This window comes from Cornus florida, unplaced genomic scaffold, assembly GCF_030987335.1.
Source record: "Cornus florida cultivar Cherokee Brave unplaced genomic scaffold, ASM3098733v1 CherokeeBrave_3.0.0_Hap2_Chr03, whole genome shotgun sequence".
NCBI classification, from domain to species: Eukaryota; Viridiplantae; Streptophyta; class Magnoliopsida; order Cornales; family Cornaceae; genus Cornus; species Cornus florida.
The window spans coordinates 12,187,284-12,475,641 of NW_026775573.1; the positions used below are offsets into that span (position 1 = coordinate 12,187,284).

A 288,358-nucleotide genomic window follows, 5' to 3' on the forward strand; every position below is an offset into this window, starting at 1 on the left:
TGGGAACTTGTTGGATTTTGTAGGTCTATGGTGATTTAGGACTGATTGCTGGATGTAAATCATTTCATGGACTTATTGATAAGCGCCGAATATTGTATATTCAAGCGCCCTTATTTGCATTAGTTAAGTCCATTAGTTGTCTTTACTGAATATATTAGCCTTAATTGCATTCTTTTGTCTATTTTCAGATTGGTTCCCCTAAAAGAGGTAAAAGTAACGCTTTGATGAGTTTTTGAAGATCAAAGCACGTCGTTGCTAGGGACCGTCATTTTGACAAGCCAAGTAATCCACGGAACTCGCGACGCTCAATGTACAAAGTCAAAGGAAGAAAGCTTGCGTTGCTAGCCTGCGAAAAGAAGGTCAAAAGTAGCTCTCTAGGGCAGAATGATTAGGCCTTGCGTTGCTAGCCCACCCAAGGCCCGCGGGCGCCTATCTAAATGGGCAGAGAAGCTAAGCAGCCGCGAGCGCCTGCCAAAAGCACCAGTGGCCTCCTCAAGGCGCTGGCGCTCGCCCGCCGTTTTATAGACAGCTCTACATTGTTTGGTTCAAGACTGTCCCCTTGACCCATTGTGTGGACCAAAATGCTCATAGGGATGCTAGGGCTCAAAAATGGGGGGAAAAATAAAGTTTTTCCTGGCTAAATAAGGGCTAGAGGGATATTTTTTGAGGATCTAACATTTTTTAGCAAGTTTCTAGAGAGAGAAAGATTGTAAGCTTGGGTTTGGAGTGTTGGTGCCCTTAAGCACGAAAATGGAGTGGAAGATCTCTCATTCTCCTTCCTCCATTGCTCCTATGGGTAACTAACTCCCTTTCTAGGGAGGTGATGAAGCCCTACATTGTAAGCATGCTCTAGCTTTTGGTTTAAATTGGGAGAAACATGTATTTATGTGGTTGTTTTACATTCTAGAGGTTACACTTGATGTAATGAACCTACTTTCTTATAAAAGATTATGATAAATGTATTATCTTGTCTTAGATCATATTTTATCATGATTGTATGGCTTGCATTTTCATAGTGACAATGGAAATCAGATTATGAAATGGGTTTCTTGGTATGTTGTATGAGAATCTTGATATTCTACAGCTTAGGACCCTCATTTGATGGACTATTCTTGACTCTTGACTTCATGTGCTCTTATCGTGTGATTGAAGGCTTGATAATCTCTAGCTTAGCAAGCATGTCTAAGACTACACACTAGTTTAGGTAATTCAAGCATATGTAACTTTGATAGGTTACTCTTGCCATTGATTTCATGAATTTCTTAAAGGAATGTAGCAATTTTGTGTTGTAACATTTCATGGTCACATATTTATTTTGTTTCCCTTAAGTTTACCTCAACTAGCATGTTTATAGGGTAGGTAATGGATTCATTTCCCTAGTCTTCTCTACCTAGATCTCTTTTCTCTAAGTTTCTTACAAATTATTATTTTATGCAATTTTAAATTCCTAATTCTAGCGACAAACCAACCAAAACTCTATATACCTTTCATCAAAATAAAAGTGAATTTAAAAACCTTGGTTGCTATAAACTAGCAATCCCAGTGGTTCGACTTACCCAACCAATAGCCCTATTTTACAATGATTTGTGCTATTGCAAAGGGTTGATTTATTATAAATCGACTCTTAAACCGATCAATTTTTGGCACCATTGCCGGGGATTGCAAACGGTTTTGTAACTGAGGTTTTAGGATTAACTTTGGTTTGATTGTAAATATTGTGTTCTTGTGGATATTTTCTTATTGGTTTCGATTAATTTGTGTCTCAAGTATTCTAGTGAGATTCTAGGTACTCAAGGCTTACTGAGTGAAGGCTAGCAAATTTGTAAGTCTAGATGACTTCAGGCAAGTTTTTGAAGTTTTAGTTTTAAAGTTGTGAATATCTTGCATGTGTATAATTTAGAGATACATAGCTTGTGGAGCCCTTGTCGAGGCTATTTTATTTTTTGTCTATATTGCAAAGCATCGGTCCTTGTCGTGGCCATTTACTTTTCTGTCTTGATTGATAATTGAGGAGAACGGGAACATCGTATGTGGATGTGATGGTGAAGGGATATTATGTTTGTTGTGAATTACGTAGTTGATGTTGGGCCGTAGGTCACTATCCTTGCCTACTCTTGAAGTGCCAATTGATATAAATTCGCTTGAAAGAACTCTTAGAAGAAACCTAAGGGAATCAGAAAATTTAAGAGGACTTGATCTTGAGATTAATATAATGGCCAACAATGAAGGAAATGTCGGGAATGAGAGGATCCATAATGATAGGGCTGAAGTTCCAAATGCTCCTATGACTCTTAGGGACCATTTCATCCCTACAACTTATGCCTCTCCCTCTTGCATAGTGATGCCAAACATCGAGGCAGGCCAATATGAGATCAAATCTAGCACCATCCAAATGCTTCCATCTTTTCATGGCTTTGAAAATAAGGACCCTATAAGCACCTTAATGAATTCCTTGAAATATTTTCTACCATTAAGCTGAGGGGCTTCCCTGACAATGCTCTCCATTTGCAGCTTTTCCCATTCTTCTTAAAAGAAAGGGCAAAATATTGGTTAAATTCCCTTGCTGCAAATTCCATCACTACATGGGCTCAATTACAATAAGAATTCTTAAAGAAGTACTATCCAGTGAGTAAAACCAACCTAATGAGGCGTTCCATTCTTAGCTTTTCACAAAGCTTGGGGGAACAACTCCATGGGACTTGGGAAAGACTTCAAGACCTTCTTAGAAAATGCCCACACCACCTAATTTCAAAATGGCAATTGGTGCAAGCTTTCTATGCTGGTTTAATTGATACCCATAGATTCATGGTTGACTCATCATGTGGAGGGATGTTCATGTCCAAAAGTGCAGATGAGGCATGAACCCTACTTGAGAACTTGAGTGAAAACTCACTGCAACATAATTCTCATAGTGCTCCGACCTCAACCAATATAAAGAACACCAACTCTTGTCAACCAAAAACAATGCGAGAAGAATCCTCTCAAGTGGATGCCATAGCTCACAAATTCTATTAATTGATGGCACCACACCTTTCTCCTTCATTGTCTCAAAATTCGGCAAGTGCGGTATATGCATTATGCACGAGTCCTTTCCATCTCTCGGAAGATTGCCCCACACCGGAGCAATTTCCTAATCCCAATTAAGAGCAAGCAAATGTGATGTTTTCCAGGCTCGGAAACAACCCTTATTCGAATACCTATAATCCAGGATGAAGAGATCATCCGAATTTCTCATGGAGGCAACAAGCCCTATAAAATTCTCAATTTCAAAATCAAGGGCAACAAAACCAGCCCCCTTCTCAATTTCAAAATAGGCAATTTTAAGCATCTTCAAGCTACCATCCCCCTTATAATGCCAATGTCTCCAATCAACCTCCTGCATTTCCAACTTATGAAATTCTTGCTGCAAACAAGCAAATGATGGAATCTCTAAACAAGCAAATGACGGAATCTAACAAGTAACTGTTGACATCATTGCAGCCCACTCTCCAAATGGTTCATTCTCATACTCAGTCCATTGCTAAACTTAAAAATCAAGTAGGACAAATAGCTACTTCAATGAACCAACTTCTTCAAAGAGATAAGGGGAAGCTTTCCGCTCAACTATTTGAGAATCCTAGAGGGATGCATGTGATTGACGAAACCCGTCCTCCGAGTGGGCCTACTCATGAACAAGTCAAAGCAATCACCACCCTCTAGAGTGGCCGAGTTATGGACAACAAGGTTGATGGAGGGAAAGAAAAAGTTTTTCCTCCCAAAAACCCAAATCCTAGCTCTTCTAATCCAAAGCCCACTCACGAAAATCCAAATACTAGCACTAAAAATTCCAAGCTTGTTATCCCAAATGTGGAGACTTCTTATGAGCCTAAGGCTCCATTTCCCCAACGTCTCCAAGAGTCGACATATTTTGGGAACAAAAATTGTAAAATTTAAGACATGTGGGAAGTTTTCAAGCAAGTAAAGATCAACTTGCCTCTCTTGGATGCTATAAAGCAAATCCCTCCCTATGCAAAATTCCTCAAGGATTTGTGCACTCAAAAACGCACTTCCAAAAATCATTTGCCAACTGAAAATGTGAGTGCAATCATTCAACACAGTGCTCCTCCAAAGTATAAGGATTCGGGCGCCCCAACAATCTCATGTGTCATTGGCGACAACAAGATAGAAAGGGCTCTCCTTGACTTAGGAGCTAGTGTAAATTTGATTCCATATTCAGTTTACTTACAGCTTGGATTGGGAGATTTAAAGCCAACCTCTGTGGTTTTGCAGCTTGCTGACAAATCAGTCAAGCATCCACGGGGCATTCTTGAAGATGTCATAATCAAAGTGGACAAATTCTACTTCCCGGTAGATTTTGTGGTTCTTGACACGGAACTGGTCCATAATCCAAAGAAGCATATTCCTGTGATCCTCGGTAGGCCATTCTTAGCTACGGCTAACGCTTCAATTAATTACCGAATCGGGGTGATGGACATCGCCTTTGGAAATATGCAAGTCAAACTCCACGTTTTCCATGCCACTCAACATCCTTCCGAAGATGATGATTGTTTCCTTATTGATGTGGTAGATGAAGTGGTCGAAGAATCTCTCCCCTTCATTCTAAGCAAAGATCCTTTGGAAACTTGCATGTCACACTTTGACTTCTCCAACTTTGATATTGACCAATCCATCCAAGAAGTAAACTCTTTACTTGACATTAATGCTATCATGAATTGTCCTCCTTGGAAGGTGCCAAAAGAACCCCTTCCTCAGCTTTCCACTACTTCTCTGGTCCCTTCCTTGAAATCTCCACTACAACTTGAGTTAAAGTCGCTCCCGGCCCACCTCAAGTATGTGTTTCTTGGTGTAAGTCAAACTCTTCTGGTCATCATTGCTTTAGACCTTTTAAAGGATCAAGAAAATAGTCTTTTAGCGGTGCTACAAGAGCACAACGAAGCTATTGGCTGGGCAGTGGCTGATTTGAAAGGAATTAACCCTTCTATTTGCATACACCGCATTCATTTGGAGGACGACGCCAAACCTTCTAGAGAGGTGCAGCGCCGATTGAATCCCAATATGAAGGAAATTGTCATGAAAGAGGTGATCAAGCTACTAGATGCGGGAATCATCTACCCCATATCTAATAGCAAGTGGGTGAGCCCCACTCAAGTTGTTCCTAAGAAATCTGGCCTCACCGTTGTTGAAAATTCAGCGGGAGAGCTCGTGCCACAATGCACCACCACCGGGTGGCGTGTGTGCATTGACTATCGGAAACTAAATTCTACCACTAAGAAGGATCATTTCCCACTCCCATTCATTGATCAAATCCTAGAGAGGTTAGCCGGCCAAAGCTATTATTGTTTCCTTGATGGTTATTCCGGCTATAACCAAGTGACAATTGTTCCACAAGATGAAGAGAAGACCACATTCATATGTCCCTTTGGAACATTTGCCTATAGGTGCATGCCCTTTGGGCTATGCAATGCACCGGCTACCTTCCAAAGGTGTATGATGTCTATATTTTTTGATATGGTTGAAAAATTCTTGGAAGTGTTTATAGATGATTTTTCTGTCTTTAGATCTTCCTTTGACTCGTGTCTCCAAAATCTATCCCTTGTGCTTCAAAGATGCAGGGAGACAAATTTGATTCTAAGTTGGGAAAAGAGCCATTTTATGGTCCAAGAAGGCATTGTCTTAGGACATGTCATTTCGAAGAGGGGAATTGAGGTCGACAAGGCTAAAGTTAAGTTAATCTCTAACCTTCCTCCTCCCAATTCCATTCGTCAAATCCGTTCCTTCCTTGGACATGCCGGCTTCTACCGCCGCTTCATTAAAGATTTTAGCAAAATCTCTCGGCTCTTGTGTTATCTTCTTGCCAAGGATGTTCTGTTCAATTTTGATGAAACCTGTTTGGAAGCTTTCAAGAAGCTCTGTTCTCTTTTCTCATCAGCCCCAATCATGAAACCGCCCAATTGGTCTTTTCCATTTGAGATCATGTGTGATGCATCTGATTATGCATTGGGTGCGGTTTTGGGCTAGCGTGTGGACAAGCATCCGCATGCTATCTATTACACTAACAAGACTCTCTCTGATGCTTAGTTAAATTACACCACCACTGAAAAAGAATTGCTAGCTGTGGTGTATGCCTTGGATAAATTCTGATTTTACCTTCTAGGATCCAAGGTCATTGTCTTTTCAGACCATGCCGCTCTAAGGCATTTGCTCGCCTAAAAAGAGACCAAACCTCACCTAATTCAATGGATACTCTTACTCCAAGAGTTTGACATTGAAATTCGGGACAAAAAAAGGGACAGACAATGTTGTCGCCGACTATCTCTCTCGTTTGCTCATTGAGAAATCTTCTGAATTTGCCGCAGTTCGTGATTCCTTTCCGGATGAGCAACTACTTCAGATTTCTCATTCAAATCTTCCATGGTTCGCAGATATTGTCAACTATCTTACGGTAGGAAAAATTCCCTCCAATTGGTCAAAACAAGAAAGAGACTGTTTATTCTCCTAAGTCAAGTATTTCTTTTAGGAAGATCCGGAGTTATTCAAGTATTGCCCGGATCAAATTATCCGACGATACAGTCCCGAAAATGAATTCACAAGTGTCCTAAATTTCTGCCATACCCTTGCTTGTGGGGGTCACTTCAGTGCCAAGAAGACCGCTGACAAGGTCCTTCAAAGCGGATTTTATTGGCCTTCCTTATTTTGAGATGCTTACAACTTTTGTAAATCTTGTGAGCATTGCCAAAAGCTCGGCTCTATGTCTAGAAGAAACATGATGCCCCTTACTTCCATCTTAATCATAGAAATTTTTGATGTGTGGGGGATTGACTTCATGGGACCATTTCCATCTTCTTATGGCTATGAGTATATTCTTGTAGCATTGGATTATGTGTTTAAATGGGTTGAGGCCGAGGCTACCAAAACTAATGATCATAAAGTTGTGGTCAAGTTCATTTAATCAAACATTTTTAGTTGTTTTGGTACGCCCCGAGTGCTCATCAGTGACGGTGGATCTCATTTTTGAAATCCCTATTTTAAATCTATCATTTCTAAATACTCCGTCATTCATAAGGTTGCCACACCTTATCACCCTCAAACGAGCGGTCAAGTGGAAGTATCTAATCGGGAAATCAAGCATATTCTGGAAAAAATGGTTCGACCGGACCACAAAGATTGGTCATTAAGACTTAACGATGCACTTTGGGCTTACCGAACAACGTATAAAACGCCTATTGGCATGTCGCAATATCGACTTGTCTTTGGCAAAGCTTGTCATCTCCCGGTCGAATTAGAGCACTATGCTTATTGGGCCATAAAAAGGCTCAACTTTGATATCCAACAAGCCGACTCTACTCGCAAATTGCAGCTCAATGAGCTTGAGGAAATTCGCAATGATGCATATGAAAGCGCCAAAATTTATAAGGCAAAGACTAAAGCATTTCATGACAGGCACATTGTCAACAAGTCTTTTGCCCTTGGACAGAAAGTTTAGCTTTTCAATTCTAGATTGAGACTCTTTCCCGGTAAACTCCGATTACGGTGGGATGGTCCATATGTCATCACTTCCATGCTTCCTCATGGTGCAATTGAACTCCAAGATCTTACCGATGGATCTCTATTTAAGGTTAATGGCCATAGGCATAAGCTTTATGTTGATGGCATAGTCCCAATTCGTAAAGTAGAGAAAGTCCTATTAACGGACCCAATTTACGAGGACTAATGCGCCATACAATCCTGGTTCGTTTAGCTATCGACGTTAAATTTAGCACTCTAGGGAATCAATTCTTTCAACTTCCAAGCTTCCCTCCTTCAAGTTGCCTTGACCAAGAATTTTCCAAAAATTAGCTAAGTTTAACCTAAAATGTGAACTTTTGTGGAATTGTCTTGAACTTTTCCGAAATTAGCTAACCTCATTTTTGGAAAATTCCAAGGTTATTCACGCAATTTTCTTGTCCAATCCAAGCATCATGGTAAATTCGGGCCTCTATGATAATCGCTTCTGAATTTGCACTCCGAATTTCATTCCGAAAGGTTCTACACGGTGTCTCGGTCTAAAATAGCTTAGGTTTCCAATTTCAGGATTTTTCAATCCCGGTTGGGCCTTTGTTAGGCCAAATATCATTTCTAGGAATGTTCTGCTAAGCAGCTTGGCGGGCACCCGCCCAAGTCTTGCGGGCGCCCGCGAAAACGTCTAGTTTCAGCAAGCCCCCGCGGGCGCCCGTGAAATAGGGCAGTATGCTCATGCTGCGGCGGGTGCCCGCTCAGTGGCCGCAGGCGCCCGCCGCCCATAGCTGGCCCTTTTTAAATGGGCGTTCAAGCCCATTAGTCCAAATCCTAACTCTCCCCTCTCTATCCCCTTTGACCCAACCTACTTATTTGCCCTATCTTCCTCATTTCCAACCTTCTTCTCCCATCTCCATCATTCTTCTATCACACCCACCTCTCTCACCCTCATCATTCCATCCATCTTTTACCAATCAAGAGGAATTTTGTGGGTTCTTCCGTCAATTTGTGTGTTCGACGAATTGCCTAAACCAACTTTTTCACTCAAATGGCTCCCAAGACCTCTTTCAAGCGAGCTCGTTCTTCTGAAGGACCTTCCGGGGTGTCCCCCAGGCCAGGTTGGGCGGATTGGCCCATCGAAACTGAGGCCAAATTTGACATCCAGGAGTGCTTCGAAAACAATCCGAAAACTGCGTGGGCGGTCCGCGAATTGACGGAGCGTGGCTTCGCCTCTCTTTTCAAGCCACGCGCTAGTGGTAACTATCCGCGTGTTGTCCGCCTGTTTTACGCGAACATGTTCCATTCTTGCGACAACCTGGACGTCATTAAGACCACTATTGATGGCGTCGCTTTTAAGTTCAAACTTCGGGACCTTGCCGCGGCTTTGCTCTGCCTATTGGCATCTCCGGTAGATGAAACGGGTTGATGAGCACTGAAAAGTGCGTATTTAAACCCTTTAAGCTTGGGTATTCTAGAACTTTTATCTATCTTACTTTACTGTTTTAGATTGATTTCGTGTTATTTCCATTTTCAGGCACTTATCCCGAAAATAAGCTAACTCAACCAAATAAGAGCTTAAATGAAGCAATTCTGGGATTAATCAAAGAAAGGAGCAAAGTGGAGAAAGAAAGAAGCAAAAAGAAGCCAAAGGTGTGAAGCAGCAAAGTTCGATCGATCCAACTTCAAGGTTCGATCGATCCAACATTGATCGATCTCGGCACTTCAAGATAGATCCAAACTTCGATCCCAAAGTAGAGAGTCAAAAGTTTGATCGATCTAACACCATTCTTCGATCGATCGAACACTTTGTCCTTATCCAAATGATTGATCTTATCCATAGCTGTACCACCCACTAACCACTTTTGTCCTTTTCCTAAAATATCTCCAAAAATATCTCAGATTTGTCTTTTCCCAAAAAGCTCAACCAGTTGGATCGATCCAGCCTTAGTTTGATAGATTTCAGCCATGTTCGATCAATCCAAGTGCAAGGTTTGATCGATCGAACTTCCTCTAGTGCGAAAAAGTTAAAAAACTAGCTTATTCATTCCGTCCTCTATCCAATCATTGGGAAATACGCCTTGCACGACCCCAGCTCATTTTGTGTGTCACTTGACCTACCTATAAAAGGAAGATGATGCACTTTTTGAGGGGGGAGAGATAGAATTCTAGAGAGGCTATTCTTAGTGAGGAAGAAAAGGAGGAGGAAGCTAGAGACACCATTGGAGGCCTTTCATCTTCCAAGGAGCAGATTCATCCATGGAGCTTGCCCTTAGGGTTGGAGGAACACTACCATGAGTGGCTAGACATCCTTTTGGGGCTAGAGTTAGCCCCAAGCATACTTTCTTTACCTTAATCTTGTGTATTATTGAGGGATTAGTGTTATAATACATGTTTTGACACTTTGATTTATATAGATCTTGTTTATTCAATGATTTATATGGTTTAATGCTTTCAATTGATCATTTTATTCTATCCATATGTCTATGTATGCTAGAATAGATGTTTATATGCTTGTCTCTATTTCTTGTGTTATTGATGCATGTCTATGTGTATTGGTGCTATAGATCTAGAGATTGTCAAGACATAGAGCTTAATGGAATGCTCTTGTTTTTTTCTTGATGGTTCATACTTATTCCTTGATGGATTGTGCCTCTCCCTTAGTTTATTTTCATGCTAGTAGTGTAGATGTAGTGTAGTTGTAGTGTAGTGTTAAATGGGAGGACAATCCATGCTTATTGTTTGATGTTCCATGCTTTTCAATGCAAGTAACATATGTCTCTAACCTTGTGGTGTATTTGGATTGTGAGCTTAATGAAAGGATTAATGACTTGTTTTGATCTATTGTGCCTTTCACATGTTGTTTTGACAATATATGCTTCATTGCTTGATATATTGTGCCTTTACATGATGTTTAGACAATACTTGCTTAATTGGTCATCCTTGCTAATTGAACCAACCAATTACTCACACACACCAATATTGCAACACACCTTACCCTCATTAGTCACTTGTTAATGGTATAGAAATGCATTGCTTGGTGGTGGTCTCTAAACCCCAAGACCTCTCTTTCTCTTTTACTTACTCTTTATTGCATTCATACTTAGTTTAATTTAGTTGCTCTCTAGTTTAAACAACCAACCAACCAACAATCGTTTGATCACTCGATCTACGAACCCTAGTCGCGATTCCACAACACAATTTGACCTAACACAATCCATAATCCCTTGGGACGATCCCTACTCACCCTAACTATATTTTTAGTGAAGGTAGTAGTGGCTTTTATAAATGTAAAACTTGGCATTCGCCTTAATGCACACTCTTAAGCTTATGGGCCTAGCGACCACCATAAGTTTTTGGCGCCGTTGCCGGGGATTGATTGATTTGATTTGGCAACGTCGAATTTGTGGAATTCAATTAGGATACTCTATTGATCGTGTCTTTACTTTATTTTTATTTTTCTTTTGATTACTCATTATATTTGTTCTTAATTGACTAGGTACATTGAGTTGAAGAGAAGCCAAGCAAAGGAGTAATTCAAGGAAAGCTAAGCAAAAAAAAGTAAAAAGTGAAAAATTAAAAATTGAAAAATTGCTAAGCTAAGCTAAATTTGGAGTTGAAGTGCTATAGGACCTTTGTGAGACTTTCTTGACTTAATCTATTAGTTAAATCGTGAGCCCGCGTGGAGGCATTGCATTTCATTGGTAGTTAAATTGTGACCCCGCGTGGAGGCATTTTATTTTTCTTGTCATTGCATCATTGTTGTTTCAAACATGGGAATTGTGTTTGTGGAAGTAGTCTAATTGCATTGTTGGAAGGTGAAGTGTTTGTTCATTTGTTTTGCTTGCTTGTTTGTTATTGTGCATTCATGGTCGTCGTTCATTGAGACCCACTCTTATCCCTTTAGATTTGCATCTTGAATCCATCGTTAGAAATCCTAGGGGAAGAGGAAGTTCAAATAGAACCAATCTATCAATGGATGACCATAATGATGATCATGTTGAGGACCTTGGTTACATAGACCAACAAGGCATTTTTCATCCTAATGTGCATTATGATAACATGCAAGTACCACTAAGCATCCCTAGGCCATACATTCACCAACCTCAACAACAAAGCCAAGTTCCATTCGGAATGCCAAGGCCAATGTATGCACTACAACCTCCCATCATCAATCAAGGAATTCAAAATCAAGGTGTTCATGTTGCACCTCAAGTAGCTAAGCCACCACTTGCTTTAAGAGACCATTATGTACCAAATGAGTATAATGCACCTACATACATCCAATTGCCACCATTTAGAGCACATCATTATGAAATCAAAGCATAAACCATTCAAATGCTTCCTAACTTTCATGGACTTCCTAATAAAGAACCTTACAAGTATTTGGATGAGTTCCTTGAAGTTTGTTCTACCGTGAAATACACGGACATGCCGGAAGAAGTCTTAAGGCTTAAACTTTTTCCATTCACCCTTAAAGACAAGGCAAAATATTGGTTCAACAATCTTAGGCCTTTTTCAATCACTTCTTGGGCAGAAATGCAACAAGAGTTTTTGAAGAAGTACTATCAGGTTTCAAAGACCAATGCCATGAGAACGTCCATTAGAGAGTTTACACATGGGGATGGGGAAACGTTTCATGAGGCATGGGAACGCTTTAATGAATTGCTTAGGAAGTGTCCACATCATGACATGCCTAAATGGTAATTAGTTCAATATTTCTTTGAGAGCTTATCGGACAATTACAAGGGTATGGTTGATGCTTCCATGGGTAGTTCTTACATTGATAGGCATGAGGATGATGTGTGGCGTCTTTATGAAAGCATGAGTGAGAATTCATTGCATAGAACATTGTCATCAAAGAATGGTAGAAATACACAAGGTAGGAAGAGTGTTGGCTTACATCAAGTCGACCATTCAAATGAGACAGCCACCAAGATGAAATCTCTATCTCAAAAGTTTGATTAATTTTTTATTAACCAAAACTCGGTGAACCAAGTATCTTCCTACACTAACCATTCTCATCGTGCATCCAATGAATCTTGTATGACTTGCTCTAGTGTTCTTCATTCTACTTCTCATTGTCCTCATGGACAAGTGCAAAGTGAACCTAATGAGCAAGTCAATGCAACTTTTGTGAATCAAGGGGGAAATCCATATGGTACTCATTATAACCCTAGTCGGAAAAGTCATCCGAATTTCTCTTGGAAAAACCAAGGAGAGGGCTTAAACCCTTTCCAAGGCGGTTTTCAAGGGAAGTACATTCCACCTCCACTTCAAAACCAAGGATCCCAAAGTTATAGGCCATATCAATCACAAGGGAATCAATTTTCTAATTCTCATTTTTCAAACCAATCTTATTCTCAAGGTAATGCCAGAAGTCCCGCTTTTGAAGAGAAAGTTTTAAATGCTTTGGGCACTTTAGAGGCAAACACACAATTGCTTCATTCTCACTTTCAATCTATTGCAAAGCTAGAAACCCAAGTAGGGCAAATAGTTAGCACTCTTAATGCTAGAGAGAAGGGAAAGATGCCTATGAATGCCCCAATCAAGCAACAATGTGTTGTGGAAACCCAATTGGTCGGGGTATCGATTACAATTATAAATCAACCCATTTCGTAATAGCACAAATCACTGTAAAATAGGACTATTGGTCGGGTAAGTCAAACCACTGGGACAGCTAGTTTAAGGCAACTTAGGTATCTAAGATCATTTTTAGAGTGATGGAGGGGTAATGAGGATTTATTGGTTTGTCACTTAAAGCTAAGAATTGAAATGTAGAAAACAATAGCTTGCAAGAAATTGAAAAGATGAAATACAAGTAGAGAGGACTAGGGAAGTAAATCCACCTCCATCCCTATACATACGCTAGATTAGAACTAATTTGGGGGAAAAACAACATACATGATGGTCATGATACATAGCAACTCTTGGTTGCTATAATATCCTCAAGAAGTTCATTAAATAAAAAGGCAAGAATAAACCATCAAAGATTCAGATGATCAACTACCTAAACTAAAATGTAGTCTAGAACATGCTTACTAAGTCAAGGATTATCAAGCCTTAAATTAAATGATGAAAGCACATAAAGCTAAGAATCAAGTATAGACCATCAAAGGGGTACCCTAAGCAATGGACTATCTAGGTTCTCCAACTCCATGCCATTAAACCATTCCATGATCTAACTTCCATTGTCACTATGAAAGTGCAAGCAATATGATTAAGAAAGGTAACCATCTAAGACAAGATGAATAACTCAAAATAATCATTTATAAAAATTTAAAATTCATTACAACAAACATGGGGCTCTAGATCATGAAAAGACCAAAAATATACATTAATGTCCCAAAATGGAACCAAGCTAGAACATGCTTACAAGGGAGGGCTTCATCACCTCCCTAGAGGAAGAGTTAGTTACCCATGGATGCCTTAGAAGAAGGAAGAAGCTTGCCTCTAACCTCCATTTTTGAGCTCCCTCTTTGTAGCCACAAAAACTCTATCTTCTCCCTTTTTACTTTTTACCAATCTTGCCAAAATGAGATATGATATCTTATCTCTTGGTTCCTCTCTCTTTTTGTAGACATGAAGTCAACCAAAACCTCCTTCAAACAAGGCTCCACCCCCACCAAAAGACATCTCCAATTAACTCATAAAAGAGGGAAATCCGAAGTTGGAGGATTCAAGACACAAGTGGGCCAAAAATGTTCCTTCGAGCGCTCGAAGAAGAGGCTTCGAGCGCTTGAAGATGTTCAAAGTGATTCTGCCAGAATTTTGAGCCCTTGAAGGTCTTTCTTCGAGCGCTCAAAGATGCAACAGATTGCATTCTTCTACTTGTTCTGCTCTGAGCTACTTTGGTAAAAAGGCTATAACTTTCTGCTCCGAACTCCAAAGGATAAACCGTTTGATGATTTGGAAGGCTAATTTAAAGCTCCAAGTACACCATGTTTTAATGGAAGTCCAGTTCTTAAGTTTGTTGGGTCAAAAATGTCAAGCAAAGTTGAACTCCACTGCTGCCAGGCTGTAAACTTCAGCATTGCACATTTTGATATTCAAGAACTCATCAAAACATCATTTTTATTCCTTTTTGGGAAACAAACCTGAAAATAAATAAAACATGCAAATGAAGATAATCTACATAAAATAATCAAATAATGAACTTAACTAATGCAACTAAGGACGCTTGAATATGCAATATTCGGCGCTTATCATACCCCCAAACTTACATTTTGCTAGTCCCTTAGCAAAACCAAAATAAAAAACTCAATGAAATGACAACCATGGGAATGCTACCACAAAAATATCAACCACGGTAAAATGAAATACATACATAGCTCAAATATAACTTGAAACAAACAAAGGACTGGAGACGGGGTCATTAAGCAGACTACCATGCATATATGAAGCATTGATACAAAAGTTTGCTAAACACGTTTCAACATGCATGCATCAGCATCCAAATCTATATAAATAACTCAATTGTCATCTCTTGAATGGAAATCAACTCTAACTTCAGTGAAAGTGGATTGGATTCTCAACATACGGCTTTTACTTTTTTTTCCAATTCCACGACACAAGTCTTCAAATAATTGAATTCCCCTTTAAATGAAGTCCCTAAGGCATGAATTTATTTACAAAACAACTTTTGTTGCTTGCTGACAAATTATTATAACTCAAAAATGATACATAAAATGGTTGTGCAATGCTGAAATCCTTTAAGCTTTCTAACCAACCCATGTAGCAAACGTTAGGCCAATAACTCCCAAACCAGATGGCTTTAGGGTGCTAAGTGTAGAGATACTCCTTGGGCTTAATAACTCGAATTGGCAAGGCTACAAACTCCAACGGACCATGTTTATTACAAATTTTTTTTTTTTTTTGAATGACCGTGCAATGTCTAAGTCTTTTAAGCTTTCTAACCAACCTATGTAGCAAGAGTTAGGCCAACAACTTCCAAACCAGATGGCTTTAGGGTGTTGAGTGTAGAGACACTCCTAGGGCTTAATGGCTCGAATTAGAAAGGCTACAAAGTCAAACTGGTCATTATCATCTTCTTCTTCTTCTTCTTCTTCTTCTTCTTTTTTTTTTTTTATGAATAAAAATCATGCCAAAGGTATCCATCCACTAGGTTCATCAAATCAGATTAACTAGGTCAAGATCAAGGCCAATCAAGTTACATGTCTCACAGTTAAGTTTTCGATGTACATCTGTGCATTGTGAATCATAAAAGAGTATAAAATCCAGCGAGAATCTAATTGAAACATTTATACAGACTAAATTGCATCCACATGATCATTTCAAATTCACTTTTTTCTTTATTTTCAAAACTTAACAATTGCTTCTATACACAGGGTATTAAACATATGCTTCATCTCCGACAAGTTTTAAATTACACTATCATTGCTTTACAAAATTGTGATACCAAAAGTGCTACCAAAAATGCAATATTGCACCCCCACACTTGAATAACACATTGTCCTCAATATGGGACAACAAGTAAATCAAACTAAGAGCAAATAGGGTTAAAGAACAATAATACCAAGTGGAGTGACGAAGGCAAAGGTTTCCATCTATGTGAAGGCGCAAATGTTTCCCCTAAACTTAGACATGAAGACCTGTCAAAACATAACTAATATACACATGTAAAAGCATAGGTCTCTTAAGAAAAACCAAAACAAAGATAATAACACTAACATGAATTTTATTGAAAGATAAAAATCCATACAAAACACAAATATGCACACATTAGCCACAAGTTTAAAACGGATAACAAAATAATGCCAAAAGCGGTGCCATTTAGAAAGATGAAGTTGGTTTAAGAATTTTGTCGAGCAGGTGGTGTGCACTCTGCAAAAATTAGAGGCAAAGACAGTGAATGGTTCTTGAAAACCCAAAATTTTTTACCTGCAATTGACAATATACAAGCCGCAAACACATACTACACCTCTACACAATCAATCACATCCTCCATTTATACCAAAAACGTGAAAGAGAAAGAGAAAGAAGAAATTTACCCAAAAATGGAGAACCAAAGGCCCCTTGCTTGGTGGTAAGTGGTGGTGATGTGGATGAGAGAGTGATGGAGATGGGAGAAGGTTGGAGATGAAGAAATAAGGAAGTGGAAGGGGTGGAGAAGGATGATGGAGGGGATGGGTATTTATAGGAGTTGAGTGTATGAATTGGGGAGAGGGAAAGTTAGGGAAGTTATGGAGGGGAAGTGAAGGTGGGAGGTCGTGGGGGGTAATGGGTGAAGTGGATGAGGTAACCGAAACAAATGGGAGAGGGAAAGGCAGGTTTAAAAAGGTGGGGGTCAGTTCGAGCGCTCGAAGGAGGATCTTCAAGCGCTCGAAGATTAGGCAGAGGGCTTTGGGTCGTGGTATTCAGGCTTCGAGCGCTCGAAAGTCCTTCTTCGAGCGCTCGAAAATTTGGCAGAATGGTCCTTCTTCACTTCGAGCATTTTGCAACCTTCGAGCGCTCGAATGAAGGGTTTCAAGTGCTTGAAGAATGGACAGTGAGCATTTAGCAACCTTCTAGCACTCGAAAGAAGGTTTTGAGTGCTCGAAAACATGGTAGTATGTTTCCTAGTGCTTTAACTGCAGTGCAACAATCTTTCTAAGTCCTATGAGTGCTGGGATTGAAATCTTTGCTGCACGGTGATGGCAACGAGGTCAGAGAGTGTGCCAATGTGGGACTTAAATGCTTGGAAGGAATTGGGAAACCATAATCAGCTGGTGCATTGAAAGTAGGAGGTCATGCACAAGAGTGCCATTCGAAAGATCTGATGAGACTGCTGGATAGAGCTAAAAACTTCTGGGAATAAAGACAAGAGCTGAGAAGGTCTAAGAAAATCAGTCTGAATTGCGGGAACACAATTTAAGAAAGTTCCAAAAAAATTAAATTTTTGGCTTGTCTTAACCATTTCCTAGAAAATTTTAAGGCACAAGCAATGGAAAATGAAGGAAGCATGGAAATAGAAAGAATTTCTTCCCTTGATTGCTAAATTTAGAGTCGATAGCTAGACGAACCAGGCTTTGCATGGCACATTAGCCCTCATAAATTGGGTCCGTCAAGAGGACTTTCTCAACTTTTTGAATAGGGACTATGCCATCTACGAAAGGCTTAAACCGTTGGCCATTAACCTTGAAGAGAGATCCATTGGTAGGATCTTGGAGTTCAACTACACCATGAGGGAAGACAGCGGTGATGACATATGGACCATCCCACCTTGAACGGAGTTTAGCAGGAAAAAGTCTCAATCTAGAATTGAAAAGCTAAGCTTTCTGTCCGGGGGCAAAAGACTTTCTGACAATGTGTTTGTCATGAAATGCTTTAGTCTTTGCCTTATAGATTTTGGCACTTTCATACGCATCATTGCGAAGTTCATCAAGCTCATTGAGCTGTAATTTGCGAGTAGAGCCGGCTTGTTTGAGATCAAAGTTGACTCTTTTTATAACCCAATAAGCACGGTGCTCTAGTTCGACTAGGAGATGGCAAGTTTTTCCAAAGGCAAGCCGATATGGTGACATGCCAATGGGCGTCTTATAAGATGTCCAGTAAGCCCAAAGCGCATCATTTAGTTTTAATGACTAATCTTTACAGTCCGGTCGAACCGTTTTTTCCAAGATATGCTTAATCTCCCGATTAGATACTTCCACTTGACCACTCGTTTGAGGATGGTAAGGTGTGGCAACCTTGTGAAGGATGGAGTACTTGGAGAAGACGGATTTATGGTAACGATTTCGAAAATGAGATCCACCGTCACTGATGATTGCTCGGGGCATACCAAAACGACTAAAGATGTTTGATTGAATGAATTAGATCACAACTTTATGATCATCGGTTCTGGTAGCCTCGGCTTCAACCCATTTGGAAACATAATCCACCGCTACAAGGATATACTCATAGCCGTAAGAAGATAGAAATGGTCCCATGAAGTCGATCCCCCACACATCGAAAATTTCAATAATTAGGATGGGAGTGAGGGGCATCATGTCTCTTCTAGACATGGATCCGAGCTTTTGGCAACGCTCACAAGATTTGCAGAAGTTGTAAGCATCCCAAAACAAGGATAGCCAATAAAATCCGCTTTGAAGGACTTTGTCGGCTGTCTTTTTGGCATTGAAATGGCCGCCACAAGCAAGAGTATGACAGAAATTTAGAATGCTTGCGGTCTCAATTTCGGGAATGCATCGCCGGATGATTTGATCCGGGCAATACTTGAATAGTTTCGGATCTTCCCAAAAGAAATGCTTAACTTGGGAGAAGAAACGGTCTCTTTCTTGTTTGGACCAATTGGATGGAATTTTTCCTATCACTAAATAGTTGATAATATCTGCATACCAAGGGAGATTGGAATGGGAAATCTGAAAAAGTTGCTCATCCAGAAAGGAATCACGGATAGCAGCAAATTCAAAAGATTTCTTAATGAGTAAGCGAGAGAGATGGTCTGCGACAACATTGTCGGTCCCTTTTTTGTCCCCGATTTCAATGTTAAACTCTTGAAGTAAGAGTATCCATCGAATCAGGTGGGGTTTGGTCTCTTTTTTGGCGAGCAAATGCCTAAGAGCGGCATAATCCGAAAAGACTATGACCTTGGATCCAAGAAGATAGGAACGGAATTTATCCAAGGCATACACCACAGCTAGCAATTCTTTTTCAGTGGTGGTGTAATTTAACTATGCATCAGAGAGAGTTTTGCTGGCATAATAGATGGCATGCGGAAGCTTGTCCACATGCTGGCCCAAAACCACGCCTAATGTATAATCGGATGCATCACACATGATCTCAAAAGGAAGAGACCAATTTGGTGGTTTCATGATTGGGGCGGATGAAAGAAGAGTGCGAAGTTTAATGAAAGCTTCCATGCAAGCTTCATCAAAATTGAATGGAGCATCCTTGGTGAGAAGATTGCACAAGGGCCGAGCGATTTTGCTAAAATCTTTGATGAAGCGACGATAGAATCCGGCATGGCCAAGGAAGGAACGGATTTGACGGATGGAATTTGGAGGAGGAAGATTAGAGATTAACTCAACTTTTGCCTTGTCTACCTCAATTCCCAGTTTAGAAATGGCATGTCCTAGAATAATGCCTTCTTGGACCGTGAAGTGGCTTTTCTCCCAACTTAGAATTAGATTTGCCTCCCTACATCTTTGGAGTACAAGAGATAGATTGTGGAGACATGAATCAAAGGAGGAGCCAAAGACGGAAAAATCGTCCATGAAACTTCCAAGAACTTTTCAACCATATCAAAAAATATGGACATCATGCACCTTTGAAATGTAGCCGGAGCATTGCATAGCCCAAAAGGCATGCGCCGATAAGCAAAAGTTCCAAAGCGATATGTGAAAGTTGTTTTCTCTTGATCTTAGGGGGCAATTGCCACTTGGTTATAGCCGGAATAACCATCAAGAAAAAAATAATAGCTCTAACCGGCTAGCCTTTCTAGGATTTGATCAATGAATGGAAGTGGAAAATGATCCTTCCTAGTTGAAAAGTTGAGTTTTCGGTAGTCTATACACACACGCCACCCGGTGGTGGTTCGTTGAGGCATGAGCTCACCCGCTGAATTTTTAACAACGGTGAGGCTGGATTTCTTGGGGATAACTTAAGTGGGACTTACCCACTTACTATCAGAGATGGGGTAGATTACTCCCGCATCTAGCAATTTGATCACTTCTTTCATGACCACTTCCTTCATATTCGGATTCAACCTGCGCTGCACCTCTCTAGAAGGCTTTGCGTCATCCTCTATATGAATGCGATGCATATAAATATAGGGTCGATTCCTTTCAAATCAGCCACTGCCCAGCCAATAGCTTCTTTGTGCTCTTGTAGTATTGCAAAAAGGCTAGTTTCTTGGTCCTTTTGAAGGTCCGATGCAATGATGACTGGAAGAGTTTGATTTGCACCAAGATACACATACTTGGGGTGGGCCGAGAGCGGCTTTAGCTCAAGTTATGGAGGAGACTTCAAGGAAGGGACCGGAGGGGTAGAAGAAAGTTGAGGAAGCAGTTCTTTTGGAATTTTCCAAGGAGGAGTATCCATGATAGCATTGATATCAAGCAAGGAGTTTACTTCTTGGATGGATTGATCTATGTCAAAGCTTGAGAAGTCAAAGTGAGACATGCAAGTTTCAAGAGGATCCTTGCTTAGAATGAAGGGAAGAGATTCTTTAACCACTTCATTGATGACATCAACAAGAAAACAATCATCCTCATTGGAAAGATGTTGAGTTGCATGGAAGATATGAAGTTTGACTTGCATGTTTCCAAAAGCAATGTCCATCACCCCGGTTTGGCAATTAATGGAAGCGTTAGCCGTTGCTAAGAAGGGCCGACCAAGGATCACGGGAATATGCTTTTTTAGATCATGGACTGGTTCCGTGTCAAGAACCACAAAGTCTATCGGGAAGTACAAATTTGTCCATTTTGATAATAACATCCTCTAGAATGCCTCGTGGGTGTTTGACCGATCTATCGGCAAGCTGCAAAACCATAGAAGTTGGCTTTAGATCTCCCAACCCTAGCTGTAAGTAAACTGAATATGGAATCAAATTCACACTAGATCCTAAGTTAATGAGGGCCCTTTCTATCTTGTTGTCGCCAATGATACATGAGATAGTTAGGATGCCCGGATCCTTATACTTTGGAGGAGCACAGTGTTGAATGATGGCACTCACATTTTCAATTAACCTTACCTTCTTTGGCAAATGGTTTCTGGACGTGTGCTTTTGAGTGCACAAATCCTTGAGAAATTTTGCATAGGGAGGGATTTGCTTGATAGCATCCAAGAGAGGCAAGTTAATCTTTACTTGCATGAAAACTTCCCACATGTCTTGAATTTTGCAATTCTTGTTCCCAAAATGCGTCAACTCTTGGAGTCGTTGAGGAAACGGAGCCTTAGGCTCATAAGAAGTTTTCACATTTGGGTTGACAAGCTTGGGATTTCCACGAGTAGGATTTGGATTAGATGAGTGTGCTTTTGGATTTTCGGAGGGAGAATTTTTGTCATCCTTGTCTCCGTCAACCTTGTTGTCGACAACTCGACCACTCCTAAGGGTGGTGACTGCTTGAACTTGTTCATGAATTGGCCCACTCGGAGGAGGGGTTTCGTCAATCACATGTAGTCCTCTAGGATTTTCAAATGGTTGAGTGGGAAGCTTACCCTTGTCCTTTTGCAACAACTGGTTCATGGAGTTAGCTATTTGACCCACTTGATTCTCAAGTTTAGCTATGGACTGAGTATGAGAATGAACCATTTGGAGAGTGGGCTGCAAAGATGACAAGAGTTGCTTGTTGGATTCCATCATTTGTTGATTTAGAGATTCCATCATTTGTTTATTTGCAGCCATAATCTCATCCTTTGGGGACATGGGAAGTTAATTAGAGACATTTGGATTATATGGAGGACGGTAACTCGAAGAGGCTGGAAATTGCCTATTTTGTAATTGAGAAAAAGGCTGATTTTGATGCCCTTGAGTTTGAAATTGAGAATTTTGTGGGGCTTGTTGCTGCCATGAAAAATTCGGATGATCTCTCCAACCTAGATTGTAGGTGTTGGAATATGGATTATTTTCAGGCCTTGAGAACATAACATTTGCTTGCTTTTGATTTGGATTGGGAAATTACTCCGGTGTGGGGCAATCTTCCGAGAGATGGAATGGACTTGTACACGATGCACATACCATACTTGCAGAATTTTGGGACAATGAAGGAGAGAAATGTGGTGCCATCAATTGATAGAATTTGTGAGCTATGGCGTCCATTTGAGATGATTCTTCCCTCATTGATTTTGGTTGACAGGGAGTGGGGTTTTTTGCATTGGTTGAGGTTGGGGCCCTACGAGAATCTTGTTGTAATGAATTCTCACTTAAATTCTCAAGTAGATTCCAAGCCTCATCCACATTCTTTGACATGAACATTCCTCCACATGATGAGTCAACCATGAATCTATGTGGTTCGGTTAAACCAGCATAGAAAGCTTGCACCAATTGCCATTTTGGAATTAGATGATGCGGACATTTCCTAAGGAGGTCTTGTAACCTTTCCCAAGTCTCATGGAGTTGTTCTCCATTAATTTGAGAAAAATTAAGAATGGAACGCCTCATTTGGTTTGTTTTACTCACTGGATAGTACATTTTGAGGAATTCTTGCTGTAATTGAGCCCAAAAAGTGATGGAATTTGTAGCAAGGGAGTTTAACCAATACTTTGCCCTATCTTTTAAGGAAAATGGGAAAAGATACAAATGAAGTGCATTTTCAGGGAAACCTCGCAACCTGATGGTCGAACAGATCTCAAGGAACTCATTAAGATGCTTATATGGATCTTCATTATCAAAACCATGGAAGGATGGAAGCATTTGAATGATACTAGATTTAATCTCATATTGAGCCGCATCGATGTTTGGCATCACTATGCATTAGGGTGAAGCATAGGTGGTAGGGATGAAATGGTCTCTGAGAGTCATTGGCTCTACATTTGGAATTTCGGCCCTATCATTATTAATTCCTTCATTTTCAACATTTCCTACATTTTCAGTCATTGTGTTAAATTCAGTTTTAAGTTCTCTTATGCTAGAAGATTCCCTAAGGTTTCGTCTAAGAGTTCTTTCAAGTGAATTTATATCAACTGGCGAGTCAAGAGTTGGTAAGAAAAGTGATCGACGACCAAACATCAACAACTCACAACATAATCATTACAACAATTCGACACCATCAACTCCACATAAGATGCTCCCTTTCTCTTCAATTATTAAGACAGAAATTAAATGGCCATGACAAGGACCAATGCTTTGCAATTGAAAATAACGAGAAAATAGCCTCAACAAGGGCTTCACAACTTAATTATCACTAATTTTAACACATGCACGATATTAACAATTTTGAAACTAGAAGGTCGAGAGACTTACCTGGAGTCCTCTAGACTTACAAATTTTGCTAGCGTTCCCTCGGCGAGCATCAAGTCCCTAGTATCTCACAAATAACTTATAACATAAAGATAGTCAAAACCGCACAAGAAATATTCACAGATCACAATATTAACAATCAAACCAAAGTTAACTCTAGAACCTCAGTTGCTAAACCATTTGCAGTCCCCGGTAATGGCGCCAAAAATTGGTCGGGGTATCGATTACAATAAATCAACCCATTTTGCAATAACACAAATCACTGTAAAATAGGGCTATTGGTCGGGTAAGTCGAACCACTGGGACTGCTAGTTTATGGCAACTTAGGTATCTAGGATCATTTTTAGAGTGATGGAGGGGTAATGAGGATTTGTTGGTTTGTCACTTAAAGCTAGGAATTGAAATGCAGAAAACAATAGCTTGCAAGAAATTGAAAAGATAAAATACAAGTAGAGAGGACTAGGGAAGTGAATCCACCTCCATCCCTATACACATGCTAGATTAGAACTAATTTGGGGGAAAAACAACATACATGATGGTCATGATACATAGCAACTCTTGGTTGCTATAATATTCTTAAGAAGTTCATTAAATAAAAAGGCAAGAATAAACAATCAAAGACTCACATGATCAACTACCTAAACTAAAATGTAGTCTAGAACATGTTTACTAAGTCAAGGATTATCAAGCCCTAAATTAAATGATGAAAGCACATAAAGCTAAGAATCAAGTATAGACCATCAAAGGGGTACCCTAAGCAATGGACTATCTAGGTTCTCCAACTCCATGCCATTAAACCATTCCATGATCTAACTTCCATTGTCACTATGAAAGTGCAAGCAATATGATTAAGAAAGGTAACCATCTAAGATAAGATGAATAACTCAAAATAATCATTTATAAACATTTAAAATCCATTACAACAAACATGGGGCTCTAGATCATGAAAAGACCAAAAATATATATTGATGTCCCAAAATAGAACCAAGCTAGAACATGCTTACAAGGGAAGGCTTCATCACCTCCCTAGAGGAAGAGTTAGTTACCCATGGATGCCTTAGAAAAAGGAAGAAGCTTGCCTCCAACCTCCATTTTCGAGCTTCCTCTTTGTAGCCACAAAAACTCTATCTTATCCCTCCTTTACTTTTTACCAATCTTGCCAAAATGAGATATGATATCTTATCTCTTGGTTCCTCTCTCTTTTTGTAGACATGAAGTCAACCAAAACCTCCTCCAAATAAGGCTCCACCCCCACCAAAAGACATCTCCAACCAACTCATAAAAGAAGGAAATCCGAAGTTGGAGGATTCAAGACACAAGTGGGCCAAAAATGTTCCTTCGAGTGCTCGAAGATGTTCAAAGTGATTCTGCCAAAATTTCGAGTGCTCGAAGGTCCTTCTTCGAGTGCTCGAAGATGCAACAAATTGCATTCTTCTACTTGTTCTACTCTGAGCTACTTTGGTAAAAAAGCCATAACTTTCTGCTCCGAACTCCTAATGACGAACTGTTTGATGATTTGGAAGGCTAATTCAAATCTCTAAGTACGCCATTTTTTAATAGAAGTCCAGTTCTTAAGTTTGTTAGGTGAAAAATTATGAGCAAAGTCAAACTCCACTGTTGCCAAGCAGTAAACTTCAGCATTGCACACTTTGATATTCAAGAACTCATCAAAACATCATTTTTATTCCTTTTTGGCAAACAAACCTGAAAATAAATAAAACATGCAAATGAAGATAATCTACATAAAATAATCAAATAATGGACTTAACTAATGCAACTAAGGGCGCTTGAATATGCAATATTCGACGCTTATCACTATTCCTCATTGGAAGAGTGTACCATAGAACATGTCAATGCGGTGACCACCTTGCCGAGTGGAAGAGTTGTGGACAATCAAGTTGAAATGACCAATGAAGAGAGTGAACCGATGCAACCACAAGTTATCACCCGTCTCGTTTCACATTTTATTCCTCATTCATTGCATGTTCATGATCTTATGAATGAGAAAGCTGAAAAATATGATTTGAGAAGTGATCTTGAAAATGATTCATTAAAAAAACTCTTGAAAAATGTGTTAGAAAAAGAAGTTTTGAAAAATGTGTTAGAAAAAGAAGTTTTGAAAAATGATGTTGAGAAAGTTTTGTTGAAAAGTGATTTAAACAATGATTTGAAAACTTCTTGTGTTGAAGCGGCTTTGAAAGAAAATTCTGAAAAAGTGTTTGAAAAAGCTCCATTTTCAGACGCCTTGAAAGGGTCCATTTCAAAAGAAAAGCAAAAGGTTAAGACCAATGAAATTTTGGAAATGTTTAGGCAAGTGAAAGTTAATCTTCCACTTTTGGATGCAATCAAGTAAATACCGGCTTGTGCCAAGTTTTTAAAAGATCTTTGCACCCAAAAGAGGAAGAACAAAAGCCAAGCACCAAGAAAAGTAGTTTTGACCAAGCAAGTGAGCTCAATTTTGCAACACAACACTCTCCCAAAGTTTAAGGACCCCGGTTCACCCACTATATCATGCATCATTGGTGATCATATCATTAATCAGGCGTTTCTTGACTTAGGAGCAAGTGTTAACCTTCTTCCATACTCTGTTTATGTCAAACTAGGCTTAGGTGAATTAAAACCGATGTCGGTAGTTTTGCAACTTGCCGACCGATCCATTAAGAAGCCTAGGGGTATCATTGAAGATGTTTTGATTAAAATTGATAAATTCTTCTTCCCGGTTGATTTTGTTGTCATAGACACGGAACCGGTTTCCAATCCCAAGAGCCAAATTCCCGTTATCCTTGGCCATCCTTTCTTGGCAACCTCAAATACCAACATCAATTGTAGGACGGGGGTAATGAAGATTTCTTTTGGCCACATGAAAGTGAAGTTAAAGATATTTAATCCAACCCTTAACTGATTTGACAAGTATAAAGGAGAGGTTAATGTTGTAGAAAAATGTCTTGATCAACCATGTGAAGAAATTGAGCTTTTAGGTAAGTCAAAAGTTTCAAAAAAACCATCTTCAACCTTGCATTCTCATAGCATTGTTTCAAATTCTTGTTTTAAAAGGGCATGGAAGCCCAAGGATTGTTTGGACAAAGGACCAAAACCTTCGTTTGAGTTTAATCCAACAAGTTCTTCCAAGAACCATTTGTTAGGTGGAGCTCAAAGCATCTATCACCCCGTTAAGGAGGGGATGCACAATAAGATCTTTGATCCGAGCTAAAAGAACCCAATGTCTTGCTAGAGACATTAAAGACTTGCAAAAGCAGTCGTAGGGTGTCAAAACCCTATTCCTCCCCCATTTCTATTTTAAATTTCATTTCTTGCAAAATCTAGATACTTGTTTTCGGTTCACATGCATTGAAAGGAACTTTGGTGAGGATTGCATGAGCTTTCATGTCATTTTTGAGCATTCTGCATAAATTCGATTGATCCAACTCTGAATTTCGATCGATCGAACTCCCATCTGCAGCCAACACTTAGAAAAAAAATTCGACCTACATCCAACCTGCATATTTTTGTTCTCTGTCTGATTGATTGAAAATTTTCTCAAATTGATCATAGGAGCTTCGATCGATCCAACTATCCTTTCTATCGATCTTGAGTTTTGACACTTAGAATATTTTTGAGCCTGCAAAACCTGCATCCAAACCACCTCTCTGTCTAATCGATCGAACTCTTGTTCTGATTGATCTCAATTCTTCATTTCATTATTTTTACTTTATTTTGACTATTCAAATTTCAAAATCCCAAAAATATTTTCATTTTTATTTTATTTTACTTTATTTTATTTTTTAAAAAGATTTCAAAAATACAAAAAGATTTGGTTTTATTTTATTTATTTGTTCAATATTTTATTCAAAAAAAAAAAAAAGAAAAAAAAAAAAGAGAAAGTTCGATCGATCTCAGTTGAGGTTCGATCAATCGAACTAATCGGGGAATGTTTTTAAAAATATATCCGAGGGTTTTTAAGATCGATTACATAGATCGATCCATCCCTCTCTTCAAACCCTAACCCCCAACCTCTCGTCGCCGACACTGCCCTCTCCATCTTCCCCACCTCTGGCGAGTTCTCTGGCAAGATCCAGTGAGCATACACTCTCTCTCTTCTCTCGGCTTCGCATCATCCCCCCTTCGCATCTCATCTTCTCTCTCATTCGTGTTGGGTAAGATCTGAACCTCACTAGTTAATCTTGTGCATACATGTTTTAAATGTTTGATCTAGGCTGTATACATAATTAAATCCTCCATTGTTGAAGCTTGAAGTATGTTTTATATATATGTATATATATGTATTTATGTGTATATATTTTTGATATTTTGATTTCGATTTGGGAGTATGAGCCATGTTTGGGTGACTATTGTTGTTAATTTGATGTGTTGAAGGGCCCACGAACATGTTCGTGTGGGCCCCGTGCTTCCACAGTTACAGATCTGTGACCTTTCAGTTTTCGCATTGTACAGTTTGATCGATCGAACTTCTATCTCAAATCGATCTTGAGAGATCGATCGAACTCATCCTTTTTAATTTCTCAGATCGATCAAAGTTGTGAGATCGATCTCACTTCTTCTTATGATCGATCGAACTTCACAGATCTCACATACACACTTCATTCATCATGTATTGTATTTATGCTATCTTATTTATGCCCAATGCCTGTGATATTCCACATTGGATGCATTTCATACTTATATTGCTTAGCATGCTTCACATTTTATGACTTGTATAAATTCATGCCATTTCTGTTGTGTCTATCTTACTTGACATACATGTGTCTATATTGTGCTTTCAATTCTTTATTCTGGCACTAATTTCCATTACAAGTGTTTCTTTTCCTTTTTACAGGCCCTGATTAAGAGGAAGACTGTTGCCAACAGGCAACACAGACCTCCGAGATCACAGAGACATATCCGGCATAGGACAGCCGAGCCAGCAGAGCCCTCTCATACAGCTGAGGATGAGCATATTGCTTCTACATCTCAGGCTCAGGCTGAGTTTACACCGTTTCCGTCTCCATCTCCGGATCAGGCCGAGGCTGAGCACACCCCATCACCACCTCCACCGCCTCAGCCAGCTCAGCCAGCTTACCAGCTTGACCAGCCATTGCCCAAATATACACAGCTAACCCTGGCCCACGGTTCATTCTTTGACATAGCTTTCTTTTCCCGATCGGTGCTGACCCGATCATGGTATGATGATATTGTTCGGAGGGGCCTTTCAGCTATTCTTGCCCAAGTTACTAAGCCCGTCTATCCGAGGCTTGTCCGAGTGTTCTTCCAAAACCTCCGACCGTCCATGCGTACTACAGCAGAGATGGTCATTTCTATTGATGGCCACCAGATTACTATCACTGTGGACACACTTTCCAGATCATGCCATTGTCCACACAGATGCCCTCCAGAGCTTCAGGAGCTCTATCCGAGGCTATACAGGCCTTCTTGTGCCGATATGGCAGTTGCTTTAACAGGTCACTATGCCGCTGGCAAGACTCTCGCCACCCACACATATCTTCCAGATGACCTGTGGTTTGTTGATTCCGTTCTCTTTCGAAACATTTATATGGTCGGCCACAAGATTCAGCGGCGAGGAGATTAGTTGACAACCCTCTACGCATTCTACACAGGGTGCTGGGTGTCCATTCCCGCGCTCATCTGGACCGTGATGAGGTAGCTGTATGACACCTATATTAGCAAGGAGCGGCCCAAGTTCCTTCCTTTTGGCCACCTCATCACCCAGATTCTTATTGACTAGCGCTACCCATTCCATCTACGGGAGCGCCCAGAGACAAGATCCTATTTCTTCGAGAAGAAGGATTGGGACAAGAGCTACAATGCCATCATTGGGCGTCTTTAGGACCACGCAGTAGTGGTTGCAGAGAAGCTAGAGGAGGAGAAGGCAGAGGCAGCCCCAGCAGCAGCATATCCAGCAGTGGACGACGCACCAGTCGATCCAGCTGCCGTGCGTATGGACATAGATTTAGAACGACCTGTAGATGAGGAGGAGTAACATTCTCCAGCTAGGTCACCCATTCACGAGCAAGAGCAGACTCAGGATTCTCAGTCTTCTGATTCTTCTATACCTGAGGCCCCAGATCAGACCCCTGGCTTTGGAGTATGCCTGCAGACTCTTGAGGATGCTATTGCTGCTATGCGAGCTGATCTTACGGCCCACAGAGCTGATCTTATTGGCCACAGAGCTGATTTTGCTAACTTCCGCACGGATGTCATGGCTATGTTCCGAGATCTATTCAGAGATATCCGCGGAGCCCGACCTCCTCGTCCTACCTCATCATCCTGAGCTCCCAGTTCTTTTTATCTTTTTATGATCCTTCTCTATCTTTGATACTCTATTTTTTATACTATATATATCATTCATTCCGTCCTCTATCCAATTATTGGGAAATATGCCTTGCACGACCCCTGCTCATTTTGTGTGTCACTTGACCTACCTATAAAAGAAGATGATGCACTTTTTGAGGGGGAAGAGATAGAATTCTAGAGAGGTTATTCTTAGTGAGGAAGAAAAGGAGGAGGAAGCTAGAGACACCATTGGAGGCCTTTCATCTTCCAAGGAGCAGATTTCATCCATGGAGCTTGCCCTTGAGGGTTGGAGGAGCACTACCATGAGTGGTTAGATATCCTCTTGGGGCTAGAGTTAGCCCTAATCATGCTTTCTTTACCTTAATCTTGTGTATTATTGAGGGATTAGTGTTGTAATACATGTTTTGACACTTTGATTTATATAGATCTTGTTTATTCAATGATTTATATGGTTTAATGCTTTCAATTGATCATTTTATTTTATCCATATGTCTATGTATGCTAGAATAGATGTTCATGGGCTTGTCTCTATTTCTTGTGTTATTGATGCATGTTTATATGTATTGGTGCTATAGATCTAGAGATTGTCAAGACATAGTGTTTAATGGAATGCTCTTGTTATTTTCTTAATGGTTCATACTTATTCCTTGATGGATTGTGCCTCTCCCTTAGTTTATTTTCATGCTAGTAGTGTAGATGTAGTGTAGTTGTAGTATAGTGCTAAATGGGAGGACAATCCATACTTGTTGTTTAATGTTCCATGCTTTTCAATGCAAGTAGCATATGTCTCTAACCTTGTGGTGTATTTGGATTGTGAGCTTAATGAAATGATTAATGACTTGTTTTTCTCTATTGTGCCTTTCACATGTTATTTAGACAATATATGCTTCATTGCTTGAATAACTAACTAACTATAAACTAGAAAGCAATAAAGTGATAACGCCACTTTCGTAGGGAACACGATTGCATTTAGCATATGCAACAAACCTTTTAAACCCCTAGGTTACTCCTAGTGGACGAGTGAAGTCTTATGAGGGTTTCCAGAAATGATACCCACAAACATTAAGGCTTTTTCTCACTAAAGAGGCACCAATATTATAAACAAGCATTGGAGAAGACTACCTCAAGTATGCAATTTTTCAACCATTTCCAAGCAATCTCCCAAAATTTCAACATCAAGTAAGCAAGTATGGTCCTCCACACATCAAGAAAATGATTATGCAAATTAAAACAACTCTAGAATTCTTTTTGAGTGGACCGGCATCAAATGTGTTGCTATATTAGCCAACTAAAGAATTAATCACATCCTTACCCTCAAACTAACAGACAAATCTAGTACCGATCATCAAGACAAAAAGTGGACCTTTTATTAAAGTTTATTGTTCTAGGTGCACTTATTCTTTTCACTTAAATTTATTTATTTATTTTTTTTTTATTTTTTATTTTTAAGCAAGTTCAATTATTAACCTAGAGTTTGGGCCCTCCACCTTTTGGCGCGAGAAATTCAGTGCTTGATGAGGCTAGAATCCCGGTTACTTAGTGATAAGGGGTTGTTATCCACCTTTATCAAGAATGAAAGCTTTCAATACACTACTAGCTCAATTGGGATATAACCAATTCAATAATCAACAAAGCATGTACCCCACAAATGAATTCTAGTGTGCGCCTGTGCTTGTGTAGAATCCTAGAGTGAATCTCAAAACAATCACAAAATCAAGATGATGTGGACCACAAGTGTAAACAAGATATCAATCTTTCGAAAAATTTACTCCTAAATGGCATTCAAAGGGCATACAAGGAGTATTGGACTCTCAAGTCAAGCAATTTTTAAATTTTAAGCAATATAGTCCTCAAAAGATCAAAATCGTAGCTAGATATGGACCAATCATAGAAATATCCCTCAAATACACAAGTCATGCTCAAAAGATATGCAATTTAAAACTAACACTGCAAAGCACCACGGGTCTACCTTTGTACGTTGTGCTTCCGGATAATCTAAAAGTGGCAGACGTTGTGTAAGAAATTTGCCACAACCAGTATACCAGCAATCGAACAACCAGCACCAATAAGTCATTTCTCCCATGCCAGCTCTAGTTCCTGGACTTAGTCCTGGCCAAAAATGTCCTTCCTGTGCCGAAGCATTCTGAACGAAAAGGGGCTTTTCTGAACGCCCTTTATGATGCTGAGAAGGAACAGTGGTTCTGCGTCCCGCAGCTTGTCTGGGATCAAATTCTCAAGGTCTATAATGACGTAATTGTGATGCGGTCGAGCAATGCCATCACCTGGGCATTTCCTTTTCCATACTTAATCACCCGGTTACTCAAGAACAAAGGGTTTAAAGGGTCCTGAAATGAGGAGAAGCTGAACGATATGTTTCATTTTGACCTTGGGGTTTGGAAGACCAGTACAGTTCAACTCAAGACCTCCCGTCAAGCTCACATAGGTGATATGTTGGATTGGGGAGCTTCAGCTGCTCCTGTTGCTCCGGCTCTACCTGTTGCCCCAGCTTCACCTGTTGCTCATATTGCCCCGCCTCCGCATGCCATGCCCGAGGCCGTTTATGACTCGCTCAGCATTCGTCTTGATACACTCTGAGGCTTCAGGTGACTCGGGATAGACAGCAGACATTACAGACCAAGCTCCAGACCTTGATTGACCGCGCCCTAGGCGGCGCCGATGGCTCATCCTCTACCCCGATTGAGTGATTTTGTGCTTTCCATATCTATCTTACTTTCTAGTAATACTTGTTAGACTTTATTTTGGGCCGCGTTTGGCATTTACTTTTCAGCTCCTATTTTGAACTTTTAGCTGCACTACTTTTATTGGTTTGCAGGGATAAATGGTTTTAGCTAAATAAATTTGCAGTTATTTATATTCATTTTTGTTGGATTCACTTGATGCTTGTGGTGTATAGATGTCTTTTGACAGGTTTTTGAATTCAAGTTTGGGGGCATGCTCTTGGAATTCGCAATGTGGCTTATTTTTGCGTCACCACTGAATTTCGTCCTCCATTTGGTACTATTCTTCTATGTACCCTCTTTTCAATTTCATTTTCATTCTTTGTCTTCTCACATTGAGGACACTGTGATATTCAAGTTTGGGGGTGCATTATTGCTTTTTTTTTTTGGTATTGCACTTTTGCTTGCATGTTTAACTTGATTTATGTAAGTTAATAAAAATCATTTTTGGGAAGCAATGATAGAGTAATCTTGGAAGTTGTTGGAGATTGAAACATATGTTTAATACTTTGTGTATAGAGGCAAATGATAATTTTTGAAAATAAAGAAAAATCTGAAATGATCATGTGAATTCAAATTGATTTGTATAAATGCTTCAATTAGATTTTCATCGGACTTCATACTCTTCTATGTTTCACACTGCACAGATGCACACCAGAAATTCAATTGTGAGGCATGCAACCTGATTGACCTTGACCATGACTCAGTTGATTTGACTTGATAACCCTAATGAATGGATATAAAAATAAAAAAAAAATATGAATGAATAAGGATAATGACTAGTTTAAGTTTGTAGCCTTGCTAACTCGAGTTATTAAGCCCTAGGAGTGTCTTTACACTTAACACCCTAAAGCCGTCCGGTTTGGGAGTTGCTGGCCTAACGCTTACTATATGAGTTGTTTAGAAAGCTTAAAGGACTTAGGCATTGCACAGTCATTCACAAAAATAAAAATAAATAAATATGGTTCGTTGAAGTTCGTAACCTTGCCAATTCGAGTTATTAAGCCCTAGGAGTGTCTTTACACTTAGCACCCTAAAGTCGTCCGGTTTGGGAGTTACTGGCCTAACGCTTGTTACATGGGTTAGTTAGAAAGCTTAAGGGACTTTGGCACTGCACAACCATAATATGTATTTAAAAAAAAAAAAAAAAAAGTTGCATCTAGAATCAATTCATGCCTTAGAGACCTCATTCAAAAGGGAAATTCAATGATTTGAAGCTTATGTATTGAAATTGGAAAAAGAAGGTAAAAGCCACATATTGGGAATCCGATTCACTTTCATTGAAGTTAGAGTTGATTTCTATTAAAGAAATGACAATTAAAGTATTTATATAGACTATGTTGTTGATGCATGAGAGTTAAAATTTGTTTGGCCATTTTGTTCATCAAGGCTTCTTATATGCAAGGTAGTCTGCTTAATGATCCCGTTTCCAATTTTTTGTCTGTTCCAAGTTACATTTGAGCTCTGCATATATTTTCTTGCTCCATGATTGATGCATGTTAATAGCATTTCAAGTGTTGTCATTTTTGTTAAAGGTTCATTTTTAGTTTTGCTATGGGACTACCAAAATGTAAGTTTGGGGGTGTGACAAGCGTCGAATATTGCATATTCAAGCGCCCTTATTTGCATTAGTTAAGTCCATCAATTGTCTTTACTGAATATATTAGCCTTAATTGCATTCTTTTATCTATTTTCAGATTGGTTCCCCTAAAAGAGGTAAAAGTAACGCTTTGATAAGTTTTTGAAGATCAAAGCACGCTGTTGCTAGGGACCGTTATTTTGACAAGCCAAGTAATCTACAGAACTCGAGACGCTCGATGCACAAAGTCCAAGGAAGAAGGCTTGCGTTGTTAGCCCGCGAAAAGAAGGTCAAAAATAGCTTTCTAGGGTAGAATAATCAGGCCCCGCGAGCGCCCGCCCAAACGGGCAGAGAAGCTGAGCAGCTGCGGCGCCCGCCCATGGCCTGCGAGCGCCCGCTAAAAGTACCAGTGGCCTCCTCAAGGCGCGGGCACCCGCTATTTTGCAGATAGCTCTGCATTATTTGGTTCAAGGCTATCCCCTTGACCCATTGTGTTGACCAAAATGCTCATAGGGATGCTAGGGCTCAAAAATGGGGGGAAAACTAAAGTTTTTCCTGGCTAAATAAGGGCTAGAGGTATATTTTTTGAGGATCTAACATTTTTTAGCAAGTTTCTAAAGAGAGAAAGATTGTAAGCTTGGGTTTGGAGTCTTGGAGCCATTAGGCACGAAAATGGAGTGGAAGATCTCTCCTTCTCCTTCCTCCATTGCTCCTATGGGTAACTAACTCCCTTTCTAAGGAGGTGATGAAGCCCTATATTGTAAGCATGCTCTAGCTTTTGGTTTAAATTGGGGGAAACATGTATTTATGTGGTTATTTTACATTCTAGAGGTTACACTTGATGTAATGAACCTACTTTCTTATAAATGATTATGATAAATATATCATCTTGTCTTAGATCATATTTTATCATGATTGTATGGCTTGCATTTTCATAGTGACAATGGAAATCAGATTATGAAATAGGTTTCTTGGCATGTTGTATGAGAATCTTGATATTCCATTGCTTAGGACCTTCCTTTAATGGACTATTCTTGACTCTTGACTTCATGTGCTCTTATCATGTGATTGAAGGCTTGATAATCTCTAGCTTAGCAAGCATGTCTAAGACTACACACTAGTTAGGTAGTTCAAGCATGTGTAACTTTGATAGGTTATTCTTGCCATTGATTTCATGAATTTCTTGAAGGAATGTAGCAATTTTGTGTTGTAACCTTTCATGGTCACATATTTATGTTGTTTCCCCTAAGTTTACCTCAACTAGCATGTTTATAGGGTAGGTAGTGGATTCATTTCCCTAGTCTTTTCTACCTAGATCTCTTTCCTCTAAGTTTCTTGCAAATTATTATTTTATGCAATTTTAAATTCCTAATTCTAGTGACAAACCAACCAAAACTCTATATACCTTTCATCAAACTAAAAGTGAATTTAAAAACCATGGTTGCCATAAACTAGCAATCCCAGTGGTTCGACTTACCTGACCAATAGCCCTATTTTACAATGATTTGTGCTATTACAAAGGGTTGATTTATTATAGATCAAATCTTAAACCGATCACTTGTAGGAGTCTATTTTTTAGACTGATTTGTCGAGGAGTGATTCTCATTTCGAAGAGTTATAGGAATGTGTTTTGGGTAATCGACTCTCGGTGAGTCGGTTGCATGGCTCGGTTGATGAGCGGGGTTCTGGGTTGGTGCGGCTATCTAGAGAGTCTTGAGGTGGTGTATAGTGGTTAGTTTTAGCTGTGTAGTGTAGGGTTGCACAATAAGGTAGGTATTATGGGGTCATTAGAGTGTTTGGTTGTTTGCGGATGGAGTGATAACTGGTGAGTATTGTGTTATAAAATGAATTGTATTTTAAAATTTGAAAGCTGTGGATTAGGGTTGTATTTCAGATTGCGTCTAGAGTATCAGGAAATAGTGCTTGTTGTTTGAGGATTTGAAGTGATAAACTAATGATTGGAGTGATTGGGGCAAGGTTGATCTTGTAGGTTAGTTGGTAGCCCTATTTAATTTTTGTCAGGGCCAAGGATGTTTTAAGGAACGGGAATGAGGAAAAGTAATGATGTTGAACTTAGGGTTTGAAGTTTTCTTGTTTGGATGCGTAGATCGCTCAGAAAGAGTGGTTTAATGTTGTCGGTTAAACCTTAATGATTGATGGCATCGTTGATGGTATTGAGGTGACAATTGGGTGTTGAGCATTTTGAGATTTGTGCTCATTTTGCTTTGAGGGTTTATCGGCATGACATTGCCGTATGGAGGTTCTTTTTTAATGGCAAATAGTGGTCATTATAGAAAGTATTGAAAGTAATGTTTATTTTCATGTTACGATGGTGTTGTCCTAAGGATGTTTGAGGAAAAACCACCTGGTAGTGGCTTGATGGTCTAGTGAGATGAGAGGTACGATTTGTCCTTCAGGAAGAATGGTAATAAAGGTGTTATAGTGAGATGTTTAGTGTTGATAAGCAGGATAGTTTAAGGTATAACCCAAATGTGGTTTGGGGATTATGAATTGTTTGTTGTATGTTGTCAGATAGGTGATAGGGTTGTGCGTCAGTTGAGGCAATTGTGGTCGGCTTAGTCTTTAGAGTCAGTAAGGATAATGTTGCCATATAGACACCTTTTTCTTGTGGCGAGTAGTGTGTTGTTGTGACTAAGGTCACGGGTCTTGTGTGTACGGTGTTCGAGGTAGTATCGCCTTGAAAAGTGAAAGTGGAATGGGTGGTAAAGTTTCATTTTACGACTTAGATGTTGTCATTTGAGAGTGACAGTTTCCAGATGGAATGGGATGCAGTATCTGAAGGGCTATATTTGTTTCTTGTGTTTGTGTGTCGTGAATGTTGGTATTCTTATCTGGTTGGTTTTGGTTAGCAAGGGTATCGCGGTGTATCGTATGCGAGGTTTCTGTGTTGATAATGTATGATGAATCGTTAGTGGCAAGGTCACCTAGAATTGAGTTTGTAGTTTCGTACAGGTATCCATTTGGTTCTTCTTTTTGTGTGTAAGGAGTTTAGTTCATCTCAGGTGAGATTGGGTGTCCATGGTTGGACAATTGGTATGTAGCGTGTGACAAGATATCGGGTGCATTCAGGTACAAGTCGTCAGTCTCTTGTGAGAGTGGGGTTTGTTACCCTTTTCGTTTGTTCTAGTCCTAGCAAGGACGTCATTTGTCATGAGCCTTGTTCTTCATTTAGGAGTTGTGCGCGTCCGTGGGTGGATGGACCTATGTGTGGTTTGTTATGTTATTTGATTTCGTCGGTAAAGGTTTGGTTGGTTTGGTCGACTCACTCCCACAGAGGGAGATAAAGTCATTGGTTCTTAGTGGTGTTTTTTTTTTAGAGTGGTTTGACGGCACGAGTTGCTAAATAAGGGTGGTGTTTCCGGTGTCAGGTTCTATTGGTGATGGTTAGGGATGTGTTGTGAACTATAAGTTCGAGGAGGTGATGTGATATGAGTCTTGTACTCGGATGTTTTTATAGGTGTTTGATTCGAGCTGTGTTTTGAGGACAATTATCATTGTTGTCTTAAAATTACGTGATTAGAGAAAGTGAGTATGTGATTCTATTGAGGAATAATAGGAATGATTGGCTTTGGTTTTAAGGTTTCAAGTATAAGACGATCATATTATGTGTTTTGAAGAAGTAGGAATTGAACCGAATGATGACATGGGGTTATTTACCTGGTATAGGTGTTTAGAGAAAATTAGAGATCTTATATACTGTTGATGATTGTGACGTTTGGTGCCGTGTTGTTTTTAGCTTATTACGGGTTGTATGATTGAGGCATGATTGGGACTTTTAGAGTAGGTATGTGACTGTATAGCTATTAAGGATTACGTAGCACAATGGAGTGATAGTGAATGGATCTCATTGTTGTTTTGTGGACTGTGTGAGATTGTATTTGAGGTTTGGACCTGAGGATAGGAACGACTTCTGTGTTGAGATAGGATTGAGGATGAGAATGGCCTGGGATGAGAATGGCCTGGCCAACCATTTCTCCTGAATCAGTCCCTCTTTAGGACAATGTCGGGTCAAAGGTTATTGATTGTTCTATTTATCAAAAACAGTGAGAGTACATTATTGCGCGATGTGTCGGTGGGACAAGGTGGATTCAGATGGTTAGTCTCGGGTGATGAGGTGTGCTAGGTAGGACTAAGTGTTCGATAACAGGTTTGTGGTACAATCATTGATTATTTGTGTCTAGGATACAGGATAGTACATTTTATTATTCTGGTGACTCATAATTATGTAGTCGTTGGGAAATATGTTGTTTTGTCTTCTTGAAGTTGTCCAGTGTAATGATTGTTGAATGGTGCGGTTGGTGGTTGCTTGTACCGATATATGGTGGTGTAGCTTTGTGTTAAGTGACGAGTGTTGGTCTGATAGAGATCTGTAGATCTAAGTTGAGCTTTATTGTGAAATGGACGGGGTTCTTCGTTTGGAGTCTTGTGTGTTCTTTAGAGGATGAGTTGGGCTTAGACGTTGTCATATTCGGTGGTCGGGCAACCATTCTTCTTTCGGGCTTTAGAGCCTATTGTGGCAGTGTTGAGTGGATCGATGTCCATTTTAAGTTGAGTATTATGTAGAGCGTATCAGTTGGTTTTGTGTTACAAAGTTGTGAGAAATGAGTACCCTCATAGGGTGGTGAGCATTGGGTTTCAGTGGCAGTGGTTTCTGATTGCCTGGTTATGTCTGGTATCAAAGGCAATAATGTTGGTGAGTTTATGGTTTTGGGGTTTTCTGAGGTTTCTTGGGAAGGTGTGCGGTTGCAAGCCTCCTTCTTTAAGGAAGATAGATTTCGGGGACGAAATCTTTTAAAGTTGGGGAGAATGTAATGTTTATAAATTGTGTATATTTGTGGTGCAAATAAAAGGAAAAAAGTGGGATTACTGGAAGTAGTGGGACCCATCACTAACCCATTTGGTGGGCAAGAGACCATAAATTGGTTTCATTCTTTCTTTCTCCCCCAGGTTCTCTCTTCCCCTAACATTTCATCTTTTTCTTTTTCTCTTTTGAAAGCAAACTTCAATCTCAAATTTCTTTCTCAATTTTGAGAATTTTTGGGAGCCGTTTACGGCATAACGGAGAGCACGCTGAGATCTTCACATCTATACAAACAATTTTAGCTTTTGGCCTCCCCTAGGATTTCGAATTTGAGACCCATTTTGAGGGTTTTTCTACAAATTTGAGGTAGGGGTATTCTAACCCAAAAATTCTTTGATTTCAGTGAGTTATCTCCTTAAATTTGTCCCAAGCAGGATTTTATTGTATTAATCTTGTTATAATCATGAGATGATTTATGTGTTGTATGTGTTTTATGTGTTAAGTGGCATGCTAAGATGAGTTGTTATGAAAATGGGAGCTTGGTTATTTAAGTTAACTGCTACACTTGTTATGATGACATGATTGTTAAATTGAGAAATTGATGTGGAGTATTAAATTATTTTTGAAAGCATGCAAGCATGATGTATATGAAATGGATTTACGCTTTGTATACTTGGAATGCAAAAAAATAATAATAAAAAAAAATGTTGAAGGGAAACATGAATTACTTACTTTAGAGATTTAATTTGCAAAGCATGTGTGAAATTCTATGGTTGAATTCATGATTAGGAGCATGAAGCATTCATGCATCCATTAGGAAAGGAAAAATGGGAAAAATGTTTTGAAAGCAAATAAAATGATTTTGGGAAAATGTTTTTGAAAAGTTTTACGAAAACTCGGATGCCTAGGAGGCACCTAGTGGTCCGTGGTATTAGTGTGGTCTAGAGGGGGTTAGAGAGAGACTCTAGTGTGGTTGAGCTACCCAGATGACGCCATGGAGGTGCCATATGGTCCGAGAAGACTAGCCCACTACAACATATTGGGGTTTTACCAACGCTTCTATAAAGAGCGCTGGTATAGGTGTACTATTACCAGCGCCCTTTATAGAAGCGCTGGTATATGGTCTTGAGTTGTAGCGCTCTTACAGGAGCGCTGGTATAGGGTTTGTAGTACCAGCGCTCTTTGTAGGAGCGCTGGTATAGGGTTTTTATTTCCAGCGCTCATTTTAGGAGGACTTGTATATGGTCTTTAGTTGCAGCGCTCTTAGAGGAGCGCTGGTATAGGGTGTGTAGTACAAGCGCTGGTTTTAGGAGTGCTGGTATAGGGTTTTTATTACCGGCGCTCGTTTTAGGAGCGCTGGTATACGATAGCCCCATCCCATTTTTTCCCTTCCCTCCTTTTTTTTTTTTTTTACCTTCCCTCACTTTTTTCCCCGTTGATTTAGGCCCTAAACTATGCCGTTTTTGGGGGCAATTAACACAGAATTCCACTTTCCCCAATTTCATTTTGCAATAGCCCTAACACCTTCAGCCGCTCTCTCCTCTTCCATCACAGCACTGTCGCCCTTCCATCACGTCTCTCTCCTTCAATCACCGATCATCACGTCTCTCTCCTTCCATCACAGCTCTGTCGCTCTTCCATCACTGGTCTCGCCCTTCCATCACCGATCATCACGTCTCTCTCCTTCCATCACAGCTCTGTCGCCCTTCCATCATTGGTCCCTTCCATCACCGATCATCACGTCTCTCTCTCCTTCCATCACAGCGTTCCAAAACTGGTGGCTTGGTTTAGCTCAAAGTCATTGCTACTGCACATACAGAGAGAGAAAGAGTCGTCGTTAGGGGTTTCCAAAACCTCGTCTACACTAACAGATCGGACAAGAATTTTTTAGGTTAGTAACTGTTCACCTTCTGATTTTGATTACCTGTGTATTTTTTTTTTAATTTAAATTATGAATTTACCATATTTGTCAACGTGCCCTAGCTTTGTTTGTGCAGAGTCGGTAGACGACTCTCTTCGCGAAAGCCCTAGCTCCTTGCCCCTGAGTACTGGATATCGTGAAAGCCTTGGATAGCTCCTTGCCTCCTCTTTACAGCTTTCTGAAGTCTAAACAAGGTGTGCTCCTAACTTCATATGTTTGATTGTTTGAACTTTTTTGTTTTGGACTTTGAAATTTTTCTTTACTTCTTCTTTCCTTGGGCTGTTTTGCCACATTTATCTTACAGATACTCCATTTTGACCGGAATTGAGTTTCATAATTTTCTGGATGCCTGCATAAACTTGCCATATTGTTGGTAAATTTTGTGCAAAAATGATGAAATGGAGATCCTAAATCCATTGATAAATTGAAGTTTGTTTCTAAATTTTGAATTTGAAAATAACAATGAGCATTGTAAATCAATTTGCAATGAAACATTTGAATTTGCAATGAATTATTTAAATGTCAGTGTGCTCTTCTATATTTTTGTATATTATTTCTAAGTTGTGTTTAGCTTAATTCATTATTTCAATGAATGTGTTAGCTTAATGGATTAAATGGTAAAATTGGAAATTTGATAAGTTCTCCCAATTAATTTTAATCTGCTAAAGAAATAGTATACACAATCAGTTTAGGGAAAATGTGGTTTCTTGTGAACTTCCCCACCTTTAAAATAGAAAAAGTAAATATTCTATCTAATTTTTCTTCATTTCCAAAACAGCTTGTATGGCCACAAATAGTTCTTTGCAATAACATGGCTGAAATTGGAGTAATCTAATTACATAATTTTATTGTGTTATACTTTGTTTATAACAGTACGGTAGTTGTAAATTGTTTTTCTGTCATAATTTGTCTCTCATTTTTAAAGATGTGGCGGAAGATGAGGAACAAAAATAGGATTGAAATGGGGTAAGATTTAAGATTTTAAATTTCTAGGAGAAAAAAAAAATAGTAAAGATTCTAAGAGTTATCTAGATGAAGCTATGTTGGAGTTGTTGGAAAAGGAGATGTAGAAATGAGAATATTTTTTCCATAGAACTGAAAATTTGAAAAGCAAAAGGCAATTCTCGAAAAGGTTATATACTAGTACTATGTATAAAAAAAATGGTTAATTTCAGATGAATTTCTTTTGTAGTCATAAATAAGTTACTCAACTAAAACACCAAACAACAAATATGGGTGTAGGTTAGGTTTGGGTTGTAGGCAATCGACCCATTCTGGTGATGGGGATAGGTCCTTCATTACATTGACATTATGTCATTTTGCAATTTTCAGTCCTTTCATTACAGTTTCCTTTTAGTTATAACTTAAGCAGTTTTAAAATTTTTATTTTTAATTTTAAATACTCTTATTACTATTTTGTTCATTGGTTGTCATCCCCTTGGCCAAAACATCTTTATGGCAAATTTACACATATTTCCCTAAATTGATGCCCCTTTTGCTTCTTGATTGCGCCCGTTACTTATTTATGTTATTATTATACAATTATGTCCTAATTTAAAAAAAAAAAAACACTCCGTAATAGTAATAGTTTGAAGGTTTACAATATATGAATATTAAGGGTCATTTATGTGAATTGATTTCATATGGGTAAGAATTTCACAAAGCTTAATGCAGGAAAATTGCATCAGATAAATGGTGGTTTTGAAACTGAAACTCTCAACTAGCTTCCATAGTTCAAAGTCATTTAAATTTCTCTATAATGCTACGACAACTCATTCAGTCCAAAAATTTCTGTTTTTGTATGCTACAAAACACTGAGCTTGCTATGTTCTTGCTATTGCTGACAGTGTGACCACTATAATTCAGGCTTTGTCCCGGTTTCCTTCGCATTAGCATTCAAGAAGGGGATAATTCACATTTGATTGGCTAATATTCTTTGAAGGTATTGATGATTGCTTTTCCTGCTTTTTAATTTTTTTTTTCTATGCATTTAAAATTATTCCTTATGAGTTTTATTAGTTGATCAATATATTCTACTTGTTGCATGATAGGTAAATCAACTTTGGTATATCCTCTTGTTGAATTGTCAGCTCTTACAAATAATCGTGTTGCAATATGTTTTTATTTTGATTAATGCAAATAATTTGTTTATGTTCATGTGGAACATTTGGAGATTGAACTATTACCTGTTACTTTCTTGCTGTACACAATGGACCCATCTTGCATAATGATATTTTACTAAAAATTTACGATCATTCTTAGGAACCCTAGCTACATTTTGTTGAGGAATTTGTTTTAATGGAGTAGTCATGATTTTTTTTGTACATGTTACTTTTTTATTCTTTTCAAATACCTTGACTAAATTGTTATCATGTTTACTAATAATATATTTCTTGTCCATATATTTTATTTAGGTTACTTGATGTAATATCATGATTAGAAGTTGGATAACTCAGTCAAGGTACTTCAGATTGTAGTTTGATTAGGTTACTTAATCTAATAACTACAATTTAAGAAATTTTATTTTTTATATGCATTACTATGCAAATAGGTTAAGCTCAGCATACTTGCGTGGAGTTGAAGAGTTTCTAGATATCTCATTTAAGCGAGTTGGGAAGGATGGGCGTATATATTGTCCTTGTACTGATTGTGGCAATTGTATAAAAAAAAAAAACATATTCTGAGGTGGGAGATGATTTGGTGTGCAATAAGTTTATTCAGTCATACACAACTTGGTTTTATAATGGGGAAGAAGTGCCGTTATTTTCTCGGCAAACTGATGTACACACAACACACGACGATATCAATGCAAACAAAAATGATGATATGCATGGACTCTTACACGAGGGTTTTGGTGTTCCAACTGAAGGGAGGGAAGAGACCAACGGAGAAAATGATCAGCACTAAAGGGTGTCAAATGAAGAGTTAGATAAATTTTATAGGCTATTAGAAGATGCAAACCAAGAGTTATATCCTGGGTGTAAAAAGTTTTCAAAGTTATCCTATATAGTGAAGCTATATTTAGTGAAGACTAAATATAATTGGAGTGACAAAACATTCACTGATCTGTTAAAAGTGATAAAAGATGGATTACCAGATGGCAAGACATTACTAAAAACCTTCAATGAAACAAAGAAGATGATTGGTGACCTGGGTCTTAAATATGATAAGATTCATGCATGTCCCTTTGATTGTATGTTGTATTGGAAGGAGCACTCTAATGATGAAATGTGTTATAATTGTGGTAAGTCAAGGTGGAAAGTTTTTGATTCAGAAATTGAGGGCAATGCAAGTACATCATCCTCATCAACAAATAAAAAAATTCCTGCTAAAGTTATACGATATTTTCCTTTGAAGCCGAGACTTCAAAGATTGTTCATGTCAAGTAAGACAGTTTCTTCTATGAGATGGCATGCCGAAGAGCAAATCAAAGATGGATTGATGAGACATCCCGCTGACTCCCCAGCATGGGATAGCTTTGATAAAAGTTACTCAACATTTTCTAGTGATCCTCGGAATGTCAAGCTTGCATTAGCAACTGATAGGTTCAACCCATTCAAGACCATGAGTGTTGCACACAGTACATGGCCTGTTTTGATACTCGTGTATAACTTACCCTTATGGATGTGCATGAAACAGCCTTATTTTATTCTATCAACCTTGATACCTGGCCCTAAGGGACTTGGAAATGATATTGATGTCTATTTGTAGCCTTTGATAGAGGAATTAAAAGAGTTGTGGGTTGATGGGGTGGAAACTTATGATGCTTCAAGAAATGAGATGTTCCGTATGCATGCAGCATTGTTTTGGACTCTTTCTGACTTTCCTAGTTATGCAATGGTATCCGGTTGGAGTACAAAAGGGTATTTGGCTTATCCTACTTGTAACAAAGACACTTGCTCTCATTTCTTAGATCATAGCAAGAAAATATGTTATGATGGGCATCGTTGTTTTTTTGAAAAAGATCATAAATATAGACGTTGTAAATCAGCATTTGACGACACTGAAGAGGTAAGGTGTGCACCGCCTATGTTATCTGGACCACAATTGTTACATGAATTAATGGGCCTTAAATTTCCACCATTTGGAAAGAGTGTGCATACACTGAATGAAGATCGGAAGCGTGAAGATCGGACGCGTCTGCCACACAATTGGAGAAAGAAGAGTATATTATTTCAATTACCATATTGGAAGTATAATCTTCTGCGTCACAATCTAGATGTGATGCATATTGAAAAAAATATATGTGACAATATACTTCACACATTAATGAATGATCAGAAAGGGAAGGATGGATTAAAAGCAAGACTTGACCTACATGATATGGGAGTAAGGCCTTCACTTCACCCACAAGAACGTGGTTCAAACAAATTTTATTTGCCTCCTGCAAGTTTCACGCTATCTTCACTTGAAAAGAGCAAATTATGTCGAGTGTTGAAAAATGTTAAAGTTCCAGATGGGTATGCATCTAACATTTCACGTTGTGTGAAATTGAAAGAGCGTACAATTAGTGGGTTGAAGAGTCATGATTGTCATATCTTGATGCAACAACTTCTAGCCATAGCCATTCGTAAGTTATTCCCTAAGAATGTTTGCTCAGTACTTGTCGAGCTCGGTAATTTTTATCGAGAGCTGTGTTCAAAGACTCTTCGGCCTGAAGACTTGGATAAATTGGAACACCGGATTGTTTTAATACTATGTCAGTTGGAAATGATATTCCCACCTGCCTTCTTTACCGTAATGGTACATTTATCTATTCACTTGGCTCACGAGGCAAGGATTGCAGGACCAGTGCAATACTGTTGGATGTATCCAATTGAGAGGTCAAGATTTTTAATGAATTTTCATTTATAGTTTGTTTATTTTTTAGTAATTATGATATTATTAAATTTCATTATTTATATTTAGGTACCTTATGACTTTGAAAAATTACGTGCGAAATAGAAGTCATCCTGAGGGTTCAATAGCAGAAGGTTATTTAGCGGAAGAATGCTTGACTTTTTGTTCACGTTATCTGACAAATATTAAGACGAGATTCAATAGGCCCCAAAGGAATTCTGATAATGTGCTTGATGGAGAGGAGAATGATTTTGGGGCATAAGGCCGTGCCTTGGGAAAACAAGAGTTCATTAATCTAGATGAGATGACTTTGGTGCAAGCTCATCGGTATGTTTTATTCAATTATCATGGAGCAGAACCATTCATTGAGTAAGATTAAGTTCCCCAATATATTACATGATTATATTCGTGTCAAACTTCATTTAGTTTAATAGGCAATATGTTCAACATTATATTTTCACAATGCAGAAAACATAAGAGACTTCTTAAGATGAGGCAGCGCTATTTAAAACCAAGACAATTAGAGAAGATGTCTCATGATTTATTTCACAAATGGTTTAATAAACGTGTAAGTATTTGACTTTTGGGTTGTTGGTGTATTATAGGTTTATGGAAAATTACCTTATTATATAAGTTATATCTTTATGAATACAGTTGTGAGATAGTGAGGATTTAATTCCTAATGAGCTAAGGTGGCTAGCACAAGGTCCAAACCATGTCGCAAAATGATTCAAGAAGTTTGTGATCAATGGTTTGAAGTTTCATGTTAGAGATGTTGAGAGACGGAGAAAGACTCAGAATAGTGGAGTTGTCATAAAGGCAGTGACATCTAGTTATGCAAGAGCCACCGATCAAAATCCCATCACAGGAGATATTTAGTACTATGGTGTGCTGACTGATATCATTGAGTTAAATTACAGTGTAAATAGGAAGGTGGTATTGCTTAAGTGTGATTGGTTTGATGTCTTGTCCAAGGGTACAGGAATAAAGGAGGATGATTTTTGATTTAAGCTTGTTAATTCGTCACGATTGTTGGGAACAGATGAGCCTTTCATTCTAGCATCTTAAAGCTGAACAAGTATTCTATGTTGATGATCCCATTGACAATGAGTGGAAAGTGGTTATTGGCGCAAAACCGCGAGACCTTTATGATATGCCAGAGCATGATATTGAATCTTATCAAGTTCAGGAGCCATTTCATGCACAACATGTGGATAACGACTTGGATGTACCTAATGATAGCACGTTTTGGACAAGAGCTGATTTGCTTGGAACAACTATAAAAGAAGATGATGATGTTGATAATGACCTTGATGAAGATAAGATTTAGGATGATTCCATATCTACTACTCAATGGATGTGAAACGTCTTTTTTGGATGTCAAATGTCTTTTTTGGATATTATAAGCTCTGATTCACTATATATATATTTATATATATGCAACTTTGACAATAATATTGCAGTATCATATTTTGTAGCATGCACATGTACGCTTCCCGTGAAAACTTATTTAGTTTTTTTGTGTGCTTATATATTTTTAATATGTTTTGATCTATTCTTGGCACATTATTTTTTATTTCTTTTTATTGAATTTTCTTGGATTGTGCATTGCCTTTTTTAAACAATTTGAATGCATTCTCTTAAATGAATTCTCACTTTTTTGTTTTCTTTTCCAGGAAGGATAAATAATAAGCTGACAATGAAATGAACAGTTAGTGAAGTGGAAAAAGTGAGTGAACAAAATACCGAAGCTTCAACTTCAAAATCATCCCAACCACCGTCGAAGAAGAGATGGGGCCCGACACGATGCAAGAATGTCATAAACGCGACAACCTTATTACCATTAAGGTACATATATATAGAGATCATCTTGTATAGTTTACATAATTAGACTATATTCAATATGAAGGAGAAAAAAGGATTTCTATCTTTATTTTTGTACTAAACATCTACAATTGTTAATTTTTGTTTAGGGTTAATAAGTTTGGACAGCCGATCGGCCCTGGAAGTGGTACATATACTAATTATTTGGGAACACTTGCCCGGAAAGCCAATTTAGCTCCTTTGTGCTGTAAAACTTGGTGGGAGATGCCTAAATGGCTGAAGGAGGATATGTGGAACGTTGTAAAGGTAAAACCCTTCAATGATATTAAAATAATTTTTATGGAAAAATTGGATTAACATGCAGCAACTATCATATTTTCAGGGAAAGTATGATATGGGAATCATGTCAAAACATTGGACAATATCCTCCATCGAAAAAAAGTGGAAGGGGTACAAGTGTGAATTAAAAATTGAATATTACTTGGTTAGGGATACAGATGCAGAAAGATTAGCAAACCCACCACCTGATGTTGAAAATAAGCATTGGGAATTTTTGGTTAGGCATTGGGGCACGCCTATGGTGAAGGTAATCCTCCATCCACCAATTTTGTTTAAAGTCAACGAGTTGAATTTATAATTTACCTGCTTTCAGTCATTATTTTAGGTGGAATGTTAGAACGTTTACTTTTTCTCACTTTTTGTAGGAGGTTAGTAAAAAAAACAAAGAACGTCGTGGGAAGCAGACAATGATGCATACTACAGGGACAAAAAGCTTTGCACGTGTTTCTGCCGAGGTTAGTTGAAGTTTTGGCAATATAAATTATTTCAGTTCTTATGTTGTTGAATGATTATAAATGTTAGCGGTAAATAATAATATATATCACAATGTCTATATTTCTTTTATAGATTGAGGAAGACGAAGGTATTCAGCTTTCTCGTGCAGATTTATTCATTCGCACACATGTAAATAAGGATGGCAAAGCTACTGATGATGCTGCTTCAGAGATGATTGTAAGTTTTCATGCTTCCATTTGCAAAAAAGGGGTCATGTGCCTTGAAGTGGCCAATTTTTAAACTCTTTGTGGTGTATTAGGGGGTCACATGCCTTGAAGTGACCAATTTTTAAGTCATCGGCCCGTGTGGAGGCATTTTAATTTCATTGTTTATCATCGGCCCGTGTGGAGGAAATTTACTTTCTTGTATTTGTTGAAAAACATGGGAGTATGGGATCATTGTATATGGAGGCTTCTTGTTGATTGATTTGTGTTGTGGAGAAGTATTTGCTATTTGATGTTTATGTCAATGTGTCAATCATATTCTCCCCAACATGTATTTAATTTCCATTAACACTTGTACTCTATTTGTTCTCTCACCTTTTCTCTGTTTCTAAGTTTTATTGCTTCATCCTCGTTCTACACCTAGTAATTCTTGGGAAATTATGGACACAATGTGCCTAGAATTTTGATCTTACATAAAAATGATCGCATCTCATATGTTACTTAGGTTACACTAACACACAAACTGTATAAGTTTTAGGTCTTATAGTCACAGATAAGGGGTAAAAAATAAAGAAAAAAAAACCAATATACTTGATACTTAATGACAATATATAGTGTACAACTCATGGTATCATCTCTTTTTTGCCTCAAACTTGAAAGATAGTTCAACTGACAATATCAACTTTTCATCAATGAAATGATATTAAAATTTTCCGCATATGTTGCACCTCTCTTTTCACAAAAATTGTTGGTTAGGGACCTAGGGTTAAACAGACTCCATTTCTATATCTTAAGATTGACTGTATGGTGAAAAAAAAAAAACACGGGAACAAAATTTGTCAACTTACAAAACAGAAATTGTTCAATAAAAAAACTGTGAGCAGAAACTATTTTCCCGGTGATCATAAAAAATATCCCTCTAGACTAGCCAGTCCAATTGCACTTGAAAGATTGGTCTCTGCAGGAGGTTTAGGCTGTTGTAAGGCCAAAAATGCATTGATAGTGCAATCTCATCGACAAGAATACCAAGCTTCAGACTTTTACCACAAATGCCATCAACTTTGCTACTCTAGATATATGTAATCAGAAACGGCAAATAACCAACAAGAGATAAAGGAAGAGGCATGCTGGACCTCCCCACAGTATTAAAGAAATACTCACATCAGAGCATGGTTATTGTATAGTTCATTTTGTGTATATTTTATGCATTCCATTTCCCTTCTAATCCACTTCTTCTATCCCAATTTTAAGTGGGCCTTTAAACTGCAAAAATGGATTTTAACTGGAGCACAAGACCATTCTAGTAAGCCAAACATATTTAAGTGCATGACAATGTATTCATGAAGAGTAAAAAAGCAATTAACTCAGGTCAAATGGTAGGACCCCACCTCCATTTCTCCTAAAAGGGGGAAGAAAGTTTTATTAAAGAAAAAACCCACACGCGATATGAATATACCGATTGGTCAAATTGCATCTCTACCTCCCTCCCTCCCTTCCTCCTCTCTCTCTCTCTCTATCACGCGCGCACACACACTTATAGAAATTGTGCTTGCTTTCTAAAAATAATAGCTAAAAGGGTAATTTCAGCTATTTAAATTGGGTCAAATAATCCAACATACCTGGTTGCCACCAAGTTTTGTACAGGGAGGTAACTAACTGTAACTAAATCCAGCAATAGTGCGCCTGCTTCAAACAACCTGGAAATCACTGAAATCAACAAAATGAGGGTATGTGTGCATCTCTAGTTGGATTACTTGACCCTTTAACATCAAATCATTCCCGGCCATATGAATATGCAAAAATTAAAATCTTCAGCCTTCATGTTAATAAATGCAATGAAGATATCTTTATTTTTTTGGTTGATAAGAAACATTACTTTCAACCTATTCTGTTCTCATATGATAGCTCATGACATTTTTAGCTAATCATTGAACTTCTCTCAGATGCAAAAATGTTTCTCATATAGCATATCACAGAAAAAGGAAGGATCAAATGATTTTGTTGAATAATTTTTATAAACTTAAACTCTATAATTCATCTATAGGAATTCTATACATTAAAGCTCACCATCCTTTCTCATCTCAGGGAGCAATCCTGAAGCATGCTTTTCTATGATTTTAATATATCCATCAATGTCATGATCATGAACATTAAACAAGACAATTGAGCCATACTGAAAAACTACCATGTAACAGCAATCACTTCCACTTAAAATTGGAACCCGAACCCTGAGACAAAAATAATAATATCAATAATAATAACAAAGATTTAAGAAAAACATTTAGTTTGATGAATCATGTCCATTAAATTTAGAAATTTCTGGATTGCATGTATCATGTACGAAATTGGAATTTGGATTTGATAAAAGTCGCATAAAAGCACAGTATCAAAAATGCATTGATAGTGAGGATTCAAACTTTTTTTTTGGCAGGAAAACATAAAAGTTCTTCAAAAAAGTTACTCTGACTAGCCTATTGGCAGTTCCAATGATTTGTTCTCCATTGTGAGGGGAGAAGAGAGAACTGGTCATGTGCGGATGCTTGGCTTTTGGCCTACACCAAGCGATGTTTGGGGGCCCTCTCCTAGTAAAACTGAACTGATTAATAATGCGAAAAAATCTAATGAGGAGGCATGTGCTGCACGCGTAGAGTTGCAGCAGACCATATCAAAAATGCAAGCCGACTATGACAACAAGTTGGAAAATTTACGAGCCAACTATGTTGAGAAGTTGGAAAATTTACAACAACAGGTGGCTATGCTAATGCAGATGCAATAACAAAATTGTAGTGGACAGGTATATTTATTATTAGTTTTATTCTTTACTAAATATACGTTTACTTATGCCAAGATTTCGTGTATTTTGTTTTCTTATTTTGAAGGGTTCTGATTCGTTAAATGCTCCTCCTAGAGTATCCCCAAATTCATTACCTAGTCGTGATGCCAATTCAGTTAAGGTTATGAACTTTTAATTTCTCTTATATATATGTTAAATTTTCATTTATTATAATGTGTGCGTAATGAATTTATAAAAAATGTAGGGTAATTCAAATCAAATAAGCAAGAAGACTTGTTGAAGTTGAAGTTGAAGTTGAAGATGAAGATGGGGTCATGGCTATACTTTCTGAATTTCCTTCACCTTGGATGGATTCTTTTTGAAAAACTTGTACTACATTTGTCAAAAATTGTTAATTCTTTTTGTTTGACATTTAATAGCTTTATTTAGACAATTTGGATGGTATATTGGCAGGTTAACTTGTGGTTGTATTAGTATACATTTTTGCTTTTTGGTTAACATTTACTAGGGTTAACTTGTGGTTGTATTAGTAGCCAATTTTGATGATAATTTTCATATTGGCAGGGTTAACTTGTGGTTGTATTATGTAAAAACAATTTGGATGGTATTTTCATATTAACTTGTGTTATATTGGATGACATTTACTGTTGATAGTTCTATTGATATGTTTTTTCCAAAAACTATAAGGAAAAAAAAAAAAATAAAAAAAATAAAAAACCCTTTACCAGTGCTCTTTTAAGAAGCGCTGGCATAGGGAGGGGAGGAAAAAAAAATTAAAATTACCCTTTACCAGCGCTTTACAAAAAGCGCTAGTAAATACACTCCACCAGCGTTTTTTCATAAAGCGCTGGTAAATACTTTATCCCAGCGCTTTTCTAGAAAAAGTTGGTAAATACTCTATCCCAACGCTTTCTGGAAAAGCGCTGGTAAAAGGACTTTACCAGCACTTTCTGGAAAAGCGCTGGTAAAAGGACTTTACCTGCGCTTCTGCAAAAGCGCTGGTAAAGGCCTACTGACACTGGATTTACCAACACTTTTGAAAAAGCGTTGGTAAAGCGCTGGTAATTGAATTACCAATACTTTTTAAAACTTTTACCAGCGCTTTTGAGCGCTGGTAAAAGCCAAAAATGTTGTAATGGCCAACCCCTCTCTCGTAACGCCTTGGAGGTGCCTTGGGTCAGATTACACTAACAGTTTGGAAGTTGAAACGGAAATGTTTCGGAAATGGGGCGTGACATGAGCATGGCATTGCACTTTATTGGCATACCTGGTGTATTTGTGACTTGGATGACATTTGTGTTTATATTGGATGCTGTAGTTATGGTTTACATCCCTGGTATAATATGATCCTATTCTCTTGTTTTCTATTTTATACGTGGATTCACGGGGTCATAAGAGGTGTGTCTTAGACACTTCCTACTGAGCTTATGCTCACCCCTTTATTATTAACATTTTTCAGGATACAAAAGGGAAGTGGTGGACGATGGTCCTCCACAAGTTTGATGAGTTAGTAGATTGTTTTGACATACTTTGTAGCTATGATATCATTTTATTACTATTATTTATTATTTATTTATTTATTTATTTATTATTATTATTATTATCTTATAAACCCTGGGATGATACGTATATTATGTATTGACATAGGAAAGGACGGTAGTGTCCTTAGTTGACCTCGGGTTTGGGTAAGGACTCGGTTAGTGATTAGGACCCTCGGGTTTGGGTTGTTACAAAAAAAATGATCTTAAAATAATAAAAATGTCCCTGAATTTATGAAAATTGTTTTCTCTAAAAATGATTGTCATTTTAGATTTTTATTTTTTAAAAAAAGTAAAAAAACAAAATTAAAAATTACAAATCATTAAAGTGATGTTATAATAAGAGATTGGGAAGGGAAAAAAAAAAAAAAAAAAAAATTGCTTCCACCTCTAATTTATAATAAGAATTCAAATTTATCAAGCATATTCTCCAACAAGTTTATTGGTATATGCTCAAACCCTATGAAGCACGGACACTCCTCCCAGGGGTCCTGTACCAGTGTCGGACACTTTTTGGACACGGACACACGTGTCCAAGGTTCAGACACGTATCTGACACTTTTATGAAGTGTCCAGAAATTATTTTTTATTGGACACAGGGTGGACATGGCTCGAACACGCGGAGGACATGGGATGGACATGGCTCGGACACGCGGGGACACAGTGGGGTATATTTTGTAATTTTTTTTAAGATAAATGGAGTACCTAATGTAATTTACTAATTTTAGAAGTTTAAAAGTAAAATTTTGAAAAAAAAAAAAATTACAGACAATAGAGTACTACACAGTAAATTTATTTTCTCTCACTTCCTCTCTCATTCTTTTCGTTTCTTCAATTATTTTTGTACATGAACAAGACATTTTTTTTTTTTTTTTTAAGTGACATGAACAAGACTTTGTGAAAGATTAAACGTATGTATGCTTATTTATGTACGTATTTAGCCCATTATAGTTATGTCTCTTCTGTACATTTCGTTTGGAATTTGGATCAACTTTATTTTTCATTTATTTTCTGTTTTGTCTTGTCTATGTTTTTCTTACAAGAGAATGAAATTATTGAAATTGGTTATGTTATTTGTTGTTGTTTTATTTGCAATTTTGTATTTATATATACATGTTTGATATTAGTAAAATGAATGTGCAAGATTCTAGTAATTATATTTTAAATATATAATTATATATATATATATATATATATATATATATATCGTACACGGATACGGGATACGGGTACGACACAACATGTTTGATATATATATATATATATATATATATATATATATATATTATTTTATAGGCATATCCCCGCCGTGTCCGTGTCCTATTTTTTTGAAATTTGCCTTGTTGCCGTATCTGTGTTGTGTCGTACCCGTATCCCGTATCCGTGTACGATATGGAATTGTGCACCTGTAGCTCGCCCAGTGTGGTAGTCGTGGCGACCTTGCGGGCAGGTGTAAGATGCACTGATAGAGTGGGTCGTTACATATAGTATCAGAGCTTGACCCAATTGAAAAATGTGACTAACGGGGATGTCGGGCCTTTAGGGGGTGATTGTTGTAAGGTTTGTCATGACGGGTGCAAGAGGCACTGACAAGTTACCACATTGGATGAATTATAGGTGCACAATTTCACATTGCCTTAGCGTGAAAAGAAAGAAGTGCTATATACATGTACTTGGGTAGATATTTGTCTCCCAACTTAGAATGACTTTTCATTTTAAACTCTTAAAAAATAAAATTTAATAAAATCACACACACGATAAAAGTGATCTTAAAATAACAAAAATGTCCCTGAATGTATGAAAATTGTTTTTCTCTAAAAATGATTGTCATTTTAGATTTTCTTTTTTAAAAAAAGTAAAAAAAACAAAATTAAAAATTACAAACCATTAAGGTGATGTTATAATAAGAAATTGGGAAGGGAAAAAAAAAAAAAAAAAAAAATTTGCTTCCACCTCTAATTTATAATAAGAATTCAAATTTATAAGCTTATTCTCCAACAAGTCTATTGGTATATGCTCAAACCAAGATGAAACTGCGCACTTGAGAGGGCAATCCACGTTGAATTATGGTAGCAATTCATCGGAAGAGCATGTGGTTTATATATACCTATATTGGGGGTTCCCATAATTTCATGTCGGGTTTACGTGGCAGTATCATTTTTGTAATTATCATTAATGCATCTGGTTGGGTAATTGGTGTGCGACAAATGTCATGGAGGTGATTGATGCAGGCCGAGATAATGGTTCGTGAGAGTTCGGTAACCAAAAAGCCAGTGACTTAGCGGTACTAAATTTCTACTTCTTAAAGAGAGAGATGGATTCAAATCGTAGTGAAAATATGTGTGCGATTACCAACTAGAAAAAAAAAAAAAAAAGACACTGTTCAGTATGAGTGGTGGGAGTTTTTCTGCAGCTTAAACTTTTGGAGCTAAAATTGAAATAATGAATTGTTGTGAACATGTGATATTTGATTCAGGAGGGATTTCATTCCGACAAAGGTGGACTCACTTATAGTGGTGGACTTTTTCTTAATCTACAGTGATTGACTAGTGGTCCCCACTTTCTATCAAATTTTATTTATTTATTTTTTAAACCTATTTATTTATTTCAACGACAAGGAATTTACACCTTTATTAATTTGGAAGTAGAGAAGATACTACTAGACTAAGTAATATTTGATCACTATCCATCATAGTTAATAAAATACGGTACGAAAAAATAAACGGATTAAAAAATGTACGAGTATAATTCAATTTTTTTTAAAAAAAATACTACACGTTATAAAAATTCGATTGGAAAAAACGAAAATGTAAAAATTCAAATACTATTACGTCCATGTATAGTACGTATGGATTAAAAATTCGGGACCAAAAATTCGGCTATATAACAATTTATTTATTTATTTATTTTTGTATCGTATTAAAATGTAACAAATAATAAAATAAATAAGAAAATGTTAAAAATAATAAATAAAAATTCATTTTATATAAATTGACATTACCACAATAACTATGGAAGAATAAACTAATTAAATATAATTAATCAATAATTCTGCATCAATCATCACAAATTAATAAAAAATTTATAATTCAAATAATCAACTATGTGTGTCTAAAAATAAATAAAAGTTTACTTATTTCCCATCTTTTCTTGATGATGTGGATCAACTAGGCCGATTAAATGCAATAGTCATAATGAGAGGTTGGTTTCATAAGGGAAGTAAAGTTTTCATAACGACAACAAATGAACAATTGCTAAAGGCAGATGAACTGTAAAAGATGCATGAAGTTAAGAAATTAAACAATGATGAATTTTTACAGCTCTTCAGTTGGCATGCCTTTGAACAAGATCGTCCCATTGAAGTTTACATAGAGCACTCAGAAAGGGTTGTGAAGTATTGCGCTGGGCTTCTTTTAGCTCTTCAGGTTTTGGGTTCTTATCTGTCTAGGAGAAGTTTAAATGTGTGGGAAAGTGCAATAAAAAAATTGGAAGTAATCCCTAATAATCAGATCATAAAAAAACTCAAAATTAATTTTGATACTTTAGAAGATGACCACGACAAACAATTATTCCTTGACATTGCTAGTTTTTTCGTTAGAAAGAAACAAGATTTTGTAATTACAATGTTAGAATATTGTTACGAGTATAACACAAAAGTTGGGATCGACAACCTCATTAAAAGATGTCTTAATGGTCAATCTAGGAAATAAGCTAACAATGCATAAGTTGCTTCGAGGCACAGGAAGAGAAATAGTACATCAAGAATCACCAAAGAAGCCAGGGGAACACAACAGACTGTGGGATCATAAGGATGCCTTACATGTATTGAGAGAAAAAACTGTTAAAGAGTTATGCCTTCGGTTTCTATTTGCATGTTTTTGTTTTTGGCAAAGGCATGGATCGAGATTGAAGTCAAATCTATCATACAGGCATATAAAATAACTTATACGGAAAATTTATGAGTAAATTAATTTTAAAAATATTAAAAATAAATGCTTTAATTTTAAGGTCAAAAGTGTAAATTTATATTAATTTTTTGTAATCAAACGGTTAATATGGACCTTTGTGTAATATTGCTATAACTTCTATCTACATGCACAATATAGAAACCTCGTAAGTGATTTGTGTAATTTGTCCTTATTTTTATTGTTGTTGTTAGGGTTGGGGTGTAGCAATTTCTGAAACACCCTCTCATTTGTAGGACTGTAGTTGTAATTGTATTGTCCAATAAAAAAAGAGCAATTTGTTACTTAATATAATTCAATGGAAGCTTATTAATTAGCATAGAGAATAAGAAGAAGGATAAACAAACATGGTATTAAGATTGACATTGCGTTATGTTATTGAAAATGCCACATGCTTGAGTTTTCTTATTAATATAATTATGGGTTTTATTATTTTAATTTTGGGAACACATTCTGGTAAGCCAAATGCTAAACTGCATCTCTAATTTAATTAGAAAATGACCATCAATAAGGAAAAAATTTATACTAAAATTTCTCCAATCTCAAATCCAATGTGCGGACTAGTGCTGCAAAAGATAACATTTGTTTAAACTTGAATTATGGACACTATTTACTGTTTTATTTTTATTTTTTTGAGTTTATACCTGTACACTTTTGATACTTTATGTCATTAATAAATTCAAGATTGGTCCAAAAGGAGTAGAAGGCGATAGCATAAGTTTTTTTTCCCATTTTTGTTCTAATTTCAATTTAGTTATCCTTTTGATAATGACAAGGTACACATTGGAAAATTTCGAAATCATTGAGATGAGGAACCTCTAATTAGTAATACATAGGAAAAGATTTTCTTTTTAAAATTTAGAATACTATTGATTGTCAAATTTTATCATTGTTTTCCATTGATCATGGATTTTCTTGCAACTATGTATGATTTCCTACAAGAGGGAATGTCTTTAACAACTATATCTATGAACATGCAAAATTGCAAAGTTACAATATACTTTGATTGCCTATGTAAGTTTTCCAGTCCACTGCAGGTATGGCTTACAAGAAGAGTACAACAATTATGTGACAAGAAGGGCGACATTAGAGATAAAATAGACCGTGTAAAGCAACAGCAGGAGCCTACACGGGAATGCATTGGATGGCTTGCAGATGTGGATAGGATTGAGAAACAGGCGAAGATGATAGAAGAGGAGCACCTCGTTGACAAGAGGCGTTTTAAAGGATGGTTTCCAGATACCGCCCGTGCAAAGCTTAGCGAGCGTGTGGTTGAGATGATTCAGCGTGTTAAAGAGCACCAAGAGAAATCCAATTTTGATGAGGCGTGCCGCAAATTTGAGTGCAGAAACTTCAGCTAATCGCAACTTGAAAAAGATACTTGATTGCATAGGGGAGAAAAATATCCTAAAAGATAGGAATTTGGGGTATCGGTGGGGTTGGTAAGACAGCTTTAATGAAAGCCCTGAACAACTCGCCCAAAGTGGAGAAAATGTTTGATTTTGTAATTTGGGTATCTGTCTTAAAGTCTTGGAATGTTAGGAAACTGCAAGTTCAAGTTGCAAATTGCAATATAGAAGATAATGACAATATAGAAGATAATGAAGATAATGAAGATAATGACAATATAGAAGTGTTGGGAAACGTGCTAGTTTTAAAAACTTTTCGAGGGATTTAAATTCATAGATCTTGATTCATCACATAGAGACAAGTTTTATGCAAAAAATAAAATAAAATATGATGTATTATTCAACTAAAAGATTGAATACTTACATCAAGGTTTGAGTAAACCTCAGATCTCTCCTCTAAAGTGAATGTTCTCACTTATTGTAGATCCCTTTTGCTAGATGCATTCTCCTTGGATCTCCATCTTCTTGGTAATTGTTTTGCCTTTAGGAATCACTCATATGCCTCCATGAATGACCTTGGAAAACTAGGCTTGTGGGAGCCTCCATTAGATGAGAACATAAACCCTAATTTTCTAGAGAGAGAAAATTTATTCCTTTTTCCTTCTCATAAAAATCACCCCCTAAAATATACATAGACCATGTATATTTATAGGCAACATAAAAATAAAGAAAAGGAAACAACAAATCCTTCTCCATCTCTAATTCATATGTCTCAAATCTAATATGATTCCAATATCAAGTTGGGCTATGAGTGAGAATCCATTGGGCCTATTATTTTATTGGCTACAATGAATTAATAATTGGCCCGGTCCATGGACCCAATTCAATTAATTCATAAATTAATTTCTACTCCACTAAAAGAAATTAATTGAACTCCAATTAAATAATAAATAACCTCTAAGTCAATATTGCACTTTGACCCCTCTATGCATAATTAGTTATCGGATAAATATAGCCATCAATCCGACTACTTAATTAATATATTTATTTTGGTACCTTTGATTATTTCTGGCTCGATCACAATAAAACATTTGTTTGACAAAAATAATAATTTAAATAAATAAATATATAATAAATCATTTTGTCTAAAAACACACGAAGGCCTTCGAATTTACTTTGTGATCAACCATAATCAATACAAAATAAATACAAGTAGCAATGATGCAAATATTGAAAATATAACCCTCTAACTATTAATTACATAACTACCCAAAGTGTCGGTCTAAGGATCCCGAAGAATCCGCCGAACAAATCAAAGTAATTATTAATTAATAAAAGAGTCTATACTTTTCTCATGCTTAAGAGTCAAATGCTATGACGGTAATAGGGAGTAATTGCATACGACGGCTCTCGCAATATATCTCAACCTAACGCGGATCCAGTTCAAGTCTTAATTAATTTTGAGTCCATCCATAATTACCGACTATGAACAATTTATAATTACTATTTATATATCATGCATTGATTGTCATCACATACATATATATAAATATTTCTTGTAATTAACAGGACACTATCAATTTCATAGTGAATTGAAACATAATACATTGAATTCACCAATTATATAAATCATAAATATTTCAGATATGTCAGGAACATATGTCAATACAATCCAGATAGGAATTTGCTATGCCAGGGCATATAAATCCCAACAGCTCCCACTTGCCCTCATAGCCAATTCAAATTGCACCTAACTCCAATGTTATCCAGATGATGATCAAAATTATTGATCAATGACACCTTTGATAATGGATCAACAAAGTTGTGTTCCAATGCAATGTTTTAACTACAAGTGCATTTTCTTGCCGGACAATATCATGTCGAACATGATACTTCCTCTCAGTGTATCTTGTTCCTCTATGGAACCTTGGGTCATTGGTTTGGACTACTTCTGCACTATTGTCACAATATAGCTCGATAGGCAGGCTAGTATGCTCCACAACCTCTAAATCAGTGAGATCAAACCAATAGGCTTATATTGCCACCTTTAAGGCTGCAATATGTTCCACCTGCAGGTTTGAGTCAACAGTTGAAATCTGCTTGACAATCTACCAACTGATTTCCCTTCCATTAAGTGAACATACACTAAGTCATGAACCTCATAGTATCTACTTCTGATTGAAACTCAGAACTAGCATACCTGACTAGGACCATATCATCACACCCATAAATGAGTATGATATCATTGATTCTCCTTAGGTACTTAATGATATTTTTCACAATAGACCAGTTGTCAAGTCCAGTATTGGACTGATCTCTACTGACTATCCCTACTATGTAGCGGATGTCCTGTTTGGTATAGACCATGGCATATATGAGACTCTCATATGCCGAAACATATTGTTCCAGTCTCATTTGCTCAATCTCCTCTGCTAGTCTTGAAAAACTAGTTACTAGAGAGAGCGATCCATATCAATAAAGCAAGAACTCATTCTTTGAGTTATGCATACCAAACCTGGTCAAAACTTTATCAATGTAGGATTATTAAGATAAGCCTATTTTCCTTTTAATCTGATCTTGCAAAAGCTTGATCCTAGGAATATAGCTTACATCTTGAAATTCCTTCATTTAAAAGTAATTGAACAACTACCTTTTAATTGATGACAAAACTTCCACGTCATTATAAATGAGTAGGATGTCATCAATATATAGAATTAAGAAAAATAATGACATTCCCTTGTACACTCATGATTTATTCACTAAGAAATCTTCTGGTATCTTTTTGTAGATTAACTTGCCTTCCATAGGAATCACCCTACTAGAAAGTTCTACAAGATCCCAGAATTTATTAGAATACATAGATTCCAACTCTGATTTCATAGTAACTCACCAAAACGATCTGTATCCACATCGGTTCACGCTTCCGTGTAGCTTACTGGGTCCAACTCATGTTTAACAGGGATGTCCATAATGGTCTCACCTAAAAACATGATTCTGTCGAATTGGATGATCATCCTCCCACTACATCAATGTACCGATGCAAGAATCTGTGTAGTAGATGATGCTAACGCATCAATAGGGAATTCATATATTATTCTCAATCTCTATAATAAGTGTGTTCACATGTGGTACATCTGGTACTCATACCAAATTCTCTAACATTATGCTACTAGGTATGTGATTCATAATATGATTCTCCTATAGATAAACAATGAGTGAAAACAATCAACTTTTATCTTTGAGATCATAAAATAATCCATCCTAGTGACATTTAGAGTAGCTATCAAATCTAGCATGCCTATGATCTGATTCCAACTTACTTGTCCATATCAAACGCACGTGTGCAAGACTACCCCATATGTGCATATGATTCAAACTAATATTTAGTCAAAAACACAGCTCAACGGTATCCTTGAGACAGACTAAGATGGAATGCAGTTCATAATGCGCATCGATGTCATTAACGCTAAACTCTTAAATGAAAGAGATAATGTGGCATTACTGATCATAGATCTAACCATGTTAAGTGGAATTCTGTTATTCCTATTTGACACCTAAATTAATTTAGCGTCAATTGCGGAAAACTGGTACACATCACCCTCATTGACCATATAGTCTTTGCACTATCCCAAGAAATACTCAAATACTCGATCAGATCGAAGTGTCTTGATAAGTTTACCTAATCTGAGCTCCACATCAGTCTTGACCCTCTCGGAATATACCAAAAGTATAAGACTTGTGTCGCAACAGGTAAATTTATCCAAAACGTGAGTAATCTTGATTGGATGTTCATAAGACTACACGTGTACGTGTGTACCGACTCCAATTATTCTTTATGTCTATTTCATTTGGCTGATTAAGCCCTTAGAGTTATCTATCCTTCAAAACAAGATTCACAAGTTTGGTTTAGGCTCCTCTGCCTCACTAGGTAATAAACCTTCTTTAACCAATCTTAAATCTCATTTTGATTGATTACAACCCAAAAATAGACACCAAAAATACAATGAGTCAGGAATAACAAATTTTCTCTTAACATTCAATCTAGAAGATGCAACATTAGTTTCTACATCCTGCAAATCTTAAGAGCTTGTGATTATAGTATATTAACCATCTTTCAATACACCAGAAACAATCACATATCTATTCAATTTTATAAAACCAGTTTTACAAAATAACGATCTAGTTTTTTTTATAAGCCAAAAGTGAAATAAGAATGAGATTGCGTTTCACTTCTGTGCATAAAGATAGTTCTCTAATACTAATATCCTCATACTCTCTAATTTCAGATGTAATACTCCCACTGACTTAGTTACAACCTTGGCATCAGGTCAAAAGATAAATATATATCCATATCATCAAGGCTTCTGGATTCCTGAAATCCTTACAATAAATTGCAAACATGTTTAGTGGCTCCAGAATCTATCCATCAGGAATTAATAGACGCAACCATATAACATGGCTCAATGATTAAATATATATTTTCCTATGCCACGTCATTGCTTAAACAGTTCGTCCTTTAGTGTTTTAGTTAGCGACAAAAGAAACAGGTTTCTTCGCCCTCAACCTACACTGCCTTATTCCCTTTAACCTTTTTGAATACCCATGTTTTGTGCTAGTCTAGTCCTATTATCATCCTTCTTCTTTGCTTTGCCCGTCCACTTGGGCCTAGAAGAAGATGGTATAGACTAGGTTAGATTGATAGGAACGCCCATACTTTTGATTATCCCTTCTTCTGTTACCAATTCTATAAGAATATCAGCGAGTGTGAACTCAAACTGATTCCTTATTTAGTTCACTCTAACAGAGTCGAATGAGTTTGGTAACAAGGCAATAATCATGTCAACTTGAAACTTACCACCCAAGTCAGCCTTATTAATCTCCAGCTAATTTTTAAATAATAAACAATCATTTTCCAAAATTTGATTTCAAACTGGAGTTCATCAGGCTATCTTGATGGTATTTAAATTTGACACAGTACTTAGGCATATGCTCTATCTAATCTCACCAAAATATCTCATTGACATTTAATATGATGCTTGAAGAAAATAAAATAATACAAATGTTAGCTTTGGAGTATATTCGAGCTAAACTCTAGAATATTGCACCAAGTCATATCATTCGCCTTATCTAATTTATTAAAAGCATTAATGTCAAATTTGGTATCTCAAAGTAAAAGAGATAGGTATAGGAGTAATAAACACATTTTGTACCCTTACGTTGTGAATAAAATATCTAAGTTCATTTTCCAGTCATTATAAATAAGGTCTAATATCATAGAATATGTAAGCAAGTAAATAAACTGGATTAGACATAATTAATCTGAATATAAATGCATTCATACAATATGCAAGGTGAACTATTAATAATGTCATGCATATTTAAAATTAAAATGAGCTTGTTAACCACATAATACAATAAATCTCAATCGAATAAGAGATCATTATCATTATTGGTGAACAATCCCTTTTAATTAATGCGGGTCCCTCAACTCTGTAGTATAATAAATCAACCAATCAATATGTCAATAACTTATCCTGTTGGAGGAGTTCATTATTACTATTGTTGAGATTCATTTACTATTAGGTGAGCACTTCCATTAAAATAGTATGTGGGTCCCTTAACCACTGCATGAAAAATCGGATAACCAATACACCAATAACTTATTCGGTTGGCGAAGTTCATTATTGCTATTGGCGGGCAAATCCCATCATCTCCATATCTCTTAAGACAATGCCTTGTCTATCTATATGAAATGACTCCCGATTATGTTTAGCCTTTCTAAAATCACCTAGTGTAGACCACTCCGTTGGGGAGCTAACACTATTGATTTTAGATTGAGTGTATAACATTATTAATGCTCTAATGAAAAATAAAACATTAAATATGTTGTCATATAATCTAGACTCTTTAAATCATGCGTAGGGCCTTATTTTTAAAGATCTAATTACAATGAACATTTAATATTTTTATTTTCATGAGACAACCATTCTTGTAATATTAAGACTCTTCAAATCATGCGTGGGGCCTTATTTTTGAAGATCTAATTACAATGGTTTTAATAACGAAGGCCATGGGGTAATGTATAAAAATCCCCGCTCCCACTCAATTTTTAATCATTAATAATTAGGGTTTTCAATTTACATGATATAATGCATGCAAAACGTCTTGATTTTAATCCCATTAAATTTAGAAAATAATTGGACTTTAAACGATTCACTAATATTTAATTTGAAGCACACTTTAAAAATAATTTACAAAAATAATTTTTTCGTTTCCCAATAAGTGCCCTCAAATTAATTAGTAATCTAATCCAATTAATTTTCATAATTTAATTAATATAAATCAAGCCATTTAAATAAATATCATGGATCCAATGCATGAACAATAATAATTAGCAATTAATTATTTCATGCATCACATACAACAATAAATGACAGATAAAGCAAATTAAATGGCCAATGGATTCAGCTTTTAACATTTAAAAACTATTCTTGCTGTACGGGCATCCTTCAACTGTCTGTAAACACCCATAGGAAGCTTGTACGCGTCAGGAGAAGCAAAACGCCGCTTGAAACGAGCCCGGAGGACCTCACACGCGCTGGCACGCGCCTAGGGCAAGCTGCACGTGCTCCCACGCGCTCCCACGCGCCGGCACGCGCCTGGGGCGCGTGGAATGCACACTCACGCGCTCCCACGCGCCTGGGGCGCGTGGGACGCGCCTCCACGCGCCTTCACGCGCGTGGAGTTCAAGCTCCCTTGGCTGGCGCGTGCAATGCACGCGCCAGCATGTGCACTCTCCTGGCGCGTGTGGAACACGCGCCAGGCTCACCATCTTGATGCCACACCTGATCCGGGCCACCTCCGACGCCCCTTCTCGCCGCCGGCGAAGCTCCGGCCACCGGAAAAACGCCGAAAAAATTCCAAAAAATCCAAAAAAATGCCAGAAAATTAAATTAAGCCTCAAAAAATTCCAGAAAAATTCCAAAAAATTCCAGAAAATTACTGAAGCATAATTTAACCCTTTTGGACCTTCTTGAAGCTTCATAGCATCTTTTGATGAATATTACATGGCTTTAAAAATATTTACAACTTGAAATACAATGGAAAAAATAAATTACATCATTGAACTTTCAAACGGCTAAATCAAAGCCTTAATTACATTCATCCAAAGATAAAATTACATTCATTTAACCTATAAGCTTCATCCATGGCCCATCCATACATCATCATTCATTCACAATTATTCATACATCATTATGTATCAATATATATCAACATATTAAATCATACATCAACATACATCAATAAAAATATATATGAATATAATTTTGGATCCATGAATGATGATTTTCATAAAATCATGATCTCTAGTAATGAATCAAACCATGCTCTGATACCACTGTTGGGAAACGTGCTAGTTTTAAAAACTTTTCGAGGGATTTAAATTCATAGATCTTGATTCATCACATAGAGACAAGTTTTATGCAAAAAATAAAATAAAATATGATGTATTATTCAACTAAAAGATTGAATACTTACATCAAGGTTTGAGTAAACCTCAGATCTCTCCTCTAAAGTGAATGTTCTCACTTATTGTAGATCCCTTTTGCTAGATGCATTCTCCTTGGATCTCCATCTTCTTGGTAATTGTTTTGCCTTTAGGAATCACTCATATGCCTCCATGAATGACCTTGGAAAACTAGGCTTGTGGGAGCCTCCATTAGATGAGAACATAAACCCTAATTTTCTAGAGAGAGAAAATTTATTCCTTTTTCCTTCTCATAAAAATCACCCCCTAAAATATACATAGACCATGTATATTTATAGGCAACATAAAAATAAAGAAAAGGAAACAACAAATCCTTCTCCATCTCTAATTCATATGTCTCAAATCTAATATGATTCCAATATCAAGTTGGGCTATGAGTGAGAATCCATTGGGCCTATTATTTTATTGGCTACAATGAATTAATAATTGGCCCGGTCCATGGACCCAATTCAATTAATTCATAAATTAATTTCTACTCCACTAAAAGAAATTAATTGAACTCCAATTAAATAATAAATAACCTCTAAGTCAATATTGCACTTTGACCCCTCTATGCATAATTAGTTATCGGATAAATATAGCCATCAATCCGACTACTTAATTAATATATTTATTTTGGTACCTTTGATTATTTCTGGCTCGATCACAATAAAACATTTGTTTGACAAAAATAATAATTTAAATAAATAAATATATAATAAATCATTTTGTCTAAAAACACACGAAGGCCTTCGAATTTACTTTGTGATCAACCATAATCAATACAAAATAAATACAAGTAGCAATGATGCAAATATTGAAAATATAACCCTCTAACTATTAATTACATAACTACCCAAAGTGTCGGTCTAAGGATCCCGAAGAATCCGCCGAACAAATCAAAGTAATTATTAATTAATAAAAGAGTCTATACTTTTCTCATGCTTAAGAGTCAAATGCTATGACGGTAATAGGGAGTAATTGCATACGACGGCTCTCGCAATATATCTCAACCTAACGCGGATCCAGTTCAAGTCTTAATTAATTATGAGTCCATCCATAATTACCGACTATGAACAATTTATAATTACTATTTATATATCATGCATTGATTGTCATCACATACATATATATAAATATTTCTTGTAATTAACAGGACACTATCAATTTCATAGTGAATTGAAACATAATACATTGAATTCACCAATTATATAAATCATAAATATTTCAGATATGTCAGGAACATATGTCAATACAATCCAGATAGGAATTTGCTATGCCAGGGCATATAAATCCCAACAAGAAGATAATGAAGTTTCAACGAGACTGCACCGCGAACTTGAGGGCGGAAAGTACTTGTACTTCTGAATGGTGTTTGGGAAAGAGTAGATTTGAGTAAGGCAGGCATTCCAAGCATAAATCAAGATAGTGTGCAAAGTTATTCTGACAACTAGAGAATTAAAAGTTTGTCATGAGATGGAGACTGATGTGGAAATCCAAGTGGAAACTTTGTCTGATGAGGAATCATGGCAAATGTTCGAATCAAAAGTTGGAGAAATTGTTAGGTCTGCAACTATCAAGCCTATTGCTGAAGAAATTGTTAGAGTGTGGTGGCTTACCACTTGCACTAAATGTAGTAGGTGGTGCCCTAAGAAAGGTTGAAGATGCTGATATCTGGCATAACTTGTTGAAGAAGTTGAAGTCACCAGATATGTCTACTGTCAACAATGTGAGTGACCGTGTGTTTGGGTCATTGAAGGTCATTTATGATCAATTAAAAGATTCCAACATCAAGAACTGTTTTTTGTATTGTAACTTGTATCCGGAAGGCCACGAGATTAGCAAATCTCAATTGATTAATTATTGGAGAGCGGAGGGACTTCTTCCGAGTAAAAGGACTTTAGAAGAGGCCAGTGTTGAAGGACTTGTCTCTGTTGGAAAAGTGTGAGGATGAAAGGCATGTAAAGATGCATGATGTGGTTCGAGATTTAGTTCTAAAAATGACTTCACCGGGAGGAGAAGAAAGCAGACAAATGGTGAGAGCTGGACTGTGCAGAGATGAGATACCAGATGATAAGGATTGGGAAGACGCAATTAGGATCTCATTTATGTTTAATCAACTGTACAATTTACCAGAGATGCCAAATTGTCCCAAACTCTTAACTTTGCTGCTTCAATCAAAAGATTATCTTAGCTCTCGGTTGCAAGCAATACCTGAATCTTTCTTCAACCGCATGCCAAGCCTCCGAGTTTTGGATCTATCAGATACCGGCATCATCTCATTGCCATCCTCCATCTCAAATTTGGTAAGCCTCAGAGCACTGCTTCTAAAAGGATGCAGGAAGTTGAAGGCATTGCCTCGTGAAGTACGTGCACTTAAGCTACTTGAGGTGCTCTGTCTCACAGAAAATAACATGGCATTCATACCTAGTGCTGTTTGGGAGTTGACTGGCCTTAGGTGTTTCAAATTTTCTAGTGAAGTGATTAGTCTCAGTGACGATGTGATCAATCTAAATGGAATATTGTCCAAACTTCGTCTCTTAGAAAAATTGGATATTTTTGGATATGATATCAAAGATGAAACAAAGAAAAGTTGGGAAGTCTTACAAAAAGAGCTTGGTAGCTTGACACGGCTTTCTTCTCATAGATTCAGATTTGGAAATGCAAGTGATCTCAAACACTTTCTTTTAAACAGCAAACAATGGAGACATGGAAAGTTGACGAAATTCGTTTTCTATGTTGGACATGAATTCCCAAATACAATTCCACTATGTGGAAGATTTACAGATCAATGCAAACCATATAAGAGTTGTTTGGGTTACGAAGGTGGCAGCGATGGCGACAACATCATCCCCTCTGCAGTAATGGACGTGCTTTTACGCTCAGAGTTTTTTGCACTAGTTCGTCACAATGAACTTAGAAAACTTTCAGATTTGGGTGTAGAAAACACGAATGGGTTAAAATATTGCAGGGTTTGTAAATGTGATGCAATTGAAAACATTGTAGATGAAGCTGGATCACGAGCGAATGCCTTTGCAAATTTAGAATGCCTTGTATTGCAACATCTCAAAAATTTAGAGAGCATCTGCAGGAGATTAGCAATGCAATCAGGAACCTGCAGCAGCACCAGTTTCACTAATCTTCGACATTTGGAACTATGTTTTTGCAATGGCTTGAGGACACTTTTCACATGGCAGTCAATTCCACAATTCCTTAATTTGGAGTGTAGGTGCAGAATTTCGCTCAACCAATAATGATTAAGAAAAATAAACAAGAACAATATATGTTGAAGCGTAGAATTGCTTGATCCTTTTGTTGGAGGTCTAAGCCTCTATTTATATACAAAAGATTGTAAAATTATGGTAGGACTCGCGTTGCTTGTCCTCCAATTCTTTCTATATAAACATTCTTTACTAATAGAGTTCTTTCCATTGTCTAATTTTCCATACATAGAACTTGCCTTGTACAGAATTTCCTATCTCAGAATTTTCCTTCTACGGTAAATCCTTCAATTGGTAAGACTTGTACATTCTTGAATAACTAGGCTAAACATACTTTGATCCGGCTGGGCTTGAGTAACGGACCGGATGTTAAATATTAACAAGTTGGGCTGATGACCTCTTGATTCGGCCTTGATGGAGGTTGGAAGACAAATAACAATGGTCTTGGGCTAAAAATACACTCAATTTGGACTTGAGCATGATGGGCCTTATATGTCCTTGGAATGTAGATACGTGTAGTGATGACGTGTACGCTTCTTATTGGAGGGAGTTTTTTTCCCTCCACACTTTGCCCCAAATTTCATTTTTAATTGAGTGACGGCTCCCATTAAAGAGGGAATTGAAACCGGTTTTTTACTTTGCTTCAGAGACGGTTCGAGGACTTTCATTATTACTCCGTCGTATAAGATTCTACAAGAGTTACATTCGCCCTAGCTGCACTCCTGCGTTCTTCATTCCATCGCTTTGTCAGGTTAGTTTTTTTTCGTATCTTTCTCTTCAATCTTTCATTATGAGTACTTCCTTTACTCCCGAACGTATAGACATTGGGGATTCTGAATCCACACCTTCATCTTCCCCCGTTCGCATTAGGGCCCCCCCTCCTAGGGTTTCTACAGATCGTCTTTCGTTGAATCAATTAGGTACTTCTCCCCTTCCAGCCGAGACATCCACCTCAGGCTCTGATAATGTTTTTGCTCATGAAGAGAGGAAAGCAATCATCTCTATTCGCCGCATCAAGTTCTCTATTGCTTCGGTAATGGAAGAATTTGATATTCCTGAGGGAGTAGAAATTGTAGAATATCCCGAGGGTGCCGATTTTACCTCCGGCGAGGGAATTGAAGAGAGTGAGTTGCTTCTTTCGGTAGGGCATCTTAGTGCCCTCCGGTCCCTCTTCACCCCTTCTATCATTTAGTTTTCAACAAGTTAGGTCTTGCCCCCCTTCAGGTAAATCCTAATTTCTTTCGCATCCTTTCCGCACTGTTGGTGCGCCGGAAATTGGAGGCTCTGGATTTGACCTTTGCCGACCTTCTGCTTACTTATAATATATCTAAGCATGGGACCGAGCCTGGTCGCTTCTTTTTTACCTCTCCCCTTCATCAGAGGATATGCACGAACCTTCCTTCATCCGAGAAGAAGTGGAAAGAAATGATGGTTATAGTTAAAGGAAAATGGTTCGTGCCCCAATCAATTACGTTCCCCATCCCGTGCAAGTTCGGGAAATTAGGTATAGAATACTTAACCTCCCTTCATACCAAGTGCTCTGGCTGTTTTCCTTGCCAAGTCTTAATGTTTCGCCGTACTTATGAGTTTCTTGGTGTTTTTTCAGCTACATTCCCATCCTCCGCAGCAAGGAACAAACTTTCTTTTCTTGAGGAACGAGTCTGGAGTGACCCCTAGCCTATCGAGGACCTGCTAAATTCTTCAAACCTCAAGGATATTGCCACCAGTGCTGTTGCTGCAGACCTCATGGATCTGTCTCTACCATCCTTTGATAGTTTCCCCATGACTGAGGAGGAGATACGGAGGGCTGAGGCTTTAAAAAAGAAAGCCGAAGATGCCCAACCCTTGGTCGTTATTAGGTCTACCGAGGGTGAGGTGGAAGCTGAGGAACCACCAATGAAGAAATCTCACCTCAACCCCCCATCCTCTGGCAAGGGCAAGGTCCCTTCTAAAAGCAGAGGGAAAAAGGCTGGAGAGGCTGAATCTGAAGTTGAAGTCAGGGCATTTGTTCTGGCTGAAACTGGGGCTCCTTGGACTCCTTCCTTCACCAGAGCTGACAAGTCAGTCCTGCATTCAGGGGATTCTGTGATCACAGACCCTTCAGCTGCACTGGCTGTGGCCCGAGGAATGTGGCTCCCAAAGGACGAGGAAGCCATCAGCCAAATGGGGTTGGAACAACTACTCTCCTCTGCCCCGGTCCGAGCCATAGAGGTTCGTATTGCTCCTTCAGAATTATGTTACTCTTGCTTACTCATGTTTCCATTTATGCTCATATTTGTTCCTCTGTTATACAAAGTCTATACCACACCATAGCCCTCTGCGCCACTGTTGAAGCCCAATCCCTCTCCATCAAGAAGCTGGAGAAGGATCTTGACAATGCAGAGAAGAGAGCCACCACTGCCTTCACCAATCTGAAGATAGCTACTAAAGCCAAGGATGTGTATAAGAAGCAGTTGGCTGCCTCTGAGGCTAAGGTGGATTATCTTCAGGCCGAAATTCAATGCCTAACCGAGGTTCTTACTACTTGCTTCAAGGCGGGGAAGCAAATGCAGGGGCGCTACTCCTGTCTGGCACACCTGGCTAGTGCTAAAACGTTCCGGTCTAGCTATAATCAGGGCTCAGGCCCTAGGACGATGGATCCGGACGCTTTTGACAAGCAGGTGGGGGTGCACTTCCCATATGATGAAGGGCCACAGGCTTTGGAAGCTGAAATCCGCTTTGCCGAGATGGTGAAGGCGCACCTGAAGGGTACTCCTAGCTCTTCTGCCCCTGCGGCTTCAATTCCTCCTACCCCAAGTCCTACTGTAGTGGATGCTTTTGAATCTACTCCCTTCGATCCGAAGAGGAAGTAGAACCATGTATTTCGTTTTTATTGACAGTATGTTTGGGATAATAAATATAATTTTTGTTTTAGGCTTTCAATACCTGATTTGTTTTTGTTGTATGCTTTTGATATTGTTCATACTTTTCTGACTGGTAATGTTTTTATGACAAACAAAACACAATGTCTTTATGCTTCGGATTTATGCTATCCTAGAAAAAGTAAGGATGGTGGGAAGAAGGAGATCCTTTTAACAGTTTAATTGATATCTCAGGATGATTCATATGGACAATGATCTAACTGTTAAGTGAACTCTTCTTGCCTTTGACTTGCCTGCAGTAGACGTATACATACTCTTTCTTTCTCGTGTGTTCCTGATGGGGGGTGGATCATGATGAACTTATGATATATCCACATCCACAGGGTATTAAACATTTGGAGTCCGGAGGAAAAAGTTCTGATTCGGCCACCAGAGGTCTGAAGCGAATTGTTCCTCGGCACTGAGTGTGGAGGAATATTGCTGAATAGGACACTTAGGGTCCGAAGCTGTCTCGGACACTTAGGATCAGAGGCGAATTGTTCCTCGGCACTGAGTCGTGGAGGAATAGTGCTGAATAAGACACTTAGGGTCCGAAGCTGTCTCGAACACTTAGGATCCGAGGCGAATTGTTCCTCTGCACTGAGTCGTGGAGGAATAATGCTGAATAAGACACTTAGGGTCCGAAGCTGTCTCAGACACTTAGGATCCGAGGTGAATTAAATACTCCCTAGCGCGGAGCCTGAGGGGAGGTTTTGCCAAGCCGGACACTTAGGGTTCGAGGCGAATGAACTACTCCCCGGCGCTGAGGGGAGGTTTTGCCGAGCCGGACACTTAGGATCCGAGGGGAGATTTTTGCCGAACCGGACACTTAGTGTCCGAGGTTAAATGAATTACTCCCCGGCGTTGAGCCTGAGGGGAGGTTTTGCCGAGCCGGACACTTAGGGTCCGAGGTGAGATTTTTGCCGAGCCGGACACTTAGGGTCCGAGGCGAATGAACTACTCCCCGGCGCTGAGCCTGAGGGGAAGTTTGTTTATATTTTTTCTCAAACAACTTATCATGAGGCCGAGGATTCAAAAATGATAAGAGGCCAAGAAAGCGAGTAACAGTGGCTGTGAAGTTTCCTATTTGTTGACTTTGGAGACTTTCCTCCTCCATTGATACTCCCTTCTTGGCAACCAAATGTAGTGGATTACGCATATATGAACCGCATTTCTTTTCTATTTCTATTCGATGTGGGATATAGACTAAATTTTGTCAAAAAGGTCGGTGTAAGGAATGCCTCTGGTATCGAGCTTGACAGCCTTAAATACCAGTGGGCCCTCCTTACACCGTAATTAACTATTTGAATATTCCCATATATAACAGAATGTAGCACATACTTTTTTGTCGATGTGGGATAGAAAGTTTTAACCATAGGCCATAACTCATGTTTTTTTTCTTAAAAATCATTGCGACGAATGCTTTTTAACAGCTTGCCTCTAATTGCATAAAAATTGCATAGTGCAACTTGGTATGCATAAAAATTGCCTAATGCGACGCATGCATAAAAGTTGCATGCATAAAAGTTGTATAATCATAAAGTAGTATGGCCCCCATTTTTATAGAAAGAAATAAATAGAGTAGAGTTGTACTGAATATAGAAGCAAAATAAAGAAAAGTTTGGCTGACTGTGGACATACTCAGCCTTATTTGTGAAGAATTTGTAGTAAAATTGACAAACTTATCTAATGGAAATACCTTTTAAGGTGTATTGCTTTCCAAGGACGCGCAATGGGACGTCTGCCAGCTTCGGCTAAACGATATGCTCCTTTCCCCACTACTTCAGTAACCCTGTAGGGTCCGGTCCAATTAGGTTCCAGTTTCTTTACATAAGCTGTCTCTTGCTTCAAAACCCAATCGCCTACCACAAAGCTCCTGAATCTGACGCGTTTGTTATAACTGTTACACACCTGCTCTTGGTATGCCGCGAGCTGAATTGCTGCTGCATCTCTCCTTTCGTCCACAAGATCAAGGCTATGTTCGAGTTGTTGCTCATTGTTCCCTTCCAGTACCAAGGATGTCCGAAGGGTTGGGATTATGGACTCGGTAGGAATGACAGCTTCGGATCCATATGCCATAGCAAATGGGCTTTCTCCCGTGGGTCGTCTTGGAGTGGTTTGATAGGCCCAGAGCACTTGAGGGAGATTCTCATATCATTTTGTCTTTAATTTCTCCAATTTTTTCTTTAAGCACCCAAATATCGTGCGATTAGTTATTTCAGCTTGCCCATTGCCTTGTGGATGACTAATTGCAGCCAATTTTTGCAGGATTCCATGTTCGTTAAAGAACTTTCTTGTACTTCTGTTATCGAGGTTCTTACCATTGTCCATTACGATGACTTTTGGTACCCCAAACCGGCAAATAATGTTGCTCCAAATGAAATGCTTTACTTCTTCATGGGTGACACTAGAGAAGGCTTCAGCTTCCACCCACTTGGTGAAGTAATCCGTAGCCAGAAGCACATGCTCCTTTTTTTCCACGGTTTTGGGTAACGGTCCTACTACATCAATCCCCTATTGAGCGAACGGCCATGGATTAGCCATGGCGTGCAAACCTTCGGCAGGTTGATGCTTTATTGGACCATGGCGCTGACACTTGTCACATCTTCTTGAGTATTCTTCGGCATTCCGAGCCAAGTATGGCCAAAAATAGTCTTGGGTTAGAATTTTGTGTGCAAGGGATCTTCCTCCCGAGTGATTTCCACAATCTCCTTCATGAATTTGTTTTAGAATTGTGAGAGCCTCAGTAGGGGTTAAACACTTAAGATAAGGACCGGAGAATGACCTTCGGTATAACTGGTTATTGATGATTGAGTATTTAGCCGCGGTAAGCCTAAGCTTCCTTGCCTCAGCTTTTTGATTTGGGAGAACTCCCTCCTTGAGGTAGGCTTTGATTGGATCAATCCAGCATGGCTCGCGTGGAACCTCCGGGATCACAATCACCTCTTGCCGGGGATTAATGCTAGGTTCTTCGAGGACATCGATTGGAACAAGCCGAATCAACTCTTCGTCTGAAAATGATGCGGCTGCGGCCAATCAATCTGCTTCGGCATTTTCATCTCGTGGTACCTGATGGAATTCGATCTGATCGAACTCCCGGATGGCATTCTCTACAGCATCTTTGTATGACTTCATACGTTCCTCCTTGGGATAATAGTGCCCTGTCACTTGATTGATCATAAGCTGTAAGTCACTAAAAACTTTTAAGCACCATACCTGTAGCTGTTTAGCTAGCCGAAGGCCGGTAAGCAACGCCTCATACTCGGCCTCGTTATTAGTAGCTGGGAAATCTAGCCAAATTGACTGCTGCAGCTTGGTACCCTCGGGTGTTGTGATGTCAATCCCGGCCCCTGCCCTTTTCTGGTTGGAAGAGCCATCAACCCGTAACTCCCAGTACGGCTTTTGAAGTGTCGGCTCCTCAAATTGATCTTCATACTCCAGTAGGAAATCCGCTACTGACTGCCCCTTGTGAGATACCTTTGGTGAATAGGTGATATCAAAAGAGCTAAGTTCAATAGCCCATTTTGTAATTCGACTAGACAAGTCTGGTTTAGCTAGGATAGCCCATATAGGGTGATTTGTAAGTACCACTATGCTGTGAGATTCGAAGTAATGTCGAAGTTTCCTCTTGGCATAAATTAACGCCAGGATTATCTTTTCCGTCTTGCTGTACCGTGTCTCGGCATCCGTCATCGTTTTGCTTGTGTAAAAGATTGGGTGCTGAACCTTGCCTCATTCTTTGATCAACACTGCACTTGTTGCTACAGCTGATACTTCCAAGTACAGGATGAGAGTGTCTCCGGGCGTTGGAGCGGAAAGGATTGGGGGTTTTGTCATGTAGCTTTTCAATTGATTGAGAGCTTCCTGCTGCTGAGGTCCCCACATATCTTTGTTTTTGGATCGAATAGCATCAAAGAAAGGTTTATACTTATCAGATAATCGGGATATGAACCGGCTGAGGGCCGCAATTCGGCCGGTTATAACTTGCACTTCCCTGCGGGTTTTTGGCTCTTGGTTCTGTATGAGTGCCTTTGCCTGAGCTGGGCTTACTTCTATTCCTCTTTTATTTACAATGTGCCCGAGGAACTATCCTGAAGAGACGGCGAAGGAGCACTTGGTGGGGTTCAGCTTCATATTGTACCTCTTGAGAGTATCAAAGACCTCCTGGAGGTGCTTCGGGTGATCCTCTTTCCCTATACTTTTGACCACCATGTCATCGATATAGGCTTCAACTGTATTCCCCAGTAGATTATTGAAAATTTTATTGACAAGTCGCTGGTAAGTGGCTCCGGCATTCTTTAAACCGAAGGGCATCACTCTGTAGCAGTAAGTGCCCGTCTCTGTGATGAAAGCGGTTTTCTCCTCATCTTCAGGATTCATGGGAATCTGATTATAGCCGGAGTATGCATCGAGGAATGTGAGCCTCTCATAACCTGTCGTAGCATCCACCATTTGATCAATCTTGGGCAGAGGGAAGCTATCTTTTGGGCAAGCTTTGTTAAGGTTGGTATAATCTACGCATACCCTCTATTTCCCATTCTTCTTTTGAACGACTACTACATTTGAGAGCCATTGTGAGTATTGCACCTCTCGAATGAATCCTACATGTAATAGTTTATTTACTTCCTCGGCTATTATGCGATTCCGTTCAGGTGCGAACCGTCGGTGCCTCTGCTTGACTGGCCTGAATTCTGGGTTAACCCTCAAACTATGGCATGAGACCGTAGGATCGATCCCCACCATGTCCGAGCGATCCCAGGCAAAGACATCCGAATTGCACCGAATGACCCTGATCAATGCTTCCTTCTCTTCGGCTATGCAAGATGAGCCAATGTAGGTGACCTTCTGAGGGTCTCCGAGGACTACCTCTATAACTTCGAGGGACTCCTCGGTAGGTGCTTCAGCCTTGACTTCTTCCACTGCCTTGAGATACTTGGGCAGAGGATACTGTAACTGCTATTTGATTGCGTCTTTGGGATTCGCCTCTGACTGAGGTGATTTCGACGCCTTCTTTGCTTCATATAGCGTTAGCATGTAACATTCTTTTGCAGCAACCTGGTCTCCCCAGAGGTCGATGACCTCCCTGCCATCTGGGGATAAACACCTCATTACTTGATGAAGGGTAGAGGGGACTCCGTTCATACGATGGATCCAACCTCTCCCCATAATGAGGTTATAAGATGGATGAATCTCCGTCACGACAAAGTTCTGCTTCAGAGTCCTTTTTGCTGCAGTAACGGATAAATCGATCACCCCAAGCGGATTCACCTTAGTACCATCAAACCCCATTAGGGGGCTGGAAGTTGGCCTGATGGACGATGGTGAAACCCCCAGCTGATCGAAAGCTGCTTTTGTAATGATGTTGGCGCTACTTCCCGGATCTATCAGCACCCTCCTGATCATATAATTCGCTACTAGGAGGCTAATGACCAAGGGGTCCTCATGCGGGCGCTGGACTCTAGACAGATCATTGTTACCGAATCCAATGTTGATGCTGCCTGGTGCAACCGTGTTTACCGAAGACAATCTTCGTAACTTATGAGCCTCTCTCAGCCTGGATCTGTACAACTCTTCAGACTCTTCATCATCCTCTGACCTTCCGTGTATGGCATGGATAACCTTTACCTGACCGCCCTCTACCCATCGAGGGTTAACCTCCCAAGGTTTTACGTACTCCTTCGTGGCGAGATACTCCACCAACTCTCCTTTCGCTATCATGCTTTCTACCTGTCGCTGAAGGGACCTGCAGTCATTGGTGGTATGCCCATAGTCTCTATGGTAGGCACAATGTTTGCTTTTGTCCCTTTGCTCCAAGGGTTGTTTCATTGGCTGAAGAGTTGCGAACCTCGTCTTATTCTCTTGGAATAGGCGCACTAAGGTAGTACGGAGAGGGGTAAACCTGTCCTCTGTCCTTTGCCTCTTCTCAGGCGCTTGGGTGACTTGTGTGGCGGCATGAGGAACCTTCTGCATCCTTGTGCTTGCAGCTTTCTCTCGAGACTTGTTTTCCACTGTGACGAGGGTAGCGTGCTATGCACGGTGGGCTACGTTTTCCTCCAACCGAATGTAGATTTGTGCCCTAGCGTTCAAAGTCTGCATATCCGGGGGGTAATATTTGATCAAGGATGTGTGAAACTTAGTTCCCTGGATCATTGCCAACTTAAATGTTTCGATTGCCGTGGCAGGGTGGCAATCTGCTATCTCCGAGGCTTCCATGTTAAACCTGGATAAGAAATCTTGCAGAGTTTCTCCCTTCCTTTGCCTTATGGTGAAAAGGCTGGCGATACTTTTCTTCTGCTTCTTATTTCCGCAATACTGGGCTAAGAACATAGTGCACAAGGTCTCATAATCAGGGATAGACTTGTGTAGCCTATTCCTGAACCATTCTAACGCTGCTCCGGTTAAACTGGTAGGAAAAACCTTACACATCCACGGATCGTTATGATCGTCCAGTGCCATCTTTTGCGCATAATGATCGAGATGCCAAGAGGGGTCTCCTGCCCCATCGAACTAGGTGAAGGATGGCATAGTGAACTTCCTTGGTCTCTCCACAAGGTACACATCGTCAGTAAAGGGAGTCTTGACTAAGGAGTTCTTGTGCTCTTTAGCCATCTCGGCTGGTGTCTGAACTCTTAATAGCTTCTTTTCGTCGAAGGCATCTTGTACGCGTGTGCCATCTGGAACGCCATTGGACCATACCGTAAGCCTATGGCTGGACTCGGCCTGTTCGTCCTGTGTACGACGCAGGAGATTATCCGAAGCAACTGCCTCGGACCTTGTCCCTTGCTGTTGCTGAACCTCATTAGGTCGAGCCCCGTTGGGTGGTGTCCCGTTGGCCGGAGGCTCGTGAACTGGAGGTAAATTCTGGGTGGGGGGTGGTGCTGCAGCATCGCCTGGTGGTGGTTGTGGCGTTAGCCCGGCCATTGCCATGTGCAGCGTATGAGTTTGCTGCTGAAGCGCAGCTATCTGGGCGACACTCGTATCGTTTGCTTGCCGGAGTGTCTCAAATTGGTGCAAGAACTCCTCTCGCATCTTTTGCATCAATTCTATCTGTTGATTCATTGCTGACTCTCCGTTTGACATTCCAGATACGACTAAGGATTTGATTTGAAGAACAAGTGGGAGTATATTTTTATACGTTTCCCACAGACGGCGCCAAAGTGTAGGTGCAGAATTTCGCTCAACCAATAATGATTAAGAAAAATAAAACAACTCACTCAATCAATAGTAAAAATAAACAAGAACAATATATGTTGAAGCGTAGAATTGCTTGATCCCTTTGTTGGAGGTCTAAGCCTTTATTTATATACAAAAGATTGTAAAATTATGGTAGGACTCGCGTTGCTTGTCCTCCAATTCTTTCTATATAAACATTCTTTACTAATAGAGTTCTTTCTATTGTCTAATTTTCCATACATAGAACTTGCCTTGTACAAAACTTCCTATCTCAGAATTTTCCTTCTACGGTAAATCCTTCAACTGGTAGGACTTGTGCATTCTTGAATAACTGGGCTGAACATACTTTGATCCGGCTGGGCTTGAGTAACGGACCGGATGTTAAATATTAACAAGTTGGGCTGATGACCTCTTGATTCGGCCTTGATGGAGGTTGGAAGACAAATAACAATGGTCTTGGGCTAAAAATACACTCAATTTGGGCTTGAGCATGATGGGCCTTATATGTCATTGGAATGTAGATACGTGTAGTGATGACGTGTACGCTTCTTATTGGAGGGAGTTTTTTTCCCTCCACATGGAGTTATTGAGAATTCTCGGGTGTGATAATTTCATAGACATGATTTCAGTTGACGATGTGGAGTCCAGCAGCAGGAAGCCTGAATGTGTGATGTTGCCGAAACTGAAGCGTTTGGAACTTTGTTTTCTACAGGAATTTGTTCACTTCTCCAAGGGGAATGTCTCCTTCTGTTGGCCCTCATTACAGGAGGTTTCTTTTTTCGTTGGCCCAAAACTGGAATTTTTTCCTTTTGGCGTAGACAGTGCACCTAATCTGAGGAAAATTTATGGACCCCAGCAGTGGTGGGAAGCATTGAAATGGGAAGATGACAACGTCAAATTAAAATTCAGCCCTTTCTTCTACCCAATAGATGACCGTTTGCCGAATGATCTCATGAACATCATCTTGGCGCATGCCTTGGGGAAGGCCTTAGCGAATGCGTGCAACATTCTGTAAAGCAGAGCTCCATTTATTCATCCACATCCCTCTGTTGAGGATGGTTAAGGTAACCCTTCTTTCTCTGTTTACTATTTCCTTATTTTTTTTTCCTTTATGAGTTGAATTTGTGGAACATCTTTTGCTTATAAAATTGTTGTATCAGTACATTGCCTATGGTTCTCCCACTAAAACTTGGATAGTACCCTCTCTCTCTCTCTCTCTCTCTCTCTCTCCCTAATGTCTCCCTTTTTTTTTTTTGGTCCTTTGAAGGTGAATTTGCAGAACATCTTTTGCTTGAATTGTTGGATTTATCCAACAAATTTTGAGCAAGTCCCTCTCTCATGGACACATTCACAAATGGTTTTATTTTCTTTTGACTAAGAATACATACTTATGATGGCTGCAGAAGGATAGGAGATGATGCCATGAAAATTAATGTTTTTCAAAACTTTAAAAAGTTTCAAAAAACATAATTTAAAGTTTTGAAAAACATTAATTTTCATTATTATGTTTTGATGCCATACCAGACAGGGTGACCGCTGTTTAGGAAATATTTTTAATGTTTCTTGTTGTTTCGTTTTAATTTACATTTACTAGTTTTGTTGATGAAAGAATAGAAAACCTAAAGTTAAGCTCATTACCTTTTCATGATTTGACAATCAAGAAACAACGAATTTTTTTATACGATATCATGGCTAACAAGCTGACTTTAAATGTTCTTTTTATGTTCTTTTAGTTTACCCTACAAAATAAGTTGTTGAACACATCTCCCTTTTTCCTTGTGCTCCCATTTTCAACAAGCAGAAACGTTAGGGATTAGATTTTTCTTTTTTATGTATTTTTTTCATTAGTCAATATAGGATTCTATGAAAGGTTCACATTACTGCATGGATAGTCATTTGCAATTTTTAGGTAATTTCGTTCACATCTTAGCACAAAACTATATTTAACCATTCTGGAAATGGATTGTTCAGTGAATGCCTTATTGCATGTGCAGGTGAATGCTGAGTGTGAGGAACAAAGCTTGATGATATGTTTCTGGTTTTCCTGTTTCCATTTGTGTTCAATAAAGAATTTAGTTGATATGGTGTTGTTGATTTATTTAGTTGGTGTGTGGAATTTGGTAGAGACTTTGGAATAATGGTTTGTTCTGTACTTTACTTACTACTGTTTGTATTTGCCATTAATTCTCAATCTATTGTATCTACCTTCTCTCTTTTTTTTCAGCTGCCTCACCCTCATTTCCATGAACTTCTTGAATTCAAATTGAGTAATGCTATTAAGAGAGTCTCTCGTAGGAGTGGTAAATTATCACACGACATGTCAACACGATTTGAACACGACATAAGATAAATAAGTTTGGGTTGACCTTAAACGGGTTCGGGTCATAAACAAGTTGACACGATTAACCCGTTTATTTAATCGCGTCGGGTTAGGGTTGATGGGTTCAACCACTGTAACATGTTTATACCCGTTTAACTCATTATGTCATATTCGTGAATATGACCTATGTAATACGTTACTTGTTTAAACCCAATTACGATGTATAGTTAAGTCATTTCAAAATAAACTTTGATTACGCCTTATGATTTTTCTTTTTATTTTGAATATTTGAGTTAATTGTGACAAATTTTTTTTTTAGTATTTATTAATTTATTACTATCAAATGTCTCGTTTTGATAAACAAGTTTAATAAACAGATCGGGTTACATGTTAACCCATTTAATAAACAGGTCGGGTTACTATTGAGGATTCCTGACACGATTATTAAATGAATCGGATTTGAGTTTTTTTTTTTTTTTTAATATAATATCCTTGCATCGACAGTATACAATTATGACTCATGAACACAAATTGCCACTCCTACTCTTTGGTGACAAATTCTCTATATTTAACCACTAGTTGGGTAAAGTTTTGGACACTCCGATTTCAAAAATGATAATAATAATAGTGTCCGATTTCGAAAAAAATAATAATAATAATAATACACGAGGCTGTACAAGTTCGTTTCCATCATAAACACATGCAAGTCATGGACTGAAGAATCCACAAGTGGAGTACTGTGACCCAACGGTAGTGGTTTCAGAAGGTAACATATATGACTGTAGTGGCCAATCTGTACGTATGTCCTACGGACCGAATCCACCTTACACTTTGGAAGTAGATACTTCTAGGCTTACAGTCTTCTGCGGTAAATATTGATTATTAAATTGAATTAGTTTCATAAATTTTTTAAATTCTTAGTACACAAATCTCCCTCATCTTTTTTACATGCTTTACACTATGCCACTTTTGGGCCACCTTTCCTCATACGTCTCATATTAGGAGTATTTTATGAAAATCTTCTTAATATATTTTCAATATCATTCAAAACTTTCTTTGGTAAGATGACAGTCGAGAGTATTAAAAAAATAAATACTTGTATCATGACGAAAGAACAAAATTTATAATCTGGATTTGAAGAATCAATAATCTTTTATAAACATATTTCAAAAAGTGTATTGACAATGAGAATGTGTTGATTTAATGGTGAGGTTGTGTGACAAAAGAAAATTTAATTTTGTAAAAGATTGTAACCAGTAACGGACTCATGAATTTTTTTGAGGATGGGCGTTATTAAACAATAAAAAAAAATTGAAGATACTTTTTTTTAAAAAAAATAAAATACTAATAAATAAGAATTTTATTTTTTGTGGCTTGTTGGTCTTAGATTCTTTGATCTTTTAACCGCATTTGTGCTGGAATAATAAAGAGTAAAGAAACAGAAAAACCAATTTATTTTACTTTTTTTGGATCTAAAAATATCAATGTGGATGCAAGAATATATATAGTGAATATTTTTAAAAATTTAGTGGGAATATAAAAGTGTGAGAAGAGAATGTGGCTGAGCCGTAAATAATAAAAAAGAGATGATTACATTTTAAATAAAAAAAATCAGTGATGGTAAAAATGTGAAGTGGCATAATTCAATAAATTGAGAGGGGCATTTTTAAAACTTTTATAAATTGAGAGATATGTTTTTAAAATTTTAACAAAAAATATAAGTAATAATGTAAATACCCGGTCGTGCCTAATTGTAACCAAACCTTGTAAGTTGTTGAATTCCCATGAAAATTAGTGTTGCCATCTTTATATATATATATTTTCGTCCATAAGCTTATGCGCTTTATATTGCTCAGTGGGCCGCACTCATTCTTGTAAATTTGTCTTCTTTAATTTCTTCTCATTATTATATGTACTGGACCAAACTCGCGATGCACGTTTAGTCTTTCCTGTGTTTATAATATTCGTGGCTACTCCAAATCCACTAGCAGACATATAAGAATTTTTTTATCAATCGACACATTTCATCAAAGCATATATATATATATATATATATATATATATATATATATTTTGTATATACATCTTTTTGATTGGTTCGGCCTCTTATACAGCTCAAACCCAGCTAGGCAAAACAAGGGTCTAGAGAAATGATGACTCTGCAACTCAGCCTCTCACTCTCTTCTTCTTCTTCACATTTCCCTGTGTTGTTTGGAACTAATCTTCGAATTCAGTCCAATTCCTTCACCCCAATTCCGCATTTCTCGAATTCGAATCACTTGAAGAACTTTGGAGTTGTGGGCAAGCGTAGGGATAGAATCGATTTTGTGAGAGAGGCAAGAATTGCTACTACATCAAGAATCAGTTGTTCTGCGGAAGTTGGGGAGCTCAAAGAGGTGAGAGATAATCACATATATATGTAAATATGTATGCAAATCTGTGTATGTGTATTTATATGCACAGTTAGTTAGATTTGGTAATTTGGGATTTTTTTTTTTCATTATACATGTATGTGTATGTGGTTGTATATCCGGAGATACTGTCATTTGTATTGATTTTCGAGTTATTCTGCAGACCGATGAAATTGTGAAAGATAAAAGCGTCTCCGTCATTCTTCTGGCTGGAGGAAAGGGCAAGCGGATGGGGGTAAGTCTCTCTCTCTCTCTATATATATATATTATGCTTTTAATAATTGTGGTTCTGTAATGCACCCATTTATGGCTCCTTTGGGCATAAGGGTCTTTATGACACAATCAATAATTCGATTCATTTTCAATTAGGCCTTGCTCTAGCTTCTTTAGGGGTTGTTACTTCCTTGGTAGCTCAACACAAGTACTCTTTACCCCCTTATGCATTCATAGCCCAATATTTTAGTACTCAGGGTGCGTTATATACTCATCACCAATACATCGCAGGGTCTCATGGAAATTGAATCAGCTGATTGTGTTTTTCAATGGGAATGGGTTTGGGTCCATATTGTTTTTGATAGCATTTGTATGCTTTTACTTGTTTGGAACCTGTATTTAGTAGAGAAGGGTGTCACATTGGCCAAAAAAAATTGAAAATTTGTTAATACCAGAGCCTATGTAAAAAATTTATTGCTATTCAGTGCAGCAGAGCTCAATACCCAAACAAGGTGACATTGGTTCCACAACAATTCCTATGTTCCATTATTCAATTCTTAGACATAACCATCTTTAAAAGCTCGTAGTATATGCCACTGACTTATTTTCTCCCCACACTTACAGTTTTTTAAATGGTATCACCATACTGAAGTTTATATCTAGTATAATACGGAGTATGCCCCTTATATCACACAAAAGTTATAAAAAAAAAAAAAAAAAAAAAAACCATGTGCTACAAAGAAATTTGAACTTTCTAGTAAATGTGCTACAAAGTGTTGTATTGCATTACTTATCTTCTTGGCCTAGTAAAAGAAATTTGAAGTTTGATATGCAAACCATGACTCGGAGATTGAGAAGGGACTTTTGAGCTAAATTTGTGTTAGTTGAACCAAACCCAAAAACCACAAGATAGTTACCAAATGTTGCTCTCTAATTACAATTTTAATGGCAAATATCTTGATTTTGTTAAATTAGGCATATGAAGTCCTCACGAGCTGTATTTTTCTTGTTGTGTCTCCATTATTTAATAATGACAAGTTTTTGAACACGGTGAGTACTTAGGATATCTAACTTATCAGGTCAACTCAAAGCAGCCAACCTATAGATTCTTGATCACCATGTTTGTCACTCTTTAGCATTCTGCTATTGGTTGAATGTTCTTTCATTTCTTTTCCTGATCCTACATAGCAAAGTATACAAGGAATTTTGTTGTGGTGACATGCTGCTTTAAAATAAAATTTACTAAAAGCAATTTCTATTTCTTTGCCTTGGCATATAATTTTATTTATTTATTTGCATGTATCTTTGTCAGTTTCCATATGCATACAATTTTTTGTATGTCATGTATATGTAAGTGTCTTCTTATGGATACGCCCATACTTCTATTCCCATATTCTTCAGCATTTTCAGTTCTTGATTTTTCATATGCCAGATGATGATGATGATGAGATGATGGTTTTCTTATGTTTGTGCGCATAGGCAAGCATGCCAAAGCAGTATCTTCCACTTCTTGGGCAACCGATTGCTTTATATAGGTACACGCAACAACTCAACTCAAGATACTTTTTCCTCAACTAATCAGGCTCAGATCGGAAACCAAGTATACTAAAATATAGTGGGTCCCAGTTTAAAGATTTTTCATACCGATGTTAATAGTCATTTTAATATTGTATGTGATACATGGAACTTCAGGCAAACATGGTATAGAAACCACAAAAGGTCTGCAATTGTTATGGTAACTAGAGTCGGAGAGCAGTTATTATGTGAGAATGAAGCCAAAAGTTAGGAATTAATGTCTGTATTTAATCCACCACTCCCAAGTCCCAACATCCTGCATTAGGTGGAGTAACACTGGTTGATGGCCTTTTTCCATTATGGTAATTAAGGTACTTAGTAAAGGATGCAGAGGTTCTCTTAGCCGGAGTAGGGACTGTATTATAGTGTCGCTACTCCACAATGTGCTTAAGGACCTGTTTACCATGTGAATTAATGTATTACAGTGTCGGCCCATGGTTTTTCTTGCACTAGTTAAGGGAAAAAAGTCTTGGGTCAGTGAAGGAATTTTTATTATTATTATTATTATTACACTAAAATGATATACATATTTAATAAGTTTTAACCAAAATTTAGATTTGGAGAACAGTGAGAGAAACATAACAAGTGGTAGTAAACCTAGGACAAGAATTGGGAGAAATACGTCCAAGGTGTTATGGCTTCTAAGCCTTTTAACCCTCTGCTGGATACAATATCCAAATTAAATTTATGACACTGATTTGTGCACATTTCAGGGGTAGATATTCTTTCCTTCTGTAAGAGACTGCAACCTTACAGTTCACTACTGAACAAGACTTGAGTTTTAACTCATTTCATGTTTGATTGGTTTTTGGGGCGAAGATCTGTGAGGTGGGATTCGTTAAGACTTAGGATTGGGTTTGACTTATCAAAAAAAAGACTTAGGATTGGGTTTGGTGCATGAGCGACACTAGTACAAGTGCCTAAAGTAAATCTATTATGTTTATTGTCTATCTACTAATATTGTGTTATTTTATTTTATTATTTTTATTTTTATTTTTGCAGTTTGTACACTTTCTCACGCATGATTGAAGTGAAGGAAATTATTGTAGTTTGTGATCCATCTTACCACGACATTTTTGAAGGTATACTGATTTTCTATCGTGGATTATGCAATGCACACACAATGCACTAGCTGTTGGTTGTATTTAATTGTGCTTTTTAGATATATTCAAACTAATCCTTGTTACTGTTTCAGATACCAAACAAAATATCAATGTCGACCTGAAATTTACTTTGCCTGGAAAGGAGAGACAAGATTCTGTATATAGTGGACTTCAGGTGCATGTGCAATCCTCTTTTCTTTGTTATGACAAGTACCACTTCTTGTTCATGAATATTTCTGGTTTATTATCCAATTTTCTCCTCAATATTTCTGTTTGTGTCTTTCTTTTTCCTCAACTTGCTTAACGGATATATATAAATTGGGTTTTTTGACTTTGAGATGTTAATATGTTTTCTTCTTATGCCACGTTGGGTACGGTAAAATGGAATGGAATACCCATTATAACTCTATCCCCATTCCACTGTTTGGTAAGCCAAAACAAATGGAATACACATGCCCTTAGAGTGCCGATTCTAACGAAATTGTGGAAATGCTCCATTACATCATAGTATCAAAAGAAAACCAACTTAGATAGAAAATTCTCATCAAATATATACAACCCTGAAGTGGAAACATCGACCTTTTAACGAAAAAGAAAAGAATGAAAAAAGAGAAGCACATTTTATATATTATATCATATGAAGTATAACCATACATACTAGAATCTAGTAATATAATATTGCAGTATTGTATATAATATAATCTTATCTTTCAATACAAATATTGTGATATCATATATATTGTGATATACTCTTATCTGTTCTTTACTTGCTGAGATAAAAGCTAGGAGCAACAACTCTCACTTTATTCCTTACTCTCGTAACTCACTATTTATTTCATATCTTCTCTAATCTGTTCTAGGAGGGCTGGGATTCCCCTCTCACGCCATATGAGGGGAGCTCGAGCATCGTTAACAATGGCTTCTAAAAGTAGAGTTGTTCCTTACTAGCTAAGATAGAAAGCAATATTGTATTACTTATTATATAGTATAACATTTTATTATTTTATATAATGTGCTAATACGGTGTTATAATATTATGATATTGTATTACATCATATTAAATTATGATAAGGTAATATATTGTAAATTATAATAAAATATTATATTAAATTATATAAATTATTACATAATGTATTATATTATGTTATCATCATCATCATCCTTGCCTTAATCTCATTTGAATGGGGTTGGCCACTGTATATAAAAGATTTTATAATCATATGATCAAATTTATGCAATGTTGTTTGCCCATGATATCGGAGTGCTGAAAGAGGATATGACTTTTAGTACCACTATGCAATATTAGGTGGCCCATGACTGCATAGCTGCGGGATGTTTGTTCAAGTGTAATAGGTGGCTGATGCATACCTCTTAAAAAAAGAACTCCTGTGGTCCATAGGACTTTTTCAGGCTTTTTGTACTTCTTCTGTTTGTAAGCTTTAAATTTGATAAGCTCCAGTATCAAATTGACTCCTTTTGATTCAAGTTTTTTCAATCAAATATTGAGAGGGCAATACTGTTTAATAATTGCAACTTATGCTGGTTGTAGCCTAGTACATTGTCTGAGTGTACCTACTGATAATAACTGAAATTCTCTAATTGATAAAGTTGGGTTTGTGTACAGGCTGTTGATTTGAGCTCTGAACTTTTATGTATCCATGACTCCGCAAGACCTCTGGTGTCATCTGGAGATATAAAAAAGGTTTGGGTCAGAAACCTTTGTTCCATGCATTTCTGGTGCATTGGTTAAGCTGTTTCTTGAAGTTACCTATATAAATAGTAAAGCTTATAGTGTCTCTCTCTCTTGCTTCTTCCTCCATTCATGAAGATCCTCAAGTGAGGCTTTATGCTCTACCTTTCCTTACAAGTTTTCTTGTTCTTTTCTCTCAATATGTCGTTACATAGCAAAGGGAAAGGATCAATCTTTAAGGATCTTCCCCTGAAGGCTAGAAGGTGCTTTCCAGAGCATTGGGAGCTGATTGCTCTAACATATGGTCCAAATGGCAAAAATACGTATATTAAATGTTTGGGATATATTTTTGTTCGTTGATCACATTTCTAACCTGTATGATTTTTATGACATGATCTTTAAACTCTTTTTTTTTTAATACATAACATCATCTTCAAACTAATATAAGTACAAAAAGAAAAAAGAAAAAAGAAAAAATTGGTAACGAGTACCAGGAATGCTTTAAGAGTGCTGCTGGTTAGTGATGGCATTTTGACGTGATGATCTCCTTGTTTGTCAGGAGGCACTAAATTTATAGGAAATGCTTACTTCTGTCTCCTTTTTTTCGTTTTATATAATAAGGGTTTGCAACTTATTTGTGGTTTATAACAATTTGAATAGACTGAAACTCAATTAACTCCCTCAAGGATTTACGATTCCTCAATTTGACCCAAAAGAATAAAGAACTCAAAGTGGAATATTTCAAAACTGAATAACTTCAATATTATGCTTCATCTTTTCAGGCAAATTCACCTTTACATTTAAATATGGTATCCCCAAATCTGTTTTCCAGCACAAGAAAATCAGGAAATTTTTTACTTTCTTTTTGGTCAGGTTCTTAAAGATGGTTGGCGGAGTGGAGCAGCTGTACTTGGTGTTCCTGTCAAAGCTACAATCAAAGAGGTACCTATTATTAATGCAAGTTACATTACTATAAACTACTTCGAAATGGTACTTTTATGTACCACCTTTTTCTCTCATCGTGGAGAATGCAAATTGGACGGAATTATTTGAAGTTCAATTTCTTAGGATATAAATGACTTCTGAATATTCATCTAATAAAATTCAAAAGATATCTTTTGTTTAGAGACATTTAATTGGTCAGAAACGTCACCTCCTGCATGGGTCCATTGTTTCTTGTTTCGTGGTTTGTTACAATCCCCAGATGATTTGATAGTTCCTTGCTACACTAAGGTGTGGAGTTGAGCATCTCAATTTGGAGCATGCCAGAACAGAGGATTGATGTAGTGAAAATGTACGTGTTCAGAAGGAGATGCGATTGGATATGTAATAGTTCAGATACTTTAGAGGAGTATTAAGGGAGGTTTGTGCGGTTTTATACTCAAGAACTGTGTATAAGATCAAGTTGTATGTTATGCTCATCCATACGACTTTTGCACAATCTTTTGACAAGATCTTTATGAATTCTTTTACATTCATTGCATTTTGACCTCTTACTGCACTTCTTATATGGTTAAAAATTGTGAATGTAATAAACTCTTCTAACATTATCTTTGCGTTTCAAAATTTCTTTTCAAAGCCTTAGAAAAAAAGGTGAAGAGCACCACCTGGGATTTTCACATTATATTTTCAATAACTTCTATCTTCAGTTAAATATCGGACTAGTTTCTGTATCATATTTATTCATGTTTCACAAAATCTCAATTAATACCCACCATAAACTATATCAGTTCAGTTTGCTTTACCTCTGAACTATGTAATGAAACGTGGAATGTGTTTCTGATTTCGTGTGCAGGCAAATAGTGAATCTTATGTAGTAAGAACTCTGGACAGAAAAACACTTTGGGAAATGCAAACCCCACAGGTTTACTGCCGGAGACATTTATAATTCACTTGATATTACATTATTGGAAATCTGTTTTTGAATAGAGAGTTAAGTTGCTGTCCATCAATTTTTTTTTCTCCAGGTCATCAAGCCTGAGTTGCTTAAGAAGGGCTTTGAGCTTGTAAATAGGTACTTTCTAATTCTTGATGGTGTGTTATCCAGTTCTATGTTGTTTTTTTAAAACTGCACTTAACTCCTTCCATTATTTGATTTATTTATTTATTTATAGAACAGGTTGCATATAGTTTTTATAAATAAATGAATTCCGATTTGGTTCAAAATAACTGTATAAATGAATGTCAATCTATTGGATCGTGCTTTCTTAACCTGTATCTCTCTTTTTCAACCTAAATGGATTAAAATATTCATGATACTCTCTTAAAAAAGATGAGTAGTTCCTGTTTGATAAGTCCGAATGTGTATTGCCTAAAAAAATCTGTGAGATTCTTCTCTATATTTGGGCTTTAATATGTTCCAGTGAGGCTATTCAGATACCTTACAATTTTTAAATCAAATTACTCAATAAGTAATCATTTCCATGGTTCAATGAAGATCCCATGGTATTTGGGTCCATGCAAATATCTCGTCACTCATTAAAACCAAATTTATAGATTCTTAGTTGATGCTGGAGACTTAAATCCTTTGATGCCCAGTTAGTCCTTACATAGATACACTGATACAGAACTCATTTGAGTTCACAGATGGTCCTAGATCTGAAAACACATTGTGCCTCAGTAAGCAAAAGATCCATGGTTCATACGCAACTGTATTTCAAGGCATGTAATGAAGAAACTATAAGGATAAAGGAAACAAATTGAATGTGCAAGGTTCGTTTCAAGTTCAAGACATTAAAAGAATTGAGGAAGCAAGTTGAACATGGTTCAAAATTGTGAGAGAAGGTATGAAGAATTATAATTAAAAAAGACAGAGAAAAATGAAAACAGAAAAGAAAGAAAGAAAGAAAGGAAAGAGAGAGAAGTATTTGTATAGTTGGATAGTGGCCCACAAATAGTAGGATACAGCTTTGTTGAGTTGAGTGTTGTTGATATACCTTTTCTGGGTGCATGGTATCTAAAACAGTGCAATATGAATTTAACTTTTTTAGCAAGTTAATAGCATTTCCAGTTGGAATGTCCAAATTATAGTCCACATTTTCTTTTTCCGTAGTAAGAATTTTTAGTACACAACTATATTTTGGCACCATATTTGTGATGACCTACTTAAAATAGTAAGAAATTTGTAACATATTGCCCTTTACTTCAGAATAAATTCTCAAAACTAGTGTGCTCAAGTAATGAACACTCTCTGATACAGAACTGTCATCTAAAGTTGATATTTATCATATGGTTTTACAATTTTCCAATTAATTATGTATTTACTTTTTAAAACCTACACATGGATTAAATTTCAAGCGGTTCTTCATTCTACAGAGAGCGCCTTGAAGTCACGGATGACGTGTCCATCGTGGAGCACCTTAAACATCCTGTATTCGTCACCGAAGGATCTTACACCAACATCAAGGTAGCGGAATATGTTTAATGATCTTCATGTCGAAATGTGGAGCATATTATCTTACGGACATTTACATGCATTTCGGAGTTCATACTTGTAGACAGATGTTTCTCAACATATTTGAAAGCTCATTCCACTCTTCTGAGAAAACCTTGCTATAGTCTTTTACTAATAATGTGATAAACTTCTTTATGACCTGCAGGTTACAACCCCCGACGATTTATTACTTGCGGAAAGGATATTGAATACTAGCTAGCTCTGCAGAGTCATCTTAGTAATATTCATTCCATTTTGGCCTTTTTTTTTTTTTTTTTGTTGGTCCTGAATTTTAATGTTGTTCTACTGCTGTTGACAGATTGTTGGATAAAATGCAATTTTTTTTTTTTTTATTTTATTTTATATCTATTGAGTAGATTTTAATAAATTTTGAATAGCAGAAAGTAACAAAAGCCATAGGTAAAAAATGTGGTCCTTGAGAGCATCTCCAATGCCCTCTCAAAGGCAAAATATAGTTGGTGGATGAAAATAACGCACTCTAATGAACTTTCAAAAGATCCCTCATATTTTGAGTTTGTCAAAAATATTGCCATATATTATAACTTCCAAAAATTCTTGAGAGGTCTTTTTTTTTCTTATACGATGCCGTTTTTCAAAATATAATAAGTAGATAAAAATAAAATACTCCAAATAGTATTTTGAATTAAATGCATCAGTGGAGTAGAATTGTTAAAATATAGCATTTCGACATTGTAACTTCTCTCAAAATATAGCTTTGACATGAAAAAATAACATTTTGCATTGCTCAGAGTGTTGGTTAACAAAAATTAAAAATGATGGGAAATAAAGGAAAAAAAGTGACACGTGTAACCAAAATTTTGTCCATTGTTTATCTCATAATTTCTCATTTTTTTTGCTTCCATGGTGATTGAATAAAGACACATATTTTCTTTTCTCCTCTTTTCTTCTACTTAAAATGCATGAATGATGAAGTAATGGAGTTTTAATTTTCAACCAAGATAATATTAAACTTGGAAAAATGATTTGTAATTTGACACTTAGACAGGTCTGAAAAGATTCCAGTGAGTCGCAGTTTCAACAATCCTTCTTTCTCGCTCTTACGCGCAGTCACTTCTGCTTAGGGTGACCTGCTGATTACATCATTATAAAGTAAATGGTGAGATTCACGCCCTCACTCACACCGATCTCACTTAAATTCGCGCACATTTAAACATAAAAATTTAGTATTTAAAAAAAATAATAAATAAAAACGCCTACAACATTGATTTCAGTTGATTTTCTGTGATAATTGGTCAAAGTTGTTAGATGTACAAAAGATTGGAAATGAGAGGAGCTTGTGATGGATGAAGCAAAAGGGCCCTAGTGTTGAAAGTTATGTCAGTGAGCTGTTTATATCATCTGTGAGCCTTAAATTCAAGGGGGTTTAAGAAGCTGCCTCCATGGATATAGACCAGACCTAGAAATCATTAATACTGGTAGATACTACCAATCAGGCCATTTAAGGTCATGATGCACCTGCTACATTCAAATAAAAGCCCTTCGTACAAAAAGTAGAAATTAATATTTTTTTCCCAGGTCATTAGAAACTAGTACTCAAAATAATTTTTATCAAATAATAATAATAATGAAGGTAGAAATTCTGTTGCTAGTTAAAATTAGTCCACTTGGGAGTTAGCAATGAGGTAAATGCTCCCCTGGTTTCCCTTGTAGAACCAGTTGGTACCATGTCTTACAGGAGCCCTTAGATGAATATATATATATATATATATAAACTTATTTCATAGAATTTTTTAATTCTAACTAAACTCTTCTGATTTTTTTATTTCTTGAGAAATGCTTTCAGAGAACTGAAATAAACAAGCCCAAAATCTCTCTCCACCCATATTCGAATTGAATTACTAGGCAGGTCTGAGCTACAATTCCATAGCGACACTTGGTTCATCCACTAGCCATTCGTCTACCTAGTATAACTTCTCTCTCAAAGGAGGTGTGAGTGGTTCGAGCACCATAGTGAGCATTTGTGGGGGAGTGTGTGAGTATTTGAATATACACACACACACACACACTTGCTCCATCAAGAATGCATCCTGGTGAATGTTAACCAAATTGACTGGCATCAAATTTAAAATTTTCAATAGTGAATTCCCTAGGATGGATAACAGTGGCACCTACTTTTTCTATACGAGCAATATGTTACAGACAATCAACAACCAAAGTCAGCAACTCCTGCCAACTCAATAAGCTTTTAGATTGTAGTATTGAATGTGACAATTCAATTAAGCTCATCAAAACCTTATTGATCATCAACCATCTCTGCAAATTATTTATTGTCACAAATTATGTACCAATTCCTACAGCAAAGAACTAATTTCAATTTTTATTTTATCTTTATTCAAGCCCTAGAGATGGTAGACGAGGTTTAGATGGGGTAAAAATTGTCCCTCTTTTCCATTATTGTTTTTCAGAAAATTAGGCTGAATATTGCGAAATGCTGAATCCCAGCTGCATAAACTTTATATTTTCTTCGTCCCCTCATATCCATGGAAAAAATGGCTCTATGGAAATATAAATACAGAAAATATACCAGCAAAAGAAAGAGCATCTCTTTAACCTCAAACTTGTATATCTTCTCAACTATCTTCTGAATCTATTCTCAGTCTTCTTTGGCTTTCCGCACTCCCCAAACCATGAAAATCGCGCATCTCTGTGTGAAACAACAGGAGTTCCTTGTTTTACCTGTTTACATGTATAAAGATCACATACAAAATTGAAAATATATTCATTTTCACACGTAAGGGGGGGGGGGCGACCTACCTTTCCCCTTCTAGGAGGTTTGGCATTATTCCAACAGAAAAGGCCGCTACAACCTCCAGCTCCTGACCCCGATTCATATCCCCTACAGAGACAACCAGAAAACTGCATTAGCATTTTGTGACAGAAAAATCCATTATGAAATGAAAAATTATCATATTCTGTGCATCACTTCTTTCTCCATAACTGACTTTTATTAAAATCATAAATTTGATAGGATTTTCAAGGGTAATTGGGAGAGAAACATAATTAATGTGCGTAAAATTATAACATTTATATTCTGTCTATTAGCTCAATGGTTCTCAGGATGTCACAACAGACTTGGCCAAAAACTCAACTTTCAAGTGTATCAGCTTATATTCTGTCTATTGAAATCCATGTCAAATAGAAACATCAAAAGACATGGCAGCCCTGTATCAGATGGTGATGAAAATTTGCTAGTGTGAACTCTTAATATTATCACAGAGTAATTTATTGTAATGAGGGCTCTTGTTTTCTTCAATGGTCTACTTTACATTTTACGATCATACATCTACACGTTCAAAATCCGTAACCATGGACCTTTTGGGAAGAAAAAAAAAATTTCCATACCCCTAATGTTCTATTGAAGATGTTAATGATAAATGCTTCAAGTATTGTTGTTGATAACTTGCCAGTTCTATAATGTTTTATCAAGCACATAAACAACAGACTGGAATGCCACACATAGACTGCACCATAGTCAAAGTAATTTTTTAATACTAGAATTATGATACAGAGAGGCCTGCAACCAAATCAAACTGTCTTAACTTAAACCTAGGCGAAGAGTCAAACTTAGTCAATGCACCCAGTTCCAAGCAATGTTAAAGTTCTATAATTCTATATGAAGTAGCTATATCTAAGAATGATAAAATGAAACAATAAAGCTTGGGCTCACAACCATCAGGAGGCAGGTTTGAATCTGACAACAGCCAATTTTTGCAAAGATACCGCAAAGGCTATGACTGTCTCTAGCCCCTCCCCAAAAAAAAAAAAAAAAAAAAAATTGGGTAATGGTCCTTTCATGAATTGAGGGGGAGAAAAAATGCCACATTTTAAAGATATAACATGTGAAAAAAATAGATAAAGGCAGAGAAGAACTCACGTGCTCTCTTTGTTGAAATTTCCTGCAAAACTGCTATTATGCAACAAGCTTGGTGACATGGGATAATGATCAATCCTTTTACCATTCTGTTCCTTCTGGAGGGCCTTTCCATCATTAATATTCAGAGCTTTGATTTCATGGTTTAACTCGTCTTCCCAATGTTGAGAGGACAAATCCATGGAATTTCCTGATTCTGTTTGATTATGATGATACATGCCTTCTTGAGGCAGGACTTGATTCTTCTCAGGTTTCAAACGACTTAATGATCCAGGAGTGCCCTTCTCCACAGCCTGCAGCCATGCAGTTTCTAACCTCTGCTCACGGATAATGGATTCTATCCTTTGCATCGGAATCCCTGGTTTCCTTTCTTTTGTGCTATTAATTTTAGCATTCTCTGCTACCGATGGGACTGGTGATCCAGCGGTATGATCAAAGGTACCAGCCAGTTTGCCTTCAGAATCATTAAAGCTTCCTCTTGATATTTTTAGTGGCTCCTGATGCATGTCGGTATCAGAATAACCATTCATTGCATTTGTGAAAGTTGTTTTTCTCTCCCTATTAATCATCTCGGTTGCTTCCACCGGCTTATTTGCGCTGTTTATAGAAGTCTGACCATCAAGTAAGAGTACAATTCTAACCTCTACATTGCATTGCAAAACAATTTCAAATGAATTTGTGATGCTGCTTAGAAACCTTTCAGCCCTGGTTCTAATATCTCTATCCCCAAATGCAATATGAGCAACAAGAACACCTGCAAATAGAACAAGTTATACTTATTACGTCACACAAACAAGTAAGCACACAGACATGTAGTGAAAAGTTGAACCACAAGGCCCACAAGTTTATTATGCTTTAGTATGTCTGAATGTGCATAACTAAGAATTAGATGGTATGGCAAAATTGTGACTTAATTGACATCAGAACCTTGATGGACATTTGCACATGGTCAACCATGAGATCCCGTATTTACTTATGAAGGCAGATGATAGAAGCTATACAATTTGTTTTACCATAATAGTCACAGGGTTAATTGTTTGACATCTGGCTTTAGTAAATGAGAGAACAATCAATTAATTTACTGAGGAGCTTACACTGTTCCAGTGTTTCTCATTATATGCAGAACAACAAACAAATGTAAATTAGAATTTGCTAAAATGGCTTGAAAATAGCATTGCCACTCCAGATCCTACAATCTCATCTTTCAACCCAATCTTCATGACATTGCCAGCTAGTATAAGCAAGGAAATGTTGCAAATGAAGGAAAAATAATGAACTATTCTTTTGCATTCTGTTTGAATTTTACTTGAACAATTGGAGCATGTAGGAAGATGTGTTTACCTTCAACCTCAGAGATTGAGGCAAGCTTTCCATGAGTATGAAGCAGCTCCCTCAGCCTCTTTGAGTGGCACCTTTCAATGCATCGGATCCAGATATCATCCAATCTATTTGAGTTTATGCATTTTGATATCACACTCCCAGCCGCAAGATCATCATGAGTAACAGCCAATGCATCATCATTAACAAATCGGCTGTGAGTGGGCTTGGAATTGAAACTGATGGTGTCGGTTATTAAAAATGAATCGTCTTTACTGGTTGAATTCAGGTTAGCTACATTAAGCAAGGATGTTGGAGAAGTTGATTTTCGGGGTTTATACCGAGCATCATGCCTCTGCGTAGTAGCTTCTCTAGAAGCACTTGAAGGATCCTCCTCATTTGTCTTGGAACTCTGCCTCCTGCTGCTGCCTGAATGAGTAGGGTCTGATGAAGGGACAGAACCAAGCTGTAAAAGGGTTGCTGTGAACCATGTTGAACGTTCACTTGAAACCCTAAGTTGTTTCTCAGCCTCTGAAAGAAGCTTTAAAGCATGCTTTAATCTCTCCAATTCAGCTTCACTCACTGTGGAAATAGCTCCCAACCGTCAAAAACAAAGATTTAGAAAGAACTACAAAATTCAAGTAAAAACAAAATCAACCAGTTGAAAGGACTTTTGACTGTATATCTTTATAAATATACATTTTATAAAATCACAGCTAAGACTATATAAAATATTGATATAAGATGGGCACGCTGGATGCAACAAACTTTTTTCTTAGAATTGATGTGATAAATGACAATGGCATCACAATCCAATTAGATGACAAAACTGGTATTTTTGTATGCATGACATCATTTTACATAACCACAAACAATTAAATAATACATAGTCCCCCCTCCCCACGAACAAAAGAAAAATTACAAAAAGAAAACACGAGAAAATAAGAAAGATATAGGCCCTGTTTGGTTCAGTTCTGTTTCAGAGAACTGAAAATCAGAAAACACTACAAAAAATTGTTTGGTTGACAGTTTTCTGAAAACTCAAAAAAAAGTCTTATAGTTCTCTGAAAACAGTTTCTGTTTTCTCAGTTCTTGAAAACTGTTTTAAAAACACTGAGCCAAACAGGCCTATAGTAACTTGTATTGTTAATTCATAAAAGAAGGTAATTAGTGGTTAATTGGTCATTAACCTTTCCATGAACGTGATTCAAAATAAGTAAATTCAGACATTGCACTAGTCACTTGAGGACCCAGAGACCATCACAAGAATTTCCAGGAGGGAAAGGAAAAAGATAGGGAATTGAAGCATCCTAATGCATCTAACAGTAACTTATCAGCATTTATGGATGTCTAACAACCAAATTTTGTTACTCTAATAAAGCTATACTTTTCTTCGCAGACAAGAAAAAGTGGATATCCGTCAAATGGCCATTTTTCTACAAATAAGGCTCTACTTTTATTGGTAGACCAGAAAAATCAAATCAGTAGCCCACCCAACCTCTTTGGATGCCATGCCTATAAATTTTTACCTTTTTGCTACAATTGTTTTTTGAAATCAAATAATGAAATAATAGTATCAAATCTTCCAAAATTATCAACATAACTTTTTGTCACCGTAAATATCTAAAATGATGTGTATTCACAAGATCCAAAAATGCATCCCAAAACTTGAAATGAAAATCTTGACTTAATACACCCTAAATGGGTTGATATTCATTCTGAACCTAAAATCGAGGCTTTTAAATGCTACCAATTACTGGTGAAAAAATTTAGGGAAAGGAAACAGAATTTTTGGGGTAAATTGCATTGACCTTCCACATATCATCATTTACAGCATCTTATCAGCTTTTATGGATGTCTAATGGCCAAATTTGATCTCTTATAATGCTCTACTTTCTCAGTGTACTAGAAAACTCATATCACCACCCCCCCTCCACCTTTTCAGAAGCCATGCCCATTTATTTTGAACTGAAATCCTAGGCTTTTAAATGCTTTTAAATGCTATCCTATCTTGCCATTATAGTTATGTTTTTGTTCCTTTAGAGGTTGGACACTTTGATGTATGTTCATAATATTAGTTTCAAAACTGTCGTGTGTTTGTTTTATGCAAGTCACAAAGTATAGGATGTGTTGGTCGAGTATCCAAAACGTGTTGACCAGGTGTCCGAGATGTGTAGACCAAGTTTTCAAGATGTGTCGGCCAAGTGTAGGAGATAATAAATTTTTTTTTTAAATAATGGACATGGCCATGAAGTGTCGGACACATGTCTAAGAGTGTCCATAGAGTGTCAGACCCCTGCATAGAAGTGTTCGTGCTTCTTAGATTTTGCCCGGGTCAACACAATTGTTGACTCACTATCGGCTGCCCAATTTCCCCATGGACAAGCTCAGAACCCCTCAGACTCATCTCCATTTTCATACTAGCATTTGCTTTTCTGATTTTTTCCATTACCATCAAACATTGGCGTGGAAATTCCACCACCGTGCCACCACAACATCAAACAGCAAGTGACCAAGAAAAGCTTGTTTCCTATTGAGGAGGATTTCAGGCTACCATTGCGTGAAACTCACCATTTTAACCAAACACTTTAGCCAACCCCAACCATGCTTCCACTTTAAATTAACCATCTAGAATAACCATCACTAGTCCCAGCCTATCATTTAATAGAACCGATGAACCAAATTCTTGAGAATAAAAAAAACCCGCTAATGTTTGACCAATGAACTCAAGATCAAGACAAAATACAGTAAAGAAAAGAACAGTGAAAGCCAATATCATCATTGTCAAGAAAACCCACAAATCCCAAAAATTTATTGGTGCAAGTATAAATTTAATTAGCAATTTCATAAAATCAAACCTGAATCTACTGATGGTTGCTTCAATGCAACATTATCATTGTATTATTGCTTAATCAGTCACATACACCAAGCATTTTGCCATCGTAGGAGGTGATAGAACAAGGACCATCCCCCGCCTTGGCCATCATAAAAGCCGTCATAGGGATCACGCATATGTTGGATTGGGACCAAATTTGGCGATGTCATGTGAGCTCATGCGGATCTTGTTTTTAATATTGAGAACTTCGTTTTGTATTATTCGTTTTGAATTTTGAATATGTTATTGTCGCTCTGTGTTTTAGATCCTAATTATGGTGCTTTCGGAGATTAATTAGGCCATAGGTAGAGAAATCACAGCAGTGATTGGTGTTTGGGTTAGTGATGGAGCTTGGTTATTGTCATTTAGCCTTGTCAGTATAATGGAGGTGGTGACAATGGAGTTATGATGGTCATGTTAGAGATGACGGTGGTTGTTTCCGAGGATGTTGAGTCATTGACTATGAGGAATAGTCAAAATGAGGGGGTTTTGGAAGTATTGATAATGAAACTCAAAAGAATATTAACAAATTTTCAGTTTTTCATTAAGTGTATATTTCACTGTTAATTCAAGATTCACTGACCAAATGAGGTATCAGTTATTTCAAAAATCACAGGACCAATGTTCGCTCATAGTGAATTTTTATGAAATTTTCCCCTTTCAGGGGGTGGAGGGGGATCAATCCTGTGAAGACCAGAAAGGAAATGGGTTGAGGAAGTAAAAGAAGTAATACTGGCCACATTTATTTGAAAAATAAAAGAAGATAGTTCGAAAAAGTATCTGCACAGTCAATCCCCAATACTAGAGCTAAGATTTTTAATTTGAATTGGGATTTAACCAGTAATTTTGGGACCAAATTTGGCAGAACTCATGAAATAAATAATAAAAAAATAAAAAACTGAAAATATACGATCCAAAAGAGAGTGAATATTTTTTTACTTATCAAAAAAAAAAAAAAAAATGAGAGTGAATATTTAAAGTAGGATTTGATACACTAAAATTGTTGTGGCTTTCTCTTAGCAGAGTAAGGTAATCCACGACAAGGTGAGGACATGAATGAGTATGGTCAAGATATGCATTTATGTTGCAAAATTTAACCAAAAATGGGAATGGCCGAGATAGTGATGAAATTAACACCAGTCAAATTAGATGGCCTATAGAAAAGAAAATTGAAATGGGATTAGAACAATCAATGCCAAAGAGTCAAGGTAAGACTTTGTTATGATGAGCAAAATCTAGTTTATAATCTAGGAAATAGGAGACAAGTATAATTCAAACATATTATCCAGAAGAAATTAAACTTCCAAACTAGGTTCATAGACTTTAACTGATCCTCTTTTACATATGGCTGCAAATTAATTAAGTTGCTCATTAGCAGCTTGGGCTCAGTATGCAAGGGAGCTTGTCCAGGATTTGTTCATTAAGGAACAAGCCAAGCGTGAATCTTATTTAAAACCCATTATGTTACTGAACCTAGCTTAAGCAAACCCTGGCTCGGCTCGATGAACATCAAAGCTAATGAATATTGTAGAGAATATTCGAAAGGTAGAAATTCATTTAGGCCATGCACAAGAGTACATGGGGGGTCTTCAAGTCTAAAAGTCTGAAAAGAATGTAAAAGATTTCGCCAGTCCTAACAAAAGATGAACATCCAATCAATTCCTCATTCTAGTGATGAGTATACCCATGGTATCAATTACAACGATATTTCTTAAGATCTTTTTGGTTTTCTTTCCCTTTCATGACAAATCAAGTGGTATTCTTGAGCATGATTAACCACATTTATGGGAGATGAAAGCTTAAAGCCCCAACTTTTTCGCTATTCAAGTCAGATTTTAAAGATATTTGTTGCTCTTCCTCAACATTTTCCTTATGATGAGGCCTTCTTATCCAGAGCTCAAAGGCAGTATCATTAATTTATTTCTTCGTATTTGTATACACGGACACAAATACAAGCTGAATCAAGCTTAAATTAAGTTATATATGAGCTGGTAATGGAGAAGATTGGTTGGGTTTAGCACAAGCCTTGGCCAAGTTCAAATGTGACCCGAGGCTGACCAAGCGAGACTGAAAAGCTCAAAATTTGGGTTAACTTGGTTTATTTACAGCCCCACTTTTGAGGCTAAAAAGGGCAAAAAAATCTAGGGACAAAAGGGTAAACCAGGGAGAGAGATTTAATTAATACCCACCAGTCAACTACAAATTATTCATCCATGAATTAAATTTAGAACAAAATCCTCCAACAAAAAACATACTGAAAAATTAATTCGATTTCCGTAAATCGTTAGAATTCACCCCCATAAAGGTGAAAATTGACTTTATTCTTATAAGTGGTTACTCTTGTCCTCATGCAAAGGATCCATCAAGCATTTGCACATCCATGTATGCTAAGAAAGCCCAATGCTACATTGCCTTTTACTTAAATTTGAATTAGTTCATTGTGTTTCTGACAGCATTCAAGTATTTATTTGCTTTCAACATAGAGTCATTCTGAGGTTTGGCAAGTGACCTCATTTCCATGTTGTCTAGGTGAGTATGTTGATGTTTCGATCACACTTCACACGCCACCAAATTGTCAATTAAACTGAGAGAATGAGCACCGTTTGAGTTATTTGATTATCAGGGACCAACCAAGTGCCCCCTCAAAAAATCTAAAGGTTGTATTCATGAAGAAACAACAGTATAATGATGAACTTGTTGGTACTTACAACATTGTGCGCCAAAGGATGAACTACTGTATTTAGTATCACCAATGTGGTTAGTTCCAGCAATAATATCCATAATAAGGGTAGCCATTTGGGACATCAAAACCATTGGTTCAACCCCAGAGTCCATCAACTCCCTTGCTCTTTTAACAGTTTCTGCTGTGTCTGATGACATGGCTAACTCCAAAAGTTCCAATAGTTTCTCATCCGAAACCACCCCCACCTATACAAGGAAGAAGGGAAATTACATACATGAGTTTGAATGATTCTAATAAAGTTGTGTGTGTGTGTGTGTGTGTGTGTGTGTGTATATATCGAGGTTGCTACAATTGTCGAACATTATGATAATATTGTTTGAGAAGAGAGAGGGGAGGGGAGAGGGGGAAGGGGAATAAACTGTCAAGGTCAAAGTTCGGAACAGAAATCCAAAATTGAAGCTTCAGCCATGTGGCAAAGCTTTAGTTTTCATCTAAAAGTCGCAAGCTAAAATATTAAAAACCAAGCTAAACAACCAAAGTCACTAGAAGCATATTATAGCAGAAACTCTATTAGGTAACATGAAATATTTAAAGAACTTGGTAAAGAAAAAAATATATCTCAAGGAACTCAATTTTAAAGCAAACTCCGTATAGGAAGCAAGGGTAGCATGAACTCACAAGCTCATTCACCAGAGAAGTAGTAATTTTTTTTCCTAGCAAACTCAACTGATCGAGCATAGTTTCTGCATCCCGAAGTGAACCATCTGCATTCAAAGCAATCAAATCCAATGCATCTGATTCGACATCTAAATTCTCATCAGCAGAAATTTTCCTCAACCTGGTCACAATGTCGCCTTCTTTGATTTTGCTAAAGAGGTACTTTTGGCACCGGGACAATATCGTACGAGGCACATTGTCAAGATCAGTTGTTATGAATATGAATACAACATGTGGAAGTGGTTTCTCAAGAAACTTAAGGAATGCCAACCACGTCTTAGAGGGCAACAAATGACACTCATCAATAGCAAAAACCTTGTACCGTGAGAGGGCTGATGGTGGCCCCATTGACAAGCCTTTTAAAAGGTATCGGACTTGATCAATTCCCTTCTTATTGGTGCCATCAACTTCTCTCAGATCCCTGGTTTCACCAGAAATAAAATCGGTGCATTCCCTGCAGACCCCACATGGCCTAGTTTCTTGAGTTGCAAGACAATTCAAGGCAGCAGCAAAAATCCTTGCTGTTGATGTTTTTCCAGTCCCACGGGGACCTTGAAAAAGATAAACAGGAGCAATCCTTCCCCTTGAAATTGCATTCATTAGTGACTGGACTACAATATTCTGCCCTATCAATTCCTCAAAGAACATTGGCCTGTATTTCTGGCTCAAACTCCTAATATTATCTGGGGTACTTGCCTCTTCTCCTTCCCCATTTAGAGCTACTAGTTCTAACCCTTCTTGACTTCTACAGCTTGATGACCACCTCCTTCCATCCAGTCGACTCAGTCCCTCCAAATCGAGCTCCCCAAAGTTTGTTGAAAGTTCATCATCACTATGACCGGTTCCTACAGATGACCCTTGTCGGCCATCACCACTATTAGTAAGCAATGGTACAAGACCTTGAGCAGCCCTAGAAGCAAGTCTCCTCTTGTTTGAACCTGAGGATCCTCGACGTCTATGATACATAGTTTGGCTTCCACACAAAATGCTGCTTCCTTTCCTCCTCAGAGTATCAGAAAGCGAGGGCGAATAACAACCCCCACAAACCCCTCTGTGCTTAGGAGTAGACCTCTTCGACCAATAACAAGGAATCCCACATCCCTGGCGACCCGGCAAGTCTATCTGATCATCCACCTCATCGTCCCCATCATTGAAAGACACTGTTGTACCATCCCAAGACCCAATAGTGCTCGGATTTCGATTACCATATCTGTTGTAAGAACTGGTGGACAATGCTGGGGTGCTGTACGAATAAGAAGAATCCTCTTTTCGACCATTTCTCAACAATTTTAGTGATGAGTTAGACCAGTTCTTGTTTTTAAGCCTCGAAAGAAATGGGGATGCAGCTGAAATCCGTCTAAAATCATCTGAATTACAGTATTCCTCTGTATCTTCAGATTGATCAACCAAGCTAATTGAATCATCCCTACCCAACCCCAAAGCAATTGAAGGTAAACCCTCTAGTGCTCGCTTCGAATTCCTACCGCGCACAATCTGTTGCAATTGTTGTCTAGACATACTTGAAGAATAAGTATTTTTCTTAGATTTTTTCTTAAAATTTGTTCGCCTAATTGATGGTGTGAGGTTTGTGTCTTTGCATCTAAAGATCAACGAAGCGTACCGGTCAGAAATGCAGGTATCACTCCTCGAATCACCGCCATTTCGGGCATCGCTCAAGCTGTCCTCAACACTCTCCTCCGGAACCGAAGAAGACCCATCACCATCATCATCATCATCACCACCCCTTTGTTGTTGATTTCCACCACTGTCTCGTCTCACTCTCTGATCACTCTTTTCGCTCGATGATCTCTGACTCCTCCAGTTGTACAGAAACACCTTCTTCTCTTTCCCATTGCTTTCGACTCGGAAAGGAAACTGAGCATGCGAATCAGAAACCTTATTACCATTACCGTTCTCTACACCATCGTCACCACCAATTGGGACGTTATTCCCATTCTTGTACTGGTGAAGATAGTGATTGGTGGAAGAAGAAGCTACATTCACTGCCGCCGCCGATCTGGCGGAGTTGAGCGGCGACCGCCACGAGGAAGTGGTCCCGGGATCTCGAAGCACGCGAGCAGCCTTTCGGATTTGAGTCAGCTCCTTCCTCAAGTGGAGATTGCTCGGATCAAAACCGCCTCTGCCACCACCACCACCACCGCGCATTTCTGACATTACTGTAGTTAGTATTTTGATTGAGATTGAAAGAACACTAACAGAGATAAAAAAGAAACCTTATTTATAGCACCGCATTTCCACTTATCTGATCATAAATACACTTGTATATACACAAATATATAGAGAGAGAAGAGTGTATATATAGAGACAGGGTTTGATTGAAACTTGAAAGGGGTAATGAAGAGGTGATATATATGTATATGTATATATAGATAGAGATAGATAGAGAGAGAGAGAGAGAGAGAGAGAGAGAGAGAGTTTGACTGAAAGGGGGTAAATGGTAATGAAGAGATGTGATGAATGATAGGGAAGAAAGAAGGTGAAATGTGCAGATCTGACAGGTTTTCTTTTACAGCTATATAAATTAATCCAGAGATAGATATATATATATATATATATGTATGTATAAATGTATGTGTGTGGAGAGATTTTAGGGAATAGACATGACTAGGGTTTTAGTTGGTGACAGACACGAAAATGGAGGAGCGTAATGTTGTGATGTGAATCATCGGAATCGGAAGAGGAAAAAAAAGACATAAAAATCGAAACTCCCTCCAAATCCGCCAAGACACTTTCACAACACATCAGATTCTCTTTTTATTTGTTTTTATTTGTCTCAAATTTAATCTTTACTTTTGTCTGCCTCTGCATTTATAATTTTCTATCCTATTTATGTTATAATTTTTTTTTCACAGATTTTTTTTTATATATAATTTATTACGCTATATATAATTTGTTAAATTTCGTACTTATTTAAAAATTATGAAAAATTAAATAAATAATGATTTGGTAAAAAAAAGTCAAATGACTTGAACTTGCTATTAAGATTTGAATTTCTTTCCATTTATATGTATGTGTGTGCTTATTCCTAGTGAATTAGAGTATTAGATATTTTAAATGACTTGACATCACTCTCAATTCAAAAATATAAAAATAAAATAAAATAAGAAACACTAATATATATACTATACTATTCACAAACTCCTCTGAGTATTGGGACAGTTGATGTCGTAAAAGAAAAAAAAAAAAAAATTTCTTTAAAAAAAATTGCATTTAAAATATTTGAGGAACACGTGTTGGGGAGAGAAACTCATTTTGGGGGGTTTTTCAAATCGAGCCCCAAATATTCTTTACTAGAATATTTCTAAAATCATTAATTTTTTCAATTTTTCTAAGAACATTTATATATATATGGAAGTTAAATAAAATTTATGTGTCACAACAACTTGCTTCTAATCATGTTCGAACTCTTCGATTTGGTATGGGTTTTGTTTTTGTTATTTTTGTTTTTGAACTGTTATAGTATTGATTTTAATAATAAAAGTATATTTAGTGTAGGCTTGTTTTATTTTACACAACCAAAATATTAAAAAATTCTTTTTTTTTTTTATTTTGACAATTGTTCATGGCCCAAAATCATAATGGTTCATGTTTCTGTTTCTGATATTTTCACAATAAAATATAGTTCTCAAACGTATTTTTAATTTTTTTTTTCATAATACTCATACAGTAAAACATTGTTTCTGTTTTATTCAAAAATAAAATACCTAAACTAAAGCGCATGCCAAACGGGTCATTAATCACCTTCTTCACCTCTTTTTGTCTTTTTTTTTTTTTTTTTTTGGGGTGGGGTTTGTGTGTGTGTGTGTACTCATACAGTAAAACACTGTTTCTGTTTTATTCAAAAATAAAATACCTAAACTAAAGCACATGCCAAACTGGCCATTAATCACCTTCTCCACCTTCTTTTTTTTTTTTTTTTTTTTTTTTTTTTTTTTTTTTTGGGTGGGATTTGTGTGTGTGTGTATTTATTTATTTATTTTCCATTGTTTTAAGTATTGGGTGGTATTAGTCCTACCTTAAAATGGGTGGGGGACAGAGATGATTGATGCATCTTTGAACGCATAATATTTAGAATGTTCTGATATTGAAAAGTTGACTCTTGATTGATAATGAAATTTCTAATCATAAATAGTGAGTGGGAAACCAGATAAACTATGTTTTGTTACTATTAGTTATATAACCTCATCGTAAAAACAATATCATTGTCAAAGCCATAAACATTATTAGTATTTATTATTATTATCATCATAATATTTAGTAATCTTTTTTTTTTTTTTTGAACAGATAATATTTAGTAATCAAAATCTCTCAAATTACATTTTCCTGCTCTACGTTTCATTTACTTCACATTTTTTATTTTCAAAGAATTAAAAAACAAAAACTAGTATAAAAAAAATGTTTAATTAACTGTATTTATAAAACCACTCTTTAAATCTAGAGTTAAAAGAAGCTGGCTAGCATCAATCTAATAAAAACACTCTTTTTGCAAACTGTTTCATGTTCTTAGAGGAAAGTGGGTGATATGTTATTCCTCTAATTTTAATTTCAATACGACGATTCAGTACTCCTAAACGTAACATAGATAATTAACGAAAATATTCTACACAAATTAAGGTGTGCACTTTAATTACTATGGCAACTTGAATACATCATGATTAATTTGTGAAACTAGTAAACTACAACAGTAAAAAATTGATCATACCCAACATATAAAACCTTGAAAAGTTGTAGTAGTCAAGTGGTACTTCTAGTCTAAAAGATTCGACAAAATAACTTTGAATTTCAATATATAACTCAATGACTTGAAATTTTGTTTCAATAAATATTATTGTAACTCCAAAATACAAAAAAAAAAAATAATAAATAAATAAAATAGAACAATTTTAGGGGACAAAACTTCAAATAAAAAGTAACCTATGCAGAGAAAGATAGATATATGAATAAGAAAAAAAGGGACATGTTTGTATCAAATTATCATGTGAAGAAGTCCTAAGGTGAGTAAATCTGAAAGAAGCTTTCAATTGATCAGAAAATGGCAATACCTTTTTATCAAGAGCATCCAATATTTACATGAATTTATATAAAAAAAAACAGATCCTAAACTATCCTGAGAATACACACATTTTCTTACACAATGAGGTGGGAGTGTGGGACCTACAGGTAAAAAAACATATTTGTTGATAAGTTTAATATTAAGTTCCTTTAAACCGTAAAAAATAGACCAAATATCCAAAACCCTTTTGTATTTGTTTAGTCAAATCATTTTTATTCTTTTTGAGTAAAGAAATAATTAATGTGGTTATATATATATATATATATAACATAACATTGATTCATAAATAGACTGGGAGGTTTTGAATCCACATGATCTATATATATTAAACCTTTTTTTCTAGATCTGTACCTGTTACCTGTTTGTGGTGTAGTCACTAGTCAATGAGCGAAGAAAAACAAAGACAATAAAGCCATTGTTCCAACTTTGGGAATTAGTGATCATCTTCTTCTTTTTATACTAATAAAGCAACACACCCCTTTTGAGGCCACAAAATTAAGCACCTTTCCTTGCCATGTCTCTCTCAATTATTATTTATCATTCATGTTAATTAATATACATAAATATATAGTTCTAAGACAAATGATAAAATATATAACACCACCTCTACCTCTCTCTCTCTCTCTCTCTCTCTCTCTCTCTCTCTCTCTCATGTTAATGTCTCTCTCTCTCTCTCTATATATATATCTCCCCCCCCCCCCCCCCCCTCGGCGGTCTCACTCACTCATGTTAATGTTCTACAATCAAACAAAAGGTACTAGATATAAATAACACCACCCCCTTTCTTTAAAACATGTGATACATTAGTGAAAGATGAATAGTGTATTGAAGGATCAGCACAATGCATTAGATTATTGAAATTAATCTTATTGTTAGAACATGCTCCTCCATCTACAAACAAATTTGATATCACATGCATCCTTTGAATTGATAGGGGGGCTGTTCATTGAATAATCATAACACGCCATGTCTTAATTAGTTAGGAAAGGCATCGCTAGTGTGCTACAATCATTTGCATCAAAATGGAAAATAAAAACAATGAAAATTGCTTAAAAGTCATCTACAAATTACAGTATTGTATTGAGAATACAAAGTTGCCACAAATTTTTCAATAAAGTCTTTCCCAAATCAACTTCTAACCATTAAAAGGCCATTGTCTACTAGTTCCGCTTACATGAAATATTGAGAGGAAGAGAGTACATGGATTTATGTCTGGTTTGTAATTCCGAAAATATTTTTCAAGAACTCAAAAAACAAAAAATTGTTCCCAGAGAACAATCTTTTCTAGTTTCCTGAAAATAGACATTTTATAACTGGGTTTTCATACATAAAACAATTTTGAAAAAACTGAACCAATCAGAATTTATTGTTCAGTTTTTAGTTTTCAGTTTTCTGATAACAAAAAACTATTTTCATAACTATAAACCAAACAAATTTGTTCATGCATCTGATTTATTTTGCCACCGTAGTGTCTACTGTTTTTATGGGCAAATTACATTGATTTTTTTTTGAAGTTTAGACACATTATACACGAGTAAACCGTTCAACATTTATTATATTTACATCCCTTGAGATTTGTCCTGTGTGCTCGGTGGACCAGCCAAATTTTGTAAATGACAATGTTATCTTTCTCTTGTATGGAAATCTTGTTCATTCTTTATATGTAAATCAGGGCATTATTGACTTTTTGCACTCAAAATCGATTCCTTTTCGGCAAATAGCGAACGGGTTTAGAAAAGGTCAAATAAAATAGCTGAATGACCTAACGTTGTGTAATTTGCTCAAACTTCATAAAAGAACGATATAATTTACCTTTTTTTTTTTTTTTAATTCACATCCACCACAAACCTTATTCCTTTACAATCACACCAAATAATGAACTCTTGCAATTTCAAAGGATTAATGTGAAAACATAAATGTAGGTTATTTTGTAATTTTTATTTTAATTTTAATTTTTAATTTTTAATTTTTGGTAGTGGAAGAGCAATGTCAACATTTCATACTAATTCCATTCTCATGAGTCATATAATATACTAAGAAAAACTTCCCAAAGGGCACATAAATACAGAAACATAAAAACAACACTCTTTATTTGAAGTGCAAATATCAAAGAATATTTAATGATGGACCGCTTATTACTTTTAGCTGGATAGACAATGAGTGCGTGTGATAGTAGCAAGCCCTACAAAGTATCATGAGTGGCAATTATCAGTGCTAGGTTTTAAGAAGAAGGGTTAATGCAAATCAATAATGCGGTGCATGTTGTTTTTTTGATTGAAGCCATCCTAACAACCACGACAGTTTAGTATTGTTTGTATCTATTTGTTACATAACATAAATATAGTTCCATTATCACACCATGAAGATAGAACTCATCCAATCAAAAAGAAACACCAGCTTTAATAATGCTGCAAACACAACTAAAGAAAAGCCTAGGGTCCATGAATTAATGATTAATGGAGCTCGATCCAACACAAGGCGAATTTAAGGTCGGTAATGATGCTACGAATGTGCGCCCGAACAGGGCATGTATGATTGGATCGGAAGAAGTAACTACTGAGTCATTAGTTTAACTGGTATAACTTCTCCTCCCTCAAGTGAGAGGTATTGAGCTCGATATTTCAAAATATAACAACTTGAATTTTCGAGGCAACTGGGATATACATTTTTGGCTGATCATGCATGGAGTTATCTTCTTTTTAATGAGACTAACTTGGATTTTCGAAACAACTGGGATATTCATTTTTTGTTGATCATGCATGGAGTTATCTTCTTTTTAGTTAGACTATGATTGAGATTTGATTGAAATAATTCAATTAAGTTCAAGGGATCAATAATAATAAAAAAAATGTGTCATCAATGAATGAACCTGGTCAATTGTCCTCTATCATTACTATCTTATCACAACCAATCTGTTGTGACAGAAATTAGATAAGGATGATGTTTTAACTTAGTTTCCTCAATTGACTTTTCACACCCTAATTTAAAATTTTGGTGTTTTGGTGTTATCGGAGGTTTTGGTTTGATCCTTAAAAAAATGTAATATGATGAGTTTTATTCATTTATTTTTAGAGCCTGAAATGAAAATCCAAAATTTGTAACATCAATCAATTTGGTTAACTATTCTCCAATTCTTTGCAAGGGACTAATGTTTTCTCTTGAACAGTTTAATATAGAAACAAGTTCAAGTCCAATAACATTTCTTGTAGATAATTCATACCAAAGGCTAAAGACTAATAGAAAAAAACAAAATGCCGAAGCTTCAAATTTAGATATTATTTGATTTGTTCGTCTCCACAATTTTATTTTATTTTATTTTTATTATTATTACTTTTTTTGTAAAAAGGAATTCTTCTAACTTGGTCACCAGGTATAAACTTAAATATGTACAATCATTCGCAAACCACATATATCACCAAATTAATTTCTTATTCACTACACGACTTGAACAGATTAGCTCTTAATTCTTGATATTTTTTTTCTTTCAAAAGTTCAAACAAAAACACCTAGTAATATTATTCTTAATTAGAATACTCAATATTCCCTTAAGAATGAGATATTATATCATAATAACCTCATGAAACTTTTTCGGTCAAGTCCCGTCATGATCTATCCCATTGTAGAGATATTATCTATGGTGGAGACTCCATCACTCCAGTCGATGAACAAGTGATAGGTCCACATACAATGGTACAATAAAAAAAAATCTTGATATATTGGACACTATTAACAAAACCCTAAAAAATCTTATTTAAAATTACAAAAAATCCTAAACCCTAAAAATAGTTTAGGAGTTAGGAGTTAGGAGTTAGGAATTCATGTTTTTTTATTTATTTATATGATTTAAGTATAAAGTTTAGATTAGGTACTTAATTGAGTAATTGTTGTTAGGATTTTTGATGGTTTTATTCATTGTTATAAGAATAGTGGCTCAAAATTATTTTGTCTGATTGCTTTATTGGTGGTATTCAGATTCATCCTATTACTTAAATACCACCGGATAATGTGTCCATCTTGGTCATTTACAGGGGTAACTCTGTCATTTCACTACAGACAGTTAGTTATATCCAACAAAAGAGGTCAAGTCCATCACACAGTTTTTCTCATGTCACATTTGGGGACCATAGCACTGAAAGTAACAACTCTAAACCACCTGAGACAGCTCCATTCACACATCATTCAACACCACCTCCACCACACGGAGTATTGGGTGGCGCAACTCATTGGCCTCTGCACGCGCCTCCACGCGCCACCACCCTATGCCCGCCTCATTTTTGACTCAGCAAGCCAACCCAATGTCATTGTTTTCACCAACATGCTCAAATTTCACTCCCAATTGGGTGCCCACAAAGATGTTATCACTCTCTTTCACCAAATGCAAAATTGTGGTGTGAGGCCTGATGGATTTGTGTACCCCATCTTGATCAAATCGGCCGGTAAGTCCGGCATTGTGGTTCACGGTCATGTGATGAAATTGGGCCATGATTGTGATCGTTTTGTCCGCAATGCAGTCATGGACATGTATGCGAAACATGGTCCGATCGAGTTTGCACGTGAGATGTTTGATAAAATGTGTGATAGGATGGTTGCGGATTGGAATTCAATTATTTCCGGGTACTGGAATTGGGGAAATGAAGTTGAAGCATGCCGGCTGTTTGAGTTAATGCCTGAGAGGAATGGCATCACTTGGACAGCAATGGTTAGTGGGTATTCGAGAATAAAAGATATGGAGAGTGCAAGGAGGTATTTTAACAATATGCCTGAGAAAAGTGTTGTTTCTTGGAATGCAATGCTTTCTGGCTATGCTCAGAATGGGTTTGCTGAAGAGGCTATAGTACTGTTCAGAGAAATGATTAATTCCGGGCTTCAACCCGATGAAACAACGTGGGTAACAGTCATTTCGTCATGTTCATCGCATGGTGATCCTTGCCTTGCTGAATCACTTGTCAAAATGCTGGATGAGAAGTGCATCCGGTCGAATTGTTTTGTCAAGACGGCACTTCTTGACATGTATGCCAAGTGTGGAGACATTGCAAGTGCTCGAGAAATTTTTGATAAGTTGGGTGTTCGTAGGAATTCTGTCACGTGGAATGCAATGATTTCAGCGTATGCACGAGTTGGTGATCTGACTTCGGCCAGGGAGCTCTTTGATAAGATGCCTGAAAGGAATGCTGTATCATGGAACTCAATGATTGCCGGTTATGCTCAAAATGGGCAATCAGCAATGGCTATTGAGCTCTTCAAAGAAATGATTGCAACGAAGGGCTCGAAGCCAGATGAAGTTACTATGGTGAGTGTAATATCAGCTTGTGGTCATCTAGGGGCTTTGGAATTGGGAAATTGGGTTGTGAATTTCGTAACTGAAAACCAGATAAAGCTGAGCGTTGCAGGATATAATTCTTTGATTTTCATGTACTCTAAATGCGGAAGCATGAAAGATGCTACAAAACTTTTCCAAGAAATGGAAGCAAGAAATGTAATCTCGTACAACACAATGATCACCGGTTTTGCAGCTTATGGGCATGGTGCTAAAGCTGTTGAACTAATGTGGAAGATGCAAGAAGAGGGCATTGAACCAGACCGCATAACATATATTGGTGTCCTAACAGCATGCAGCCATGCGGGATTATTAGAAGAAGGCCGAAAGATCTTCAAATCAATCAGAGCTCCAGATACAGACCACTATGCATGCATGGTTGATTTGTTAGGACGAGTGGGCAAAGTAGATGAAGCAATGAGACTTATCGAGAAAATGCCAATGCAGCCTCACCCGGGAGTATATGGGTCACTTCTGAATGCTTGCCGAGTTCACAAAAGACTCGACCTTGGAGAGCTTGCTGCAAACAAGCTCTTTGAGCTTGAACCAGAAAATTCAGGGAACTATGTTCTGCTTTCAAACATCTACGCTTCGGCAGGGAGGTGGAAAGATGTTGAGAGGGTGAGAAGGGCAATGAGAAAAGGGGGAGTGAAGAAGACAACTGGATGGAGTTGGGTGGAACATGATGGAAAACTGCATAACTTCATAGTAGCCGATCGGATACATGAACGATCGGATGACATTTATAGAATATTGGCAGAGCTAAGAAAGAAGATGAGGGTTGCTGGATATGTAGCCGATAAGAGCTGTGTGCTAAGAGAGGTTGAGGAGGAAGAGAAGGAAGAGATGGTGGGCACTCATAGCGAAAAATTGGCCATTGCTTTTGCCCTTCTTGTTAGTAAGGCAGGGACAGTGATTAGGGTTGTGAAGAACCTAAGGATGTGCTGGGATTGTCATGTGGCTATAAAGATGATCTCAAAGTTGGAGGGAAGAGAGATCATTGTTAGGGACAACAATAGGTTTCATTGTTTTAAAAATGGGGTCTGCTCATGCAACGACCATTGGTAAATCACAGGAAGGTACTACACATATTGTTACTATTAGATGGGAACAAGAATTGGTACATGTATTTTAGAGAGAATATTGGAAATAGATGATAGAAATTGAGAGGAGGTTATAGGAAAGATTCTCTCTTGTAGTATCTCTAATCTAAACCTAAGAGTATATATTGGGTGCGCCACTTGGTATACCTGACCATCCTATGGTTGTGAACATGTCACGTTATCACTTGTTATATTTAAATTTCATTTTTTTTTAAGACATAAACGTATATACATTATATTCAGACCAAATTATAAAATATAGCAAAAAATGTAGTAATTCAGTCCATCTGCATCCACTTCTGCCCAGATTGGGCTAGCTTTTAAAATGCAACTCGCCCATAGTTGATGAGTTTAAAAACATGGGCCGAGCCCAACTAAGAGAGATTTAAGAATATAAGAATTGGGCAAAAAGCCTTCTTTCACTCAAATAATTTTTGTTTTTTTCTTTTGATTTTCATTATCTTCACTCATAACTAGATTTTCATTGTGTTCACCCATAATTAGATTTTAGAAAATTACTTATAGAAAATACAAGTATATATAAATTAGGGTAACGAACTCTTGCTCATGGGATCCTTTTCATCCTCACGAGGAGGATCCAACATATGCTGTTGGAGTTTAGCAAAAGAAGTGTTGGATATTGTGAAGTTGACAACCGATCATCTTTGCTTTTGGTAAAAAAATAAGTGTACACACTCAAATTTTGTGATTGTATAATCACAGTCTAATTGGTCAAAAAGTCAAAAACTATTGATCAATTTTTCTTTTTTTTTTTTAAAGCAAAACCATTTATTTTGAATTTTATGAATGCATATTCCATTAATGGACACATCTCAAAATCAAAGTTTAGACCTTTGAAAAAGGTGTGATATTTCAAATTTAATTTTGAACTTATTTATAGATAAAATAAGATAAATCTTTCGTATTTATAAATTGTAAAACGATCACCTTACCATTTGACTCATAAATACAAGGTTATTTATCGTATTTAATTTCTGACTCGTCCAAATATCAAAGTACTTTGAAAAATATTTAGTTGTTTAATGACATAGGAGTTATGAGTAATTCTGAATTAATTTATATATAAAATCAAAACATAATAATTAATTATAAAAATAATGACTGATTTTTTTTTTTTTTTTTTTTTTTTTTGTCATTTAATAATGGTTTGGAAATGTTTGTATAAAAAAATAATCAAGAAGAAGAATTCAAATCCGTCCTCAATAGAGTATAAGCCGGCCAGCACAGTTGCATGACATTTTCTTCAGGAGCAGGACGAAAGGGATCGTGGAGGCCGGCCTTATCCTTTTCACCCTCTGATGGAGCAAGAAAATATAAAATAGTCAATTATATTGACCTGTATAAAATAAAAGTCATTCCGTTGACTATTTGTGCATTGTGTCCTTTCTAATTTTGGTTATGGAAATTAGAAATAGAATGAAGTCATGAGAATTAGTCATTATACACATTTGGCAAGTGTGGAGGAAGTATTTAACTGTGTGGGATAGCCTAAAATTGAAATTTTAAAATTGTAAAAAATTTTAGTTCCCAATTTTACTAATTTTAGTTTTAAACGTTCAATCTTCTAATGACAAGAGGCATGAATTTTCTTTATTTAAACACTAAATTGAGATAATTTTTTGGAATGTGTAAAAATTTAAATAATTATTTAACAAATATTTTAATTCATTAATTAGACAAAGAGAGCTTGTCATGAGAGAGGACTCTCACAAAGAAAAAAAAAAAAAAAAAAAGTCTACAATTACATCTATCAAGTAAGTATCACCATTACATCAAACTGGATGTGAACATTATTGTATAATAGTATTACTCAAGTAAATAATACACAGATTGCCTCGTAATATCCCCACCTATGCAAAACTCTTTTTAAGAGAGTTGGGGAGCTTTTCATTGGTGGGGGTGACAAAATATACGTATTATTTTTTTGATAAGTTATTTAATATCAGGTGACAAAATATTAGAAACATTTTTTTATTAATTAGAGATTTGTCTTGAACTCTTAATTGTCAAAATTAAGAATGTCATTGTTTATTACTATGTACAATAATACCAGTATATTATCAATTAATTATAACTTAGTATTACATTAAAAAATATATATATTTATTCAGTGAGTAGCATTCAAATAATTAGACCCCTATGTTATCAAATTGGTGAAATTTTTTTCACTAAAATTAAAAACCACCCTAGGCTAAAAAAATATCATCAAATTGTTCCCAAATCGATATAAAATGATAAAACTACCATTATATCGGTATAAAATAACAAAATTATCCTTATAATTTAATAATTAAATTTAAAATTTATAATATTATTATAAAATTTAAAAAATACCCGATTCTTCTCCCTTCAACACCTCCTTGAGGGAGAAGACTCAGGAAGAGTACATTTATTCACCAAATCCCTCAAAGAAACCCATTCCTAGGCAACTAAACATTTTGATGCTTTATCAGACATCATGATGAAACATTTTTTTTATTTTAGCCAATATCAGACATCGATGAAACACAACTCAGAAATTGTGAAGATAACCCTAATACCCTATACTAACCACAAAAATAAAAACATAAAAAGGAAAACCCTAATATCCAATTGCACATTCGCCATAGATTCTAAAAGTTAAAATGAACCAGGTAAATAATTAAAACGAATATAGAAGAAAAAAAAACTTAAATTACCCATTTTCCGGAAAAAAAAAAAAAAAGTACATTGCATGTTTCAGAGAAGGTTCTTGAAAATCATCATTGTTGGGTCAACAGTACAGAGAGAATACGTGCGGAGAGAGAAAGTAGAGAGACAAAGTGTGGTTACCGTGATGAGAATAAGCTCTATAAGTGTAGATATGGTCGCCTGGTCTGATCTCATTTATTTTCACTCTGTTGGTAAGGAGCCCCATCTCTTTCTCTCTCTCTAAATCTCTATTCCTCTGCTTCCTCTGCTCACAGATCACTTCTTGCCTGCAACAAAAAGAAACCCAAACCGCTTCCAGAAATTAAGCTAATTTAGCAAAAACAAACAAAATTAATTAGTACGTACAATTAAACCAAACAGTCTCTCTCACTCTCTCTCTCTGTGTGGGGCTCAGAGTAATAACAATGATAGCCATCTGAGTGTGGAGAGATATGATTGGATGAGCAGAGCATCTGAGTGTTGTGGTGAGAGTTTTAGGAAGGAGGAGTTGGTATTGAGGGTCTCACGTATTTTTGTAATTTTATAATAATATTATTTATAAATTTTAAATTTAATAATTAAATTATAAAAATAATTTTATTATTTTATATCGATTTGGAAGTAATTTGATAATATTTTTTAATTTTTGGTGAGATTTTTTATACTATTTAACAATATAGGAAGGTTTTGTTATTTTTCCTTTTCATTTATAATATCAACATATAATGGTTAGAATGGTATATAAAACTTTGATATTGGCTCACTAAAAAGACGTTAATAGCCCTAGATATTCACAAAATTCCAATAATACCAAAACACGCTCTCTCTTCCTCTCTTCTGCCATGGCTCTCTCTACCCCTACTGCCTTCTCTTTCTCTCTCTCTAAAATTACTCATACGCATTAATCAGAGCCAGAAGCCATGAACAACAACACATCAGATATCGAGATATGGAGCAACGCTGCATAATCCAAAGACTCCGTTGTAATCAGAGCTTTTTGGTCTCCTTTGAAACCTGTGTTCACCAATCGATGTGAATCCCCAAATTCAGCTTCGAGCAAAGAAAATCAGATTCCATGAAATCTCCGGCACCGGTGAAGCCGCTTTACCCGAACGAAGCTATCGGAAACTCGCAATGGAGACCCACAAAGCTCCAGTCACTTCGCCGGCACAACCCAAATTGGGTCTGCTTCTTCTTCTCATGTATCTACTACATTTTATTTATTTTTATTTTTATTTTTACACACACACACACAATTTAGGTTTTCCAATTTGTGTCCGTTTTTAGCTTCTGCCACATGTCTGTGTCATGACCCACCGCCCCACACGGTGAAGATATTGTTGGCTCTGCACCCTCTCCTTGTTCACCGTTTTCGAAATGGGTGCCAACAATCCCTATTGCAATATATCAATAGGAATAAGAATAATTCAAGTTGGAAAAAAAAGATGTAGTTGCTAGAAATGAGTTAACTCATTATCGGCTTACCTTACCGATGCAATACTAGAGATATGTATGTAGACTGTAGTGGCAATGAGGATGATTTTAGGGAAGCTGGTGGCGGAGTAATTGATGCAGTTCGATTGATTCTGACCAAACCCGTGTTCGGAAATGTTCTGTAACGCTTTCGACCACCACTAGTAGGCCAGGACACCGAGTTGCGGAATCACTAGTTAACGAGTAGGCCAGGATATTTTCTTGCTAGTGTGAATAGAGAATTCAGATGAAGTGGAAGAGATTGAAGAACCCTCTTATTGATTGTTCAAACAAAGGTCCAGTGGAGAAGGGAGAGAGATGGCCTTTTTTTTTTGGGTAAGGGTAACATGGTTATTTCAAATTCAGTTCTTTTAATAAAAAAAATATTAAAAATGTAGGCAAACATGACATTTCACTACTCAAATTTAACTCCGTAAGCCATTCCTTAATCAAGGGAGGTTGGTGTAATTAAGGCCATTTTCGATCTGTAAGTAATTAGAACAAACCTCAGGGGTGAGTGTAATTTGCCCGTTTGTTTATTTATTATTATTATTTTTTTATGTGAACAATAACATATGTTATATAATTAGATTCATATAGTTTTGGGAAAGTGGGGATGGTTGGTTGAAAAGTTCAAAATGGAGACTTGGTGGCTGGGTATTAGCTTGCAGGGAAACTCCATGAATTGAAGAAAGGTCATAAACAGTAGACAAGTGTGATTAAGATTTTTTCTTCTCTTAAAGAATTCAGTTAATTCGCAATTCAAACTGTAAGAGAGAGTGGTGGAAGGTATGAACTTCATAGGATTTGGAGTGATGGGTTTAAAAGTTCAGGTCTTTCTGTTGGTTATTTCCATCCAAAGTGTGGTTACAAGAGTGGAGGCCGATAATCAAGATTGTACGTTTTATCAGCTCTTGTTCACAATGTTCTAGTTCCATAACAATGATTGGATAAACTAGTGTTTGATGGTATGTGCATGATAGTGCTTTATTGCCTGCTTCTTTAGTTTGGCTCATTTTCAATCTTCTTATAGATATTCTCTGTTTGGGTGCTGGGAAAATGAAAGAAAAGTAAAGAAAATGCATATTATTACAGCAAAGAAATAGTTGAATACATATTGTGCTCGTAACTGCATCTAACAGCCGATGTTTTCTTTCAGTTTTGCATCCTATTCCAAGGAGAATAATCTTAAAAACTGCTATGTATAAATCTGATTTAGAAACTACCCTCAGCCCTCATGCAGTATGCTGAATACTGACAATTCACTCATATCTAAGGATTTGATGTGTGAGTCATCAACTAATTTGGCACACAAGTATATTCAATATGTTAAAATGGTCTTGATTATACTTTTCTGGTATCATGAATTATTGTTTGCCAGTTATTCATCAAAATTCAAAGGTTAAGCTAATGCTTCTCAGCTTTCAATTCCTTTTGATGGTCAGTTAGTCCGGAGTATATTTTATAGTTTATCTACGCAAAAATTAGTTATTGGTACGTAAAATAATAAAGTAAATTTTATTTTCTGAATTTGTGTTGCAGTTGTTGCTTTAAAATCTCTCATGGATAGCTGGAAGAACGCACCATCCAGTTGGATTGGCTCTGATCCATGTGGTAATGATTGGGAAGGAATCAAGTGCAACAATTCACGCGTGACTTCCATGTAAGTCCTTGGCTTGTTTCATCATGTTACTGCTTAAGGAAGATTAGTATAACTTATTCTGCAGCTTATTCTGCCACATCATATAATTTGAGTTTAACCTGACCAATTTTAATTTCAGATTTCTATCAAGCATGAACTTGATTGGTCAGCTGTCTGGATACATCCAGTCATTATCTGAGTTGCAGACTCTGTATGTGTTCTATGTGCACTCTTCCTCCTCTCTCCTACATGGAATCCAGTTCATAAACTATATAAAAAGACATCGAGTTACCTTTGCTCTTTTTGGTTTGTGTTTCTTTGGCTTTTCTGATACCATCGTTCTTCAGGTTGCAGTACCCAAATATACTTGTGTTCACAGCTAAAAATGTGAACTCCTCAGACATGCCTTTGTGGACTAAACATTTTAGAATCTATTCAGAGGACAAATTTCTTTCTGGGGATAATTTTTTCTGTTTTTTAATTAATAGGATGTTTGTATGTCCATGAGAATTGTAATTAGTCTGCTACACTTTATAACACAATTTTGACGACAAGAATTAGTTGTATGATGCTGGCAAATTGCGTTAATTTTCATAACAGCAAAAATTAGTTTTGAGTTTATCAATAACACCATGTATCATTTATCTCCCCTTACATTAAATTGACTGACTAGTTTGACTTATGTCCTTTCCTCAGAAGTTGGAACATCCAAATGCTACTTCAAAAATAACTCTTCAAAGCCAAATATGTGACTCAGTAAGGAATAAATTGAAATTATTTCAGATCTAACAGAGCATGATGAATGTTTCTTTGCTTCTGTTCAATTATTTTGTTGAGACCTTATTTATTTTGCATCATAATTAAATCATCTTAATAATTTTTTATTAGAGGATATGGCACCACGACTAATGATGTTAATAGTTCGCTTTCATGCCTAACCTGGCAAGATTCTACACCCCCTACATGACTGTATTCTCTTATTTTTTAATAGAAGCAGTTTGGAATGGACTTTTTATTTTTAATTTCCTGGAAAGAATTGGTATAACTGATATTTGATTATCTGCTTCTGTGTACAGGGATCTATCATACAACAACGGCTTAAAGGGATCTCTTCCCTCATCAATTGGAAATTTAAAGAAGTTATCAAACTTGTAAGGAAATTTTTATTGATTTAATAAAATTTTAGCTGATAACTAAAATGGTAGTTACAATGCTCTGATAAACCAATTGATTCTACTCTGCATCAGAATTCTGGCCGGTTGCAGTTTTAGTGGTATGATTCCAGACTCAATAGGATCTCTCCAGCAGCTGGTTTTCTTGTAAGGATTTCAAATCTGGTATTATTGTTCTATTTTATGTGAGACTTAATGAACATGCATGTTTCTATAAAAATCCAAGTATCATGTCAGATGTGAGTTTTGAAATAGTCCTTGCATTTGAAAGAGGCTGGAAGTCAAGGCCGCACAATTTTTTATCTTAGTTGACAGTCTGCTTCAGAAGTGTGACTCCAAGCTTGTTGCTAAGACCATTTAAAATTCACAAACCTTTGTGATACAAGTCCGTGAATCATAGGACTTGGAACTAATCTGTTGCAAAATCAAAGTTTTTGTACGACACTATAACTCAAATTATTTCATCTTTTTGAAATAATTATACTACAGGGAAGCTGAAAGGTTATATTTCAGTTTTAAAGCCTTGACAACAACGAGTTTTCCTTAATCATGATTGTAATGAAAAAAACTATCTTTATGAATTGGCCAATGCTCTCTTATTGTATATGAATTTGATTTAAAAAAATGTGTGACTTTTGATGCTCTCTTAATGTATAGGAGTTTGATTTAAATAAAGTTTCTTTCATTACAAATGTGATTTTGTTGCAAGATATTAATTACATATTTTTTATTTTGTATACCTTCTGTGTATGTGTTATTTGAGAGCTCTTTAAGCATCCCAAACTTCTAAACATGATGAAGAAAAGCACTTCTTCCATCATGCCCCTGAACCTAGCTACTTCCGCACTCACTCCTGTTAGTTGCTTTGAAGACTACAGAATTGAACATGGGATCTGATTTGTGATTCTTTCAATCTAGCATCAGAAGGTCCATTCTTTTAATTTATATGAGTTGCGTTTTACATGTTTATATTCCACAAATTTGCGGCTGAAAAACGCCAGTAAGTAAAGTGACTTGGAATTTTCAGTGCAGTTCCATGTCTTGAATACACTCCCACCTCTCTTCTTTTTGTATTATCTCTCTCTCTCTGATAGGTCTTCGTTGTGTATTCTTCAGATCTCTGAATTCTAATAGCTTCAGCGGACCAATACCACCTTCCATTGGAAATCTATCAAATCTATATTGGCTAGATCTTTTTGATAACAAACTTAGTGGAGCCATCCCAGTTTCTGATGGGATCACACCTGGTCTGGATATGCTAGTTCATACGAAGCACTTGTAAGTTCTATAATCTTATTGTATGTTTGAGCTAACTAGTTCCTATTACTTAGTTCTATAATCTTATTGTATGTTTGAGCTAACAAGTTCTTATTACTTTGAACTCTACTTTCTTCTTACTAAATATGTCCAACTGCAGTCACTTTGGAAAGAATAATCTATCCGGTGAAATTCCATCTCAGCTTTTCAGCTCGAACATGGTTCTTATACATTTGTAAGTTTCATTGAATTGGCTACTTATCACAAGGATCATTAGTATATTACTAGAACGTGTGCATAAAATAATGCATTGGGTGTGCTTTGCGCCTTTTAGGTTTGCTTACATGTATATTGACTAGGAGCAGAGTATGTGAACATAGGAACAATATAGCCAACTTTTCCTTCTCATTCCTGCCTATGAAGTGTTAAGAGCTTGTATAATTGGGACTATTTTTTTTTCCCTGTTGGTAAGATACCATTTTTATCAGTTTTCTTGTGTATACAAAAGTAATTTGGTAAAATTGGCGTACTCAATTTGAGAGCCTGACTATCATTATATACGAGAGGAAAATTACAAATATGGAAAGAGAATAAAAATTAAATCTGAATAAAAATCGAATCCCTAAACAAAAGCCTAAACATTAGCCTATAATGAAGACCCAATAAATTTGCTACAATCATTGAGTCAACTTATAGATATGATTTCCAACACTCCCCCTTAAACTGGAGCAAATATGTTGACCAAGCCTAGCTTGACTATGGAAGACTGGAGAAGAGAAGGCCCAACAGACTTTGTGAACACATCTGTAGTCTGTTCTGAAGAGGGAACAAAAATAGGATTAATGATACCTGATCGAACCTTTTCTCGAATGAAGTGAATGTCTACCTCAATATGTTTCGACCTTTCATGTAAGACAAAATCAGAAGCAAGCATAATGGTTGATTTATTGTCACAAAACAGCCTTGAAGAACCTTTCTCTACAAGACCTAACTCTCCTAAAATTGATTGAAGCCAAAGGAGCTCACAAGTACCTTGAGCTATAGCTCGGTATTCAACTTCAACAAAGGATCTGGAGACAACAGCTTGCTTCTTACTCTTCCATGATATGAGCTGATTACCATAGAAAGTATAGAAGCCAGAGGTAGAACGTCTATCTGTCTTACATCTAGCATAGTTTGCATCAGTAAAGCATGAGAGTCTAGACTAATTTCCTGAGGCATAGAACAAGGCACGACTTAAGAAATCTCAAAATATGGTAGACTGCATCCATATGAGCTGAGCGAATGGCTTGCATGAATTGACTAACCATATTAACAACAAATGTTAAATCGGGCCTTGTGTTAGTCAAGTAGATAAGACGACCTACCAAACATTGATATACGGACGGATTTGAAAGTAATTCCCCTGACTCAACAGAGAGTTTGAGATTGGGGTCTATAGGAGTGGAAGCGGGTCGACACCCAAGCATGCCAGTATCTTGAAGAAGACGGGATCTAGCAACCCCAATTCCAAGAAAATATCGAAGGGGACCTAAGTCCTTCACATCAAAGGACTTTTGAAGATGAAGTTTCGCCTGAGCAATCCCTGAAGCATCATCATCCGTGATAATGATATCATCCACATATACTAATAACATAATGTAGCGACCATCATAGCGACGTCGAATAAAGCAAGTACGGTCTGAGTGGCAGCGCATAAAGCCCATAGATAGAACAACATTGCTGAAACGACTAAACCAAGCTGTAGGAGATTGCTTCAGACAATAAATGGCTTCCGCAGCAGACAGACTTTCCTAGTATACTCCCCCTAAGCCCGAAATCCAGGGGGTGGATCCATATATATAGTCTCAAGTAAGTCTCCATTAAGAAATGCATTCTTGACATCTAACTGATGCAGATGCCAAGAATGGGCAGCAGACAAGGAGATAAGCAGTCGCACAGACGTCAACTTTGCCACAAAAGCAAAGGTAGCACCAAAGTCTTTGCCCGGAAGGGCCGGAATCTGAGTAAAGCCTTTTGCCACCAATCAAGCCTTATACCGATCAATAGAACCATCGGCTAAGTACTTCATAGTAAAGACTCATTTGCAGCCAACCATTTTCTCCCCAGCAGGAAAAGCAACTAGTTCCCATGTATTATTACGCTGTAAAGCATCCATTACTGTTGTCATGGCAGACACCCAATTGGGATCTTGGTGGGCCTCTGACACGGATCGAGGAATAAAAACGGTCCCAATCTTGCCCAGGAAGGATTTATATGCACCTGATAGACCATCATAGGAGACATACTGGGAAACAGGGTGGTTAGTGCTACTAGAGAAACCATACCAATTAGGAGGGTGACGATCACGGGTAGGATAACAGGATGTATGTTCAGGAATGGTAGGAGCCACTGGAGAAGGAGAATTACCTGGACCTGGTTCTGAAGATGATTCTGGTAGGGGAGGTTGAGTGTGATGGCGACGAGAGTAGACCTGCAAAGGCGGAGGGAAACCTTGCATGGATGGAGAAGGAGATTCTAGGACAGTATGATTTTCAAAGAGAGGAACAGGACGGGCAATAGGAGAGATCTCCTTCTCCAGACCACAAGAGAGAGAATCTTGTACCACATAATTAGTACTATTAAAAGGAACAGTTTCATGAAATGTCACATCAAGAGAATGATACATATGTTTGGCCACAGGATCATAACAACGATAGCCCTTTGACATAGCAGAATACCCTAAGAAAATATACCTAATAGATTTATCATCAAGTTTATGACGAGAAGGACTACGATTATGAACAAAATGAGTATAGCTGAAAACACGAGGCAGAAGATGAAACAATGTATAATCAGGCTGGAGAATCTGAAGTGGGGCCTTACCACTCAAAACTCGACTGGGAGTACGATTAATCAGAAAAGCAGCTGTAAGAACAACCATATGCCAATAGAATTTAGGCACATGCATACCACTCAGAAGACATCGGACCATAGACACATGATGACGGTTTTTGTGTTTAGCCACGCCATTTTGCTCAGGAGTGTAGGGGCAAGTGAGTTTTTGTAAAATCCCCTTTTTATTAAGTTCAGTCCGGAACTCATTCGAAACATATTCACGTCTATTATTAGAACGAATATTATGGACAACAGTGTTATATTGGGTTTTGATTATTTGAAGAATTGGGTAAATAAAAGAAGCACATCAGATTTTTTTTTTTTCAATAAATAAACCGAAGTACAACGAGAATAATCATCAATAAATGTCACATAATATCGATGCCCAGAGAAAGCAGTAACTGGGAAGGCCCAAACATCAGAATGAATAAGATCGAACATACTAGGAGCATGACTCATATGAGAAATATAGCTAGTTTTAGTATGTTTAGAAAGCTCACAAACTTCACATTGAAACTTATGGTCCTTACATGCTTTATTTAACAAAGGAAATAATAAACATAGATACTGAAAGTTTACATGCCCCAAATGTGCATGCCACATACTAAAAGTGCGAAAAGAAACATCATAAGCACTAGAAGCAGGTAGGACAAAAGGTTGAAAACCTGTTCCTAGTGGTTCCCTAAAGTAGTAAAGCACATCACGCTCATAACCCCTGCCAAAAATCCTCTTCGAACAAAGGTCCTGCAACAAATAGTGATCTGGTAAGAATATAACTGCACATTGGAAGTTTTTTGCAAGCCGGCTAATAGATAAAAGGTTAAAGGCAAATTTAGGTACATAAAGGACAGATGAAAGAGTAATATCAGGAGACAGACAAACATCACCCTTACTGTTAATGTAAGATGTAGAGCCATCCGCAAGATATGTAGATTGGGTAACAAGTATGACATTGGAAGAAAAAAACTGATAACTCACCAGTCATGTGATCGTTAGCCCCAGAATCTAAAACCCAAGTAGGCTGCTTGGCCTTAACATGAAATGCAGTAGGAATACCTGTAGCAATAGTGGTACTGGGAGCAGCTGAAGGAGCACCAACTTTAGAAGCAAGGGAGCCAAGCTAGTCCTGGATATGCCCAATTTGAGACTGAAGCTAGCTCAGTCCTAGAGATACAGTAGATCCACCAATAGCAGGAGTCTCTGCAGCAGCAGCAGTACGAGAAGAACCAGTTCCAGATAAACATTTCCTAGAAAATTTCTGCTTTAGTTCATGATGAAATTTGAAGAAGCGAGCCTTAACATGTCCAACCCTTCCACAATGGTGACAAATAATTTGACCTCCAGAAGTACGTGATCCAAAGTTGGCTGCAAAAGCCATACTATCCCCAGCAAGCTCAGACACCGGTAGAGGAACAAGTGAGGGCTGAATTAAACGGTGCCTGCGTTTTTCACCATCAACAGTAACAAAGGCTTTTAACATCGGGAGGAAATTCACTGAGAGGCTCATATTGAGCCAGTTCCTCCCAATGAGATCTCAAATACCCAAAGTAATTAGCTACAAACAAATTCAGGCCTTCCTGCGCAGCCTTAGCAATATCTTGGTATAACTCAAAAATACGAGCATCATTCCTAGAATGAGCATACATTTCATTCAAAGCAATCCACAAGTCATGAACACAGTCATAAAACATAAATATATTATAAATTCGTTCCTCCATAGAATTAAACATCCATCTTAAAATGGTGCAATTGTCCATATCCCACTGAGCATATTTAGGATCTTTAATACGTGGCATCTTTTCAGTGCCCAAAAACTACCCTGATTTGCCTTTTCCACCAACATAAAGGCGGAGGGAACGAGCCCAGGATGCAAAATTACGGCCATTCAACAGCATGCTAGCAACTCGTTGAGCCGGTGTGTGTTGCGCCGAAGAGAGAGTTTCTTTATTATTACTTGAATCAGCCATAATATTAAATAGAATAATTTAATAGATCACCAATAATTTCAAATAAAGGAGAAATAAATCTGATTTTGATCAAACCAAGAAGCCGGAGACACGGTGGTCCGATCCGAAAATGCTACCGAATATCTCGACGGCCCCAAAAAATTGCAAACACGTCTTCTGACCCTTAGTGCATAAAAAGACTAAGGAAATACCCCTATAGGGGTCGAATCTAGAGGAGCTTGGCTTCCCCTAGGATTGTCGCAACAACGCCCTGAAGAAGAGAGTGGGTCTGTGAAGAAAAGAAAAAAAGAAAGAGGGAAGGGGCTGTGACGAGATAGCGAGAGAGATGAAAAGAGGCGGTGAAAGATAAAGAGAGAGAGAGGGGAGGCGTAGGTTTGAGGCTCTGATACCAAAAAGTAATTTGGTAAAATTAGCGTACTCAATTTGAGAGCTTGACTATCATTATATACAAGAGGAAAATTACAAATATGGAAAGAGAATAAAAATCAAATCCCTAAACAAAAGCCTAAACATTAGCCTATAATGAAGACCCAATAAATCTATTACAATCATTGAGTCAACTTATAGATATGATTTCCAACACATACAACCCCTGCAGATTACTTGATGTACCTGAATTATGCTTAGCTTGGATTTTGTATTTTGTGACACTTTTCTTTTTATTTAAATAAGGAATGTTAAATTTCACGTGAGCACCTATTCTCGTATGAAAATTTTTAAATCTGGACATTATTTTCAATGTGTTCATATATATACTTTTTTTTATTTTTTTATTTTTTTTGATAAGTAATAATAAATTAAAAAAGGCATTCAATAGAGGAACATGTCCCATAGACATAAGAGAAACCGGGAACTAAGGCCCCAAAGAATCCAAAAAAGAAATCAAATCATCAGAAGAGGAACAAGAACTTCTGTTCACATAACTGAAGAGAGAACGAATAATAAAAAGTTTCAGTGTCGATGAAGACGACTCCTTTCCTTCAAACATTCTACTATTTCTCTCCCTCCAAATGCACCACCACATACAATGTGGTACAGATCTCCAATAATCACGAACACTCCTACTCACACGACAACCTCTCCAAGCATGAATCAGCTCCTTAGTATAGCGTGGCATTACCCAATACATGCCAAATAGCCCAAGAATAAGATTCCAGCAGTCGTACGCTACAGAACAATGCATTAGGAGGTGATCGACTGACTCCCCATTCTGCTTACACATGCAACACCAATTAACAAAATAATCTTACCCCAAACGGCGGTCCATACAAAGAAAGCCACCCTAGTAGGAGCCATAGAGCGCCATATAGTCTTCCATGGAAAATCATAGGGTGCAAAATTAGACAAACGTAAGAACAAAGACCTTACTTCAAAACGATTGTGAGAAGAGGGAATCAAAATCAAATTGTCATAACCCCTGCCAATTCTTTCCTGCTGATACAATTGATTCAAGAAAATGCTCACATCTTCTAACTCCCAATCCTGAAACGAGTGCCGAAAAAGAACATTCCACGTAAATCCATTATTATCAAGCTGATAACAGTTAGCTATGATGGCATGCCTATCAACTGCAATACAATATAATCTGGGGAAAGTACGACATAAAGGCTGATTCCCACACCAAAGATCTTCCCAAAAACGAACGCGACTACCATCACGAACTCTGAATCTAACATGAGGAGAAAAGGCATCCCATCCTTTCCGAATGGATTTCCAAGCCCCAACTCCTCTCGCAATAAAAACCGGGCGTGTAGTTCATCCGCCAACATCATCCCCGTACCTACATGAAACTAATCTACGCCAAGGGCGGTGTCTTTCCTTCCCGTATCTCCACAACCATTTTCCCAAAAGAGCTTGATTAAAAGGAATCAATCGTCTAATACCAAGACCCCCCAGTTTTATAAGCTTACAGACTTACTCCCATCTAACAAGATGATACTTGAACTCCTCTCCTTCCTCCCTAAAGGAAATTCCTTTGAATTTGTTCAATTCTATCAGCAACGGAGCATAGAATTTGGAACATAGAAAGAAAATAAGAGGGAAGGCTTGATAAATTGCTCTTGATAAGAGTAACTTTACCCCCCTTAGATAAATATTGCTTCTTCCAACCCGCCAACCTCTTTGCATACCTATCAATCACAGAATCCCAGCTCCCCACTAATCTGGAAGAAACCCCTAGGGGCAATCCCAAGTAAGGGTTAGGAAAGGAACTCACCCTACACCCAAAAACTGCAGCTAGAGAAGAAATGTCCTATACATTCCCGACCGGAACAAGCACACTCTTGGCCATGTTAACCTTTACCCCGAAAACTGCCTGAAAGCAAGCCAGAATACATCTCAAATATAAGTTGAGACACATCTGCATAAGAGAAAAGTGTCATCTGCAAATAACAGATGAGAAATCTCCACCTGATTTGCAATATCTCTTCCCACCCGAAATCCCTTGTTGAGACCAAGATTCTCTGTCCGGCGTATAAGTCTGCTTAAGCCCTCCATAACAATAAGAAAAAGAAAAGATGACACTGGATCACCCTGTCTTATACCCCGAGAGCACCCAAAAAGGCCGGCTGGAGAACCATTCATAAGAATTGAGAACTTAAGAGACGAAAGACATGTTTGAATCCATGTCCTCCACCTACTTCCAAACCCCATTCTTTGAAGCAAATAGAGAAGGAAATTCCAATTTACATGATCATAAGCTTTCTCAATATCAAGTTTACACAGAACTCCAGGAACACCATTACGCAACCTTGAATCCACACATTCACCGGCGATAAGAACTGAATCAAGAATTTGCCTTCCTCCAATAAAGGCTTTCTGGGAATATGAAATAATCCCATCTATAACTTCTCGCATTCTTTGAGCAAGCACCTTAGCTATGAGTTTGTAAATACAACCCACTAAGCTAATAGGACGAAAATCCTTAATATCTGAAGCGTTTCCCTTCTTAGGGATGAGGGCAATAAATGATGCATTAAGCGATTTCTCAAATAGACCTATAGAATGAAACTCCTGAAAGGTACTCATCACTTCATTTCTCACAACCGCCCAACTTTCCATCAAAAAACACACAGTAAATCCGTCAGGCCCCGGGGCTTTATCCCCATTGTAACCGGATAAGGCCTTTAGAACTTCTTCTTCAGTAAAAGGAAGCTCTAGCCCATCTCTCTCCATCTCAGAAATAGCCTCAAAAGGAAGACCATCAAGCTTGGGTCGCCAACCTAAAGGTTTTGTATAAAGCTTCTGATAAAAAGAAACGATCCCGCTACGCACCTCTTCCTCCCTCCACAACTCCACGCCTTCTACCCGTATACGTTCTATGTGATTATTCCTTCTATGGGCATTAGCAAGTCTGTGGAAAAATTTTGTGTTACGGTCTCCCTCTTTCAACCAAAGAGCCTGGGATTTTTGTCGCCACGAAATCTCCTCCATACAAGCAATCTCAGCAAGAACTGCCTGACAGGAAGCTCTCCTAGTACAAAGAGACTCCACATTCCCACCCGCCTCCTCTAGCCGATCAATATCAGAAAAATCAGCAAAGACTCTGTTCTTCCTCCATTCAAGGTTCCCAAAAACATCCTTATTCCACTGCTTCAGAGCGAGTTTGAGAGCTCTTAATTTCTGTGTTAATATGAAGCTGGGTGCACCTGTAACGATCGCTCCCTCCCACCATGAACGAATAGTCCCTTTGAAGTCCTTCACTCTCAACCACATATTCTAAAAACGGAATGGGGTTTTCCGAGAACACAAAACCCCACAATCCAAAACTAAAGGAACATGATCAGAGGTAACCCTTTCTAATACCGCCTGAACAACATCCGGGAATTTTTCTTCCCACTCCTTAGAGATCAAAAATCTATCTAATCTTGAGAAAGTAATTGGGTCTCTACCACTAGACTAAGTATAGGTTGCACCTTCCATTGGTAGATTAATGAGAAAGTGCTCATCAATGAAGTCAGGAAACTGATCCATATCTATGGACCTTCTTCCCCCAGTAGACCTCTCTGACGGGAACCTGACTGAATTGAAATCCCCACCCAAACACCAAGGTAAAGAGCATAGACCTTGAACATGGCTTAGTTCCTCCCATAAAATGGGTCTGTCAGTATCAACGACCGGTCCATAGACCCCAGAAAAGACCCATCTGAAATTATCCTCTTCCATTTGAAACTCACAGGAAACAGAAAATCTCCCCTCCCACACATTCATTCTGGACAACCTCCTACTGTCCCACATAACTAAAATACCACCCGAAGAACCTATAGCGTCCAAAGCCTCCCATTCCACAAACCTTCCTCCCCACAAACTTCTAACCACCCCGGCAGTAATAGATGCCATCTTGGTTTCTTGCAAACAAACAACCTGGGCCCCCCATTTCCTTAAAGCTACCTTCACCACCCTCCTCTTATTCGGGTCATTGAGACCACGAACATTCCCTGTAATGATTCGTAGCTTCATTAAGAACCAGTTGAGATTAACTCCCCTCCCCCCTTCTTCAAACTCCTGCTTCTAGTCCTGCCTCTTTCCATCACCACGCCTTTCTTCTTATCGTAGTTGAAGTCAGAGATGAGATTCTTAATCTCGTGAATCACTTTCCAAGACGATATGGGCTTCGTGTTTATAACTTCATTAGTGACTGCTATCTCAGTTCCAGTCACAATTGCTTGAAGAAGAGATAAAGTCTGAGCGTTATTGCCTTCCGAAGATACTCCCAACAACTCACTGGTAGCTCCAATGTTATCAACCACCCAATCCCTCCCCAAATCAGTAACCTCATCATTAGGTCTCACCATTGCCAGGGGTTCCACCACTGATACATTAGAGTCATCCTTCAGACAGGGTTGAAGCTCATTAGAACAGACCTGTCGGGTAGACCCCGAGTCATTAGCCAATTCCTCTTCAATTATTCTGTCATACTCATAAGCAGAATCTGAATCTGTAACATAATCACCCAACCCAACAATACTGCCAACCTCATTCTCCTCGTTCGATGCAGAAGGCATACATTTGAGACCTTGCAACGCAACATTTAATCGTAGCTCTTTGAACAGAGCTACAGCCTCATCATTGGACAATTTAAACTGCAAATCCCTTTCCACACAAACCGTTACTCCTTCAGAGAGATCATTGACTTCATTGCCAACGGTAACCAATTGGCCAGGAGAAACAAATTCCTCACCATTTAACTTAGAGCTCAAAAATGGCAGCCCATCCATCTTCTCCTTAACAACTGCATCACCCCTCATCACCTTGCAGGAAGGGGTAGAAGAAGAGGGTGTATCAGAAGAGGGACTCTGAAGAGCTGAAGACATACCTGTACTATTAGAAGATACCTACTTCTGCTTTTCTTTTCTTGACCACCGAACTCCATGAGAGCCCTGAGACAGAGATCTAGTGCTTCCCTTCAGCTGTGGATTAACAGAAATGTTAGCGCAACACTGCGAATGCCGAAGCCCCTTTTCAGCAGGACTTACACCTGTCTCAGCAGCAGAAAGCTTCATCCACCTTCTCTTCGCCGAGTTCCAGACAGTTCCGGAGAAGCCATTAAAGCGTGGGCTCTGCGAAGTAAAGTGAGGTGGGCTGGGCTTTGATTTAAGAAAAGAAATGGGCCCCCGCGTTATCTTGGTCAATGGGTTACTCAAATGTTGCCCCATTATGCTTGGGCTTTGTCAAGACAAGAGAAGTGGACTTCTCATTCAGTATTGATATTGATAGTTGATTGCTGGGTCCCCAATTAATGGCCCTTTTAAACTTCTGAGTGTTGTGGGTGAGCCCATTAGACAAAGAAAGCCCAGAATGTGCATCGGGCCCAAACTTAAGCCCATAAGTGGCTAATGCATGAGTGGCTCCATTAATGCCACGATCGTTGCCACGTGTGTGATGATTTTTGAAACAGGCGAACCGAGATGGTGGGCGCTGATCAAGTGCAGGAATGATACGACTCCTGGACCTACCCTTTCTACGCGCTTCAGGCGCATGAGCATGCAATCGGCTACTACCTTTGAGGCCCTGCCGGAACTGTAAATTCCGGCGACCTCCTTTGACGATCGTTTCAACACGCGGCATGTGGGAACTCTCCCCAGCGCCATAGTGAGACTTCGGGAGGATACGAGGTGTAACTTCCTCAATCAAAATAACCTTAAATGCCACTCTTTGATCCTCAACAAAAACATGCTCTGGCATCGTTTTTCCGGCGGAGACGTAGAGAAGGATTCTCTCTCCACCCACCGACACATCCGCCTCAACACCTCTAAATCCACCACATAGATTTCCGATTTCTTCAATTAACTTGTGACACCACAGGTGAATGGGCAAGCCAAATAACATTACCCTCCGTATGCTACGATCTTTCACTGCAGAGCATCCAACCGCGAAATACCAGATGTCGATGGATAGCAATGCATCACCCCATCTTTTCCTTCCTTCATCCAGAACCCTTAAAGCCTCATGCTCCGACAGAAACCTGAACAGAAAAAGATCGTTGGGAAGGGACGAAACTTTCACTCCACTTGTAACCTTCCAAACTTTCGTCGCCCACGCCTCAATCCCTTCAATACGCCCCACATCTCTATCAAAGCGACCAACCAAGCATGATCGCAAGACAGATTCACGTTCCTTGATGCTTTGATGATCGACCCTAAAGACCGAATCATCGCCAACGGAACAACTTTTAATATCACCATTGAAATTGAGACGAGGTAAGGTCGCAACACTGAGATAGGAGCCATGCATAACAGAAATCCTTGCCGAAAAGCCAAGATCCAGCAACAAAGAACATAAATGTAAACGGCAGACGCCGGAGTGAAAGACTCCAACGTCCAAAAAAGAAGAGAGAGAATAGAGAAAAGTCAAACACGGTCAAACATTAATACATCTAACTTTATCCATAATGATGCAGAGATAATTGCAACTTTACAATGTCATTTTTCAAAGAGAAGAAACTTCTCATGACATTAGGAAATATACTTATTTATTTTAACAGGTTACTTGATGACAACCAGCTAACAGGCAGCATCCCTTCCTCACTGGGACTTGTGCAGACTTTGGAGGTGGTGTGAGTATTCCTGTCACTTACTTGAGCAAAATCAAGTTATGATTCTTGTTAACTGTGAAATTCCATGAAGGCTTTCATATTGAATATCTCATGTCCCAAACAGACGCCTTGATAGAAATTCATTAGGAGGACCAGTTCCATCAAATTTTAACAACCTTACCCATGTCATGGAGCTGTAAGTACTAAGTACATAAAAGAATTCTTTTTCCAACTTAACCATTTATACTTGTTTTTACGAAGTCAGCGTATCCTGCAATGGACTTTCTGCTTTTTGTCACATTGGCTTCTGATTGTTACTTTCAGGTTTTTGTCCAACAATATACTCACTGGTCCACTGCCAAATCTTACTGGCATGAATTCCCTCAATTATTTGTAAGTAGTTGTACCATCGAATAAAACACCTTTTTCCAACTGTTTTCTGAAATATCATCTGTTAGCTTCTTGTTCCCTCTTCCGAAACATAAGCCTTTAATTTGTTGTTATCTTATTTTTACAAATACATCAGTTAGTAGAGTTCTCATTTTCCATATTTCAACTGAAATGTTATTCGCAGGGATATGAGCAATAACACATTTGATGTATCAAGTGTTCCTCCATGGTTTTCATCCTTCCCATCTTTGACAGCACTGTAATCTCTCTGTCTCTCTCTCATGCAAGTAGCATACATATAACTTGAATGAAGGAGTATCTGAACTGCATGGGGATGCTACACTAATCCATTTCCACCTTTTTTCTTTATCTAGGGCCTCATATTCTGTTGAAACAGAGTGATCATGTCTCTTCTCACAACCTCAATCATGTGTCCTAAGCCTTCTCCTTGACCTTGGAGTAGCTTCAATTCTGAATGTCACTCCTTGCTGGTCTTTGCTATACATATCTAAACCATCTAAACAACATTCTTTATTATTGTCCTAATTTCTTGGTGGATAAATTTATTGTTAAATCTAACTCAGTCAGTGTAAAGGAGAAGGTTTGGTGATATAGTCAACTAAACTTTTCATGGCAGAATAATGGAAGGGACAAGACTTCAAGGACAAATTCCAGTTGAGCTCTTCAGCCTTTCTGGGTTGCAAACTGTGTGAGTATCAGCTTAATCTCATAGAAGGCCGCATTTAGTTTGTCAGGTTTTGAAAAATCCAAAAAAAAAAACCACTTGCAATTTCCTTAGATTTCAACAGAGTGGATTCTCAGTACATGATTACATTATGATAATGATGGTAATGAGCAAACTTCTTTTTGGCTTGTAATGACAGCATACTAAAAAACAACCAGCTTAATGGCACCTTGGATATTGGCTCCAGCTATAGCGATCACCTGCAACTCATTGATTTGCAGTACAATTATATTACTGCTGTTACGCTAAGAGTGGAAAACAATATTGAGTTAATGTAAAGCTTTATTCCTTCGTCGTGTTGGCCATTTTCTCTCTCTATGACAATCCTATAGAATTGATTATTAGATTATTCTTTGAAAGTTCAAATGACAGCATGCAATATATTTTGTGTAATATTCTTATCATTTTTTTAACCTCATTGCCGTGATTCTCAACTATTTGCTGCAGACTTTTAGGCAATCCAATTTGTGAGAAAGCGGAAAGTACAGAAAAATACTGCACCATTCAACAGTCCAATATTTCATATTCAACACCACCACATAATTGTGAGCCTGCTCCCTGCAGCTCAGATCAAATTTCCAGCCCCAGCTGTAAATGCGCATATCCATACACGGGCACCCTATTTTTCAGAGCTCCTTCCTTCTCAAACCTGGGGAACTCGAGGGTCTATATTCCTCTCCAAGACTCTCTGATGAATTCTTTTAACTCGTATGTACGCCTGGTGGATTCAGTTTCTCTGAGTAATCCAACCATAAATTTGGCTTATTACCTTGAATTGAACCTGGAAGTTTTTCCATCTGGCCAAGAACATTTCGACCGAACTGGAATTTCTCTGATTGGGTTCATGTTGAGCAACCAAACTTTCATGCCCCCAAGCAATTTTGGAAGCTACTTTTTCCTTGGTGAAAACTATGTTTACTTCGCAGGTAATTAAGTATTTCAGTTGAATGTGAGAAATTTGTCGCATGGTTAATTGTCTGACTAGTAGAGAAAGGATTAGGATTTACTTGCTTCACCAATCGACTAGATACCTAGTTAATGTCCAAATTCCTTACAATGGGAAAATGAATCTAGCTTCCATTGAAATTAAGTGTGAATGGATATTCTCATAATATTATTGTAATTCATCCCTGCCTGCATCTCCGCACAAATATGAGCAAAGTTGATTCTCTTGTGCGATTCAGTAAGAGAAGGCTTCCCAATAGTGCTAGCGATGTAGTTCAACCCTTTTGAGTTCTGAACATTGAAAATTTCAACCCATATAGGGGCCTTTCCTCTGGACTGTAAGACCAACATGCCATTTCAATAATGTGTTGATCTAGAAAGTGCCAGGGGCTCATCTCAAGAATACCCTTCATGTCTTCTTCATTTGAGAATTTGAAGAAGAAATATTCATTTTCATTGTTGATGAAATAACGCACAAGACATACATATTGTTGATGGCAACTTAGCAACTTAGAAAGTGCCTGGGGGAACTCTCAAGACATGCATAGTAATAGAGTTAACCATCAGACTTCCATAGTTTCATGCTCACCAGCCATTTTGGGATAAAAAGAGAGCAGAGGAAGCATGCTGGAGAACTCGCTCACACGCATTCTGGAAATTGCTCACCACATATATGTAACTTTTTTAGCTCCCTTGTTTAAGAGAGAGGAGTGTGGTGTTACAGTTACTTATGTTGATGGCAACATAGCAATGTATTTCTGATTTTATGCAAGAAAAAAAGAAAAAGAAAAAAGAAGGTGGTAAAACACAGCTGCCAATATTGATTGAATAACAATAGTTGTTTGTTAATACAGCTGAAGGAGTTCCGAACATTACAACAACATCACCACCAACAACTACCCAGCCCTTTTTCCCAGCTGAAGGAGGTCGGGCCATTAAGTGGTGGAAATGGCTTGCCATCTCAGTAGGAGGAGCTCTAGTTATAATTTTATTCTGCTACTTGTGCTATTTAAGATTGAGAAGGGTAATAAAAGGTAATTACTCATGAACTAATTACTGAGATTTTTTCACTCTAAAATGATGACTAATCACATCAATGTCTGTTCTTTTATGTTATCTAACAGATAAGAGAAAAACAAAAATATTATTAGAGCTCGGAGTTCCTACAAAATATAAGGACAACAAGAAGGGCCACGAGCTGCAAGTATTCAACTTCCAAAGCATAGTGGTTGCCACAGACAATTTCTCAGATACAAATAAGCTTGGAGAGGGTGGTTTTGGATCTGTTTACAAGGTAAATTCTGGTGACCCTCTCTTATCAAAACGTTTTGGATATTACAATTTTTTACCATGTCTCAGGGAAACTTTCCCGATGGAGAAGTTATAGCAATAAAAAGGCTTTCAAGGAGTTCAGGACAAGGATTAGTGGAGTTCAAGAATGAGATTTTACTCATTGTCAAGCTCCAACACAATAATCTTGTTAGGCTTCTGGGATGTTGCATTGAAGGAGAAGAAAAACTGCTCATTTATGAGTATATGCCCAACCAAAGCCTGGATTCCTTCTTATTCGGTTAGCAATTTTCAGTAATTTCAGTTTTTTCATAATGTGGATTATCAATTATAAGCTCATATATATATACATTCTACAAATTCCATGTCCAGATCCCAATAAAAAGTCATCCTTAGATTGGAAAAAACGTGTTGCCATCATCGAAGGGATTGCTCAAGGACTTCTTTACCTTCACAAGTATTCAAGATTGAAAATAATCCATAGAGATTTAAAAGCCAGTAATGTATTACTTGATGAAAAAATGAACCCAAAAATATCAGATTTTGGCTTGGCTAGAATATTTGGGGAGAATGAATCTGAAGCAAATACAAAGAGGATTGTTGGAACATAGTGAGTAAACATTACATCTACAAATAATTTCATGTTAAACATATTTTATTTGTTTGTACCCTCAAATACTAACAATTTCTCAACTATTGATACAGTGGTTACATGTCTCCGGAATATGCAATGGAGGGCCTTTTTTCAATTAAATCTGATGTGTTTAGCTTCGGAGTGTTGTTGCTTGAGATTGTAAGTGGAAAGAAGAATCATAGTTGCTATCATTCTGAACGCCCACTGAACCTTATAGGATATGTAAGTTCCTTAACTGCATCTTAATTTTGTCTCTAATTTTCTTGTCAAAAATATTTGATTTCTACTCAAAGTTTGACATCCATGAATTTTCCTGTGAACTCGGATTATGTTTCAGGCGTGGGAATTATGGAAAGAAAATAGAGGATTAGAGCTTATAGACCCTACATTGGACAATTTATTTCAAAGTAATGAAGTGCTGAGATGCATTCATGTAGGTCTCTTATGTGTACAAGATAATCCAATAGATAGACCTACCATGTCAGATGTAATTTCTATGCTCACTGAGGAAACTAGACCACTTTCTACACCTAAACAACCAGCCTTTTTCATTGGTAGGAATGTGCTTGAGGCAGATATTTCCCAAGGCATGCCAGAAATTTATTCTGTCAATAATGTGTCAATTTCAGAGATGGAAGCTAGGTAAAGGTACCAATGATTTGTTTGCATTATGTATTCATAATACTTTATATTCAGTTTTCCAATTTAACAGCAAAGTTGTATGAATAAAGTGAATTTATTATGTGTCCAACTCTGTTTATAAGATTGTTTATAGTATTGATCATTTTTTGTTTTATTTTGAGATGTTGTTTCTCAATCATTACTAGTTTTTGTAGATTTGAAATGCTTCTGTTCATGCACTGTCTAACATTTATTCATCAATCATGGTTGATACAAAACGTGTATAAAGTAAGGTCACATTCGGAGTGACATTGTTGCCGAGTGATAAAGGTTGAGGTCTTAATTGCCTCACCCTATGATCCTCGGTTGGAATCTCCTTCCCCTAATTTCCACCAACTACTAACCATCCGATAACAAAAAATAATAAAAATAATAAGAAAAAAGATTCTGGAGTGTTTGTGTTCCAAGTTCAAGAAAGGGTGGAAGAAGACTTCTCTAAATAGGCAGGCCCCATTTGGTTGAAGGTAACCACAAGTGGATTATTATTTTGGTAGATGTACCAATCAAAGAAGCATATGATTTCCAAACAAATTATGGTCTTTACATTGATAGAGACATGAAAATTCTATCAAACAATCTGCATTGTGAAGTGTTTGATTTTTCTACCACTCAACTTGGGGAAAATATTAATAAGAACAATGCTAATCAGCGGCCTTTGTAGAATTTTCAAACGAATTAAATCACAATCATTGAATTAGTGAGACTAGGATTGAGGAAAAAGTCGCAAAGAATTAAATGGCACATGAAAGTAAATGAATTAAACCACGACCGTTGGTCATAACCGTTACTTGGGAATATTGTTAGGACAAAGTGATATTATAATGCAATATGTAGTTGTATGGGTTGCCAATCTAAACACCCCAATTCCTGACTCATCATGTTTGCATTTTTTTTAGTTGTCGTCAAATTTAGTGAGGTTTTAATGTTCTTAGTATCAAATGTAAACAGCAGTTGACAAAATATCTGAAACATGTTATGTGTTTTTCATAGTTAACCACTGCGACAGTTATACACCAATATAATTACCATTATTGTTTCAACAATACTATGCCTGAGAAATGGCCACTTTGTCACAGCAATATTGATACTGTTTTAATAAAAAGCAAACCTTAAAAGTTTTTTTTTTTTTTTTCCTTCCCTTTTGATACCAATAACAGAGCATTTTTCACAAAGGAACAACTTTTTGGAGTTCATCATTTCAGAGTTCATCAAGGTCTAACAAGAGAGGTCTAGGATTTAATTATTTATCAAACTTTCTCCCAGATTTGGATTCAGTCTAATTCCTTGTTGATACAGTTGGTCCAGTCCATATTTTTATGGCCACCGTTTTGTCACGTCGCGTTCCATGGTTAAGTTAACAAATTCAAGCAGCAGTAACGTTTTAACCAAAAATTCAAAAAAAACAAACCTGGACATAAACCTTGGTTTAGAAGATACTACGTGCAAAACGGTGAACAAGAAAAAAATGAACTAGACCAAGTCCTCCATTAACATCACCTTTTCAACAATCACAGTGATGTTAAACAATCACAACCTTCCATCAATGTCTTCCCCAAAAACCAATCATTTTAGTTGGAAAATTTTGTAATTTCATCATAATTCAGTGGCATAATTGTGATGGGATGTTCAGAAATTCAGCCTAATTATGGCTACGTTTGGTCAACATGTATATTCTTATTCCTCTTTTATTTAATTCGTTTTAATTCATGCATATCGCCTAATGATATCTTTTTTATCTTCAAAGTAAAATGTATGGTGTTTAAGTTTCCAAAAAGTCATTGACAAAAATCAAGAGAACTCTACTTTGACTCAGTTACAAATAACACAAGTGTAAATTTAGAGATGTCAATAGAACAATTAAGGAACCAAACGCTCTTATATCTACAAATAAAAAACATTTCCCAAATTGTCTCAGTCACCTCATGTCAGAGTTGGGGTTGGTTCATGATGTTTGACACAATTCTTATTTATTTATTTTTTTTAAATACAGAGTAATAATCTTGAACAAAATTAAAATAAATATTGCAGAAAAATTCAACTTATAGTCAATTACTTAATGATCGAAATAGCAAAATTGTTATTAAAATCTAAAAGTAGGACGAAAATATAAAAAATGGTTTGTTCGGCTAATGCTTTTGTTTTGTATTTTTATCTTTTGCTAGTGTACTGTAGCAAAACAAAAGTACAAAATTTGTTTGTTGTTATTTAAATAATATCGAAGTGCTTCCAAAAAAGCGGCCAAAATCAAAAGCATAAAAATGATGTTTTTGGTTGCTTGGCACAGTAGCAAATATATATATATATCTAAAATAATATTTTTACCTAGCTATTTAACTTGTTAAACTTACAACACTATTTACCAAACAAACAAAAACCTTACAATTACGTTATATGTTTTTGCTTCCAAAAACCTTACAATAAATTTACGTTAACAAACAAGTTTCGAAATACACATTCTAACAAAAAATAATTTTTTTATTTCGAATTAAAATAAAAATACAAAGTAAAAACGATTGCCAATCATATTCTAGAATCTAAGTAAACAAACTTAACCCGAGTACAAGGAACCCAAACTTGTCCAAGACGGAGGGGGACCCGGTAGACGCCTCATGAATTATACGTAGTGGTTTTACTTGGTCTCGGTGTGTAGTGGTTGGTAAGTCCATCAATCGTTTTCCTTATCATTATGATATGATAGCATGTGATAGCATCATACCAGACAACTACTACGATATGGCATTAGCTAATCCGTTGACCAAATAGTAAGTTTATTAAAATAATTTAATTATAAAAATTATTAAAATAAATAAACAATATTTAGAAAATAAGGAACATAAATTTGCATACCGAATAATTTAAGTGGTAAATTTTTTTTAGAGATTCAAACTTGAGATATGAGGTATCAAGTTCTAAAGTCTCACCGGCTAAATTACTCTATAGGGTTTTAAATTTTAACTTATAAAATTTTTAAGATATTTATTTTAGATTTTTACACACTAAAAGGATGAGATTTGAATTATACATATTTGACAAACGAATAAGTTAATTCATCCTTAAAAATACTAATACTAATAATAAATAAATGAAATAAATTTTAAAAATAATGACATGATTTACCTTGAAGGCTATATGAGTTGGGAAGATCAAATTTGACTTTAGTTTTATATAAACGTGGTTAAAACTATGACCTTACAAAGAAATGGTCGGCATATAGGTCAACTAATAAGAATTGGGACATAATTTTTATTGAGTGTGTGGATGAATATATTAACATGATTTTTTTTTTTTTTTTTTTTTTTTTAATGTAATAAATAAATTCTTCACATCAAACTGGCCCACTCAATTTAATTTGGTTTGTCACATGCATTTATTTGCTGATAAGGTTCTTCATCCTCCTGATGAAGAAAGAATTGAAACTTTAATGGAGACTTGGCGGGTGGATATTCTACTGCATAGAAACTCTGCATTAATGAATTGAATGAAACTCATAAACAGTAGGCCACTGTCATTAATATATTTTCTATAAAAGAGTGGTGAAGCAGGTTTCATCTTCATTGAGATATTTTCTACAAAAGAGTGATGGGTTTAAAAGTTCAGGTCTTTCTGCTGATTATTTCAATCCAAAGTGTGGTTACAAGAGTGGAGGCAGATAATCAAGATTGTAAGTTTGCTCATCTCTTATTCACATTGTTCAACTTCATTCACTGTATGATTGGTTCACCTAGTGTTTGTTGATATGTGTGTGATAGAGCTTCATTGCGTGCATGCATGCTTCTTTAGATTTAGCTCATTTTCAATCTTCTGATAGATAATCTCTGTTTGTGTGCTGAGAAAATGAAGGAAAAGTAAAGGAACTGTATGTTGATATGTGTCCTTTTGTTGAAGATAGATTCTGCGCAACCCGGATCTGATCTGACTTCCTGAATAAAGAGAAGAAAAAGTGATCCTACAAACACCGGTGTGTTACCGGTGGAGTAGGCTCCGACGAACAAGTCTGTGAATGATAATCTCTCTGGAGAAATCGAGATATTGAGTTAGGGTTTTTTGCCTACCTCCAAACGTCGATTAGCCCTCTTTATTTATAGGACTTGGGTCAGGATGTTACGTAGCGTCCACGTCGTCCTTAATCCTTATAATAATCTGTTGGCCTAATCCTTATCGTATTCTGCAATTCTTATCGTAATCTATAATCCTTATCTTAGTCGTAGTCCTTATCTTAGTCTGTAGAGCCTATCTCAATCTTATGAGATAGCGCGTTACTTTAACGATTTTCCCCTATCCACGGGTAATTAAATTATAATCATCAATTGCCCCCCGTTTCGGAGGATTGCTTGTCAAACCACCGGAACGTTAATTCCCAAATATGACATAATAACAAATAGCTGGAATTGTAGAACCGTTCACCCTGTATTTCTACAATAAGTTGGTTTGATTATGAAATAGTAGAGCCTTATCCATTAACTTGACTTAGATTGCCACTTCGCGGATACAGTCGGGGGTCGAGCTATTGAAATATTTGTAGGACCGTAGTTGCCTTTGAAATATTTGTCGTAGTGCCTCATTGGTAGGACCGTAGTGCCACATTGACAGTTTGTATATATGGCAGGCTGCCATGCTGGCAGCCTACCTTTTGGCACATAGGTAACTCATGCAGGGCTGCCAGTGTGGTTTTCCTATTCAAACTCCGAATCCTATTCTACCTTGTAAAAGTAAAATAGCCCGCAAAATAGCCCGCTGAGAGCTGTTTGTCCCTCACGAAATAGATTTCTATTAGAATTCCACCAGAAATACTTTCCTTATCTGTTTACGTTCTTCTGCTATAAACCGAGATGGTTCGAGTAAAATTCATTCAAATTACTTCCATCATCCAGAAAGCCAGGTAGTGCCAGTCGTAGTGATGTGGTAAGTTCCATGCCTTCGTTTTCTTCCTGCTTCTATTTAATTCGTTGTTGCTTTTTCCTCCAACTCAGTATACCAAGACCAAAGTTAGAAAATTTTATAGGTCACTGTGAAGCTAGGCTCTTGCATACAGTAGCGTGTGTTACTGCCAGCATGTTTTACCCAGAATCTAACACTATGTCAGACGAGGAACACCGCCAGTCTGATTCGGCTCCGTCAGAGACACATCTGGTACAGGATATAGCAGGCTCCCTTACCTCACAGGATCTAGATCGGATCAGGCAAACTTATTCAATTCCAGACAGTGTTGCTCTCAGACTTCCTTCACTTGATGATAGAGCGTCCTCCTTTTACCCAACTGAGATTTGTTTCTATGAGTCTGCTTTCATTGCCGGATTGCGTTTTCCAATCCCTCTTTTTATTAGGGAACTGTTGCGTCACCTTAATCTTGCTCCGACTCAACTCTCCCCAAATGCCTGGAAAACAATGATGGGTTGTTTAGTTCTGTGGCGAGCTTGTTGTAATACGTCGCTCACTATCCAAGAGTTTCTTCATTGCTACATTCCCAAAAGGGGTGACTGGCTGTACTTCTCCCCACGGGACATAATTCTTATCTCTGGAATTCCCCTTAAGTACAAACCATGGAAAAACAGTTTCTTTTTCGTTTCTGGTGATGGCTGGGAGTTCTTTCCTGAAGAAAGTGCTTTCCTACGAATAGGGACTTCCATTCCTCGTGCGTGGTGTAATCAGAATTCCACTGGTGAGTTATCCATAATGATACCCTCTTATGTTTTAAAACTCAAAGTAAATTTTGTTTGAGTTATTAACAGAGTTGTTGTTCTTTCAGGCGTTAAAGAGATTACCGTTTCATCTGATGATCTCCAGCGAATAAAGGAAGCCTTTAACTACCCAGTGAGGGACTGGTCTTCACTCGTGACACCTCAGACTTTGTTTACCCATGGGATTGGTCCTCAGCCAGTTGGCAAGTCCTTTGTAACTATATCCCGAAAACTTAATAAGAGGCTTCTAGCTCAGTTCAAAGAAGGCTCAAGTGACTTCCCACCTACTTTCCCCGCCAAGAGGAAAAAAAAAGAAGCCTACTATTACAGCACAAAGGGTCTTACCTATTTCAGTTGTTTCTCCACACGAATCCGACTCGCAATTCCCTCATCAGCGTGTGGATGGGACTATGCCACTCCTTACTGAAGCAGCGGTACTCCCCTCAGATCCCTATTCTTCAGCAGCATCTGTTCTAGGCAATGCTCAACTTGCTTTTAAGAAGACAAGCGAGTCTTTGTCGAAGAAGGATATGATGTATCTGAATTCACGCCCTCCAACTGAGATTGTAGACCGACTCATGCATGATCTCGCACGGGTTAACTCTCGCACCATCCTCTGTTTTTATTTAGCTTTTCTTTTCCTCTTCATTGTAACTTTTTATTCCCACGTGCGTACAGGTGAATACACACGCGTATTACTTGTCGTGTCTAGCTGTAAAAGGAGGAGAGCATTACACCAATATGTTGGCTTCTACTCGCTCCCAACACCAAGCCGATTTACAAGTGGAACGTGATAAACATGAGGTCGCTCTACAAGCAATGCGTGCTGAGTTAGAAACAGAACGAGCTTGTCATGTATCTTATGTGCAAAAACTCAACAAGGAGATGTCCCAGAAACTAATGGTGGAAAGAGCCAATGCAGTGGGTGAGTTTAAAGCCTCACCCACCTTCAAGGAGATTATGTCGAAGGCCTACTTTGACGGCTTCGAAGATTTTCGGAATCGTGCTGCTTTTGAATTTGCAGACCAAGACTTCTCTGTCATTCAACTAGATGAAGCGAGTGATTCCGAATAGGATAGATGTGTAGCCATTCATTTATTTGCTCCCATGTTTCTCTTTGTGCTTGAAACTTCTCTTTTTTTACAATCAGTTTCCATTTATATTTGTAGGGTTGATAAGTAGGAAGGACAGTTATGTTTTGCCATTGCAACTCCCGCATTATGTTATTTTATTGACATCTTTGGTCGGCTCATCCCTTTGATAAGGAAAGTAGATTAAGACGAGTTTTACTCAGCTCGTCTATGTAATGGGGTAAGTAGATGTATACGAGCTTCACTCAGCTCCCCCTTTAACAAGGGAAGTAGATTACTATGAGCTTCACTCAGCTCACCTTTTAACAAGGGAAGTAGATTGCTATGAGTTTCACTCAACTCACCCTTTAACAAGGGAAGTAGATTATTATGAGCTTCACCCAGCTCACCCTTTAACAAGGGAAGTAGATTGTTATGAGCTTCACCCAGCTCACCCTTTAACAAGGGGAGTAGATTATTATGAGCTTCACCCAGCTTACCCATTTAACATGAATATCTTAACATATCAAAATGATAATGAATTATTTGAAACAATGATAATATTTCTTTAGATGCTCAACATTCCACGGGTGAGGCAGTGGCTTTCCCTTTAAGCCCTCCAACCAGTATGTTCCTGGTCGCTGACATCGCGTAACTTTGTAAGGCCCTTCCCATTTGGGACCTAGTTTCCCTATGGTTGAATCCTTAGTTGCCTGAGTAACTTTGCGGAGTACTAAATCTCCTACTGAGAACCTTCTAGGCTTGACCCGAGCATTGTAATACTTGAAAACCTTCTGTTGATAGGTATCCATCCTAATCTGGGCTAGGTATCTCATTTCTTCGATTAGGTCCAAGCTTACTTCCAAATCCCTTTCGTTCTGCTTGGGCTCGTAGTGCTCCGTCCTAAAGCTTGTTAGGCCAATCTCTACAGGTACTACTGCCTTACTTCCAAACGCTAAAAGAAAAGGGGTTTCCCCTGTGGGAGTCCTTGCAGTAGTACAGTAAGCCCACAGTACACTCGGCAGCTGCTCAGGCCACAGTCCCTTTGCAGCATCAAGTCGAGTCTTGATCATCTGAAGGATTGTTCTGTTAGTGACTTCGGCCTATCCATTCGCCTGGGGATGTCCTGGCGATGAGAAATGAATTTGAATCCCGAGCTCAGAACAAAAATTTTTGAAGTCAGAGTTATCGAACTGTTTTGCATTGTCTGTGACAATCACTCTAGGAATCCCAAATCTGCAAACTATTGATTTCCATATGAACTTCCTTATATTGTTCTCTGTGATCTTGGCCAGAGGCTTAGCTTCTACCCATTTAGTGAAGTAATCAACCATAACAATGGCATGCTTAGTCTGCCCTTTGCCTTTGACGAGAGGGCCAATCAAGTCCATTCCCCATTGAGCAAATGGCCATGGTCCTGACATGGGAGTCATCTCCTCTGACGGTTGTCTCGGGATGTTGGCAAATCGTTGACACTTGTCGCACTTTTTAACGAAATCAAGTGCATCTTTCTGCATGGTGGGCCAATAGTATCCTTGTCGGATGGCCTTGTTTGCAAATGACCTACCCCCAGCATGGTTTCCACAAACTCCTAGGTGGATCTCCCTCAAAATGTAGTCAGCTTCCTCGCTAGAAACGCATCGTAAATACGGCATGGAGAAGCTTCTCTTGTAGAGCACCCCTTTGATAAGCGTATACCTAGCTGCCCGCATTTTGACCTTTCGAGCTTCTGTTCGGTCTGTTGGTAGCACCCCATCCTTGATATATCTGATGATAGGATCTGCCCATTCCACACTCAATATCGCTTGTTGCACTTCAATTTGTCTCTCCTGAGATATAGATGGTTCATCCAAATATTCCAGTGGTATATTCTTATTGATCTCAGGTTCTAATGCAGTAGCTAGCCGGGCTAAAGCGTCTACTTTCCCATTCTCTTCTCTTGGTATTTGATGAATTGAGAATCTTTGGAAGTGATTCTTTAATTCCTTCACCTTTTGTAGATAACTCTTCATCTTCTCGTCTCGTGTCTCATATTCCGCTTGAACTTGTCCAGCGACCAGCTGGGAGTCGGTGTACACCTTTAATTGCTCAACCCCTAGGGCATTTGCCACTTTTAATCCTGCTATCAAGGCTTCGTACTCTGCTTCGTTGTTGGTTGCTTTGAAACCAAACCGAAGTGCGTATTGTATATTTTCTCCCTCTGGGGAGACAAGAACAAGCCCGGCTCCGCTAGCCTGAGCAGTAGATGACCCATCCACGAACAAGTCCCAGACTACTTCTGGGCCCATCTGCTCACTTAAACTTGGTTCTGTCAAAAATTGGGGTTGTTTCTCCTCTTCTGGAGGGGTAAACTCAGCTAAGAAATCAGCCAACACCTGAGCCTTTACTGCTGTTCTTGGCTTATACTGAATGTCGAACTCCCTTAACTCTACTGACCACTTCATCAGTCGACCAGAGCTTTCTGGCTTATGTAGGACCTGTCGAAGGGGTTGATCTGTTAGGACCACTATCGTATGTGCTTGAAAGTATGGTCTCAGTTTCCTGGCGGACACAATTAAAGCAAAGGCCAACTGTTCCATCCTTGGATATCTTTCTTCCGCACCCCTAAGTGCTTTGCTCACGAAGTATACTGGCCTTTGGACCCCTTTTTTTTCTCGTATCAGAGCTGAACTGACAGCTGTCGTGGAGACTGCAAGGTATATGTATAGTTCCTCTCCCGGTATGGTTCGAGACAGTAGTGGGGGAGAACTAAGGTATTGCTTTAGTTCTTTGAATGCCTACTCACATTCTGGGGTCCATTCAAAAGCCTTCCTTAACACACGAAAGAAAGGTAAACACCTGTCAGTTGACCGAGAGATTAGCCTATTCAAGGCAGCAATCTTCCCTGTTAGTCGTTGTAGATCCTTGGTTGATATTGGCGATCTCATGTCAATGACTGCTCGGATCTTCTCTGGATTGGCCTCAATTCCTCTTCTGCTTACCATATATCCCAAGAACTTTCCTGAGGAAACCCTAAAGGCACACTTGCTGGGGTTGAGTTTCATCTTATAACTCCTAAGTACCTCGAAGGTCTCCTGCAGGTCAGTCAAATGGTCTTCAGCTTTTAAGCTTTTCACCAACATGTTATCGACATATACCTCCATGTTTCTACCAATTTGATGCTTAAACATTGCATTCACTAGCCTCTGGTATGTTGCACCAGCGTTCTTGAGCCCAAACGGCATTACTTTGTAACAGTACAAACCTCTATCAGTGATGAAGGCCGTTTTTTCTCTATCTGAGGTGTACATAGATATCTGGTTGTATCCAGAATATGCATCTATGAAACTTAATAGTTCGTGTCTAGCCGTTCCCTCAATGAGCATATCGATTCTTGGGAGAGGAAAGCTGTCTTTCGGGCAAGCTTTGTGAAGGTCGGTGAAATCCACACATAGCCTCCATTTTCCATTTGCCTTCTTCACTAGGACTACATTTGCCAGCCAGTTGGGGTAGTACACCTCTTGAATAAAGTCGGCTTTTAAGAGCTTTTCCACCTCTTCTGATATAGCCTGATTCCTTTCTGGAGCAAAAGTCCTCCTCTTTTGTCTGACAGGTTTGAAGTCAGGATTTACATTTAGGCGGTGCTCCATGATAGTGGGGTCTATACCCGGCATGTCTTCATGTACCCATGCAAATACGTCTTGATTCTTCCTGAGGAATTGAATAAGTTCATCTTTGATACCTGGGGGGAGTAAAGACCCTATACTCACTTTTTTCTTGGGCTCACCAAGGATGACCTCTTCTAGCTCCTCTGTAGGTTCCGCTCTATGAAAGTCTGGTTTATCTTTCCTTTCCAGCCCTTCAATCGTAAATGCCTCTTGCGATTTTATTTTTCTGAGAGAGGCGACATAACATTCGCGAGCCATTGTTTGGTCCCCTCTTATCTCTCCCATACCATATTCAGTTGGGAAACGCATCAGGAGATGGTAAGTGAACGTGATTGCTTTCATAGCATTCAATGTCGTTCTCCTTAGGATAATATTATATGATGATGGGCAGTCCACCACTACAAAGTCCACCATTACAGTGACCTGCTTTGGATTGGCTCCTGCAGTAACTGGAAGGGTAACTGCCCCCAGTGGATATACTTTGTCGCCTGAAAATCCCACCAATGGTGACTTCATGGGTCGGAGCTTCTCTCGGCCAATTTTCAATTTCTCGTACGCCTTAAGAAATAGTATGTCAGCCGAGCTACCATTGTCTATTAATATTCGTCGAACAGTGAAATTAGCAACGACCATGGAAACTACCAGAGGGTCATCATGGGGCTGGTGAATTCCCTTGTCATCTTCTTCAGAAAAGGTTATGACCGGCTCCTCAACTCGAGGTAATTTGGTTGGAGGACTTGTCATTCCAACTTCATTCACCTCTGAAAAACTCTGAATTCTCCTAGCATGAGCCTTCCGAGCTGAACTCGTCTCACCACTACCAGCGAAGCCACCCGATATAACTTTGATCTCACCCATTGGTTGGTGTTGAGGAGGGCGATCATCTCGGCCCTCCCGGGCTGGGTTGGAGCCTCATTTTCCATTTCTAGTTGTGAATTTGCGTAAATGACCTTTACGAACAAGGTTCTCAATCTGGTTTTTGAGGTCGAAACAATCCTCTGTGTTATGTCCATGGTCCCAGTGAAACCTACAGTATTTATCTCGAGACCTCTTTGTTGGATCAGCTTTTAGCTTTAGTGGCCATTTCAATGATGCGTCATCTTGAATCTGCAGAAAGACTTGCTCTACAGATGTATTTAGGGGGGTATAGTTATTATACCTGCCTGGGCTCGCTGGGTGGCGAAACGATCTGTCAGCCTGGTTGTTTGAGAATTTCTTGTACTTCAATTCCCTTTCCTCCCTAGTGTTAGGTGCTGGCCTCTTCTTATTTGACCTCTTATCTTCACCATCTTTGTTTTTTCGTGCATTCATAGCATCGTCAGCGTTCATGTGCTTCCGCGCTCTAACCATCAACTCTGTCATGCTTGTAGGGGCTTCCTTTGATAAGGAAAATAGGAACTTAGAAGTCTGTAGTCCTCCCATAAAGGTTGTGAGGGCAACCTTGTCGTCCACCTCTTCAACTTGTAGCATTTCAGTGTTAAAACGACTTATGTAATCACGAAGGGACTCTCCCTTCTGCTGCTTCACATTAAGTAAATGTGTTGCTGGTCTCCTGTGCTTCTGCCCATCGATGAAGTGTCCTATGAATTGTTTGCTCAACTCTTCAAAGTTTTCAATGGAGCCTGGCTTTAATTTATTGAACCAGAGACGAGCCCAACCCTTGAGTGTGGTAGGGAAAGCCCTGCACATAATCTCGTCCGGTACGGCTTGCAAATACATAAGAGCTTTGTAGGTCTCCAAATGGTCGAGAGGGTCCTGCGTCCCATCGAAGCTCTCAAGAGTTGGCATCTTGAATTTGCTAGGTAGAGGACAACTCATAACAGCTGGGCTAAAAGCTAGGTTAGTCTTTTGTACCATATCGTTCATTGCAGCCTGGCCCTTCCCTTTCATCGCTTGCATGACATCGTCGACCTTGGCTTTCAGATCCTGCAACTCTAGATCGAACTGAGTGGTGTCCTCAGTCTTGTCTCCAATATAACTAGAAGTATCTCCACGGAGCCTGGTGGTATTCCGTTCAGGGGACCGATGGTGATGGCTCCTCTGTTGACCCCCTATTTGACTAAGCTCAACATCGTTGTTAACCCTACGGGAGTCATCGTTGGGTACTTCACTGTTTCTCTCCTCGTTGGGGGCGGCTAAGCGTTGCAGAATCATCGCATTTTGCTGGACTAACTGGTTCACCAGTTGTTCCAACGCTGCGACGCGTTCCTGATCATTTGGGATGACGGGGGGTTGCCCCGTTGAAGTCCCTGCATCAGAAGCCTGCAACCCTTCGCCCTCGCCAGCAGCCAGACCAGATCGCAATAGAACCATGCTTTGTTTAGAGAACAAAAAATTTTCCCACCGACGGCGCCAACTGATGATTATAATTTAATTACCCGTGGATAGGGGAAGATCGTTAAAGTAACGCGATATCTCATAAGATTGAGATAGGCTCTACAGACTAAGATAAGGACTACGACTAAGATAAATGTTACAGATTACGATAAGAATTGCAGAATACGATAAGGATTAGGCCAACAGATTATGATAAGGATTAAGGACGACGTGGACGCTACGTAACATCCTGACCCGAGTCCTATAAATAGGGAGGGCTAATCGACGTTTGGAGGTAGGCAAAAAACCCTAACTCAATATCTCGATTTCTCCAGAGAGATTATCATTCACACTGACTTGTTCGTCGGAGCCTACTCCACCGGTAACACACCTGTGTTTGTAGGATCACTTTTTCTTCTCTTTATTTAGGAAATCAGATCAAATCCGGGTTGCGCAGAATTCATCTTCAACACCTTTCATTTTTCCTTTTAAAGAATGAACAAGTCAAATCAACTGTGTCTAAACTAAGGTTGATATTCTCTTTGTTTCTTAAATTTTTAGAGTATAGACAATTAAGTTTTAATAACTTCCTTTGTCCACAATTATCATAATTATTTGTTTGTTTTTTTTTCGGTAATTATCATAATTATTTGTTTGTTCCAAAGAGAATAATCTTAAAATCTGATTTAGAAACTACACTCATAAATCATATCGCTCAGGCGGCATATTACTGAATACTGACAATTCTTTCTCTTTTAAGGGTTTGATAATAAATAAATAAAAGAAAAAGTAAAGTATATTCAATATGTTAACATGGTAATATGAGTTATTGTTTTCAAAGTTCTCCTCAAAATTCCACGGCTCACGATAATGCTTGTCAGTTATCGATTTCTTCTGATGGTCAGTTAGTCCAGAGTATATTTGATAGTTTATCTATGAAAAAATTGGTTTTTGGTACTCAAAATAGTAAAGTAATTTTTAATTTCTGAATTTGTGCTGCAGTTGCTCCTCTAAAATCTCTCATGGATGGCTGGAAGAACACACCATCCAGTTGGAATAGCTCCGATCCATGTGCCAATGATTGGGAAGGAATCGGGTGCACCAAATCACGCGTGACTTCCATGTAAGTCCTTGGCTTGTTTTCATCATGTTACTGCTAATGGAAAATAACTTATTCTGCCTCTTCATATATTTGAGATTAACCTGACCAATTTCAATTTCAGAACACTATCAAGCATGAACTTGGCTGGTCAGCTGTCTGGAGATATTCAGTCACTATCTGAGTTACAGACTCTGTATGTGTTCCATGCTCACTCTTCCTCCTCCCTTACATGGAATCCAAATTGTGGTTCTTCGTATATACTCGTGTTCACAGCAAAATTTGTGACCCCTCGGACATGCCAAATGTTCTTGTGTTCACAGCAAAATTTGTGAACTCCTCGAACATGCCCTTGTGGACTAAACATTTTAGAAACTCATTAGAGTAAAAATTTATCTCTTCGGGGTTAACTTTTTCAGGTTTTTTTATTAATTTAAGGGATGTTTGTATGTCTGGGAGAAACGTAAGTAATCTGCTACATTTCATTCCAAATGCTACCTTAAAAATGACCATTCAAAGTCCTATGTGTGACACAATAAGGAACAACCACGATGAATTTTTCTTTGTTTCTGTTTAATTATTTTGCATCATATTATATTATCTTAATAAATTTCTTATTTCAGGATATGGCACCATGACTAATGGTGTTATAACTATATTTTCCCCACTAATCCCCCTATCTTTCTCTCTCTCACGTGCACGCTCATGGAGGCATGCACACAAAAACAATATCTATGCATGTATCTATTTCTCTTCAATGCAAATAAGGAAAGTCTCTTCACCCACTACATGAGTGTGATTATTCCTTATTTTACTAATAGAAGCTGTTTGAAATGGTCTTTTAATTTTCATTTTCCTGGAAAAATTAGTGAAACTGGTATTTGATTATCTGCCTCTGTGTACAGGGATCTATCATATAACAAGGGCTTAACAGGATCTCTTCCCTCATCAATTGGAAATTTAAAGAAGTTATCAACCTTGTAAGGAAAATTTTATTGTTTTAATAAAATAATAGCTGATAATTAAATGGTAGTTACAATGCTCTACCAATTAAATGATAATAAACCAATTGATTCTACTCTGCATCAGAATTCTGGTTGGTTGCGGTTTCACTGGTCTGATTCCAGATTCAATAGGATCTCTCCAGCAGCTGGTTTTCTTGTAAGGATTTCAAATCTGGTATTCTTGTTCTATTTTTGATGTGAGAGTTAATGAAAATGAAAATGTCAGATGTGAGTTTTGAAATATTACTTGCATTTACAAATTTTTACCTTAGTTGACCGTCTGTTCCAGAACTGTGACTCCAAGCTTGTCGCTAAGAACGTTTACGATTGAAATTCCTTTGTGATACAGGTCTATGATGGTGTTATGATAGATTTGGAGCTAATATGATTGCAAAATCAAACTTGTTGTACAACACGTACAATAACTGAAATTATTTCATCTTCTGGAATAATTATACTAGAGTGAAACCAAAAAGGTTATATACTGAAGTTTAAAAGCCTTGACAAATAAACAATGACTGTTTTCCTTAATTATGATTGTAACGAAAAAAACTATCTTAAAGAACTGGCCTGATCAATGCTTTCTTAATGTATATGATTTTGATTTTAAAAAATTTATGAACTTTGATGCACTCTTATTGTACAGAAGCTTGATTTGAAATAAAGTTCTACAAAAAAATTCATTTCAAATTTTATTTTGTTGCAAGATATTAGTTTTTTCTACAAATTTTATACCTTGTATATATGTGTGTTATTTGAGCATTTCCTATGCATCGGAAACTTTTAAACCTGATGAAGACAAGCACTTCCTCCATCATGCCCCTGAACCTAGCTACTTCCGCACACACTCTTGTTACTTGCTTTCAAGACTACACAATTGCACAAGGGATCTAATTTGTGATTCTTTCAATCTATCATCAGAAGCTCCATTATTTTAATTTATATGAGTTGTGCTTTACATGTTTGTATTCCACAAATTAACAGCTGAAAGGTGCCAGTAAGTAAAGTGACTTGGGATTTTTAGTACAGTTCCATGTCTTCATTTTTTTCTTTTTCTTTTTTCTCTTTTTAATAGTTCTTCATTTTATCTTCTGCAGGTTTCTAAATTCTAATAGCTTCAGTGGACCAATACCACCTTCCATTGGAAATCTATCAAATCTACATTTGCTAGATCTTGCTGATAACAAACTGAGTGGAACTATCCCAGTCTCTGACGGGACCATACCTGGTTTGGATATGCTAGTTCAAACGAAGCACTTGTAAGTTCTATAATCTTAAGTATGTTTGAGCTACTAGTTCCTATTACTTTGATCTTTACTTTCTTCCTAGTAATAATCACTAAATATGTTTACTACAGTCACTTTGGAAATAATCATCTATCCGGTGAAATTCCACCTCAGCTATTCAGCTCAAACATGACTCTGATACATTTGTAAGTTCCATTGAATTGGCTACTTATCACAAGAATCAGTTGTATATTACTCGAGCTTCTGCATAAAATAATACATTGGATACGTTTTACATCTTTAAGGTTTGCTTACCTGCATATTGACTAGGAGAAAAGAAAAGTAGCTAGATTTCATGCTGAAAAATAATATATATGAACATAGGAAAGATATAGACGACTTTTCTCTCTCTCTTTTTTCTTTCCCTATGGATAATATGCCACTTTTTTTTTATTTTTTTTTTATTTTTTTTATCAGTTTTCCTGTGGATACAGCCCCTTCAAATTACTTGATATATCTGAATTATGCGTATCTTGGATTTTTTTATTTTGTGACATTTTCTTTTATCTGACGAGGAGTGTTAAATTTAATACAAGCATCTATTCTCATACGATTTTTTTTTTTTTTTAAATCTGGACATTAGTTTCAGTATGGTCATATAATCATACATAATATATATATATATATATATGTTTACAGGCTTCTTGATAGCAACCAGCTAACCGGCAGCATTCCTTCCTCACTGGGACTTGTGCAGACTTTGGAGGTGGTGTGAGTATTTCTGTCACATACTTGAGCAAAATTAAGTTGAGATTCTTGCAAACTGTGAATTTCCATGAGGCTTTCGTATTGAATATCTTGTGTTAACAACAGACGCCTTGATAGAAATTCATTAGGAGGACCTGTTCCATCAAACTTTAACAACCTTTCACATGTCAAGGAAAATATTTTTTTTTTCCAACTTAACGCATTTCTACATTTTTTTTTTAAGAATTCAACATTATCCTAGTCAATATTTCTGATTGTTCACTTTCAGGTTCTTGTCCAACAATAAACTCACTGGTCCACTACCAAATCTTACTGGCATGGATTCCCTCTCTTATGTGTAAGTAGCTGGTATTACTGAAAATTCATCTTTTAGCTTCTTGTTCTCTCTTCCGAAACAAATGCCTTTAATTTGCTGTTATTTTATTTTGACAATTATATCAGTTAGTAGTGTTCTCACTTTCTATTCTTCAACCGAAATGTTATTAATTTGCAGGGATATGAGCAATAACTCATTTGATGCATCAAGTCTTCCTCAATGGGTTTCATCCCTTCCATCTTTGACAATACTGTAATCTCTCTCTCTCTCTCTCTCTCTCACACACACACACACACACATAAAAGTAGCTCACATACAACTTGAATCAAGGAGTCTACGAACTGCATGGGGATGCTGCACTAGGGACTCGTATTGTATTGAAACACATTAATCATGCCTTTTCTTTCAACCTGAATCATGTGTCCTAAGCCATCTCCTTGACAATGTAGTAGCTTCAATTCTGAATATGCCACTCCTTACTGATCTTTGCTATACATATCTAAACCATCTAAGCAACTTTCTTTATTATTGTCCTCATTTCTTGGTGAATGAACTTATTGTTAAATCTCACTCACTCAGTGTAAAGAAGAAGATTTGAGGTGTTCTTTATAAAATATAAGCTACAAAACTTTTCATGGCAGAAAGATGGAACGGACGAGACTTCAAGGAAAAATTCCAGTTGAGCTCTTCAGCCTTTCTGGATTACAAACTGTGTAAGTATCAGCTTAATCTCATATAATGCTGCATTTAGTTTGTTAAGTTTTGGGGAATCCAGATAAAAAAACCATGCAAATTCCTGAGATTTCAACAGAGCGGATTCTCATTATATGTTTACATTATGATAGTGGTGGTAATGAGCAAACTTCATTTTTGGCTTGTGATGACAGCATACTAAGAAACAACCGGCTTAATGGCACCTTGGATATTGGCTCCAGCCATAGCAATCAGCTGCAACTCATCGATTTGCAGTCCAATCTCATTTCTGGCTTTACTCAAAGAGCAGAAAACAATATTGAGCCGAAAACAATAATGTAAGCTTTAATATACCTCTGTTGTTTTGGTCATTTTCTCTAAAGAACTGACCATTACATTATTATTTGGAAGTTCAAATGACAGGATGCATTACATTAATGTAAGCTATAATTTTCTTTTCATTTTTATAAACCACATTGCCGTGATTCTCAACTATTTGCTGCAGTCTTTTAGGCAATCCAATTTGTGAGGAAACAAAAATAACAGAAAAATACTGCACCATTCAACAGTCCAATATTTCATTTTCAACACCACCACATAATTGTGAGCCTGCTTCCTGCAGCTCACATCAAATTTCCAGCCCCAGCTGTAAATGCGCATATCCCTACACCGGCACCCTATTTTTCAGAGCTCCTGCCTTCTCAAACCTGGGGAACTCGAGTGTCTTTATTCCTCTCCATGACAATCTAATGCATTCTTTGAAGTCGCATGGACTCCCAGTGGATTCAATTTCTCTGAGTAATGCAACCAAAACTTCGGATGATTACCTTTTATTGAGCCTAGAAGTTTTTCCATCCGGCCAAGAACATTTCAACCGAACTGGAATTTCTCAGATTGGGTTTGTGCTGAGAAACCAAACTTTCAAGCTCCTAAGCAATTTTGGACCCTATTTTTTCCTTGGTGACGTCTATTGTCAATTCTCAGGTAATTAAGTTTTTCTGTTGAATAATTTGTAGCGCGGATGATTGTTCTCTCTCATTGTGATTCATCTGAGTCTCATTCTCTCCATCTATATTGTCATGCAGAAGAATCTAAACAAACAAATAAATCAATTATCATTGGAGCAGCAGTTATTATCATTGGAGCTGTTCTTGTGCTATTGTTACTCTTTGCAGGAGTTTATGCTTTCAAACAAAAGAAAAGAGCTGAAAGAGCTACTAAACGGAATGATACTTTTGGTAAGATAAGAAATGAATTGTGAAAAGCGTTTTCCAATTAAACTTATTATGAGAATTTTTCGCTCTTGAAATGATTGCTAATCTCATCAATATTGTCTGTTCTTTTATGTAAATCGACCAGACAAGGAAAAAACAAAAATATTATTTGAGCTTGGAGTTCCTACAAAATATATGGACAACAAGAAGGGCCACGAGTTGCAAGTATTCGACTTCCAAAGCATAGTGGTTGCCACAAACAATTTCTCAGATACAAATAAGCTTGGAGAGGGTGGTTTTGGATCTGTTTACAAGGTAAATTCTGGAGACTCTCTTATCAAAATGATTTGGATATTACAATTTTTTACCATGTCTCAGGGCAACTTCCCCGATGGAGAAGTTATAGCAATAAAAAGGCTTTCAAGGAGTTCAGGACAAGGATTAGTGGAGTTCAAGAATGAGATTTTACTCATTGTCAAGCTCCAACACAATAATCTTGTTAGGCTTCTGGGATGTTGCATTGAAGGAGAAGAAAAACTGCTCATCTATGAGTATATGCCCAACCAAAGCCTGGACTCCTTCTTATTCGGTTAGCAATTTTCAGTAATTTCAGTTTTTTCATAATGTGGATTATCAATTATAAGCTCATATATATATATATATATATATATTCTACAAATTCCATGTCCAGATCCCAATAAAAAGTCATCCTTAGATTGGAAAAAACGTGTTGCCATCATCGAAGGGATTGCTCAAGGACTTCTTTACCTTCACAAGTATTCAAGATTGAAAATAATCCATAGAGATTTAAAAGCCAGTAATGTATTACTTGATGAAAAAATGAACCCAAAAATATCAGATTTTGGTATGGCTAGAATATTTGGGGAGAATGAATCTGAAGCAAACACAAAGAGGATTGTTGGAACATAGTGAGTAAACATTACATCTACAAATATTTTTATGTTAAGCATATTTTATTTGTATGCACCCTTAAATACTAACAATTTCTCAACTATTGATACAGTGGTTACATGTCTCCGGAATATGCAATGGAGGGTCTTTTTTCGATTAAGTCTGATGTGTTTAGCTTTGGAGTGTTGTTGCTTGAGATTGTAAGTGGAAAGAAGAATCATAGTTGCTGTCATTTTGAACGCCCACTGAACCTTATAGGATATGTAAGTTCCTTAACTGCATCTTAATTTTGTCTCCAATTTTCTCGTCAAAACTATTTGATTTCTTCTCAAAGTTTGACATCCATGAATTTTTCTGTGAACTTGGATTATATTTCAGGCATGGGAATTATGGAGAGAATATAGAGGATTAGAGCTTATAGACCCAACATTGGACAATTTATTTCGACGTAATGAAGTGCTGAGATGCATTCATGTGGGTCTCTTATGTGTACAAGATAATCCAATAGATAGACCTACCATGTCAGATGTAATTTCTATGCTCACTGAGGAAACTAGAGCACTTTCTACACCTAAACAACCAGCCTTTTTCTTTGGTAGGAATGTGCTTGAGGCAGATATTTCCAAAGGCATGCCAGAAAGTTGTTCTTTCAATAATGTGTCAATTTCAGAGATGGAAGCTAGGTAAAGGTACCGATGATTTGTTTGCATTATGTATTCATAATACTTTATATTCAGTTTTCCAATTTAACAGCAAAGTTGTATGAATAAAGTGAATTTATTATGTGTCCAACTCTGTTTATAAGAAAGTTTATAGTATTAATCATTTTTCTTTTATTTTGAGATATGTTGTTTCTCAATCACTACTAGTTTTTGTAGATTTTAAATGCTTCTGTTCATGCAGTGTACCTCTTTGCTAATAGTTATTCATCAATCATGGTTGATACAAAACCTGTATAAAGTAAGGCCACATTAGCTGTGGCGGTGTTGCCCGAGTGATAAAGGGTCGGGTCTTAATTGCCCCACCCTATGATGCTAGGTTTGAATCTCTTTCCCCTAATCTCTACTAACTACTAACTATCCGATAACAAAAAATAAAAAAGAAAAAAAGATTCTAGAGTGTTTGTGTTCCAAGATCAAGAAAGGGTGGAAGAAGACTTCTCTAACTAGGCAGGCCCCATTTGGATGAAGGTAACCACAAGTGGATTATTATTTTGGTAGATGTACCAATCAAAGAAGCATACGATTTCCAAACAAATTATGGTCTTGACACTGATAGAGACATGAAAATTCCATCAAAAAACTTGCATTGTGAAGTGTTTGATTTTTCTACCACTCAACTTAAGGAGCATATTAATAAGAACAAGGCTAATCAGTAGACTTCGTAGATCGAATCAAATCAGAATCATTGGATTAGTGAGACTAGGATCGAGGAAAGTGTGGCAAATAATTAAATGGCACATGAGAGTAAACGAATTAAACCACAACCGTTGCTGGTCTTACTTGGGAATATTGTTAGGACAAAGTGACATTATAATGTAAAATATAAATGCGTAAATAAAAGACATAAAACACTGTCATGGGTTTTTCATATTTAACCACTGACATAGTTATACAATACGATGACAAAACTACCATTATTGTTTCAACAATGCTGTGTCGGCGAAATGGTCACTTTGTGACAATGCATGTAGGAATATCCATACTGTTTAAATAAAAGGCAAACTCTCTAAGAAGAAGTTACCATTGGAATTAGTGCCAAGTGTTTTTCATAACATTAGTGAGATTTTGATATAATTTAGTAAAATTAATTAATTTTAGATGGGGAAACGTTTTTTTTTCCAGCCTTCTTTTTTGATGCCAATAACAGAGCATTTTTCACAAAGGAGCATTTGTAGAGTTCATCATTCCAAAGAAAAAACTCTCTAGAGTTTATTAAGTGTGCGTTTGGATGGGATGATTTGGAGGGATAGGGAAAGAAAAAAAAAAATGATAGGGCTTGAAGTGTGTTTGGGTGGTTTAAAAGAAAAGAAAAGAAAAGATATGGAGAGACAGGGAGGGATAGGTATACGTCATTTCATATGTCTTAAAAATTGAGAAGATACGGAAAAAAATAATAGTGTTTAAGTAGTATTTTTATAATTTCGAAACTGTCCTTAACAATAAAAAAGAAAAAATTATTATTATACTCATATTCCTTTTATTTAAAAGATAAGATAATAATTTGGTTGATATATATAAACATGTATATTATCATTTCATTTCTTTTGTTTTCTATCTATCCAAACATAAATAGAGGTTATTGATATCATTTTTTTTCCTTTTATTTTCTTTCATAATAAATATTATCCTTTCTTTTCTTTGCTTTTCTGTGTATGCATCCAAACAAAGCCTAAGGCTATGTTTCGTACTGTGGAAAAGAAAAGAAATGATAAGATTAGTTATGAGGGAAATGGAAGGGGGAAGAATAATTTTAACCCCTTGGTTGATTAATAAAGGAAAAGAAAGGTAAGAATAATCATTGTTTGGGAAAAAAAAAGAAATGAAACTATTTTGATAAACTTACTATTATACCCTTTTATATTTTAAAAGATAAATTTATAGATTTAACTAGATAAAACTACATTTACACAGAGTTAGGAACCTTAAATAACAAAATAATCTATTTTAAAAGTTTATTTTTCACTTTGTTTTAATTAAGTAAAATAATTATACATATATTCATCAATAACTATTGTTTAGGTCCAAAATGCCCTTCAAACCCTTATTCCAAAATACTAAAAATTTTATTCACCTAAAATATTCAAGTACTTTATTTAAATAATTTATTTCCTTTAACTTTAAACTATATTGCTGCAACTTTCATATATACACACACGATAACTTATACAAATAATAAAAAAGATTCAATATAATAAAAAAGGGGAAATCAGAGGTTAGTCCCCAAAAAGAAAAATAGAATTAAACGTAATAATATATAAATCGTCTTTGCTGTGGTGCATGCCTTGAGATGATCATCAATTTTTTTGCTCAATTAATTACACTTGTTTAATAAATTAAAAAAAAAAAAAAAAAATTAATTGCTAGTGTATCATTTACTGAAGCAACCATTTAGTTTTTTTATGATCTCCTTCTCTCGTGCGTGTGTACGGTATGTATGTGTGTGTGTGTGCGTATATATTCATTGAAAAGTTTTCACATTTGCAGGTTTATATTGATATAAATTAGGAGATATGGTTAAAGTTATGTGCAAATAAAATTATATGTGTGTGTGTGTGTGTGTGTGTGTGTGTGTGATGAATTTCCACTTACTGAAAAATATATATATATATATATATATACATAATGAATTTCTACTAAATTATTTCTATATTTCTAAATTGATATTTGCAGGTTTGAGCCGATATGGAATAGGAGATATCGTTAAAGTTTTTTTGCACAAAATTTATATAATATATATATGTTGTTTTTTATTTTATTTATTTTGGTAATATATACATCATATGCAGAAATGTCAGGTTGAAAGTCAACTCATAAATCTTATTTTTATAAATTCTATGAATGAAATAATTATTTGATTTAGGAAGGATATCTTGAAATAAGAGCTTGGAGGATATTTTGTACCTAAATAATAGTTAAATCAACTAAATTGAAAAATTAACTTTAAAAATAGACTAATTTATTATTTAAGACTCCTAAATCTATTTAAGTGTAATTTTCCCATTTAATTATGTAATATAAAAATAAATAATAATTTGATAAAAACATTATTGTTCTTTTGAATTCATGTTATATCTTTAACTCATATGCTAGATAAGCAAAAGAAATGTATGTTAGATAGGTAAAAGAAATGCTACAATTTTAATGCAAATGAGTTAAATTAAAAGTTACTAATAAAAGATAAACAAAAAAGATGGACTATTTTAATGCAAATGAGTTAAATTAAAAGTTACTAATAAAAGATAAACAAAAAAGATGGACTAGAGAGTAGAGAGCTGCATAATACTTACGTGACAAATGCATAAAAAATATGAAACAATTATTTCAGTGATAAATTATATAAACTTCCAACAAATAGGATGCAGAAACAATTATTTATGGGCCTCAAAATTATAGGCCCATGGATGAGGGGCCACCAGGAAAAAAAATAATAATAAAAATAATAATAATAAATAAAAAATAAAAAATTAGTCTATCTATCTCTATTCTCGTTCTCAACTCTAAGCTTACCCCCTCTCTCTCTCTCTCTCTCTCTCTCTCTCTCAGACACTGCAAACTACAAAATCTACAAGAATTAGAAGTTTAAAACCCATACATTTCAATTTATCTATCTGTCTGCAAGAATCAAAAGTTCAAAACCCAGCATATCATTTCAGATTGTTCAAAAAATCAAAACCCATATCTTTCAGTTTCCATCGCCCGCTATTCCAGTTCGGGTTTGCCGTTCGCAAGCTTCAGCCTCTGTCTCTCAACTCTCAAGCTTGCCCCTCTCTCTGTGCAACTGCTAACTTGTATGTATGGGTTTTGTTTTATTTTTTTTTTCTAAATCAACTAATCAAGCTCTGTAATTCTTGTTTTGCAAACTAAAATCAAGTGTAATCTTTATTTTGTGTAAGGGTAAATTTGGCATCAAAAATAATACATTAAGCCTCTCTTTCTTTTTCTTTTCATTTCCTCCCAAAAATGGGAGGATAAGAATGTTACTATTTAAATCTTATTATCTTACTAAAATCATCCCTTTCTTTTTAACCATTTAACCATTTATGTTTAACATAATTTTTTAATCATGCTCTTATCACCTTTTCTTTCCTTTCCTTTCCTCTCCTCCCTTTTTCATGGCACCAAATTGACCGTTAAGTCTCACCTTTCCTTTCCACTCCTCCCTTTTCCATTGGGGACCGTAAGGTCTAACGAGAGGTATAGAGTTTCATTCTATCTCAAATTGAAAAAGTGCTGTTAGCATTTATTGAAAGAGACAAAGACGTTAAATAACCCATTTCATAAGTACATAATGTTATTACATGGTAGTCACACTCATCAGTCAAATTGTGTGTGTATTCTGCAATTCCATTGGCCACGACTTTTCTTTATCTAACTCACCTCGCCCGGTAGCATTCCAGAGTGGTCCTCCATTAACATCACTTGTTCAAACATCACAACCTTCCATCAATGTCTTCCCCAAAACCAATCATTTTAGTTGGAAATTTTTTGTAATTTCATCATCATTCAGTGGCATAATTGTCATGGAATGTTCAGAAATTCAGCCTAATTATGGTTGTGTTTGGTCATCATGGATATTTTTGTTGCTCTTTTATTTAGTTTCGTTTTAATTCACAGCCTGTGGCCTAATGATATCTTCCTTATCTTTATAGTGAAAGATATAGTGTTAACGTCTTCAAAAAAGTCCCTGCAACTTATAGTCAAATACTTAATGATCATAATAGCAAAATTGTTATTAAAATCTAAAAGCATGACGAAAATTATAAATAAAAAAAAAAAAAAAAATTTGGGTTTGTTCGGCTAATGCTTTTGCTTCATGTGTTTACTTTTACTAGTGTACTGTAGCGAAGCAAAACTAAGAAACATGTTTGATTTGTTGTTATTTAAATAGTACCGAAGTGCTTAAAAAAAAAAAAAAAAATGGAGGTCAAAATCGAAAGCATAAAAATGATGTTTTTTGTTGCTTTTGCACGGTAGAAAAACACTGTTCAAAAAACAAAAAAAGCTAAAATGACATTTTTAACTAGTTATTTAATTTTTTAAACTTGCAGCACTTTTTATTAAACATGTTTTTATATTTTTGCTGCTAAAAACCATGCAATAAATTTATATTACTAAACAAGTTTCGAAATAGTATTGAACATATTCTAAAACAAAAATAGTAATTTTACTCGGCTCAAAACAAAAGCACGAAGTAAAAGCGATTACGAAACAAGTCCTAAATAAAGAAAACAAACTTAACCCGACCCTACGAGGAACCCAAACTTGTCCCATACGGACGGGACCGGCACTCCGCATGAATTTATGTAGTGGGATTTACTTGGTCTTGGTGTCAGTATCTGGGTCAGCTAATAAGAATTGGGACATAATTTTTATTGTGTGTGTGGATGAATATATTAACATGATCCTTTAGTAATAATAATAATAAATAAATAAATTCTTCACATCAAACTGGCCCACTCAATTTAATTTGGTTTGTCACATGCATAAAATTTCCTGATAAGGTTTTAAAGGCTGTCATCCTCCTGATGAAGAAAGAAAAGTACCCATTATCAAAAAAATCTTACTGTTAACTTCTGGTGCAATTAGAGTCTAGTAGTTGAACCTATGTGTCCTTTATTTATTTATTTTCTCTCTTTGGTTATGGAAATTAGATCATTGTTGAATAGTTATTAATTATTACACCCAAAAAAAAAAAAAAAAAGGGTCATGATGTCATTATATTATATTTGATCCGAACAATATTATAAATCAATAAACTCGAATACTAAACCCAGACATTCTAAATTAAATTTTAATAAATAATATGTATGTTTTACGGGTGATTGCATATTTTTTAAATTTGCAACTCTTTGGGAGCTAAAGTGACCGAAACATTACATATGATTATATATTAGATTCATATAGTTTTGGGAAAGTGTGGGTGGTTGGGCGAAACTTTAATGGAGACTTGGTGGTAAGGGCGGATCCAAAGGGGGCTAAGGGGGCTTGAGCCCCACCCCAAAAAAAAAAAAAAAGGGGGGGTACTATAGGTAATTTTAGACCCGTAAAAAAAAAAATAGTAGAATTAGCCCACTCCAAAATATATTAACCGCCAGAATATATAGTTGTGGCAGCTGGATATTATACTGCATAAAAACTCTGTATTAATGAATTGAATGAAAGTCATAAACTGTAGGCCAGTGTCATTGAGATATTTTTTTATCTCTTGGAGACTTCAGTTAGTTCACAATTCAAACCGTATTAAAAGAGTGGTGAAGGTTTGATCTTCATAAGATTTGGAGTGATGGGTTTAAAAGTTCAGATCTTTCTGCTGGTTATTTCAATCCGAAGTGTGGTTACAAGAGTGGAGGCATATAATCAAGATTGTAAGTTTGTTCATCTCTTATTCACAATGTTCTACTTCATTCACTGTATGATTGGTTCACCTACTGTTTGTTGATATGTGTGTGATAGAGCTTCATTGCATGCTTCTTTAGATTTAGCTCATTTTCAATCTTCTTATAGATAATCTGTGTTTGGGTGCTGGGAAAATGAAGGAAAAGTAAAGAAACTGAATGTTGATTTGTGTCCTTTCATTTTTCCTTGCAAAGAATGAACTAGTCAAATCAACTAAGCTAAATTTTCAAGGCTCATTGTGTCTAAACTAAGGTTGATATTCTCTTTGTTTCTTAAATTTTTAGAGTATAGACTGTTAAGTTTTAGTAACTTCCTTTGTCCACAATTATCATAATTATTTGTTTGTTCCAAAGAGAGTAATCTTAAAATCTATGAAAAAATTGGTTTTTTATACTCAAAATGGTAAAGTAATTTTTAATTTCTGAATTTGTGTCACAGTTGCTCCTCTAAAATCTCTCTTGGATGACTGGAATAGCACACTATCCAGTTGGATTAGCTCCAATCCATGTGCCGATAATTGGGAAGGAATCGGTTGCACCAATTCACGCGTGACTTCCATGTAAGTTATTCATCATGTTACTGCTAATGGAAAATAACTTATTCTGCCTCTTCATATATTCGAGATTAAACTGACCAATTTCAATTTCAGAAAATTATCAAGCATGAACTTGGTTGGTGAACTGTCTGGAGATATTCAGTCACTATCTGAGTTACAGACTCTGTATGTGTTCCATGCTCACTCTTCCTCTTCTCCCTTACATGGAATCCAAATTGTGGTTCTTCGTCTTTTTAGATACCATCATTCTTCTGATTGCAGTACCGCAATATGCTCGTGTTCACAGCAAAATTTGTGACCCCTCGGACATGCCAAATGTTCTTGTGTTCACAGCAAAATTTGTGAACTCCTCGGACATGTCCTTGTGGACTAAACATTTACTTGGAACATCCAAATGCTACCTTAAAAATAATCCTTCAAAGTCCTATGCGTGACACAATAAGGAACAACCATGATGAATTTTTCTTTGTTTTTGTTTAATTATTTTGCATCATAATTATATTATCTTAATAAATTTTTTATTACAGGATATGGCACCATGACTAATGGTGTTATAACTATATTTTCCCCACTTATTCCCCCTATATCTCTATCTCTCTCTCTCACGTGCGCGCTCATGGAGGCATGCACGCAAAAACAATATCTATGCATGTATCTATTTCTCTTCAATGCTAATATGGAAAGATTCTTCACCCTCTACATGAGTGTGATTATTCCTTATTTTACTAATAGAAGCTGTTTGCAATGGTCTTTTAATTTTCATTTTCCTGGAAGGAATTAGTGAAACTGGTATTTGATTATCTGCCTGTGTGTACAGGGATCTATCATATAATAAGGGCTTAACAGGATCTCTTCCCTCATCCATTGGAAATTTAAAGGAGTTATCAACCTTGTAAGGAAAATTTTATTGTTTTAATAAAGTATTAGCTGATAATTAAATGGTAGTTACAATGCTCTGCCAATTAAATGATAATAAACCAATTGATTCTACTCTGCATCAGAATTCTGGTTGGTTGCAGTTTCACTGGTCTGATTCCAGAGTCAATCGGATCTCTCCGACAGCTGGTTTTCTTGTAAGGATTCAAATTTGGTATTCTTGTTTTATTTTTAATGCGATAGTTAATGAAAATGCAAATGTCAGATGTGAGTTTTGAAATATTACTTGCATTTAAAAGAGGCTAGAAGTCGAGTTCGCATAAAGTTTTATCTTAGTTGACAGTCTGTTCTAGAACTGTGACTCCAAGCTTGTCGCTAAGAACGTTTATGATTGAAATTCCTTTTTGATACAAGTCTATGATGGTGTTATCATAGATTTGGAACTAATATGATTGAAAAATCAAACTTGTTGTACAACACTATAACTGAAATTATTTCATCTTCTGGAATAATTGTACTAGAGTGAAACCGAAAAGGTTACATACTGAAAGTTTAAAAGCCTTGACAAATAAACAATGACTGTTTTCCTTAATTATGATTGTAACGAAAAGAACTATCTTAAAGAACTGGCCTGACCAATGCTTTCTTATTGTATATGATTTTGATTTTAAAATTTTATGAACTTTGATGCTCTCTTATTGTACAGAAGCTTGATTTGAAATAAAGTTTTACAAAAAAAATTCATTACAAATTTGATTTTGTTGCAAGATATTAGTCATTTTCTACAAATTTGTATACCTTGTATGTATATCTGTTATTTGAACATTTCCTATGCATCGCAAACTCTTAAACCTGATGAAGACAAGCACTTCCTCCATCAGACCCCAGAACCTAGGTCCTTCCGCACACACTCGTTACTTGCTTTCAAGACTACAGAATTGCACAAGGGATCTAATTTGTGATTCTTTCAATCAAGCATCAGAAGCTCCATTATTTTAATTTATATGAGTTGCGCTTTACATGTTTGTATTCCACAAATTTACAGCTAAAATGTGCCAATAAGTAAAGTGACTTGGGATTTTCAGTGCAGTTCCATGTCTTCATTTTTTTCTTTTTCTTTTTTCTCTTTTTAATAGTTCTTCATTTTGTCTTCTGCAGGTCTCTAAACTCTAATAGCTTCAGTGGACCAATACCACCGTCCATTGGAAATCTAACAAATCTATATTGGCTAGATCTTGCTGATAACAAACTGAGTGGAACTATCCCAGTCTCTGACGGGATCACACCTGGTTTGGATATGCTAGTTCGTACGAAGCACTTGTAAGTTCTATAATCTTAAGTATGTTTGAGCTACCAGTTCCTTTTACTTTGACCTTTACTTTCTTCCTAGTAATAATCACAAAATATGTTTATTACAGTCACTTTGGAAAAAACCAACTATCCGGTGAAATTCCACCACAGCTATTCAGCTCAAACATGGTTCTGATACATTTGTAAGTTCCATTGAATTGGTTACTTATCACAAGAATCAGTAGTATATTACTCGAGCGTCTGCTTAAAATAATACATTGGATATGCTTTACATCTTTAAGGTTTGCTTACCTGCATATTGACTAGGAGAAAAGAAAAGTAGCAAGATTTCATGCTTAAAAAGAATATATATGAACATAGGAAAGATATAGATGACTTTTCTCTCTCTGTTTTTTTCTTTTTTCTTTTACATCTTTAAGGTTTGCTTACCTGCATATTGACTAGGATAATATGCCCTTTTTTTTTTTTATCAGTTTTCCTGTGGATACGGCCCCTTCAAATTACTTGATATATCTGAATTATGCATATCTTGGATTTTTTATTTAGTGACATTTTCTTTTATCTAACGAGGAGTGTTAAATTTAATACAAGCACCTATTCTCATACGAATTTGTTTGAATCTGGACATTAGTTTCAGTATGGTCATATAATCATACATACTATATATATATATATATATATATATATATATATATATATATATATATGTTTACAGGCTTCTTGATAGCAACCAGCTAACCGGCAGCATTCCTTCCTCACTGGGATATATATATATGTTTACAGGCTTCTTGATAGCAACCAGCTAACCGGCAGCATTCCTTCCTCACTGGGACACGTGCAAACTTTGGAGGTGGTGTGAGTATATCTGTCACATACTTGAGCAAAATTAAGTTAAGATTTTTGCAAACTGTGAATTTCCATGAGGCATTCGTATTGAATATCTTGTGTTTACAACAGCCGCCTTGATAGAAATTCATTAGGAGGACCAGTTCCATCAAACTTTAACAACCTTTCACAAGTCAAGGAGCTGTAAGTATATAAAAGATTTTTTTTCCAACTTAACGCATTTCTATTTCAACTCAACATTATCCTGTAATGGACTTTCTGCTTTTCAATTTGGCTTCTGATTGTTCACTTTCAGGTTCTTGTCCAACAATAAACTCACTGGTCCACTGCCAAATCTTACTGGCATGTATTCCCTCTCTTATGTGTAAGTAGCTGATATTACTAACTTCATTGAATAAAACACCTTGATCCTCCAACTGTTTTCTGAAATATCATTTTTTAGCTTCTTGTTCCCTTTTTCCGAAACATATGCCTTTAATTTGCTGTCATTTTATTTTGACAATTATATCAGTTAGTAGTGTTCTTATTTTCTATTCTTCAACCGAAATGTTATTAATTTGCAGGGATATGAGCAATAACTCATTTGATGCATCAAGTCTTCCTCCATGGGTTTCATCCTTTCCATCTTTGACAACACTGTAATATCTCTCTCTCTCTCTTACACACACACACACACACATAAAAGTAGCTCACATACAACTTGAATCAAGGAGTCTACGAACTGCATGGGGATGCTCCATTAATCCACTTCCACATTTTTTTCTTTATGTAGGGACTCGTATTGTATGAAACACAGTAATCATAATGTAACGACCTGAATCTGAGGGTCCAAATCGCTAACAAGGTCCTTACCCGAACCTGAGGACATCTAAGGGTAATAAAGCTACTATGAACTTTACTAAGTGCTAGGAGTCATAATGAAGTCATACAAGTCATTTCTATTAACATCGGTTCACAAAGAGATGATGCCTCCAACCTTGGGTTCACGCCGGACCCCTAGGGTTTACAAGGGTAAAACGGTCATTTCAAGTCAGAATTATGAAATGAAGCTGGCACTAATGGAAATGAGACTTAAAATTCTTCAATTTGGACTCAAGAATGACCCCATTTGGATTTAAAATGAAGAAGTTATGCCTATTACAAGATCAGGAAAAAATAAATAAATAAATAAATTTCTATAATTAGAGAAATGGGAGATCGATCCCCCACCCCCGGCAGAATACCCCGTCTGAAATAGAGAGAATGATCAATCCCCCATTGGGGTTGGACCCCTCTATCGTCCCGTTACCAATGGTCTAAGTCTCATGGTCATCAATTGACATTTAAAACATACAAAACCTGTCCCAAAGCAACCATAAAACATAGATACACTTCCAATTTAATTTCCATACTTTATAATGGTTCAAAGTACATCATCAAGGGCTAAGAAATTCATGGATGGCTAGAAATCACAATGAGACCACAAAAGATAGATAAAATTATACAAGTTTGATAGGTTACACCACCAAGGTCATCAGTTTACATCACTATTGAAATGACTTCAAAATAGTACAAGCTTATGATAAAACTTTATGAATGTGACATCAGTTACAAAAGATGATGAAAATAAACATCCTAACTACGCCTAAGTACATTGAAGCGTCTCATCCATTTCGTCGCTTCCTACCCTAAAAAATGTTTAAGATAAAAGGGCAAGCACCACCGCTCAGTAGAGTATACCTAAATAAACACATAAAGAAGAGGGAGAGCAAGGTATGAGGATCATAACATTAGGGGGAAACAACAGAATTAACAATGTATAAACAACAACAATATATATAAGCATCAACTTAACCACATTCACACATACAAGTGCACCAGAAACCAACAATTTTATGAATGCTTATGCCATGAATCATCCCGGAACTGACCTCATGATCTCATCCTACACACACAATAGCAATTTCCCAACCAATCCATCATACTACACAAATCCACACTAGAGGCATCTAACTACAAATATCACAAATCTACCGCTTGTCCACCATTTGGAATATTGGCTAGCTATCCCTGGCATGAGACCACCACTCAACCAACCATTTGGGGCCAAACTACCAAAATCTTGGAAATAAGACTACCGCTTGTCTTCCGTCCACCACAAATCCACTTACTTGAAATATCATCCTTTTCACATTTCCTTTTTCACTCACACATTCTCTACCCAATGCATGACTTAAAATACTTCCATGAATGCACCTAGCTAGCATCATGAAGTGGATATGCCACCCAACACATCAACACCACATCATACAAGCATCCTTCCACAACACAAAACTTAACAAGTTACTTCATATAATCAATTAACCAAACATTCAACATACTTGTAAAACATTCACATAATCATAATTACATACATGCCTTTACAACACAATTTCAACATTTCCAATCCCACAACTTAACATGGATTGACATTTAATTCAATTGTTATAAGTAAGCATGCTAGCAAATTGTTCAAATAATCTTTGCATGCAAGATTGACACATTCTCACCATATAAGTCATGCAAGCAATTCATTCATATAGTCATCTTAGTATATCATTTAATACCATTTTTCCTACTAAGCGTACTAGTAATTCCCTTCACAAAGATGACATGTAATCAACATCATTAAACCTCATATAAAGCATGCTATAACATGGGTTCTCACATAGTAAATCAAATTACTAGCACAAGGATATCAAATTACTACCCCAAGGATACATAGCATACTATATTATGAAATTAATACATAAACACTCACAATAAACCCAAGACTCCATGAATTAAACACCCCTACCTCTTGAATGCATAAACCCTAACTTTGGCTCCTTGTTAAACTCCTCCAAAATGCAAGCTATCACCACCAAAATGAAGAGGAGGAAAATGAGACCAACCTTCCCTCTTGAAGACGCAACAAAAGCCCTCCTCAAGCCTTGGCCGAAAATCTAAGAAGCCTCCAATGGTCTCCAAAATCACACCATCATGTAGATCAAGACATGCCTAACAACTTCTCTACCAAGCCTTTTTCTCAAATCCTACTCTAAGCAAGACCCGAAATTTCAAGTGGCTCAAATGGTGAATATGATGGCATCAATAGAAAGCTTATGACATGTAGGTTCAACTTCTCTTCTAACACTTTGCCCGAATCTCACTAAAAAAGGGGTCAAAAATGAGCTCTAACTAGGGTAACAATGGTGGCCATTAATGGAGGATGGGGAAGAAGAAGAAATGGCTCGTCATAAAATGGGAGAGGGAGTGGAAGTAATCTGAATTTGTCCCCTCACATGTGACTTGGTCAAAGGTTGGTCCACCTTTGACCACCAAAATGACCTTTACGCCCCTCACAATCAAATAAACCCAATAATGCCATATTGATGTAAAAATCCAAATATACCCTTACATGAACATCAAATAATATGTACATGAATCCAGAAAATAAATCCGAGCACAAAATTCCCCGGCGTGGGGCCCACATGGGATCTCTAAGCCTGAAAATTCAAAAAATGTTAAAACGCACCAAAATACATTTGTTATTTAGGAGAGTTCTTAACTCAAAGAAATGTCCCAAATGAATACCGGAACCATACGCCACGATAATCGGTGCATGGTACGCAAAACGATGCGTAAAAAAATCACCAAACATTAAAGAAAAAATCCAAGACGTCACACATGCCTTTTCTCACAACCTCAATCATGTGTCCTAAGCCTTCTCCTTGACAATGTAGTAGCTTCAATTCTGAATATGCCACTCCTTACTGATCTTTGCTGTACATATCTAAACCATCTAAGCAACTTTTTCCACATTTGTTGGTGAATTAACTTAATTTTAAATCTCACTCACTCAGCGTAAAGAAGAAGATTTGGAGTGTTCTTTATAAAAGATAATCTACTAAACTTTTCACGGCAGAAAGATGGAACGGACGAGTCTTCAAGGAGAAATTCCAGTTGAGCTCTTCAGCCTTTCTGGATTACAAACCGTGTGAGTATCAGCTTGATCTCATATAATGCTGTATTTAGTTTGTTAAGTTTTGAGGAATCCAGAAAAAAAAAAACCATGCAAATTCCTGAGATTTCAACAGAGCCGATACTCATTATATGTTTACATTATGATAGTGGTGGTAATGAGCAAACTACATTTTTGACTTGTGATGACAGCATACTAAGAAACAACCAGCTTAATGGCACCTTGGATATTGGCTCCAGCCATAGCAATCAGCTGCAACTCATTGACTTGCAGTACAATCTCATTACTGAATTTACGCGAAGGGCAGAAAACAATATTGAGACGAAAACAATAATGTAAGCTTTCATATTCCTCTGTTGTTTTGGCCATTTTCTGTGTCTATGACAATACTAAAGAACTGACCATTACATTATTATTTGGATGTTCAAATGACAGGATGCAATATATTTACTATAATTTTCTTTTCATTTTTATAAACCACATTGCCGTGATTCTCAACTATTTGCTGCAGTCTTTTAGGCAATCCAATTTGTGAGGAAACAAAAACAACAACAGAAAAATACTGCACCATTCAACAGTCCAATATTTCATATTCAACACCACCACATAACTGTAAGCCTGCTTCCTGCAGCTCAGATCAAATTTCCAGCCCCAGCTGTAAATGCGCATATCCATACACGGGCACCCTATATTTCAGAGCTCCTTCCTTCTCAAACCTGGGGAACTCGAGTGTCTATATTCCTCTCCAAGAGAAGCTAATGCTTTCTTTTAACTTGCATGAACTCCTGGTGGATTCAGTTTCTCTGAGTAATGCAACCAAAAATTTGGAAGATTACCTTTTATTGAGCCTAGAAGTTTTTCCATCCGGCCAAGAACATTTCAACCGAACTGGAATTTCTTGGATTGGGTTTGTGCTGAGCAACCAAACTTTCAAGCCCCCTCCCAATTTTGGACCCTTTTTTTTCATTGCTGCCGAATATAGTCACTTTGCAGGTAATTAAGTATTTCAATTGAATGTGAGAAAAATTTGTCTCAAAGTTTGTTCTATCTCATTGTGATTCATCTGAGTCTCATTCTCTCCATCTATATTGTCATGCAGAAGTATCTAAACAAACAAATAAATCAAGTATCGGTATTATCATTGGAGCAGCAGTTGGTGGTTCTGTTCTTGTGCTATTGTTACTCTTTGCAGGAGTTTATGCTTTCAAACAAAAGAAAAGAGCTGAAAGAGTTACTAAACGGAATGATCCTTTTGGTAAGATAAGAAATGAATTGTGACCAAGCGTTTTCCAATTAAACTTATTATGGAATTTTCTGATTTTTTTTTCGCTTTATTGTCATACTAATGCAGCATCTTGGGACTGTAGTAAACACAGTGGAGGCATCCCTCAGTTGGATAAAGCAAGATGTTTCTCGTTTGAAGAGCTTAAGAAATGCACCAACAACTTTTCAGAAAAGAACGCTATTGGATCTGGGGGTTACGGGAAGGTTAAAATTTTACATTCATTGCATGCATGCTAATACCATGATCTAATACACATAGGTGTAGACCATTCCTTTCCCAGACCGTAGGCTCCATTTTACTTCACTCCTGCAGATATGACTCAAGTTCAGATGGAATAGGCAATAGTTTTGTCATTTATGCAACAAAATCTCTGAATTTTCACAATTTCAGAATCATCTACAACTTTCTAATTAATAGTACCTAATTAGGGTATTAGACAATGAATTATTGCATGTTTTCAATGTATCAAATCATTCCCCAAGTTCGTGTATACTTAAACAAGTTACCATACAAGTTCTAGAAAGCATAGTTTATCTTTTCCAGTACTTGTTGCGTTTTCCACTGGATTTCGTTTGCTTGAATTATTTCTCTCCATAAAAGAATTTCGTCATCAACATGGTTTCTCGCCCTTCACAGAAATTTTTTTCAGAGATATTCATGTCGCCGAATAGTTTTCAGATTCTGAACTTGCCACAGGTTTACAGGGGCACTCTTCCCACTGGTCAACTGATTGCAATTAAAAGATCTCAAGAAGGATCCAGGCAGGGTGGTAATGAATTCAAAGCTGAGATTGAGATGTTATCAAGGGTTCATCATAAGAATGTTGTCAGCCTTGTTGGTTTCTGTTTTGATAAAAGTGAACAAATGCTGGTCTATGAGTATGTTCCAAATGGTTCGCTAAAGGAAAGCCTTTCAGGTACTTGAACTTGTTATCTATCCTTCTCATCTAATATGAAATTTGTTAATAATTGCAATTCAGTTGTTTGCTCTATATGTAAAGAAAGGAAGGGAAGGAGAGTTTTTATATCTTTGTACCAATATACCCTTATTAAGTCTGATTGAATTTCAATAGGGTTTAACCGGTTATTAGTAAATAACTGAAGGTTAAAATTGGTATTACCTTTTTTTTGGATTAGTTATTCTTTCATTCCCTCCACTCTTCCGCCCAATTTTGGACTGAGAAAAACAACAGGCTAGGAGGGATGCGCCGCCTCCCCCCCCCCCCCCCCCCCGCGGTCCCCATCCATCCCTCCTTAATCCTTCCTTCCAGCCAAACTTAGCATTAATCTTTCTGTATCACTGTCTGTGAGATCAATCTCCTAGCATCAAGCTACAAAAGCAATAAAAGAATCCGATTAGAGCACAAAGTATTTTCCATCATTGATAATAGAATTACATGAACATTTTTCTCAAATCCAGGAATTTGAAGTTTGATATTACCTCTATTTTTTTTGACCAGCAGAATAAACTTAAGCCTGATTCAAAACCCCAACTTCCTAACAACACCATGTTATAGGGGTATATTTGGACCTTGGAAAGCATTGATAAAATTTAAGACATTTTCACAAGACTGACAAATAAAGTGTTTGATATTTTCATGTTTTCCTGCATGATGAACTACTCTATAGATTAGTATTTTTGAGCTAAGAAACACAGTTTTAAGTCAAATCTTTTCGATTTTAACACACCGTCTGTGCAGGAAAGTCGGGGATCAAGTTGGATTGGATGAGGAGACTTCGAGTAGCTCTTGGTGCAGCCAGAGGTCTGGCATATCTGCATGAGCTTGTCAACCCTCCCATAATACATAGGGACATCAAATCAAACAACATTCTACTAGATTCACACTTAAATGCAAAAGTTGCTGATTTTGGTCTCTCCAAGGTTATGAGTGATGCTGATGCGAGCCATATAAGTACTCAAGTCAAAGGGACAATGGTTAGTACAAAATCCTCTAAACCCTACTCTTGCAAGAAAAACTCTAATTTGCTATATAAATAAATAAATAAATTAAAAATAAAATAAAAAATTAAAATAAAAAAAAATTAAAATGACTTCAGTTTCTAAAGATTATTCTTGAAATTTCAAATTTAACCTGTTCACAAAGTTCAATTGTGAAAATATTATCTGGAACTACAAGTGTCATTAACTGGTTATATTCGTAGCTGCATCAGGTAAACTAAGAACCAGATCCGGGATATGGAAAATTTCCCACTGCTTAGTGTTTGAGGCTGAATAAGATAATTTACAAACTCTGTATTTGTCTTAAAGGAATTAAAGTTATTTATAAGTATTCTTATAGAGTAATTGGTTAGAAGTATATGCACTTACTTCAATAGTCACATGGAAGGTATGGTAGCTTTTCTAAACTATCTTCCAGATTCTAATTCCAGATGAAGCCTCATTAGCACTTCCTGAACCATTTTTTGGATTCTTTGGACAGTTGGACTCGTCTTGATGAAGACAGCATTAATTGATATAAAGTACACATAACGTGATTGACATCTAATAGTTGGTAAAATAACATGAAGAAATCATAACGGTGTCGCGAGTATTAAATGCTCGAGTTCACTGAAAATTCTACAATATTTTTCTAGTGTTGTAGACTGAAAGGTGGATTTTATTTCCTGGTGCAGGGCTACTTAGATCCCGAATATTACATGACACAGCAGTTGACTGAGAAGAGCGACGTATATAGCTTTGGAGTGCTAATTCTGGAGCTGGTAACTGCAAGGAAGCCGATTGAAAAAGGAGTACACGTTGTAAGAGAGATACGGCAAACTATGGACAAGAATAAAGAACTATATAACCTTCAAGGGATTATTGACCCGAACTTTGGTTTGGGAATCACACTGAAAGGTGTAGAGAAGTTCGTAGAACTGGCAATGAGGTGCGTCGAAGAATCCAGAGCTGACAGGCCTACAATGAGTGAGGTGGTAAAAGAGATAGAGAGCATAATGGTGTTGGCTGGTTTGAACCCTAACGCTGATTCGGCATCCACTTCAGCAAGCTATGAAGTGGCAAGTACGGGGTCCGGCCATCCTTACAGTAATGAGAGTCTCTTTTCTCGTAGCGAGGGCTTTCCACCTGCAAAGTTAGATCCCCAATGAGTAAGAGTCTCATCTTACATTAAGAATGTTGAATTGGGTAGCACTTGGCTGGTCCTCTCCGACTGCATTTGAGTGATATTTGTAAGAGATGGAGAAGAACCAGAACTGTGATTGAAGCAAACTCTCAGCCTAATTTCGCTCAGAGGCTAATTCAGGAATATGTTAAAATGGAGTGAGCCTCAAGAACAATCGATTGTAAAAAAGTGTATAAACAGAAGAAGAAAATCATAATATTGCTGTATAACTCTATATTAAGTAGGTGATACGTATTTTTTATGTAAAATTTAATGTTGTTTCTTTGTACCAAAGCTTGATAAACAGAAAATTGCACAATTTCTTTGTTCTGTTGAAAGTCCTCTGTAATGCTTCTGTTGTGCTTTTGATGTTAAGTGGAAGTAGAACTGGCTATGCCAGTAGATTCGGAATTTTCTCCGGGATCCTAGGTTTCTGATTCCTAGCATGTTTACTGTGTTTTCTGTCTTTGTCAGTTCTCATGAAATTGCCATAGCTCTACTTTTTAGCTTGTGGATGTGGTTTCCAACAATGATTGAACAGGCTTAAATTGTCTTCTTGTAATTATGGTTTGTTTTTTTTTCCTGAATTTTCTCTAAGTTTCATTTGAAATGATGTTATCATGGAAAGCAAGAAGATTGTCTCCAATTTCCAAAACTAACAATATTACCCTTAACAGGTCTCGAACTTTCAACCCGAGCCACCGCCGGCGTAGTCTTCCACAGCCCTGGCCACCGCCTTGGCGTCGAGAATGTCGGCCTCGTGAACCACCAGTTTAACGCCGGCAGCGGAAGAGCCGGGGAGGCATCCGAGCCCGGGAAGACGGAGACGTGGATGGTGGTGTAGCCCTGCTCCAGGAGGGTCCGGACCACCCACGAGCCGATGAAGCCATTGGCTCCTGTCACGCACACTTGTTCTTTGTTCTTCTTCTGATCTGCCATTGTTTTGCCGTAAGTAGTAGTGGTAGTGTTAATAGTAACAGTATTTTTTATATATATAGATATATATCGATTGATCAATCGGTAATTGTTTATATCACGGAGGATATTGAAAATTTCGGGTTAAATAGAATCATTAGATATATATAATACATTCTTTTATCTGCTTATCCAATTAACCGTTCTTATCTGTTTCTCCATTTAACAAATACTTACTATTTTTTTTTTTTCCTCGCAACAATAAAAATTGAATTTGGTTAAAGGAATGGGGAAAATGATATCTGTGAATTTCAAATAAGGTTAAAGGTCCAAATAATACATGCCTTACTTGAGCTATAAAAGAATATATAATCTGAATTTAAGTTGAGTAATTCTTCTAAACATGTGAAACTATCACTTTTTTGCTCGGCATAAATGCCTTACTTGAGCTATAAAAGAATATATAATCTGAATCTAAGTTAAGTAATTCTTCTAAACATGTGAAACTATCACTTTTTTGCTCGTGTGCTCTCATTCGGCTCTTGCATCGCACGCTTTTGCTCTTGGATTTTATTTTATATATAAACAATTCAAAACCAAACAAAATTATCAACAAAATTAAACAAATAAGATCAAGTACATTTGACATTCTTCATTTATCATAAAGTTGAGCTAAGCCCATATTTTTAAAGGCACTTACCGACTATGGACGAGTTTGCATTTTAAAAGTGGCCTAGCCTCATATTCATAAATTTGGGCTAAGCCCATATTTTTAAAGCCACCGACTATGGACGAGTTTGCATTTTAAAAGTGGGCTAGGCTCATATTTTTAAAGCCGTTTTAAACGCAAATTCTCCCATATGAACTGATCCTTATCATAATGTGGAAGAAGACTTCTCTAAATAGGCAGGCCCCATTTGGTTGAAGGTAACCACAAGTGAATTATTATTTTGGTAGATGTACCAATTAAAGAAGCATATGATTTCCAAACAAACTATGGTCTTTACACTGATAGAGACATGAAAATTCCATCAAACAATTTGCATTGTGAAGTATTTGATTTTTCTACCTCTCAACTTGGGGACCATATTAATAACAACAATTTGTAGATCAAATTTTCAAACGAATTAAATCACAATAATTGGTTTAATGAGATTAGGATCGAAGAAAGCATGGCAAAAAATTAAATAGCACATAAGAGTAAACGAATTAAACCACAACAGTTGGTCATGACTGTTGCTTGAAAATATTGTTAGGACAAAGTGACATTATAATACAATATGTAGTTGTATGAGTTGCCAATCTAAACACCCTAATTTCATATTTGCATTTTTTTAAGTTGTCGTCAAATTTAGTCAGAGGTTTTAACGTTATAAGTAATAGTATCAAATGTAAACCACAGTAAACAAAAGACCTAAAACACCCACTGAGACAGTTATACACACACAAAAACTACCATTATTATTTCAACAATGCTATGCCTGCGAAATGGGTACTTTGTGATGATGTGTATGCAGGAATATTCATACTGTTTTAATAAAAGGCAAACTTTCTAACAAGAAGTCACCATTGGAATTAGTGCCAAGTGTTTTCTTAATATTAGTGAGATTTTGATTTAATTTAGTATAATTAATTAATTTTAGATAGGGGAACTTTTTTTTCCCCCCCTTCCTTTTTTGATACGAATAACAGAACATTTTTCACAAAGGAGCAACTTTCTAGGGTTCATCATTCCAAAGGAAAAACTTTCTAGAGTTCATTAAGGTCTAAAGAGAGGTCTAGAGTTTAATTCTATCTCACATTGAAAAAGTGGTGTTAGCCTTTATTGAGAGAGACAACTTTCTAGGGTTCATCATTCCAGAGTGGTCCTCCATTAACATCACTTGTTCCACAATCACAACCTTCCATCAATGTCTTCCCCAGAACTAATCATTTTAGTTGGAAATTTTTTGTAATTTCATCATAATTCAGAGGCATAATTGTCATGGGATGTTCAGAGATTCAGCCTAATTATGGTTGTGTTCGGTGATCATGGATATTTTTGTTACTCTTTTATTCAGTTTTGTTTTAATTCGGGGCTTATAGCCTAATAATATTTTCTTTATTTTCAAAGTGAAATGCATAGTGTTTACGTCTCCAAAAAAGTCACTGTAAAAAATTGAGAGAACTCTACTCTGACTCGGTTACAAATAACACATGTATAGATTCAGAGATGTCAATAGAACAATTATGGAACGAGACGCTCCTATATCTATAAATAAAAAACATATTTCAAATTGTCCCGGTCACCTCGTATCAGAGTTGGAGTGGGTTTAAAGTATTTGACACACATCTTATATTTGAAAAAATATATGGAGTAATAATCTTGAACAAATTTAAAATAAATATTGCAAGAAAATTCAACTTAAAGACAAATATTTAATGATCATAATTGCAATTGTTATTAAAATCTAAAAGTATGATGAAAATATAAAAACTTAATCAAGTAAACAAACTTAACCCTATGAGGAACCCAAACTTGTCCCATACGGACGGGACCCGGTAGACTCCGCATGAATATATGTAGTGGTTTTACTTGGGTCTTATGGTGTGTAGTGGTAAGTCTATCAATCGTTTTCCAGATCATTACTCAAGCACGTGATAGATCATCATACCAGACAACTATTATGATATTGCATTAACTAATCCGTTGACCAAATAATTAGTTTATTAAAATAATTAAAATAATCTTAATAAAATGATAAACAATATATTTTTGAAAAAAAATCACATGATTTTTGGTATTAAAAACTCAACCGGTAATGCTTATGAGGTTCTTGTTTTAAATTTTTGGTTAAAGATTGTTATATTACTTTTGGTGTACAGGAATGAAATGGAATGGAATACCCATTTCAATCATTCTTTTATTTGGTATGCAACTTAAAGTGGGATGGACATTTCATTAGAATGAAAACTCATTCCTGCGAATGAAAATTCATTCCAAAACTAAACCTATGAAATGACCATTCCATTCCCAAGTAATTTATTTTAAAAAATCGACTTCTCAAAACACCCTCATGTTTTAAGTCTAAAAACCACCATTACTTTCCACCACAATCATCTCCACCTTTCACCACTACCATTGCCTTCCACTACCACCGACTTTCACCATCGCCCACTACTTTCCACTACCACTACCGCCACCGCCTTTCACCACTGCTACCGCCATAGTTTTTTGCAACCACCACCGCCGCCGCCGCCTTTCATCACCGATACCGCCACCACCACTACCATTGCCTTTTACCACCTTCCACCACCACCGCTGCCATCGCCTTTCACCACTGCCAGCACCTTCCACTACCACCATTGCTACCGCCTTTCACTACCACCTCCACCTTTCACCACCGCCGCCATCACTACATTTCACCACCACCGCCATTGCCGCCACCTCCAACAACCACCAATACTGCCGCCATCGCCTTCCACCACCACCATCGTTTTCTACCACCTTCCATCACCACCACCTTCCACCACCGCCACCACCTTCTATCACCACCTTTCACCACCACTATAGCCACACCATTATCTCCTTCTACCACAATCACCACACTACTGCCACCGCCTTCTATCAATACCATTGCCACATTCCACCACCATTGCCACCACCAATTTCCACCATTGCCACCAATGCTGCTTTCCAACACCACCACTTACACTTCTATTGCTTTCCACCATCCACCACCGCCATTTATTTTTAAAAAATTATTAAAGAATATTATTTTGTTAATTCAATTTAATTTAATTTATTTGATACTAAGAATGATATTTTAGAGAATTCAATTAGAAATTTATTCCATTCTAAATTTTAAATTCCAACCAAATACTAGAATGGTTATTATCATTTCATTCCTACACATTTCATATTTACAACCAAATAATAGAATGAGAATAACCATTCCATTCCATTCCATTTTCATTCTCATTCCATTCCCACTTGCATTCTACTCGCACACCAAACCTAGCCTAATTATATAGATTTATATCGATTGATCAATCGGTAGTTAATTCGCGTATGATACGCAAATTAAACGTGTACGTACGAATTTTAGAAAAATACTTTCGTTTGCCGATCAGAGTTGAAAGATATGGTAAAATACGCGTTTTTTTTCCATCACCCCGTATCTAACGCGTTTATTGGTTTATTCGTTTTGGTTGCTCCGTTTAATTCGTAATCTAATTATTATTATTTTTGTTTACGAATTTCACGTTTCTAATAGCGTATTTTTCTAAAACACAACATATTATCTTTTCTATCCTCTTTTGTTTTGTATAGCCATTATTTTTGAAGCCAAAGCGATGAAATATATATATATATATTTATGGAACACTTTAATTGTGGAATACTATAATGTTGAAGAATCATAAACTTTTATTGATATTCGTAGATATTTATAGATTTTTTGTTTTGTTGTGAAATCTTTAAAATTTTGTTAATATCATTATTATTATTATTATTTTAGAAGTTTGTAGATCACCACACTCCCTGGATGTTTGAGTAGAATATCACATTATATACTTATGATCTTTTTTTTTTTAATGATTATTGTCATATTGTCAATTGTAATATATTTATTTTATTATTTGTTACATATTCTTTATTATCATTATATATATATATATATATATATATATATATATAAGAAAATAATAAGATGTGTACAGCGAATTTTTTATCCCAAATTTTTAGTGTATAACGTATTATACACGTACATATCTTTATTTATATTTTTACATCTCCGTATTTTTTTGCCGAATTTTGTAAACATATTTTTTTAAAAATATCGAATTATACTCGTACGTTTCCGTACCTATATTTTTTTTGTACCGTATTTTACTAACTATGAGTTAGGCTCATATTTTTAAAGTCGTTTTAAACGCAAATTCTCCCATATGAACTGATACTTATCATAACGTGGAAGAAGACTTCTCTAAATAGGCAGCCCCCATTTTGTTGAAGGTAACCACAAGTGGATTATTATTTTGGTAGATGTACCAATTAAAGAAGCATATGATTTCCAAACAAACCATGAAAATTCCATCAAACAATTTGCATCGTGAAGTATTTGATTTTCCTACCTCTCAACTTGGAGAGCAAATTAATAACAACAATGTTAACCAGCAGACTTTGTAGATCAAATTTTCAAATGAATTAAATCACAATCATTGGTTTAATGAGATTAGGATCGAAGAAAGCATGACAAAGAATTAAATGGCACATAAGAGTAAACGAATTAAGCCACAATAGTTGGTCATGACCATTGCTTGGAAATATTGTTAGGACAAAGTGACATTATAATACAATATGTAGTTGTATGGGTTGCCAATCTAAACACCCCAATTCTTGACTCATCATATTTGCATTTTTTTTTAAGTTGTCATCAAATTTAATCAGAGGTTTGAACGTTATAAGTATCAAATGTAAACGGCAGTAAACAAAAGACCTAAAACACCCATTGAGACAGTTATTATTTCAACGATACTATGGCTACGAAATGGGTTCTTTGTGACGATGTATGCAGGAATATTCATACTGTTTTAATAAAAGGCAAACTTTCTAACAAGAAGTCACCATTGGAATTAGTGCCAAGTGTTTTCTTAACATTAGTGAGATTTTGATTTAATTTAGTATAATTAATTAATTTTAGGTAGGGAAACTCTTTTCTTTTTTCTTTTTTCCTTCTTTTTTGATACCAATAACAGAACATTTTTCACAAAGGAGCAACTTTCTAGGGTTGATCATTCTGAAGGAAAAACTTTCTAGGGTTCATTAAGGTCTAACAAGAGTGTTTAATTCTATCTCAAATTGAAGAAGTGGTGTTAGCCTTTATTGAAAGAGATAAAGACTTATCAAGATATTAGTAACTATCAAGCCCTTATTTTTTAAAAAAGTGATTTTAAATTCAAATGTGTTTGAGAGTACCAATTAAAAAGAAAAAGATTAATTTTATTGACACCCTTATAAAAATATAATTCCAAAATTACTATCTCTCAGACTCCTGGCACCGTTAAAAATGTTTGAAAAGATAATTTTACTTTTAATATTTTTAATAATTTTTATTGTAAAATATCAAAAAATTAAAAGGACTAAAATGCCCTTACCCTCACTGCAAATTTCATACCCCCTTTCCCTTACTACAAACCCTAATCATCATAAACTGTTAATATTAATGAATTTGGATTGGCCCATCTCCCGTTTCGCTCCAACTGGCAGCCGCCACCACCGTCCACTTCGCACAGCTTGTAGCGGGACACCTTCTCCTAGCTTTCTTTCTCCCCAACCGGAAACGTAGTGTAGTGATTGATTTGATCCAACCAAAAGAATGGCTTATATTACAAGCCATTAAAATAAAGGCTACTGGTCAGAATTATTAATTGCTCCTCTTCACCATTAATGGCCTCTCCCTCTCTTCTTTGCCGACAGTAATAGAGAAGAAGAAGAAAATAAAATAAAAAGGAGAGAGAAAAATGTTTTGCCGGCAATAATGAAGAAGAAAAAGAAACTAGAAAATAAAGCAAAAAAAAAAAAAAAAAACAGAAGATATATGGATGTATACAAAGAAGAAAAGTTGGAGAAAGCCGGAGGTGTAGATGATGACTGATGAGAAATATATATATATATATATATATATATATATAAAGAATAATTATAAATTTATAATTATAATTTGGTTGGTGTAGATGATGATATATAGTGTAAATATATATAAATAATAATTTTTAAAAATAATTATAATTTGCTTGGTGTAAATTTATATAATAAAGGTGAAAGGGTAATCCAAGTCATATCAACGCTTTTTAAAATCAACAATAGTTAGAAGGGTTGCAATGTTATTTTACATAAAAAAAAAAAGAAAAAAAAAAAAGAGAATATCTGACACTTGAAAAGTAATTTTTGAAATATAAGTAAAAAATGGACCAAACTTTATAATGTGAGTGATGATGAAGATATTTTAATATAATATTTTGTCAAATTTAAAAAAGTGTCATTGAAATTAATTAAAAAATACAAGAGACCAAAAATAACTCATTTCAAAAGTATACAGTGTTATTACATGGTAGTCACACTCATCAGTCAAATTGTGTTAGTCATGACTTTTGCAAGCACTTGACTCTAATTAAAAGGTACGTCAGAGCTACCTTTTCTTTTTATCTACCTCACCTCACACGCCATTCCAGAGTGGTCCTCCGTTAACATCACTTGTTCAACAATCACAACCTTCCATCAATTTCTTCCCCAAAACCAATCATTTTAGTTGGAATATTTTTTGTAATTTCATCATAATTCAGTGGCATAATTGTCATGGGATGTTCAGAAATTCAGCCTAATTATGGTTGTGTTTGGTCATCATGGATATTTTTGTTGCTCTTTTATTTAGTTGGTTTTAATTCATGGCCTATGGCCTAATGATCTTCAAAGTGAAAGGTACACTGTCTATCTCCAAAAAAATTCACTGTAAAAAATTGAAAGAACTCTACTTCGACTTTGCCATAATATACATATAGATTTAGAGATGTCAATGGAACAATTACGAAACAAGACGTTCCGATATCTACAAATAAAAAACACTTTTCAAATTGTCCGGTCACCTTGTATCAGAGTTGAGGTAGATTCAAGGTGTTTGACAAATATTTTATTTTATTTTTTTTAAAAAATAAGAAATAATTATCTTGAGCAAATTTAAAATAAATATTACAGAAACATTCAACTTAGAGTCAAATACTTAATGATCGTTATAGCAAAATTATTATTAAAATCTAAAAGTACGAAGAAAATATAAAAACTTAATCAAGTAAACAAACTTAACGGGACCCTACGAGGAAACCCAAACTTGTCCCATACGGACGGGACCCGGTAGACTCCGCATGAAAATATGTAGTGGTTTTACTTGGGCCTTAGTGTGTAGTGGGTAAATCCATCAATCGCTTTCGTATCATTACTCAGCATGACCAGACAAGTATTATGATATGGCATTAACTAATCCGTTGACCAATGGATAAGTTTATTAAAATAATAAAATAATTAAAATAATCTTAATAAATTTAGTAAACAATATTTTTTTAAAAAAATGACATGATTTTTGGTATTAAAAACTTAACCGGTTAAGCTTATGAGGTTCTTGTTTTAAATTTTTGGTTAAAGATTGTTAAAGAAATGAAATTTGAACTTAAATGATGCACATAATTTATAGGTAATTATATATTTGGAATTTGCAAATTGTGTGGAGTGGAAAGTGATTAACCGGATAAATTATTATTATTTTTTTAAAATAATGATAATAAATAAATAAATAAAATTATAAAAATAATGACAAGATTTACCTTTAAGGCTATACCAGTTGGGAAGATCAAATTTGACTTGTTTAATTTTATATGCAGAATTTTTATTGCGGGTGTGGATGAATTTATTAATGTGACCCCTTTTTTAAAAAATAATAATAAATAAATTATTCACATCAAACTGGCCCACTCAATTATGCATTAAATTTGCTGACAAAGGCTTTTAAGAGTGTAGCAGTTACACCGATATTTGAACTTTTGACTTTAAAAAGAAATAAGAATATGATATCACTATCAGTCCTAGTGTTATTATATTATATTTGATCACATAAATGAATAAACTCGAACATTAAATTCAGGCACTCTAAGTTCTAAGAGCTAATTTGATATGATGTAATAAAATAAAATAAAGTGAAATGAAATGTATTTTTTTTTTTCATTCTTGTGTTTAGTGTTAGTTTTAAAGTTGAAATCATCATTTCCCACTATTCTTGGAGAATGGTCATTCTATCAAAATTATTCAACTTTTCACCAAAAAAAATGACCATTCTATTCTTATCTTATTCCATTCCCACCTCCATTCTCATTCCATTCAAATTCATTCCACCACACCAAACTAGCTTTAAGAGGCATAATAGCGTTGCTAGGGATCCTTGAGTTAATCTAGCTTTTGAATTACATTCCTAATTTAAATATTGTGTATGTTATGAGACCGTTATACATGTCTCAAAGAAAAAAAAAATGTCAGACATTCTAAATTCGTTAATAAATAATATATATGATTTACGAAAGATCGCATATTTTTAAAATTTGCAGCTCTTTGGGAGCCAAAGTAACTGTGGTGAGTCGATTTTTTTGTTTTTTAGTTGGCACCAGGACTTCCCAACTGCTCCAAGCCCCGGGGGCATGAGTCGATTTTTTTGTTACCAAACATTACATATGATTATATATTAGATTCGTATAGTTTTGGGAAAGTGGGGATGGTTGGTTGAAACTTTAATGGAGACTTGGCGGCTGAATATTATACTGCATTGAAACTCTGCATTAATGAATTAAATGAAAGCCATAAACAGTAGGCCAGTGTCATTCAGATATTTTCTATCTCTTGAAGACTTCAGTTTTAATTCACAATTCAAACTGTAAAAGAGTGGTGAAGGTTTGATCTTCATAAGATTTGGAGTGATGGGTTTCAAAGTGCAGATGTTTCTGCTTTTTATTTCAATCCAAAGTGTGGTTACAAGAGTGGAGGCAGATAATCAAGATTGTAAGTTTGTTCATCTCTTAGTCACAATGTTCTACTTCATTCACTATATGATTGGTTCACCTACTGTTTGTTGATTTGTGTGTGATAGAGCTTCATCGCATGCTTCTTTAGATTTAGCTCATTTTCAATCTTCTTATAGATAATCTCTGTTTGTGTGCTGAGAAAATGAAGGAAAAGTAAAGAAACTGAATGTTGATCTGTGTCCTTTCATTTTTCCTTCAAAGAATGAACTAGTCAAATCAACTAAGCTAAATTTTCAATGCTCATTATGTCTAAACTAAGGTTGATATTCCCTTTGTTTCTTAAATTTTTAGAGTATAGACAGTTAAGCTTTGCCCACAATTTTCATAATTATTTGTTTGTTCCGAAGAGAATAATCTTAAAATCTGATTTAGAAATTACACTCATAAATCATATCCCTCAGGCGGCATATTACTGAATACTGACAATTCTTTCTCTTTTAAGGGTTTGATAATACTTAACATGTTCTTGATTATACTTTTCTGGTAATATGAGTTATTTTTTTAATCCAAATTTATCCTCAAAATTCAACGGCTAAAGCTAATGCTTCTTCTCAGTTATTGATTCCTTCTGATGGTCAGTTAGTCCATAGTATGTTTGATAGTTAATCTATGAAAAAAATGGTTTTTGATGCTCAAAATGGTAAAGTAATTTTTAATTTCTGAATTTGTGTCGCAGTTGCTCCTCTAAAATCTCTCATGGATGGCTGGAAGAACACACCATCCAGTTGGATTAACTCCGATCCATGTGCCAATGATTGGGAAGGAATCGGGTGCACCAATTCACGCGTGACTTCCATGTAAGTCCTTGGTTTGTTTTCATCATGTTGTTGCTAATGGAAAATAACTCATTCTGCCTCGTCATATATTTGAGATTAATCTGACCAATTTCAATTTCAGAACACTATCAAGCATGAACTTGGCTGGTCAGCTGGCTGGAGATATTGACTCACTATCTGAGTTACAGACTCTGTATGTGTTCCATGCTCACTCTTCCTCTTCTCCCTTACATGGAATCCAAATTGTGGTTCTTCGTCTTTTCAGATACCATCTTTCTTCTGATTGCAGTACCGCAATAGACTCGTGTTCACAGCAAAATTTGTGGACTCCTCGGACATGCCCTTGTGGACTAAACATTTTAGAAACTCATTAGAGTAAAAAATATCTCTATGGGGTTAACTTTTTCAGGTTTTTTTTATTAATTTAAGGGATGTTATGTCTGGGAGAAACGTAATTAATCTGCTACATTTCATTAAACAAATTTGATTGATGAGTTTGACTAGCGTCCTTTACTTGGAACATCCAAATGCTACCTTAAAAATAACCCTTCAAAGTCCTATGTGTGACACAATAAGAAAAAACCATGATGAATTTTTCTTTGTTTCTGTTTAATTATTTTGCATCATAATTATATTATCTTAATAATTTTTTTATTACAGGATATGGCACCATGAGTAATGGTGTTATAACTATATTTTCCCCACTTATCCCCCCCCCCTCCCCCCCCCCCCCTCTCTCTCTCTCTCTCATGCACGCTCATGGAAGCATGCACACAAAAACAATATCTATGCATGTATCTGTTTCTCTTCAATGCTAATATGGAAAGATTCTTCACCCCTTACATGAGTGTGATTATTCCTTATTTTACTAATAGAAGCTGTTTGAAATGGTCTTTTAATTTTCATTTTCCTGGAAAGAATTAGTGAAACTGGTATTTGATTATCTGCCTCTGTGTACAGGGATCTATCATATAACAAGGGCTTAACAGGATCTCTTCCCTCATCAATTGGAAATTTAAAGAAGTTATCAAACTTGTAAGGAATTTTTTTATTGTTTTAATAAAGTATTAGCTGATAATTAAATGGCAGTTACAATGCTCTACCGATTAAATGATAATAAACCAATTGATTCTACTCTGCATCAGAATTCTGGTTGGTTGCAGTTTCACTGGTCTGATTCCAGCATCAATAGGATCTCTCCAGCAGCTGGTTTTCTTGTAAGGATTTCAAATCTGTTCTTCTTGTTCTATTTTTAATGCGAGAGTTAATGAAAATGCAAATGTTGGATGTGAGTTTTGAAATATAACTTGCATTTAAAAGAGGCTAGAAGTGGCGTTCGCACAAATTTTTATCTTAGTTGACAGTCTGTTCCAGAACTGTGACTCCAAGCTTGTCGTTATGAATGCTTAAGATTCAAATTCCTTTGTGATATTAGTCTATGATGGTGTTATCATAGATTTCAAACTAATATGGTTGCAAAATCAAACTCGTTGTACAACACCATAACTGAAATCATTTCATCTTCTGGAATAATTATACTAGAGTGAAACTAAAAAGGTTATATACTACAGTTTAAAAGCCTTGACAAATAAACAATGACTGTTTTCCTTAATTATGATTGCAACAAAAAGAACTATCTTAAAGAACTGACCTGACCAATGCTTTCTTATTGTATATGATTTTGATTTTAAAAAATTTATGAACTTTGATGCTCTCGTATTGTACAGAAGCTTGATTTGAAATAAAGTTATACAATAAAATTCATTACAAATTTGATTTTGTTGCAAGATATTTGTCCTTTTCTACAAATTTGTATACCTTGTATGTATATGTGTTATTTGAGCATTTCCTATGCATCGCAAACTCTTAAACCTGATGAAGACAAGCACTTCCACCATCATGCTTCCGCACAAAATCTTGCTGCTTGCTTTCAAGACTACACAATTGCACAAGGGATCTAATTTGTGATTCTTTCAATCTAGCATCAGAAGCTCCATTATTTTAATTTATATGAGTTGTGCTTTACATGTTTGTATTCCACAAATTTAAAGCTGAAATGTGCCAGTAAGTAAAGTGACTTGGGATTTTCAGTGCAGTTCCATGTCTTCATTTTTTTCTTTTTCTTTTTTTCTCTTTTTAATAGTTCTTCATTTTGTCTTCTGCAGGTCTCTAAATTCTAATAGCTTCAGCGGACCAATACCACCGTCCATTGGAAATCTATCAAATCTATATTGGCTAGATCTTGCTGATAACAAACTGAGTGGAACTATCCCAGTCTCTGATGGGATCACACCTGGTTTGGATATGCTATTTCACACGAAGCACTTGTAAGTTCTATAATCTCAAGTATGTTTGAGCTACTAGTTCCTATTACTTTGATCTTTACTTTCTTCCTAGTAATAATCACTAAATATGTTTACTACAGTCACTTTGGAAATAATCAACTATCCGGTGAAATTCCACCACAGCTATTCAGCTCAAACATGGTTCTGATACATTTGTAAGTTCCATTGAATTGACTACTTATCACAAGAATCAGTAGTATATTACTCGAGCGTCTGCATAAAATAATTCATTGGATATGCTTTACATCTTTAAGGTTTGCTTACTTGCATATTAACTAGGAGAAAAGAAAAGTAGCAAGATTTCATGCTGAAAAAGAATATATATTAACATAGGAAAGATATAGACAACTTTTCTCTCTCTCTTTTTTCTTTTCCTGCCTTTTTTAGTATCAGTTTTCCTGTGGATACCCCCTTCAAATTACTTGATATATCTGAATAATGCATATCTTGAATTTTTTATTTAGTGATATTTTCTTTTATCTAACGAGGAGTGTTAAATTTAATACAACCACCTATTCTCAAATGATTTTTTTTTGAATCTGGACATTACTTTCGGTATGGTCATATAATCATACATAATATATTTATATATTGTTTACAGGCTTCTTGATAGCAACCAGCTAACCGGCAGCATTCCTTCCTCACTGGGACTTGTGCAGACTTTGGAGGTGGTGTGAGTATTTCTGTCACATACTTGAGCAAAATTAAGTTAAGATTCTTGCAAACTGTGAATTTCTATGAGGCTTTCGTATTTAATATCTTGTGTTAACAACAGACGCCTTGATAGAAATTCATTAAGAGGACCAGTTCCAGCAAACTTTAACAACCTTTTACATGTGAAGGAGCTGTAAGTACATAAAAGATATATATATATATATATATATATATATATATATATATATATATATATTTAAGAAGTCAACATTATCCTGTAATGGACTTTCTGCTTTTTTTCAGTTTGGCTTCTGATTGTTCACTTTCAGGTTCTTGTCCAACAATAAACTCACTGGTCCACTACCAAATCTTACTGGCATGGATTACCTCTCTTATGTGTAAGTAGCTGATATTACTAACGTCATCGATTAAAACAACTTGATCCTCCAACTGTTTTCTGAAATATCATTTTTTAGCTTCTTGTTCCCTCTTCCGAAACATCTGCCTTTAATTTGCTGTTATTTTATTTTGACAATTATATCAGTTGGTAGTGTTCTTATTTTCTATTCTTCAACCGAAATGTTATTAATTTGCAGGGATATGAGCAATAACTTATTTGATGCATCAAGTCTTCCTCCATGGGTTTCATCCTTTCCATCTTTGACAACACTGTAATCTCTCTCTCTCTCTCTCTCTCTCTCTCTCTCATACACACACACATACAGTGGCATAGCCAGGAATTTCTTTCTGTGGGGGCAATCTTTAATAGCAATAATATATATATATATAAAATTTGAACCAAAACAATATATGTAAAAATTAAAACATTGATTCATTATATTTCTATTCAATACATTCACAATGGTTTTTCAGATTATTAATTGCTTTTTCAAAATTGAGTTCATTCAATTAAATATACTAAAAAAAATCATATTCAATGAATAAAGAATAAAATATAAAAAAGAAAATAACACTGGTACCTAACTGTTCTAATATATCACATATGTAAAATAAATAAAAATCCATAATAACATTTGTGATTTCATTGATTTGGGCTGCAAATAAAAACAAATTCCAAGTCTTATTTAGATAATAATAATTAGTAACACAATTACACAAACTAAATTTTAAAAGAACAAGAAGCCCTAAAATAATTTTGATAGTAATATTTAATAATTTTTCTAATTAAATTGAAAATTTAGATGAAATATATATATATATATATATATATATATCAAATTACCTGTCGACTGACCGAGTCTCTGTCCACTGGTAAATGGTTGCTCCGCTGGTTTTGTTTAGATTGTGAAAAATGTTGAGGATTGAAGATGTGATGGAAACAATCTATTTATTTGTGGTAAGGTCAAAAGTGTGACATAACACCTTGATGAAATGCTTTTTTTTTTTTAGAAAGTAGAATAGAATATAATATTTTAAGAAAGTGGAAATAAATATCATATTTTATGGGAAAGTGATAAATTGATAGCTATCTTATATATATTTACAATCATGTCATGATTTTATTCCTTTGTTTTGTCCTTTAATTTTATTTTTTATTTTTTTTGGTGTAAATCCGTGAATGAGCTTTTGGTTATATATATATATATATAGTATATAGTATATATATATATGTGCACTGTCAGATTTTAGAGGGGACAATTATACAAATATAAAAATCTTTTTATATAAAATTTTCAAAAAATTAAAAGTTGAGTGGGGCAGTTGCCCCCACTTGTCCCTCTGTGGCTACGCCATTGCACACACATAAAAGAAGCTCACATACAACTTGAATCAAGGATTCTACGAACTGCGTGGGACGCTGCACTAATCCACTTCCACCTTTGTTTCTTTATCTAGGGACTCGTATTGTATTGAAACACAGTAATCATGCCTTTTATCAAAACCTCAATCATGTGTCCTAAGCCTTCACCTTGACAATGTAGTAGCTTCAATTCTGAATATGCCACTCCTTACTGATCTTTGCTATACATATCTAAACCATCTAAGCAACTTTCTATATTATTGTCCTCATTTCGTGGTGAATGAACTAATTGTTAAATCTCACTCAGTGTAAAGAAGAAGATTTGAAGTGTTCTTTATAAAATATAATCTACTAAACTTTTCATGGCAGAAAGATGGAACGGACGAGACTTCAAGGACAAATTCCAGTTGAGCTCTTCAGCCTTTCTGGATTACAAACTGTGTGAGTATCAGCTTAATCTCATATAATGCTGGATTTAGTTTGTTAAGTTTTGAGGAATCCAGATAAAAAACCATGCAAATTCCTGAGATTTCAACAAAGCCGATTCTCATTATATGTTTACATTATGATAGTGGTGGTAATAAGCAAACTTCATTTTTGACTTGTGATGACAGCGTACTAAGAAACAACCAGCTTAATGGCACCTTGGATATTGGCTCCAGCCATAGCAATCAGCTGCAACTCATCGACTTGCAGTACAATCTCATTTCCGGCTTTATGCAAAGAGCAGAAAACAATATTGAGCCGAAAACAATAATGTAAGCTTTAATATTCCTCTGTTGTCTATGACAATAATAAAGAACTGACCATTACATTATTATTTGGAAGTTCAAATGACAGGATGCAAGATATTTACTATAATTTTCTTTTCATTTTTATAAACCACAATGCCGTGATTCTCAACTATTTGCTGCAGTCTTTTAGGCAATCCAATTTGTGAGGAAACGAAAACAACAACAGAAAAATACTGCACCATTCACCAGTCCAATATTTCATATTCAACACCACATAATTGTGAGCCTGCTCCCTGCAGCTCAGATCAAATTTCCAGCCCCAACTGTAAATGCGCATATCCATACATGGGCACCCTATTTTTCAGAGCTCCTTCCTTCTCAAACCTGGGGAACTCTAGTGTCTATGTTCCTCTCCAAGACAAGCTAATGCTTTCTTTTAACTCACATGGACTCCTGGTGGATTCTGTTTCTCTGAGTAATGCAACCAAAAATTCGAATGATTACCTTTTATTGAGCCTAGAAGTTTTTCCATCTGGCCAAGAACATTTCAACCGAACTGGAATTTCTCGGATTGGGTTTGTGCTGAGCAACCAAACTTTCAAGCCCCCTCCCGATTTTGGACCCTTTTATTTCATTGCTGCCGAATATAGTCACTTTGCAGGTAATTAAGTATTTCAATTGAATGTGAGAGAAATTTGTCCCAAAGTTTGTTCTATCTCATTGTGATTCATTTGAGTCTCATTCTCTCCATCTATATTGTCATGCAGAAGTATCTAAACAAACAAATAAATCAAGTATCGGTATTATCATTGGAGCAGCAGTTGGTGGTTCTGTTCTTGTGCTATTGTTACTCTCTGCAGGAGTTTATGCTTTAAAACAAAAGAAAAGAGCTGAAAGAGCTACTAAACAGAATGATCCTTTTGGTAAGATAAGAAATGAATTGTGACAAAGCGTTTTCCAACTAAACTTATTATGGTATTTACTGATTTTTTTTTTTTTTTTTTTTTTCTCCGCTTTATTGTCATGCTATTGCAGCATCTTGGGATTCTAATAAACACAGTGGAGGCATCCCTCAGTTGGATAAAGCAAGATGTTTCTTGTTTGAAGAGCTTCAGAAATGCACCAACAATTTTTCAGAAGAGAACGCTATTGGATCTGGGGGTTACGGGAAGGTTAAAATTTTACATTTATTGTTTGAGAAAAAAATCTGTCTGTTCATTCTCCTTTTCTTGGTAAACAGCGTGCATGCTAATACCATGATCTAATACACATAGGTGTAGACTATTCCTTTCTCAGACTGTAGGCTCCATTTTACTCCACTCCTCCTGCAGATATGACTCAAGTTCAGATGGCATAGGCAAATAGTTTTGTCATTTATGCAACAAAATCTCTGAATTTTCACAATTTCAGAATCATCTACAAGTTTCAAATCAATAGTACCTAATTAGTGTGTGTATTTGACAATGAATTCTTGCATGTTATCAACGTATCAAATTATTCCCGAAGTTCTTGTATACTTGAACAAGTTACTATATAAGTTCTAGAAAGCATAGTTTATCTTTTCCAGTACTTTTTGCGTTTTCCACTGGATTTCGTTTGCTTGAATAATTTTTCCCCGTAAAAGAATTTCTTCATCAACATGGTTTCTCGCCCTTCACAGAATTTTTTTTCCCAGACATTCATGTCGCCGAATAGTTTTCAGATTCTGAACTTGTCACAGGTATACAGGGGCACTCTTCCCACTGGTCAACTGATTGCTATTAAAAGATCTCAAGAAGGATCCAGGCAGGGTGGTAATGAATTCAAAGCTGAGATTGAGATGTTATCAAGGGTTCATCATAAGAATGTTGTCAGCCTTGTTGGTTTCTGTTTTGATAAAAGTGAACAAATGCTGGTCTATGAGTATGTTCCAAATGGTTCACTAAAGGAAAGCCTTTCAGGTACTTGAACTTGTTATCTATCCTTCTCATCTAATATGGAATTTGTTAATAATTGCAATTCAGTTGCTTGTTCTATATGTAAAGAAAGGAAGGGAAGGACAGTTTTTATATCTTTGTACCAATATACCCTTATTAAGTCTGAGTGAATTTCGATAAGGTTTAACAAGTTAGTAAATAACTGAAGGTTAAAATTGGTATTACCTTTTTTGGATTAGTTATTCTTTCTTTCCCTCCTCTCTTTGGCCCAATTTTGGACGGATAGAAAAACAAGAAGCTAGGAGGGATGCTTCCTCCCTTCTTTGCTTCCTCCATCTATTCCCCCCCCCCCCCCCCCCCCTCTCCATCACTCATCCATCCCTCCTTAATCCTTCCTTCCAACCAAACATAGCATTAATCTTTCTGTATCACTGTCTGTGAGATCAATCTCCTAGCATCAAGCTACAAAAGTAATAAAAGAATCCGATTAGAGCACAAAGGCGGCAAGATTCATGCAGTTCAGCAGTGGACTAACACCCCAGAGGAACCAAAAATTATTTTCCATCTCTGATAATAGAATTACATTAACATTTTTCTCAAATCAAGAAATTTGATGTTCGATATTACCTCTATTTTTTTCTACCAGCAGAATAAACTTAAGCCTGATTCAAAACCCCACCTCCCTAACAACACCATGTTATAGGGGTATATTTGGACCTTGGAAAGCATTGATAAAATTTAAGGAATTTTCACAAGACTGACAAAATAAAGTGTTTGATATTTTCATGTGTTTCCTGCATGATGAACTACTCTATAGATTAGTATTTTTGAGCTGAGAAACACAGTTTTTAAAATCTTTTCGATTTTAACACACCGTCTGTGCAGGAAAGTCGGGGATCAAGTTGGATTGGATGAGGAGACTTCGAGTAGCCCTTGGTGCAGCCAGAGGTCTGGCATATCTGCATGAGCTTGTCAATCCTCCCATAATACATAGGGACATCAAATCAAACAACATTCTACTGGATTCACACTTGAATGCAAAAGTTGCTGATTTTGGTCTCTCGAAGGTTATGAGTGATGCTGATGCGAGCCATATAAGTACTCAAGTCAAAGGGACAATGGTTAGTACAAAATCCTCTAACCTACTCACAAGAAAAACTCTAATTTGCTATAAATAAATAATAAAAAGTGAAAATGACTTCGGTTTCTGAAGGTTATTCCTGAAATTTCAAATTTAACCTGTTCACAAAGTTCAATTGTGAAAATATTTTCTGGAACTACAAGTGTCATTAACTGGTTATAATCGTAGCTGCATCAGTTAAACCAAGAACCAGATCCGGGATATGGAAAATTTCCCACTGCTTAGTGTTCGAGGCTGAATAAGATTATTTACAAACTCTGTATTTTCTTAAAGGAATTAAAGTTATTTATAAATATTCTTATTGAGTAATTGCTTAGAAGTTTATGCACTTGCTTCAATAGTCACATGGAAGGTATGGTGGCTTTTCTAAACTAACTTCCAGACTCTAATTCCAAATGAAGCCTCATTAGCACTTCCTGAACCATTTTTTGGATTCTTTGGACAGTTGGACTCGTCTTGATGAAGACAGCATTAATTGATATAAAGCACACATAACTTGATTAACATCTAATAGTTGGTAAAAGAACATCAAGAAATCATAATGGTGTTGTGAGGATTAAATGCTCGAGTTCGCTGAAAAATCTACAATATTTCTCTAGCGTTGTAGACTGAAAGGTGGATTTTATTTCCTGGTGCAGGGCTACTTAGATCCCGAATATTACATGACGCAGCAGTTGACTGAGAAGAGCGACGTATATAGCTTTGGAGTGCTAATTCTGGAGCTGGTAACTGCAAGGAAGCCGATTGAGAAAGGAGTATACATTGTAAGAGAGATACGGCAAACTATGGACAAGACTAAAGAACTATATAACCTTCAAGGGATTATTGACCCAAACTTTGGTTTGGGAATCACACTGAAAGGTTTAGAGAAGTTCGTAGAACTGGCAATGAGGTGCGTCGAAGAATCCAGAGCTGACAGGCCTACAATGAGTGAGGTGGTAAAAGAGATAGAGAGCATAATGGAGTTGGCTGGTTTGAACCCTAACGCTGATTCGGCATCCACTTCAGCAAGCTATGAAGCGGCCAGTAAGGGATCCGGCCATCCTTACAGTAATGAGAGCCTCTTTTCTCGTAGCGATGGCTTTACACCTGCAAAGTTAGATCCCCAATGAGTAAGAGTTTCATCTTACATTAAGAATGGTGAATTGGGTAGCACTTGGCTGGTCCTGTCCGAATGCATTTGAGTGATATTTGTAAGAGATGGAGAAGAACCAGAACTGTGATTGAAGCAAACTCTCAGCCTAATTTGGCTTTCAGGCTAGATCATGAATATGTAAAAATGGAGTGAGTCTCATGAACAATCAATTGTAAAAAAGTGGATAAATTGAAGAAGAAAATCGTAATATTGCTGTATGTAGGTGATATGTATTTTTTCTGTAAAATTTAATGTTGTTTCTTTGTACCAAAGCTTGATAAACAAAAAATTGCGCAATTTCTTTGTTCTGTTGTAAGTCCTCTGTAATGCTTCTGATGTGCTTTTGATGTTAAGTGGAAGTAGAACTGGCTATGCCAGTTGATTCAGGTGACGGTTCGGAATTTTCCCCAGAATCCTAGGTTTCTGGTTTCTAGCATGTTTACTGTGTTTTCTTTGTCAGTTCACACGAAATTGTCATAGCTCTGCTTTTTCGCTTGTGGATGTGGTTTCCAACAATGATTGAACAGGCTTAAATTGTTTTGTTGTGATTATGGTGTCTTATTCTGCCTTTTTTTTTTCTTCCCTAAATTTTATCAAGTCTCCTAACATTTGAAATTATTATATCTTGGGAAGCAAGAAGATTGTCTCCAATTTACAAGACACAATATTATCCTTTAACAGGTCTCGAACTTTCAACTTTTCTCTTTGAAGGAGAGATCATACCATCCCTTTAGTAAATTTTTGCACAAAAAATGCAATCCAGTCGTCACTCACACACACACAGATAGAGAGAAAAATTCAATAACGAATTCCATTAACAATTCACTAAGAATCAGAAGTAACAAGAGGTACCACGTTGGTATGATAAAATAGACGACTTTCTTTCTCCAATGAGAAAAATGGATAATCAACACAAACCTTCAAGTTATTTTTGGAACCACAAATTAAGTAACAATGAACTGACTAAACCACCAAGAAATAATTTATTATACTCATAAGAGATATAGCTTGGTTCAATGATAAACACTGGATAATGGCCTTGTAATTTTATTGCGGTCATTTCTATTCTAAATTAACTAAAAAAAAAATTGTGGGAACTCCAACTTCAAAACGATTTAAGACGGTCAGTTCCCTTGTTCCAGGAAGCCTTTTGGTCTGAGGTTCTGCACTGTATCCCGAACAGCATCTTCAACCGGTGTAAAGACTAATCCTAGATCGATCAACTTCTTTGCAGCATCTTTGCACGCCTTCAAACCTGGTTGTGTTTCCCCTGTAAACCTGTATTTCGTTGGAGTTTAGAGAGAGCAATATTTGAAAGCAGAAAGAAGATTTAGATAAAAGAAGAGGAGGACAATTGTTGAAGTTTGAAAACGAACGAATACATGAAAGGTTAAGAATTGAACAAAAGTTCAAGATGGCCAATCATACTGTAATTACTACATGACGCTCATAACATGAGCTGAAAATAGTTTATGTGGATGATATGGTGGTTACTGGTAATAAAGACAAAGAGGTTAGAAAACTCCAGAATTTTTAGCCAAGGAATTTGAGTGGAAGGATCTAGGTACTTGAAATATTTTTTGGGTATTGAGGTGGCCAGATCAAAGCATGGTATTTTCCTGTTCCAAAAGGAAGTATGTCTTGGATTTGTTGACTGAAACTGGGACGCTAGCTTGCAAACCAGCAGATACTCCAATTGAGCAAAACCACAAGTTAGGGGATGATAGGTATGTACTTATGGATTTGTCGTTGTAAAATACACTCCACGTAAAATTAAAACCTACAATCACTTAACTAAAAATGTCTAGTAATAAGTGTGGTCGATCCACGCATTCAAGTGAGTTTTTGTTTTGGAAAATGAGATTTTAAAACATTGATTTTGGAGTTTGTCACTAACTAGAATTAACTCAAATCATAGATAAATGAATATTGGAAAACAAATATTTAAAGCAATATTAGAATAAGAAAATTCAAGTATATATATTGAGAGCAAGAATTGATTGTAAGCAAATTAGTAGTCTATTTATATGCGTAATAGTCCTGGAGTCCATCATCCAGTTTTTGCAAACATAGGAGAGGGTTAAAGATCGTTTCCGCTGTAATATCTTCAACCTGAGTTTCTATATCTGGTATGCCTCTCTTCTTTATCAAATTTATGCATTGGAACCATGTTTCTATCTATGTTAGAAATTTCTTACATGTGGTATCAGAGCCAACATGGACTCTAATGCATAAATTTGATTTATTTGTTAACAATATATTGTTAATGGTATAGTATGAAATTTATATGCAATACATGTTTGAGATGAAAAAGGACACAGATATATATGTATATATATACTCTGTTTTTCATGTACGCGCATATATACACACTATGTATGCGTGAAAGTATCAAATATTTTAGTACAATTATATTGTATTACAAAAATGTATGCCTAAGATCTTCAAAATTTATGTGCATGCAAAGATATTGATATTCATATATATATCTATACTACTAATAAAAGTGGATTCAATGTATAATATTTATATACACTTTAAAATACTTATTTTAATTAAAAAAAATTTAAATGGTTTTCACGCTTCCCAAAGGACACAAACTTTGACAAAACTTTTACATCTATTGGTTTTATGATAAGATAAGATATCTGATACGAAATTTAAACATTTTTTTTTTATTATGGGTAAAGTACATTGACACCCCCTGAGGTTTGAGGAAAGGACAAGCAGAGGAAAGTTAGCCTGTTTTTGGACAATGACACCCCTTCAAGTTTGAAAAATGGACAAAGAGACCCCGAAGATGGTGAATTGACCTTATTACCCTTTCAAATAAAATTAACATTTTAATTGACTTAAATACCCTTTGATTGAACCCAAACCCAAACCCAAACCCGAACCCGCCTTATACAGTTCACCAGAGGAGAGAAAAGGGAGATCAGATGGATGGTGGTTGTGGCTGCGGTTGTAATGGTGGGTGTAGAGAGAGGGGGAAGAGAGGGGCGGCCTTAGTTGAAGAGATGAGGTGAAGAGGAAAGAGAGGAAGAAGATAGGAGAGAGATTGTGGTGATGGCTGCGACAGTGGGGGTGGCGGCGGCGATGACTGCGACAGTGGCAGCGAAACCCAGAAGCATCGGCGAAAGAAATTGCCGGCGAAACCCAGAAGCATCTGTATGTGTATATACACACACTACATATACTGCCACTGCCATCAACATCACCCCTCCGCCGTCGCCAACATCACACCTCAAACTCCGCCACCGCCGCCACATCATCACACCTCAGCCATCGGGGTTCACCCTTCACGCTCATCATCATCACACCTTCACGCGCTCCTTCTTCAGCGATGTTTTTTCGAAGCTCACCATCTGTCGCTGGGGTTCACCACCTCCTTCATGAAACCCTTGTAAGTTACAGATGAGGTTGTGGTGCTCACCATCTGCCGCCGGTGCTAACCACCTCAATTTCTCGGCCTTAGAAACCGACCGAAGCCACCTTTGCTAACCCTTGCTCCGGCTTCACCTCCTACCAACAACGGCCACATCTACAAGCTTTCTCTCACATACAGAGCTCACAGCAACCCTTATCGGCGGCGAAACCACCGATTTCATCCTCAACTGTCCACATTATCCAGATCTAAAGATGACGGAACCAATTGTAGAGTCAAGCCAAACGCCCCTCCTTCAGCAATCACTCCATACTCAAAGCTTCGCTCTACACTCAAACATCAACTCTTTGCCGCCGTCAAGAATCAAAGACGCCGGCGTAGGGAATATGTCTTTGTCAATCCTTGATCTGTTTGCTTCACGCTAGAAACTTGCGGCGGCGGCTGAGGAGTTATTTGAGGGTTTCTTGGAGGATGAAGGTGTCGGTGAAAGGAGTAACCAACATGTGAACGAAGGAGATGGTGAACCACTCGTCGGCCGGTGGTTGGAAGGTGTGGAAGTGGTGTCATGGCCGGGTCTGGGTTTGATAGGTTTACAATATACATATAGATATATAAATATAAATATATATATATATATATGTATGTATTGGTGTAATAAATGTATAAGGGTAAAAGAGTCATTTAAAAGTTTTGATATTTTATAATTTAAATTAATAAAATATTAAAGGGCAATCTTGACTTTTTACAAAATTTAAGGGGCTGTTTGGATCAAATTTTTGACCAGGGGGTGTGATTGTCCAAAAATAGGCTAACTTGTATCTACTTGTCCTTATGCCAAACCTCAGGGGGTGTTTGTGTACTTTACCCTTTTATTATTTATATATTTCTTAACATTTTTATATTATTTTGTATTTCAAATAAAACAATGAATTAATATCTTTTGAATTAAATTTTTGTTTTTAATAATTTAATTTAGAAACACGCAACGTTTCGTTATACTGATCTAACTGCACATTGCTTCCTTTCTTCAAGCGACACATACGTTCATGACTTTCCTTTTTTAAGGGAACACAAATGTTTAACAAAAGTTGCACATCGATCGGTAGATTGTGTTACGGTTATATATAAGTCAGGAAAGGACTTATTCAATAGGAAGTTTTGGCACGAAAACATTGAAATAGAAGAAAGACAAAACGAGATCTAGAGATGGTTGTTAACAAAGACGAGAAGTTTGGGAATTGTTGATTGAATCTTGTTGACGAAGAGCTGCAGAAATCATTCAGAAAGAAAGATTAAAAAGAGAAGAACACCCCCTGATCATCTCTATTTAACATTATCCAATCATTGACCTCTTTCATGAAAATACTATTAGAAATCTTCATGTGAAACTCTAACTCTGTATTCCTTATTGTACTTATAAATGTTTGCAATTTTAGGGTTATCTAACACAGTATATGGATGGTGGCCTCAATGATGCATCACCCAATGAGTTTCAGGTTTTTTTTTTCTTTTTCTTTTACTATCATGTGTGTGTGTATATATATATACACATATATATCTCTTTCTATTGGACTTGAGAAAGTATTATATATATTTTAACACTCTTGTAAACTAAACAAATTACTAATATTTTTTAAAACTGGATAGATTATTGTTGATAAATAATTAGTTTTACATTCAAACACCTTTTAAACCAAATTCCTATTCTCCTTCGTTGTTCATATTGATGGTTACGTAATTAAATTAAATCACCTCTCTAATGAAATTAGAATTGAAATTTTATTTTTCAATGAAAATAAATGATAGTAGATATAACCAATTTAGTAATATATCTTTCATTATCAAAGTCAACAGTTGTGCCATTTTTATCCGTATATATAAATTGTTAGCATATTTTACAATTTTGGATATGTCAAGTGTAATTAATTATAATAAATGAAAAAATTCAAACCTATGTAAGTTTCATATATACCAAGTTTTAACAATTAAGGAGTTACATTCACATTCAAACACTTCTTCTACCAAAAATTGGGATTATGAAAAAAAAGAAAAGAAAATTCTCATGCCATAGATTTAGATATGACTAAAGGGCTAGATTCACATGCATGTAATTAGGAGGATTTCAGGCGTGTTTAGATTCTTTACAATTAGCCAGCACGCCTTACATCATAATTCACTAATGTACATAATTATATCAAAAACTTTTAGGGTGAGTAATTCAAGTTTTCTAATGCTAGTGTTTATGGAGATACTTTTTAACTTTATTATCTAAAGTTTGTAATAGAATTTGTAGTTTGAATTTGATAGCATTTATTTTAAAAAAACAAAAATTAATTAATTTTCAAATATTAGTTGGTTTATTGAAAAGGTGATAGAAAACAGAGGAGTTACCTCAAGACATCTGATCCATTGTTGTTGAAGATATAAAATTTATATTGAAAGTTAATTTGGGTCTTTAGTTGGTTTGGTGTCTCATTTTGCAATAGACCTTCGTGGCTCCTTGAAGTCATTATTGATGATTTATCCTCTTTTTCTTAATCTAACTTTGGAGAGGAGTTATAGTAGTGCAACTTTGGTATTATTCAATTGAGCTTAATTTACCAATCTCTTCTTCTTTCTTGTACCATATTTTTCACAATGAGTGGTACTCAATATATCTCTAATTATTAAAGTCACTTGATTAAGTATTTAACACAACATAAACATGACTTAAAGAAGTTTATTAATATTATGATGTTAGATATACAATTTTTTTTTTTTGGTCGACTTCTTCATTATACTGCACAAAGAATCTAAAGCAATTTATGAAAAATAATAATAATAATAATCAAACGTGCATGACAACAACATGAATGTGTTTGACAATAGAGTGAATGTCATTTTGGGACAACATTTTTTTTTGTTTTGGGGTGTTGATGACAAAAAAATGAATACTTTTCTACACATGCAATTATTTATTATGAGTTCACTCTAATTTGTTTAGAATGAATAACTCATCCTAAAGAGAATCCTATTTAGAAAAGTCAATAAATTTATTGTAACATTATATTACTATAATGTTTCTGTAATGTTAGACAATAACGTGAATGTGACGTAAATGTAATTTCTTCTTTGGTATCCATGCATATCACGTTAGACATATCAACACAAATCTTTAACATTCATGTACTTAATCGGTTGTAAGGGACGGTTGTGAGTGAAACAGTACCATGGCATATTTTTGTTTGGGTTACAAATGTTCTCAAAAGTCATAACTTTTGGGGTTCAAATTAATAATCATATCGTTTTGGGTTTGAACCAACATACATGTCTTTTTAGTTTTAAACCAAACAAACACACACACATATATATATATTTGGATTTGAACCAACAGACATGTCTATGTACCTACAGAGTCATGCATGCATGCACTGGTACGTAGGCTTTGTGGTTTATGCACCAAGAGTTATGCGCTTGGTATTGTAGAGGTGTTTTGCTATAAACTCAATTGTCTTGTTATAAACTCAAATGGAGTGTGCATGACAACAACAACATGTAGTTAATATGCCAATTGTGAAGGGTTATATGTTTGAACGTATCATTACATGTTTTAGTTTGGGTTACTAACGTTGATTCGTTATATATATACATGTATATCATGTCTTTTGAGTTGCAATCAATAATCATGTTTTTTGGGATTAAACCAACATGCATGTCTTTTGAATTCAAACCAATAGATATCATGTCTTTTGAGTTGCAATCAATAGTCATGTCTTTTAGGGTTAAACCAACATGCATGTCTTTTGAATTTAAACCAATAGTCATGTCTTTCCACCTAGAGTCATGTGTTGTATGCATCCCTACTTACTCTATCAATAAGGGTCGCTAATTTAATTTATTATTTATAATATGTATAAGTTTTGAAAATTTTAGATCTTATTTTGTCCCTTAAATATAAATTTTCATAAATATGTCATTTTCCTTAAGTTATCATCACTGGTTGAATGTTTGATATATTTGATGATATACATGGCATAACCAATGATTAATTTAAAGTTTCATATCATATAAGTTTATGAAATTATACATGTTATTGAAATTATATACATAATTATGCATATGTCTCATGTTATAAATTATTGCATAATATGTATATGGTATTTTGATTCATTTGGGAAAATTGAATCATTTTGCGATCCTAAGCACAAGTGTCGTTAAGTTTGATCGAGTGTTTAGTCACCAAAGTGGCACACTCATGAAAATTTTAATGATATTTGTAGCTAGTGACAAAATTATTATTTTGTTAAAGTTAAAGGATTGTGTTGGCGTTTAGTAAAGACGAGCAATGATCAAGCCCAAAGGTGGGTCATTGAGTTTGTTCAACTAAGCGGATTGAGGTAGTTAGTGTAGAAGACACAACTGATGACTCACTACACACAAAGGAGTATAAGTTATTATTGTGTTTTCTATGATTAATTAGCTTCAAAGGTGAAAGTTATTTCACTAGTGGGAGACTAATATATGATAATTTGGCCCAAAGGAAAGATAATTATATGTTATGTTGATCCCATTCAGAGTGAATTATTTTGAGGCATTATTTAATTAACTTTGGAAAGTTTAGTTGACCTTCCCATCAATTAAACTGTAAATGTGTGGCCTTAGTTATTCTCAAAGTCAGTGGGAGTAAAATTCATTTTCAGTGTTAAATATGGATGACAATGACATTATTGTACATGAGATTAAACAATTTAACTTCTCAAACATTTGAGATGAAGGTGTTGGTGAAGCCTTTTTATTGGCATTAAGTTTCACCTAAATAAATCTCGTGAAATTTTGAATTGTCACAATTAAAGAACCTACTTTGATAGAGTTCTGAAAGTATTTGACATATAACACTATAGAGGTAGAATTGTACCTATTGTAAAAGTTGAGAAATTTGGTAATCCAAGGACCAAGAAAATATCTAGAGCAGAATTAGGTAAAAGGCATTTTTTACGCCTTTGGAAATCTAATATATGCTCATGTTTTGTATATGGTTAACTATAAAATAGCATATGATAGACAGATATCACATTGATCTTGGTTTGGATCCATAGTAAGCAGCAAAGAAATTTATAAGGTATCTGCAAATAGTTAAAAACCATATCTTTATAGGAGTGGTGAAAACTGACTTTGCTGGTTGTCAGGACAGTATACAAATCCACTTCAAGTATTGTTTTACTGTTATGATAAGTGATAGAAACGGAGTTTATTTTCATGTTATAAGGCCACATTTCATGCTTTATAAAATATCAATTTTGGACTTCAGGTCAATACCGCTACAGTCTTGTATTAAAGAAACAACAAGAGTTTAAGTTAGTCTAAAATATGACCGTTAATACCTTGTTGTGAAATAGAGGATACATAACCAGCTAGTGTCTGATTGAGCACATTGATACCCAACAAAAGATTGTTAATCTCATAACTAAGGGTTTGCCACTAATGTTGTATAGTAAGCATGCAAATTTCTCTTTGACAATATTAATTTACTTAGTTAGTGGGAGGTTGTATTTGGCTCAGGTAAAGATAATTTTATTTTGTCATCACAGTTATTATCCTCATTTACTAGATTTTTCATATTAGTGCACATGTGTATGAAAAATTTGTGACTTAAGTGTCTAGTTTTGAGACACGGTGTGTCCTTATTGAGACACGGTAGGACCAATACATGGCATGAATATTGTATTGAATAGATGCACATGCAAAATATATGTGACGTTGGAATTGAGTTTGTTAGCATCAATGACATTTGATGTCTTATATCATTAATGATATAATGACGCCCTTGATCCCATATTAGTAAACTCGAAGGTACTCTAAATTGATGGAGAGGTGTTTTTTATAAATATATGGATTAACTTCTGTAGTACACTCAATGATCATTTTGATATAGAAGTAATTGTAATTAATTATTGTTAGACTAAGTGGGAGAATGTAAGCAAATTAGTAGTCTATTAATAATTAATTAAATATATTGTTTATATATGCATATAAGAAAGGTTGCACCCTTAGAATAAATAGTCACATATAAAGAGTTGTGTCGGTTGATGAAACCAACACATCTCTTCACGTATGAATTGAAACGATCCCAACCCTCACTATATATATGCGTAATAGTCCTGGAGTCCATCATCCAGTTTTTGCAAACATAGGAGAGGGTTGAAGATCGTTTCCGCTGTAATATCCTCAACGAGTTTCTATATCTGGTATGTCTTTCTTTTTTATCAAATTTATGCATTGGAACCATGTTTCTATCTATGTTAGAAATTTCTTACATTAATAAGTAATAAAACAACAATGCATTAATTGAGAAGTGATGGGTAGTGTAGAGCCTGATAGAAACTGTGCACCAAGGCCCAACTTTTTGGATATTTTGGTTATTTCCACATTTGTTATGTTACCCTAGTGCGAGGGTATTTATTCATTATGAACTTTTTATATCCGCTGCTATTTTTTGATCATCATAGTGAAATCCCTGTAACCCTTGGATGTAGCCTTAGATTTTGGGTGAACCAAGTAAAATTTGTGTGTTCTTATTGTGTGTGTGTGTTTGATCTATTTCTTGTGTTTTTTGTTTAGGTTCGAGTGGGAGCAATGGGTACAGATAAAGGAAAGATCAAGATCGAAAAGTTCAATGGTGCAGATTTTGGGTTCTAGAAGATACAGATTGAGGATTATATGTATCAGAAGAAGTTGTATCAGCCATATTCCAGAGAGAAACCAGAAGAGATGAAGGATGATGATTGGGCTCTTCTTTATCGGTAGGCACTAGGGGTCATTTGATTGACACTGTCGAGCGATGTTGCCTTCAACATAGCAAAGGAGACGACAACAACAGGTTTGATGACTGCCTTATCAAATATGTATGAGAAACCCATTACGTCTAATATGGTATATTTGATACAGTGATTATTAAACCTAAGAATGTCAGAAGGCGCTTTAGTGACTGACCATCTGAATGAGTTTAACATTGTTACGACTCAGTTAAGCTCTTTAAAGATCAAGTTTGATGATAAGATTAAGGCATTGCTTCTCTTATCCTCTTTACTAGAAAACTGGAACGGTACTGTTACAGCAGTGAGTAGTTCTTTAGGGAAAAAAAAATAATAATTGAAGTTTGAAAATGTTTGAGACTGGATCCTCAGCGAAGATATTCGCAGAAGGGAAATAGGAGAATCATATGGATCTATTTTGAATACCGAGGGCAGAGGAAGAACTTCTGAAAGATCAGACTCAGATCGCAATAAATCCAAATCCAAACACATAAGCAAGTCAAAAATTAGATCTTTCTGGAACTGTGGAAAGATAGGGCATTTAAGGTTTGAGTGTCGAGCACTAAAGAAGAAGAGCAAAGGAAAATAGGATTCTGTAAATGCCGTCAGAGAAGAGATTGTTGATGCTTTAATTTTGATTGTAGATAGTCTGGTTGAGTCTTGGGTTCTAGACTTAGGTGCATCCTTTCACTCTACCTCACATCGTGAAATCATGGAGAACTATGTTAGTGGTGATTTTGGAAAGGTTTATCTGGCTAATGATGAGCCTTTGAATATTATGGGTAAAGGTGATGTTCGGATCAGTAACCTAATGGGACTGTATGAAAGATTCAGAATGTGAGGCATGTTCCTGGCTTGAAGAGAAATTTGATCTTTGTGGGACAACTTGATGACGATGGGCACGCAGTTAATTTTGTAGGTGGCTTGTGGAAAATCACCAAGGGATCCTTGGTCGTGGCTCATGGAAGCAAGATAGGTACTCTATACATGACAACAAACACCAAGAATGCCATTGTTGTTGTTGATGCTGGCATAGATTCAAACCTGTGGCATTGTAAACTAGGTCATATGAGTGAGAAGGGGATGAAGGTACTTCTGTCGAAAGGAAAACTGCTGGGTATTAAATCAATTGAAATTGGTTTGTGTGAGGACTGTATCTTTGGGAAACAGAAGAGGGTCAGTTTTTTAAAAGTTGGCAGGACACCCTAAGATAGAAAAATTAGAGTTGGTTCATACAGATGTGTGGGGGCCTTCTCCAGTTTAATCTCTTAATGGTTCATTATATTATGTTACATTTATTGATAATTCTATAAGAAATGTATGGATTTATTTTTTGAAAAATAAATCTGAAGTATATGATACTTTCAAGAAGTGGAAGGCTATGGTGAAGAATGAGACAAGCTTGAAGGTGAAGTGTTTGAGGTCTGATAATGGTGGTGAGTATAAAGACAGAGGCTTCAAAGAGTTCTATGCTGTTAATGGGATCAGAATGGAGAAGACTGTTCCTAAAATCCCGTAACAGAATGGGGTTACGGAACACATGAAGAACCTTGAATGAGCGTGTTCGGAGTATGAGGATACATGCTGGATTGCCTAAGATGTTTTGGGATGTAGTTAACACTGCAGCATACGTGATCAATTAGGGACCTTCTGTTCCTTTGGATGGAGGCTTACCAGAGGAGGCTTGGAGCAAAAAGAGGTAAATCTTTCACATTTGAAAGTGTTTGGATGTGTTTCATATGTACATATAAGTTTTGATGCTAGAAGCAAGCTTGATCCAAAGTCAAAAAAAAGTACTTTTATTGGGTATGGCACTGATGATCGAGTTTGGGATGATCAAAACCGAAAGATAATTAGAAGTAGAGATGTTGTGTTCAATGAGAAACTAATGTATAAAGATAGGTTAGCATCAGATTCTACTAATGCAAGTACTCATATTGAAAATGATGAGTTTGTTGAGTTGGAGGAAATCTCCAAGGAAGATGTGCAGAGGAGAGTTCAGAACAATCCAGAAACATATAGTTCCACGGGTGGAACAAGGCACACCTATTACTGCATTGAGACGGTCCTCCAGAGTCTCCAAACCTATGCAGTATTTCGAGCCTTCTTTACACTATTTGTTGTTGTTTGATGGTGGTAAACCAAAGAGTTATGATGAAGCAGTATAGGTTGGTGATTTAACCAAATGGGAGTCTGCTATGTAGGATGAGATGGATTCACTCATGTCAAATTAGATATGGGAGCTAACTGAACTACCAAAGGGCAAGAAGGATTTACATAACAAGTGGGTTTACAGAATCAAGGAACATAATGGCAACAAGTGTTACAAAGCCAGATTGGTTGTGAAGGGATTTTTGTAAAAGCATGGTGCTGACTACACTGAGATTTTCTCCCTGGTTGTGAAGTTGACTACAATCAGATTGGTGTTTGGAATTGTGGCTGTAGAAAATTTACATTTAGAGCAGTTAGATGTGAAGACTGCCTTTCTGCATGGTGTTTTGGAGGAAGATATTTATATGAGACAACCATAGGGATTCACAGTGCTAAAAAAGCGTTGTTTGGTATGCAAGCTGAAAAAGAGCTTGTATGGTTTGAAATAGGCCCCAGACAGTGGTACAAGAAGTTTGATGGATTCATATGCAGTAATGGTTTCACGAGATGCTATGCAGATCATTGTTGCTATGTTAAGAGGTTTGACAACAGCTACATTATCTTACTATTATATGTTGATGATATGTTGGTTGCTGGGTCAAGTCTCGAGGAGATTAAAAATCTGAAGAAATAGTCTGTGCATTTTGCGATGAAAGATTTGGGTAAAGCAAAACAGATTCTTGGCATGAGGATTTGCAAAGACAGAGTGGGTGGTACTCTAAAGCTATCACAAATAGAGTATGTTAAAAAGGTTCTTAGCAGGTTCAACATGCAAGATGCAAAACCAGTGAACACCCCCATTAGCTAGTCACTTCAGACTAACTAAGGAACAGTTGCCCAAGATAGAAGAGGAACGAGCATACATCGAAAGAGTTCCATATGCCTTAGCTATTGGCAGCATAATGTATGCCATGGTTTGTACCAGACGGGACATAGCACATGCGGTGGGAGTTGTGAGCAGGTACATGAGTAATCCAGGCAAGCATAATTGGGAGGCGGTAAAATGGATCCTTGGATACTTGAAGAGTACTACAGAAACATTACTATGTTTTACTAGGCAAGGGGTTGTATTGTATGGTTATGTTAATTCAGACTTGGCTGCTGATGTAGATAATAGGAAGAGTACTACGGGGTATGTGTATATTTTGGGTGGTACAATAGTGAGTTGGGTCTCTTAGTTACAGAAGATTATGGCTCTATCGACCACAGAAGCTGAATATGTTATAATTATAGAAGCTAACAAGGAGATGATTTGGTTGTAGGGTTGTTTAGAAGAATTGGGTAAGAAGCAAGAAAATAACATTTTGTACAGTGATAGTCAGAGTGCTATTCATCTTGCTAAGAATCCGGCGTTTTATTCTAGAACAAAGCATATACATTTGAGGTACCATTTCATACGCTTACACTTGGAGGATAAAGTTTTATCACTTTAGAAGATCTATGGGAGTAAAAATCCAGCAAATATGTTAACCAAGGCAGTGACAATTGAGAAACTGAAGCTTTGTTTAGCTTCGAATGGTGTTTAAGCTTGAGGATAAAGGAGTGAGTTGCTGTGGTGTTTTGCTATGTATGAAGGCATATGGGAGTTGACAGTTTGATGTTTATCAGTCTCCAAGTGGGAGATTGATGGGTAGTGTGGAGCCTGATAGATATTGTACACCAAGGCCTAACTTTTTGGAGGGTATTTTGGTTATTTCTGCACTTGTTATGTTGCCCTAGTGCGAGGGTATTTATTCATTCTGAACTCTCTGTATTCGTTGTTGTTTTTTGATCATCATAGTAAAATCCCTGCAACCTTTGGACGTAGCCTTAGATTTTGGGTGAACCACGTAAAATCTGTGTGTTTTGTTGTGTGTGTGTTTGATCTATTTCTTGTATTTTCTATTTGATTTCGCAACAAGAAGGAAATTACAACTAGAACAAGGAAGAAAAACTCTCTACGAATCTATTCTATCCATCTCTATCTCCCTTTGAAGGCTCCAGAGTCGGTTATTTATAGCCAAAATTGTGTATCCCCATTTGCTGCCTTCTAATCAATACTGGCTTCTTTGGCTTCTTTCTTCCTTCATGCCACATTGCTACACCTTAATCTGAGCATTTCTATATCTCCACTTCACCTTTTCTTACTACTTTTGCTGACCTTTTTTTTTTTTTTTTTTTTTTCTCTCTCTCTCTCTCTCTCTCTCTCTCTCTCTCCTCTTCTTTACGTGCACACACATCTCTATACATAATATAGCTGACGTGGCACAGGTAGGTGGTGGCATGGCAGTGATTGGACGTTAATTCTGATGTGGCATGTGAGTGGATGTATAACAAAAATATAACATATTGTGTTGTAACTTGGTTTTGAACTAACCTCTTAGTAAGAGATTTGTATAACACACCAACTTTCCTCCTTGCGTACATTTTTGGTTATAAATAAATATAATTGTCCTTTTGCAACCAATTCTTCACTTATTTTCCATTTTTGTTTCTTTTCTTCTTTTTATGAAATTATGCCTACAAAATATAAAAACCAAATATAAGAACATTAAAATAATATAAAGACTAATTAAATGTTTATTTTTTGTGCATAAAATAATAGGTTTTGTCTTTGTGTACTTATCAGGGGAATATACAGATCAAGTTCCCACAAATAAGGAATGGTACCAGAGGCTAGTTGGGAAACTAATCTACTTATCTTTTACACGCCCTGACATCGCCTATGCGGTTAGTATGGTGAGTCAGTTTATGCATGGACCTAGTGAAGTTCATATGGAAGCTGTATATCGGATTCTCAGGTATCTAAAATCTACTCTCGGTAGAGGTCTAATATTTTTTAAACATGGACATCTAGAGGTTGAGGGTTACACAGATGCTGATTGGGCTGGATCAATAATTGATCGAAGATCAACTTCTAGATACATTATTTTCGTAGGTGGAAACTTAGTAATTTGGCGAAGTAAGAAGCAACATGTGGTAGTTAGATCAAGTGCAAAAGTAAAATTCAGAGCTATGGCCCATGGGGTTCAAGAACTATTATGGATGAAGATCTTGATGGTTGGGTTTCTGTCCCTTGAAAACCTATGAGTCTTTATTATGATAACAAGGCTGCCATTAGCATTGCACATAACCCAGTTCAACATGATTGTACAAAGCATGTTGAGGTAGATAACACTATATCAAAGAGAAACTAACAGGTGTAATAATTAGTTTGCCTTTTGTAAAGACTGAGGACCAGCTAGCAGATATTTTGACAGAGGCAATACCAAGTAGAAGTTTCAATACTTTAATCGACAAGTTGGGTATGTGACACATCTATGCACAGTTGTGTCAGTTTTTACTTCAATTATAAATAACCACTCGCAATAGTACGAATCTTTGTAGGATAGCACTATAGAGAGGGTGTCGAACCCACAGGGAGATGAGTTATTATGTTCTGCTTTTAACTAACCTTTATTGGTTTATAGGTAACTGGTTGAATTGATTGATTGGTTGTCACAATTATAAATTAAAATTAAACTAAAGTAATCAGAGAGAGAGGTCTTAGGGCTTTGACTTCACCACAACCTTCGTACTATGGTTAACTATTTCAACTCTGGGGATTTAATTGAATTATATTTTAAATGAATTGAACTCAATAACATTTGTTCAATTCGGGTTTTAAAGAAAGATGTTTTATAAAATGCAGTTAACTATAACCTATCTGCAATTAGCATGGACTATCCACCTACCTACTTCTAACTACTTTAACTACTTTGTAAACAATCCATCTTTCCTAAGCATAGACTATGAAAATATTCTTTTATAAAAAATGTTGGAACACCATTACATGACCTCTATTCTTATGTCCGGCAGGGCTCTGCCAGATACCGTTCACTAAGAATTGGTTGAGAATAGAAAATGGACAGTTATATCTAAGATAAGGTAATAACAATTCAAAAACTATTTAAAACATTAAATCTAATTGAGTTGTCTCAATTGCTCATAGTCATGTAATAAAAAACATAATATTTATTAAAAATATCCCAGAGTTAAAACAATCAACTAGATTGGGTTACATCAGTGCCCTAAGAGAGGAATTAGTTACTCATGATGATGTCAAATATCATCTATATTATAGTCATCTCCATCGTCACGATCGACACTTCTTTTCTCAGGATCTTCACCTTTTAAGGTTATGGAAACCCTAAAAGCCACCACAGTATCAGCCTTCTAAATAACATGAGAAAAGGGACTTGGAATTTGGGACCCCCTCTATCATGGCCTATGCCTTCTTTTATAGAAGAAAATAAAGGTCTGGTAGGCTTTCAGGTCTTTTGGCCCATCTAGAATGAGAGACGACTTTAAAAAAGAAAAATCCAGTAACTTAAATCTGATTTATCATGGAAGGGTCGAGCTTTAGGAAGTAGAGCTCGAGCTTTGAGGTTCGGGCTCGAGCTTTAGGAACAAGGCTCGAGCTTCATTGGATTATTGCTTCAGCTTTAAGGAATGGTGCTCGATCTTCAATTTGACACTTAGCCAAATTTCTTCAACTATTTTCTGAAACGTCTTTTCCTTTAACACTTAGAATATTTTGGGATTCATCTCTTTTAACATTGCTTGATCCAAGCTTCGTGGGCTCGAGCTCTAGGTACCAAGCTCGAGCTTTAGGTACTCAAGGCCTGAGCTTGAATGATGGTGCTTGATCTTTGAGGTCTGGCACGAGGCCCTAGGAGCTTAGTTCTTTCATTAAATCAACTCTTCAAATTCCGATGCCTTGCACTCGAGCTTGAAGGTCAAGGCTCGAGCACCCTGAGTTCAGGCTCGAGCACCATTGGTTAGGGCTAGAGCTCTGAAGGCACAAGGCTATAGCATTAGGACTTGGGCTCGAGCTTTGGTTCTTGAATTCTTCCAAACTGCATTATTTAAGCTTTCAGCTTACTCTGAATAACCGGCAACGACTTTGTAAGCTTCGATATCAGTCTTTTCATCAAAAAGTCCTAGTTTTAACCATTTCTCTGGGAAAATACCTATAAACACATATTAAACATAAATCAGTCTAACAATGGATAGAAGTATCACTTTAGGCCTTAACATACGTATATTTAGGGGCTCAAATATGCAATATTCAGTGTTCATCACACTCCCAAACTTACATATTGCTAGTCCCTTAATAATATAGAACTAAAAAGCCGCTTTCGTGGGAATTATGGTTGCATTTAGCCTATGCAACAAGCCTTTAAACCCCTAGGTTACTCCTAGTGGATGAGTTGTAGTCTCGTGAGTGATGGTACTTATAAACATCTCAAACAGTGCCTTAATTGCGCAACTAGCTCATTCAAGCCTGTTTTCAAATCATAATATCCCTACAGTTCTTTAATCAGTCAAATATAGCAAGTATAACCAATCATATAATCAGAAAAACTTTCAACTTCCAATTTTAATTTAGCAGCCATGGTCCCATATGTCAGTTTAATCATTCATTTAACAATCTTAATCTCCAAAATTCTTTGAAAATGATCTTATAATTAAACGTGTGGCTTACTGTCCATGCTTGCATTTATTCTTTGCCATTCCTCAATTCACAGGCAAATTTTTCAAATTCAAACTCCCAAGGCATTATTATTATTTTTCTATGGGTATGCATTTTTCAAAAAAGATATTGTGCAATGTTCAGGTCTATTAAACTTTCTAAATCACCCATGTAATGAACTTTGAGCCAATGACTCCCAGACCAGATGGTCTTTGGGTATTAAGTGATAAAACACCCCTCTGGACTTAATAGTTCAAGTAATCTAGGCAACCTAAATCCCTTATGTAACAAGCTTTAAACCAACGACTCCCACACCAGATGGTCTTAGGGCATTAGGTGCCAGAACACACACCTAAGGACTTAATTACTCAAGCAATCTAGGTACAGACCTGAACTTGACCCTTTTTTTTTTTTTTTTTTTTTTGCCTTGGTTATCAAATTTATCAAATCTACCTACTCATCTCAGTCCAACTCAAAACAAAACTAGATTTCTAGTTTTTACCCCACAGAATTCATGCAAGTGTGAATATGTGCAAGGTATAACATTTCAGAGATCGATATTATTAAACAATAATCATCCTAACAGAGTGGACCACAGGCCACCAACTGATTTTAAAAAATTTTAAGAATCTTTTTTCATAATATTTTGGCATAGAAACCATTTCTAACCAATATTAGACTACAAACAGAATATATGGCAATCAACAGACTTAAAATCATGCTTATAACATCAAATACCATAACCTTATGTTAGCAAAAAATTTGACTTTTTACCTTACCCCCAAACTTAGTGTGTGCATTGTCCTCAATGTGTGAGAACAAAAGAGAGTTAGAAAGATATTACCATACAAGTAGACCAGCAAAGATATACCAAAATGAAGCATAAAAGGGTGAAATGAAGAAATCACCCCCAAACTTAATCTGCAATACCTGACAAAATCAACAAATTCCAACACATATCAGAGTATTAAGTTTATGGAGTAATAACAATGAAATATCACATGTAACTCAAATATCAACACAACGATAATATAGGCAGAAAACATGTATATAAATGATCAATATCAATACAATGCTTTTGAAATTATAGACTTAGGGCAGAAATATAGCATAAAGAATAAATACATCAAAAATACTGCCCTAGTCAACAAAAGTGCCTATCTAGCAATTGAAAATACAGAAAAGCCCTAGACAGCTAATCTATAGTAGGTGGTGGAGTATCCGTAGACAGAGTGTGGCGTAGTAGCTCTTCCAGAATGCTCTACTGCTGAGACAAATTTTTGTATTTTTCTGTTTTTTCAATTTTTATTTTCTTTTTCATATTTAAACCAAACCAAACCAAACCTAACCTAAAATTAAAATAATAGTAAAAATACCTAAAACCTAAAAATTAAAGCAAAAATAAAAATAAAAATAAAAATAAAAATAAAAATAAACTACAGTACAACATACAAATGCTAAGTTTAACGTCGATAGCTCGATGAAAACTGACCTCTCTAGTCTAAGTAAATAGGCTCATGAAGTTCTATTACCTCCACTGTGCCTCCCTGCACACTACCCTCAATGTAGGGTTTAAGTCTTTATCCATTGACTTTGGACAATTATCCAGTTTTGCAATCCTGTATCTCTATTGCACCATAAGGTGTAACAGAAATAACCATGTATGGACCTTCCTAATGTGACTTCAGCTTTCCAAAAAAAAGTTTCAGTGATGTATTAAACAACCAAACCTTCTTCCCGGGCTCAAAAGTCTTACGCAAGATATGCTTGTCATGAAATACTTTAGTCTTGGATTTATAAACTTTAGCACTCTCATAAGCATTATTACGTAATTCTTTAAGCTCTGTTAGTTGAAGCTTCCTGTTAGATTCAGCAGAGTTCAAATCAAGATTGAGTTTTTTTATGCCCAGAAAGCTCTGTGTTCTAACTCTACAAGAAGATGACACCTTTTACCATAGACGAGACGGTAAGGTGACATACCAATCGGAGTCTTAAAATCTGTACGGTAAGCTCATAAAGCATCATTTAGTCTAAAAGACCAATCCTTACGATCTGGCTTAACCATTTTTTCAAGAATTCTCTTAATCTCACGATTGGATATTTTAATTTAGCCACTTGTTTGGGGATGATAGGGAGTAGCAACTTTATGAGTGATGGAGTATCTTTGTACCAAAGTACGAAAATACCTATTACAGAAATAAGCACCCCCATCACTAATAATAGCTCGTGGCATACCAAACCAACTGAAAATGTTTGTTTGAATGAACTCAACCATGACTGCGTGATCGGCGGTTTTAGTAGCCACTATTTCAACCCATTTAGACACATAATCAACAGCCACAAGAATATATTTATTATGATTTAACTGAACAAAAGGACCCATAAAATCAATACCCCATACATCAAAAACCTTAATGACTAAGATCGGAGTTAAGGGCATCATGTTTCTTCTAATCCTAACTGCTGACATTGAAGGTATGACCTACAGAACAAGTATGCATCCCGAAAGAGTGAAGGCCAAAAGAAACCACACTAAAGAATTTTAGCTGTAGTTTTTTTTGCACTGAAATGACCTGGAAGTAGTTTTAATATGCTTTATGATCCTTGGTATGCAAGGTTATCTGTAATTCAGAGATTTGGGGTTGCAATTTTTAAATTTTTTGATAAATTAGCTAAATTGGATACACTTATTGCAAATGGAGTGTGGTCTTTTCCTCCATTTTTTTCCTCCTTTAACTGCTGATTTTGTCACAAATATCATTATTAAGGATGCCCAAGATGAGGTCTTGTGGTCACAGTGGAAAGCTTGCAGGCCAGAGGACAACAAGTTAAATAGAAGGGGTTATGTTGGAAAATTTGTAGACCAAGAATTGTTGTTTTGGTGGTTATTGTGCTGCATAACAAGAATTTGTCATGTGTTAATCTACAAAGGAGAGGGCAGGTCCTGCCATCTGTCACAATTGTTATCAAGAGGAAGATACTAATACTCACTTATTCTGTAGTTGTCCGTTTGCTTTTAAGGTGTGGCAACTGGTGTTTAATAGACTAAATATTCATGTTGTGCAGTTCCATGGGATTAATCAGATAGTTGATTGGATATTACAGCTGGTTCAGAATGTGTGTTTACAGTCTAAATTATTGAAAGGTATTTTCTGTGTTTATATATGGAAGATTTGGATGGTGAGGAACAATATGTTGCATGGTGGAGTTTAGGAGTTAGTTTCTATGGCTACTAATAGAATTGTTTAGGAGGTTCTGAATTATTTTTCTATTAGTCTTACTGATCTTATGGTTGCCTTTTGAGATGGTGTGGGTTGAACAGGTTTAATTTTAAAGAAAGGACTATCAGAGTTTTTTATTTGATTCATACAAGATGCTACTCTGTTCCTGTTATAGTGTGATTTCATTAAGGGTGCTATTATTGCTATGTTTTCCTGGTCCAGTGTGTTTCAGTTATAGATGCTTTGATGCTGAAGTTATTTTCTAGCCTGCTAAGTTCTATTTAGTAGATTTTTGGTTTGTTGTTGTTTCAATGGTTTGTTCTTTAGAATAGGTTGTTGGTTGTTAGTGGATTTTATCCACTCCAGTTTTTGTCATTAAGCTTGGTCTCAACGTGTAATTGTATTTTTATATATAAAATCCCCATTCAAGGAAAAAATATATATATCTATAACCAAACTCATCCAACCAACCAAATCTATAACCAAATTCATAAAGAAAATAAAATCCATAATCACAAAAACTTGCTACAGAAAAAAGAGTGATTTGTGTTTACCTCAAAAATTTCTGAGTAAGAGTTGGATATGGAGGAAAGAAGTGCAGCAATGCTGTAGAGAGAAAGTAGTAAACAGGAGAGAGAAGTCGTAGAGAGGAGCAAGACAGGCCTTTGTTGTTCTCATACAATATGCCGCTTCAGTTTTTTTAAGTGCATAGTGTTCTCCACATGTAAACTCCGTGTTTTCAGTATGTTTTAGAAACTTCCAAAACAGGCCTTTGTTATTCTCATAAAACTCATACTCACTAAACTCAGTTTTATTAAAACAGAAGCATAAAAATAGGTTCCACGTAGAGCAAAAAATGAAAGAACAGTTTTTGGTAACTCCCAAAACAGTTTTCTGTTTTGGGAGTTTCATTCCAAGTAGGGCTTAAGTGACCCACTCTCAAAATCCTCCTTACAAATACACCATTGACATCAATCATTTCATTCTTTAACATTGGCAACTTTATACAACTTCTCTTGGACTTTATTCCCGGGATGATCCAATAGTTGCAAAAGAAACTCAGAACGTATTGCTTTGGACTCTACCTGTAATATTAATAAATATTACTGCCAACCAATAGTACAACGTGTACCTTATGTATTTTACACATAGATATAAATAATAATGATAACACTACTTACACAAAATTTCTGATTGAAGTTAGTGCCATTCAATAACTCCATGTACCTCATTACGAACAGACCACAACTATCCCTGATATGCAAACAGTATTTAACTGATCTACTCAGTAAGGGATAGAATTGGATTTATGATACGGTGAATAAAAAATTTATTATGCACTTGTATTGAAATATATGTTTACATACGCATCATCGTAGAGAGGGATTTTATGGTCCATCTTTATTATGTAAGCTAGCCACTTCTTTTCCTCCAAGGCAACCGAAACAAACTCTTTCTATCATACACATCAATCTGAAGTAACTATGCATTTTTCATAAAACAAACATTAACAAATGGGGTTGATTTTATTAGATAGATGTGTACCACACAATTCCCAAATATGATGTATCTGTGCGGTCGTCCAATTCCGCATAAGTAGTCCACTACTTTGTTGGGCTGGTTGACTATAAGTAGAAACCAATGTTTCTCAATGGTTGCAGGGAAGAATAACTATATGGTAATGAACATAAAGTTAAGGATAACAAAACATATTGGTAAAAATAGGACGATTCAATCATTCGTACTTAAAACATCTTCTGCTTTACTAAAATGCACAACAAATTACTCCAAAATCATTAAACTAACTAGCTCAGAATCCTTGAATATCGTCGAATCTTGAAGCTTACACACTTGTTTATATTATTCTGCAACATGGAATCATGGAACACATTGTGCACACGATCTAAATTATCCGGAAGTGCCAACCAAAAAGCTACAGCTCTAACTCGATCCGTAATCATGAATGGACCGACAAACCGCGGTGACAACTTTCCTTTCTTCCCAAAACGCATTATTCCTTTCATAGGGACACTTTGAGTAGGACCTGATCCCTAACCTGAAACTCCAATGCACGAGTACGACGATCTACATAACTCTTCTGCTAACTCTGGGCATTGCACATACAATCCCTAATAAGAACAATCTTCTTAGAAGTATCCTTAATTAACTCAAGACCTAAACATCTGCTCTCGCCAACCTCCATCCAACAAATAGGAGATCGACATGGTCGGCAGTATAATACCTCATACGGTGCCATACTAATAGTCTTCAGGAAACTATTGTTATATGCAAACTCCACAAGTGCAAATAATTTTCCCAGTGGCCCTTGAAATCAAGAACACACGAATAAAGCATATCCTCCATGATCTGATTAACCCTCTCGGTCTGTCCATCAGTCTGAGGATGATGAGCAATGCTAAGATGCAACTCTGTACCCAAAGCTCGCTGAAAACTCTTTCAGAACCCTGACACAAAGCTCGAATCCCTGTCCGATATAATAGATAACGGAATACCATGTAACTTTACCACTTCTGTAATGTAAAGTCTCGCCAACTGCTCCGATGTGAAGTTAGTGCGAATAGGTAAGAAATGAGCTGATTTAGTCAATCTATCAATGATGATCCAAATGGAATTGTGATCCTTAAAATAATTAGGCAATCCCTCCACGAAATTCATAGAAATGCTCTCCTACTTCCACTCTGGTATAGGTAGTGGCTGTAGAGCTCCTGGTGGCCTCTGATGATCAATCTTAACCATCTGACAAGTACTACATTGAGATACAAAAATAGCAATGTCTTTCTTCATAGCTGCCTAACAAAACTACCGCTTCATCTCTTGATACATTTTGTCTCCTCCTGGATGAACAAAAAATTCAGAATGATGAGTCTTAGTCATCACATCCTTCCTCAAATCGTTAGCAGAAGGTATATGATACCCTTCGATTCTAGAGCCACGGGTGATCAAGTCCGAGCACAGATCTGAGGGATACTAGACAATTAATATGTAAACAAGCAGGAATGCAAAAGAGAATAAAAGAAATAAATATTAAAGCTGATAGAATTCTAGAATTAAAAACCTCAAAATTATTTAATTAAAATCCAAAACCTCCATTAATTAAACAACTCTGGAATCCATCTTGTGGACCTTAATTAAAATCCAAAAATTGAAAAGTAAACAACTAAAACAAAATCCAAAGCTAATAATGGAAAGTAATCCTACGTAGTCGGAAGAATCAATGACTGTATTTGCTCAGCACGATAAATCTTTAAGCCTGGAACTGACGAACACTTGAAAAATAAGAGTGGGTTAGGCACACATGTAAGTCCTATCCTACTACGATCCATACAGAAACCCGATATGCAGATGTGATACCCCTCGATTCTAGAGCCACGGGTGATCAAGTCCGAGTACAGATCCGAAGGATACCAAACAATCAATATGTATACAAGCAGGAATAAAAGCTGAATTAAGAATAAATTAATAATACGCAGAAAGAAAACTAAAATAAAAATCCTCACACTTTAAATAATAAATTTAATATCATTTAAATCCTTCAAATCTGTACAACTCGGGAATCCATCCAGTGGACCCCTAATAATTCCAACCGGTAAAACTAAAATAAGAAACTAAAATAAGAAAGAAAATCCTGTAGTCGGAAGAGTGAGTGTCTGTATCTGCATCAACAAGATCAAGCTCTAAGCCTGGTACTGATGAACACCTGAAAAATAAGAGTGGGTCAGGCCCACATGCAAGTTCCATTTTACCACAATCCGTACATAAACCCGATACGTAGATACATCCTAGATAGGTCAACAATAGCTAAAATAGTCCATATATATATATACACACTATAGGATGCTCACTAGTCTATAATCTGTCTCAACCCGAGTAGAACAACCAGGGAACATCATCAGGCCTAGTTATCCATCCTAGGCGATATACGCACCCTAATCGTGATTAGGAGACTCAAGCTCGTATCACGGTACCATAAGTATATATATATAAATTCCCATCCAAAACCAATGTTGTGCTGGTCAACAATTCGTCACCAAGACACGACATATAATTAGGATTTAAATGTTTTAATTAAATCCCTACCTTTCATAATGCAGAAATATGACAAACATCCGTTATGTCGTTCAACTTGTTTTAGTTGATAGGACATGCATCCATGTAGGATTTAATTGTTTTAGTTAATCCATTCCGTATGTATGAAGGGGTAGGACTTAGCATTTTGATCTAATCCATCCCTGATATATCACCGTCCCATACCGGTATATATAATGCATATGATTCATGCACAATGCAGAATCACTCAAACATCTAATCCATCCAAAACTAAACATAAAAGAAATCAATTATAGACAAGATCCTATTATGCATCTAGTATATGATTATATTCATAATGAAAACTCCTTTTAAAATTGTTAAAACAATAGACAATTTAATCCATCCATTTCCATATAATTGACAGAACAAGAATTTATAACAGTTCAACATTTACCATTCATAGCATGATATAATGATTATCACAATTATAAACTGAGCAACATTATACCAGAAATCCCAACCAATCCTTCCATACTAGTTCACTTGAATTAATACAACAAGATTATCAGTTAAATCCTCCTAAATCACTGACAGCATGCCAATTCGTGTATAGATTTCATGCTGCCCATAACCACAACCTAACCAACATTCCTGAGACTTAAGTATGTCTTAGATATCATCGATATAAAATCCTAAAAATCCCTTTTATATCAATTCATTTAATTTGCTAAAACGAATAGCAACTCAATCTTCCTACCTTTCGGACAGCATGCGCATTATATGAGTAGGTTTCATGACGCCCCTTAGGATCAGCACCCTAGCATAAACCAATTGTTTTAGGGTTTTATCAAGTTAATTTTAAACATTTAAAACCCCATAACATCTTTCAAAAATTCCATTTAAGCCCCTGAACTCAGAAACTTACCCGGAAACACCCCGTAGGGGTTTTAATCAAGGGAGCCGGCTCCCCCACCATGGGAGCCAGCTCTAACACTTCCATAGCTGGCTCCCCCCCCCCCCCCCCCATGGAGAGCCGGCTCTCTCTTCATGGGAGCCGGCTCCCACACTTAGGATATCCAAGTATAAACTTTCCACCTTGTTAACAGGTGACACTTGGAGACAGTGATATACTTGTCCCTATCCGTACCGGTTCACCAAAACGAACCTGGCATGTCGTGTTGTAACTCCTATCCATTTGACTGCACCGTAAAAGTTATGAATTTTACATCTCAGTCACTCCGACCTTCCTAGAAGCAGAAAGACAACTACCAATCCTCCTTCAGTACCTTAAACTCATCTGAGTAAGTACCTACCTCCTGTGGGGTCAGCTCAAATATTCTAAGTTGACCACTTCCATTTCCCTGCTAACAGTAGGTGTTATAATTTTCACATGTTAAACCGCAACGGATTGCGCAATAACCACCAAAGGTTCAATTACTATATCAGTTGATAAGATCATCCTCTTCCCAATTATTAATGCAAAGTGTGAATCACCACATCTATCCATCTAAGCCGTCTCGTGATCCGTGCTATTCGTAAGAACTGATATCTTATTAGTTCCCAAAATAGACAAAATGAAGCCGATTTCATTTTATCCGTCAACGATATCCCAACCAGAATCCTGACCTTATGTAGAATCAGTAATCTCTCATCTAGATCCATGGAAACTACTCTGTCAGTCTCGCTCTAGCATGAGAAGTGGCCGCAAGGATCTAATGATCTCTGACGGTCCATCTAGATTATTTACCAGATATCAGACTTTGAGACAAATCACTATGTCCCTCTTCCTACCTGTCTTCCAAACATTTGCTTCCTTTTGCGAAGCATCACGTTTCCTCCAAGACCCCTAAATAACTAAGAGTTATGAACCTCAGTCCTTACATCTTCCTTCCAGTTTATCTAATGAAAGTATTGTTAGTCTGGTAACACCAGCTTCCATAATTAGATGTTTGGTCTCATTTTCCAAGTCTTTGACATCTTATTTTTCTAACATAAGTAAGTGTCAATTAGACATCCTGCCTAACTGCAAATGCATATGAAATCCTTACATCCTCCAAATAGTCAACAATTTCCGAGAAACAACTATTTGTTGCGAATTATGATCTAAAAAAAAAAAAAAAATTTCCTATTATTGGTGCAAATGAAGTGACTTTCTTTCTCCTTGATATGCAACTCCGGCAACTCCTCCGAACGACACGCCCTCATGAATCAAATTCTTGATTAAGGATCAACTGATGAATAGTTAATCCGTATACTATCCTCGGTCGGTGGCATTCCAATAAGCACTTAAACCATTTTCAAGATCCTCTTGCTGACTTTGGAATACCTTTTTTAAAATTCCTGAGAAGCTATTCAGCAAAGTCAGTTCCTCCGATAAATCGGCGTGGCTTTAAAGTATATCAAATGAATCTAGATTATTTGACTCATACCGCGGGGTTAATTATCCTATCCTGAACACATACTATAACCATGCATGTCTAGGTTTCTTAGGTTGGCTAAAGTTAGGTATACTTACCAAATCCTATGACCACATGCCCCAAAAATCCTAGCGTAATGAAAGCTATTCCTCCAAAACGATAGTTGACTGATCACTAACTTGTGTCCCCAACTAAACCGTATTCCCACACCTGAATACTTGACGAAAAGGAAACACATAAAGCACACACAATAAAACACAATAGAACCCCTTATAAAACATCGTTCCTCCTAGCAAAGAAAATCTCTTTTAGAAATCAACTTTACCTGATTAGTTCACAATCTCCTTTTTACAGTATCGGAGGTAATCATCCAACCTCGAAATATAGCTTAAAACAAACTCCATTTGCCTTAGCAAATGCCAAAGGCTTAACCTTCATCCTCCTTATACACGAAATGCAAACCGTCTAAAGTAGCTGCATAAAGCAACTTAGATCGTCAAAACCTAATCCCCATACTCCCCGGAACGTGCTATATAATCTTTGCTTCGTTCTGAGAAGAACTCCATCCGATTCCTGAACCCCTAAAGAGTTCTCTTTATCTACCTCGTTTAAAGACAATACACAAGGTTAACTATCCAACTTAACTCTACGAGTATCGTTCACTATGCTAGTAGCGAACAAGATCACTTTCGCGTGATCCTCGATTTTCAACATTCAACACCCTCTTTCTTGGATATGCTGAAATCTCCTCCACTAGAATCTTCTTTGGACTCCTATATCTCAGTTGTCTCCTTTATGAGAACAACTAAAATCATGTTGTTCTTATTATGCGGTGACCTAAAACGCACTCCTATATCCCTCGTTGGCTTATACTTGTAACAGTAGTGCCAACCGAAACTAAACCTTCAATCCCAAGTTCTGCTTCTGATAGAGAACTCGATAATGCTCTCCCCTACTTCTTCGGTCTGATTCGCTTTCGCCGCGGACCCCTTCCTCCTTCTAGTGTCAACCATTCCATAATTATGGAATATAATTGACATCAACTGCTCCTCCTAACAAACCGTAAAAGAGTACAACGAATCCTAATATGGCTCTAAGTTTTTTTTTTAAGAGACGTAACGCGGAAGACTTCTAACGAAAGACACTCCTAAGGATACTAGAACCTGGAGTGCTCAGATACCAACTGTGATACCCCTCGATTCTAGAGCCACGGGTGATCAAGTCCAAGCACAGATCCGAAGGATACCAAATAATCAATATGTATACAAGCAGGAATAAAAGCTGAATTAAGAATAAATTAATAATACGCTAAAAGAAAACTAAAATAAAAATCCTCACACTTTAAATAATAAATTTAATATCATTTAAATCCTTCAAATCCGTACAACTCGAGAATCCATCTAGTAGACCCCTAATAATTCCAACTGGTAAAACGTTTACGAAATTAAAATCCAAAACTAAAATAAGAAAGAAAAATCCTATGTAGTCGGAAGAGTGAGTGTCTGTATCTGCATTAACATGATCAAGCTCTAAGCCTGGTACTGACGAACAGTTGAAAAATAAAAGTGGGTCAGGCCCACATGCAAGTTCCATTCTACCACAATCCGTACATAAACCCGATACGCAGATACATCCTAGATAGCTCAACAATAGCTAAAATAGTCCAAATATATATATACACACTATAGGATGCTCACTAGTCTATATTATGTCTCAACCCGAGTAGAACAACCAGGGAAACATCATCAGGATTAGTTATCCATCCTAGGCGATATACACACCCTAACCATGATCAGGAGACTCAAGCTCGTATCACGGTACCATAAGTATACATATATAAATTCCCATCCAAAACCAATGTTGTGCCGGTCAACAATTCGTCGCCAAGACACGACATATAATTATGATTTAAATGTTTAATTAAATCCCAATCCTTCATAGTGCAGAAAAATGAAAAACATCCGTTATGTCGTTCAACTTGTTTTAGTTGACAGGACATGCATCCATGTAGGATTTAACTGTTTTAGTTAATCCATTCCGTATGTATGAAGGGGTAGGACTTAACATTTTGATTTAATCCATCCCTGATATGTCACCGTCCCATACCAGTACATATAATGCATACGATTCATGTATAATGCAGAATCACTCAAACATCCAATCCATCCAAAACCAAACATAATAGAAATCAATTATAGACAAGATCCTATTATGCATCTGGTAACAATTTAATCCATCCATTTCCATATAATTGACAGAATAAGAATTTATAACAGTTTAGCATTTACCATTCATAGCATGATATAATGATTATCAGAATTATAAACTGAGCAACATTATACCAGAAATCCCACCCAATCCTTCCATACTAGTTCACTTGAATTAATACAACAAGACTAGCAGTTAAATCCTCCTAAATCCCTGACAGCATGCCAATTCGTGTATAGATTTCATGCTGCCCATAACCACAACCTAACCAACATTCCTGAGACTTAAGTATGTCTTAGATATCATCGATATAAAATCCTAAAAATCCCTTTTATATGAATTTATTTAATTTGCTAAAGCAAATAGCAACTCAATCCTCCTTCCTTTCGGACAGCATGCGCATTATATGATTAGGTTTCATGACGCCCCTTAGGATCAGCACCCTAGCATAAACCAATTGTTTTAGGGTTTTATCAAGTTAATTTTAAACATTTAAAACCCCACAACATCTTCCAAAAATTCCATTTAAGCCCCTGAACTCAGAAACTTACCCGAAAACACCCCGTAGGGGTTTTAATCAAGGGAGCCGGCTCCCCCACCATGGGAGCCGGCTCTAACACTTCCAGAGCCTGCTCCCCCCCATGGAGAGCTGGCTTTGTCTTCATGGGAGCCAGTTCCCAAACTTAGGGACCCGGCTCTCCCCCTGAGAACCCCCTCTACTTCATCTCTGCTTCGTCCGGTGATCTTCTGTGCTTCCGGCGAAGTTCAACGTCCCTGTCCCAAATATTTTTAACATACCTAGGGTTGAATTTAAGTTCCTATTGTCCTAGAAACTCCTCTCCTTCCAGTATGAATTAATCAACAAAAATCTAAACCAAAAACAAAAATAGTTTATGTTGCCTCTGTTCGTCTTCCTTGATTCCGTTAAAGTTCTAACCTCTGTTCCAAAGTTTCCTTAAAGTTTTTAAGATTTAAGATAAGACCCAATAGTCCTAGAACACCTCAATTTTAATTTTGAATTGATTTACAGAAGTTTAAAACAAACACAGACCAGTTTAAGCAAGAACCCGTTTTCAGTTAAATAAATATAACACAAGTTACAGTCCGGTGAAACATGCATCAACCATCCATTTTAAGAGTTGAATTAAACCCTGGAGTCTATAAAGAATGCACAGAACACAAGTTTAGAGGAAAGAGATAGATTGAAACTTGCCTTCGGTTTCAGCTTTGAAACCTAAACCACCGTCTCTGCATTTTTCGACAGATTCTCGACTGCCGTTCCATACCTCCATTGCTCTTGGTTCCATCCAGAAGCAACCTCTTCTCTCATACCTTAAACCTCTCTACTTCCTCTCAAGTTTCTCTCTCTTAGCTTTCCAAATTCCTTCTCTGTTGCTCTCTGCCTCACCATACGTGATTAGGGTTCTCCACCCTCGCAGACCTAACCAAGCATAAAAAATATATATATATATATATATATACGGCTAACCCTAAGTTAGATTATACAGTATATATATAAGTTTCCCCTCAACCCTAATTCCAACCTAACTATAAGTCGGCGACATAATTACAGAAACATATAACCCTAATACATATGACACAAACAAATTACCAACCAATTTAATTCACCTAAGCATACACACTCAGAATTTAAAACTACTAAATATTACACGTCAATTAAATCACCCATAATCAAGTAGTTAAACCAAATAACAATCTAACAATTAATTTAAAACAAATTCACTAAATACCAATTAAACAATTAATTTTAAAATAAATAAACAAATACAATTTAAATAAATACTCACTTAATCAATTAAACAATCAAGCACAAATCAGATAATTAAATACAAAATACAATAAAATCCTCAATCAAAATTCCCAAATTATCCTTTTGAAAACTAGGGGTATTACATTCTTTCCCCCTAACAAAAGGAATTTCGTCCTCGGAATTCACAAAATTCTGAATTCTCTTCGTATAAATACCTTTCCATGCTGTTGTGGACTTTGCCTCTATTTATGGGCTCCACAGCATTCCAAATCCTTAAAGAAAAGTTATGTTTTTGTAAAATGAAAAAACACAAAAACTACTCCTGGGTTGTAACGTACAACCATCATTCCTTACCCAATACCTATACCAGGGTACAAATCCACAGTCCTCTAAGTTCCATAGAACAAGATTATTATGCATGCAGCGCTTAGTAAGTTGGTAACGCTAAACGATAGGCTACTGTCTAAATCGATAACCAAAATCTGTGAAAAGCCAGTGTAACTCATAAAACTGACCTTTCTCCAAAAACATTGCGTCGTATATAGAAGACATCCCATATAACCATTTCCAGATAGAAAACTCTAATATACAAGTTCAACTATCTACAAAATTTGACTGCCGCCTCCAAACCGGGCGCAATCCTTTACAAAAGAGAGTATATCTATTCGATATATCCTGAAAGAAACTCAAGGTCTTACTATATAACCTTATGTCCATGCCAGACCAACAAGTGAAAGATCTGGATCACAGACTAACCAAAACCCCAAATATTGTCACACCAACCTCCTTGTGTCAACAATAACATAGATAATAACTGAAAAGTGAAGTAAAACTTTCAATTTCCAATGCAAACCTAGGATATATGTCCTAAGCATATTCTCCATGATCAAATATAATGTCTCAATCAAATTTTCCATCTAAAGATGCGAAGCATAGTTGTTGCTCCCACACCTTCAAAAACTCCGTTAACATAGCAGTGTCTAACTCTTATAAGAGATAACCACATACTACAACTCCATTAGCAGCGCAATGTAGAACTGACACAACATGTCAAAACAAACTCGACTAACAATAATGTCCACAATCGAACTTGCTTGATCCACGACACTTAATCCATATGGAATTAAAATTCCAACCAATGGCGGTACTGTTGACCAACCATCCCCCTCCTGATGAGTCCTACTTCCCTGTTGAGATAGGGAATGGCTAAAACCTCCAATGATATCCAAGTGTCAACTTTCTACCTTGTTAACAGGTGACACTTGGAGACAGTGATATACTTGTCCCTATCCGTACCGACTCACCAAAACGAACCTGGCATGTCGTGTTGTAACTCCTATCCATTTGACTGCACCGTAAAAGTTATGAATTTTACATCTCAGTCACTCCGACCTTCCTAGAAGCAGAAAGACAACTACCAATCCTCATTCAGTACCTTAAACTCATCTGAGTAAGGTACTACCTCCTGTGGGGTCTGCTCAAATATTCTAAGTTGACCACTTCCATTTCCCTGGTAACAGCAGGTGTTATAATTTCCACATGTTAAACCGCAACGGATTGCGTAATAACCACCAAAGGTTCAATTACCATATCGGTTGATAAGATCATCCTCCTCCCTATTACTTTCACCAGACGAAGCTTAATGCAAAGTGTGAATCACCACATCTATCCATCTAAGTCGTCTCGTGATCCGTGCTATTCGTAAGAACTGATATCTTACTAGTTCCCAAAATAGACAAAATAAAGCTGATTTAATTTTATCAGTCAACGATATCCCAACTAAAATCTTGACCCTTGTGTAGAATCAGTAATCTCTCATCTAGATATGTGAAAACTACTCTGTCAGTCCCGCTCTAGCATGAGAAGTGGCCGCAAGGATCTAATGATCTCTTACGGTCCATCTAGATTATTTACTAGATATCAGACTTTGAGACAAATCACCATGTCCCTCCTCCTACCTGTCTTCCAAACATCTGCTTCCTTTTGCGAAGTATCACGTTTCCTCCAAGACCCCTAAATAACTAAGAGTTGTGAACCTCAATCCTTACATCCTCCTTCCAATTTATCTAATGAAAGTATTGTTAGTCTGGTAACACCAGCTTCCATAATTAGATGTTCGGTCTTATCTTCCAAGTCTTTGACATCTTATTTTTCTAACATAAGTAAGTGTCTATTAGACATCCTGCCTAACTGTAAATGCATATGAAATCCTTGCATCCTCCAAATAGTCAACAATTTCTGAGCAACAACTAATTGTTACGAATTATTATTGGTGCAAATGAAGTGACTTGCTTTCTCCTTGATATGCAACTCCGGCAACTCCTCCTAACGACACGCCCTCATGAATCAAATTCTTGATTAAGGATCAATTGATGAATAGTTAATCTGTATACTATCCTCGGTCGGTGGTGTTCCAATAAGTACTTAAACCATTTTCAAGATCCTTCTGCTGACTTGGGAATACCTTTTTTAAAATTTCCGGGAAGCTATTCAGCAAAGTTAGTTCCTCTGATAAATCAGCGTGGCTTTAAAGTATATCAAATGAATCTAGATTATTTAACTCATACCGCGGGGTTAATTATATGATCTTGAACACATACTATAACCATACATATCTAGGTTCCTTAGGTTGGCTAAAGTTAGGTATACTTACCAAATCCTATGACCACATGCCCCAAAAATCCTAGCGTAATGAACGCTATTCCTTCAAAACAATAGTTGACTGATCACTAACTTGTGTCCCCAACTAAACCGTATTCCTAAACCTGAATACTTGATGAAAAGGAAACACATAAAGTACACACAATAAAACACAACAGAACCCCACGTAAAACATCGTTCCTCCTAGCAAAGAAAATCTCTTTTAGAAATCAACTTTACCTGATTGGTTCAAAATCTTCTTTCTACAGTTTCGGAGGTAATCATCCAACCTCGAAACATAGCTCAAAACAAACTCCATTTGCCTCAGCAAATGCCAAAGGCTTAACCTTCATTCTCCTTATACACGAAATGCAAACCGTCTAATGTAGCTGCATAAAGCAACTTAGATCGTCAAAACCTAATCCCCATACTCCCCGGAACGTGCTATATAATCTTTGCTTCGTTCTGAGAAGAACTCCATCCGATTCCTGAACCCCTAAAGAGTTCTATTTATCTACCTCGTTTAAAGGCAATACACAAGGTTAACTATCCACCTCAACTCTACGAGTATCGTTCACTATGCTAGTAGCGAACAAGATCACTTTCACGTGATCCTTGATTTTTAACATTCAACACCCTCTTTCTTGGATATGCTAAAATCTCCTCCACTAGAATCCTCTTTGGACTCCTATCCCTCGGTTACCTCCTTTACGAGAACAACTAAAATCGTGTTGATCCCGTTATGCGGTGACCTAAAACGCACTCCTATATCCCTCCTTGGCTTATACTTGTAACAATTGTGCCAACCGAAACTAAACCTTCAATCCCAAGTTCTACTTCTGATAGAGAACTCGATAACGCACTCCCCTACTTCTTCGGTCTGATTCGCTATTGCCGCGGACCCCATCCTCCTTCTAGTGTCAACCTTTCCATAATTATGAAATATAATTGACATCAGCTACTCTTCCTAACAAACCGTAAAAGAGTACAACGAATCCTAATATGGCTCTAAGTTTTTTTTTTAAGAGATGCAATGCAGAAGACTTCTAACGAAAGACACTCCTAAGGACACTAGAACCTAGAGTGCTCTGATACCAACTGTGATACCCCTCAATTCTAGAGCCACGGGTGATCAAGTCCGAGCACAGATTCGAGGGATACCAAACAATTAATATGTATACAAGCAAGAATAAAAGCTGAATTAAGAATAAATTAATAATACGCTGAAAGAAAACTAAAATAAAAATCCTCACACTTTAAATAATAAATTTAATATCATTTAAATCCTTCAAATCCGTACAACTCGGGAATCCATCTAGTGGACCCCTAATAATTCCAATCGGTAAAACGTTTACAAAATTAAAATCCAAAACTAAAATAAGAAAGAAAAATCCTGTGTAGTCGGAAGAATGAGTGTCTGTATCTACATCAACACGATCAAGCTCTAAGCCTGGTACTGACGAACACCTGAAAAATAAGAGTGGGTCAGGCCCACATGCAAGTTCCATTCTACCACAATCCGTACATAAACCCGATACGCAGATACATCTTAAATAGCTTAACAATAGCTAAAATAGTCTAAATAAATATATACACATTATAGGATGCTCACTAGTCTATAATCTATCTCAACCCGAGTAGAACAACCAGGGAAACATCATTAGGCCTAGTTATCCATCCTAGGCGATATACGCACCCTAACCGTGATCAGGAGACTCAAGCCCGTATCACGGTACCATAAGTATATATATTTAAATTCCAATCCAAAACCAGTGTTGTACCGGTCAACAATTCGTCGCCAAGACACGACATATAATTAGGATTTAAATGTTTTAATTAAATCCCTATCCTTCCTAATGCAGAAAAATGACAAATATCCGTTATGTCGTTCAACTTATTTTAGTTGACAGGACATGCATCTATGTAGGATTTAACTATTTTACTTAATCCATTCCGTATGTATGAAGGGGTAGGACTTAGCATTTTGATCTAATCCATCCCTAATATGTCACCATCCCGTACCGGTACATATAATGCATATGATTCATGTACAATGCAGAATCACTCAAACATCCAATCCATCCAAAACCAAACATAATAGAAATTAATTATAGACAAGATCCTATTATGCATCCGGTAACAATTTAATCCATCCATTTCCATATAATTGACAGAACAAGAATTTATAATAGTTCAGCATTTACCATTCATAGCATGATATAATGATTATCAAAATTATAAACTGAGCAACATTATACTAGAAATCCCAACCAATCCTTCCATACTAGTTCACTTGAATTAATACAACAAGACTAGCAGTTAAATCTTCCTAAATCCCTGACAGCATGCCAATTCGTATATAGATTTCATGCTGCCCATAACCACAACCTAACCAACATTCCTGAGACTTAAGTATGTCTTAGATATCATCGATATAAAATCCTAAAAATCCCTTTTATATCAATTCATTTAATTTGCTAAAAATGAACAGCAACTTAATCCTCCTTCCTTTCGGATAGCATGCTCATTATATGATTAGGTTTCTTGACGCCCCTTAGGATCATCACCCTAGCATAAACCAATTGTTTTAGGGTTTTATCAAGTTAATTTTAAACATTTAAAACCCCACAACATCTTCCAAAAATTCCATTTAAGCCCCTGAACTCAGAAACTTACCCGAAAACACCCCATAGGGGTTTTATTCAAGGGAGCCGGCTCCCCCACAATGGGAGCCGGCTCTAACACTTCCAGAGCTGGCTCCCCCCCATGGAAAGCTAGCTCTGTCTTCATGGGAGCCGGCTCCCACACTTAGGGAGCCAGCTCTCCCCCTGAGAGCCCCCTCTGCTTCTTGTCTGCTTCGTCTAGTGATCTTCTGTGCTTCCGGCGAAGTTCAACGTCCCTGTCCCAAATATTTTTAACATACCTAGGGTTCAATTTAAGTTCCTATTGTCCTAGAAAATCCTGTCCTTCCAGTTTGAATTAATCGACAAAAATCTAAACCAAAAACAAAAATAGTTTATGTTGCATCTGTTCGTCTTCCTTGATTCCGGTAAAGTTCTAACCTCTGTTCCAAAGTTCCTTAAAGTTATTAAGATTCAAGATAAGACCCAATAGTCCTAGAACACCTCAATTTTAATTTTGAATTGATTTACAGAAGTTTAAAACAAACATAGACCAGTTTAAGCAAGAACCCGTTTTCAGTTAAATAAATATAAAACAAGTTACAATCCGGTGAAACATACATCAACCATCCATTTTAAGAGTTGAATTAAACCCTGGAGTCTATAAAGAATGCACAGAACACAAGTTTACAGGAAAGAGATAGATTGAAACTTGCCTTCGGTTTTGGCTTTGAAACCTAAACCACCGTCTCTGCATTTTTCGACAGATTCCCGACTGCCGTTCCATACCTCCGTTGCTCTTGGTTCCATCCAGAAGCAACCCCTTATCTCATACCTTAAACCTCTCTGCTTCCTCTCAAGTTTCTCTCTCTTAGCCTCCCAAATTCCTTCTATGTAGCTCTCTGCCTCACCATACGTGATTAGGGTTCTCCACCCTCGCAGACCTAACCAAGCATAAATATATATATATATATATATACGGCTTACCCTAAGTTGGATTATACAGTATATATATAAGTTTCCCCTCAACCCTAATTCCAACTTAACTATAAGTCAGCGACACAATTACAGAAACATACAACCCTAATACATACGAGACATACAAATTACCAACCAATTTAATTCACCTAGGCATACACACTCAGAATTTAAAACTACTAAATATTACACGTCAATTAAATCACCCATAATCAAGTGGTTAAACCAAATAACAATCTAACAATTAATTTGAAACAAATTCACTAAATACCAATTAAACAATTAATTTTAAAATAAATAAACAAATATAATTTAAATAAAGACTCACTTAATGAATTAAGCAATCAAGCACAAATTAGATAATTAAATACAAAATATAATAAAATCCTCAATCAGAATTCCCAAATTATCCTTTTGAAAATTAGGGGTATTACAGTTGATACATCCTAGATAGCTTAACAATAACTAGAATAGTCCATATATGTATAAATACACACTATAGGACGCTTACTCGCCCACAGTTCTGTCTTAACCCGAATAGAAGGTAACATGCAAAACGCACGTAACGTGGTCATATATGCCTAGACCTACCAGGGAAACATCATTAGGTCCAGTTATCCATCCCAGGCGATATACGCACCCTAACCATGATCCTGAGACTTAAGCTCATATCACGGTACCATAATGATATATATATATATATAATTCGTTCAAGATATGTCATTCCAATGTTTGTTGACCAGACATAAATATAAGTAGGACTTAACTTTTATAGTTAATCTAACTTATTTTAAAATAGGTAGGACTTAGTGTTTTGAACTAATTCGTCCCTAGAATAGGTAGGTCTTAGTGTTTTGAATTAAGCCATCCCTAATATGCCACCGTCCCATACCGGTGCATATACATACATATAAGTAGGACTTAACTTTTATAGTTAATCCAACTTATTTCAGAATAGGTAAGACTTAGTGTTTGAACTAATCCATCCCTAGTATACCACCGTTCCATACCGGTGCATACAATCCTCCAAATAGCATAATTGATAAAACAGTATAAGGTATTCATCAACCATTATCCAAAATATGCATCAATACAGTTTAATACATATATAACGTTATTAGGCATTCATTATAGAACCTAAAAATCATGTTCCAATCATTTAAATTGCTAAAATAAATTTAAGCATTTAAATCCTTTAAACCGTCCATAAATTAATACAGTTAACAACAAATTAAATACCAATTTAATCCAAACCAAGCATAGTTAATTGTAGACAATCCACTATACTTATAATACTGTTGAAATATGATTAAATAGTATCAAATCATATATAAAAGAATTTCCAAGTTCGAGTAAGTAACTTAAGTAACCAAACAATGTGTAACATGTAGGTTTTTTCTTTAAGTTCATATTGCTCCATTCTTTAATCCATTTATGAATTAATGTTTCCCTATATTTTTACAGGTCCATAACAATTACCTATGCTATTTAATGCAATTTAAATAGATTAAAAATACCCTGTACAGCCCAAACACAGCTTAAAAATAGTTAATACGCAATTCTGGGCGAGAGCAGGCTCTCACAAATTGAGAGCCTGCTCCAATCACTTGGGAGCTTGCTCTATAACAATGGGAGCCTGCTTTAAGGAGTTGGGAGCTTGCTCCACACTCTTGGGAGCCGACTCCATCATTGAGGGAGTTGGCTCCCTTCTTTTGGGAGCCTGCTCTCTCACTCCCTTAAGCTGTTGTCATGTTCTGCTTCGTCTTCTTCGCCTCCGGCGATACCCAGGGCCTCTGTAATGTTTTTAATACTTGTTCTAGTGTTCAATCAATGTCTTAGATTATTTATAAGATATCAATATGCATCAACGATATCAACTAAACAAAGTTTAAAATCAAAGACAGCAGGAATCAGTTAAAAACTTTAAGAATTCTTAAACTAGTTTAATTCAATGAAATTAAATATAGTTTAGACATGCATAAAAGATATGTTTTTGCATTAATTTAACCCCTGTAGTCTACCTAGGCATGCTTAGAACACAGGTTTAGGGGAAAGAGTTAGAACAGAGACTTGCCTTTAGGTTTCCGTTTAAAACCTTAAACCTCCGTCTTTGAGTTTTCTGACCACTTCCTAGACTGTCGTTCTACACCTCCATTGCTCTTGGTTCAACCCAGAAGTAATCCATCCCATCCTCCTTGAACCCCTCTATAAATCACTCAAGTTTCACTCTCAAAACTCTCTGTGTCTCGTCACCTCCACTGTTACGTGTTTAGGGTTCTAAAACCCTTGGCAAACTCATAACTCATATATATATAGGCTTTGTCTTATGAAAATCTAATTCTAATACGAAACTACTAATTATGTCGGCTAACCGAATCCGTGTGATTACATACAAGAATACAAAACCCTAAATTATAATACGTAAGAAAACCAATCAAACAATTTATTCATTAATCCACATAAACATATACTAAAGAAAAGAATTAATTAATTTAAATCCTTAAACCATTAAAAAAAATAATTTAATTAAATAAAACCAATTAAAAAAATTAGGCAAATAATCAGATAATTAAATAAAACTAATTAAAACAATTAGGCAAATAATCAGATAATCAAATAAAAATGCAATAAAATAATAATTAAAATGCCAAGACTATCCTTTTAAAATTAGGGGTATTACAAGGTACTACTAAACGCCCTTTGTATCTCAAACCTCCATCAGTCCTAGCATAGTAAAATGAAACTTCCCCAGAAGCTATCTCTGAAAATTTGTTAATACACTACTGATCCGTGAGTTATGCCTTCAGAACCTTACGAATGATAGAAGGTGTAACTACCATGCAAGGCATAAAAGCATCAGACAACTCATCAATGATCTTCAAAACATTCCATTCAGTTGTGAATAAAGCAAAAAGACTCGCATAGGGTCAGCGACTGAGTGCATCTGCCACCACATTCGCTTTCCCTGGATGGTACTGTATAGAGAAATGATAGTCTTTTATAAACTCTAACCATCTGCGCTGTCTTATATTCAGCTCCCACTGAGTGAACAAATACTCCAAACTCTTGTGATCACTAAATAATCTGAAGGACTCTCCTAACAGATAATGCCTCCAAATGCGTAAAGCAAAGACCGCACATACCAACTCCAAATCATGCCATGGATAATTAAGCTCATGAGGCTTAAGCTTTCGATATCCATATTAAATCGGTCACTCCTCTTGTATCAAAACACATCCAAGACCTTGCAAAGAAGCATCTGTGTAGACAAGATACTTAATTCCGCTCTGTAGAGTAGACAGAATCAGCGCAGAAGTCAACTTGCTCTTTAGCTCATCAAAAGCTGTCTGACAGTGTTCATCCCACATGAACCGTACACCCTTTTTAGTCAGATGAGTGAGTGGTCCCGCTATCATTAAGAATCCCTGAATGAACCTATGATAATATCCTACCAATCTGAGAAAACTCCGAATCTCAGTAGGTGAAGTAGGCTGTCCTCACTCTACCATTGTTGAAACCTTAGCCGGATCTACCGCTATTCCCCTTTTTAACACTACGTGACCCAGAAACTTCACCTCCCGCTGCCAAAATTCACATTTCTCAAACTTAGCATATAACTGGTGCTCACGAAGCATCTGCAACACTGTACGAAGATGTCTTACATGATCGTCCTCTGACTTTGAATAAATTAAAATGTCATCAATGAAGACAATGACGAACTAATCTAAATAAACCCTGAAAACTTTATTCATTAAATCCATGAAGACTGCTGGTGCATTAGTCAACCCAAAAGGCATAACACGAAACTCATAAGAACCATATCTAGTAAGAAATGCTGTACTAGGAACATCTTGCTCCCTAACCCGAAGTTGATGATATCCAGAACGCAGATCAATTTTAGAGAAATATGTAGCTCCCTTCAATTGATCAAAAAAATCATTAATCCTGGATAAAGGATACTTATTGCAAATAGTAACCTTATTCAACTCCCTGTAATCTATACACAGGCGAAGTGAACCATCCTTCTTCTTCACAAACAGAACTGGTACTCCCTAGGGTGAAGTATTCCTACGAATAAAACCCTGGCTGAGTAGTTGCTGAATCTAATCCCTTAGCTCTCACATCTTCACTGGTGCCATCCTGTATAGTGCCCTAGCAATAGGTGTAGTACCTGGAGCTAAGTCAATCACAAAGTCTATCTCTCGACCAGGTGGCAACCCTGGAATCTCTTAAAAAAAATCCAAAAATTCCTGTACAATTGGTATGATATCCAGTGACACGATTTTCTCCTCCTCAGTCTCCTCCTCCACATAGAACAAATATGTGCTCGTAGCCCCATTAGAACGTGGCATATCGACGATGTACATATGCTGACTAGGTATGGTGAACACAATAGACCTATCACAACAATTAACTTGGGCATGGTAGTGAGATAACCAATCCATCCCAAGTATCACATCATAAGTGTGCATGTCCAGGACCAAAAGATTGGCTAGAAATTTGAGTCTACCAATATCTAGTGTCACAGACCCATCACTCTCATGTAATATGGCGGTATTGCCTAAAGGTGTAGAAATACCCTGAGGTCTATCGCAAACTCACGTCGTCATTCTAGATAATGCAACAAAAGATTTAGATATGAATGAATGAGTAGCACCCGTATTAAATAACACACGACCATTTATACTATGTATAAGAAACATACGCTCAACAGCCTGAGGTACCTGAATGTTCTATGGCATAGGGTTGAACACCCTGCCATAATGCAACTGTTACGGTGCCTATCCCTAAGGCTGTGGTAGTGCCGGTAATGCCGGATATGTCTGTCCCTGAATCCGTGGAACCTGTGGAGCGGGTAAAGGTACCGGTGCCCTCTGTCCCTGCTGCACATACGGTCCCTGTCCTACTTTAGGATACTACTTGGAAGTATGACCATACTCTCCACAAGTGTAGCAACTACCCTGGAAAGTGCCAAATGGCCTTCTCTGTTGGTTAGTCTGTGGCTGACCCTGTCCTACCTGTGGTCCCCCATACTGCTGTCTTTGAATAGTTGCTTCATCCCTGTGAGCATCTGAACTACCCTTGTGCTTCTTCTTGGACTATTGTCCCTGGAATTTGCCCTTTTTTATTCTGTCGGTGTCCACTGCCATTCTCGTTCTCAGCTGACTGATTAGCAAAGTCTCTGTCACCTCGCTTCTCACCCCTAGCCTGTCTAAAGTCCTCGGTCAACTAATACTACTGTAGAGCAGCGTCTACCACCTGAGCATAGGTAGTGTAGGCCGGACTACCTGTAATAGCTTGCTTAATATACCACATAAGTCCATTAACAAAACTATTGTGCTTCTTCTTCTCTGTATCCACATCCTTTGGAGTAAAAAGAGATAAGTACATGAACTGTTGCTCATACTCTACCACTATTATGTTCCCCTAATCTAGATTAAGGAACTCTGTCTTCATAGCTGACTTGACTGTATAAGGAAAGTACTTCTCATTGAAGCGAACACTGAACTGATAATATGTCAATGAAGTCCGCTCCTCAACGATGGTAACTGACTCCCACCACTGTAGTGCATCTTTGATAAGCTTGAAGGTAGCAAGCATCTGCTTTTGAACCTCCGTGCACTGAACTATATGAAGATTTTGCTCAATATCCTTCTTCTATTGGTGAGCTACTTTCACATCGGTAAAGCCTGAAAACTCAGGTGGGCTCCCCTTTGTGAAAGAACTCCTAGCCTTTTCACAAGGATCAGTCTGAACCACTGGTGCTGGTATAGGTACCGGCTGTACCTGAGGCTGATTCTGAAGTACAGCTATTACCCCTGCTTCGATAGCCCGAACAATGAGGTCATTGAGATGAGGAAGATACTCTGGATCTCTGACCTGATCCTAAGTCTGCTGAACTGCCTCTTGTTCCATATGTAACTGACCTTCATTATCGTGAAACCCAGGTAATTGCTTCTCTTCCTCCATTTGCTGACGCCGTAGGAGATATCGTTGCCTACATGCCGCTCTCTTTTGCTGCCTGTTCCCTTGTATGTTCTGTCATCTTCTAGCATAAACCATCTATTAATACAAAAAGACAGACATCAGTACTACGTAAACCGAACCATAAAGAAATACAACGAATCCTAAACTTAAGCTCTAATCAAGAGAATATGCTACGCGGAAGTCTTAATATAGAATAACCTTAGCGACATTAGAACCTGGAGTGCTTTGATACCAACTGTGATACCCCTCGATTCTAGAGCCACGGGTGATTAAGTCTGAGCACAGATCCGAAGGATACCAAACAATTAAGTATGTAAATGAACATAGATTACAAAAGAATTAAGAAAATAAATAATAAAGCTGAAAGAGTTCTAAATATTAAATCCTCAAAATTAAATAATTATAATAATCTGACAATCCAAAACCTCCAAGAAAACAAATCGGGAATCCAACTAGTGGACCCTTAAATAAAAATCCCAATTGGAAATAAATAACTGAAAATAAAATCCAAGTCTAAAACAGAAAGGGAAATTCTACGTAATCGGAGTAATTAGTGACTGTCTCTGCTCAGTACGATCAAGCTCTAAGGCTGGAACTGTCGAACACTTGAAAAATAAGAGTGGGTCAGGCCCACGAACAAGTTCTATTCTAACTATGCAGGTGCAAATTTTTACACCCGAACACTTAAGGAAAATAATAAGCTAAAAATCAAGCAATTAGAATAAATGTAAATGAATCAGACAGCAGAAGAAGTATTTTCAGTAGAATTCGATGATCCCTCTCTTTCTCATTCACCCTCTATTTATACATTTTTGCAGAGCCTTACATGGAGCCGTTACTGGCAGTTTCTAAATGTTGGCATTCATGGTGCCCTTATTTCATGCCATTACTCTCATTATGGAGGTTACAAAGTGTTGAATACGTATGGGTGTTACACAGTTTTGAATGTAAATGGGAGTTGTAAAGTTCAAATACAAATGGGTTGGGCCGCCTCTTTGGCTGGTTGATTTTATTGAATGGGCTGTATTTAGCCAAGTGGGCCATTTTGGTCTTCCTAAGGCCCTTCTTGATTGGGCTCCTAAGCCGTGTGGGCTGATTGGGCTTGCTTCTTTATAATTATTCTGCGGACACGTGACATGTTATGATTGGTGGGAAAATTTCCCTCCACAAACTACAATCCAAACAGAGACCCGATTCGCAGATACATCCTAGATATCTCAACAATAACTATCTAGTCCATAAGTATATATATCTACACTAAGGGACTCGCACTGAACTAATAGGCGGTCTCAACCTGACTAATAGGTAACATGCAAAATGCACCTAAAGTGGGCATGAGTACCTAGATCTAACAGGGTACACCTCTACTATCATAGTCAGTTATGCATCCCAATGCATATACGCTCCCTAACCATCGATCCTGATACTCAAGCTCATATCGTGGTACCATAAAAATATATTTTTAAAATCCATCCACATCTAAAGTAGTGCCGCTCAACAGTTCGTTGCCTTGACACGATATATAAGTAGGATGCAACATTATTGTTAATCCATTCCCTTATTCCAAAGTAGGTAGGACTTGGTATTTTGAACTATTCCATCCCTAGTATGCCACCGTCCCATACCGGTGCATACCATCCATAACATCCATGTAATTGACAGAACAATATTTAAATAGTTTATCAATTAAAATCCAGAATAAGTATAAATAAAGTCTAATATGTATATGACCATATTATGCATCCAATACAAGATTTAAAATCATGTTCCAGTCATTTAAATTGCTAAAAGAAGACTAGGCAATTAAATCCTTTACGTCCGTTAATAGTATGCAAAATTGTTTAAACTTTCATACTGTTCAATCCATTAACATATAGATATTAATTATGCAATATGGGGTTTTAATGCATCATGAAATAATATTTAGAACCCTCCACATTAACCCAAAATAGCTTGGAAACCCCAAAATACCAAAACAGTACTTAAAAACCACTTTCTGTACGCCTTAAAGCAAGAGAACTCGCTCTAAAAAATGAGAGAGTAAGCTCCCCACAAAGGGAGCCAGCTCCCTACCCTTGGGAACCGGCTCTATGCCTTAGGGAACCGGCTCCCTCAATCCATGGAGCTGGCTCTCCCTCTCTTACAGAGAGCAGCGGGTTGAAAAATTTGGGAGCCGGCTCTGTCCCTGCTTCCTGTCATCGTATTCGCCTCCGATGATGTTAAAACACTTTGTAATGTCTTGTTTAGGTTCCTAGAGTCCGTCTATGTCCCAAAACTATCGCAAAAATTTTTAAAACATAGTATGCATCATTAAAAGCAATAAAAAAACCATAATACGAAACAATCGATACAATAAATCAACCTCAATTAACCGTCTGCAAAATAATTTAAACTCTAAAATAACATGCATACAAGATCAATTTAATGTCCGTTTAAATACTAGAGAACTATCTAGGCATGCATAGAACACAGGTCAAAGGAAAAGAGCAAGAAATAGAACTTGCCTTAGAGATTTCAGAATAAAATCTTGGCGTCGTCTTCCTAGCTTTTCCGGGCAAATCCTTCAGTGCTCTAATTCCTCCGTTGCCCCTTGGTTCAACCCACGAGCAACACCCCTTCGTTCTCTCCTTGGTTTAGCCTTAGCCTTAGCCAAACCCTAAGTTTCCCTCTCTCTGTTTTCTCTCAGACCTCTCCGTATCTCGTCGCCTCCACGGTTATGTGATTAGGGTTCTAAAACCCTTGGCAGACTTATACAAGTATATTTATAGGCCAATAACTTTACCCTAATTCTAATCATATTAAGAGAAGGAAAATAAAAGAAAATACAATAAAACATAATTAAGTCGGCTAACCTGTAAAAAGATATAAAACCCTAAAATTATAATACACCTTATATAATGAATAAAATTATAATTCAAGTATTAATAATTACTAATAATTAAACTAATCCATATATACATATATACCCATATAATTATGTATAAACATCCATGGGTATTAACCGTAGCCATTTAATCCATACCATCCAATCCTATCCTTAATAAAATTAAACACTTTAATTTAAACAATTAATTTAAACATTTAATTCAAGTCACCTATCTTATAACTTCAATTAAACAAATAAAGCCAGTTAAAAAAATAAATTAATTTAAACCATTAATGAACAACCACATAAGCATATAATGTAATTAACAAAAAGAAATCAATTTAAACAATTAACAATTAAACAAATAGACAAATAATCAAGTAAAGAATTTAAAAATGCAGAAAAGCCATAAAAGAAAATACCGAGACTATCATTTTAAAATTAGGGGTATTACAGAAATTCACAAATGTGGGTTACACTTACCCTTTATCAAGACCTCGCGTAGCAGCATAACTCAATAATTTCTTCTGCTTTAGAGTTAATTGAATTTTCTGACTATCCCTATAAACCCATGGAGAGAAGTAATATGGTGCAGGGTTTATGCTCCTAGTACCTGATGTGTCTCTCGCAATCGAACGATACCGTGTAGGATAGTTCTATATAAAGAGGATGTCGAACCCACAGGGAGAAGAGATTTGTAGTTCAGTTTTTAACTTTGTTCTATGGTTCACACGTAACTCGATTGGAAAGTTTGTTGGTTGTCACGATTTAACAAACTAAAATTATAATAAAATAATTAACTAAAATAAATTAAACTAAATTAAATGATCAGAGAGGGAAATTTTAGGGCTTTGACTTCACCACAATCGTTATACTATGGTCAATTGAATCAACTCTAGGACTTTAATCAATTATGTTTTCAAATGAACTGAACTCAATAACTTTCATTCAGTTCGGAGTTTAAAGAAAGATGTTCTACAAAATTAGCTAACTATAACCTATCTGTGGTTAGCGCGGCTTATTCGCTTATCTACTTTACCTATTTTAATTACTTTGTGAATGAACCACCTTTCCTAAGCATAGATTATGAAAACGGTCTTTTATAAAATACGTTGGAATATCATTATATGACCTCTATCCTTGTGTCCGGCAGGGCTCTGCCAGATACCGTACAACAAGGTAGGTTAAGAATAAAACATAAACTATTATATCTAAGACAATGGAATAACAGTTTATATTATACTAAAACATGAAAAACCACTTGAGTTGTCTCAAGTGCTCATAGTCATATAATCAAGAAGACATCATATATATAAAAATAAATCCCAGAGTCAAAACAATCAAACCATAATATATCATTGGGTTACATCAGTGCCCTAAGAAAGGAATTAGCTACTCATAACAAGGTTGGATATCATCTGAGTTGAGTTCATCTCCATCATCACGGACAGCTCTTCTCTTCTCAGGATCTTCACTTTCAAGGTTGTAGGAACCCTAGAAGTCACCACACCTTTAGCCTTCTGAATAATACGTTAAGGCTTCTGCCTTCTTTTATAGAAGAAAACATGTATTTGGTAAGCTTTTAGGTCTTCTGGCCCAACTGGGATAAGATATGACTGAAAAAGATAGTAATCCCGCAGCTTTTAATCTGACATGTCATGGAAGGCTCGAGCTTCAGGACCGGATGCTCGAGCTTTAGGGTGCATGCTCGAGCATTAAGGTGAAATGCTCGAGCGTCTCTGGGTAAATGCTCGAGCTTCAGTAAATGGTGCTCAATCATCACATTGACACTTAGCTAATTTTCTTCAACTATTTTTTGAAGCGTCTTTTTCTTCAATACTTAGAATATTTTTGGGGTTGAACTCTTTAAACATAGCTCGATCCAAGCTTCATAAGCTCGAGCACTAGGTATCATACTCGAGCATCAGGGCTTAATGCTCGAGCATTAATGGATAATGCTCGATCCTTTATGGATAGTGCTCGATCATGGATGTGATGCACGAGACCTGAGAGCATAGCCTTTGATTAAAATCAACTCATTAACTTCGGATGCATCATGCTCGAGCTTCAAGGTCAAGGCTCGAGCACCCTTTGTTATGGCTCGAGCACCCTAAAGTAAGGCTCGAGCATCAAGGTACTGATGCTCGAGCATTTGTTGTTGACTTTTCTTCTTTTCTTTGTTGGAATGCTCGAGCCTCAACACTTGGGCTCGAGCTCTAAGGCTTAAATTGCTTTAAACTTCACAAATTCAGTTCTTGGCTTGCTCTAAATGACCGGCAACGACTCTGTAAGCTTTGATATCATCAGAAAGTCCCAGTTTTAACTATTTCTCTGGGAAAGTACCTACAAACACACATTAAACATAAATTAGTCTAACTATGGATAAAAGTATCATTTTAGGCCTTAACATATACATAGTTAGGTGCTCGAATATGCATATATTCAGCGCTCATCACACCCCCAAACTTACATATTGCTAGTCCTTTAGCAATACAAACTAAAATACCGCTTTCATGGGAATCACGGTTGCATTTTTCCTATGCAACAAGCCTTTAAACTCCTAGGTTCCCCTAGTGGATGAGTTGTAGTCTCGTGAGGGTTTCCGGTGAAAATACCTACAAACTTCTCCAATTAGTGCCTTGAATGCACAATAAGCTTATTCAAGCCTGTTTTCAAATCATATCACCCCTGCAGTTCATTAATCAGTCAAATATAGCAAGTATACCAATCATGTAATCAGAAAAACTTTCAACTTGCAATTTCAATTAAGCAACTATGGTCCCCACATATCAGTTCAATCATTTATTCAACAATTTTAATCTCCAAAGATATTTTTTTTTAAAGTGATCCTACAATTCATCGTGTGGCTTACTATCCATTCTTGCATTTATTCCTTCTCATTCCTCAATTCACAAGCCGACTCTTCAAATTCCAACTCCCAATGCATTCTTATTTCTTTCCAGGTATGTAATTTTTCAAACAGGATACTTGTGCAATGTGCAGATTTATTAAGCTTTCTAAATTACCTTTGTAGTGAACTTTCAGCCAATGACTCCCAGACCAGATGGTCTTAGGGCACTAAGTGTTAAAATACCCTTAAAGACTTAATTATTCAAGTAATCTAGGCAACCTAAACCCCTTATGTAACATGCTTTGAGCCAATGACTCATAGACCAAATGATCTTAGGGCACTAGGTGTCAGAACACACCCATAAGGACTTAATCACTCAAGCAATTTAAGTAGAAATTTGAACTTGATCATTTTCTACTTTTCTTTCCTGTTTATTTTCATTTTTTTCCAATTTTCATTCACATTGGTGAAGAATTTTTTTCTTTGTTGCATACATACCAATATTTTCTGTTTTTTTTTTTTTTTTTTTTTTTTTTTTTCTTATATATGCCTCGGTCTTCAAAACTATCAAATCTACCTGCTCATCTTAGTCTCACACAAAACAAAACAAGATTTCCAATTTCTACCCCATAGACTTCATGGAAGTGTGAATATGTGCAAAGTGTAGCATCTCAGAGATCAGCATCATTAAACAACCATTATCCTAACAGAGTGAACCACAGGCCACCAACTGATTTCAAAAATTTTCAAGGAATCCTTTTTACAGTAATTTAGCATACAAACCATTTCTAACCAACTTCAGACTGCAAATAGAGTATATAACCATCAACAGACTCAAGCACATGCTTATTTATCAATCATCAGAACATATCCTTGTGTAACACAAAAATTTTAATTTTAAATTATTCCCAACACAACCTTACCCCCAAACTTAATTTGCACATTGTCCTCAATGTATGAGAACAAAAGAAAGATAGAAAGATATTACCATACACGCAGACCAGCAAAAATGTGAGAAAACAAAAGAATGGGTAAAAATAATTTCCAGCATCGCCTCCTTCAACATAGTGGTTCCTCAAAACCACCCAATGTTGCTGACAGTCAAATTACCCCCCAAACTTAATCTATTGTATCTGGCAAAAGCAATAAACTCCAACATGCATCAAAATATCAAATATATGAAGTAAGCATAGAGAAAAATAAACACAAAGAAATAGAACAAAAAGTATGTATAAATATATTAGAAATCAGTACAATGCTTTTGAAAGAAAGACTTAGGGCAGATATACATCATATGGAAATAAATACATCAAAAAGAACTGCCCTAGTCAACAAAAATATAGAAAAGTCCTAAAACTAATCCATAGGTGGTGGTGGAACAGAAGAAATGGATGGATCAGCCAGAGTGCAGCGGAGTAACTCCTCCAATATGCTTTGCTGTGCAGTCAGCATCTGACGCAGCACTGTTTGACCATCCTGCAGCTCGGCCACCCTGCCTGTAAAGCTCTAATCTCAGCTTGAGAAGAACTCTTAGGTTGGGTTGCAGGAGTGGGTCTCCTCCTAGCCTAAGGCCTAGAATCGGAGAGATATACCTCCTCATCCGTAGCCTCGTCATCATTGTCGTCCTCATCATCGTCTGCCGCTGCCATCACCACATTAGTAGGGTCGGTAGAAAAAATAATAGGCGGGGGTGGATAAGGTGGAAATTGCAGCACATAAGGCATACCCCTCGCCTCGGCGTCCCTACGTCGTCGATCCTCTCGAATCTCATCGTCAATACCCCACTCCAGCTTTCTTGCCTTGGGCATATGCCCGAAGACATTGTTCCATTATGTGAAATAGTACTGGGTAAAGATGATCACAACAGTCTCATTCGGGGGTATCTAAACCCCCGCCATCTCCATCAGGCATGTGACTAGCCTGGGAAAGTGAATATGATAAATACGAGGGTGTCGGGCCTCTCCCATCTCATCGTATAGCCGACGGAGCTATAGCAGAACCAACTGGGGAATAGACACCCAGTTGCCAGCATGGAATGCGTAGTTAGCATCCACCATCTCAGTACACCGCACTATCTTGTGACCGATAGGGCGAGTGTTGGCCACGAGGACCATATTGAGAAACCAGAAACGTCACAGAAGCCGTGACTTCCGGATCGTCTCCATGGTGGTGGATTGTTGTCCCTGGCCCAAAGCATAGACCGTAGCCTCCCGGGTCGTGCCCGGGGGAATCGGTAGAAATCTATCTATAAGAGCGGCTGGGTACCTATGATGGTAACCCATAGCTGCAGCAATAGTATCACAGCTCACTATCAGCTGTATGCCCTTAACAGTGGCTGTGAAGTGGTCCTCCGCATCCTTCTCCTCATCTCTTGCATAGAACTACAAGAAGTGATAGAAAGCTTGCACCAGCCTGGGGTAGGAAATCTATGCTAGATGCCTCAAAAATCCAGAAAGTTGGTGAGCCCGTAGGGCTTCCACTGCCCAGAATGTATCGCGGTGCCTCTGAAAGTCCTTTATAACAAAATCTGTCTCATTATAGATCTTGTTATACTGCCATGAATCATCTAACGCCATCACCGGCGTCCTAACAACTCTCTGCCTTATCCGTCTCGGCATCTCTATAATCGAAGAATAATATCTAAGCTCAACCCCCAATTCTGTGCTCTAATACTCGAGCCTATGGTACTGATGCTCAAGCTTGGTACTAGCTAATGCTCAAGCTTCAAGGTCCTGATGCTCGAGCCTGCTGTAAGCAAATGCTCTAGCCTCAATCTGAAGGCTCGAGCCTTCTGGTTTTCAACCGAGGCAAAAATCCTCTCAAATTCTCTAAACTTGATCCCAACTCACTCCAACACACCTCAACACTTCTCCTCAATTAGTTAAGAACCCCAAACTCCAACAAATTTGTCCAAAAACACCTCAAATCACCCTCACCCGTGTTTTTCAAATCCAAAGTAGATTCGGGATTTTTGTATGGTTAGATGATGGATTCAACATTAGTTTGGATGATACAAATTCAAGAGGAAGGTTCTTAAGAGGTTTGGATATCACTGAAAGAGAAAATCAGTACATATATAGACCATATATACACAAATATATATACATATATATATATATATATATATAAACCAAGCGAAAGGAATAGATTCATACCTCTATGATGACGATTGGAGCCCTATAACGATGTGAAATAAGAATTTGAAGAGAGTGGAGAGAATTAGGAGTGATTGGGGATGACAGACGGCAAAGGCATAAGGGTTTACATATGTTGCTCGAGGGTTTCTTTTATTTTAAAGTACAGATGCTCAAGCATCAAGTGGGATGCTCGAGCATGGCCACTGGAAACCCTAAATTTAACGATGATGGAGGCTCAACCTTAATGTACTGATGCTTGAGCCTGTAGCTGCTGATGCTCGAGCCTTAACTTGCATGCTCGAGTATTGTGACAAATTTTTGGTTTTTTCACTCTTTATTTTCTTTTTCTATTTTTTTTCAAACCTAATTAACCTAAAATCTAGAAAAATAAAGAAATAAATTAAAATTTTCAAATAACGAAATAAGCATCAAAATAAACTATGGTACAAGATACAAATGCTAAGTTTAACATCGATAGCTCGACAGCATGCTAAGTTTAACATCGATAGCTCGACAAAAACTCAACTTCTCTAGTTCAAGGAAATAGGATCATGAAGTTCTACTGCCTCCACTGTGCCTTTCTGCACACTACCTTCTATGTAGTGTTTCAGTTTCTGTCCGTTGACCATGGACAGTTGTCCAGTCTTGCAATCTTATATTTCTATTGCACCATAAGGTGTAACATAAATAACCATGTATGGACCTTCCCAACATGACTTTTAATTTTCCAAGAAAAAGTTTCAGTCGTGTATTAAACAACCAAACCTTCTCCCCAAGCTCAAAATTCTTACGCAAGATATGCTTGTCATGAAATGCCTTAGTCTTTGCTTTGTAAACCTTAGCACTTTCATAAGCATTATTACACAATTCTTTAAGCTCAGTTAATTGAAACTTCTTATTAGAACCAGTAGATGTCATATCAAAATTTAACCTTTTAATGGCCCAAAAAGTTCTATGTTCTAACTCTACAATAAGATGGCACCCTTTACCATAGAAAAAACAGTAAGGTGACATACCAATCAGAGTCTTATATGCAGTACGATAAGCCTACAAAGCATCATTCAATCTATAAGACCAATCCTTACGATCTGGATTAACCGTTTTCTTTAGAATTCTCTTAATTTCATGATTTGATATTTCTACTTGGCCACTTGTTTGGGGATGATAGACAGAAGCAACTTTATGGGTGACGGAGTATCTTTGCATCAAGGTACGAAAATACCTATTATAGAAGTGTGCACCCCCATCACTAATGACAGCTCGTGGCATACCAAACCGACTAAAGATGTTCGTTTGAATGAACTCAACTATAACTGCGTGATCAGTGGTTTTGGTAGCTACTGCTTTAACCCATTTAGATATATAATCAACAGCCACAAGAATGTACTCATATTTATTGGAAAAAACAAAAGGACCAATAAAATCATTACCCCAAACATCAAAAACCTCAATAACGAAGATCAGAGTTAAGGGTATCATGTTCCTTCTAGAAATTGATCCTAGATGCTGACATCTAAGGCATGATCTACAAAATAAGTTTGCATCCCGAAAGAGTGAAGGCCAAAAGAAACCGCATTGAAAAATTTTAGTTGTTTGCACTGAAATGACTTCCACATGCCAAACTGTGACAGGAGGTCAAAATACTATGAAACTCACTCTCAGGAACACATCTACAAATTATTTGATCAGCACAATATTTAAAAATCTGAGGATCTTCCCAATAGTACATCCTAATTTGAGAGAAGAATCGATCATTTTCCTGTTTTGATCAAGACAAAGGAATTTTGCCTATTGCAAGGTAATTCACAATATCAGCAAACCAAGGCAAATCCTTACAAGAAACCTCAAATAGTTATTCATCCGGGAAGGAATCACAAACTGGAAGTGAAGTTGAGGTATCCTCGATCGGAATTCTAGAAAGATGGTCAGCTACAACATTCTCTGACCCTTTTTTATCCCGAATTTTGTAATCAAACTCTTGAAGCAAGAGGATCCATCGAATCAAACAGGGTTTGGTCTCCTTTTTAGAAAGGAGATGTTTTAAAGCAGAATGATCAAAATAGACTACGACTTTGGAACCTAATAGATATGATCTGAATTTATCCAAAGCAAAGACAACTGCAAACAACTCTTTTTTAGTAGTGGTGTAATTCAACTGTGCATCTGAAAGAGTTTTACTAGCATAGTAGATAGCATGAAGAAGCTTATCCACTCGTTATCCCAAGACAACACCCATAGCATAATCAGATGCATCACACATAATCTCAAATGGAAGAGCCCAATTTGGAGGATTCATAATAGGAGCTGAAGAAAGAAGAGAGTGAAACTTTTGGAAAGTTTCAAGGTATGATTCATCAAAGACAAAAGGAGCATTCTTTGTAAGTAGATTACATAAAGGAAAGGAAATTTTGTTAAAATCTTTAATGAAGCATCGATAGAAGCCATCATTCCCAAGAAATGATTGCACCCCCCTTACAGAAGTAGGAAGAGGCAATTTGGAGATCAAATCTATTTTAGCTCTATCAACTTCAATACCTCTCTCTGAAATAATATGTCCTAAAATAATACCCTCTTGAACCATAAAATGGCTCTTCTCCCAATTAAGAATAAGATTAGTTTCCCTACAACGCTAAAGCACTAAGGAAAGATTTTGAAGACAGTTTTCAATTGTAGACCCGAAAACGGATAAGTCATCCATAAAGACTTCGAGAAACTTCTCAACCATGTCCAAAAAGATATATATCATACACCTCTGGAATGTTGCTGGTGCATTACATAATCCGAAAGGCATCCGTCTATATGCAAATGTACCGAATGGACAAGTGAAAGTAATTTTTTCTTAATCCTTAGGATCAATGGCCACTTGATTATTGCCGGAATATCCTTCTAAAAAGCAATAATCGCTCTGGATAGCCAATCACTCTAGAATCTGATCAATAAATGGGAGTGGAAAATAATCTTTTTTAGTAGCGGAGTTGAGTTTTCGGTAATCAATGCACACACGCCATCCAGTGGTGGTGCGCTGTAGAACTAATTCACCCTCGGAATTCTCAACTACTGTAATACCTGTCTTTTTGGGTACTACTTGAGTAAGACTCACCCACTTGCTATCTGAGATGGGGTAGATTATTCCTACATCTAGCAACTTCACAACTTCCTTCAACACTACCTCATTCATATTAGGATTCAATCTTCATTAGAGTTCCCGAGATGTTCGAGAATCCTCCTCCAAATGAATCTGATGCATGCAAATTGTGGGGCTAATTCCTTTCAAATCAACCACATTCCACCCAATAGCCTCTTTATTTTTCTCAAGAACTATTAAGAGACTACTTTCTTGGGAACTTGTAAGATTGGAAGCAATGATCACTGGGAAAGTGTCATTTAAACCCAAGAAAACATACTTGAACTTTTCTGGTAGTGGCTTAAGCTCAAGCTTAGGTGGAGACTCTAAAGAAGGAATATGCGGAGTACTAGAAAGTGGTGGAAGCGGCTCTAACCTAGATTTACATGGAAGAAAATCTGTGATAGGAGTGGTGTGAAGGCCCAAGTTTTTTCAACCCGGTGCGTCAGTGATGAACCCAAAGTTGACCCAATAACGGATCCGAAATGCAGAAGTAAAAGATAAAACAATAGTCCCTAGAGGTACAACACGTCTCTAAGACCCTAATATGATCCTCAATGAGGTCACAAAACCAAAAGAAAATAAGTGCGGAAGTGACGCTTCAAAAATGGACTAAAAGGGGCCTAGGGGTAAAATGGTCATTTATAATATAAAAGTGAGTGTTACCAAGCATACCATTGGAAAGACAATGAAAAATTAATCAATTTAAAAAAAAATTCACTTGATTTGGATTCCGGATGAAGAAGTTATGGCTAACGGAAGAAGAATGGGCAAAAAGGTCAAAAGTAGCTAACCCTAGGTCATCTAAACATTTAAGAAGCCTTTCTAACCGGTTAAAAGGCTGAAAATCACGTCCAACCCACTGCCCAAGCACATGTAACCGTTTACATAGCCCCTTGTAACCGGTTATGAAGCAAAAAACAGAATAGGCAACAAGGAAAACTGGCGGCAAGGGTTTTTCGGCAAAAAATGTGATTTTGAGGGCCAAGATGACATTTTTTGAAAAAACACAAAAAAGAAACCCCCATCAAAATTGAGTTTCCTATGTGAATTTTGAGAAAAAAATGAAAAAAACACATTTTGAAATACCCAAAATGCCCCTGGAACAGAATAGGGTCAAAACTAAAAAATATGCAACTTTAGGATTTTGCTTCATCAAGAAAGGTATTGTTTGCCAAAGTGAGTATGCAAGTGCATGCAATATGATAAAATAGATGTACCAACATGGCCTAAAGCCTCGTTACATTCCATTAACAAGTTTTAGCATACAAAACCTCAATTTCTCACAAACAAGCTACAATGGCAAAACTTGAGTTTTAAAGAAATATACTTGCAACCTTTCATGTTGATGGCTCTTGGCCTCATGTTATACATACAAAACAAGTATCAAAAAGAGTACTTAGATACACATTACATGAAGGAAGCCATCTTAGCTTCTAAAATACCATACATCCATGGTATGCAAAAGTATTACATCCAAAAGATAAAACATGCTAAACAAGTGCATGCTAATACACAAAAATGCTTCAACTGGCTCAAAAGCTTCTAAGGATGATGAGCATCCATGAACATGGTCTCTTTACCTGAAAAACAACCCAAACCACTAGGGTGAGTAATCAAGTTACTCATAGGAGAAACATATGCGTATACCCTAAAGTTTCAATATCATTGTAAGATCAATATAGACGAATACAAGGGAGCATTCCACTTAACGTCTATGTTCAAGGTGCTCTAAGGGATCATCTTAAGCTAACTTAAATATTCCTTAGCAACACATATCAATATCAATGTACTTAACAACATCATCTTGCCAATAACAAGAATTTCAAGCTACAATTAAGCATTGGTTGACAACTTGAAATTTAATGCGAAAACAGGTAATGGAAGACTTGGACATCACGCCTCGGATTTCCGCCGAGAACAAAATGGTTATTCCGGGCATTAACCCGCTGGGAAGACCACCCTAGTACGCACTATCTCAATTGGGGAGAACTCATACCTCCCGTACTAAAGCCGAACTTTAGCGATGTCACATGTAACAATGTCCCAAGAGATTCCAAAATATATATCAAGTTCAAAACTTATATATATATAATAAGGCATACAAACCACCTTCCATGCACAAGTATTTTGAAACCATACAAACCATGTCTTAGGGTTCCAAATCTAGAATGGCATGCCAAATGACAATTCCTCATTATGGTACTATGCATAATAAAATACCATTAACTTAACAACTTAGGTCATGCCTCAACAATAAGCTTCATATACTAAATATTAACATTATAACAATAAGCTTCCACATAATTACAATTAGTAATCCACAAGGACATAGAATTATTGTAACAACAAATATAGCAATTCATATCAATAGAGATTGCATATAACATCAATAATTCTACAAGTGTTCCATATCACTAACACATGTGAAATTTATAGAATTTACATACTACTAAATTTTATAATCCTTTACACATGGTTTATACATAACATACATGCTTAATCCAATAAACCCTATGTCAAGAAATGAGGGTTTCCTATAATATGCAAAACTATCATATTTTAAAGCATGTACACAATATATATTAAACTCCAAGGATTATAAAACACTTAGAATATAAACATACTACCACCCCTACCACAATAGAGAATTGTATCTCTATAATCCAAGCTACCAAGCACAAAATGGAAAACAAGTTTAGGGTTCTTGAAGAGAAGAATGAGAGGAAACTTTTCTCTCCCAAGGTTTTTAGTCTAAGGTGTATGGAAGTGAGCCAAATTGAAGGGGTAAGCTATGGACTAAGCTTTCCTCCAATGGTGGATTTGTTAGGGTTCATGTGAGATAATGAAATGAAGAAGGTAAAGTGTAAAAATGGTGAGTGGAAGGGCTACAGATCCTCTACTCACTATGTGCTCTAGCACTACCTCTCACATATACACAATGCAAGACTACATCATGGCCTTACACTTGTCACTAATCCAATGCCTCTTCCAAGACTCAATCCGAAGCTTACACTTGTCACTAATCCAATGCCTCTTCCAAGACTTAATCCTAGACCTAAACTTGTCAACAATCAATGGTTACATGTGCACCAATCCTAGGTCAACACATGGATGACTCTCCACCTTCCAATTGTCAAAGAACTATGGTACCAAGTCTCTTCACCCAATTGCCAACAAGTGGCACCATGAGAATGTGACACTTGTCACATCTTCCAAAAATTACAAAATGATCCTTTTTCAAAATATCTTCCAAAATAAATTGCAAAAAGGTCCCTCAAACGAAAAAATAATTATTTTACATAATTATACTAAAAATCCAAAATTAAAAATAATTACACTAAAGTATGCATTCATGCCCTTTATGAAAAATAAAAGCAACTAGCATGCTTTTCAACAAAAGTGAAAATACCAATGTCATGGAAATCAAGTATTATGAATGCATGCAAAATCGGATTCAAATCTGAACACTCGAAGTGAGGTTAAGCAAGGAAAAAATGAAAAACGAGTAAAAGACGAAATAAAAAAAAGACGAAAAAAAAGAAAATCACCAAAAATGAAAAAGGAGGAAAAAGACTGGGTCATTACAAGTGGAATCTAGCAAAGAATTCACTTTAGCTATTGAAACTTCGATATCGAAATCTTCATAATTGAAGTGATTTAGATAAGCTTCTAACGGATCCTTGGATAAAATAATTGGGAGTGATTCCTCAACCAACTCATCAATAATATCAAGGAGGAAGCATTCACTATCATCGTAGGGATGATGAATAGCATTGAAGATGTTTAACTTAACTTTCACATTCCCAAAAGATAAATCCATGGCTCCAATCCTATAGTTAATGTAAGCATTTGCTGTGGCTAGAAAAGGTCGCCCAAGAATGACTGGAATATACTTTTTGGAATCGTAGACTTGTTCTATGTCAAGAACTAGAAAATTGACCAGAAAATAGAACTTGTCTACTTTTATGAGTGCATCTACAACAATACCTCGTGGTTGTCTGATAGAACGGTTAGCAAGCTGTAGAACAACCGACGTAGGTTTTAACTCTCCCAAACCTAATTTCTCATACACCGAGTAAGGAATAAGATTAACATTTGCTCCAAGGTCAAGAAGTGCTCGCTCTATCACATTGTTTCCAATGATGCAAGAAATTGTAGGGGCACCAGGATCTTTGACCTTTAGAGGAGTGTTATACTTAAGAATAACACTGACGTGCTCGGTGAGATAAACTTTCTTAGGAATGTGGCTTCTAGATTTTCTCTCAAGAGTGCACAAGTCCTTTAAAAATTTGAAGTAGGCTGGAATTTGCTTAATAGCATCGAGAAGAGGGAATTGATTTTAACCTGTTTAAAGACCTCCATCATATCTTGAATTTTCTCCCCTTGTTTACCAAAGTGGGAGGGTCCCTTGAGATGTTCAGAATAAGGCATTTTTGACTCATAAACTGTCTCAGGGTTAGGAGTAGATGACGAAGTGACTCCATCTTCAACTCCTCTTGTGAATTGTGGAATAACACTTGAGGAAACATCATTGGGATGTGGATTTTAAATGATAGGAATTATGGAAATCCTAAGCCTTTCTTTTTCCTCCTGTCCTTTCTCAACTTGGTTATCAACCACTCGACCACTCCTCAACGTAGTAATAGCCTGTACTTTCTCATGATGAATACCTAAGGAATTGGTTCCATCAATCATGTAAGTCTGCCCTTTTGGGTTGGCTATTGGTGTGACGTTTCTGATTTTAAGCATTTTTCAATTTTCTGGAATTCTTGTCACCGCAAGGGCCTTTTCGTCTTTTCATATTTTTTGTACAGGATTGTGGATGGGTCTAATTTCATTTTGTGCATTTCATTTATGTGGATTAAGTGGTATTTGTAAGTGGTGCATTTATATGTGTGTGGTGTAGCAATTGGAGTAAAAGAAAAAGAGAAAAGAAATTCAAAAGTGGTGGGACCCACCACTATATCAAAAGTGGTCTAGAGACCACATTTCCAATCTTCACTCTCTCTCCCCGTTGGTTCTCTCTCTCACTCTCTTGTTTTGCTTTTTTCTTTTTCTTTTCTTATTTAATCTTTGAAGCTTGGTAACTCTCTCAATACTTAGTGATGTTGAGAGCCGTTTGAGGTAAAACGGAGAGCACGACGAGCTCTACGCGTGAGTACCATCAATTTCAACTTTGAGCCTCGCTTTGGATTTCGAATTTGGAGACCCATTTTAAGGGTTTTACTCATTATTGAGGTAGAGGCCCTTAATCCATGCAATCTTGTACTTTTGTGAGTTATATTCTCATAAATGGTTGTTTAGCATGTCTATTTTGTATAGTATCTAGTCGATTGCTTAGTTGTTGTGTAATTTGCTCAATTGTGTAATTATATGTGTTGAATAATCTATGTGAAAAGCATGTTTGAGTGTCGATTCTCATATGCCTATCTTACTAAATTCTTATTGTATGACCATATGTTGTAAATACTTTGGAAATCCTTATGAACCATGCTTTGCTAATTGAATTTGAGTTGATCATAGAATGATAGACATAGACATGACATTGATGCATTCATGCATTAACATTGGGCATGAAAAATGGGAACATTGTTTTGATACGAAAATAGGGAATTTTGGGGAAATTGCTTTTGATGAATGGATTTTATGAAAACCCGGTTGTCGCGGGGGTACCAAAGGGCCGGAGGGTTAATATAGCCTAGAGGGAACTAGGGAGTCGCCCTAACGTGGTTGAGCTAGCTGGGCCCCATAATAACGCCATGGGGGTACCAAGGGTCAGGGACACTAGCCAATCCTTCTCTCGTGTCGCTGCGGGGTCACCAAAGGGCGGGTGATATTAACCATTTGAAAGTGATGGTTTTGGAATGAAAATGGGGAGCGACATTGGCATGCATTGCATTCCATTGCATTGCATTTGGTTATGTTGAGATTGGTTGCTATATTGTATTATCCATACATAGTATGATCCCTAATCCCGTTGCTCTATTCTTTGTGTGGATTCACGGGGACACAAGAGGCATGTCTTAAGTGCTTTCTACTGAGCAATTTGCTCACCCCACATATTCTATATTTTTTTTCAGGTCACGGCAAAGAATTGGCGGATGAAAATACACCACAGGCTTGAGAGAACTTGAAGGGTATTTTGAATGTATTTTGTTGAATCTGAACTTGTTTTGTAAAGTATATGATGTAAAATGTATCAAATTCATTGGATATGCAACGGACAATGTAACTAGAAGATTGAAAACTCATTTTGATGTAAGTTATCAATGATGTAAAATTTCCATATTAGCTTCCCTTCCATTTTCAGTTCATCTATAAGGTAACAGGTTAGTTTCAGGATGCAGGGCTGGAGGAAGCCATTTTGGTCGACCGAAATGGTGCATCGGTCGACCGAACCTCTCAAACAGCTCTCGGGATCTCCATTTTGGTCGACCGAAATAAGGTTCGGTAGACCGAAACCTTTTTCTGCTCTTAGTATCCTTGCTTCGGTCGACCGAAGCAGTGTGTCGGTCAACTGATTCTTGGAGGCCTGCTTCAGCCGACCAAAGCTCCACTTCGGTCGACCGAAGTGTGCCTGTTTGACTTTCTTTGATCCTTCTTCCTCTGTAACCCACTTTTAACCCTTGGAGTTGTACATGGACCTTGTGAAAGCCTTGTATTGACCCTCGGGACTATGATAAGACACTTGGAATGTTAGGTTTGATGTAGATGACCTCGGGTTTGAGTAAGGACCCGGGTAACGGTCCGGATCCACGGATTTGGGTCGTTACAATTGGCTGACTAGGCAGCTTTCCATCCTCTCTTCAAGATAGAGTACTCACTATTTGCCCAACTTGTGCCTTTAGCTTTGCTATGGCTTAAGAATGAGAATTCAAAAATTGGGTATTGGCTTTAATTTTACTTAAAGCATTGAGTACTTGTTCCTCAAATGCAGAATTTCTAAGAGGAGGTGGAAGATTTGAAGCTTAAGTGGGTTGATTCCTAAACTAAGGTGGATGGTAAATACCAGATTGGTTAAAAGAATTATTTTGTAGCATAGGATTAGATGAATTTTGATACTGCTCCAGAGATTAGGGAGTAGTATTTCCTTGATTTGGATTACGCTATGACAGATTGGGATGATCTCTCCAGCCAGGATTATATGTAGAAGAATATGGATTATAAGTTGGTCTAGAGAATGCAGCATTCACTTGCTTCTGTGGGATCTCAGATGATTATCCCAACATAGGGCCAGTGTCAGCAAAATGGTTAGGATTAACACAGATGGATCAAACTTTCTTTGGCAAAGTAGTTTGTGGATTAGAAGCAGGAGCAAAGCCAGATGATAAAATTTGATCAAACCTACGGTTCAAGGCTTCTATTTGAGTGGCTGACTTACTAGATTTATCTAAGTAAAAACTTTTTCAAGTTTATGCATTCCAGGTGAAGACCTAGACCTAGAGGAAGAAGCATGTTGTACTAAGTTTTCACTTAGGGCCTCAAACAGTTCCCAAGCATCAGCCGGACTCTTTCGCAGAAAAACTCCATTACTAGAAGCATCATCCATGTTTCTATAAGAATCAGTAAGACCATCATATAAAATCTATATTAAGTGCTATTGAGCAATATCATGGTGTGGACACTTTTTTAGAAGATTATTATATCTTTCTCATGCATCATGAAGCTGTTCTCCCGGGATTTAGAAAAATGCCATGATTTCTCTCTTCATTTGTGTGGTTTTACCCGCAGTGTAATATTTCTTCAAGAACTCCTATTGCAACATGTCCCATATAGATATGGAATTTGTTGGAAGGGATTGCAACCAGGTTCTTACTTTATCCTTAAGAGAGAATTGGAAAAGACGCATCCTAAATGAATCATTGGATAGAGTATTCAACTTGGTAGTTGAATACAATTCCAAAAACACATCCAAGTGTTTATAAGGATCCTTTGTTGTATACCCATGAAAGGTAGGAAGCATTTGGATCATAGCAGGCTTGATCTCAAAATGGGTTGCATCAGCATCCGAAAAAACAAAGCACGAAGGAGAAGTGTATGTGGTAGGATTTAAATGGTCCCTTAATTGTTGTTGTGTGGAGGAACAGGTGGACCCCGTTCGCCATTACCATTACGATTATTACCAGGTGCATTATTATGTTGCTCAGCCATACTTTCAAAGGAACTATCAATATTATTCAAGTATTTTTTAAGTTTTCTTAACTGACTCAAAGTTCTCTCTATTTTAGGATCATGCACTAAAGGTTTTGACTTAGTTTGGCGAGTTAACATGCACTAGTTCCACTAATCCTAATAATAGTACGAAGAAAATATTCCAAATAACAAGAAAAACAATAAGAACTTAAAAAAGGTTTAATAAACCGAAGTTTTTCTCCCTTAAGCGTCTTTATCCTCACTGCTAATTTGTACCTGAAAAGAAAAAGAATTAGGTGAGATATCAGAAAGTCCGAAGACTGGTAAACCAAAATAGCCAATTAAAAACTAAACTAAAAAAACTAATCTCCCGGGCAACGGCACCAAAAATTGATGTGTCTCTCGCAATCGAACGATACCGTGTAGGATAGTTCTATATAAAGAGGATGTCGAACCCACAGGGAGAAGAGATTTGTAGTTCAGTTTTTAACTTTGTTCTATGGTTCACACGTAACTCGATTAGAAAGTATATTGGTTGTCATGATTTAACAAATTAGAATTATAAAAAAATAATTAACTAAAACAAATTAAACTAAATTAAATGATCAAAGAGGGAAATCTTAGGGCTTTGACTTCACCACAATCGTTATACTATGGTCAATTGAATCAACTCTGGGACTTTAATCAATTATATTTTCAAATGAACTGAACTTAATAACATTCATTCAGTTTGGAGTTTAAAGAAGGATGTTCTACAAAATTAGCTAACTATAACCTATCTGCGGTTAACGCGGACTATTCGCCTACCTACTATACCTATTTTAGTTACTTTGCGAATGAACCACCTTTCCTAAGCATAGATTATGAAAATGGTCTTTTGTATAATACGTTGGAACATCATTATATGGCCTCTATCCTTGTGTTCGGCAGGGCTCCGCCAGATATAGTACAACAAGGTAGGTTGAGAATAAAACATAAACTATTATATCTAAGACAAGGGAATAACAGTTTATAGTCTACTAAAACATGAAAAACCACTTGAGTTGTCTCAAGTGCTCATAGTCATATAATCAAGAAAACATCATATATATTAAAATAAATCCCAGAGTCAAAACAATCAAACCATAAACATATTACATTAAAATTCCCAACCAATACTTCCATTTTGGTTTATTTTAACTTACTAGAACAACCTAACAATTTAAATCCTCCTCAATCTTTAACGGCATGCAACATAACATTTAAATTTCATGACGTCTAATTCAACCTCCAATAATCCCAGAGTATAATATAATGATACACAAAAAATATGAGTTGAGCACATTATATGAAATTCTAGACCAGTCCATTTGATCACTAAATCAAAACTGGCAACAAAAGCTTCTACAACTCCCGACAGCATGCAACTCAACATCTAAGAAAGGAATTAGCTACTCATGACAAGGTTGGATATCATCTGGGTTGAGTTCATCTCCATCATCATGGATGGCACCTCTCTTCTCAGGATCTTCACTTTCAAGGTTGTACGAACCCTAAAAGTCACCACACCTTCAGCCTTTTGAATAATACGTTAAAATTTTGGACCCCTTCTATCAAGGCTTACGCCTTGTTTTATAAAAGAAAACATGTATTTGGTGGGCTTTTAGGTCTTCTGGCCCAACTGGGCTAAGATACGACTGAAAAAGATAGTAATCCTGCAGCTTTAATGGAAGGCTCGAGCTTCAGGAATGGATGCTCGAGCTTTAGGGTGCATGCTCGAGCATCAAAGTGAAATGCTTGAGCTTCTCTGGGTAGATGCTCGAGCTTTAGTAAATGGTGCTCGATCATCACATTGACACTTAGCCAATTTTCTTCAACTATTTTTTGAAACGTCTTTTTCTTCAACACTTAGAATATTTTTGGGGTTGAACTCTTTTAACATTGCTCGATCCAATCTTCATAGGCTCGAGCACTAGGTACCATGCTCGAGCATCAAGGGCTTAATGCTCGAGCATCAATAGATAATGCTTGATCCTTTGTGGATAGTGCTCAATCATGGATGTGATTCACAAGACCTGGGAGCATAGCCTTTAATTAAAATCAACTCATTAATTTCTGATGCATCATGCTCGAGCTTTAGGGTCAAGGCTCGAATACCCTAAAGTAAGGCTCGAGCATCGAGATACTGATGCTCGAGCATTTGGGCCTTGTTGACTTTTCTTCCCTTTTTTGTTGGAATGCTCAAGCCTCAACACTTGGGCTCGAGCTCTAAGGCTTGAATTCGTTCAAACTTCAACAATTCAACTCTTGGCTCGCTCTAAATGACCGACAATGACTCTGTAAGCTTCGATATCATCATAAAGTCCCAGTTTTAACCATTTCTCTGAGAAAGTACCTACAAACACACATTAAACACAAATTTGTCTAACTATGGATAGAAGTATTATTTTAGGCCTTAACATATACGTAGTTAGAGGCTCGAATATGCATATATTCAGTGTTCATCAGTACCTCTTTTGAGTTGTCCCACCGCATCCTTCCCTTTACCATTTAAAGTTTGCGGGGAAATATCAGAGACTGAATAACTGGGAGTTGTATATGCTGCTCCTAGGTTCTCCTCCAAAGCCATGCCCATAGCGTCGTTCAACTCTGTCCTCTCATCCTCATTCAGTAACTCATTGCTAGTAGGAGTAAAGTGGGAATGATCTGTATGGCCAAATTCTGGTTCCTCACCTGTGTCAACAGGGGAATCAAATATTTCCCTCTCAACTTCATTTTCAGAATTCTGTGGTGCATCTTTGTCCTTAATAGACACTCCCCCATTTGCTGTACAAACACTTGCTTTTCCTCGAGCCGCTTTCAACTTTTTTCTCACTAAACTCTCCATTTTCTTGACCTTCCTCTTTAACGTTTTTCTGTTTTCTACTTCCCTTTCCATTTCATTGCGAATTTCTTTAACGCAACGCTACATACAAAATTATAATTGCTTGCCACTGATCAATTGCATATTCACAATTTCATGCATACTGATTAACCGTAAAGTAATATATCATTACCTCAACCTGTGATACCCCTGAATTTTCGAATGTGGGTTGGCCAGCCCACGCTCGAATACCCGAGGATATCAAAAACAAATGGCAATAATCGAACACAGATTACAAATATAATAAAAAGGAATAAATAAAATTGTTGAAAAAAAACTTAAAACGATAATCCATTAATGAAATCCTCAGAAAGCATTTCATTAATAAATTCTTCTGATCCAAATAATCCTCCAACTTATACAACTCGGGAATCCATACTATGTGGACCCCTGGAAAACTAAACTAACCAAATGACAGCAAACTGTCTACATCCCTACTCCTGATGAATACCTGAAAAAATGATGGTGGGTCAGGCCCACAATGTAATACCCCTAATTTTTAAAAGGATATAACTGGAATTTCTTTATTTATTTTATGTGGATTTTATTGATTTATTGATTAGTTGATTTATGTGCATTTAAATATGAGTTATCTGGCTATGTGTTTAATGGTTTTTATTTGCTTAATTGATAATTGTGTTTGTTTAAATTCATTGTAATTGTTTTTAATTTAATTATTCGTTAATTTAAAGTTTTTATTATTAGTGACTTAATTGACGTGTAATTTTTGGTAGCTTATATAATTTAGGTGTGTTGTATTTATGATTTAGATTTAGGGTTTTATTTTCGTGTAGTCGCCGACTTAAATTAGGTTTTACGTAAATCTTATAAATATACGGTTATATAATTTGACTTAAGGTTGGGACGTATATATATAAATCTTATACGTCTACTAGGGTGAGGAAATTAAAACTCAATTCATGTAAGGGTTTATGAGAGGAAAAACAGAGGGGTTTATTGAGAGGGAAAAATAGAGGGAAATTGAGAGAATCAATTAGGATTGCAGGCATGGATTGAAGGTGGGATCAAGGAAGAAAGAGTTGATAGCTTGTGGAATAAAACTAGAACAGTGGGAGAGTTGCAGGTAGTCTACAGTTCGTTGCAGAATTTAGCAACGGCGATGAAGGTTTCAAATTGGACTCTTAAGGCAAGTTTCAGTCTATTCCTCTCCTGTAAATTTCTATTCTGTGCATTCTAAATGGTCTCCAGGAAGTTAATTAAACATTAAAATGGATGTGTTATGCATGATTAAATCAAACTGTAATCTGTAGTGTGCCTTTGTTTAAACTGTAACTATTTTGGTCTTAACTGTTTCAATTGTGGCTAAGCTTTTGTCAAACAATTCATAAGGGATTTTAAAGAGTTTCTAGGACTGTTTGGATCTAAATTAGACCCTAAGAAGTTTAAAAAAACAATTCAGATAGAGACTTGGAATTTTGCCGGTTTTAAATAACTGAAATCGGTTCGTGCATAAACTATTTTGGATTATGTATTAAACTTCTGTAAATTATTTCCTAATGGAATGTGAGGAGTTTCTCAAATTGTTTAGATTTAAATTAGACCCTAAGAAGTTTAAAAACAATTGGGACAGTGACTGGAACCTTCGTCGGAAGTGAAGGGGATGAACGGACGAAGCAGAGACAAGCAGAGACGGCTCTCGGGAAGAGAACCGGCTCCCTAATGATGGGAGCGGGCTCCCATGAAGAGAGCCGGCTCTTCATGAGGAAGAGCCGGCTCTAGAAGCTTAGGAGCCGTCTCCAAGGGTTTCCAGAGCCGGCTCCCTTGGTTGCTAACACCTACGGGTGTTTTCAGGCGATTTTCTGGGTTTCAGGGACTTGGATGTGATTTTGGGAAAGTTGTGGGAGGTTTTAAAGGTTTAAAATTAACCTATTAAAGCTTGAAACCAGTTAGTATAAGCTAGTGTGCTAACCTTAAAAGGTGGATCATGAAAAATAAACATGTGATTATGCATACTGTTAAAGATGTAGGAAGGATGAAGTTATTAATTTGTTTAACAACCTAAACGAATTGTGAAATTTCTTATTTGATGTTATATAACGGATGTATATAACTTAATAAAGACCAAAAATATTGGTTTAGGATATGGTTATTGACCACATGAACTTTAGATGTTGAGTTGCATGCTGTCGGGAGTTGTAGAAGCTTTTGTTGCCAGTTTTGATTTAGTGATCAAATGGACTGGTCTAGAATTTCATATAATGTGCTCAACTCATATTTTTTGTGTATCATTATGTTATACTCTGGGATTATTGGAGGTTGAATTAGACGTCATGAAATTTAAATGTTATGTTGCATGCCGTTAAAGATTGAGGAGGATTTAAATTGTTAGGTTGTTCTAGTAAGTTAAAATAAACCAAAATGGAAGTATTGGTTGGGAATTTTAATGTAATATGTTTAGGTTAAAATTTTGAATATTATTATGTCATGCTATATAGGTTAATTGAGGAACTGCTAAAATTACTGTTCATTCAATTATGTGGATATGGATGATTTAAATTGTTGATTATGCTTTAGCAATTTAAATAAAAGTTTTATGATTATAATCATATACTGGATGCATGATGAGATTTTAATAATATCTGTTTTCTATTATGCTGGTTTCTAGATATATTTGATGTTCATTTGAATGTGCATCATCTGTAGATTATATGCATGTGTGTACAGGTATAGGACGGTGACATACGGAGAGGCGGATTAGATCAAAACACTAATTCCAACCCATTCATACATAAGGAATAGATTAACTAAAACAGTTAAATCCTTCATGGATGCATGTCCTGTCAGCTAAAACAGTTGAACGACACAATGGTTATTTGTTTTTATCTTTCTACACTAGGAAGGAATTTATATATATACTTATGGTACCGTGATATGAGCTTGAGTCTCCTGATCTAAGTTAGGGTGTGTATATCACAAAGGTTGGATAGCTAGATGTAGTTGATGTTCCTTGGTAAGTCTAGGTACTTGGCCGCTGGAAAGCGTGTTTCTATGTCACCTTCTACGCAGGCTGAACTGTGTTATAGGCTAGTGAGCATCATTTAGTGTGTATATATATATATGGACTATTTTAGATATTGCCAAGTTATCTAGATGTAGCTACGTATCGGGTTTATGTACGGAGGGTAGTAGAATGGAACTTGCATGTGGGCCTGACCCACCTTTATTTTTCAGGTGTTCGTGAATACCTAGCCTAGGGCTTGATCGTGGTGATGCAAATACAGTCACTCACTCTTCCGACTACATAGGATTTCTTTTCTTATTTTAGTTTTGAATTTTTATTCTGTAAATTTATTTATCAGTTGGAATTATTAGGGGTCCACTAAATAGATTCCTGAGTTGTACGGATTTGGATGATTTAAATAATATTAATTTATTATTCAAAGTTTAGGGATTTTTATTTTAGTTTCTTTCAGCGCATAATTCTTTATTATTAATTCAGTTTTTTTTTTTATTCCTGCTTGTTTACATATTAATTGTTTGGTATTCCTCGGATCTATGCTCGGACTTGATTACCCGTGGCTCTAGAATCGAGGGGTATCACAGTTGGTATCAGAGCCAGGTTCTAGTGTCCTTAGGAGTGTCTTTCGTTAAAAGTCTTTCGCGTTGCGTCTTTTAAAAACTTAGAGCCATATTAGGATTCGTTGTACTCTTTTACGGTTCGTTAGGAGGAGCAGCTGATGTCAATTATATTCTATAATTATGGAATGGTTGGCACTAGAAGGAGGATGGGGTTTGCGGCGACAGCGATTCAGACCCAAAGGAGTAGAGGAGTACGTTATCAAGTTCTCTACCAGAAGCAGAACTCGGGATCGACGATTTAGTTCCGGTTGGCACTACTTTTAGAAGTACAAGCCAAGGAAGGATTTGGGAGTGTGTTTTAGGTCACCGTATGAAGGACCAAAATGAGTTTTAGTTGTTCTCATAAAGGAGACAACTAAGGAATAGGGGTCCGCAGAGGATTCCAGTGGAGGAGATTTCAACGTATCCAAGAAGGAGGATACTAAATTTTGAGGATTGGGGATCACACGAGGGTGATCTTATTTCGTTAATAGTATATGTTACTAGTAGAGTTGGGGTGGATCAACGTACATATGGTTAAACTTGTAGATTACTCTTAAAAGAGGTAGATAAAAGAATTTTTTTAGGGTTCAGGAATCGGATGAAGTTCTTAGCAGAACGAAGTAATTTTATATCATGTTCCAGAGGATATGGTAATTAGGTTGTAACATTTCGAGTTACTTTACAAAGCTACATTGGACGGTTTGTATTCCGCGTATAAGGAGGATAAGGGGTTAAGCCTTTGGCATTTGCTGAGGCAAATGGATTTTGTTTTAAGCTATGATTTGAGCTTATGTTTCAAGGTTGGTTGATTACCTCTGAAACTGGAAATAAATGATTATGAACCAATCAGGTAAAGTGGATTTCTAAAGAAGATTTTCTTTGTCAGGAGGAAGGCTGTTTTAAGTAGATTTCTTTAGTGTGTTTTGACTGTGTGTGTATTATGTGTTTAAATTTTTGTTACTTGATTAGGATTAGGAATACGGTTTGGTTGGGGACACAAATGGGTGATCAACCAACTACTGTTTTGGAGGAATAGCGTTAATTACGTTGGGATTTTAGGCATGTGGTTGTGGGATTTGGTAAGTACACTTACCTTTGGCCAGTCTAGTGAACCTAGACATACGTAGTTACGTTACGATTTAGGATGGGATAAGTAAACTGGTGATTCGAGTCAAATGAGATAAAATTATGTGATAAACTGTAATGCCGCGATGGTTTATCGGAGGAACTGACTCTGTGGAATATCGTCTCAGAAATTTAAAAGAGGTGGTCCCAAGTCAGCAGGAGGATTTTGTACTGGTTTAAGTACTTATGGGAATGACACCGACTGAGGAAAGTAAATTAACTATTTATCAGTCTATCCTTAATCACGAACTTGGTTCCTAAAGGTGTGTCGTTAGGAGGAGTTACTGGAGTTACATATCGAGGAGGAAGCAAGTCACTTCATTGGCACAAATAATATGGAAATTTTTTTTTTAGGTCACAGTTCGCAACAAATGGTTGTTGCTCAAGGATTGTTACTTGTTTAGGGGATGGGAAAATTCCATACGCGTTTGAAGTTAAACAGGAAGTCTAGCAGACACTTACTTGTGTTAGAAAAGTAGGGTGTCGAAGACTTGAAGGTGGGACCGAACACCTCAATCTGGAAGCTGGTGTTACCGGACTAACGATATTTTCGTTAGACAAATTGGAAGGGGAATGTACGGACTGAGGTTCGTAACTCTTAGTTTTTATTGCGCCTGGAGGAAACAAAATGCTTCATAGAGGGAAACAGATATTTGGAGGGAAGGTAGGAGGAGAGACATAGAGATTTGTCTCAAAGTCTGATATCTAGTAGATCATCTCAAAGGACCGTCAGAGATCATTAGATCCTTACAGCCACTTCTCGTTCTAGAGCGGGAATGACAGAGTAGTTCCCACGGATTTAGATGAGAGATAACTAATTCTACACAAGGGTCAGGATTCTGGTTAGAATATTGTTTAACTAATAAAATTAAATTAGCTTCGCTTTGTCTAGTGTGGAACTAATAAGATATCAGTTCTAACGAATAACACGGATCATGAGACGGCTTAGATGGATAGCTGTGGTGATTCACACTTTGCACTAAGTTGCGTCTAGTGGAGCTAATAGGGAGGAGGATGATTTTACTAACCACTATGGTAATTGAGCCTTTGGTGGTTCTTTTGAAGGCAGTTGAGTTTAGCATGTGGAAATAATAACACTTGTTGTTACCAGGGAAATGGTCGTACTTTACTCAGATGAGTTGAGGGCACTGAAGGAGGATTGGTAGTAGTCTTTTTGATTTTAAGTAGGTCGAAGTGACTGAGAAGTAAAATTCATAACTTTTATGGTGCAGTCAAATGGATAAGAGTTACAACACGCCTAATCAGGTTTGTCTGGGTGAGCCGGTGTGGATAGAGACATGTATATCACTGTCTCCAAGTTTATCACCTGCTAAAAAGGTGGAAAAATTGAGGCTTGGATATTGTTGGAGGTTTTAACTACTTCTTATATCAACATGGAGGTAGGGCAGATCTCTCATTCGTTGGTCTGGCGTGGAAGCGAGGTTATATAATAAGACCTTACCTTTATTTAAGAATACATCGGAGACAAGTACTCTCTTTTGTAGAGGATTCCACGGGGTTTGAAGGCGGCAGTCGGATTTTGTAACTGGTTGAACTCATGTATTTGAGTTTCTATCCGGAAATGATTGGTTAGGATGTCTTCCATAGGGGAAGCAATGGGTTTTTATGAAGAAAGGTCAGTTTTACCTGTTAAATTGACTTTTCACGGATTTTGGTTTATCAATTTAGGCATTCGCCTATAGTTCAGCGTTACCCTCTTGTTAAGCGTTGCATGCATAGAAAATTTTGTCGGTGCTATATTCTATGGCATTTGGAGGACTGTGGATTGGTACCCTGGTATAGATATTGGGTAAGGATAATTGGTTGTGCAAAACAACTTATGGGTAGTTTGTGGTGTTTTCTTAACTAATGGAACCATAAATTTCTTAAAGGATTGGGAATTCAGTGGAGCCCATAAACAGAGCCAAAGTCTACAACGGAATGGAAATGAATTTAAGATCAAAGAATTCAGAATTTCGTGAATTCTGAGGACAGAATCCCTTTTGTTAGGGGGGAAGAATGTAATACCCCTAATTTTTAAAAAGATATAACTGAAATTTATTTATTTATTTTATGTGCAGTTTATTGATTTATTGATTAGTTGATTTATGTGCATTTAAATATGATTTATCTAGCTATGTGTTTAATGGTTTTTATTTGCTTAATTGATAATTGTGTTTGTTTAAATTCATTGTAATTGTTTTTAATTTAATTATTGGTTAATTTAAAGTTTTTATTATTAGTGACTTAATTGACGTGTAATTTTTGGTAGCTTATATAATTTAGGTGTGTTGTATTTATGGTTTAGATTTAAGGTTTTATTTTCGTGTAGTCGCCGACTTAAATTAGGTTTTATGTAAATCTTATAAATATACGGTTATATAATTTGACTTAAGGTTGGGACGTATATATATAAATCTTATACGTCTGCTAGGGTGAGGAAATTAAAACTCAATTCACGTGAGGGTTTATGAGAGGAAAAACAGAGGGGTTTATTGAGAGGGAAAAAAGAGGGAAATTGAGAGAATCAATTAGGATTGCAGCCATGGATTGAAGGTGGGATCAAGGAAGAAAGAGTCGATGGCTTGTGGAATAAAACTGGAACAGTGGGAGAGTTACAGGTAGTCTACAGTTCGTTGCAGAATTTAGCAACGGTGATGGAGGTTTCAAACCGGACTCTTAAGGCAAGTTTCAGTCTATTCCTCTCCTGTAAACTCGTGTTCTGTGCATTCTAAATGGTCTCTAGGAAGTTAATTAAACATTAAAACGGATGTGTTATGCATGATTAAATCAAACTGTAATCTGTAGTGTGCCTTTGTTTAAACTGTAACTATTTTGGTCTTAACTGTTTCGATTGTGGCTAAGCTTTTGTCAAACAATTCATAAGGGATTTTAAAGAGTTTCTAGGACTGTTTGGATCTAAATTAGACCCTAAGAAGTTTAAAAAAACAATTCAGACAGAGACTTGGAATTTTGCCGGTTTTAAATAACTGAAATAGGTTCGTGCATAAACTGTTTTGGATTATGTATTGAACTTCTGTAAATTATTTCCTAATGGAATGTGAGGAGTTTCTAAGATTGTATTAAACTTCTGTAAATTATTTCCTAATGGAATATGAGGAGTTTCTAAGATTGTTTAGATTTAAATTAGACCCTAAGAAGTTTAAAAACAATTGGGACAGTGATTGGAACCTTCGTCGGAAGTGAAGGGGATGAACAGACAAAGCAGAGGCAAGCAGAGACGGCTCTCATGGAAAGAGCCGGCTCCCTAATGATGGGAGCTGGCTCCCATGAAGAGAGAGCCGGCTCTTCATGAGGAAGAGCCAGCTCTAGAAGCTTAGGAGCCGTCTCTAAGGGTTTCCAGAGCCGGCTCCCTTGATTGCTAACACCTACGGGTGTTTTCAGGAGGTTTTCTGGGTTTCAGGGACTTGGATGTGATTTTGGGAAAGTTGTGGGAGGTTTTAAAGGTTTAAAATTAACCTATTGAAGCTTGAAACTAGTTAGTATAAGCTAATGTGCTAACCTTAAAAGGTGGATCATGAAAAATAAACATGTGATTATGCATACTGTTAAAGATGGAGGAAGGATGAAGTTGTTAATTTGTTTAACAACCTAAACGAACTGTGAAATTTCTTATTTGATGTTATATAATGGATGTATATAACTTAATAAAGACCAAAAATATTGGTTTAGGATATGGTCATTGACCATATGAACTTTAGATGTTGAGTTGCATGCTGTCGGGAGTTGTAGAAGCTTTTGTTGCCAGTTTTGATTTAGTGATCAAATGGACTGGTCTGGAATTTCATATAATGTGCTCAGCTCATATTTTCTGTGTATCATTATGTTATACTCTGGGATTATTGGAGGTTGAATTAAACGTCATGAAATTTAAATGTTATGTTGCATACCGTTAAAGATTGAGGAGGATTTAAATTGTTAGGCTGTTCTAGTAAGTTAAAATAAACCAAAATGGAAGTATTGGTTGGGAATTTTAATGTAATATGTTCAGGTTAAAATTTTAAATATTATTATGTCATGCTATATAGGTTAATTGAGGAACTGCTAAAATTACTGTTCATTCAATTATGTGGATATGGATGATTTAAATTGTTGATTATGCTTTAGCAATTTAAATGGAAGTTTTATGATTATAATCATATACTGGATGCATGATGAGATTTTAATAATATCTGTTTTCTATTATGCTGGTTTCTGGATATATTTGATGTTCATTTGAATGTGCATCATCTGTAGATCATATGCATGTATGTACCGGTATGGGAAGGTGACATACGGAGGGGCGGATTAGATCAAAACACTAATTCCAACCCATTCATACATAAGGAATGGATTAACTAAAATAGTTAAATCCTACATGTATGCATGTCATGTCAGCTAAAACGGTTGAACGACACAATGGTTATTTGTTTTTATCTTTCTGCACTAGGAAGGAATTTATATATATACTTATGGTGTCGTGATACGAGCTTGAATCTCCTGATCTCGGTTAGGGTGCGTATATCGCAAAGGTTGGATAGCTAGATATAGCTGATGTTCCTTGGTAGGTCTAGGTACTTGGCCACTAGAAAGCGTGTTTCTATGTCACCATCTACTCAGGCTGAACTGTGTTATAGGCTAGTGAGCATCCTTTTGTATGTATATATATATATGGACTATTTTAGATATTGCCGAGCTATCTAGGATGTATCTGCGAATCGGGTTTATGTACGGAGGGTAGTAGAATGGAACTTGCATGTGGGCCTGACCCACCTTTATTTTTCAGGGTTCGTGAGTACCAGGCTTAGGGCTTGATCGTGGTGATGCAGATATAATCACTCACTCTTCCGACTACATAGGATTTCTTTTCTTATTTTAGTTTTAAATTTTTATTCTATAAATTTATTTATTAGTTGGAATTATTAGGGGTCCACTAAATGGATTCCCGAGTTGTATGGATTTAGAGGATTTAAATAATATTAATTTATTATTCAAAGTTTGGGGATTTTTATTTTAGTTTCTTTCAGCACATAATTCTTTATTATTAATTTAGTTTTTTTTTTTTTATTCCTGGTTGTTTACATATTAATTATTTGGTATTCCTTGGATCTGTGCTCGGACTTGATCACCCGTGGCTCTAGAATTGAGGGGTATCACACATAACAAGTTCTACTCTACTACAATCCGAGCAAAGACCCGATACGCAGATACATCCTAGATAACTCAGCAACAACTATATAGTCCATAACTATATATATGTAACCACACTATAAGACTCTCACTAGACTACAAAGAGGGTCTCAACCTGAATGGAAGGCAACATGCAAAACGCACTTGAGGTCGGCATGAGTACCTAGACCTAACAGGGTATACCTCTATCATCATAGCCAGCTATGCATCCTAATGCATATACGCTCCCTAACCACCGATCCTGAGACTCAAGCTCCTATCGTGGTACCATAAATATATATTTAAAATTCGTCCACATCCAAAGTAGTGCCGCTCAACTGTTTGTTGCTTTGACACCACATATAAGTATAAGTAGCACGTAATCCAGTTAGTCATTCAACTTGTTCAGTTGATCTGACTTAAGTATAAGTATGATCTAATTTTATAATCCATTCCTTTATTTTTGAATAGGTAGGACTTAGTGTTTTGAACTAATTCGTCCCCGGTATGCCACCGTCCCATACCGGTGTATACAATCCACAAAATCCAATATATGATGCAACAAATAAAGCAGTACACCAAATAATCCATATAACACCCATATTAATTACTAAGTTATTTTAAGCAATTAAATCCACCATTCCATCCAATAATTGATGAAATAAATAAGCAATACATCAATTAATCCAGATACAAGTATAATCGAAATCAGACAATTAACTAAGACTATTATACTGCAATTACATGATTTAAAATTTAATAATCATACATAGAAAATTGCTAGAACATAAATAAGCAATTTAAACTATCCATATCCAACAATAACAGCAACATGTAAATTTATTTTAAAATTTCATATTGTTCATTTTTATTTCTGACACAATACTGAGCAATTAAATCCTTGATTAATAATATGCAAACTTATTTTAAATTTCATATTATTCAAAACCATACCCATAAAAGTGTATATTACACATTCTATTAATTATTTAGTCCATTACAGTCAATTTAAATCATTTGTAGCAACTTAAACGACTTTGTAGCACTGCATCTATCAAAACAGTAGCTAAAAACCCCAAAAAAACAGAAGGAACGCACTGCCAGCAAGGGAGCCGGCTCCATTAAAATGTAGAGCTGACTCCTTTGCAAAAGATCCACCTCCTTATGTTGTGGAGCCGGCCCCACTCCAATGGAGCCGCCTCCATTGAAGGGTGAAACCGCCTCCACTCCTCCCAGTCCATCTTTTCCACCTCCGGCTGCTTTTTGACTTTTTTGTTGTCCTTGTTAAAGTCCCTAACCCTCTGTTCTAAGTCCCAAACAGTACCAATTCATTTTATGAAATAATTAGGCATTATTCACATGAATCAAAACAAGCTTATATGAAAGAAAAATTAAAATTAAATCAAGAACATAAACTATCCAAAGGAACAGTTTTAATTCAATTCAACTCAAGCATGCTTAATAGATCAATTTTATTATCCATTTAAATCCTGGAGACTACCTAAGCATGCACAGAACACAAGTCTACGAGAAGGAGTTAGAATAAAACTTGCCTTTGGAATTTCGGATTAAAATCTCCACATCGTCTTCCTAAATTTTTCGGCGACTCTAGTTGCCGTTGAAGCTCTTTACTGTACTATTCTAGCCTACACACAGCCTCCCCTTCTTCCTCCTTGGTCTGGTATTGGACCTTGGCCAAAACCCTTGCCCTAGTCTCTTTCTGTTTATCTCTCTCTCCTTGCCTCTCTAACAGATACGTGAATAGGGTTTTCTAAACCCTAAGGTAGACATAATACACACATATATATAGGCTTATAAAAACCTAATTCTATACGTAAAACAAGTCGGCTTATAAAGAAAAAGATCAATAATAATACTACTATATAGTAATAATAATATTATCCTGTACTATTACGCATTTACATAACTATGTAACCATTTGTACATATAATATAATTATATATATATAGGTATATAAATATATATATAACTGAATCCCCCTTATCATTATTAATTCATTATTAATTAGAATAATAATAATAATAACCTCCAATACCCATGGGTTATAATTCTACCCATGTAGGTCCATTCAAGTAGTCCATGTGACCTATTTATTTGGTCCACTACTACTATCCAACTCTAACTCCTATTTAAATTAAAATTTAATAAAATAAAACACACATTTGATCTAGCAAATAAATTTATAATTAAACAAATACATCATCAAAATAAAATAACAAAAAATGTCATACAACACTTAATTTAAACAAAACACACAATTAAATCACGTATTGCAAATAACAACAAAGCAATTAAACTCAAAGCCACATAATCAATTACAAATGCACAAGACCTAAAAATTAAATTTTAATTATATCCTTTTAAAAATTAGGAATATTACACAACCTCACTTTCTGAACAACTACCAGTGTCTTTTTCACCTCCAGACCACGACGACGACGAAGAATTGTATACATTTGCCTTGAGAAGAATTAACTGTTCCATATAAATATTTCGAATCAAATGTACATAAGCAATGAAACGGTATCATATACAACAAAAATGGGGAACTTGCAAATATTTGTAAAATTTAGTGTAATAACTGACCCATTCCAAAACCTCCCATTTTAAGCGTTCCCGTACTAGGGCAGTGTCCCAAAAACTAAGACTGCTTTTATCGCCCGTGGTAGGTTAACAAGGGTATTGCATTTTACACCTCATCAGATATAGAAACTGAATTAAATTGCATCGAGTTTAATCAGTCATGATTCATACTAATGACATAAATAATAAAGTTTTTTTGCAAAATATAAGTAGGTTATGTTATTTACCGGCAAGAAGAGCATGCATCCGATATACTCGTGCTTTATTTTTCCACCTTCTTCAGATTCACCCAAGTAAGCCATCAAAGTTTCAAGCACATATGTACACCAGTTGTACGACTTGATTTCATTTACATTATGCACAGCCTTTAATTCTTTTACATGCGTACTATAATGTCCATTAGGTGTTAGAAAACGACATATGCAAAAAACACAAAGGCTCTTTTGAAATCTTCGCCGGGCTCACATTGTTCTTCCCTTTACATCAGATCATTTACATGCAACCCACTTCGATATCCATCTTCACTTATCCAATCGGCTTTAAAAAGCTGATATGTAGGCACGTCCGTGATTCTAGCAGGTAAGCCAAGGATGTTGTGGATATCAATTGCATTAATTGGGAGATATTGATTATCTTCAAGTTTAATGCGCTGTTTCTTTATGTCCAAATGCCCAATGATGTAATAAAACAGTGAGATAGACAAATGCTCACATTTTAGGTTCATCAAATTGCCAAAACCTATATCTGCCACATCCTTCCTCTTTTTGTCTCCAAGTTTAGATACTGTGTTAATGAATTTGGAAATCGAGCATTTGTTCCTCCCACTTTTAACCTTGTATTCAACCTACAACATCCCAATAAATTTAATGTCACATTAACAATTTCATTTAACTACTAGTAAGGAAGCATCAATTGCATTCTTTTCTACTTCATATTATGTTATCAAAATAATAATAAATTAAATTAAAATTTTAATCAAACTCCCAACTTACCTTTTTTTTTTTCTTCTTTTTGTTCACTACTAAACCTCCACGGTTTTTGAACTCCAAATCACACAATCTTTTATCCTCATAATATGGACCTTTATCCTCCATGCTCATACCATTCCATTCCATGCATCCTTGCATTTCAATTCCAATATTTTTTTTTATCACTGCCCTTCATTGGCCTATGCACTTATTGATAGTTCTTCATGAAAGCAGCCCTCATACACACGATATTATATACAATATCACCAACTCAACATCAGCATTTCAATTCAATACATATGCTTCACAACTTATTTCACAACTTACTTATACACTTATCAATTGAAAAATAAACATGTTGAACCAAAAATTTCCTAAACTTTCATATTTACCAAAGTAACACATTAGTAAAACATCAATTTCATTTCAAAGGCATGCAGAATTTATGTTTTACCATTATAAATAATTCCAAATCATAAACAATCAATTTCCATGTCAACGTAAATATAAGACAAATAAAATATATATTTGCTCAACATGAATACTAATATGAATGTATACTTACTAATATGAATGTATACAAATGTTATTCTTAACATGAATACTAATATGAATGTATACTTACTTAAACAAAAGGTAAACTCCTCCTTCACGATGCATACTATTTACTGATGCGCTACTGCTTGGCTAGAGATCATAATTCTCTTCGTCCGCCTCAACATTATAATCCTCATTAGCAAGGTCAGATGATTTAGGGGTATGAGTACGACTACGAGTACGAGTAGGAGTAGATGATTTAGGGGGGGAGGTGAACGACCCGCAAAAGAAGATTGATTACGTATGGTTTGCATCATACATTGGAGAGTAGGAGAAGGAGGCGGATGAACGATATTGTCTTCGTTTTTTTTCCGTATAGGTATTTTTTTTCATACAGGACCTTTCTTTCAAGCTATCAACTTCTTTCGACCCATTTCTAAATCAGTCTTTACAGCGCAGCGTAACAAAGCACACTCTATTGTGCACAAACAACCTTTCCAGCAATTGTCAGTGAACAAAATTTTAACTATAAACAGATAAAACAAACACACACACAATTAACTGCAAAAAGAGTACAACAAGAAAATTATACCAACCAACAACAGATACAACACACCAATTACCATTACAAATTGTACAAAACATTGCATTGCCTTACACGAATAAAATTTTCATAATTTTTAATTCATTTTCCCACAATTTAATAATAACAAATAACCAGTCAAAACTAATGAACCAGAATTTAATTAGATTCAATCGAATTATACTACACTATTTATGACGCATAACTTTTTCAAAATTTCACAAATAACCAAACAAAACTAGTAAAACAAAAATTAATAGTATATTTAATAAAATTAAACCTCTGAGTTTTGGAAAGGGATGGACAGAATTTAATAGGATTCAATCAAATTATACTGGACTATTCATCACGATTAACTTTTTCAGAATTTCACAAATAATCAAACAAAACTAATAAAACAGAATTTAATATACTATATTCAAACAAATTAAAACTTTGAGTTTGGAAAGGGATGGACAGAATTTAATAGGATTCAATCAATTTATACTGTACTATTTATCACGAATAACTTTTTCAGAATTTCACAAATAATCAAACAAAACTAATAACACAGAATTTAATATAGCGTATTCAAAGAAATTAAAACCTCTGCGTTTGGAAAGGGATGGACAGAACCTTTGGAAAGAAAACCTAAGTCTGACAACTGTAACAACCGCGACCTTCTTCCAACTCCACTTCTGAAAACCTAAGTTCGACAACTGTAACAATAACAACCTCTTCTCACGACCTTCTTCCAACTCCACTTCTGAAAACCTAAGTCCTACAACTCTAACAACCTCTTCTCGCGATTTTCTTTCAAGTCTTTCTCTTTCCCTTCTTGCGATCTTCTTCCAAGTCCTTCTCCTTCCTTTCTGACCTATTCGACGACTTACGAAATGAAGGATATTTTGGGGGTTTTTTGAATATGAAGGATATTTCAGTAAATTCCCCCAAATATTTAATATATACAAATGTATATACACTATATAATATATATCTACACTAACAAATACACTACAAATACATTCCGTAATAACTGAGGGTAAGTTTTTCATATGAAATTTTTTTAATTGACGTGGCTCTATTTGAGCCATAGATCCGAACCGGCGGGAATAGGAACAAGATAGGATTTTTGCCCTAGTGTAAGGGTGGTTAGTATGTTTAGGTATGTTATGGTGTGGGTGAGAGTAATTTAGTTAGTATAGGATTAGGTTTTATTATATGTTTTATATATATATATATACATATATATATATAGTCATGTGCTAGGCATTAGAAAACGAAACAGAAGAAAGAATAAGAACAGAGAGGGGGCAGGGGGGAGAAAGAGAGGAAGAAAGAAAGAAAAAGAAGAGAGAAAGAAAGAAGAGAAAGAGGAAAAAAGAGGTTAGGATTTTTAATCAAACAAATCATTAAGGCAAGTTTTATTTCTTCTCTTTTCCTTTGATTCATAATCTATACATGCTAGATTAATTCCAAGAATTTAACTGAATTAATTAAATATAATTGCATGAATAACAATCTAAAATTTCTATTCATGTGTTTATATTAATGGGTTTGTGTTGATTTTTCATGTTTCAAGGAATTGATGCATGTATTGGGTTGGCGTTGATTTTTTTTATTATTTCTGCAGATTACTATTTTGTTTAATGGTTTTGCCTTAAATATTTTTAAAACTAATCTGATTAATTCTAGGATAATAAACGGATGTTTGTTGTTTTGATTAATGGATTTATATTAAATATTTTATTTATTTGAATAGATTCATTACGGACTGGAGTGCATGATTTAAAATATACATACTAAGTATGAAATTTAAAAAGATTAAATTAATGGTTGAATATGGAAGGATTAAATTATTATTATTATTATTATTATTATTATTATTATTATCAATTGTTTGGATTTAAATGAATTTAATCAGATTATGGATCGGTACAAATTTAATTGAGATGCATGTTAATTTCTTATGATGAAAATTAAATGCATGCTACCTAGAATTGTTATTTTTGCTCAATTAAATGCAAATGATGTATAATATGATTTATATCATGTTTATTTGGATGATTAGATGTCAATGTATTATTTGCCTTATTTTTGGGATTTTAAACTTTTACTTGGTTATGTAGTGGATAAATGCACCATTATGGGATGGGGGCATATTAGGGACGGATTAGCTTACGAATTAAGTTCTACCTATTTAAATTTACAAGGGAACGGATTAACCGACGAGTTAAGTCCTATTTATATTCGCGTCAGGTCAACAAAATAGTTGGATGATATACTTGGTTTACTTTTATGTTTTGGGTAAGATGGATTTATATATGTATAGATATATGCCATAATATGAGCTTGAGTCTCAGGATCGATGGTTAGGGAGCGTCTATGCAATGGGATACATAGCTGGATTATGATGCTTAGTGGTGTACCCTGTTAGGTCTAGGTACTCATGCCCACTTCATGTGCGTTTTTGTATGTTGCCTACTAATCAAGTTGAGACCGCCTTGTAGTCCAGTGAGAGTTATTTAGTGTGTGTGTGTGTGTGTGTGTATATAATTACGGACTACGTAGCTATTGTTGAGTTGACTACAATGTATATATTTATCGGGTCTCTGTTTGGACTGTAGTAGAGAAGAACTTGTTCGTGGGCCTGACCCACCATTATTTTTTAGATGTTAGTCAGTTTCAAACTTAGAGGTTGTTCGTGCTGAGCAGAGACAGTCATTCACTCTTCCGACTCTACGTATGATTCTCCTTCATGTTTTAGTTATTGAATTTATTTCATTTCAGTTAGTTCAGTTTGGATTTTATTAGGGCTCCACAGTATGGATTCCCGAGTTGTAATTTAAATAATTACTAGTATCAGAAGATTGGAGGATTTTATTATGAGATTTTATTATTATTATTTATTTGAGGATTATTAAGTGAGGATTTATTATTTAGTTCCTTTCAGCTTATTATTTATTTATTTATTTATTATCCTTTTTATACTCAAATGCTTGTTTAAATATTAATTATTTGATATCCTTCGATTTTGTGCTCGGACTTGATCATCTGTGGCTCTAGAATTGAGGGGTATCACTAAAAGTACGCTCGAAAAATTAAAAAATTCCAGAAAATGGAAAATGACAAAAATTGGAAATATTACACGTCTCTGAAATATGCAATGAAGAGCCTTTTTTCGATTAAATCTAATGTGTTTAGCTTTGGAGTGTTGTTGCTTGAGATTGTAAGTGGAAAGAAGAATCATAGTTGTTATCATTCTGAACGCCCACTAAACCTTATAGATTATGTAAGTTCTTTAACTGTATCTTAATTTTGTTTCTAATTTTCTCGTCAAAACTCTTTGATTTCTACTCAAAGTTTGACATCCATGAAATTTTCTGTGAATTTGGATTATATTTCTGGCGTGGGAATTATGGAGAGAAAATAGAGGATTAGAGCTTATAGGCCCAGCATTTGATAATTTATTTCGAAGAAATGAAGTGCTGATATGCATTCATGTAGATCTTTTATGTGTACAAAATAATCCAGTAGATAATGTAAGATTATTTATTTAATTGTGATCCACATGATATGGACATGTGACATATTACTTGGTAGCTAAGTAAATAGATATCAATCAATTATTCTTGGTCAACTTATAATTACCTTTTTGGTAATTACTTATTGGAGAAGTGTTTTCCTTCTAATTCCTTACTTTGATGAAAAGTAGAATTATGTTACTAAAAGGAAAACTGGTCCTCTCTCTGCCTTTATAAAAGTGCATATGCTCCATCAATTATGTACGATTATTGAGACAATACGTAAAAGGTTATTGTGTGCAAAAAGCCAAGAGAGAGAAACCAGTTTCCACCTTTACCATTTGATCAGAGTTGCAAATTGGTTTGTGGTTAAAGGATCTGGACATTGGATTTAATCTCAACAAGGTATGATATCATGAATCGAGGTATGTATATTTAACTATATTTATTTATGCTTTATAAGGATGTGAAATTAATTAAAGTTCTAAGATTTAGGGTTTTATGATAATTTGTGATTAAAGTCTAACACAAATTTAATTAGAGTTTACATGTGGTATCAGAGCCCGTAGTTATGGAACTCATTATTTTTCCATTATCCTTGCATAAATAATATGTTTAAGTTTAAATTAAAATTAAAAAATAGATCTGATCAAATTTTCCAATTTCGTGTATAGCAGCAATTTTTATTAAGTGTAAAGGATATGTTTGCACATGGTATTTTTTTTTATTAGTTTTGTTGACTTTGTACCTCGATTTACGAACTTATAAATTAGTTGAAAGTTAAAGCCTGGTTGTTAGTTTTGTGCATAATGATGTGTACACAGTATAGTTGTTATATATATATATATAATAAGACAAATAAGTAATATATATATATATATATATATATATATATAAAATAAGACAAACAAGTGATAATTGTGATTTTAGTGTATCATTCGTGCAAAGAACCAATCAAGGAGGATTGATATTGCGCACACAATTGTATACAGAATGAATTTTTGTTTTAATTATGCTGCGCACACAATTGTATATAGAATGAATTTTTTTGTTTTGACTCCGCTACGTAAATTGAGGCTGTGAATTATAATGTTGTTTTGTACATAATTGAATATATGTTTATTAATATACTCTACTTTACTTATCTATAAAATTTTTGGACACCCACTAGCAACAGTTTAATTAATTGACTTTGTAAATTATGTGTGCATAATGTAATGGGTAATTTAATGTTAGATTTATCACTAAGTAATTTAATATTCATATTATAGAAAGATTGGTAGTTACCAAAGTGGCCTAACCATAATGATTAATGGATATTAATTTTAGTGGTAGACATAAATGCAATATTTCATGAATAACGATGCTTATAATTTTTGTAAAATTCATGAATATTGGGTTTATTCAATTATTAGAAATAATTCCTCAAAGGGAATTAATTTTCAAGTGATTAAATAAACATTAATGGGTTGTATGTAATTTTAATTGAGTAAATATAGGATATCCAAAGGTAACTTGTCTATTTAATTAATTAGTGCATCACCAATGAAGCTATATATAAATAAATACATCTAAGTATCATTTTTTTTTTTTTTTGTATTTTGTGGTTACTACCCAAAGGGGTACCATAGTTATACAATGTATTTATTTATTTATTTTTATATGTGTTGTTATCTCAAAGTATTAATGTTATGAGCATTTACCTTATTATGATTATTTTATTGCAGTATCTCTTCCTGTTTCAGTGAATTCGCATGCTTCATCTGTTCCAATTCTCAATAGGACTAACTTCTCAAAATGGAATGGGCAAGTTCAGTTCAACTTAGGAGTGCTAGATCTTGATTTAGCATTTCAAATTGAGAAACCTATTGCTATTACTGGTGAAAGCAGTGAGGAAGAAAAGACTCTCCATAAAGCTTAGGAGAAATCGAACAGATTGAGTATTATGTTTATGCGAATGACTATTGCAAACAATATCAAAACAACTCTTCCCCAAACTGATAGTGCTAAGGAATATTTTAAAAATATTGAAGAACGTTTCCATACTGCAAATAAGTCTCTTGCAAGGAAATTAATGGCTGATCTCACTACTATGCGTCTTGATGGTACTCGTAGTATGCATGAGCATGTTCTTGACATGACTAATCTTGTTGCGAAATTGAAAACTTTAGGGATGAATGTGGATGAGACTTTTCTCGTTCAATTTATTCTCAATTCTTTACCTACTCAATATGGGCCATTTCAAATTCACTATAACACTATTAAGGACAAGTGGAATGTGAATGAATTAGCCAGTATGTTAGTTCAGGAGAAAGGAAGGCTTAAACAACAAGATAATCATAATGTTCATCTCATAACTCAAGAAGCTAGAAAGAAATTTGGGAAAAGGCCTAGAAAAGGCATTAAGTGAACAACACCCCAAATAAAGGATTCTGATCAAGCTACCCAAAAGAAGAAACGCAAGAATAATAAGTGTCATTTTTGTAAAAAATTTGGACACTTTCAGAAAGATTGCATGAAACATAAAGAATGGTTCGAAAAGAAAGGTAAGCCTTCGGCTTTTGTATGTTTTGAATCAAACTTAATTAAAGTTCCTTCAAATACTTGGTGGGTTGATTCAGGCTCTAATGTTCATATTTCCAATACGATGCAGGGATTCTTTTCAACCCAAACCACAAATCCAAATGATAATTTCTTGTTCAGAGGGAATAGGGAAAAAATTCCAGTTGAAGCCATTGGGACATTTCGTTTAGTTTTAGATAGTGGATTTCATTTAGATTTGTTTAAAACTCTTTATGTTCATTCAATTTCCCGTAATTTGATTTCTATGTCCAAACTTGATATTGATGGTTTTTCATTTAAATTTGGTAATGGATGTTTCAGTTTGTTCAAAAAATCCCAATTTGTTGGTTCTGGTATTCTTGTTGATGGTTTATACAAGATAAAGCTTGATGATTTATTTTCTGAAACACTTTTGACCTTGCATCATAATGTTGGAACCAAACGTAGCTCAATTAATGAAAATTCATCTTTCTTGTGGCATAAAAGATTGGGTCATATATCCAGTGAAAGGTTAAAAAAATTAGTAAAAGATGAAGTTCTTTGGCATCTAGATTTTACTGATTTTATTGTGTGTATAGATTGTATTAAAGGTAAACAAACCAAACACACCAAGAAAGGAGCCACAAGGAGTATAGAGCTTCTTGAAATTATTCATACAGACATTTGCGGACGTTTTGATGTTCCATCTTTTGGTGGAGAAAAATATTTTATCACCTTTATAGATGATTTTTCACGTTATAGATATATCTATTTGTTGCATGATAAATCTCAAACAGTGAATACTCTTGAAGTATACTTAAATGAGGTTGAAAGGCAACTAGATAAAAAAGTGAAAATAGTAAGGTCGGATAGAGGTGGTGAATATTATGGAAAGTATGATGAAACGTGTTAATGCCCTGGACCGTTTGCTAAACTCCTTGAAAAGCGTGACATTTGTGCTCAATACACTATGCTAGGCACGCCACAGCAGAATGGTGTAGCAGAAAGGCGTAATCGTACTCTTATGAAAATGGTTAGGAGTATGTTAAGTAATTCCTCGTTACCCATATCATTGTGGATGTATGCTCTTAGAACTGCTATGTATGTATTAAATAGGGTTCCTAGTAAGGCAGTTCCAAAAACTCCATTTGAACTGTAGACAGGAAGGAAACCTAGTTTAAGGCACCTACATGTTTGGGGTTGCCCAGCGGAAGTTAGGATTTATAATCCACATGAAAAGAAATTGGATTTTAGAACAGTTAGTGGGTACTTTATTGGTTGCCCAGAAAAATCCAAAGGGTATAGGTTTTACCGTCTTACACATAGTATAAGAATTGTTGAAACCGGTAATGCTAGATTCATTGAGGATGGTGAAATCAGTGGGAGTGATAAAAATGATAATGTGATCATTCAAGAAGTTAGGGTACAAATCCCTTTGCCCACAACTTCTAAAGAAATAATTGTTTCTTCAGTTGTTGAACTGCATAACAACGAAGAACAATTAAATGATCGACAACTCCATAATGAAACTATCACCAATGAAGTTATAGAAGAACCACAAGGAA

At 36.4% G+C, this 288,358-nt stretch overlaps 9 protein-coding genes, 2 long non-coding RNA genes and 1 pseudogene across 32 annotated transcripts; 8 read left to right on the forward strand and 4 right to left on the reverse strand.

Moving 5' to 3' along the window:
• Positions 1-12,087: 12,087 nt before the first annotated feature.
• LOC132301912 (small nucleolar RNA R71) lies at positions 12,088-12,185 on the reverse strand (annotated as a pseudogene).
• Positions 12,186-40,297: 28,112 nt separating this feature from the next.
• Positions 40,298-51,854, forward strand: LOC132299474 (uncharacterized). 5 transcript variants are annotated; one of them, XM_059796120.1, is made up of 10 exons: positions 40,298-40,731; positions 40,824-40,955; positions 42,628-42,703; positions 47,277-47,448; positions 47,574-47,730; positions 47,807-48,010; positions 48,129-48,218; positions 48,331-48,435; positions 50,854-51,216; positions 51,302-51,854. In XM_059796120.1, exons 5-9 carry the CDS (start codon positions 47,689-47,691, stop codon positions 50,890-50,892), a joined length of 480 nt encoding a protein of 159 aa, XP_059652103.1. In that variant the 5' UTR covers positions 40,298-40,731; positions 40,824-40,955; positions 42,628-42,703; positions 47,277-47,448; positions 47,574-47,688; the 3' UTR covers positions 50,893-51,216; positions 51,302-51,854. The 5 variants fall into 5 exon arrangements, with proteins under 5 accessions (XP_059652103.1, XP_059652104.1, XP_059652102.1 ...); XM_059796121.1 differs by having other exon boundaries at positions 50,854-51,171; XM_059796119.1 differs by lacking the exons at positions 50,854-51,216; positions 51,302-51,854 and having other exon boundaries at positions 40,303-40,731; positions 42,609-42,703; positions 48,331-48,771.
• Positions 51,855-83,288: 31,434 nt separating this feature from the next.
• On the forward strand, positions 83,289-92,002 carry LOC132299475 (2-C-methyl-D-erythritol 4-phosphate cytidylyltransferase, chloroplastic). The gene is made up of 11 exons (XM_059796122.1): positions 83,289-83,606; positions 83,785-83,856; positions 85,314-85,369; positions 86,412-86,491; positions 86,605-86,687; positions 88,137-88,214; positions 89,076-89,144; positions 89,998-90,066; positions 90,170-90,216; positions 91,518-91,608; positions 91,802-92,002. Exons 1-11 carry the CDS (start codon positions 83,361-83,363, stop codon positions 91,853-91,855), a joined length of 945 nt encoding a protein of 314 aa, XP_059652105.1. The 5' UTR covers positions 83,289-83,360; the 3' UTR covers positions 91,856-92,002.
• A 2,096-nt stretch (positions 92,003-94,098) lies between these two features.
• Positions 94,099-106,050, reverse strand: LOC132299476 (protein STICHEL). 2 transcript variants are annotated; one of them, XM_059796124.1, is made up of 6 exons: positions 103,102-106,048; positions 102,449-102,668; positions 96,890-97,447; positions 95,552-96,302; positions 94,432-94,513; positions 94,099-94,353 (listed from the first exon to the last, which is right to left on the reverse strand). In XM_059796124.1, exons 1-6 carry the CDS (start codon positions 105,313-105,315, stop codon positions 94,252-94,254), a joined length of 3,927 nt encoding a protein of 1,308 aa, XP_059652107.1. In that variant the 5' UTR covers positions 105,316-106,048; the 3' UTR covers positions 94,099-94,251. The 2 variants fall into 2 exon arrangements, with proteins under 2 accessions (XP_059652107.1, XP_059652106.1); XM_059796123.1 differs by having other exon boundaries at positions 94,099-94,513; positions 103,102-106,050.
• Positions 106,051-112,301: 6,251 nt separating this feature from the next.
• Positions 112,302-114,846, forward strand: LOC132299477 (pentatricopeptide repeat-containing protein At1g14470). The gene has a single exon (XM_059796125.1). It carries the CDS (start codon positions 112,320-112,322, stop codon positions 114,597-114,599), a length of 2,280 nt encoding a protein of 759 aa, XP_059652108.1. The 5' UTR covers positions 112,302-112,319; the 3' UTR covers positions 114,600-114,846.
• Positions 114,847-116,960: 2,114 nt separating this feature from the next.
• Positions 116,961-119,045, reverse strand: LOC132299484 (uncharacterized). The gene is made up of 3 exons (XR_009480134.1): positions 118,811-119,045; positions 117,692-118,719; positions 116,961-117,612 (listed from the first exon to the last, which is right to left on the reverse strand). It is a non-coding gene; the product is annotated as an uncharacterized LOC132299484 (long non-coding RNA).
• On the forward strand, positions 118,375-139,546 carry LOC132299478 (G-type lectin S-receptor-like serine/threonine-protein kinase CES101). Of its 13 annotated transcripts, none has more exons than XM_059796127.1 (20): positions 118,375-118,508; positions 120,341-120,461; positions 120,580-120,651; positions 121,517-121,591; positions 121,688-121,759; positions 122,729-122,890; positions 123,030-123,104; positions 134,696-134,767; positions 134,871-134,942; positions 135,071-135,139; positions 135,321-135,395; positions 135,774-135,845; positions 136,021-136,155; positions 136,329-136,807; positions 137,681-137,860; positions 137,951-138,120; positions 138,186-138,396; positions 138,489-138,726; positions 138,822-138,972; positions 139,088-139,546. In XM_059796127.1, exons 1-20 carry the CDS (start codon positions 118,460-118,462, stop codon positions 139,394-139,396), a joined length of 2,859 nt encoding a protein of 952 aa, XP_059652110.1. In that variant the 5' UTR covers positions 118,375-118,459; the 3' UTR covers positions 139,397-139,546. The 13 variants fall into 13 exon arrangements, with proteins under 13 accessions (XP_059652110.1, XP_059652109.1, XP_059652113.1 ...); XM_059796126.1 differs by lacking the exon at positions 118,375-118,508 and adding an exon at positions 119,413-119,695; XM_059796129.1 differs by lacking the exon at positions 118,375-118,508 and adding an exon at positions 119,703-119,766.
• A 3,341-nt stretch (positions 139,547-142,887) lies between these two features.
• On the forward strand, positions 142,888-160,220 carry LOC132299480 (leucine-rich repeat receptor protein kinase HPCA1-like). Of its 3 annotated transcripts, none has more exons than XM_059796142.1 (19): positions 142,888-143,092; positions 153,145-153,265; positions 153,366-153,437; positions 154,147-154,221; positions 154,331-154,402; positions 155,343-155,504; positions 155,603-155,677; positions 156,171-156,242; positions 156,508-156,576; positions 156,733-156,807; positions 157,197-157,268; positions 157,443-157,586; positions 157,871-158,232; positions 158,334-158,486; positions 158,608-158,777; positions 158,841-159,051; positions 159,154-159,391; positions 159,487-159,637; positions 159,753-160,220. In XM_059796142.1, the coding sequence occupies exons 1-19, from the start codon at positions 143,011-143,013 to the stop codon at positions 160,059-160,061; spliced, it is 2,685 nt and encodes an 894-aa protein (XP_059652125.1). In that variant the 5' UTR covers positions 142,888-143,010; the 3' UTR covers positions 160,062-160,220. The 3 variants fall into 3 exon arrangements, with proteins under 3 accessions (XP_059652125.1, XP_059652123.1, XP_059652124.1); XM_059796140.1 differs by having other exon boundaries at positions 142,889-143,092; positions 157,754-158,232; XM_059796141.1 differs by lacking the exon at positions 142,888-143,092 and adding an exon at positions 152,935-153,042 and having other exon boundaries at positions 157,754-158,232.
• Positions 143,111-146,416, forward strand: LOC132299481 (uncharacterized). 2 transcript variants are annotated; one of them, XR_009480132.1, is made up of 3 exons: positions 143,111-145,090; positions 145,178-145,705; positions 145,788-146,416. XR_009480132.1 is itself a non-coding variant. In XM_059796143.1 (2 exons), the coding sequence occupies exons 1-2, from the start codon at positions 144,343-144,345 to the stop codon at positions 145,534-145,536; spliced, it is 1,107 nt and encodes a 368-aa protein (XP_059652126.1). In that variant the 5' UTR covers positions 143,111-144,342; the 3' UTR covers positions 145,537-146,416. The 2 variants fall into 2 exon arrangements, 1 of the variants encoding a protein (XP_059652126.1); XM_059796143.1 differs by having other exon boundaries at positions 145,178-146,416.
• Positions 160,221-166,206: 5,986 nt separating the features above from the next.
• LOC132299482 (leucine-rich repeat receptor protein kinase HPCA1-like) lies at positions 166,207-178,807 on the forward strand. Its single transcript, XM_059796144.1, has 19 exons — positions 166,207-166,461; positions 166,931-167,051; positions 167,142-167,213; positions 167,866-167,940; positions 168,050-168,121; positions 169,083-169,244; positions 169,343-169,417; positions 170,019-170,090; positions 170,193-170,264; positions 170,377-170,445; positions 170,645-170,719; positions 174,007-174,078; positions 174,255-174,398; positions 174,575-175,056; positions 175,163-175,318; positions 175,415-175,551; positions 176,045-176,264; positions 177,048-177,283; positions 177,982-178,807. The coding sequence occupies exons 1-19, from the start codon at positions 166,380-166,382 to the stop codon at positions 178,453-178,455; spliced, it is 2,868 nt and encodes a 955-aa protein (XP_059652127.1). The 5' UTR covers positions 166,207-166,379; the 3' UTR covers positions 178,456-178,807.
• LOC132299483 (uncharacterized) lies at positions 171,536-173,610 on the reverse strand. Its single transcript, XR_009480133.1, has 2 exons — positions 172,897-173,610; positions 171,536-171,800 (listed from the first exon to the last, which is right to left on the reverse strand). It is a non-coding gene; the product is annotated as an uncharacterized LOC132299483 (long non-coding RNA).
• A 9,851-nt stretch (positions 178,808-188,658) lies between the features above and the next one.
• On the forward strand, positions 188,659-199,766 carry LOC132299485 (leucine-rich repeat receptor protein kinase HPCA1-like). Of its 2 annotated transcripts, XM_059796146.1 has the most exons (19): positions 188,659-188,964; positions 189,664-189,784; positions 189,885-189,956; positions 190,724-190,798; positions 190,909-190,980; positions 191,929-192,090; positions 192,189-192,263; positions 192,710-192,781; positions 192,884-192,955; positions 193,092-193,160; positions 193,359-193,433; positions 194,894-194,965; positions 195,139-195,282; positions 195,441-195,919; positions 196,026-196,181; positions 196,294-196,430; positions 196,979-197,198; positions 198,060-198,295; positions 198,954-199,766. In XM_059796146.1, exons 1-19 carry the CDS (start codon positions 188,883-188,885, stop codon positions 199,425-199,427), a joined length of 2,865 nt encoding a protein of 954 aa, XP_059652129.1. In that variant the 5' UTR covers positions 188,659-188,882; the 3' UTR covers positions 199,428-199,766. The 2 variants fall into 2 exon arrangements, with proteins under 2 accessions (XP_059652129.1, XP_059652130.1); XM_059796147.1 differs by lacking the exon at positions 192,884-192,955.
• Positions 199,767-288,358: the final 88,592 nt, after the last annotated feature.

Coding starts and splice junctions, on each gene's coding strand:
- LOC132299474 (XM_059796119.1), top strand. CDS start 47,689: ATGCCTAAATGGCTGAAGGAGGATATGTGGAACGTTGTAAAG. Junction 47,731..47,806: donor ATATGTGGAACGTTGTAAAG/GTAAAACCCTTC, acceptor TCATATTTTCAG/GGAAAGTATGATATGGGAAT. Junction 48,219..48,330: donor TTGCACGTGTTTCTGCCGAG/GTTAGTTGAAGT, acceptor TTTCTTTTATAG/ATTGAGGAAGACGAAGGTAT.
- LOC132299475 (XM_059796122.1), top strand. CDS start 83,361: ATGATGACTCTGCAACTCAGCCTCTCACTCTCTTCTTCTTCTTCACAT. Junction 83,857..85,313: donor GAAAGGGCAAGCGGATGGGG/GTAAGTCTCTCT, acceptor TTGTGCGCATAG/GCAAGCATGCCAAAGCAGTA. Junction 86,688..88,136: donor CTGTATATAGTGGACTTCAG/GTGCATGTGCAA, acceptor GTTTGTGTACAG/GCTGTTGATTTGAGCTCTGA.
- LOC132299476 (XM_059796123.1), bottom strand. CDS start 105,315: ATGTCAGAAATGCGCGGTGGTGGTGGTGGTGGCAGAGGCGGTTTTGAT. Junction 102,669..103,101: donor CTTCTCTGGTGAATGAGCTT/GTGAGTTCATGC, acceptor TTCCTTGTATAG/GTGGGGGTGGTTTCGGATGA. Junction 94,514..95,551: donor AATTTCAACAAAGAGAGCAC/GTGAGTTCTTCT, acceptor TTGTCTCTGTAG/GGGATATGAATCGGGGTCAG.
- LOC132299477 (XM_059796125.1), top strand. CDS start 112,320: ATGTCACATTTGGGGACCATAGCACTGAAAGTAACAACTCTAAACCAC.
- LOC132299478 (XM_059796126.1), top strand. CDS start 119,590: ATGAACTTCATAGGATTTGGAGTGATGGGTTTAAAAGTTCAGGTCTTT. Junction 119,696..120,340: donor GGAGGCCGATAATCAAGATT/GTACGTTTTATC, acceptor TTTGTGTTGCAG/TTGTTGCTTTAAAATCTCTC. Junction 136,156..136,328: donor GAAAACAATATTGAGTTAAT/GTAAAGCTTTAT, acceptor TATTTGCTGCAG/ACTTTTAGGCAATCCAATTT.
- LOC132299480 (XM_059796140.1), top strand. CDS start 143,011: ATGGGTTTAAAAGTTCAGGTCTTTCTGCTGATTATTTCAATCCAAAGT. Junction 156,808..157,196: donor CTTCCATCTTTGACAATACT/GTAATCTCTCTC, acceptor TTTTCATGGCAG/AAAGATGGAACGGACGAGAC. Junction 159,638..159,752: donor CACTGAACCTTATAGGATAT/GTAAGTTCCTTA, acceptor ATTATATTTCAG/GCATGGGAATTATGGAGAGA.
- LOC132299481 (XM_059796143.1), top strand. CDS start 144,343: ATGCCTTCGTTTTCTTCCTGCTTCTATTTAATTCGTTGTTGCTTTTTC. Junction 145,091..145,177: donor GTGTAATCAGAATTCCACTG/GTGAGTTATCCA, acceptor TTGTTCTTTCAG/GCGTTAAAGAGATTACCGTT.
- LOC132299482 (XM_059796144.1), top strand. CDS start 166,380: ATGGGTTTAAAAGTTCAGATCTTTCTGCTGGTTATTTCAATCCGAAGT. Junction 169,418..170,018: donor AACATGGTTCTGATACATTT/GTAAGTTCCATT, acceptor ATATGTTTACAG/GCTTCTTGATAGCAACCAGC. Junction 170,265..170,376: donor CTTTCACAAGTCAAGGAGCT/GTAAGTATATAA, acceptor GTTCACTTTCAG/GTTCTTGTCCAACAATAAAC.
- LOC132299485 (XM_059796146.1), top strand. CDS start 188,883: ATGGGTTTCAAAGTGCAGATGTTTCTGCTTTTTATTTCAATCCAAAGT. Junction 190,799..190,908: donor TTAAAGAAGTTATCAAACTT/GTAAGGAATTTT, acceptor ACTCTGCATCAG/AATTCTGGTTGGTTGCAGTT. Junction 193,161..193,358: donor ATGGATTACCTCTCTTATGT/GTAAGTAGCTGA, acceptor ATTAATTTGCAG/GGATATGAGCAATAACTTAT.